The following is a 288,358-nucleotide window of genomic DNA, read 5'->3' on the forward strand; positions in this document are numbered from 1 at the left end:
TTTGCCAGAAGGTGAATCAGTGTGTATCCCAAATTGTTGAATTGCGTTAATCAAGGAAAGGAGATCTGGGATTAGAAACTACTCAGAATGTCTGTCAAAAAGCCACAAAACCCCACTGGTTTACACTTAATCATCCATTACAATAACACACAGATTTATTCAGAGTTCATGGATCTGCTCTTGTTCAGTGGCAGAAAAACCTGCTGGCCAGCTCGTTTCATTGTATCTCTCATGGATTAAGGAGAGGTGTTATCTTCATCAGCACATTTTCAAGCCCAGCTACTGCAATACTCTAAAAATTCATCCTCCAAAGCTTTCTTATTTCTAAACATGCTCCAAGTTTAACAATCAATATATAATCCATGCCATGTGCACATTCTCCCTTATTTTCTACCATTTCTTCTAATCAGGGCCTCTCTGACTGTGTGTGCTGTGTTGATTTTAAATGTATTTCACATGAAAGGTCAGAAGTGGGGGCACTCGCGCATTTCTTCCCGCCTGTCAACTCCAGATAAATCAGTACTGGTTTTGAGCATTTATAAGACACTCAGAAGTGATTATGTTTCATGACATACAGACAACAAGGCACAGTAGAGCAGCCGTTCAGACATGACAGGCCATCCCCTTCAACTTCTGAGGGTTGTAATAATGTACTACAGATAGAGTAGTCAGAAGAAGTCTTAGCAAAGAGAGTAAGAAATGAAATGACGTGACATTTGAAAATCCTCATCATCACTGCAATGAAATCAGGAACAGAGGGGGCGGATTATAAAGGGCGCACATGAATATTTTGGTCAGAAGTTGAACTCTCACAGTCAGTGCGACTAATTTATCAACACAGCACACCACTCAAAGTCTCGTCTTTCACTTTAAGCAAATGTGCCCACTTTACGCACGAGGGAGCTGCGCTTTCACGCCCATTTAGGGCTGCAGACGTACTATGATTTTAAAACGCTCCGACAGATATTGAGAAGGAACACCTGATCGCAATTGATCCCGTGCAGTCATGAAGTCCCTGGAATCGGGCCAGGGTAATTAGGAAATAATCATTACTGCGACTCTCCAGATTTAGACATCTGAATGTGCAGCAACGTGCCTTGTGATAACCACCCACAAAGTCGTGGCCGGCCTCTAATTGCATTTTCGAGTCAAAGGCGTCAGATCAATGACTGTCTGCAGCCTTTTAACGTGTCCTTCACCCAGAAATACACCAAGGAGGCTGATAACAGCGAGATAGAATCAGCCGGGGTCGGGGATGTCCCCACCCTGCCATTTGTATCAGTCGTGTGGGGCCATAACGAAACCTGTGGACGGAAATTTCATTAGCGTGCTGGGGCGCACTGCTCAGTATGCATGCTGACCAGTTCATGTCATATTGTGCCTGCAGCTCATTATTCATATCACTTGCACATTCACTGGCCGCGTTTACTTTTAAATCAAGGATTCACACTGACATCGGTCATTATTGTGGATGTTTTCTGAAGAAATGTCTGCATTTTACCATTAAAATCAAAGGAAAGTAAAAAGTGTTGTCTCATTTCATCTCTTGCAAAACAAGCTTTGAAATGTTAAATGTGGCTGAAGTGAATCCAAATTGTGTCTCTCAAACAAGAAATCCATGTTTCTTGTGCATTGCGAGGCTGTACAATGTGTAACGGGTTTCTAAAAGAAATAAACTTACGAATAAAAGCTTCAATCCACAGTTCAATCCAATGTGACTTTTAAACTGCAAAAGTTGAAATACAAATGAATTCAGTCTGCTAAAATGTGCCACAACAATGACAGCCCTAAGCTTTGGTTAAGGAACGATACTCATATTTGTAATGGCTTAATTAAAGATCTATGGGAGAACATCACTTCGCAAGGTGTGAATCGCAACCACCGAGCTTGCTGCTGCCACGTATGCAATCCCCCGGAGTGCAGTGTAAAACTAATTGCTCGAACGACACACTCCTTTAAATCACTCTCACATCTTCAGCCTTGATATTTCAGACCCTCTCAGATAATTCAGGCTTGTCAAATCATGAGGAAACAGCAAGAAACTGCTGAGGTTCACTACCACCGAACCTTAAGCAAATTGGACACTGTGTAAAACAAAGGTACCAGGAAAACATTATAGACTGCAGCTCGTATATCTGTTGTCTGAGGAGAATAAAAATTGAATTTTACTCTTATAGACGATGCAGCAGATGTAAACTCCCATTCAAAGCAGCCTACAGTGAGGGTAAATTATATTTAATTTCTAACAAGCCGTGCAAGGACCGAAGCACTCTGACAATACATCAAATCAGTGTAAAAAAGAAAGTTGTAATGCACCTTGGAAAATTATATTACAGTTGATTTAAAAGGAAGAAAGAACAGAAAATGTAAACTCTAATCACCCATAACGAGCCACAAAAAGTGGGCTGTCTCCTCCCCTTTGTTGTTTTTCTCCTCTGTATCCTGACAAACAGCGGAAAAGCTGAGGCAGCACAGGGAAGACACTTGAGAGAAAGCTTAAGTACACTATCACCGGCCACAGGGAGAGAGATGTTTGACTCAGGCACAAAAAAAGAGCTGCAGTCATCTAAACCACCAAAAATAAGAACGAGCAGGACTCTCAACACGCTTTCAGGACACAGGACTGTCCTTTAATTTTAAGTTTGACTGTATGTCAGGTTAGAAAAGGTGGTACGTAACAACACTTTTGAATTCCTCAAAGTGCAAAATGTCAACATGTTTGACACCGAACAGCACAATGAAGTTTAAAGTATACTGAAAATGAAAGACACGCTGTGAAAGTAGGCAGGACAGGAAGAGTTCTTCAGGCGATGGTGATTTATTACCTCCTGCAACAAAGACAGCAATGTTGCAGAACCTCCACCGTCCAATTACAACATTCAGTGACGTCATCAAAATTCCCGGGGGCCTTCAGCTGAGCCGAGCAGAATCAGCTCTAAAACTAAAGCAGAGATGAAAACATCGGACATTTCAGCTGAACTTTTGGACGTTTGTCAACAAAATGTAGAACGTCTGAATCTATACTAAATACAAAAGTGTAAACGGAAGTGCAAAAGTGCAAAGATGGAAAGAAACCATTTGATTTTGTGAGACCTCTCTTAGTACGAAATCCATTTTCCCAGTTACAAAATCTACTCATGTGGAATTTCAAAAGGTGAAACCTCCTGTGTGAACCTGTGTGGGCCTGGGTGACCATTTGTGTGTATTTGCGTCCACGTGCGATTGCTGTGTGCATCCTGAAAGTGTGAAAACAACAAACTCTTTTTCTTCTTCCTGCTTGTTTACTTGCACTGCTTTCTGCTCCAGAGGTGAGAAGTGTTAATGAGGGTGCACCGGCTCTTGCCACCCGATAACAAATACCAGTCCAGTAGAACCCATCAATACCGTGATAGCGGGTGCACACAGATTTGCTGGTAATTATGCCCTCTGGATGTTCCTGAATCCGCCCCTCCATGTCCCCCAGCCACACAGCCCCCCACCACGCAATGCCCTGCCCATCCTCTGGTTTCCCCAACAGTAGAAGTAAAGCCACTGAGAGCCTGAGTATGGGGGCTGGACCAATTAGAGGAAGAAATACAGAGCACAAGAGACTGCTCTTAGATCAGCCAAGCAGGGTAGTGCCAGGCCTTGTTTTTCAGCTCTCATACAGAAGGTTACCGGTGTGTCAGCTTGAAGAGAAAAGACCACTGCTTGCAGCTTGTTGAGAAGATTGTTGTTTCTTGTTGTATTGACCCCGGATAACAAGGAGCCATAATGACGGAGGCTGCTTTTCCTTGTTTCATTGGCATCTCTCTTGTTAGCTCCCTTGGATCATTTATTTATTTGTATGTTTCTGTGTTTTGTGTACAAGATGCTCCAAACAAAATGCCCCCGGTGAGATTAAAGCTGTTTGTATTGTATCATTTCGGCACGGCTGATCTTCCCAGGGGGTCAGAAGATGACTGCAAATGGACAACTTTGTGAACAGGCCATTAACAGAGCCTGGAGTGACAGGAAAGTTCCAGAAACAGGGCAAAATTCACACCTCATGACTTAACCCCTCCTGTTTGTTGCTCAGATTCACTGAGATGACCTCCTTCAAACCATTAGCGCGCTCTGGTGGGACAACTTCTGCCGGACTCCAAGGTGAGAAAAGACCCTTATGGCGGCGACGAAGGTGTCGCCGCCTCCTCTCCTGCGGGACATGCGCAGGTGGCAAAGTGGCAGAGCTGTTGTCATGGCAACGTCCCTCATTTCAACCACCCCTGGCAGGCTCTGACAGATGTGTCAAGCCTCGTGGGCGACTGGAATCGAGAGGATTTGACCCTTTCTCGCTTGTTTTCTGTTGGGAAGGTCTGATTTCGATAGGCTCAGAAAGGAAAGAGGGAGTCAGAAAGCGACAGAGAGGAGAGGAAACGTGAGCAGTAACCTCCTTTCTGCTCTCCCCGCTGTGTAATCAACGTGACATTGCAGGTGGAAAGCTCTGGGAAGTTTTTTTGCCAACAGGCCGTAGGGCGAGCTGCAGGGATCGCTGGCTGACAGAGAAAGCCCAGCTCAGGGACTTGTGATGTTCTCTCTCAGTCCATATCAGTCTCACACAGTCCGCAGCATGAACCCAGTTCCTCCACCATCCCTCGGATTACTTCCAATAAACAGCATTTCTCGTCGGCGCCGGAAAGAGAATATCGCTTCTGTCATAGAAAATGCACACAAATGCAATTTGGGCGTTTTTTCCTGCGCTCACTTGAGTTTGAGAGGCGCCATGGTCGTTTACATGTTGATTTCCATGACCCTGTGGGCCTCAGATGTCTGTTAAGGGCCCAGTTTACAACTTGGAGGGAAAAAAATGAAACCAACCAGATTGTAAATATCTGTATTTTCTTACTGCGGCGGTTCCAAAATCTCTTGAAGGCATCTCACCTGTTTGAACTGAAGCAGTAATTGAAATTCCACCACTGACATGTGAAAAAAATCAGCCAAAAAAACAACAAAAAAGTCAAAGGCTTGTGGACAGCATGCCACCGACACTGAATACTGACAAAAATTGCTTTTTTCCCCTTCAGTTTTTAGATTAAACTGAATGCCGCTGGGTGTTCGACTGTTGTTCAGACAGAAAATAAGCATGTTAAACGTGAGCTCTGAGGAAAAAAAATCATCAAATAAACTTATCAAAAATAATCTTTAGTTTGAGTGTTGGTGCAGTTTGCTTTTCAGTGTTCACTGTCTATCCCTTTGGAGTTGATTGATGCATCAATAGTTTCATCCTCTCTGAGATCTCAGAACAGAGACAACATACACACACGGCTCGACTCGACAACCTACTCTTTTCAGTAATAGTGGCAGCGATGTCCATCAAGGATAAACATCCACGAATCTCATTTGAAATTCTATTTAAAAAGATGCCTCATAACTTCAGATATTGCCTCGTTTTGACATTTCCTTCTGTATCAAAGCATGCTTTATTTCTAACTGCTGGTATATTATCCTAAAATACTGCGGAACACACAGAGTCCCTGTATTCTTCAGTCACTCACTGCCGTGCAATGGAAATGAGGTTAGCCTGAATATAATCTCCAGTGCCAAAAACTAGAGCATCAGCTGGAAGCCAGACTGTTTTGCAGACACAACATGCAACATATTTTGATGTGTTGAGCGTGTCACTAACACATTCAAGGTTAATGGTTCAAACCCACTGGGGCCACATGTACAGAAAATGAAAGCACTCATGATATTTTGAGGCACTTTAGATAAAAGCACCTACCAAATGGCATATGTTCCGTTACAAGTACAAACTCAGAGGGAGTGGGGGAGCGTAAAGTGGCAGCGATTATGTTTTGAACCACATAATATAAAACATAATTGTTTGCAAATAGAATTTTCCACCAAAATGCTAAGCGCACCTTGATATCCTGACAGCCAAGATATGAAAACAAATTGATGGCTCTGGTGTGGAAAGAGGAGGGAGCACATATTGAACACTCACTGTTACTCACTGACTTACAGATTGTGCTCAGAGCAGCTTTGGACAGTGTTTGCACTGCATCCTGAGGAAGCGTTGATCTGCAAAAGATGCCATTTGTTCGACCATCTTTGCATTACTCCTGCACCATTTCCCAGCGCTCATTTTTGCCTTTTGCATCCATTATTGCTCGACTGATTGAGTTTGGCGATTCGATGTGCTGACTTAGGTCGACATTACAATGCACAGGCTGTAGTCTCTGCCGCGGTGCTAATGCAGATTAGATGCAGAATACTGTAGATGCCGTCTGCGGAGTCTATATTGGCTACAAGAATCACCCATTAGGTTGTGCTAGTCTTATTAGCATTTGCTGGCATTGCCTGAAAATGTGTCTGCCAGCATGTAGCACAGTTCATGACAAGCCAGGAAATGTGAAGGTAGATGTCCTCTGTGCTGTTCCTTTCACAGTCTGCATTGCTTATTTTCACACGGGGAGCTCTGTTTACATGATGGCACCAATAAAATACATAGTACACAGGAAAAATACCAGACCGATTCCCTCTCTTACTCACTACAGCCTCATTACCCCAACTGAACGTTACATTGAGTGAATGTCAATGTTTCACTGCATATTGAACTGACTGCAGTGAACTGTTGCAGACTGCAGCCAGACAGATGAGGCCTGTGGTTCAGTTGTCAACATCCTGTTCTCTCAGTTTTTTGCTGCTGCTTTTAGATCTCCACTTGCAGGATGTCAGATGCCGGGCAGATGTCCGTCTGTTGCAGTTTGTCAGCTACCTTTTAACCCCATTGGATGTGACATAGCACGTCATATTCGCTGACTTTAACAACATATCCTGGCTTTTTTTTTGTTTGTTTGTTTTTTGTGCCAAAGGTCACAACAGATGTATGTGCCAGAACTCCTGCCAGGGCCTGTATTTGTGTCGACATATCCTCATTGATGTCTCTGCAGCAGAGACAAAGCAGCACCAACCGAGCAAATCTCCCCCCCCTCCCTTATCTCAGGGGACTGCCGCTGTGGTTGTTGAGGTGCATTTCACTGCATAGGTGCCTAATTATAGCATGAAGAAGCATCTGAGACAGGGGTTCTCTGTATCCTCCTGCAGATAGATTTGGGGAATTTGACAGTATTTTTCAGACAAAACAATCAAAATGGGCGCAAATAAGGCTGGTGTAACACTGTCATAACCATGTCATTAACATTAATTAAACTTTATGGTTGTTTATGACTGTCACTGCACCCTATTAAGTCTTTATGAAGCTTTGAGACTCAACCACTTTACCTGAGGTAGCCTAATTAATTATACATGACACTGTTGTAAAAACATTTCAGAGTAATAACAGTTTATTACTGTATTTAAAACCTGCCATGACATGTTTATGACAGTGTGGCTAATGTCAAGTTGTCTCTTAAACAGTGTCAATATGCCACTGAAGTGACGTTAATGACCAAACGGCACTTTATAAATCAGCGTTATAACACCCCCTTCAAATAACAGCAGACAAACAACTTCATGTCTTTTCATTTATGGACACAAAATGAGAAACATCTTATTGTGTTTGATTATAGATCATTTGATAAAAAAAACTAATTATTTGGAGAGAAGAACGAAGGTCTGTACAGATTTTTTGGCACATTATTATTACAATTTTTACTGCTACCAGGAGTTAGTATTGATTATATGTCAGTTGGTTTCAAAATAAAAAAATGATTTTAGAGCTACAAAGACTCTACGAGACAGACTGCAGCATCACTTCTAATTTATTGATCAGTTGGTAAAGAATATCAAGTTTTGCTGTGCCTGCAGAGGTGGGCTGACCTGCAGCAGCAGGCGGTAGGCCGGGGTTTAAGAGTAGAGAGGGGTGTCTGTTGTACAGATTGTAAAGCCCTCTCGGCCAAATTTGTGAATTTGTGCTGCACAGATATAATTGACTTGGCAAAGGTTGGGTGCAGCCACGCTGGATAGAGATGGAAAAAGTTTTTTTTAAAAATGCAGTTTGGTAATCCTGTTCTACACTGGCTAACAAAATGCAATACAGTTGGGCCTGTGGCAGGATCATGGATTCATCAGATCTCATGAGCCCATCCTCCTTATTCTGCTGCATTAACTTTGATTTATTCTGTCTTCCTGGGTCTACAGCATGGTGCTAATAAGCAGATTGTCTGACATCGAAAATTTTGGGTTCTTCAAAAATGTTTTCTTTTTTCACTTAAAGCCTTGCTGTTTCCTCATGCACATGCTTGATGAAAGAAGAAGCCCTGATCAGATGAAAGCAGGAAAGACACCCTTTTCTCTAAAAGAGCTTGTATCAGAACATCATGCATATCTGCTGGTTTGGATCTCCATTTGGAAAGTAATCCTGTGTTAAACGGTTGAACTGCTGCCTGTGGACACCATTAAAATAATGCTGATTTTCATTATTAGTGTTCTCACACAGCACCCTTTCGATTTGTGTGTTTAGTAAAATTTGTGCCACCACTGTACATTCTGAAGCAGAGCACAAGTTCAAAGCCAAACTGTTCGACGATGAATTCATGGGAAGCATGGAAAGCCACGAGTTCACTTGAACATTAGTGCTGGAGGAGTCGCTTTTCCTTGTGCTCAATTATTCAGGCGCTTATGTCTCAGCGGTTGGGAAAGTAAGAGTTTTAGCTACGGATCAGATAAATCTTATGTGCGGCAAAAAAACACTGCAGCCTTTTTTGAGGTTATACTTTAGCAACAAAAAGCTAATAACCAGTCCTTCCTCATTATTTCTTTCTCATTTCCTGTCTACCATTTTGTTTTCTTCAATTTTTGCTCCCTGTGCATTAACGATTTGTTGATCTATTTAGCGAATGTACAAAACTTAAAGAGGAGACAGACAGTTAAATCTATTCCTACTTCATGACATCCCTGTGTAAGTCAGTGCCGCCACCCCAGTCAAAAATGTTTGGACACACCACTGATCCACAGAAAGTAAAACCATCCTTGGGCCAGCAGTGGATTTTTGGCCCACAGTAAGCTACTTCTCTTTGTTGGCTCTGTCTACTCATTTTGCACTTGACCTACGCCCTTCCTTTCACCGTCCAGACACCAGCTTGACTGGGGTAAGCCCCAACAGGCACCCATGCTTGGATGAAACTCCATGCAACAGAGAATGAGCAATATAAATTCATGTTTTTTCCCTCCAACCTTGCTGTGAAGCACTGCATTACCATGATTCTGATGTTTGGTGATTTATAAAATTCCAGCAATTCAAAGATTTGCCAAGCACATATGTGAATATACAACCCTGATTCAAAGAAGCTGGGATGCTGCGTAAAACATACTTAAAAACTCAATGCAATCATTTTCAAATGAACTGTGTTTACCGACCAAAGGTTTACAAAGTGTAAAGAGCCCATACAGCAATATCCTTTATACAATCATGTGTTCACAAAGCGGTGAACCTCGCTCCATCCTCGCTTGTGAACGACTGAGCTTTTCCAGGATGCCCCTTTCATATCCAATCATGATACTATCACCTGTTACCAATGAACCTATTTACCTGTGGAATGTTCCAAACAGGTGTTTTGGAGCATCCCACACCTTCTTCAGTCCCAAAGTGTTTGAAACCTGTTGCTGCATCAAATTCAGAATAGGCAGATATTTACAAAAATCAATGAAGTCAATGAAAGAAAAACATGAAATATATTGTCTTTGTGCCATTAAAATAAACTGCTGAGTCAAAACACTCCAACAAAAATGTATGTTGAAGACAAACCTCACAGTTTATCATTTCTACCGGGGGACGCAGAGCACTGTCCATGAATTACGTCCTGCAGACAGCAGGAGAAAAACAGCCTCAATGCTCCATCAACCATTCGGGTTTCTTAGAAGGTCATGAGCGACTTCATTGGAAACCGTTACATGCGTGTTATATGTTGATGTGTCCATCTCTATCCTGCTGGCACATTAAGACAGATGGGAATTCATTTAGAGATTAAGGTATTAATTACTATTGTTGTTGCTGAAGGTCGCTGTCCTTTTCAATCATGCTCATATTCTATTATCTAATTTTAAGATTTCACTCGTATTTTGCCTTAAAAAAGAAGAGTAGTAGACTGTAAAAATTAGAATCCAGAAGGTCTTAAAAATTTAAACAGTTGCTTTAAACACATTAGTCATTCACTAACATCTTCTCGCGCTGAAACAGCCACAGTGGGAACCTGCAGTGTTGAGTGGATTTACTGATGGGAGAAAATGGTTCCACGAGAGCTCAGTACCACTCGGAAGCACTCCATTGACAACAAAGTGGAAATCAGATGTGACTTGCATAAAGTATTATCAGAACACAGCCTCAGACAAGTGGATGTATGCAAGTCCCTCTGCAATACCTTGTTTTCTGATATCTTTCTTTGACCTGGCTTAAGGCAGACTACAATACTGCAGACTGCAAGGCCAAGCTGAGCAATGCCGGGCAGCGGGGAGGCTGAGTGTGACTGCTGTGAATACTGCTGTGCCAGTGTTTGTCAATGATGTATCGTGTGTAGAATGAGGCAGCGGCTTGGGGGTAGATTACTTTCCTAAACAAGGCAACAGTCTTAAAGGGTGAGTTACTGCCCTGGCTATTGGTTTCTCTTCCAGGGCCTCTTGACAGCAGTAGCATCTTAATACTGGCTACTGACCAAGTGACCAAGGCAGCAGATTCCCTGCCAAGTGGCAGCCGCCTGGCTAGTCTGTCCGACCACAACAGAGAGGCTAGATATAGAATACTGACAGACACGGCACTGCGGGAGAGGAATCTCAATTCAATTCCACAACAGACTTGAACGAGAGTTGTTCTATATTTCAGGCCACGCTCCACGCAGGGATGTACTTTCAGCAGGGGGGCAGCCCTGAATGGTGCGCATGTGCAATAACTTGTATGATAAAAAACTGAAAAATGTGGTGCATTTCAGTTAAATGTGAAGCTTCCACATGCCATATGAGCGAGGATGTCTCATACAGGCTTCACAGGCATGGGTTGATTACCATTTAATTTGTGGTGCTTTATTCAACATGCAATTAATGGTGCATCAAAGATGACACTGAGGGCTCTATTTTCGTGAACTCAGTGTGACTCTCCCCATGATGATGCACTGACAGTTTGGATCTCCATGAGAGTCTTGTTGTCTGGGACCTGCAGAGTTTCAAATATGAAAACAACAGCTCAAACATCCAGCCAAGAGCAGAGGATGTCTCTATTTAGTTTAATTCACTTTTCTGGGCAAGATTGACAGTCACCACATTTTGCATCCATGATTTTATCTGTCATCACAATGATCCATACAATAACCATCTGCCACCCTATTGTCTTCTTAAAGTGAAAGGAACATATAATTGTGGTCTAGATTTTGTATTTTTTTTACATTTAAGAGTCAGCAAGATACCAAACTGGTGCAGGTGAGGAAATTAATATTTTAACTGTAGATATATCCTATTTGAAGTTATTTTTGTTGCCATTATTTTGCTTTGGCCAGTTATGTTAAGCAGCTTATCTAAGCTTTTAGTTGAGGTGAAGGCAGGCAGTCATGTCAGGATATTCAAGTAGAAAATTATACTTTTTTCCTTCAAATTTACTATATTATTCATACTTGAATAACAACAAAAAAGTGCTTGTGGATGCATACATTTTTTTCTAAGCGATTATTTAAAAAGGTACAATGATATTTCCACTCTGTTTCAGTCTGGCCAGTACAGTTTGGGCTGCAGCCTCTTCAGCCTCTCACTTATGCGTCAGCCTTCAGGATATCATGAACAGAACACCTTTTTTCTGCAGTGGGGATATTCGACCAACTGGTGACAGTCTGAACAAACATCCAGAAACTTCATCCTCTAGGAAACAGGTTCTGGGAGCTGTAGCTGCTCAGTAGCAAGGTGTTCCCATAAGACAAAGTCAAAGCTATCTCCACTGAAACATCCACAACCCTGACAAACCTATATTGACAGTTAATCCATTCTGTGGTGAAAGACCTGCCACCTGATGGGAATTCAGCAATCCTTACTTTCTTGGAAAGAAACACTCTCCAAGAAACATTCTTACCTTCAGGATAAAATAATTATGTCTAACTTTCACTTTTTCCCATTTGAATTTAACCCAAACATATCCAAGAGGAGCTTTGAAAAGTTTTATATCTGTGCAAACTTTGCCAGGAGCCAACAGGGAGCATCAGCACTCACAGCAAGCTGACAAACACACAACCCTGACATATCATCTTCTTATTGAGCTGTCAAGGCTAACAAACAGTTGCTTAGTTAGACAGCAGCATCAAAACTGGAACTAGAAATAATGCTTATACAGCAGATAATTCATGACTGCTGCATTTTAGGAATCATGAACTACTCCCAAGAAAAAGTCCATCAGATGTGTGAGACACATCATACTTTCATCACCTAATAACGCTGATCAAAAATACAACCAGTGAAGGGTTAACTAATATAGGCAGGGCCAGCCTAGAGGTGAGTCCCTGATTGGCTCTGAGGGGTTGTTTACAAATGATCTGATTGGATTAGGCTTGCCTGAGCTGGATGTGCAACTGCTTTCATGCAGGAATACTGGACGTCCTCTCTAAATACCTTAAATTCGTTTTCTTTAACACGACATGACATAGAAAATGATGGTTCAAACAAATCTATGTTCAACAGCAAAGTTACGTCCAGCTTTAGTTGTTTCAAGGTCATCTCAAAAGCTGTGATTAGCCTACTGTGATGGACTATGATTACATGCTCAAACAGTTTGAAGCACAACATCAGCTTCAGATAAAACTTGAAACTACTGCAGCAATCTCACCAACAAACACAAATGTCCAGAGGTTGCTCACTTTAGTGACTTATTGTAGGATGAGATGCTCCTGTGAAGCTCAGTGTTTAAACCATTGTTCAACAAATTAAAATCTAATCATATCAAAATCAGATAAAAGTCTGTTATAATTTTATCAAAATGCATGATTTTTGCAGCAATAAACATTTTTCCTCTTCTCCAGGTCTAGTCTATAATTGGAGTTGGTTTTGTACGGCGCATGTTAATCACACAAACTTGATGGTGACATTCAGCATTATTCAATTTCTTGCTCCCAGCTTTTCTCATATTCCTAAATTCCTTACTTGGCAGACTCACCTCACCCTAATATAAATTTCCTGTATTTATTTGTTTATTTTGGCTTGAAATAATTGGTTCCCATTGCCAAACCTACTCTGCTCGCTGAGACCAGGCATCCATGTGACAGCCTATTCTCCCATAGGCTTGCACGTGGCCATGATAAATTAGCTTAATGCCGTGCAAATATTAATCACATTGTCACCACAGCTGAGCAGGGAAGCAGTTTAGTACTGCAGCCGCCACGCAGCCTCATTTATCAAACCCCGGAGCTCTCCTCCTATGCTAACCCTCCTGCTTGCTGTCTCCAAAACACAAGCTGTTCCCACCCAGTTTTCTACTGCCAGAACTGCCTTCAACTGTTTCTTGAGTGGTACGGTTTGCTTAGGTGAAATACTGCTGCCTCAAAAACTCATCCAAATCTCCAAACACTGTATTTCTGAAATCAGTCTGTAGTGGAGGAATATCTGCAAAGTGAGATTTTATCACGTCTACGTTTGTAGTGACAAGAATTTCATCAAAGGTTTTCAAGTATCCTTGGCAATTTTGCAGATAAAATGCATTTAAAAGTAAGTGGAGGAAGAGAAAATGCAAGGTAGAAAGAGTGTTTAGGTTGCTGAACATGAGCCGACGGCTCTGACAAATAACGTCTCCAACATGCAGTGAACTCTGCAGTTCGAACACTTTGTCTCATTGAACTTACATTTGACTTCTCTAAATAAAAAGTGGGGAACAGATTGAGATTTTTGTCACAGTAGCTGCCAAAAGACAGCTTTTAAGTATTCCTCGCCTGTCCTTAGTGCCAGTGGGTCATACAACTATGCAGTAGTTCTCTTTGTTATGTATGCCCCCAGCTCACCTCACTGTGCCTGTGAAAGGTAATGCCAACTTGTAAAATATGCTCAAAGATATTCACAAAGTTACCCCTCCCAAATGATGAATGCAGGAGTGTGGCAAGAATGATTATCACCCAGCTCCACCGGTTGAAGATGTGCAAATGGGGTGTTTACGCTTGACTGTAGTACAGACATTTAAATGCAGACCTTGGCAAATTACACCGCACCTCAGGCCTCGACTTTTTGGAGTTGGATGTATGGACAGCGAGCTATAGAAACATCCTGCAAAAATAGCCTTGCATCCTTGTGCGGGAACATCCCAAAGGGCAGGAAAGTAGTGCCCCAGCATAGTGCCATCGCTCCCTTGAGGCGTGTTTAAACTTTCAGATAAAAACCAGTCAATAAGCGTAAAGGGCAGACTTGTCTGATGGTTTCTGGAGCAGTTTTCACTGAATACAAATATTACACGATGCAAAAGCAGCTGAATAAGAGCTTTTTTTTTTGTTTGTAGATCCATTGCTCATGTGTGGGGGGATATGTGACTCTCTGTAACTCCAAAGTTCTCTTATATACATATTTAGCTGTATTAGCCGTGTTGTTAATGGTACCCATTGGTAAGGTTGCACTGAGGATTGTGGGAACCCTTCGACCCTCCTGCAGTCAGTGAGGTTACCATCAAACAAGCGGCTGTTGATCAGCAAGTTCCTCTCAACCGCAGGCTCAAAGACGTCTTGTGTTTCTACACGTGTTACATACATGAGATGTAACGTGTATGTTAAAGTTGTTTAAAAGGCACCAGTAGAGCTGGGCTGTGTAATGAGTAAATAATGACTTTTGCTGTTTTGCAATTAGTAATGTAATTAGTTTTTAATGAGTAGTATGTAATGTGTAAATGATCGGATTTTTCAAGTAACTTGCCCAACAGTGCTGGGGTGTCAAAGAGTACCTTTCAGTGAAGTAATTGTCTGTAAACTCAGGTGGATGATGCCCTGAAAAATACACTGCGCAGCCTCTGGAGCCTCTAAAGTCACCACAAAGTTGAATTAACACAGTTCTGGCTTCAACAGAAACAAGAACTTAATACAGTAGTGCTCATGGATTTATTGCAGGGTCAGTGTTTCAGACTCCTGGAAAACTGAATTGTCCAAAACAATAAGACTGCACTTTAAAATGAACAGTATCCACCAAACAAACCCAGCGAATGTACAGGCTCCCCTCTCTTTGTCTCCCTGTCATTGCCTTTTTGTCATTATTCTGGCCAGATTCTGGACACAATGTTTTGGCAGAGGGTGCAACATGCCTTTGGCTGTTTACTTGGCTGGCAAATTATTTTGGATTCACCACCCACAATGTGCGGTGGATTAAAACCTCTGTTTTCCATTTAGTTTTGACCCCCTTTGACCTTGGAGGTCATTGTAATCACTGGCAACACTTTTCACCTGCCATTGCACAGTTTTGTTGTTGTTGTTGGACAATACAGCAGCAGGAGATTCAAAGGTTTCAAATGAGGCTAAATAAATACAGGACATGCACTGTTCAGGCTGTAGGTCTTACCAGTATGCAATGATCTGTACCATCGACCTTGGCACATTCAGCGGTAAACTTCACAATACACTGTAGGCCAAGAAGTCAGCCTATAGCTTCTTTCCCCCCAAGGCTGCCACTGGATTCCTCCTAATTTTGCTTCATTGTAGGAAATCACTGTTCTAGAACAGGGACTTATTCAGCGGGACCTTGGGGAATGCTTGAGCCATTAGTGGGCAGTGCAGTGACCTTCAAACAGTCCATCCATTACCCTTTTGTTTCTTGGATTCTTTCCTCAGGAATGGGGCTCGGTGCCAAAACGAAAGAAGCTCGCCAGTTCAGCTTCATGGTATGGATGGACAAAAAAAATCCAGCCTAAGAACAATACATGACGACAGAGCAAGCTAAGGAACTACAGAGGGACATCGGAGCCGTGTGTGTGGATGTGAATTCAATACAAACTCTCAACCGATCTGTGTTGTATCAGATGGGAAGTACACTTTCATTAATTACTCTGCACACGTGTGAAAAAATGGCAAATGTCATATGTAGAATCTTGGCTGTACTTTGCTTTCAGCAGCTTGTATGTGCTTTTGATATGACCTTTAGTCCATGTATCATTGTCCATGTCAGTATGTTCTGTGCACCTGGAACCAGAACACATTTTCATACCTTTATTGCACTTAATTATGACTGTGAGCCTGTCATCTACTATGCGTGTTCCTTTCTCAGAGTTGTGGAAACAGACTTTCATGTCTTTTTCTAATGAAGTAAAGTCACAGAAGGAGTTACATGACAGCAGCACCTTTTTGACATTTTGGCTCTGTAGTATGATTTCCTTGCTTGGGGACCGACACAAACAGGAAAATGAGGGCAAAATGTAGAAAGTCGGCTGAAACTCGGGGGAAGAGACAGCTACATCAAATGAAAAATAAGAGAATGAAATATCTTTTGAACGTGATCCCCCCAGTTTCAATGGCACCGACATAATTAGATTTTTTTCTCTTTAAGTAATTGTATAATTTCTCAAACAATAACATGAAGCCGAACAAGACACCTACCTATTTTACAAAGATGGCAGAGCATTAAAACTAAATGTGTAGCTTTAGGGTTGTGATTTTGTTTGTAGCACTTTAATTTGCATTTAATAATTTCAGTTGAGAGCGGCTGAGAATTCTCAAACCCATGGCGCCAGTGTTTAATTACTGCTTTACTGTTTTATTCCGTTTTTACAGTAGTTTACAAAAGTTGGTGCTGTTCTCAGGAACGACTGAGGCAAACTAGGAAACAGGAAGTAAGTCTCACAAGTTCTGAATCTGCATCTTCTTCTTCTTCTTTGTTGTTTATGGAAAGCATTTGCAGGCAATGCTATCTTCAATCATTGACATGTCTTTTAAATGCGTTATTGATGACTATTTTGACATTACAGGGGTTTTAGCAAATTAATGTTATGTTACTAGCATAGCTGCATGGTGGGTATGTATTTACCCAAACATGTTTCCGAGTGTGTATTATTCAGCACTTCTCCATATACCTCCATATATTTAGCAGTTCTACCTTTGTATACACTTTGTAATGTATTCAGATATGTTCACATAGAAATATAATATCCATATGTGGTACACCGCAGCCAAGTGCCTCAAAAATATGCTTTGTCGTTTCCTTCCAGTTTCTCTCTGTTGACATTTCATGGGAATTGTCTCAATAAAGAAGACAACACACCTGTCACTTGTCAAGGAGTTTGTTCGTCTGCTTAACTGTGCTCAAGTCTAACAGAGAAGGCAGAACAGTAACGTTTGGTACTTTGTGATGGACAAATACAATAAATCAGCAGCCTGATGACTGTTGCTTGAATTGAAACACTTGTTTATTTGTCAGTATGGCCTGTAAAACCTGGCGCTGTACAGCCCTGTCTCCTAAAAGGTAACTTTATATACACGTAATTTGTAACATCAAAAACATTTTGAGGGAAACATGCAGACCATATTAGTTTTCTATGAACATAACGAGGAAATGTTTTTAATTAGCACATTGCAGAAGCTTAAAAAAAAGGTATACCGGTCATCTACCTGCAGTGGACTTATTCCTCAATATCACACACACTTCAACACAAAGTTAGTAAAACTCGGGGAAACATGGACTGGGAGCCAAAAAATCAGTTTCCCCTGTAAGTCAGCACTGAAAAGAGTGTCTGAACATCTTAATCCTGGAAGGACTTCTCCAAATGGTCAATTTTTAGTGAAGGTTAAACTAAAATAAGGTTTGCGTGTGGCTGAAAGGCCAAAATGCGTAGAAAAAGCTTCATATTAAAAGGGTAGCTGTCTATGTGTGGACCATGCCTAAGGGACAGGGTTGTAGTACAGTAGAGAGGGGATGTAGACCACAGTCTGTGGTGTCAAAGGCTCTTAGATTTTATACTTAACCAGTCAACCCAAGCTGCTTTGTGGTTTAGGGGTAATTTAACAACATCACACCACTTCTGCATTTGCTTTGCAGACATTATTTGCACCATCACAATGGGTCAGAAACATTGTTTTAATCTAAAAAAATGACCAGTGATCGTGTTGCTGTTGTGGGAAAAGTCTCAACAGTCCATCACAATCAGTTCATTATTCTCTCTCACACAAAATCTGCCAACAATGACAAACTGCTGCCTCCCTGGTTTAAAACAGAGAGAACATCTAGGCTGCACGTCTACGAGAATAAATCTACATAAAAGTTTTCACAAGCCAAAAGGAGACATCTTTTTGTCTTTTGGATTTTTTAGCTCGTTCATCTCACAGGGATTTTTTAAACATGAACTCAAATAGGAAGGAAATGCTCTATCAATATTTTCCAAGTATCCCCTGAAACAACCAACCGATATATTATAAAACTCTCTGATTAATGTAGTGGCTTAATCTGAAGTGCTGTAATTGAGATCTGCAGTTTAGTGGGAAAATATTTGGCCATATAATGAAGAATATACCATCCCTGCTAGCAGGGGTCTCTGCAGTGGATAATTGCATTACATATGTACTGTATGACACCTTTACAGTACTAAACAGCCAGTGATCCATGACTTGAATCTTTGAAATCAATCTAATTAGCAGTTCTGACCCAGGATAGGCTTTTGGTGTGGAAAATTAAACCGAGTGGGAGTCTTTTTGCTTCATATTCTGCATCCATAGGGAGCTTTGCAGTTAAGCATGAATGAATTTGTAGGAGTTTCGACACAGGTACCGGAGCACCTGCAAAGATCATTAGCATGTGTGGCCTGTGCTGCTCATGGTGAGATTGTATTGGTTTTATTCCCCCTGTTTCTGAGGCCCTTGCAGCCTTATAGAGCTCAGATGGTACTGATTATCTTGGGGTGCCTCTGAATCAGCAGGTTGTCGTTCCACCCAAATCCCTGAGCTTAACGAGCCTTCACCTTGACTGACCCAGTCTTCACCCCATCAGCGCTAACTTTTACTAGGGCATTAAGTGCATCAGGGTTGCAGAACATGCCATTCCAGCGAGCCCACTGTGTATCGCTGTTTTCATTCCTGCCTCCATAATTAATTGGCCTTGACGAGCACAGAGATGGATACTAATTGGTCGGTTAGGGATCTCTTTGACTTCATGTTTCAACATGGGGATGACACATAACATTTTAAATGATTCAGCCTATATTCGGTGGTCGAAGTGCCTCCGTGGTGACACCATGCCATGGTTATCCTAAATATTTATTGATCCTGAAATATTTCATATGTTAAAACTTAGGAATACGACATTTTCCACCATTTTGGCTCCAAAAGGAGAATGACATGACAGTAATGTTTGAGCACATCAATATTTGCCTTCTTCAGCTTTAAGTTAGAATGACAACAGTCACTTAAAGGTTACTAGTTTGGCCAAGCACAGCTCCCATAGTCACACCCATCTGAAAGAGTTTGTGAATGAATTCAGGTTTAGATTAGTCGTCTTTCTCTCAGTAGATTCTGGCTATTTGGCCTGGTATAATTATTCTTCTCCAGTCTTTCTTAATGGTAATGTCCTTGTGGAATATTGGTTTCTTATAACAGCTGAAACGTGCCCGTCCATATAGATGAGCTGATCCTGGCAGACAGTCTTCCTCCCTGCAGTAAATCTGAATTCAGTGACTGCTGACCGACCCACTGACAGTCTCTTTAATAAATCCTCAGATTCACCTCTGGTGCAAGACTGAGCAATCTCCCCTTCTTTTAGTCTTCCTCTAATTAGTCACATATTAGAAATGCAGTGAGAAACAATCTAATTAAGAGGGCCTGACTCAATTTGCTTGTGGAAAGTTCAGTAATGGAGGTGTAGAGAGCGAGGGTGAGACACAAGGGAGAGGTGAAGTGGCGAGAGAGAGCCTAATCTAAGCAATCTATCTCTCCATCTCCTAACCAATTAATGAGCCTCGCCACGCAGACATGCAAAGGACAGGCAGATGCGGGAAGCTGCAACCTGTCATGTTTGTTTATTGTGCACGTCTCTGTGTATGTTCCTACCTGCTGTGAATTGAAACCTATCAAGATTTGCCACGCTGCGATGAGAGCGGCGATTAATCAGTACGGGTTGGACTATACGCGTAAGCAATTCCCTTCTCTGTGAGTGGTGCAAAAACAAAACACACTGACAGAGCAAATGCATGGAGATTAAGTCATTTATCTACAGGCTAATTTGATTTAATACCTGTACTCGTCTTTTGACACAGTTTGGGTTGCGTCACATTCATCTTGGTTGCATTTTTTTCTGTAATGCTGTCATTAACCCAGCACCTTAACGACAGTCTTACATGACTTAGCCTTGACTTTCAAGACTGCAGATTTTTAGGAAAATTACCTTATGTCTTCAGTATTTTGGCACTTGTGTTAAACCATCGCATTATGGTGTGTAAATATTGCCTGAGATATTGCATCATCCCCCTCTCTCTGAAGGAAGGCGGTTGTCTTCTCTGAGACTGTATGCTGCTTCCAACAAGCTCTATCGGTCTGCATTATTAATTTCTATTGTGGTTAATAAACAGGTTACGACCACAGTTTCCCAGTGCTACAGAAATATGCTAATTTTGCACGTGTTGAGAATGCAATTTGTCTAAGAGGTAAAACTCTGTGGAAAAAAAAAGTCCCACTGTTACCTGTCCAACAAGTTATGAGTTATTTTTTTAATACATTCAATATTTTGTGAGGTGCATCCTGGGATGGCCATTGTATCATAACAGCATTTAAAGAGAGCTGTTTTTAATTATCCATCACAACTGGCCAGAATTCTTTAGTGGTCGCTTGGAAAAGTATTTCACAGCTTTGCTTGCTTTCTTTCTGCCTGCATGAAATGTTGAGGTACAGGAGGAAATGTAAATTCAGTCACTGTTAATATCTAAACTTTAAAAGTGACTTCAATTATGCATAACTGTACAGAAACAGATTTAAGAGGTTATTTAATGCAAAAGGGCTGAGGGGTTATATTTTGGTAGATTGTTTTCAACTATTGTTATATTATTCATAGGAAAGATATTCAAATTGGTTTGGCAAGGAGGGAAGAAAGATACACACGGTGCACAAAACATCATGGACCTTCCTCAACAAGCTTTTAAATGTAGACAGAAACATACCCTCAACGCAAAAAAATCAGCTAAAGGCACAACTCGTGTCATGCACATGCACTGTGCCACCAGCTTAGCTGCTCAGCATTTTGCCACAGATAGAAGCAATACCTGCATCTCCTGAACTTCTAATGATAGGCCAGCATTTTTCTTTCATTTCAAGCCAATTTGGTACCTTGTGAGAAAGACTTGTGAAGAAAAATCAATCACATCTTAACGTACAGCTTTGTCACAGTCCATGGCGGAATGGTCTCTGCCTGAACTATCTTTTCATCTGCATCTCCACAGCAGGAGTGAAGTAGGTTGAAGAGGTGAAATCAATACAAAATTATAGCTTTCACTGGATTGACCGGTTCAGTCTGTTTGCTGGGATAAAACCATCTTGTTTTTTGTTTTTTTTCGACCTTCAGCTTTCTTCCATTATTTCAACGTATGTATTGATTTTTTACGTGACTGTCAAAATTAAAACATTTATGTGATCTTGAGTGAAGACAGTTGATTGTAGGGTACAGTCTATGTACAGGAGAAGTCTTTATCCTGATTTAGGGTGTTTGAAAAGGTGTTTTTTTCGGCTGGAGTGCTGGTTCCATCGGGGTGTGTTGTGGGACATTAAAATGGAAGGAGTGGTGTGGAAAGCCGTAATTTCTCATTTTATGAAGGCCATTCATTGAAGTTACATGTGCTTACAATCATCAAACATTCAGTCTGGGTTGCACCTGCAACATTGATTTACAGAGACACACAACTTGTGTTTGCCTGTTCAGAATGCAGCAGCTGCACTCAAATCCTTTATCCAGTCATGTGTTCACAAAGTGGTGAACCTCACTCCATCCTCACTTGTGAATGCCTGAGCCTCTCCGGGATGCCCCTTTCATACCCAATCATGATGCTATCACAGCTTTCACAGTCTTCAGTTGCTGTCCCAACGTGTTTGATCAAATTCAGAATAAGCAGATCTTTACAAACATCAATGAAGCTGATGAGGTCAAACATTAAATATATTGCCTTTGTGCTGTTTTCATTTGAGTATATGTCTAAAATAACTCAACTTCACTGTGACATCATAATGTCAGCGATTTTCAGACTGGATATTATTCACTGGAATCATACATGTCAGTATACTGATAACTTCCATTTCCCCCAAAAAATCACCTCAATACTTTTTATTAATCTCCTCAAAATCTTAGGAGTCAGGACAGACATGTATGTAAACTGCCATTTGACTGGCTGGTGGCATTCAGCATATTATATACGTTCAGCTTGATGTACAGCACTTTCTTCAGTCAGTCAGATTTAAGCATGCTGGTTAACTTGTGTTGCCTTCCTCTTCTCAGGTCATTTGCTTTTGTTTTTGAAGAAGATTGTTCTTGTCTCACTCTTTGCTAATCAACCATTTTTGCTCTTACGTGACAAAATCTCAGACTGCTCCAGATCAAAGCATTATGTTTACAAAGGTATCAAGTGTTGTTTCCCTCACCGAACATAATTTAGCTGACTTGAAAGCTCTTTCTCATGCAAACTAAAGTATTATCTTTGGGAAATTACAGCATATTGCAGCATATGGCCAGCGTGTTTTGATGATCTGACATTCTCATACTCTTGTTCTCCCTCATCTGTTTATCCGTCCATAATCTATCTTTCATATCGCTGCTTTACTAAAATAAATGTGAGGGAAGGCCTTTTGTGTGGCAGCAGAGGACAGATGTTGCCCAGTGTGAGACTGACAGTTTGCAGTATCCAGAGGCAGCACAGTTTTGTCAGTGCTGAGTCAGATGGCTGTGAGTTTACTCAGGGTTAGAGACTTATTAAAGATGCCGAGGCATCATTTTATTGTGTAGGCTACAGGAATGGAAAACGCATTGTTGACAAGAATTGTGTGCGTGTTTGTCAGAGAGAGACAGACAAAGAGTTTGTGTTTGCAGATACGGGGATCAGTCTGACTCCGAATAAATTAATGCACCATTATGCACAGGAAATACTAATGACCTGTGAACTTTAAGTATGCCAAAGTATGAGCAGCCCTTGCGTTTGCTGATGGGAGTTCTGTTCAAAGTTCAGAGAAAGCTTGTACTTTGAGATCTTTTTGTAACACATACTGGCCCTAAGGTCAAGAATGAAGTTTGATGCTTGTGTATAATAATATTCCTCCCAACTCCAACGTTGTGTGAGCTGTGCATCAACAGCCACTAAAAATATGCACACTGCGTTCGGGTCATGATGAATTCTTACTGATACTAGATACTTTAGCTCCATCCTGCCTACTGAAATTAGTCAGTTAGCTGCTATGTGCTTCCAAAAAGGTCACTGGCTCTTCCCACCGATGTTTAATTCCTGAAATCTGAGTATTTCTAACAGCTGCATTTTCTTCAAATGTCAACATGAATAAAACTTCAATGTAACTCTCCGGTCTTTGATTCTAAATTCAAAGAATCGAGATGTATAGTTGATCAATTCTCCATCAGGAAAGCTGTGCATGTGCCTACAAGCAGGCAAACAAGGCAAATCCTTAGCTACTATTGCAATAATCACTGGAAGGGCATTACTGTAATTACTGATATAACATTGTTGTAATACGTACAAATCAAAACGGAATGTACAATTACCCACTCAACAAATACAAACCATGCTGCGCAGTGCAATTCTAAACACTGAGAACTATTTCTGCACTGTAGCATACGGTACAATAATAACATATAATTAATCTGTGCAAATAATCACAAAGTAGCTGATAGAACAGACAGAAAAACGACAACAACAGAAGATGAAACGTAAACAGGGTGGGTGTTAACATCCACGGCTGTCTGAGGGGTTACAGCGTGCAGAGTGATCGGCATTGTCGTTTGTGAGGTTGATTAATTAGAGGCAGGCTGCCAGTGGAATTTAACCATTGAGGTAGCAGGTTGATTTTTCATGTGAGATGAAAACTGCAATGATCTTATTTTCATGAGATACGACTTTCCTTAGATTTTATCATCAGTGTTTGATTGAAAAAAATGCTGAAATGTGTTTTCAGTGATGGGCACGGGGGATATTTTTGTGACAGACAGTCAATAACAACAATGACAATAGCAGCCAACTCAGTGTCTCTCACTATCTACTGCAGAGCCACAATGCACACTCTGAGAAAGATGCACTAGACTCCACATAGTAATGTATATCTCTGCAGTTGTACATTCAATATCTATTGAAAATGCACCTTCACTTCCATTGTCAATGGGTCTCTGGGAAATGCATTATGCATCAAATGTCCACAGCGGGAGCACAGGGTCTACAGTATACACTGTGAAGTAAACTGTGTTAATCTCATGGCTTATTTACTGACAGACTTTATCCTTGGCCTGGGCTTTGAACTCTTTTTTTATGTGTCTCACAAAACCAGGACGCTCCCTGTGGATACAGACTTCAAATGGGAAATATTGCAGAAGCCAGTAATGGGGACTTCTTGATCATTCTGTGAATACAGGCGCTCGCTATGCGATAAGACGAACTTTAATTACCTCGGATATAATTAAGTTCATGGACAACACATATTAGTAAATGTCAAATTTCCTGCTTTACTGTGACTAAACCCAATTCATTCCATTTCCAAAACATCTGAAAAATGTCAACAACTATAATGTTATTTGGCATATTGGTCAAATACCAATCAGTTGTGAGACCTGTTTGAACCACTGAAATATACATTCTGTGAATATCTGTTGAAGACATCTTCGGCTTTCAGCACATGTCGTCTCATCCAGTGTCTCTCAGTCTCTTCTTCAAATGCTTAAATTTAGATAAAATGATATCTGCCAGAAATATGATTAATACACACATAGGTTAGCAGTTTTAAACATTATGGTTATGTCAATCCATGCCACTGTGTGAGGTTTTGTTTTGTAGGAAATTTGACATCCTGACAGATACCAAAAGCTCCCTAACATTCGTCCTCAGTCAAACCAGTTTAAGTACCACAAAAACTACTTGTGCTATTTTGTGTTGTCTAACTCGTGTACAGTATAGATTATATCATTTTTCTCTTGCTACTCATTCCTTTGGCTTGCTGCTTGCTTCAGTAAGGATCATTTGGTTCTGATTAATGACATCCAGACACTCAATACTTCTGAGACTCAATGCACAGCACATTCGGCTGAAGACACTCTTTCATCCAATTAAACTCAAAAATACTGTTTGGCATTTTCTTGGCTACAGATGACAGACTCTCAGGTTGTCATGCTCGATTTATTGCAGACAATAATATACTGTATTGTGACTTCCAGGGTCTCTGTGCCTGTGCTGTGAGGCTGGGCATGGAATATATGCATTTACATGACAACCTTTGCAGCCCAGTGAAGCGCGACTCGATGCCTCTCCATGTAGAGTCCCCACTGAGCACGCCGGTTGCTCTGCAGATGTAGTTTAATGGGCTACAATCTGAATTCTGGGTCACTTCTTTTCTTCTTTGTCTCCAGGCCAAGGCTGATCCAAAATACAGACCACCAGAGGCACCAATCACAGAAGCACCAGGTAGGACTGTCTAAATAATACAATGAATCTCATTTCCGTGTGTCACAGCTCAAAATACATTTAATAGATTTCAAGGTACACACCCCAAGTGGGATTCACTTTGTGTAATTTAGGTGCATGTTGCAGGATACCACAGTTTGCCATACATAGGCTGTATTTTTCCAGCCCTTTCAAATACATGGCTGCACGAGTGTATTGTGACCCATTTTAGAGTCATAGGGACAGTTTGACCTGACTTACTTTTCTATGAATTCTCAGACCTGTCCCAGCGCAAATATGCGTCATAGTCTGCTCTTGTTGATTCAAATAGAAGCATGAAGCCCGTCTTTCTTGATCGCCTGATTGATGAGTGAATGAAAGGGAATGATTTTGTGGTTAGAACAGGTTAAGAAAAAGAGGGAGTTATTAGATAACAACCTACAGATCTACAACAATCAGTACAATCAAAGATGTGTGTCAGGGCCATTCATTCGGGCTAATGGCCAGCGTGTTAGAATGACTGCAAAGGTTGCTGAAGTATTTTGGCACCATGGTATCACTGGAACTATAAGCATCCTTCTCTGTTGATCATGTGAGCTGGAAGTTAGCAGACTATGCTACATTACACCATAACTGTGTTGACAGAGAGCTGGTCACTCTGGAGTGTGGTTTGGAGGAGATGTTTTGGTCCAAACCAGACTCGAGGACAACATTTCTGAACCCAACGTGCTTAAATTAATTTAAAAAAAGAAGAGAAGAAGAAAAAGAGAGAGAGAGACCTGATCTGAAAGTGATCCGAGGACAGTCAGTACCAATTTAAATAAGCCTGAGGATAATTATACCCAATCCAAAGTGTAGTCAACCCGAACAGACCCAAACAAAGGGAGAACACCAACAGTGGCTGCAACATGATGAGGCACCAATTAACAAGCAGCCTCAAAAAGAATAGCGACACATGTCATTTTCCCTGTACTTCACAGTTTATGCTTTTTAGAAATGTTTATTTGAACCACCAGGATAGGTCCCATTGAGATTAAAAATCTCTTTAACAAGGGAGTCATGTCAAAAAAAAAAAACAAAAAAAACAAACCTGTGATCAGAGATTGGAGTGACTCTATTTTGATCCACATATTGACACACAAACCTGAGACCTGCTGCTATCCAATTGGACCCTACCTGAGCTGACTGGACTGGAAAATTGGACCTGGCCAGACTTGGCTCAGGGTCAAGTCTCGCCCACTAGGAACAGAATAGACCAATGAAGACGCACAGCTTGTAAGACTCACAGCAACTTAATTATCACCGAGAACGGAAAACCAAGAAAACAGTACTTCATAGTAAATGAGATCATTATCGAACACTGAACACCCAACCCACCTAGTTTTGATCTGTAGTAAACACTGAGATATCCTGAGATTAATACAACTGTAAGCCTTAAATTCCCCCGGAGGTGTAATGTCCATGATGCGTTCGACGGATCTAATCGCTGCCAATATAGACAACACGTGCAATTCCACCGGGCATGTAACGTCTCAGGCTCTGCACTCTGCTCCACAGACAATATGAGTCAAGACTATTTTTAAGGGACGATGCATCAAGCTGCACATAGCAAATTCCTGCCTGACAGGATTTCCTGTCACATATGTTTGGCCAGAATCTCATATCATAAAAGATCAAGTGCTATGAACAGCCTATTGAAGACAGAACTGGCTATGACTAAACAGTAAATGCGAGACTAAACTGCACTCCAACCTTCTGTGGTTTGTCTGCACTCTTTCCCGTTCCCAGAGGTCTCAGTCCTGAAATACACAAACCATCGGCCTTCATCGACTCAGCATTTCTTGAGTAAAGAAATCACTGTCCTTATTCAAACAACCAGTTCTTTATTTAGCTTTGCATTGTAGCTCTTGCAACGCAAAAAAACAGACAGCGTCTTGAAACAATTGCCTGCCACTGCTGCGTATTCTTCGACAGTTGAGGGAAGCAACTACCAACAAATCTGACTCAACACTGCCGCCTACTGGAGGGTGTGCAAAGCGTTTAAGTTGATCTCTGCTGTTTCACTTCGTTCAAGATGGAGGTGGGGTGGAGCTACGGGGTTTTGCCTCCAGTTTGAGGATCTAATGGAGCTACAAGGTTTAGTCACAAGCTCTCCTCAATACTCTTCATTGGTTATATATTTGTAAAACCCACAGACAGACGTAAAGGGTTACCAGTAGCATTGATTTGTGAAAAAAGATGAAATATGAAGACACAAGCTTTCACCCTGACAGTGACAGTATATTGTCTGACAGTGTGTTACTGCACACTATCACAGTATCACACCTTTAATGAAAACTGCTCGAAGGTCCTGAGGATGGTTTCAACTGTCACATTTCTCATTTTGTGCTCTTGCACGTTGCCAGCAAGATTGCTGTTTGATTGTGTGTGTATGTGAGTATGCGTGTATGCGCATACGGTGTCCACAGACTGCCTAGGGTCCTAATTATTCCAGGGCCAAACAGCAATTCACGAAGGAAAAAGCACAAATTGAGCTTAATTATTTGCCAGAAGGACAGACTTTATACACATGAAGGTCTCTTCTAAATAAAAAAGACGTGCAGACACAAGAGACCAGCATACACCAACCAATGTGATGTGTTACAGCTATTTATTAAATATAACAGAGGAATTATTCTGATCAGATAGAGAGGCTTGTGCAGCTGGTTTAGTTTGCAGCTTGTAACGAAAGCTGGACAGTAAGTCCACTTTGAGAACCTCTCTGGATATTTTTCAGTTGGAGGAGGTGTGCTTATGTCTCGAACCAAGGACCTTTCAGTCTTGACATGTTGACAGCATGTGGGGCGCGGCTTATGACTCAGGCGGCAGAGTATCCAGCGACCCCAAGTGCTCCTCTGCTGTCAGGTCTGCAGCTCTGCCCTAGGCTGTCTGGAGAGCCTTAATGTACTCTGAAGCTCAACTGTGCTCAATTCATGCTCTTTGCCTCTTTTTTCTTAACCTTGCTATCCTATCCGTTTGCGGGGGTTCACCCCGGGCCAAATGTACATGACGTTGCTCTCGTACCTGTTTTCTTTTAGGAACGGACACTGCATGTTCTTTTTCCATTATCTTTAGTGCTTTTCATGGATGGAAGAGATCAGACGTCCTCAAAGCAGACTTAAATTTTTAAGGGGCATAAAGTAATTGGCTACTTCTGTCAGCAAGAAGAAGCATCTACAAGTAAGGTCAACCCTGCGTCATCTCTCTGTTCACCTTACAACAACCTGTAATTAACACAAAATGTAAAGTCAAATTTTCACAACAGTCAAAAAAAGCTTGTTAATTAGACCAGAGACCCATCAGAAGTGTGAAGAGGTAATACAAGTCACCACAATGCAAAACAGTGGAATAATGTTAATACCTTGCTGGAGAACAAGGCTTCATAGCCTTTCTAATTGAAATTTCTTGTGACAGCGTTTGCTGGGTCACTGCTTTGTCTTCCGTCACTGGGCAAATGAAAATGTGACGAGGCAGAGGAAACTTTGTCACCGCGTAGATGGAAGGTTTTCCTACCAAATCAGAAAGAACAAGCCTGAGTAAAATGAGTGGAAAGTGGCATTTAAAATCTATCTCAGCAACTCACTGACCCGAGACACTGGTGTTGATCATCAAATCTCTAAAATTACACTTGGGTATTTTGTGGTTTTTTGGAATACTGATTGGTTTTGTGCAACCGCTGAATTTACGGACTTTAAGTTCAAGCACAGGCATCCCTAAAAACAAAAAGAATGCTGAGCAAAAACAAGATTATTTTGGATGCTCTCTGGCACCAGTGTATATGCACCAGTCTCCTACTAAGTGCGAATGTCCGCAGGCAATCTCTCCATCTGGCAGTACACTGCAAGCCAGACTGTCCCAGTCACTGCCCTGTCCCTCGCTCTCCACGCTGCAACCCCAAAGACATGCACAGGACAACAACTTGCCTCTTATCCAACACCCCCCCGCCCCTGTCTCAGCATCGTCCTCTGTCCTCTGGGTCCTGCGGGCCCTTTGATAGTCTCACAGCCGACATATGCGAGTCTGATTAGCATATGGCTGTGGGGTGACTGCATTCCCCAGCCCACAGCAGGACATGGTAGAGAAGGCTGCAGGGAGGAGTGTAATTGATTCAGAGCAGTCTTTCCCTGAAGCACGGTGCAGAAAGAGGACCCTAAAATAATTTGGATGTCTTTAATGTACCTGAATTAGACTTTTTGCTCCTCGTAGTATTATAATAAAAGGCCTACAATGCACTGTTTGTATGCTTTGTCAAAATTGCATTTATTTATTGTCAAAGGAGCCAAATGTCTCACACACAGTAAAGTCTGTACTGCCTGCTTAGGTACATCTCAGCTGAAGACAAATGAATAATGAATCATCAAATTCTTCCCTGGCATTTGTGCCTGGTCTCAGCTTTACTGTATATGCTGATGTTAGGAGCAAGAAAATAAATAGACTGACTGACAAAGGTGTAAATTAATTACAGAAAGCGTTGAGTTTTAGCAATGCAGCTGGGTAACACTTCCTGCACTGACATGTAATTAAAACGTCTGGTGTGAAGATCAGCACAGAGCATGTCTGTGGTCTTCAGTTTCCAGGTCCAGTATACATAGACATGAAGGTCGTTGAAAAGCTTTTATATATGAAACAGCATGGACAAATGGACACATGATCATGTATCAGAACAAATGTCTGAACAGCTTTTGATTAACCGATGAGGTTATGATTAATCCAAGGATCAAAAGATGCACTCATGAATTTGTGCTTGAGTCACTGAAGCTTAAAATAATTAGATTTTGGACTGACAAATGTGGATATACTTTACGTTTTGGCTAGACAGCAAAATGTTACGTAATCTTTCACATGCTGGGTGTTCAGACAGAAAACAGCCCCCCACCCATTATGTATAACCGCTTATCGCTTGGAAGGTTGGAGCCAACCCCAGCTGACCTGTTCCAACCTGTGCAGGGTTGGACTGCCAGTTCACAGAGACAAACAACCTTTCACGGTCACATTCACACTTATGGGCAAATTAGAGTCGCCCTAATTACCCTAACCTGCATGTCTTGGACTGTGGAGGAAGCTGGGACACCTGGACACAGGCAGAATATGCAAACTCCACATGGAAAGGCTCCAACTGGCTGGTGGGTTCAAACAGTCAGCCACAGTGCTGACCACTGTACCCCTGTGTCACCCAGACAACAGCCTTGTGTAAATAAAAAAAACAACAAAAAGAAGCTGTGTTGTTCAGGGACCATGACGTAATGAAATGCAGTCCAGGAGTTCAGTTTAAGTAATAATGCATGAATTTAAAGGGCTATCAGACAACAAAACACTGCATTGTAAGAGTATGAGACAGTATTTTACAATTCACTTCAGCCTAATTTTGTTCTCTGTCACTACCATCACAACACACCATTTAAATCACATAGAAATCTATCAGAAATGTGTGTTTTCATTGATTCCATTGACCATTGCAGGTCCTTGCCTGAACTGCACATTGCCTCAGATTTGAGTGGAGGCAGGTTCTGTTCAGTTCTGTTGCAGTTAAAATGTTATATAATGAGTGTGCAGCATATATAATCCTTGAAGGGTTGAAAGGTAGGAGAGCTTTGTGCTCTTTAGCTATAGCCCTACTCTTACACAGAAGATTGTTTATTGGACATCAAATGGCTGACAATCATTTTCATTTCGATTTTTTACTTTTGTGTTCTACCAAAGCAAACTGCAGAGTTCTCACAGTAACAACATAAAATACTTCAGTAGATGTACAGTTACATTACACACACACACACACACACACACACACACACACACACACACACAAAGACACGTAAAACTGGAGTAGTTCTTAAATGAGTACTCAAGAGAGGGGCAATAATCCTCTTAATTTTCCTTGGCTGATATAAAAACTCAGTGATGGGCATCAAATCTAATATTTAACTTCTAAAGGCCACAGATTGCATCTCCAGACAGGTTTTGCCAACACTTATCTTTGTCAAATGCCACCTTAGATTCTAGTTAGCAGCCTTCTCTCTCATGGTCTTAACTTCTTAATCTTGGCAGAAGAAAACTCAAAATCATTTTGTCAGATGATGTCCCAATACTTACTGAGAGCTAGTGAAAGGTCACAGCAAGTGCAGAAATGCTTCTTTAATGCCATATTCTGTCACGAGTCTCTCACATTCAGAGACAGTGTTTGAGATTTTTTATGCAGTAACAGTTGCAAGGACTTACAGTGAGGTTAACTTTAACTCTGGATTCAATAAACACACATATGCCACCGCAGTTCTGCACTGTGCTTTATTTGGCAGGGAATTTAGTGCAGAGTTGAACGTAAATTAAATTGTATTAAGTTTTATATGTGCATAAAAATCTTGATCTGTAGATGTATGTAAGAATTTGAAGCATCACACTTGAAAGTGTCAGATTGTGACGGCATGTTGATCAGAATGAGAGATGGGAGCAGAGGACTGTGTTTTCAGCATCCTTCTCTGGTATTATATCGATAATAGCAACCTTGCTCGTTTACGCAGAACATAGTCATTGGATTGATTGTGTGGATAACGTTATGTGCTCATTGTCAGACAGAATTGCACCAATGTGTCGCTCCTCATTGAGTATGTTGCATGAGGTCTTTTATTGCAAAGCTGACATCGTCAAAGCAATGTGCCTTTATCTCTTGGGAGGCTTACAGGGCCAGGGCGTGATTGTCTCTTTGAATTAATGGCCCTCTGTTCGAGTGAAAACTAGAACAGCAGCATAATTAAAATCCACTCTATATTCCGCCATAGCTCCCTTGCTTTACCAGGTGAGCAATGCTTTGCTGCCCATTGCCCTGGGTGTCTTTGCACTGCTTGGGAGGGTTTCAGCTCAGATCAAATGGAATCAAACTGAATGTATGAAACAGAATGAATTAGTATAATGTGATAAAAGGTCAGCGACGGGGTATATTAAAGAGAATTATTTAATTTAAAGTCAGTATTTTACTTTTGAAAGTAAAAGTCCTCAAAACGGAAGAGCTCACCATCTTTTTGGTTGCTACTGCACTTTGAACGCTCTGCTGTTTACGTAAAGCTTTGGAGGTTTGGCTTGAGCTGCTTTGGCCGTTTGTCCATCAATAGTACTTTTAGGCAATATATACTGTGGTCTGCTCTGTCCCTGTAGCCCATGTATGCAATGCCAGTTTTAATTATTCATTAAAACTTCAGTCAATCATTCAAGGGTTGTTGTCAGACATCTCATAAAAAGCCCAATAACTGACATTCAGCAGAGCACAACCAAGACAAAATCAATATTTTAATATTGTCAAAGGATACAGCAGCAATGTTTGCCCATCATTTTGTGGACACTTGCAGCAGCATGCCTGCCTTAGCTCCAGTCCAAGTGCCTAGTTTTAAAATTTGTCTGCATCTGCATCAGTACTTCTGGTCTGAACGCAGCCTTACGGTTGTGCTTGAACAGGACATGTCTCTAGTATGTGGACACCCTGACACTGAGGAGAGTTCCTTGGAGGTCAACTCCTCAGAGACCAATGAGCTCTGTTGCCATGAGAGGAGAACATGTCACGCCCCCACCCTCTCTTCAAACCCCGGAGCCTCAAAGGCCAGGTGATGGAACAGGTCAAAGTCTTTAATTACCTGGGAATAGAGGTAGGTTGCTCTCTGTCTTCCTCACAAAATGCTGACAGAGTGCGCAAGAAGCCCCAGCACGGCCTATTAGTAGAGAGACTTAAAGCTGCAATTCATGATTGGTGTGCAGAGCCCCTTTTTCTCCCAGCCGTCACAATCCATATGGTTCAGATTTTAATTGCAGCACATGCAAGAGAGTCCACATGGTCCGAGCTGAGCTGCAGATCAGTGTAAGGACACAGGTCTTAACAGCTGTCTACGAGTCTCTTATTGATTCAGTGTTACATCCTGCTGCAGCTTTGCAGCCATCAAAAGCAAGCAAAACTGTTCTCGTCTGAAAAACAAAAGAGGCATGATGTGTAGCAGACAACCTCGTCACCAGAATAAATACTGGCATTGTGCATTCCTGCAAACCATAGATAGGTGGAAACTTTACATTTCTTTATGTTCAAGCTTTACATTGCAATTTTTCATTTGCGTCGTGACAACGCTGTGGTTAAGGACTGGTTAGATTTAGGCACAAAACCGCTTGGTCAGGATTAGAAAAACATCATGTTTTGGCTTTAAATATACAGGTGTGTTGCCATAAACTCATCTGGAAAATATCCTGACTCTTGTTAAAATCACCTGTTTTACTGCACCAAGCACGACTGGAATATGTCCTGCCTCTTTAAAAACATCCGATGTTGAAAGAAATATGGCTTGAACAGTGATGTGTTGCTTGGCAGTCGTCTGTCACGCCACCACCATTCCTTCCTCCTCCTGATGAGAAATGTTGATACGATACATATGAAACACACAAGTTTTACATATCTGTGGTTTGCACAAATGTACTGTGCTAACATTTCTGGCGAATGGGCTGGTAACACAACAGCGACTAGTAGCTGGATTTCACACAGATGTTGATTTGGCTCAGTTCTGACCTCCGCTCCTGTCTTCATGGTGGAACAACAATGCCCTCTCAAACACAGACTCATGATTTGAATCCTCGATTCACACTGCTGTAAGTATCGTTAACACATCAGATATCAGGCAGAAGTCAGCCCGACTGTCTGCACTGCATATTTGCTCTTACAGTTGTCTAATTTGTTTGCTGGCTTTTATTTGTCAAACAGACAGATTTCTCGTTTTTTGGGGGGGTTTAAAAATGTGCCATGTCAGGACACTCCGCCTTCTCAAAGAACAGCTTGTTCTGCCCTTAAATGAGTTATATTCTATTCAATTGGTTGGCCCTGATTACAGCAGCAAACCTTATTGTGCCCAGCTGGACTTACTGCTTGGCAGTCGGAGAGACATCTTTTTTTTTTTTGACCAAAATGTTTTGCCAAATGTGATTTAAGGTTGCAAATGGTGTATTGTTTTAGTATGCTGCCTTTAAAATCATCCATGGATGCATTTCATATATTTTGTTGCTGTTCTTGTGCAGAATTTTTTTTTATATTGACGTGCACTTAGTTTTCCTTTTAACTCACATTTAATTTGGGTGACCCAAAAGTAATCCATTGTCATCACATTCAAATCTATCTATATATTACTTTTATTTCTAAATTTTTTTTTATTTATTTAGACAGCATGCATCATTTAGCTGGATTTATTTTTCTGTGTTAGTACCTGTGGTCACCCTGCTCTGTTTACTTCATGTCAGTAATTCTCCAGCTGAATGCCTTTGCTCCCACGGCTTTTGCACACGTTCCGCCCCTTCTGGCAGGGCGTTCGGTCATTAGAACTAGATGGCAGCGTTGCAGAAAAGGCAGCCCCCAAACTGCCACTCTCCCTAGATAACAGGCCTTCTCCTCTTCCCTCGCTCTCATCCTTTCTGTCTCTATCGCTGTCTCCCAGGCCATCCACTCCCTCCCGTCCACCCTGTCTCGCCTATCCACCTCTCTTACGCTTCATCTCCTCCTCCCACCTGTCTCAGACTCTTTTTGTGTCTCGCTGTCTCTTTTAATTCCTCTCTTGCTCCCTGTCATCGCCTGTATGTTTCATTGTTGGATCATGTCCAATACCCACCTTGACGCCCCTGTGGACCACAGGCTCTCTCTCCCTTTTCACTAATGACCTTGCTTGGTGTGGCTGGTTAGTGATGGGTTATGCTACTGCTGATACCAAAGAGGGCCCAGTGGCTCCTAAGCCATAAATGATTCATTTCCCTCTTCTCCTAGCATGCGAGCGAGCAGTGTCCTCACGGGGAACTCTGTAGATAACGAGGTAGAATTGACATAATATGTATAGCTCAGATGTGTGATACAAAGAGCACGATCCTGAGTGCATCTTAAAACATTAATTTGTCACTTGATGAGTGTAAAAACAGCAACAACAGAGATGGACATTATTGTCCAAGTAGAGAGAAACAGAAGTTACAGAATCGTAACTTGCAAGACAATAATAAGTGGCGTGTGAATACACACGAGTGGAGTTTTAATCTGTTGCTGTTTACGTATGAATGATTTATCCAGTTGTGACTGAACACAAACGACTGTATTGATTTTACATTTTGTAAGAACAGGAGCATGTTCATGTCAGAGGCATTCAGCCATCCATCAATTTGCTAAACCTCTTCTCGTGTTCAGGGTCACAGGAGGCTCCAGCCTGTCCCAGTGCACATTGGGTGAGAGGCAAACCCTGGGTGGGTCACGAGTCTGAGCAAACAAATGCAGACAGACAACCACATTCACGCACACACACACTGTGCTGGAGCTTTTTACTGCATCACACAGTCTTCAACATCAGACCCACTTTGCTCAATTGCCATGGACGCGTAGGTGTTCAAGCTTCTCATGATTCTGAGCACCTCTGTGACCTTTCATCCATGCTGACTGAAAAGTTGAGGGTCAAAGATTTGAAAGGTGGTCCTCGTCATTGTCATCATCATCATCATCATCCTCAGTTCCATGGCAAATGAATAAACTCCACTCACTCTTTTTTCTGCTTTCAAGGTCAGAAGTGAACTGTGAGCCTCAATTCAAGGATGCAGGTTGTGGTTTGCATTATATTGCAAAGAGTCTCTGTTTTTGGTCCACCTACATGAGCAATCGTAAAAAAGCACTGGCTAAACAGCACCAATAAATATTAATTTCCAATTTGGTTGCCGCTGACCTCAAACTGTGAGAGTCTGAAAGCAGGTAAACTAAAATAAAATGAATTTCTGCCACTGTTCAGCCTGTGACTGCACCATCACGTATGGGATTTAGAAAAGAGCCTCCCTGTGACAGTTCTGGAAATTGTTAAGGAGAACATAAGCATCTCAATCTCTAACAAATACATGCAACAACACTGAATCCGTGTAATGTCCTTTAAGTCTGGTAACATTATGTTCCCACCTCGTTTTTCATCTGGCCCACATCAATTTAAATGCAAACCACATTAACCTGGAGAACGGGGAGATTTTTTCCTAACTAGATTAATCATGGTTATTTCCTCTCTGCATCATAAAGACCATGCCCCTGATAAATTGCCCATACATTAGAGTGGTGTAAAGACCAATAATCATGCCCTGATGCTGTTGATGAATCATTGCTCCTTGACTAAACAGGTTCTGTGAGGTTTAGATGAAAGTGATTCCTTGGCTGAATGCAAAGAACTGCACGTGGCACAACCACCAACAACATCCCATCTTAACTAATCCCTGCAGTAAAGGAGATTAGAAAACTGGCACTGCACTGTCTTGATGGTTCCACTCACAAATATAACTATATAGGCAAAAAGAGCAGAGCTTGTTGATTTGGAGAATTATTTTATCTGAGAAACAACTGCAAGGTCAAGTGCTGTCAAAACACTGTGCTCGGCAGTGATATAGCTGGAGTGCACTGGATCTGGTGTACCAGTATCAAAGGTCTTCTAAATGATGACTGTCCCCTGCACTGATCCATCACCATAATGCTAATCAGGCTTGTCCCCATGGCGAGAGGCAGCACCAAGCCACATCACTTGAAAAGCCTCATTTGTGCCAGCAAGCCATTTAGGCTCAATTCCCCATGAATTATGGCTTGATTCAGGAATTGTCAGTTCTCTTCAGGCTTTTAGATGATTTAAAAATCCATGAGGAATGTGTCACAGTTACACAAACGCTGGGCAGACATTCGTCCTGTTGATTCATTTCTGACCGAGGTCTGAAGGGGAGACGTTGCTGGTAATATTAAGCTGGTATCACAGACGTGTATGGGGACCAGTGTTCCATGCCAGCTGCATGCAGACCATTTATCTCTCTTGCGCATAGCATTTCTTTGGGTAAGCGGTAATTTATACCACAGGCGTTGACAGGCAGAAAAATACCTCACGTGTTTTCAAAGGCGATACGAGAGGGGCTTGTCTAAACGTCCCTGTCCTCCATCCGTCTCCATTGGCCTTTCGATATGCGCACTCGAATCTCTTCATCCGAGGCTCTCTGGCACCAGCATCCTGTGGATGGCCCTATAGGCAGACAGGCAGAGAGCACTTCACTTCCTCCCACACTCATCTGCAGATTTGAGTAGTGGGATGTGGCCAGGGAGATGCGCACTGGGGCAGATCATTTAGAAGTAATGTGTCACTGGAATATAATCAGCCAGACTCACAGGAACGCAATTTCCCTCAGCTACGGTGATACAACTTTTTGGAAACTAATGCCGATATTACCAGCAACGTCTCCCCTTCAGACCTATATATGTATATACATGCTCTACTTGAGCCAGGTGTAACAAGTGTAAGGTAAAACTTGAATAAATGAGTGTAGAAACCACTAATGCGAATCCTATGTTATGGCCTTCACACTAATCAGACCACAACCCATTGGAACAACTATGGGACCTTTTGGTGCCGTGATAACCAGCGTTGTATACCGCTATTATTAAAACATCAAATGAGGAAACGTTTTGGAATAATGGTGTTCAATGCCTCCACTAGAGTTCCAGAGACATGTATGTCAAGGTGGAATTAAAGCTGTTCTGTGGCTCATAAATGCAATCCGGACAAAGTGGTGCCATCTACAGGCAATACAACACACAGACACTCGTTTTCAACCAACAGATAATGTTGTTAAAATTGAGAGAGCAAGCACATGAGAAGGTTGAAGGAGACGCGCCTCTAATTACTGATTACACATCTATTCTCTGCCATGAAAATGCCAAGAGATGTGCTATTCAACAGACCTGCTTGAAAAATGAGAGCAGTACAGGTGGGAAATGAATGATAGGTAAAAAATAACTGTGTGTGCACGTTGCAGTCATCTGTGTTGCTGATCTGCAAATAATTTGTTGAGCTACGTGCCGGCACACACCAGCACAAATGGACACAGCATTTTATTATTATTTTTTATTTATACAAGGGATAAATTACTGTATGACTTCCACCAAATTTACAGGAGGGGGCAAATAATGAAGAAATTTTCCCTGATTCACCAACTCACAAACCTCTGTGATTTTTCAGTTACTCAAGTGCAGGTTTTGTTCTGGGTGACAGAGATCCAATCTCAATGAGGACAACGAGAATGCATTAAAATTACCAGGTCTAAACATAAAGGCAAGATTGAATTTTTTTTGTCATCCACATAATGTATCTGGATACAGATCCCACTTTAATAGCAGGTGTAAAGTGAGAGACTCCTGAAAGGGTCAAGCTTCAAAATTGCCTACATTTCCCATAAGGTGATACAACACACATAGCACAGCGTTTCATTCTTCACCTCCCCCTGCCAGGCAAATGCTTTCAAATTTCACGCTTCCAGTTTGTAACACTGTCTCAAGCTGAATGTGAGATAACCCCGATGGCACTATCAGGACTATTTTCTCAGAGTTTAGACAGCTCCTTTCAGAGCCACAGAAGATGCAGCACAACTGCTTTTACTCATGGAGTAGCACCTTTCATGAAGAGTAAACTGGTGTTCATTTGTTAAATCAGTGGAGTGCCACTTTAATTTGTCAGCGGTCATTTACCGGTGGGCAAACTGAAATCTATTCATTCCGTGTTGTGTCTATAGAGAGAAAACAACTCTGAATAAATAAATTAGGCGGCAACAAACTTGAAATCCAAAAACTATGAAAAAAGCTATGACAACAGAGTATTAATCCAGAGCCTCAGGCATGTCTGATGTAGGCCTGCCTCCCTGTAGAAATGGGCTTTGGCTGTGTGGGAGAAAAACTGGCTCAATTGTCAGAGAGGCTAAGTGCTAAGGCAACACTGTTAGTCATCGATTGCAGGCGATAAGGTGGAGGGTCACATGCTATTTCCTGGGGGAGCCTCTGCGTTCTCTTGTGTTTGGCTGTATGTTTGTGTGTGTAAGTGTGTGCAAATGGAAATATGCTCCAAGGTCTCACACTAAGTAAGAAAGGGCTCAATCATCCCTCATTGTACAGAGCGCCACTGCAGCTGATACGCTACAGACCTGTTTGACTTAAACATGCTTTTGAACCGCGGATTGTTGTTCATCTTGATTTGGTCGCTATGGTTGGATGATTCCCACTGGGGCCAACCACCCTCAAAATGTATTCACTGTTAGCATTGTGTGGTGTTTTGGATGAAAGCATCCACCAAACGGGAGATGCTGTCATTTAACAGCTCCCAACTCTGGAGATTTTTCAAAGATGTGCAATTTTCTTAATACCTGAACCATGCTGTTTCAAACAAAGATTTGGCACATTCAGGGTCTACGCTGAATCTGTTGTCCACACAAACAAAGCATATTTTGTGATTGTGTGAAGCACGGGCTGAAACAAACTACAATCCTATTGTTCATATTTTCACATGAGCTGTAATTAATTAGCAAATGGAGAAAAAAAGCAATGCTGTTTTTGCACAGTAACTATGAACTTTGAGTGCATTTGTCACTTTTATTTTTACAGCTGCAGTAGTCCCTAAAGGTACCACATGTAAAATATGGAGGTTAAAGGTCACTCCAAATAGGGGCCAGTGTATCACCAGAGTAACTACTAATTGCTGCTCATTGTACTCTTCACTAAAGCTATTTTTGGCTTTAGTTCATAGCTGCTATTAGCTAGTTAGCTCTGGTAGCCATGCAGCTAGTGGTTCTATTCTCTGGAGTCTGTCCTGACCAGCACCAGGAGACTGTTGACGTTTACACCACCGGCAACAGAACTGGGCTCAGCAGCCTCCCAGTGTACACGGCAGACTGGGACTGAACACAACCCCTGAGACGGACTGAGGCCAGTTTGATGCCAGGGAAAAAGGTACCAAGGTGATTTGCAGTGGCTCCGACTAGGATTGTCTCTGGGGACGAGGAGGCACACTGGTACAGGAGAGGCGTGAAGCGGGGGGGGAGAGAGAGGAAAGACAGTACTCACCAGCGTGGAGAAGCAGCTTCTGGAGGCAGAATATTTTTACAATCACTATAATTCACAACTCTGTGAATGAAAGTGATTATCTTGATGAGGTACAAAGTTATACTTTAAGACTGTGCAGCCCTGCAACTAGCTGTTTAGCATGCTACCCTCAGTAGATATCTCAGTATGCAACACAGCACATAGATGCCTTTGACATAATGTCAGAACTGTTGCTTCTTCACAATCTGTGTCAATGCTTTTCCATTTTTTGAATATTTGAATTAAAATTTTGGCCATGTCTTACACACTGCACCTTTAAATCCATATTTGTTTCAGTGTTGCTTGAGCACCTGGTGTCTCTACCAGTGTGATTCTCCAACACAGTTTTTTTTTCCTACCAAAGATCCTAATTTAAAGGCTTTATTGTTTCGTGCTCCCGTGGCCTTTACGCCTCCCGTAAAATACACAAAAACATGAACGCTTACCAAGCAAATGGCAATTTAACCAGCAGGGCAGGTATTCCTGCACACAACTGTTCTAATGTGCACACGTCAACAACAAAGCGCAACAGGACCACAACTGGACAGGGCTTCGCCTCCTATTGCGGTTAGAAGGGAAACAAGAACATGGCGATACGACAGGTATCTTTGTTCATCTCAGGGTTGACAATAGAGCTGCCTGCAAATGTGACAGTCTAGTCAGTTAACATTCAAATTCAAGTCAACTTGTCGTTGCCAGTAAGGAGCAAAGGGAACATACAATCATGTCACGGTTAATCTGATGGACAGCAAGTGACTCAGCATACTGTTTATCTTGGGAATTATAATCTATAACGTGCCACACAACATACTTTATTATAGAAAATACTGCATAGACTGAAAAGATTCACTTCATTCTTCATATTATCAATTAAGCAAACGCAGCAGAGCATAAGCAGTGAGATGTAAAAGCCATGAACATGTGATTGGAATGCAGTGGAATAATTGTATTAAGGCCTAATTAGAATGAGGTGTAACTATTGTGTCATTCTCTGGAGCTGTAGCACTTAGCTTTTCTTGTATTCCCAGTTTTAATGTACTTTCCTTAATTGGCTTTCTTTTAAGCAGCACATACATGGTTGGACCCCCAAGGGCAAACAGCCCCACAGTTAGACCTGAATCACAATCTCTTGGCTTCATTGTTGCGCAGTCTGTGGCGGTAATCCCATTCCTATACATTGTACAGTAAATGCATATTTATGCGCTCAAGCGGTAGGTATTCTTCACATTCAGTGTTTCAGTAACTATGGCAACAAGACATTTGCTGCTTGTTTTGATGAAAGACAAAGGCTTAGTCTAATAAAAATATCTTTTCTATTCCAACATCACATCAAATCTGACCATCAGTGCTTGAAGGCGTGGATCAATTTGAGGATTTGATGTACTGCTGTCTTGGCTGCCGCAGCACGTTTCTACTACATGCTGTGCACGCTATATGCAGACCACCATAGCAGAGTACCACAACAGGCACGTCATGAGTCCCCTGCAGATTAAATGCATGCTATTTGATCTGTCAATATTGTGCAGAGTAGTTTCACATATGTGCCATTTCAGCCTGAGATAAGGTGCAGTTATTGGGCATCATTAAAGGAACCACACCGATTGCTAAGAAATGGCATTCGCCCACCACAGCAGCACAATCCCTGGCAGCGCTGCGTCTGGCTTGGTCTCACAGAACACAGTTGCCGCCATTCATGGGTGGGAAGTCATACTATTTCTTAAAAGCACTAATGACTCCTTGTTGTCGGTGCCCTTGTTGTTTCACTGTCTCCTTCTGCCTACACCGTCACAGGCCAAAGTAAGCAGGAGCAGGGACTGTAGTCTATGGATGATAAATAAGAAGTGGGTAATCATAATGTCTCTTTTCATCCACTCAGCAGCAGTTTCAAGCCTACACAAGCACTGGTGGAGCAGTGATCAAATCTGCAGGCAAAAGATGTTCATCACAAAAGAATGAATTAATTATTTTCCTTAGAAACTGCTGGGTTCCTATTCACAAAGCTGTATTTTTTTTCCAAGTTAGATCATTAATGAGACCTTATAGCCAAAGGGGGCTGTTTTAATATCCTATATTAGCACTTCTGTTATGTATTATGTGTCTGGATATGAACCACCGCAGAGCAAGACAAAAGCCCTGATGACATAATGGATATTGAGCAACTTTTTAAAATATTCGGATTTATAAGCCCAAGTTAACTCAATTTAATGGCGAGCTAAAAGAGTTACACATCAGAAGTGGGAGTGATGCATTTATATTGATGATTTTGCACTTCTAAAAACTTTACCTTTGCATAAATAAAATGTGATAACAGTCCTGGACAAACACTGAATATTTAAGCAAAAATTCTTCAGAGTTATTCTTCACGGTTATATATTCAGGTGCTTTAAAGCTACAGGTATATTGTGTCACATGTCCATTTTTAAAGTCTTGACTGACACCAGGGGATAGTCAGAGCCTTGATAAGCAAGTATGAATAGCTGATGTCTCATCTAGAGTGATTAGAGCGCCTTGTGAGTAGCCACACACATTTGAGTGGGTTAGAGGCGAATGCAGAGGGAGAGTGCAGCCTTTAACAAGGACTCATCGATCATGGTCATGAGCTGACAGTACATGCCTGCTTTTCTCAGTGACAGGTTTACACATGTTCGAAGACACTATACAACCATGTTGCTGATTTCAATTTCTGATTAACCAACACACCGTTATTTGTGCTGCAGATAAATGGGGAACTGCTGCTTAGGCGTGCACTCAATTTTACAAGCCTGCAGAACAGAAATCGCTATATAGGTACCATCATGAAAACATATTAAACTCTAATTCATCTGCCATGAATGGACACAGGGTGACTGATTATGAGTAATGATTGTGTAATGTAAGTCACGCAGAGGCTCATCAAAAGTGGGTTTTTCATTGTCATGCACCTATTCTGCGAATGCAGAATGTACTTATTCCTGTATTTCTTAACACTGCAGCAGAAAGTCAGTAAGTAAGTAAGAGTTATTCTGACCAACAGAAAATACATTATGATTAGAGAACATGAACAGTTCCCATTCTCTTGTATTTCTCAGAAGTAGTTAAAGCAACTGCTGTGATTATTTTCCCTATAAGTTGGGTATCATAGTCAGTTCGGATCAATTTCAAGTGTGCAAAAGTTGGCTTCACTGTTTCCCAAGTGAAAATATAGATGAAGGGAAGGGGACAAGTTAAAGTAAAACTTAAAACCTTTGAGACATAGGCCATGCACAGAGGGTCTACACACGGGCAGATCCAGGGACAGATGAGTCAGCGGCACAAACTACAATAAGAATAACAAATAAATAACTTCTTGTAACTGTAGTGATGTTGTGTTTATGATATGTGGGAGTGAAGGTGATGATGGGAAAGACTCCCATGTTTGCAACTTGGATACAGCTTGGATGTTTATGACAATCTCTAATAGATAATGGCCTCAATATGAATGTATAGTCAAAATCTGAGTATAGATGGCCAAGCTTTAGATTTCATGAATATTGGAAAATCTGTGTGCATGTTGGACGTTTACTTGGCCCCTCTGTGTAAAATGTGGCACCTCTATGTGCCCTGATTTAGAGAAATCCCAGATTCACCCAGGGTTTACACCTCCATATTAGGAATATTATCAGTGCTGTATGTTAACGGACGGCGTTTATCTCATCCTCTGTGAGAAAGTTTGACAAATTGGCTGGAGTTTGGCTGCCAACAGTGCTAAGATCAGCCAATTCTGTCAGCAGCCGGAAATGATGACGAGGCAAAAAATGTAAGTCAACAATCTGTTCCTCTGGATGATTAGAAAGCTACCTGCTGAGAACAACGAGGTCCTACATTCCACCTCACGTCTTACAATATGCATGTGAACATTCATATATCACTAATAAAGCAAGTATGAAACAGTAGCTCAGGGACAAACAGTCTATACTTGTATTTCAGTTCTGTTTTTTGATACATTCTCACACAAATCAGTACAGTAAGAAAGCCTTTTTGTACATTTTCACAGCTTTTCCCCTCTTTCTAGATTCCACCTCACTACGTTGTCACACCCACAACACAGACGTGAGCCCTCACTGGCGTCTCACTAGCAAACACTCCTAGTCGTGTTAAGTGGAGGAGTCAGGAAAGTAAGAAGGACAAATGTGAGTGAAGCTGCGGTGACGGGGTGCATTTCTGACACCGATTCTGTGCTCAGGCCGTGATTCAAACTGAATAAACCATACATAAAGTTTGTGCTTAGGTTCATAGTTCAAACTTCTAGGAGTGTTTTATTCTTTGACTTGTTTTTCATTTATGTCTGCCAAGCTGTAGGCTCACTGGAGGACCACAGGGCCCAGCTTCAGTCTAAAGCAGGGCTCTCTAACTGACACCCCAGCCCAACCCATGGCTGCACCTTTCAGACCCAACCTGACTGAACCCACCTGGCGCTGCTGAACATGAGACCTGAACCCGATCTGAGACCGAGGCTGTATTTTTCTTATTTCTTCTTCAAAGTCAAAAGTCTTGGGAATGGCTTTGTCAGAAATAAAAAACAGATAATCTGACACAGCAGCAGACAAAGAGAATATGGCACTGCAGCCCGCCAGCACAAAACACAACCTCTGCTCTTTGATAAGCCACAGGTTTAGTGGCAATACACACATTGCAGTCCACTACCGGCATGTGACACTGTCTCAACGTAATAAATTACCAGTTGGTAGATCAACCTCATCTCTTCCCAGCACCCTCTAGATGACCTTGGCTTATAAACATCTTTCCCAGCTGAATTTGACAACAGTCCAAACAGTAACAATCCAGAACAGAACTTTGCAGAAGCACCATCACGACGCTCTCTACAAGCAGCTGTTGTGGAGGAGGAGAATCACATCCACCATAGATGGTTTTATTGCTGTCCTTCTCTGCTCCACCTCATTGGCTACGCTCTGTCTCTCCTCCTGCTTCCCAGTGGCCATAGTGCTTCTACTTGCACACATCAACTCAGACGATGGGCAGAAAGAGAGAGACTTTAATTCAGTTACATTTGGAAGTAATTCAGCCAGAGCTTTGAATTTATGCAACAAAACTGCGCAGCCTGGGTCAGGCGGCTGAACTTTCATCTATTTCTGTCATGGCTCAAATAGATGACGGAGTGCCCTTAATGCTGAAGAATTTCAACTCTGTTAATAGAAGTATGTGTTAAATGTTGTTCCATTGTAAAAAGAAATGTACCGCAGGAGTGTCTGCGGCGCTTTCAGTCTGACTACAAGCCAAATTGTTCTCAGGCCCTGACACAGTGTGGCCTCATATTTCTGAGGATGACAGGGACTGTTCTCTGAGTGGAAGGCCGCAGGTTTGTCTCCCTCCACAGCCAACCTTGAACAAGAAATGACTGTCAGTGAGTCGGTAATATGCATACAGGACAAGTTTTTATGGCTCTGGACAGATACGCTCCTGCCGTATATAGTAGTTGAGAAATGTTATTTAATTTTGAGGATTTCATTAATACACAGGACTGTCTTTTTAAATCTCTGGTGGATGAATGATGGACATTAAAAGATGAGTGTCTCATTGTGGCAATTGGATAATTTGCTGACAGATGATTGATATTTTGGATTTTGCCTTGAAAAGTGTTACTTATTTCATCCATATCACTAAAAAAGTGTAAAAAATCTGAGAGACTGATATGTAAAAGAGATAAAACCAAACCCATCTGTTTTATTTTTCATCACAGAACGTATTTTTATTTCAATTTTAAAGTACTTTTCATCACATTTCTTTCGATATTTCTTCTGTTTTGCCTTTCCACGTGTTTCAAATGTGCTTTTAACCAGTTCTATTTTAAAGCGTTTATAGTTAATTATTACCATTCATGAAGCCTTTTTTTTCCCCAAGTAAGACATGTGGTGAATGACCCTTGTTCCTTTTTGAATCAGTGCAAAGCAGGTCACCTTTTTCTGATTTTTTAAATGATTTAAGGGGAAGGAAATAGCCTGCAGCCTAATCTTCATCATGCTGTGAAACCAGTCCAACTACTGAATCCTGTGAAAAGCCACCATCTCCCACCACAAAGACAGACTTTTCATGTGCTTTTGGCCAAATAATCCATTCCCAATGTTATAAATTTATTTAAGTTTCTACGTAACTGGTATGCTACCATGAAACTATACTGAACTATTTCTGTAAAAGACCAACACGCTTTCAACACAATGGTGAATGGAGGTATCATCTTGTGCAATGAAATTTAATGCAATTACACACAAGCTTGTGGAGAGCTTTGCCTCTTTTGTTTTGTGATTCGATTAAGTTTGCATGTGGAACAAGCCAGCAGAGATGGATTGCCGGGCCCGCGGCAAGAACACAAACAGAAAATGTGAGGAAGACCAAAAATTATAATGCTGTAGGTACTGATCCCAGGAGTGCTGCTCTTTGGTTTGCAGTCTGACATGAAGGTTCAGTGGACAGCATGAAAGGAAGTTTTCTTCATGTAAGAGAACGTCAAGGTCTTTTCAAACGAGACTATTTTCCTGTAGTGTAGTTTTTATATATTTTGTTAAATACATGTTATGAGAAAGGTCCAAAGGTTGAGTATTAAACTTCTGCATGGTCAGTAGGTATAGTCGCAACCCTTAAAAATGCCTTTTCCACCACTGTGTGGTCTCACCTCTGTGCAGTGTCAGCGTGGTGAACATGCAGTAACATGCTGTTCTCTTTTCTGTCGCAAGGAGTCGCAAACTCCCTCTTTCGTCACGAATTTTTTTTGGATGCAGCTTATGAATTCTCTTTATTTTCTATCGAACAGGCTCTGCTGGATAAGTAATCATACTCAATTGCACACAGGGTAGCAGATATTTAATGAAAGATCTATTCGAACATAATTAACACACTGCCACATGTTGCAGAATATCGTGTAATTGGTTGCATTACAGCACTTAATGGACGTTCTGTGGCCATTTTAAATGTCCATATAGCTGATCACATTTGAACAGTAATTAACGTATGTCTTGATATGTAACAGTGCACTGTTAGCCACAGCCGCCTGGAAACAGTCGCCTCACTGTCGCTCAGCACACCGAATAAGCGACTCTGGAGGTTTTGTGTTAATGTTTAAATATCAGGCTGTAACATCATCTAACATTTCCTAATGCATCTGTAGAGTTTTTGTTCCAGATTGCGAAGCATTAATATGAGCCAATTAATGCATTTAAACATGAATAAACATGGAACTCTTTCTGCTCAGAGCACACATGGGAGGAAAGTTCAATCTCCGCTGCAAAAATACAAAACATCTAAGTTGTGCATAAAAGGAAGCCATTCCTCATAAGATCCCTCAGACCTTCCCTGCAGGCAGCAATTAAAAAGAAAGAGGCTACAGGTGTGATTACGCATCTCTTTGTCTCTGATGGTGTACACACACACACACACACACACACACACGGTTTTCTCCATGATTAAACGATGTGGAATATTTCCCTGACTTTTGCATTAGATATCAGGACATTGAATATAGCCTGTATTTAATCCTGCTTTTGTCTAAGCAGTGGACTAAGCAGTCAGCCTCAGTCTGGAGTGAGCACGAAGCCTTTCTACAAATTCAACAGCACAGGAGCGGTCAGAGTAAATGCAGCACAATCAAAACCACACACATACAGAATCACAGCGACAGGGCGTCAAAAAAAATGAAGAAGCTTTACTCTGTGGATGCAGCCTATGTGTTTTGACAGACTGTTCTTTTATTTCCTGGTAAACTGGTGATTGTTGCACAACTCTGAGCCATTGAGGAAAAGAAAGGCACCGTCTCCTCCTCTCCTCCCCTCGAAGCTGCACACTATAGTTTTCATAGATCGGTAATTCGTAATCATATAAGCATGTTAAACCACAGTCACAGGGCTTTTTCTCAACAACATTTCACAAAGTGGGCTACCTGCTGACGCCAACACCCATCTGCCTTTTGCCCATTAAGGCTGTGCAGATGTGCGTTTCTGGAATGTTACTGAAGAAAGCACTGAGGGAGAATGTTTCTGCTGAGGAACAAAACAGACATAATAGCAGCACGCTGAGGCATTGTGTGGCTACATAAAGGTTTCCTACACATCTTACCTCCTGCTTCGGTCGGCCATTGAACATTTAAAATCTGCTGTGAAGCGTACTGTCTAATCTCTGTTCTGCGTGACGTGGCATCACATCCAGGGCCACAGTGCTGGAGTGGGTTTACCTGTGAGTAAGGTGAGCGACCCCAACTGGCATTATGCTGTAACATGCTATGCAGCAGCACAGGTGCACTGCGACCTTGGCAAAGGTGTGGCCTTCCTCCATTGGAGTGGGACACTTTTTCCAGCAAGCCTTTGCACCTAAATGACAATGCCCTCCAGAATGGTGCACAAGACTACTGTTTTTGGTCCTCTATGGTTAAGACTTAATTTAGTTGGTTAAGGTTAAGGATACCGGTGTTTACTGTTGGTTGTAGAAAGGGGTGCTAATTGCTCTCTGGTGTCATACTCATACACTTTGCATACTCAGCCAGCCCCCCTGACCTCTCTTAGGTCTTTGAACAAATGGCTGATTCTGTTGTTTTCCAATAAAAAACTGGTTTGTGGTCACAAAGCCCTTTTTTTTCCCTCCAAAGGAAAACTGAACTATCACAACAACAACTGAGACATACAGCAGTTCACAGTAGCCACAGTAGTCACAAGAAGCCACAAGAGCCACTCAGCTTTTTCATACAGTCCGTTTTAATTCAGCAGTTCATATCTGTTCATTTTTGGACCCCCTTCACATTCAGGGAAAAAACGTCCCAGAATACTGTCTAATTATTGAGACAGATAAATCTTTCTGTGCTGATTTGCTGTGGAAAATAAGAAATAAAACACTTGTCCACAAACCAGTTTTAGGCATCGCATATTCCTAATTAATTTGCTGTTTTGCAAAACATCTGCTTGTTCGTGCGGAACAGGCCTGAACTTTGCTGTTCATTTTAATGTTCATGCCGATGATTGCTTTGCTCTTGCATTTAACTATAAATGTCTTCAATTTAGCACCATAAAACATGAAATCAGTCACTAATTAGAACTAAGTGATTACAACCATCAACAAAACTCTGACCACATCCTATGAACCATCATTTTACTGGTCAAATGTTAAACCCCTGCAGTTCCTTCCAGTATAATGACTGGGAGGCATCACACAAACTTTGGTTTTGTGACACAGGGACGACACCTGCTCAGCTCCTTTACAACAATGTCTCAAGATATTTAGCCCTTTTGATGAGCTGTATTCCTATTTAGATATTTACTTTCTTCATTTCCTGAGGCACCCACCCGTCCCCATTAAAGACTCATGTAGTGCAGAAAAGTAAGACTTTAGTAAGCAAATTATGACTGTGCCTTTAATTTTAAGTTTGCATTTCAAGATGGAGCCGTTCTATTCAGATAGTCTCCTTCAGCAAAATTCATAAAAAACAGTTATCTTGGGGGAGGGGGGGGGGGGGGTCTTGCGATTCATTTGAGGCAAACCTTTTACTGACACACTTGGTATTTCTCATCTCATTATTGGGGCTGATTATAATTCATAGGCTATATTAAATGTCAGAGAAAGGCCAGGGATTGTTATGCAAATGTTAAGCATAGAATGTGTTCTTTCATTCAGATTTAGTTTTTTTTCCCCTCCACTTGGTTGGAAAAGAAAAAAATAAAAAAGAAAGCAAATGCCAGGAACAATTTAATAGTTTGTTGAAAACGCAAAGATCCTCCTCATTCGGATTAATCCATGAAGCACGACAGTTTTTTCATTGTTCAGCATAATTATCTTTCAAATAATCAGCTGTGAGAACACAATTGAAAGGAGAAATCAAATCATGAAATGTGTTTGCTAGAATCAACCGTACTCTGCCAACCCTTAACGCACACATTAAAAACACTGATCTTTCTGTAGCTGTTGACCTTTCATTAAACCCCTCCTGTGAACAGCAACTGTCCAATCACAGTTTATTATTGGAAAAGAGGCCCCAGCAGGCCTGTCAAGCTTTGCATTTCTCCACATGTTGATGTGGTGTGCATGAGGCTCATGGAAGAGCGCTAATCAGTATCTCAAGTGTTTGGAGGGTAGTGTCTCTGTTGTAGTATTTCAAAAACCCAATACACAAGAGCAGACATGTGAGGAATTAATTAAACTTTGTGTTTATCTGCTTTAACATGAGCTGCAAATGTTAGCATGTTTGCCGAACTACCTTACTACCGACATTTTCCGTTGGGTTACAGGTTACTTAAGAAAAAATACCTGTTCGGGACTGACACGTCAATCTTTGAGGCAAGATGCAACTATATCAGAATTCAGAGTAATGATAGCTGGTCAGTCCTGCTCCTTCTCAGCTAATTCATGGAGTTTAAGCTTTAGCATTAGCTTACATTAGCTTGCTACCGAGAGTCATCCTTTTAGTGAACAGAGATCATGTCGTCAGCTGGAAATGAGATGCAATATAAAAACAACAACAACAATATAAAAACCAATAAAAACCCAAAAGCTATGCTAACACCCACTGAGAAAGAGCGGAAGATATTCATCTGACTGAATGAGTGTAGCTACAATATGTTAAATGTCATTACGTTCAGCTGTCAAACGTCATTGGGCAGTGAAGGTAAGTGGTTAGCACTTTTGGCTAACCAATGCTTACGTGGTAGTTTAAATCTCTGGTCAAGTTGTAAAGTAAACCAGTTCAGGTCATTTTTTATGTAAGCCCCTGACTTATACAGAATTGGTTAAATAAAGGAGATTCCTACTGACGCGGGTTTTATGTGATACTGTGACAACTGCACACTCTTTGTAAATCTGGTGTTTCTTTAATTTGCCGTGTTGCAGAGTTCATTGGATGAACAAAGTTCTAAATAATTAAGCCTGTAGAAACTGGAGAGGTAGTGATGAGCAATCTGCGGCTGATCTGATGCTTGATTAAAAGCAAGGCCAGGAGCTAATTCATTGGCCTTTAATTCCAATGGCAGGCTCATTACCCTTAAGGAGGTGGAGAGAAGTCACAGAGGTTTACAAGCATTGTTTGACTTCCTAAGGGAAGCAGCAAAGAATAATAATGCTCTTTTGGTATGTTTCCTCGGTACTTTCTCTGCATCATTATGCAAGCTTAATAGAGCCCTGATGAACAATGAGGGCCGTGGTGGATTTCCATTCAGTATAGCCACTGTAAAGGTCTTATTTTTGCTGTTACACAACCAGCTGCCTCATATAATTGCTGAGGTGGGGACAAACGGCAAACTGAAGCTCATGGACAAATTTTACGATTTCATCAGCGTGTGATTTAGCCTCGACCATGGCTGTAAAGGCCTATTAAACAAATGGGAAACCTGCAAGTAGCATCTGGCACATTAAAACTGACCCACACATAAGTCTGCTCCGGACTGGTGCACTAACAGGTATCGGCAAATTGAGTAAACTGATTTAAACAGTAATTTAGGGCCTTTTATGAACCTCTGTGCATATTTTGGCTAATGCAGGAGAGTTAAACTACTTTTCTTTCTTTTGAATTGTTCTTTCTGTCAGATCCAGCGATTCGAAGCTCAATACTGATCTGAATTCTTTTTGTTTCTTCTGCACTCACTTTAAATACTTACATGGAACCACAGTGTCAGTATCTGTCAGGTCCAATGTTTGCAGTTGACACAAGGTTAAAGAATATCTACTGTGCATTGAAAACTGTAACTGATCTGACATTCCATACTTGTGAGTTAATTTATCTAGCACGACAAATATTATCGACTTGTAATTTCTATTCTTTATCACGATGATGCTGCATAACACTAATTTTACAGCTGTCTTAGCTTTAAATTGCTCTTAGATTTGAGATGATGACAGCAATTAGCAAACGGCACAGATGCTGAAATGTGTATGCAAAGCCCACATTTAAAAGCTTTATCAGACTCATCCTCAACCAGATGTTAGTTCCTCCTATGTTCATTTAGACCAGACAGGAGCTTAATCACCACATGTTGATAAAAGATCACATACGTCCACTCAAAAAGCGTAATGGATCCAACATGCAATGAGCTGAGTCTTTTAAGTGAACCTGAAATGTGCTAATGACATTTTCCTCTCGACAAATGAGTCTGAGAAACAGCTTGTAAGCAAAGGAATCTAGCCTCAGGTGAAGACTGTCAATATGACCTTTCGGTAGATATGTCTTATTTCCTCACAGAATGCTTTTCATTTGCTAGCACATCAATATTCAAGCTCTTCAATCAACTTAGTGGTGTGTGGCATCAATGCTGATTACAGTGTCATCTGTGTTTGTCCAATATTTACTATAGTGCGTGCCATCATGTGTGCATGCTGTGTATGTTTAGCATAAACAACATCAAAGTTAAGGACACTTCCAGAGTATAATAGCCTGCTGAAGCCCTGAGATTTAGAGTACACAGTGAATCCTAAAATCACCACTAGGCAACCACTTGCTTTATATCAGAGCTACCAGGATTGGGTTCACTAGTTCCTACGTTAAGTGACTGCCGTTAGATGGTCAGAATCAGATTTGTGAACATCCCTGTATTATGTAAAGGAAACACAAAAGAGCATATAATTCAGCACTTCGTTTATTTATGTATTACTTGCAGGATATACACATCATTTGCACATTATGCTTCAACTGTGATTTGAGAGATGCTACTGGCAAGTGAGTCATGTGGGGAGCAGAGGGTGATGATGAAAATGGAAGGCAGAGATGGTATAAATACAGTCATTGGTGGAGCATGTTTTTGGGCCTCTTGGATGCTTATGCTTGGCAGATCGCTTTTTTCTTTGTGTGATACACTTAAACCTGTGTGGCACATTTTACGAAAAGCACGACTTTGACTGAGTAAACGCATCAAATATTTTTTTTGAAAGGTTAAAAATATGGGAGAATCCTTGGGAAAAGATAAGATCAACAGGTATGATTTGACTTTTAAAAAACCCAATGGAATGAGAGGCAGGATCCTCTGAATGCTCATCAAAATCCAGCTAATGGTGTAAAAACTAATAATTAAGGCAGACTAAGTCTAAGATCTCCAGCAGTTTTGCTGCAGGATACAAAACCAAGGTCATGGTTGCAACTGTGACCTGCATTCAATTTTGGGCATTACCATAAATTTACAATTTATACTGTCCATAGTAGATGTGATCATTTCGAGTTCATGTTGTTGTACACTGTATTGTATGGTAACAGATGTAAGGTGAAATGTCATACTGACATGCTATCCTCGAGAGGATAGCATCACTTTGTTATTGCCAATCATTCCGGACCTCTGACCTTGAATAAAAATCATAATCATGATAAGTTTGAGCACCTGTGCTCTAATGAATCTGCTGGTTGACGTGAGACTGAGCATGGCTACGACACCACTTGGTGAGCTGCATTTCCATTAAAGCTCAGTGGGACAGCTGAGTATTTCGTATTATCGAGCTACTTGTTTTCCATGTCTGGAGAATGTCATGCTTAAATATCACAGTGACATGGATATGTATAAATTTCTGTCTTGCAGTGATACCACATTAATGAGTTTCCCCAAGGTCACTGATGACGATATCATGCAACTGATTGGATGTGGATTCTGTATTAACAATCACACATGCCGGCACTGGTGGACCCAGAACATCTGGGGCCATGGATTTGTGAAGAATGAGAAGAAAATGCATGTGAGAAAGTGACTAATATCAAAACAGTTCAATATAGCTTATATAGTACATATTCTATGTTATTATCCATCTGTACTGTATATATGCTGAATGCAACACAAACACACACACAAAACCCACCCGAATATGCCTTATTGAAGTCTGACATGACATGAAATGAGAAACAGATTACCCAATTTTGATGCTCTCATTCTATTACCTATCAAAACATGAATAGTGAAGTAAGAGGCGCACTGGGTCCTGGCTCGCATCGGGAACAGTGTCATTGTCATCATAACCTGGACCCAGCAGATTTTAGCAAGTGCTCGCTGTATTTTGTTCACACTGGGGTGGTAATCAGTCGAGCTAACTGGACATGCTGTGCTTTTTACAGGCAGAGGAAACAGAGGCAGATGTTGCAAATAGAGAGCAGGGAAACATATCGCAGCTGGTCAGGGGCTCGCAGCCAATGTGGTCTGGGAACAGGTGGGGGGTGGAGGGGCAGGGGGTGACCTGAAGGATGTTTGAGGGTGCAAAGGAAGAGAATCTAAATTGATCGTAGATGGTGAAGGGGCTGATGGTGGCTCCTGACGTCTCTCATCCTTCAAACTCCTGTCTTTGTTTTGACTTCCCAGCCTCTTCTCACAAGATTAACTCCTCCAAGTGTCCTTCAAAAGTCACTCCAATACTGTGTCTGCTAAGGGTTCTCCAGGCTGAAGGAGGAGGGTGTTAAACTGCATGATGCCTTTACTACTTGACCATAAATAGGAGGCATCTGTCATTATGGACACTTAGAATTGCAATGCATGCTTGGAGTCATTACTGTCTGTGCCTTTTCCTTGTAAAACCAAAACATCCCCAAAGCAATGAAAAACAACTGACTAGATGTAAAAAGATGGTACTTGCATGAACAAAATAAGGTTTGTTGAAGATGTAAGAGAGAACTTAATTTTTTATGATGCTTCCTGGATTCTCTGTGTGTTTACATTAGGGGCGGTGGAGTTTGATAAGTCAGGGTCCGTGCAGACACGCTGTTGCCGGGTCTTATATTCCATTTCCACTCCCTGCCATATGGAGGATGGTGCATGGGAGGGCGCTTAATGCGGCTAATCCTTCATGCAAACACTGAAGCTAAGGCAGACTGGGCAGGGCGTGGGTGTAGTGTCTGGAAAAAGTTTATTTTCTTTGCATGTTTTATTTTTTAGATAATTTCTTAGTGTCAGTACAAACAAGGGAGAGGAAGAGAAGACTATAACATGCAATAAAGGTGCATGAACTGGGGATGTAATTTAATTCGTCAGCTATCAGCATACCTCGTTTGAACTCTTTTGAGTGGGATTTGTGTGAAATGACCCTTTAATGCTATGTTTGATTGAGCTCTAGTTCATCATTATATTGCAGCAAAATGTGTTCAAAAAGAATCTATTTTTACTATTGAAATGTGCACCACCACTGGATACTTAACCTCTATCAGTCACTTTCTATACGGCTCATAATGACCAAGCCATTACTAATTGATTGGGACATGAGAGATTGGACTGCATGGTGGCACTGTCATTTTTTTCTCTTTGTAGCAGCAGGCCAATACCCCGTGGGAGGGATCCCCCTTCATGACTGTAGAAATTAGCAGTCTGTTTGCATGTATGCCATGTTTCTCAGTAGCCTCGCTCGTTATTTGCCTGCAAGCAATGTCGCTGGCATGCAAGAGTCAATATAACATTGGAAAGCAATTTGATGGCAGTTAAAAACCAGCCAATTGAAAAGTCATTGGAGATTATAACTACTTCCTGCTTAAACCTGTCAACACCTTTTAGAGCTCCACATGTTCATAACCCCTTTTGGGAGCTTTAGAGTATCCCACATTGCAAGGCAGAACAATATCTGAGTGTCACGCTGTTAGCCTCACTGCTACTGTTTGTATTAGAAACACTGGTAAGGGGAAGTGGTGAATTATTCTGGAACACAAACAAGCTTGAAGGGACTATAAACGAAACAAGTCCCATTGTGCATTTACCATGATTCTAACATGATAACACTTGTTTGGATATTGTACTCATGCAATGTGAGAACCAGTATCTCACCCCTTGCCTCTGTTCATTGATTTCATTTCATTTTACTTTTGATGATTTTTTTGTAAGTTTTGGTATTACAAAAAAAAATGTCCATCTTTCTTTAAGAAAATAAGACAAATGCTAATATCCTGCGCTAACAGAATGTAGCAGGGAAGGGACGTTTTCCATCGTGGGGTATTATGACCTACATACAACTGCAACCCAATTTAAATTTAAATATTGCTCATACTGAAAAATCCACTTAACTTGGTACAAGTTTGGCTCATAAACAGGTTATGGTCACCTGTTTCAGTTTTAATGCAGTGATAAAGAATGGGCTAATTAGTGCCAGAGTCAGAGGAGAAATAAGCAAAAGGAAAATCTTTAATTAAGACACCCCCCATCTCTGTGGCATATTATTTCTCGGGAGTTTCCCTCTAATGTTTTATTTTATTTGTGGCATTTCAGTTTTGTGGGTCTGAGGAGAAACAAATCCTTGGCATAGTGAACTCACAGCAGCTAAAGTAAAGCCACGCTCCCTCTGGGAGACCAAGGTATGGATGCATCTACTGCTAACTTCCCTCCAATGTCATTACAAGCATAATGAGCCCTGGCATTCAGCACTTCTCTCGTAGCTGACATGATTGCTGTGTCACTGTGATTAGCCCTGACCTTCCATCTCCAGGAACAGAGTGGTTGTGACCCCTCGTTGCAACTGGTAATGAGTATCAGGACCTCAACTGTGACAGCCTTGTGTAAGGGTCAGACTGGAGACAAACCCAACAGAGCAACAATGGCGACAGTCAGGCACACAAGTTCAGGATAAATGATGCGTTCCCATGCAGGCCTTCACCTGGGCACACAGGTAATCAGCTTTAGCTCTGTCAAAGTGAGAAAAATTATTGATACACATAGATAAGGTTTCATTTCTAGTTCAGTGTTCATGTCCACATTCGTTGAACCAGTTTCAGACATGGGCTTATTCAGTAGATTTTGGCCTGGGATTACCACAATTACTGCTAGACCTGCAGGTACTGGGTTTTTACAACTACCAGTTTTCAATCCTTGTAGGATTTTTGCAAAATAATTGTCTACTAGTCACAGTCCATCACATTGTTGTGAATCTAATGATGCCATGATGAAACATGATGAGCCATCGTGTTTGGCTTGTACCTGTAACAGGGATAGTTTCTCATGTACGATGACAGGCCCGCTGCTGGTGTGCTGCCCTCTTTATGTCGGCAGGACATTTTCACCATTTGCTGTGTTTTAACAGTAAAAAGAACAGCGGCTACCTTAACATTAAAATACATTTATTTTGAAACACGTGATGGAAAAGCTGTGTTAGTAGCTTTATCATTAGCTTACAACAGTGAATGAGTGATGCATAAAAAAAGCCCCTGCTGTGACAATAAGCTGGTAGATAATCATAAGGTGATATTATGTGTAATGGATCGCAGTGGTGCCACATTACGATGAATGCAGCAGAAACCAAGTGGCTTTGTCCAGGCATTGGCGTTTCACACATTAACTGGTGATGATTGCTAAAGTCTTAATATGCAATCATATAGATTACTGTGCACACTGCTGACTTTTTAGTAGCTGACTGCTTGACTAGTAGAGTTGATGAAACCCCTAGCAGCTTCAGAGTTTACACATATGGACAAGGCAGGATTTATATACACTCAAGAGGGTCTGCACACAACACCTTCCTGGCCCACTGTTACCCTTACAGTTTAATTTGGAGGTTGTATAATGCACACCCTTGGATAGTGATGGCTGCAGCTGAGGACAGAAAGTGTGAACATGAAATAGACTATATTACTGCACTAAACCCATGACGTGCATCCTGTGGTAAACACACTGAGAGAAGGACACCAGGATTTAATGACGACATCTCATAGCAGGTGGTCATTTGAGGATTTCAATACGTGCAAATTTCAATTATTGCCACTTTAAGGACAAGCAGCAGCAGGGAGATGAGAGCTGTCATAATGCCCGTGACATCCTACCTGAGAGTGTGTTCTAAAGCTAGCGCTGCCAATGACCAGCCATTAGTGCTTGGCAGCCGTGCCTCCAGCATTTCAATGTGAAACTGACATTTAGAAGAGAGCAGATGATGCTATTGACACTTGGATAGGCAGTAATTAGTTCCCCCTTTAGCATTCATTGTGTAAGGCATTTCATCACTAAATGTCAATTATCATGGCAGCTCCATTCAGCAAGTAACCTTCAGTTATCACTGTAAGCATGAAAGGGAAGGGTGCCTTTAAGAATAAGCTGACTTTATCCCAATTCTGACAGGCTCTTTGACTGTACTAAGTGATATGGAATAACGTAACATTCAGATATCCAAGGGGGTTCACCTGCTTCAGGGGTGTTACCTAATGGAAATGTACATCAGACATGAAAACGTCGCTGTGAAAGTACATGTTTTATGTATTTCTGGCTGTCAGTTTAAATACATTTTGGTAGTGCATACTGTAGCTATGCGGTATTATTTGTGCATGATGAGACATGTCTGCCTCAAATTTGGGTTTTAATCACATAGTTAGGAATTAAAAGATATGGTATGTTCCAACATTTCTTTGCCAAATCTTAAGGTAAGGGTTACTAGGCTAAGGTGTGTATGTGTGTATATTATACTGCATAAAGAGGGATATTTCGTAATGTGATGCACAAGTTTTATTTTACCCAACAAATTTCATAACGGACAGTAAGAGATCTTATGAACCCGGAAGAGGATCAGTTAAAATCATTCATCCATTCGTTTGGATCCATTCATGTTGGGTGCTGCAGCATGTACTGTATGTGTGTGTTTGCATGTGACACACACACACACACACACACACACACACACACACACACACAGGGGTATTGAAGCTCAGAGAGGGATAATCTGGGATGGCTCCAGGTTGCAGCTCAGTGCATCTCTTTTGAAACACACGCACGTATGCACACACGCACACACGCACACAAACACACAAAAACACACACTTAGAGTCCCCAGAGGCAGACATCCTCTGGCTCTGGTGCAGCAGAATGAACACTGGCGCCACATTAACCAGCCCTCTTCAAAAAGCTCTCTGAATAACCCTGCTACTCCAGTAAAAATATCTAATCCAGGTCTCTCAGACTTTCTGCCGCATTCAATCTGATATTTGTTTTCTACTGCAGCCAAGGACTCAGTCAAGTCTGATTTCAGCATCTTGTTACCAGAGGGAAACTCTCTGTAACTTTGGAGACTTTGGACTTCAAACCACGGTGCAGAATTTAATTAAATAAAAGGGTTGTTCACCCAAACTACATAAAACATATTTTGTCCTTCTCCTCCAGGGTTGTGAAGATGAGTTTCGGATTCATTTCAGATTTCACTCTCTTTCGTTTCTTACCCCAGCCTGCTACTTTGGAAGTGAGTGGGATTTTTATTTGTGGTTGCTGACCTCATTGGAAAGTGACATTTTAAAGTGCAACAGCACATCAACTCCTAGAATCAATTTCCACATTACTCTGGATAATCTAGAGAAGCCACTACGAACATTTTTCACTGGAGCTACCTTCCACCTAAATATAGTCCTTATTGCCCCAATGATTGACAGTGAGGTCTGAGTCACCAGGTGGACAGTGTGTGTCTGGTCTGTGGGTTAACCGACTCTCTAGTTTCCAAACATATACAGGAGTTTGGTAGCTGTTTTTAAGGAAACAGTATAATGCAGTGAAAAAACATCAATGATCTTGTCAACACTCGAAACACCCTCAAGAAGAAGGATCCTTAGAGACTGTGTCAACATGTAATTCACATTTACTGCTGTCCAACTTGGGGACATAGTGAATACTGTATGTATCATGTCATATTTACAGTATAAATGGGATAGCAAAAGGAGCAAAGTCACGCAGACTTGTTGAATCTAGAGGTCTCATTATTGAAATATTACTGCTTCCCCCCTTGAGAACTGAGAGCGTGCAGTGGATGACTGAAAATGAAAATGGGTGTTGCCATTTTGTCCAGAATCAGTATTATGGAAATACTCTCACTGCATTCCTGTCACAAACTCATAGCCAAAAATGAACAAAGAAAAGATTGTGGTTTGGGTTAAAATCAGAAATGCTGCTAGCTTCTTGCTCGTTATACTACGTCAGCTGACTTCCTCCTTTCCTCCCGTCATAATTACTTCGGCCACTAGAGATTGCCGCCGAACAGGGATATTGTTCTTACACAGACGACCTATATGGCTATTTTTCTGGTGAGGATTATGCAGTTTCTCTGCTGATAAAACGTATCAGGTACCTGCAATGCCTGAAATTCAAATCCATCCTGGGACTGAATTCCAGCCTCTGTCACATCTCTGATACACCATCCTTGTTTACATTCTCCCCTGAGCTATTAAATGAAGCTTATACAGTATATGCTCATATCAGATGTCATACTAGGTCAAGCACGCATGCATTTATTTTGTCAAACATAATTAAGCATTACGTGTGAATGATCGGGGCTGGTGTCTTATTTAACGTGGCTTACAGACCACTTGTTTAGGCCTCAATGCACAGAATTAATAAAACAAAGTGCAAACAAACCACACATCTTAAATAATGCAGAGGTTGTTCTTTATGCAGACACAGAGTTAAACTTTTGAGTGGCTAACAGTGGGATGGGGTCTTAACTTTTTCATAATCTTTTCAACATTTATGCCTTCTCATTTAAAATATTCATGGAAGGGCACGGGAGGTCACATATTGCAACATTCTTGGCAGCAAAACTGAACAGTTGGAGGAAGTTTCCACTGCAGGTAGCCCAGAGTTATGAGCATCGCACCACCAAACAAATTGCTGGACAATGATAGCTGGCTGACAGGGTGAAAATAACTTCGCTATAGCTGTGTGACACCTTAATATCCTCTTTTTCCCTCTGAAGAACAGTCTGCTTTGTAACAGATACAAACAGCTCCTTTTTGTCTTGTTGCTGGATTGATGCTCACAGTATAAGCATAATAGGATTCCTGACATTGTGGTTATGCACCAAAAACCAAAGTTTTACCAACAGTACGATACACACAGTATATTCAAGAATACACATGCACAGATTCACAGAACCTACAAAAACACTGACAAAAAGCAACAGCATATTTTTCATGAACTTAAAAAATAATATCTGGTCCATAATTCATAAGGGACCTGTTTAATGTTTCAGTATATTGCAGTGTCTAAATTCTGGCAGCAAAGATGCATCTAATAATCTGTCTGTTTTCTGCCTGGATAATGAGCCCAAAAATAAAAGCAAAACAAAAAAACAATCGTGCCAAACTAGTTCAGATGTTTGACCAGGCTTCGTGCCGCTCCGCCGTACTCGATGAGCAGTACAACCTTGGTTCTACAGACTGAAGGTTATATCTCCAAAATAGCCATAATGCCTCTGCTGTGTCACTGAATGCACCGTGTGCCATTGTGTGTGACACTGCCACTTTTCATTTAATCAGCCTCTCTATTGTGAAGCAGGTAATACCCTCCAGAGCTTTCCTGACAAAACCTTCATATTTCTGAGTAAATTAATGAAAAAATTGAATCCCAACTCTGAAGACACTTGTTTTGGGATGCCAGCCACCTTTGCAGCGTATTTCAGCTGGCAACTGTAAGGTAGTTTTTTCCTTTTATTTCCATTTTTTTAGGACAAGTACTCTGTAAGTCGAGCTGTTATGAAGAGGGGATTTGCAAAGTAAGTCAACTACACCTTACGTTTTAACATAGATAATCCTGTTCTATCCTCTTCTGGCAAAAAGTGTGCCCAGCTGTACTTACATGTAATCATTTTGTATATGAAACACCGCAGGGATATTGAGAATGTTGTATTGGCTCAACTGAGGCATTTGCGAGCGCAGTCGGTGCAGTTCACCAAATAATTTATCAAAGCGTCTGTGCATGCAAATGCTAAATGTCAGACCTTAATTATAACATCAATTAATGGCTTTTAAGATGAGACAATCTCAGTGAGAAATACTTGTTTTTTTTTTTAGGGTGGCTTGGTTACCTTGCAGATCACATTTTCGAAATTTAACAATTTCTGCAACTTTATCACTCTGCCCTAAAATCAAACCAACTAAAATTTACCCATGTTCATTCTACATCTCATTTAGACATGGGTTTGTCCCATATACACAGATTGCAAAGATGATATAATTTATACTAATTTGATGATTGACAACAGACTGTTCGATCAGCTGATCTGACTTTGACTTGTGGTGAACATCACCCATTGGAAAAGTTCTGCTGGAAGTTGCTGGAGTGCTCACGGTTTGCAAGCAAAGGTGGAAATCTGAAGAATTGTTGCGCATTAATCAAACACAGGTTGGTTCAAGTGTGCAACGATCGGCAACTGTTTCATGTTGTGAAACAAGGGGTGTGGGGGGGGGGAGTAGCACTCGACACCGAAAGCCAGAGAACAAACAAAGAAAATACAACACAACAACACAGCAAAGGACAAGTGAAGGCAGAATCAGTAACAGCAGGCCAAAAGTAGCACAGCTGCAAGCAGTACAGCAGAACAGGCTCAAACGAGGGGCATAGTCAGACGACGCACGCTGATACCAACACAAACAATACAAGCACCAGGATAGATCTGGGGAACAATAGTCATTGTATCTTTGACTTACAGACAACAGTAGGAACAGGAGCAATCAATACACAGCTAAAAGCAAATAAAACAAACATAAAAGCAGCACATGGAGAGAGGATTGTTAGTGTGGTTATTGAGCTGGAGAGCAAGCACAAGGACGTGAAAGACCGTCTCGGACAGAGTCCTTGAAGGCAAGGAGAGAAGAAACAGTCCAGGTTTACAGCCAAGCCTCGCTCTTCTGTTTTGAGTCAGTTATATCCCTTTTGGTGTTTCAGATAATTTTACTATAATATGTTGCTTGTTTATGTGGAGCAATATATATGCATCTGTAATTTTTCAATGCCACCTGTGATCCCCGTGATCCCCCAAGGTGCAAAAGTCTGCCAAGCACACACGCTTGGGCTATGTCTATTGAAAAACAGTCCCGGGGTGAATAGTGCCAAAAATCTGCTATAATGGGCCCCAGGATAATGATTACTTTGAGTGATGGTATAATGAGGGCTTTATAAATATGCATAGGTCACAAGGGGTAGTAATATTGTGGATTATTAAAACTGCAGGGTAAGAGGTCAAGCTAATGAGAGGGAGCTGTAGGGGGGGTGGGTACAGCCACCGACACAGGAATTAGTCAGGCCAGATGTCTGGAACATAGGTTGTTTTCACACAGTGGAGCAGTAAACTAATGCCATGCCGACATCACCCGAGCTGAGGCTAAAACAAAGCTGCCGTTTTCCAAAATGGACTCAAAACGCTGATTTTCTCGGCAAATCGCAGTCGTGAAGGCTGCTGAAATCGAGGTGGGGATTCAACAGCAGCATTTGCTGGCTGTCTACATACAAACGCAGCAAATAAAGATGAGCGGGATTTAAAGCAAACAGGAGTTGCAGTGGCTTGCACTTTTAAACAGATTGTGAATAGGACTCGAGATGCTATTGAAAATGTCTGTCACCTCTGTGATTACCGTTTCAATGAGTGTTTCAAAGGGCTGTTGGCCAGCAGAATGAAAATGCATTTCGACTTGGTATGAACAGGAGGACAGAACAGTTTCTTCCACTAAGCTCTACACATTAGCCGCTGGTGGAAATGCTTGTTCTAAGTCTTAAAGTGATTTCAGACTGCAAGCTGCTACCTCTGTGTCCTCCGCCCAGCTAAGCTGATGTTCTGTATTTTGACTGGGCGACAATGGGGTGCACGTCTGCTGTCATGGCTACCTGCCACATCAGATTCCACCAGCAGCCTGTAGCATACACTATAGGCTGTTGCTATCCTCCTCCTCTGATCTCACCATTTCAGAGTGGGCTGGAGCTTGAAAAAGAGAAAATAGGTAGCAACATGACAAGATTAATATTGCAAGTATCGTAGCTAGAATGTTATTTATCGCATTGCTAACTAAGCTTTGGAACTCTTTGTGATCATTTTTGGGTTTAATCTAATGGGACTCACATGCACACACATTTTTTGAAAAAGTTCAACCACTGTCAGCTCAGATGACCGCTGCCGCCCACCTCAGTGTCAGGGTTGCCAGCGTGTTTACACTGAAAACAATGGTGGCAGCAGTGGGACACTCGCTGGCTGAAAGCACAGATGTCACTGATTAGACTCGGACACTGTCCAAAAAAAATGAAGCGAATCACGAAAACACTGGCAAACATCACAAAGCTTCAGAATATATTCTAGCAGAGAGAAAGTCTGTATTTTGGGCTGCTGTGTTTCAACATTGTTTCAGGTGATCCATCTTTGCTCCTCTCTGCAGCGATAATAAATTTGCATGCACAATGACCTTAATATGTTTCACACAATGGCTCATTTGTGGCTCAAAAAAATGGCTGCTCCATTAGTGTTCACTGCAAGTTCATTAACATCAGTCTTACTGGCTTATTACTGTCTGCCTAATTCCATACTGCTAAATTTAGGTGACACCTGAATGACCCGTGGTATAATTTTGCTATTACAACTCCGATGGAAACATTATCAGCATTTGATTTTTTATATATAATATTCATTTAGTAGTAATTGCACAAGCAGACATTAGTTTTATACGTGTTTTTAAGGTGAGAACTGATTTGCTAATGTTCGTAATATGTGTAGGCAAAGATGTAAAGCACATAAGTGTTTTGAGACAAATACAGTAATTTCTGTAATAATGTCAAATGAGAGATAAATGGGCATTACGAAGTGTTTTCATTGAGTTTTTGGTTAAGTGTTAGACCAATCTTGGAAAGTTATAGATTCTCAGACCGAGAAAACCTGTAATAACAGCTCATGTCTCTCTAAAGGATTGTAACAATGTGCCCAGAAGGATGTGAGCGACTGTTGTGCAGTACTATAAACAGGGTTAAAAATTTGCCTGTGATCCTGCGTCAAGGTCTCTTCTTGTATAAACAGTGACAGTTCTGGTTATGTTTGTGTAAAATATGAACTGCCATGTTCACTGGTCAACAATCGCTTTGGATAATAATGGCTGATCTTCCCCTTTAGAGGTTATGCAAAGTAAATAAGTAAAGTTCTCCCTAATAACTTATAGACAATGCAGCGGCTAGCTGGCCAGTTTGATTGTGGCTGCTAACGCCAACTGCCAACTTGAGCGTGTAATTAACTCCTCCATTGCTTGGCAGGATTTCTGCTCTTTTGCAGAATTAGGGGCAAAATGTTCCCATTGTCTGTGGAACCAAGGCTCATTATCGGATAGGAAGGGCTGTGCCTGGCCCTCATTTAAGTCTCTCTCTCTTTTCTATTTTACACAATGACGTTGCTAACAAATGTAGTACAAAGAATGTTTGCAAAACTAATAAGGCCAAAGGTATGTGAGGGGTTGTTACAGTCTATGCAGGCTGAAGTGCTTTGAGAGCACAAAGACCAATCAAAGTGTATCAGGCAATTTAAAAAAAGTGTGCTTTTATATAACTGTGCATTAAATGTACCTAAAACATATTTTAACTTTAATAATAGTCTGCAGAGGCATCTTGTTGATGTGACTATATCTTAAATGCCTACAATCTAAATGTATATATATATATATATCTACGTATCTCTTTGCACAGGGATAAGAGTTTCTCAGGGGAAAAGATATAAAATCTTAATACCCAGTGTTCATTACAATTCTACATGTCTGTGTGTACCTACAGTACAGTAAGATCACATACTTGCTCAAAATTCAAACCCCATAAGCCAACCATTTCATGTCTGCAGAGGACACACAACAGATTGCTTGAGCGCAAGCAATTTGTACCGGTGCTGATGCAATCGCTCACATGCACACACATCAATTCCACCGTTTTCTTTGACGTGGGGATGCGTATGCTACACTGGCTGGGCGATCCACGGGGAAATTCAGGGCCTGAACACTTCCTTGGGGTCACAATGGTGTTGAGAAGGGAGAAATGCTGTCATGCACAGAGCTACGATTTTGTGCCTGCATTACCCCTGGGACCGCACCGCGAATGCTAAACAAGGACAAGAGCAAACGCCTGGATTGCAATGAAAGCTGGGACTGTCTTCTCTGTGCATGGACAAAAAGTCCAGGCTTTGCAATTTAATAATTCATGGTTGTGTATGATTGGCTGCAAGCGCAAACCCTGCAGAAGCATCTGTTTGCGTCACATAGAGAAACTGCAGGTGCAACATTTCTTCATTGTGGATATTTACTGTAACTTTTAGGAGGAAAACAAGGAAAAAACTGCCATCAGTCACTGCCACGTGCATAAGTCCCTGGGTGGCAGTATGCATGCAGACATTGGCCTGGAACAACAACTAGCCATCAATCCAACATCCAAGCTTGGACTATCAGTAAATATTGACTTCACACACAGATAGGCAATTACTGTTTGCCCAGTTGTTTATTGGCCATTACTGTACACACAATACATTGATTCGGACTAAAATTTTGTCCAGATAAAGTAAGAGGTGAGCCATTCCCATCAACAAGTCTTTAGTATTAGAATAGATTTTAACATCTCTGACATCATCCTTTGAAAAAGAAAATAAAAATACTGCTTAAGATGTGCATGTGCCACACCCACACCCACATATCCTTATGTGGTGACTGCCATATTATGTATATGCTATGTTGATCCATCGGGAATTCCTCTCTGAAACCCTCCTATCTAATTTATTCAATATCATGTTCATCTTAAAATCTCTGCTGTCAAGATAGCACTACAGATGAGAGAAAAGCATATTCTCCATAGTGATGGCTATTCCTGTACAGATTTCAGAGGATTAAAAATTAATTAGCGTTTGGTCACTTCCACTGTGAACAATTGTCTCTGTACTAAAGACGTTGTGTCACATCTCACCTTGCATTTACACTTGAGCAGCAACAATAAGTAGACAGAGAAGGGATTACAAGGAGTGATCACACTGTTAACTGTTTCCCCCCTGCAACTTCTGCTGCATCTTACTGTTATTTAAGTGATGAATGAGCTCAGAAAAAAGGAAAACTTTTATGTGAAGTCCCAAAAGAGGATTTTTTTAAATAATTCTCTTAGTTGCACAAGCCATTATCTTGTCTCTGTCCAAAGACGTATTGTGCCTCACAAATTTTTATCTTGCGCATACAAGATAAAAACGAAAATATCTTCCAGGGCTTCAGGGGCTCCATAGATTATTCAAATAGAAATACTGTCTTATTCTTCTGCCAGCCTTTTAAGCGAATAGGACGAAACAGCTGGCCTGCTATGTCCCAAGACACCAAAATTAATACATTATATCTCAAAGTTTCATTTGTGCACAAACCAAAGAACAAAAACAAGTTGAAGATTTATGGGAGATTATTTGGAGGAGTGATTCTAGACCAGGCAACAAATACAGACTCCAGAAAAATTACTGCTCTTTCCCGTGAAATAATCCGGCACATAAGCCTCGATAAAACAGGTATTGTTGTTTTTACACTTTGGTCTTGACCTCAGTTGTTACCTTATTAAGTACGCTGACAGTAGCTAAAACTAATGCAACCTGATACAAGAAGTCCAGCAATAAGACACACCTTCATTAAGGTTTTAAAGTTTTTGTTGACATTGTGGATCCAACGACTACATCCAGAAAAACACCAAACATCAGGTTAACAGTCGGGGAGGAAATAAGATTCAAATATGGCTGAAAAATGTGACAAAAAAGTTGTGCAGACAGTCTGGCAACTAAATGGAGGAATCTGGCACTCTGTCTAAAATCACTCCCTCATACACCCATTCACCATTTCCTGAATAAGAAACTGTCTATATGGTGCTTTAGTGAGGAGTAAATTGAAACATCAGACACTTATGAATCATCAACACTTTGCGACACCATTGACAGATACTGTGACGCATAAATGTGATTTGCATTTTGCAAAATATTGCAAAGATATTGTATATGCTATGTGCACTGGAGTTTTCATTCCATTCTGGGCAGTGAGGGAAACCACACATCTTCATTCCAGAAACAACTATGTAGGTCAATTGACAACAACTCCTAAAATGACATTTATGAGCAGCGACAAGCTGTTATAATGAAGGCGGACCTTCCTCATACCGGACCTCCGTCCTGTCATTAAAGTTGTGAAACAGTCACAGTTTGCTTGTGTGTTCAGGAACCAGAACATCTCATCACATAGACATCAGTCCATTATGTATCTTAAAATGGGTCAGTGTTGACTTTTAGTGTCACACGGGACATGAACAGCAGTGTTCTGGGTGAAAGTCTGGTCTTTGTTTGACCCATCCATCCATCGCACCTACCTCCCCAGAGAATTTGCTGCCCAACAATAAACATAAATATGGGTCGTAATAAACTACCTGCACCACTCCATTTCACAGGACTCCATCTACTCACAGGTATGATTGAAAGCTGAATTTGTCCCACCCGAAAAAAAGCTAAGTGTAGCGTCGGGGAGACGTCACTCAAGTGCAGACTGTAAATGCCCACACAGTCCTGACAAAAGGTTGAATAACAATCAGTCTAATTACCTGTGTGGGTTTAGCCTTAGTTTGCGGCACCATTTAAGTGTTGGCAGAGTACAATACCAATCGATTTGACTTCACTCCTTTCTTTTGTAAATGTTTCAAGAACACATATAATGGAGAAAGAAGAAAAAAACTCTCTGCAGTCTGTCTTTGCTGTCTCATATGGATATATTAATTTGACTTGGCCAAAGACAAGAACAATCTTGTGAGGTAGGAAACAAAAATCAGACATAGATAAAACAAAGCAGTCGAGAGTCACCGGGGAGGGGGAGTGGATTTCTCACAAAGTGCTGCTGATCATGACCTTTGAACATAAACATCTACTGGAGCCTGTGCTCTACAGCTATCTGTAGAGCACAAACATCTGCTACTCTACCCAGTGATACAGACTGTGCTGTCATAACAAGGTTAGAGGGTCATTGCTTCTTCAGCTCTAACAATAACAGAGAATTTAGTAATATTTCAGTCACATTCAGTCAGTTCTGTAACAACACTGTATTTTGTTAACTTCCCACACAAACCACAGATTCAGGTACAGTTCTGCCAAGAATCCACTTTTCTCATTTTTCTCCATGGCCATCTTGCAGAGACCTCCCATTTTGTAACTTCTCCCAGGAAATTTGCATAGCTCACAAACTTTATTATGAATAATCATCATACATGGATCCATAAGTTTTGAATGTTTATCTGATGTCACCCAAGTTGCAGATTGCAACCACGTGAATTTCCCTTGCCTCACCCCTCCCTTTCCAAGCATGTGGGCGAACCTACGGTGGCCAAGAAACCTGTGAAAAATGCAAAAGCTGATCTGTTAGTCTTTGGTTTGTTCATTCTGGGCTTCTGTTGAAACATGGCGGTGCAGCATGGCAGACTCCAACACAGAGTGATTCTTATTTTCAGTTGATTCAGTAGACACTGCTCCTTTAACTTTTCATATAACTATTATCACGATCAGGTCCAGTTTTTAATTGCAAGTTACTAAATTAAGGGAATTTAGGATCCTTCTACCAATGTGCGTCGTAACAATACAATACAATACAATTGGTGGGCCCATCGCCCTCCAAGGGAAAAAGTCTGGCACCCCTTTTTGTTTACCAATTTACAGCCAGTAAGGATAAGAGTTTTTATTGATGCAACGGTGAGACTTCTACCAATGAGACCATACCAGTCTATTTCAAAGTATTGCATCTAGTCTTAAAAGGAAAAGTCAAGCTATTCTAAAGAAATCTTGTATGGTGCATTAATCAGTTTCTGGCAGCTTGCACACTTGAGGTGATAACATTCAAGCCAGCTGTGTAGAGGACAGTCGTCTTCATCCTCTAAGGCCAACCAAGCGCCTCGATCACTAAAGGGCTTCCACTGACAACCATGGCTCCACTGAAGAGAGAGAGATATCCTCGGAGCTCTACCCACCAGCCTCCCATCCATCCACCACTGATTCTTAATCCTGTCTGTAAGCTGAGCACAGTGGGGTGTCCTGACCGCTTATGCCACCCATACTCTTAACCCCTGCCTCAAAGTGTACGCTGATTTAGAGCATGAATCATCAGTGTAGGATTATATGGAGTGAGTCATGTCAGCCAAGGGATGCCCGCTATGCTTTTCAAAGGATGTGTAGGCGGAAATATTTTGCAATGTGCGTGGTTGGTCGGACAATACTGGAGGATACGTTGTTGTTAGGGCAAAGACTGATAAATATATCAGGTCCACTTTGACTTTCACTGAAGTTGCTGCAGGAAGTAGCCCACTAAGTTAAAGAAAAGTGAACTTGCTGTTTTTGTCTTTTTGTCAAGACAAAAATGAAGTCGCACTTGACTCTAATTTAACTGCATGCTTAGATTTTGGTAAAACACATTTCTGACCCAGTCGTGCATGAAGAGGGTGCGCCGCATTGGAGACAATCTCTTGCTGCTTTTGCTGTGATGTGCATGTCATGTACTGCATGCAGGATATGAGCAGATGTAGGATTGTGGCCACGGCTAGCAGGTGAGTTTGTGTCTGTGGAAATGTGATAAAAGCAGATGCTGGTGAGAGCTAGCGGATGCCACAGTTATAGGAGTTGTTGTGATAGTTGTTTGCAAAGTTAGTTGATATGCACCCCGTTGATATACTGTCCTACACAGGGTGTGTTCAGATCTTGGCTATCTGCCCAGTGCATCAGCCTCCTCCCTTTCTCATCTTTCCCAGCCATCTTCCCAGCTTGTTTATCTGTTTCGCTTTGTGCACAAGCAAGGGGCATTACTCAGCGTTCAGACACACAAACAGCTCTGATTGTAACGGCTTCTGTGGAGCTCGCTTTCATCCCCGTGTTTAGCTGCTCAGCATCACCTGCAGTCTTTTCAGATGGAGATATGGCGAAATAATTTCATTAGCTCCCACTGTTACGTTCTGTGCGGATCACGTTGCAGTTCAGATTGAGGGAGAAATAAGGAGGAATGGAGAGACTCTCTCCTCCCCTCTTCCTCCTCCCTCCCTCCTCTCTCAGTCTCTCATCACATACTGCAGCTCCTCCCTCCACCTTGCCCTTCTCCAGATCCCCTCCCTTCCGCTGTGTCTCTCTTTCTCTCTGTCTCCATCCCTCCTTCATTCCCCGTCAGTCTTTCAGCCTCGCTGAGACCAACAGAGGATACACCCTCCCTGTGTGTGTGTGTGTATGTGTGTGTATGTGTGTGGCTCGCCGTGTGAACCACATGTGTCAGTGTGTATACACATGTGGCTTCGCAGCTGTCGGGAAGGACTCATGAAGTGCTCTGGACTTGGATGTCAGATCCTTCTCCTTGTGCATATTTGCCACATTTTTTAACAACACTCCAAAATCCTCCCATTAAAGAATCTCTCATTTTCCTCCTCTCGGGGCAGCATCTCGATGGAATCTTCAATCCTTTCCCCAGTATCTTGGATTTAATGAGCAGCCACCGTGGAATGAAGCAAGCAATTTCTGGATTCCCATCGTTACAGCTCGGGTAAGGATATCTCTCTCCTGTCTGCTCTTCGCTCTCTCCCTCTCACTCTCTTTCTGTATACCCGTCTCCTTTTCTTGCACTTCCTACCTGATTTACTTCTCATAACATATTGACAGGTGCAAGCAGTACACATTATGGAATGGGGGAGCAGTTAAATGAAGCAGAGCAAGCTATTTAGGACATGGAGAGAGGGAGAAAATGAGGATGGGCTGGCTGGGGAGTGTGAGAGAGTGTAGGGAAAGAAGCAGGGAACAGAAATGTGTGCCGACACCAGCAGTGTTGCTCATGCTGTCAGAGGCTGGAGGGAAAAATGCTCCACTTGGTACTTGCTATTGATCTGCTGTTATTTTCAGCTCCTGTCCCTAAGAGACAACTTTGCATGGTCTACCTGATATTGGTTTTGGGCCATCTGTTAACAATGGCAGAAAGACAAATTGTCGTATTAAAGGAACATTAAGAAGGTGCGAGTGCTTTAGGAATGGCTGAATTTAACATGCATGGGTGCATTTACATGTGCCCTCTGTTCAAAGTGGCCATGAGAAGATGCGAGTTTGTGTTCGTGCACTGTGTGTCCTCGATGTGCTTGTGTAGGTGTGATGCAACAAGGTGGGAATTATAGTCCTGCTGCATACCTGCACATATTCTCGTGGAGACCTCCTCAGCTGAAGTGGGAGGAGTAATTGCAGCTTCTCACCATGTTGATCTGTCTAAATACCTGATGGGGCCTTTTGACACCAGCTCTGACCTGTCACCACACACTGATTTTGAGGGGGCTCACTTGCAGGTCACAGACATGTGTGTAGAGGAAGACATTAAAATTTGTTTTATATTTACTGTCTTTATTATCATTAGGAATATATAACAGAGACTGTTAGAGACGTTGTGTCTATTTCACTTTTTTTCTTCTTTGTCAGCTTGAAGCATGAGGTAAAGTTGATGTTGCTATTTTGGTCCCCCTCTGCATGCTGGATGAGCTTCTTTCCTTTTATCTTTACTGCTGTCTTCTTATTAATTCTCTGTTCATCTCTCTCTCTCTTGCCTCTATGAACTCTACAGGGAGAGGAGTAAAGAGAGATTGTTAGAAGGGGGAGGGCAAGAGACGTTGGAATACAAGAGGAGGATACTAAAAGCAGTGAAGACAATGGGTGAGAGATGCTAGTGGAAGGTGAAGTAGGAAGAGAGCAAAGGCGAGAGAATATAGCAATGAAAGACTGACAGGAAGCCAGAGACAAGAGGACGAAAGAGACAGAGAAGGACAGAGCATGTGCTAATAAGCCTCAGAAAGAGCTTTTAGCTGGCAAAACCTCTTCTGAGGCTCAGGTCTTTTGGTAATGGGGGTCAGTTTACAGACACATCCATGAAACATGTGATAGATAGGACAGGGGCCTGCATCTCACACATGCCTGCCCTCATTTCCTGTAAAGGACATCAATATTTATCACATTTCCCATTTCACAGAAGAAACCGTGATAACACCGGAGGATGGAAAAATAATAAAAGATAAATCAAATTACCCCACCTTGGGCAGACCTTCTGCTTCTGTTTCATTTATAATTCCTTTTCAGCACTTAGACAGGGTCGGCTGATACTACTGCATATAGCAATACAGATGCAGCCACAGTGGTTCATGTTTTCACTGATTATACTGCAGAGGTTTTGTCATATTGGCAGTGGTAATTGCGAAACATATATTCAAGTAGATTGGATTAAATGCAGCGTATTCAATGCTTTTGTCTCATTAATGTAACACATATCTAGTCACTGCTTCTTTGAGTTTAATTCTGTGCAGTTTCTACAGCCAAGCTGAGAATTCTTAATGCAATATCAGTACAGATTTAAGGGTTTTGAAGTTTGGCTTTACTTAGTGATGCTTTTATGGGGTTGCAATGCACATTAAATCAAGGAGGTATCCCAGGATGCATCACTATTCAATTCAGGTCTGATCCCCTGTATTTTGAACCAGTGGCATTCTGCTAATTGATTGGTTTATTTGGTTTATTTTCCCTCTCAGTCCCCCTCAGGCACACACACACACACACACACACACACACACACACACACACACACACACACACACACACACACACACACACACGCACAGGATGTGCCTTAGTGTGGCTAGCAGGAGTCATTTTTACCCTAATCGGCTGCAGTAAAAGCTTGTCGTGCGGTGGATGACTTGCATTCAAGAGTGACTCAGTGTCCATGTATGCCCCTCCACCCATAGTCAGGGAGCATTGATACTGCCCATCGCCAAATGAGAAGTTAGAAGTTAACAACTCATTTTTACTCAACCTCCAAGGCAATTATTCTCAAGGCCGTTACAGCAAATAATGGTTATTACCGATGTGCTTTCATGATTTACCGTGATGCATGAAATGAGGTTCGAAAATTTGTCACAGCAATTCACAGCTAATGGTGGACCAGCATTGGGAAATTATGTGGATATGAGCTCCTCATCCCAGTCTCTGTCTCTTCTTGGACACAATTTAGAAGATAGCCATTGTAAAAAAAAAGATTTTGATCAATCTTTTACTAATATCCAGTCAAAACATGTATAATTGAGGATTCATTCCTACTTGTGAAACTGAAGAACTCACTGTGATGGTTAAAAATAAATCCGTGTTTTAATACACTTCTGGATAATGGCTATGTCTGACCCAAAAGTGATTAAAGATTAACTAATCACTACTAATGAATTCAAAATCCAGATGATTCTACTTTCAATTTTTACAACTGCAGGTACTAAGCCTTAGACACACGGAGGAAGAGGAAAATTATTTTTTGATTGAATTATATCAAGGTTTTATTCCTTCCCCCCTCGTGGATATAAACCACTCATTAGCAAACATCTTTAATATAATGCAGTCCAGTGCAACACCACCTCAAACGGCTGCCTCAAATAATGATAGCCACAGTGTCGAATCAACTCCTCTTTCTGACACAATGTTCACAACAACCTAACATAAAAAGCTCGTCAAAGAGAGGGTCCTGCATAATTATGAGGAGCTGGGATGAAGGTGAGGTGGACAGGAGTGTGAGTAGAGCATGTTTCTAATCTAAACTAAGCCTACATGGTGTCCTGTCATCTCAAATGTGGATCTTATAGTTATTTACCAAAATTGGACAATGTGCTTCTCATAAGGCATTTAAGCCCTCTCAAAATGTTTTGATTTTAATGAAAATGCATTGATAACAGATGCTTAGGTGGCTGAGTGTCTCTACTGATGGATGATAATCATGTTATTTGATGTAAAAGTGCGATGCCATTATAACAAAGGCTCAGCAGTGATCACACTGATCTGAGGCATTCATATCCTGCAGTGGATTATCAACAGCAAGCAGGAAGAGAGAACAGATGGCACCTTTTGACAGATGCAGCCGATATGATAGAGGACCAATAACAGAACTCTGAGGAACTCCTTCACATAGCCTGTGTCATAAGTGGGGTTATTCACAAATCAAGCAGGCAAATGAATGGAAACTCCTTTATTGATCATAAAAGACTGGATATCTTTGTTTCAGTGGACTTTGTGTTATCTCCTCCTTTTATGTGACACATCACAGAAAGTTTATTTTGTTTTACACTAAAAAAAAGATGAGTCATGTGTCACGCTAACATGTGTGCCTTGAACCCACGCTCACACTTTCACATGCACTCACAGTTGGGATTCTTCAAATGCAAGTGCGGTCTGCAGCAGGTGGAGGTTAAGAACATTACTCAGCAGTTGTTCATGAAGGATGAGAGAGCAATATTTGTTCACTTCCCCTCCCCACTTTTTCCCTGCCGGCTGAGCGAATCTAAATGGTATAAATTGGAAATTGTATAAATAATTCAGGAACGGCTTTTATCTTCTGTATTTGGAAGCATTACTAGGCCAGCACAATAGAGATTCTTATGTACATCTATGTCACAGATTCAGGAAAGGATTCACCCCTCCCTGACCTTTTGTGCATTCTGTTGTTCTACAAAATCATATCAAATGCTCCTCTGCTGCCCTAGTTTTGATATGAAATACACCGTGTCATGTTCAAAGTGCAAATCAAATGTTATTCAGACCTTTTCCCGTTCTTCACGATGAAATGGGCCAAAGGATTTTGAATAATTTGCTCATCTGTTTAACCATTCACTTAAAATAAAGCAGTGGCAAGACGACTTCTAGACAGTTTGTTTGGTTATCCATGTGACATGAGCCACATCTCTGTCACCACTAATTAGCTTACAGGGAACTTCGGGAGTGAGTTTACTTGAAGTACTGTGACATCGTTGAGTGGTGTGCTTCCATTTCACGAGGGGATAAAAACAAATGAAACTGGTTGTTGCAAGTCGAGTGTGTGAGAGGTCATGAAAAAAGTTTTTCCTTCCTCAACTTCCTGAAATCACACCAGCTTTTAAATCTAGTGGTGGGCAGCAGTGGAATGTTTTTGAGGTCATATGTGTGAAATGGGCATAAGATGCTTTCGAGTGCTACAGAGCCCACCTGGCAGAGTTTGTGCCCAGTGTACCAAGGCTGTGCCCTGACCGTAGCAGCCCAGGCTCGGATCCAAACTGTGGCCCTTTGCTAAATATCGTCCTGTTTCCAACTCTGCGTTAACAATTCTAAAGCATTTTGCAACAAAGAAATCACATGCACCAAGTGCTTCACATAGAAAAGACCTACAGTGGACATGAAAACGGGATAAAGGGGCTTTAAAGGCTTTATATGCAAGGAGGAGGACTTTGAGATCAGTTCAGTGTGTTACAGGAAACGTAATTCATTTTAAGCATTTGAACAGATGGCAAATGCAGTCAGTTTTTAAATGTTTTGTCTGTTTACAACACAAACGGAGCCTCTGAATGCACATACACTACCTGTGACTGTAAGGGAAGCCATGTTGATTTCATGTCACATGATGAGCTGCTGGGTTTTATAAAATGTGCCTGATCATTTGTGGAAAGTAGGGAATCACATGTCTCAACTCACAACTGAATACAGAGGAAAATCAAATGCTGCACACGGATCAGGGTATTTTTAAGCTAAGTGCGGCAAAGCAGTTTATCCTGTAATGGACGCTGTACAGTCTCAAAAGTATCACATAAAGAAAGGAGAGAATGACAAGAACACCGGAGCCCGTTTGTATTTGAGGATGTACAATGTACCTGACAGCCTGAAAGCCTGTAAGCAGACGCAGGCAGAAGAAAATGCTCATCACAACTTGTAATCTTCTTTGTATTGAACGGCCTGAGAGCTACAATGTGGACAAGCCTGTTTCCAAATGTGGCATGATGATTATGTCTAATCTAGTTATGAATAATCTAATTTAATCTCTCCTTAATGAAGCCTGGCCTCCATTTAAAAGATGCCCTGCTTACTGTAATTACTGGGACACGACACAGTGCTGGTTCTATTGATCATAACATGGAGATCGTTACTTTAAAATGCACTTTGATGCACATGAAGAATATGCACCTACACCTCCTATACCGTACCCCCAGAATGGAGGCACATGATCCAACGCTGCATGTGTTCATTAGAGTCACGCAGGGAAAAGGAGGCGTCAGTTTTCCTCCCTCCATATCACACATCACACAGCGGAATACAGTTTCTCACACTAAACTACAGACAAGTGAAGCTGCTCCCAGCAGAGTTTTACTGAGGAAAGAGTGGTGCATGCAAGCACTGAGGATGGAGACACACCTGAACAGAACCTTTGTGTTTGCTACAGCTCTGCTCACTATTATATCCATTTCTTTCTGCCAGATCCCTAGCAGGGGGCCTTCCTGTGTTAAATCACCTCTCAATCTCAATTTACAGTCTTTGGCATTTTGTCCCAACTATTAGTTTTGCTGGAATTGTTTGTGCCAATCCATTACTGACAGCTGAAAGGACAAACAATACTTCTGGGTTGAAGCACAATAGATTCTCTTTGATTGCTGGCACACGTAGCGAGCCGCCTACTGAAACTGAGAGGGAGGTCAGATTGGAGAAATCCCAAATGCTCATCCAGATGCTTCTGGCTGTTTTTGACTGATGTGAGAGAAGAGACTGTCTTCAACCTGTAAAGCTCTAGCCGGATGCTAATAGAAGCGCTGCTTGATATTTATAGTAAATCTGTATTTTCCTCTGGGTGTCTAAAAACAGCACACTGCAAACACGAAACATTTTACCATACTGGAGTTGAACTTCCTGCACAGTTGCAAAGATGACTTTGAAAAAGTCAAATAGCTGACGATTAACATGCAGTTTATCTTCGTTTATTTTCAAAATATCTCCACCATGATGCCTGGCTTAACCCACCATCAATTTGCATTAGTCAAAAAGCGTGGGACAAAATGTCAGATGCAATTTCTCAGACCTGCTTTTGCACAATCTACGAGGTGCATGTGAGAGCTGGAGATTTTCACACCTGTTAGGCAATGCAATGCGCCACTTGATCCCTTATCAATATGTGATTCAGGACGTTTTTCACAGCCCCCACAGGTTATCTATTTTAGACAATTGTGGGCTTTAATGTGTGAAGAAAACTGAGACCATCTGTATGCAGGATCCATGTGCATACAGCCTCTGAAAATGGTAAATGTCAGTGAGTCAGCATGGTGATGACTTACAAACGGTCATCATTAAAATATTGCATTCTTGGCTGGCTGACATCACTTTTTAATCTTGAAATTGGTCCTACCCCCTCCACCCGTGCACAAACAGACACACTCACAGTTGGAAGTAAATCAAAAATAATAATACATTTAGCTGAGACCTCTCCCTCGGCCCCCAGCATGTGTGTTACTCTGGTGCCCCGGAACATGCGCTCCTTACAAATCCTGCTTTGTGACTAATATTTCAAAAGCTGAAACACTCACAGCTTGCTTGGAAACATGCTAAAAAAAAAGATATAATTAAACCATGAAAACAGTATTTATTTGTTTTAGATTAATTTCAGGCTCAAAAGAGCTAGTTTATTACATAAGCACAGCTGGGGAAGAGGTGCCTCTTCCACGAACATCGTTCCTGGATCGTTTCCCAGTCCTGACTGTACTGAAGTCTCCACTATGATCAGCGTCAGTTGAGAGTGAAAACACAGGCTCAAGCAAGCTGCCAATATTTCTAATTATCATGGATGATGCACCCGGAGCTCTATTTTTGGATCAACGCAGCAGGAGAAAGCGGGGGGGTGGGGGTTACTTGCATCTATGAAATATAAAGTCATTACATGTTTAACTTCATTTCTGGAACAAACTTTGCAGTAGGTATGCAGCGAGATGTAGAAAATCAGAATCTGCATTTATTCGCCACAGTCAGTCCAACGAGGGCCCAAGGAATTTCTGTGGTTAATTGGATGGCTTTTTAAATCACACATAAGAGTGTGATTGTTGTATGGAACAGGATGGATGTATGTTTTCACTTTCACGGTCAAATGAGCATGTGTATTAGCTTGTTAGCAAGCAGCTGAGCCTGTAGTACGGCGCTTACTACAGAAAAAGAGAAAGAAAAAGGAGCGGCTGACAAGGGAGGCCTGATCATCATATTCTCCAACAAGCCTTTGCAGAAGTCTTGTTTTGAAAATTGGTAATATCACTCAGATATATGTCCTGATGCACTGACCTCGTTGAAACAGAGGTTGAAAGCTCAGAGGCTGTTGATCCTGTTGGTTTGAACATTACTCAGCAGTGTTAAGATTAAATGACCTGATGACCCACACAGAAACATACTCCATGTGACAGAGCTTCAGTTGATATTCAGCAAAAAATGCAAATGTGCCAGACGTAAACACAAATGTCACTCGGCCAGCGGCTGGCCTAAATAACTGTCACAGCGTATGTGCATTTTATCAGGTTCAGGCAGTCCAGGCTTTTATAGAAAGCTCTTGTTACCTTGTCTTCTCCTCGCCAGGTCTCTGTCGTCATTAGTATTCTGGTCAGTGCAGTGCACTCTCATCTTGGTTGGCCATTTTCCCATCTGAAATTATTTTTGCCTTTTTGTAGAGATGGCAGTCTCTTTCCGCAAAATGACGTCCGGGTTTAAATAAATAAGCAAAGATCCTTACACATAAATGCAAATGAGCGCATTCTAAGAGGGCACTTTTTAAGTGTCACTTTTTAGGTGTCACTAATTATTCAGCTACATTTATCATCCTTTTTTTTCATAGAATTATGCTGGAGCAGACCAGGGACGCTGTGACTCTGCAAAATAGGTTAAAATACAAATAATCTTGTATAGAATGCATATAATAATACATCGTATATATTATGCGTTATCAATCAGTCAATCAGGTTTACTTGTCACATGTAATCATATACCCAAGGTACAATTACAGTGAAATGTAATCCTGCCATTTCCTTCCATTTGTGCAGGTAAAAGCTCTCTTCCTGAGCCTCTCAGTACTAGCCTGGTGTCTCTGGTACCTTCTTCCTGACCACAGCAGGAAGAAAAGGCCGTTATCCACGCGGTTGGGATCTTTAATGATTCTCCCAGCCTTATTCCTGCAGTGCCTGGTGTAAACATCCAGGCAGGCTAGAGTACTGCCGATTGTCTGTTCAGCCGAAAACACCACTCTTTGTCGGACCGTGCGGTCCTGTTTGGTGCTGCTTCTGTACCGGATTGTGTTGCTTCTAGTTCCTCAACACTGGATTTGCTACTTGATATGCAGAGAGTGTCCTCAAAGATCTGTAAGACTGATGTGTTGTTGTTCTAGTGAAGGTACAGGTAATATATCAGCTTTTGTATAATTCTGCTTGTGACTGACCCCACGCCCCTGAACATAGATTACAAGAATATGGCACACAGTCAAATTGATATGATGGCATGGAAAGGCTCCCTTTGCTGAGGTCATGAGTGTTGGCGCCGAAGCGTTGGGACATTGGTGACAAAAGGTTGGGAAACATAGTATTTGCTTCCTGTTTGTTTAATTCACCTGTGTAATGGGCTTGCATTGCCCACTGACCAGATGTTTTCAATGTGAGTCATTTATAGGAGGTTGTCTGCCATGATGGGTCTTTTTGTTAAGAGTGGTTTCTTGTTCATCCATGGTGCCACGTACTGGTTTTGGAAAAGTTTTAGTTGTCTGCAGCCTCTACAACCAATGGTCCACACAGCAGATCTCTTTTCAGGACACTGTGTGTGTGAAGGTGCGATTGTTTAACATCCTCCTCACTCTCACACCTTTATCAGTGTTATTAATAGGTGAACTTTGTTGATGTCATTTAATTTCAATCAGCTCAGCTTCAGCCTGAGCAGAAGGATAATTAGCCACAGTAAAATAAAAACATCTGAGCTTTGAACACGAACCCTTTCTTTCAGGCGATCACTCAGCACCTCTCAGCAGTCTTTTTCAGCAATTTGGGCTTTTACTGTATGATGCTTATGCTTCAGTGATGTTTCAGCAGTATGCATCAGATATCTTATTCATTTCGTAATAACTTATTATACCAGACATCCTATGGGGCACTGTTTGAGACATTTAATGACAGACAGTCGAGGCTAGTCTGTCATATCCTCGTCTCTGGCTGAGATTTCATGACTGAATTTTTTTTTTTTTTTCTGCTTTGGTGGAAGCTCTGGAGAGATTTGCCTGATAGTTTATGCAGTCTGTAGATGGGACTCACCAACCTAAAATTAGGCTATATGTATGCAGTTTGTAGTTGGTGAGGAACAAGTCAAAGTAGGCTATTTTATCAGCCGTCTTATTTACATGTAATACATGCACTGTAATGTATTTCTATATGTGTGTGTGTGTGTGTGTGTGTGCGCGTGTGTGTGTGTGTGTGTGTGTGTGTGTGTGTGTGTGTGTGTGTGTGTGTGTATTTATGCAAGTACTTGATTGCTTCTATCACTTGTCATTTATTTTATATGTAAGCGTATGCTGTCTATATTTGCATATGCATGTCCATACACTGAAAGCATCTGTGGGCGTGCATAAAGGTCCATGTTGGTAGCATGTGTTTGTGAACGAGTATCATGACCACCTGGGACGAGTGATCTACACAGTATTACATTAACACTGCATTGCTACTCATCACCTGCTGCAGCAGGAAGTAAACGCTGTCAGGAGTCGAGAGAGAAGATTAAGATGGAGGCGGAAGTGGAGGACTTCCTGTTGCTGCCGTCCTCGGCTATAACAACCTCAAGTGGGCAAGGCTCAGGTGCGCTTTCCAAACTTAAGCCAAATTGGAAAAGACCCTCGCAGCAGAGAGCTAAGTGGCACTGGTGAACTAGTGATCTGTCTGTTAAGAGGTTTGGAAAAGTGTCATATTGAGCTGAGCTTCTTCCGGCTCAGGAAAACATTATGGATGTTACAGGCGCCATGTAAGGAAAAATGTAAATGATGAGCATGTGATGGGTTTTACAGCTGGGATAGGTAACGTATTTTAGAGAGATTTTTGTTATATGTTTTGACAGTCTCTTTACACTCACTGCACATCACCACAGTCGTCCACAAGGCTATGCAGATATCTTGTTGAAGTTATAGTGAGCTAGTGGCACAAGACTTGCAGACAAAGTGCTGCCAGACTCTCCCAGTACTAACATGCAAGCTTGACAGCTGTGAGTGCTAAAAGCAGCCATGTTCATTGTTTACATTCATGGTAATGTTAGGTGTTTTTGACACATGAGGCAGTTGGATGTGGTTAGTGATGACAACAAAGGGCCGTGCTCCTCTCTCTGTAGTCAGGCAGTGTGTGTTCATGTGTTTTTTGGGAGACGCCTGAGTGGGATTATTGTGGATGGATACTTTCAAAATCCATCCTACTCTTGCTGGTTTCTCCAACATTAACCAACCCCAGCTTTAAAAGGATATTAAGGGTAATAACTCAGTGGAGTCTTATGATGATATTGATATTGTGTTCACAGAGAAGAGCGTGATACTTTGTGATACTCAAAGTTACACTGGCAGGTTTATGGACTTAAATCCCCCAGGGGCTACCTACAGTACATTAAAAATGTATTCATCCATAGTACTGTAATGTGCTTCAGAGAGCAGCATCCACCATGTTGCTTACATCTGAGGTTGGGCCCAGTTAAGGCATCCTTGAAACAGTGATGATGAGCTATTTTTAAGACTACGGTCAGATTGAAGCTAAGTTTGAGATAAGTTTGTGTATTCCCCAACTGGAAATTCAAGTTGTTCCACACTTTGAGAGATTTGTCTCTTTGTGAACACACATCAGTTTATTTGATTGAAATGAATACAGTGAAAGCAAAAACCTCCGTTGGATTTGATTTCATTAAACAACCCAACAGGGTTACAAACTTGACGCGGAGGAACGGCCACAGCGTATTGGTATTCTGCGAGGCGACCTGCACAGCTCTCTAAACCAAAGCCGACATTTAATTTGCAACCAAAATGAGGTGAACTTTGTGTGAAGCGGGTCATTTTACTGCTGTAATCGAAGTGCCCCCTCTTTGCTCTTAATTTGACTTGCACTGTATGGGAGGATACAGCAATGGATTGTGTGTGTGTGTGTGTGGGAAAGAGTGTGAAAGAAAGAGTACGTATAACCCTGTACAATTTCAGCAGTGTCATAAAATATGCATAACATATTCCTTTTTTGGGAGGAGGTCACTTTTAAGTGTCTCACAGTAATGTAAGTGAATACTTCAAATAAGTTATCAATGGGAATTCAAGCCTTTAAAGGCAACCCGAAGCCACTTTTGGAGACTGTCTTGCTTCGGTAATTCGGGCTATAATTCCAGTTCAAAGTGAATGTTGTGGAAACAAATAATATGTGGAAAAATTATTACAAGAGAAACAGACGGTGGACAACACCTTCAAGGTGTTGACAGAAGAAGAGGAAGAAAGAAAGGTGCGACAGTTTGTCCTTTGCTGCAGCAGCTTGCGTCACTTTGAAAGCGGCGAGGCTGTTTGTATGATCGGGACTGTGGACGATACCTTTAAGTGACTGCTGTGAAAATATGTGAAATGTGGAAAAATGCTTGAGTGTGGATAATAGATCTTTCATGTCTTGGACAAATTGGCTTAGCTGCTTCTTGACTTTGTTTAAAATGACTTCTGTAGTTATCTACAAGAGTGTGTAGAAGTGATTATCTCAAAGTCTTCAAATGGTTATGATATCATCTTCACAACTAGCTACTCCAATAGCATTTCAGTTTGCAGCCACAAACTGGTTGGAAATTGATTTCCAGAGATTCCTCCTGGGTATCATTTTTTTCTGTCTTTCTTGCCAGTTTCTGCCAACTCCTGACTTCTTCCAGGCCAGGCTAATAAATGAATCTCTGTCGCACATTTCCACTGAGCGTACTGGCTTTTGCTTCATGGCTCCATTAAAGAATACAAACACAAAAAATATACACAAGGCATGACAAACCTTCCTAAATTACAGCATTAGACATTAAAGTGATGTTCTGAGTTATGATCTGTTCAAACCAACCAATGAAAAAACACAGAGAATGACCTCGAGTCTTATTTTAGTTTGCAGACAGTGACTGGTGAAGCACACACTTCTGTAGTGCTGTAGAGGAAAGCTCTGGTTATCTGTGTCAGCCGTCCTTGTATCAAAACGTCATTAATCACACCATATTTCTTTTCATGCAGAATTCTTGGCGTATATTTTTGCATCTGAACTACATCGTGATTGTTTTCAGTGTCTCGTCACCTTCAGGTCAGATCATGTCTTATAAATGGAGCTACAGACTAGCCGTCAGCTGTTATTTTAAAGCAGAGATATATGCAATCAAGCCTGGACTGCTGCATCTCTCCTTCCCAAAGAGAGATGTACAGTATATCCTTCTGACTTCTTTGTGGAATTGATGCATACCCCTGCAACCTTTGATCTCTTCTTCTGTCTATAAATAGTCACATTTTCACTGCAGGAAGGTGAAAAGACAATAACACACATGTCCTTCACACATTCATTTTCCTGTGTATACTGTACTTCCATCTGGAGTTTCTGATAAGATAGAGAGCTTGCAACACAAACACTCACACACAGATCCATCTCTTTGCAGCTTTACTTGAACATTTTTTTCATATCGTTCTCTGTACTCTAATTCTCATGAAGTCAAAAGAGATGTTTCAGTGTTTTTCTCATGTCTTGTGCTGACTGCCACCTATATGTCAGCATCTGGTTTCATCATTTCCTGGATAAATGGGGGGATGTACGCTAATTTTGTGTCCAGTGACACGTTTTCTTGAATCTTTATGACTCCGTTGTGTTGGAGTATTTCTCTGGTCTTGGCTTCATATATTACTGTAGAAAAACGCAACTTTATAACTTTATTGACGGTTCAATTTTGGGTGAAACTGGATCCTGTTTTCTGGATAAAATATTATCTGGTTTTCTCTCTGATGTCCGGCCGCTCTGCTTCAGCTCTCTGTGATTTACAGAGTGTCCTGATGGGCAGATAGCTTCACTTGTTGCCAAAGTAATCGTTACCTAGTGCGAACTGTAGCCGCTGTTTGCTAGTTATCTCAGCTGTGCACCCAGTGGTCCTATTAGTTGATTCAGGCCTGAGGAACCAAGAGCCAAACAGACAAGAGAACACCTCAGTACTGTATTCTCAGTCATGAAACTGACCTCTGTCAGTCTCTGAGGCTGCAGTTCCAGTTTGGTTCAGGTCTGGCTGTGTTAACTAGGAGTATGCAGTACTAGGGGTACCCGGGAAGAGTCTAATAGTCCAGCAGGACTACTAGCTTGTATAATGCACATCCAGCACTACTGGCTACTGAGCGAATCAATATCCATGACCCTCCCTAGCCTCCCTTTTTTTTTTTTTTTTACAGGAAACATTAATGTGTGGAATCTCGAAGCGCTCTGCTGGCAGTTCATGGGAACTTTTATTCCTACTTTTCTGGACAATTATTTCTCTCATTCAGTTCAACATATGCAGTTTTGGTGACACAGGCTTTAGCTTCAGTGTCTTGTTTTGAGTAACGATACTAGCATCAACAGGATTGATACCAAAAAACTGGATCCGCCTCATGTCCGATAATGTTCTGGGCTTGTGAATACTGTGCGTGCACTCTGTTTCTCTGCTGCTGTTGTGAACATGCGTCCTTAACAATCAGCCAACCTTTTAAGTCAGGATGAATTGTTTCAAGAAAAAAAAACAAGGCTGCTTTTTATAGTTGCTGACTTTTCTCTGGCAGAATGTGATACAGACACTCTCTTAAGGTAAAATGTTGCTGTGTTGAAGTTGTTTATGACCAGATGTCCCCACAGGGTTCAATAAGGTGCTATCCGATTCCATCGTACACATGTCAGCATAACCCTCTACATTCTTGTTTACACTGGCTTTCCTTGCTGTATCCAGCTACTGTTTTCAGCTGCAGTGGCCCAATTTCAAGGCACAAATCATAAAAGTTTCATCTCATCTTCATTGGTGCTGCTAACAGATGGACCGTGCTCTACCATGGGGAACCAGTTTAGCACACCATCAGTGTTTCCCCTTCTCGGTGTACATTTTGATGCAGAAGAGGACACACTTCTCAGTATCTTAAACTGATGTATCACTCATTCTGCTCCTTTTTAGTCATTTTCACTGGTTTCAATACATCTGTGGCAGAAAATAGGTTTTGGATCACTTAGATGGAAAAAGCTTTACTACATTGGAAAAAATGTTTCCAACTTGCCAAACGCTCTATGTGTTGCTACTGTTTATTGTTCTTGCCAGTGAAAGTTGGAACATGCATTCAATTAAAAATTCATCGTCATCTTACTGGTTTCATTACTAAGAGCCTTTACATGAACAGCTGTCTGAGTATAATTAAAATATTTCATGATTCAGTCTGAAATTAGTATGCCTGTCACCTAGTCTCTCCTAATTTAATAAAACACTGCAAATTCCTGTGAAGTCTCAGAAGCTTAATTAGATATGTATGTCATCCAATGTAACTTGCTTATGTAGGATTCATCTTATGGAGTTTTTAAACTGCATTGACATTTGCTTCTGCTATATGTGAATAATTACAGCAACTGTTAGGGCTGTCAGGACCAGCGTAAGCCTTTCTGGGACACAAATGAAGCACACGATACACAGGAAATGGTTCTAGCACTCCTAAATCCCAACGTATCATTTGACATGACATTGTGGGACATTGTTGTGATTGTGAAAGGAATGAGAGAGTTTACATTTGATTAATTCAAGGGTGTCCTTACAGCAGGCCTGCAAAGCCTGCAGATAAACTAAACTTGTAAGCAAAAGTGCAGATTTGACTTTCACTTCATTCTCAAATACCCTGCATATGTGCACAGCATCAGATGTTTTTCTTTGAAGCTGTTTGCTGTGGGGAACAAAGCTGCGTGCGTATAAAGAAAAAACCGCCTCCCTGCACTGTGTTTTCACGGATGCCGTGACACCAGCCACTTTCTGAGTATCTTTCATTAGCTCGCCCGTCAGTTGAATTTCAAGTGTAATTAGGACAATCAGGCAGAAACCTGCTGTATTTCAAGCTGACTCATTGCACAGTGAAATGCATAGCAGCTCTCACAAACAGCACAACTGAACTGTAATACTGTGATAATGATCAATCAAGTGGGGATTCTAATGATTGGCATTCAGCTGATCATAGCTCTGAATGCCACCACTATGTCCTAGAATGGCCGTAAGGCTGGTGTATCCATATATAAATAAATACATAGGTATGATTCAAACTTAATGCCAGTGACCGTGCATTGCTTCTTTAAGATCAGCACTGCCAAGTCACACAAGGTTATGTACGTTTCACCAAAATTTACTTGAAAACCGTAACATTTACATGTGTTTACTGTGTAGTAATATAAAATGTTTTACCCCTAAATTCCACCGGGAGCTTAAAGTCTGAGGTCAGTAATAGCCGTCTGTTCTTACTTTCTCCTTTTTCCCAAAGCCAATTTTTAGTATCCTGGTGATGCAACTGTTTCATGTGTAAGATGAACTGACATTTCTGAAGCCAACCAGAACTAATAGATAACAGGGGAGATCGAGAGTTTCTCTGGTTTCTTTGATCCCAGACAGAAAAATAAAAAGAGAGCAGCATTTAATGGCAATACAGCAAAAATACATAAACACAACGACACAAAAAGTCACATTTGAATTAAGATAATATCATGATGTTAAACTAAAACACAGTCACTGTAGCTTTTTCTTTTGCACTGCCCTGTTGTACACCATCATCATCATCACATGGCACTATCCTGCACAGTTCAGCAGTGAGGCTAGCAGTGAGCTTTCCTCTAAAACTCAATGTACAAGCCAGAGAGTTTTGAAAGGAGAATATTTTTCAAAGTTGATTAAAAGTCCTACCAGCACCTCCTTTAAAGCAAACTTAAATTTACATTTAGAAATGTTGCTGTTGGTGGAATGAAGCATGCTGGATGGCACGCCTCTCTCCCACTGGGATTTCTGCCCCGGTCCCTTCCGCTGTTCCTCCCTGGTTCTTGTGAATTCATGTGTGCCACAGGGAGTTGTTGAGTTTGTCACTGCAGAGACAGTACTGAGACTTATTAAATGTAGCCTTGTTGTCTGTGGGGTATTAGCACAGTATGTCATACTTCCATGCTAGCAGGTTTAGGAGAAAATAGTGGCACAAAAATCCAGGAGTTTTGCTTGTTTTCTAGTGATTAAGGTGTTGTCGGCCTTGTTATTTATATACAGTCACTACATTGGCATTTGCTGAACTTCAGACTCGGCAAATGCCAAAGTAGTAGACTTTTTTTTTGGTATTTGTCGAAATGTGTTTCAGTTGGTACATTTGACTTGAAAACTTCATTTACATCACCTGAGGTAATTAAGAAATTGCCCAGATAAAACAAATATTACTGCTTTTTTTCCAGGGCAAAGTGTTCGAGTCAACATCCTCTTTGAAGCTATTTTGCGTTTGTATTTATTTGCACATGTTGATGGAACATAAGACTAGCAGTTGTGGCTCCTGCCTGCATTACTCAGAGGTTGAAGTGGCACTCAACAACCTGTTACCTGGAGATACGTGATGGGCCGAACATCGCTGCGAGCCCTGGCTAAACTTGGGGAGAGTTTAGGATGTTCTGAGGCATTGATAATGCTCTTCACATGTGTAACTAGGTATGGTTATGAAGCTCAGCTGGTGTACGGCAGAAAACACTCTCACTAGTGTTTCATCAAGTTTTTTTTTCTGGCAGGACACTTAGAGTCTTTTGCAGCTGCGTCTCTCCAATTACATCACATGTTTGTATCCTTTCAGTACAAAAAAATCCCTGTTTGTGTGCTCCACATAACCAACTAGAAAGAACAAAAAAGTAAAACGAAAATATCTTCCACAGCATGTCAAAGGCAGACATCATGCCCAATTCAAATCTGAGTCATCTGGTACTGCAGAGACTGCATGAACGCACCCATGATCTTACTGCTCGCACTGTATCCCTAAATGTATCTGTCTTTGGTGGTACTGTCAGTTCCTCAGTACCTCCTTTCGTCTTTCATCTGGAAATGGTTTACGATATCAATTTACCTGCTGTCCCAGTTTTGCAGAAGTTGTTAACAGCTGCTTAAAACACTCACCAAAGCTGTTTTTATTGATGGTAGCACAGGTGCATGCTAGTCATTTGGTAGAAGGGAGTCGTTTTACGAGCAATAAAGAGTTGAAAGAATGGGCACCTCTGACAGTCTGACAAAAGCAATATTTGCCTCATCAACAGCTGCATCCTGGTCGACCCGGCGCGTTTATTGTTGGAACGCAAAGCTGTGGATCTAAATAACGGTTTGAAAATTCAAAATAGTTCAGCAGAAATCATTAAAAATGTTCAAATACAGGCCATGCAAACCATGAAGGACACTTAGGTCCTGCATTCAGTCCTATTTCTGGGGATTTAAGAATCAAACACACATATCTAAGGCTGATTATGATATTTCTAGGCAGTGTGGCTCTTCGGATGTCGATGTGAGTCTCTCTGTCAGTCGGTTCACCACTTTGGTTTTGACTGAAACATCACAGCTACTATGGCATGGATTTCCATGAAATTAGGTACAGATATACACAGTCCTAAAAATCCCAATTACTTTGGAGATATCCTGACTTTTCTTCTAGTTCCATCACTGGGTCAAAAGTTTAAATCGTCTGATGTGTTGGTTTGTGACCAAATACCTATAAGACTAACAGCATTCCCATCAGCCTCAGCTCTGCTTTGTGTTTAATGCTAATTAGAAAATGTTAGCATGCTAACACGCTAAAGTAAGATGGTGAAAAGAACATTGCACCTGCTAATTATCAGCATGTTAGTACCGTCATCTGAGCATTTAAGTCACCTGTGGATTTTGTTTAGGCTAAATATCTTAAAATGCATTTTTTTTTGTCTTTATTTATTTGTTCATGTATTCATTGTATTTTAATTAGCATGTCCTCCATTTAAATTGCCCACCAATTTTGCCTGTTTTGTGTGTCTCTTCACCTGTCTGGGTTATTATTACTGTCAGTAATGAGAGGAAAGGAGTGCTGGACTAATGGGATGCAGACTATATTGACTGGAAGAGACCATCACTTACCACTGCTGCAGAGCGTGTGGTGAGTGATGCTGCTTCTCACCACCGCTATGACCAACAGTCAGCCTCTGCCTACTTTGGTTTCACTCACTCTGCACCCATGGAGGGTTTCATAGTGCTCGCTGCTCAGTTATTTATGTATTCCTACTATGCTCATCTCCTACAGTACAGGCCACCACTTAGGAGCAGAACTACCACTACCAGAGCTAAAGTCATTACTTTTTTTATGCAATAAATGCTTATCAGTGACCCCTATCTGACTTATGGATTTATCGCCAGTGTGACCACTGCACTCCGGTATTTCTCCTTGAGATGGTCAGGTTAGAGGTAGTGGGTGCGCACAAAATTTTTATTAGGTGTGTAGGAGATGATGTCGTTGGGAAGAGCTCATTGAAATTCACGGCTGTTCTGTTGGTTTGTTTATAGTGAAGTCCACCCCTCAGGCTGCAGCTACTTTGCTGACGGCGAAGCATAAGTGATCACACAGAGTGCAGATATCAGATACTTTTTGATCTATACCTTGACCAAAGGCCCTTGACCTTAAAAAGAAAAGAAAATGTGCTGAATGGATGGTTATTAATCAAAGCGTACACTGAAAAAAAATTGGAGTGATATTTACTTAAAAAAAGCTAGGCAAGTTTTTCCACACGGAAATCCCTTGTAATTTTTACTCAGGATAATTCTAAGTAGCATTTACTTCCTAAAAACACCTTTTCTTTACAAAAAATACTCAAGTAAATCTCGCAAGCAGTACTCACCTATTGGAAGTAAATTTTACTTAATTACCATTGCATTTTAATTGCAAAATCCAGTTAAATATTTCTGGTGGTTCTTACTCTTATTTAACTAAGCTTTTCTTTGTTTAATTCTATGAAATGATTAAGTAATATTTACTTGAATTAAATTTAATTTATGACCTCACATTACCACAATAAATTTGTTGCCATTTCTGTGAAGTGAATAAATAAATAAACATTTTCAATTTTTCAAATGGACATTTTATTTTCCCGTTTGCACTGACATATATGTATGTCTACATAACATCATAACCTTCCTTTGGTGTACATGAACAAGGATTGAAAACACACACACACACCTCTGTCTCATTACAGACAGACACCCACTCACGCATGCATGCATGCACACACACTCCTGTCCACACACAATAGGGCTGAGAAACAGTGAACATCCTTTAAAATCTAATAAACACAGCTTTTTTATTGCAGGTGAGGTATCCTCCCACACACTCAATGGAGAATTAGTGTGAATATCCTCCAACACCTCTTTCCCCTCTTGGCTGACATCCTGTGAAAACATATACAACTAGAATTAGAAATCAATGGCTGAGTCTAGATTTCAAACAGTTTGTGAAAGGGAAGTTGAATAACATGGAACAGTTAAAAATGCGGTAACACTTAACAATAAGGTACACAAAAAAAGAGAAGTTACTGAGGAACTAATGAAGAACTAATGAGTAGTTACTGAGGAACTGAGGTACACAAAATTAGAGTAGATTAAAATTAAATTCAATTAACCCTCTTCTCTGATTCAAACCTACATATCTTACACACCCATCTCATGTTGTTGCACCTGAAAAATACAAATTCAATACATAAAAACTAAGCCTGTGTTCTCTGTTCCTAATCATTACGAATTTGATCTTACCTTATCTCAGCTGTGGACTGGAAGTTGCAAAGTGATGAGCAAATGACCTTCTAGGTTCTGTAAAAGGGAAAAAAGTGTTATCTATGAACTTTTTAAATACATTTCTATTAACACAGCCACAGTCGACCCAGACAGACAGACAGACAGACAGACAGACACAGACACACACGTTTGTACTTCTATCTCCATGGGGACTCTCATTGACATAATGCATTACCTAGCTCCTTACCCTAAACCTAACCAAAACCCAATTCAAACATAAACTCTAAAACCAAGTCTTCATCCTCACAAAGAGACAGTTAGTCCCCACCAGTATAGTAAAAGTCAGAATTTTGTCCCCATGTGAATGGAAAAACACACACGCACACACACGCGGACGCGATATTCCTCTCAAATGCGGGTATCCGGTTTTGCACTTGTTTTCATCCGAACTTTGCAAACATGGTCGGGAGTTGCAGAAGACTATGGGGCGATACACAGACACACAAAACCTACAAACAAGGTTGGGGCAGAGGACTAGCTGACCGATGGGATCGAACGGGAGGGCTGCGGCTCGCGCTGGAATTTCGTAGGCGCGTCCAGTTTGAACCCAACTTTGAATTTGACCTGCGAAGGTGGTTGGGTGGGTCTGGGTCATACCAGACAGCACAATCACATTCGCTCAGCGTTAACGTTATATCTGTTAAACGTTTATCATATTACCATGCAAGCCAGCCATTCCACCCAACAACATATCCAACTTTGATAAAACCACAGCCTCCAGGCAAAAACGACAAGTGCGCTAGCTAGCTAACATTAGCAGAAGACGACGACGACGACTAAAAACGAGCCGCACCGACTTACACGAAAAATAACACATAAAACGGGCCTCACAACGTTTGAGTGCTTGTTAGTTTTTGTCAAGACTTACCTCCGCGGTCCCATGTCGACTAAAATCCCACTGCTGATCGACGGTCTCAGGTGTCCACATGTGCGAGGGAAGAAGCACTCAGCACAGCGTGCAACGAACGGCCTCTGACGTCACACACCGAGTGCAAAGGAGGTTGCCAGGTTCACTGATATCACCCAAGTACATTTTACTTGCACATTTCAACTAATAAAGTTAATGGAGTAGTTTAGTGAATATTACTTGGAATAAAGAGTAAAATTTATATGCAAAATTGAGGATGCATTCTTACAAACAAACACCAAGTAACAAACCACATGAAAACCGACATTTTAAAGTAAAAGCACTCAAATGTTATTTGTTTGTAGAATTATATACGTAATTGAAGTAATAATTACAGGGACAAAAAATCATTTTTTTCAGTGTAGAGTTCAAGAGGGCTTTCTAATTTGTGTTATTGTTTGATATTAATTAAACATGAGGGAAAAATGGCTATATGCAGCCTGAATTACCTGCACCATTGATTGAAGGTCTAGAGCACATACATGTGTGAGGGTAGTTATTGCTATTGAATTATTTATCCATGCATGCATGGATGGAAGCTGCAACTGAAATGGTTATCCTTATGTAATTGGTGTTGGTGTGGCAGAATCTATTAAAATCATAAATAGATTCCATCCATACTCTCCTGAGGGGAAACACCCTCAGAGGGTCTTTTGCCATGTGGACTGACAATTAGAATTACACCTTCTATAAGATTGCAGCACACAGACTGCAGGTTAAATATGGCAGCTGCATCGAAAACATTGAGGGATCCAAATTCAGTGTCTGATCTTCAAAGATGTGAATGTTATATATCACATGGTAACGCTGCCTGCCAGTTTTTTTTGTGATGTTATGTCCCATAAATCTCATGTGAATAACGGACTGTTGTGGACATATTGATGGAGAGATGGAGGCATCAAATCAAAGACATCATTGTTCAAAGTTCCACATTCATGTTTCAGTTTTCCATCAAGTCAGAGTGTCACAACAACATTTGTAGTCACTTTGAAACGTTACCCATTTTGTAGTCACTCTCTATGCAGGCTTGATATTGATTGGTATCCTTCATGAAATAACCGGTCTCACCCCTCCAATCAGCTAGACACACAGTAATTGCTTTGTCATTTCTCTCCTGAATGTTTACACTCAGCAGGTTTCCTTCATTTCAATCAGGAGCTGCTGGCACTGTAATGCCTGCAAAGCAGGGTCCACCATGCTCATTGCCTCCCTCATGATATCTGATTCAAAAATACTGTGGAGAAGCAACATGACATTATCTGACATTATCTTACAAAGTGTCGTACAAAACATGACACAAGTCAAAATAAGATGTTCAGTTTGTCTGCAAAGCTTTAGTCCAAAAACTTTTCTTTGCACCAGTGTGACCTCATGCCTCATTTCATTCTTAAATTACAACCCCCTCACAGACAAAGATGGTGACCATAGGCTATTGCTCGCACGTGTAACTTCATCATAAACTGCCAAGTAGCCTACGAGGAGTTTGATGGCTCTGAAATCTGGGCCTCTAGCATTCCACTCTAAAGGTTTGAGCACAAACTGCACAGATAATTAGTCACACCTCATTCAACTGGCTGACTCAAGGTTATTTGACTAATTATGTGCAGGTAGGGATGCTTATGCTAATACAGCTATGTGAACGGTGGGTTTTCTCAGAGCTGCGGAGAGGTCGTCGCTCATTGTCCTTGCCTCACGACTCGCCGGCAGAAGACGGTCCAAGGCGAAGGTGGCTGAATTATGTTCGGCACGGTGACACGTATTTGACAGTTCTCATATCTTGTTTCAAATACAAAGGTCAATGTCAGCCTGTGTGGGAAGATGAAAGCTAATGGGCACTGCAGATTTATGAGCAGTGGCTTTTAACATGATCCCATTTACAAATTTCAGGTGTCAATTCTTTGTGATTTACTTTCATTTTCCAAGATCTTTACAGTGTTGGATATATTTCCTGCTGGCAAACAGCAAGAAAAAAAATGTATTACGTTCAACAACATATATACTTTTAATCTTCATTTCATGCAATGATACCTCAAATTTGGTTTTAGGGAAACTTTGAGTTTCAACCATCTGATAGGACTTCAGTCCATGTCCCTCTTGTGCAGTCAATATGAGCTAAGGATGAGTTGGCATTCCTCTTCTATAAATAATGAAGTATAGAGTAACTATTGCATAAGCATAATGAGTCAGTGTTTTATAGGTATCACTTCACAGCAGTTTATCTCAGCTGTAATTTTAGGCTTGACATATGGTCAAGAATGGGGTAGATGATTGGTGCTAAAACAACCACAACAAGCATCAATAACTATTTCAATTTATGACTAAATCTATACTTTCTTTGCAGACATGACACAGTTGAGGCTCAAGGCCAGAGTAGCCCAAAATGAAACACTGTGCTGGAGAGGTCAGATAATTCCATCCTCTTGCACTTTGCCATATTTATATACAGCTAAACTCACTTTTACTATGAAGAAAATGGAAGAAAACTATTTTTTAAAGCACTTTTTGGAAACATGTTACAGATACTGCTGGTATAAAGCTCCTCATGTGCCTCATATGCAACTTTAGGCAGATAATTTCTTGGCTTCGAATGTGCTTCACATATTTTACCATTATTATTCTTTTCTTTATTCTGCTCGCCCTCCTATTTGTTGTTTAAAACCTGTAACGACAAAGAGCTTTAATAAAATAAATCACCCATTAAGAGATACAACTGGATTGATTAGCTGAATATCAGAAAACTCCTTTCAGTTTACGAACATTTCGCTTTGTTCAGGCCTTAACTTTGTCCAGTACAGAAAGGATTCCAGAGCAGACGGATAATTTTAACTTTAGAAAGGTGGCTTTGATGAAAATTGTAGTACAATAAAGTGGCAAAAGTCACATTAGAAATGTTTGTTTTTTCTTTTTTTTTTTACTGTGTTCTTCAGTGCATCTTCACTCTCTTTTAATCACTCCACTTCTGGTGTTGCTGCTGCTGCTGTGCGACTTTATAGCTAAAGTTTGATTGCATCTTGAAACACTCGCGTTGTCCTGCTTGACTTTGGTCTCCCTGACACAGAGCTTCAGGATTAGCGGGTCCATAGCCTCTTAATTAAAGACAAAAGGCAGACAGAGGCAAAACGGTGGAACAACAGCAGCTTTTCAATTATTTATTGACTTTTGACTCAGAAAGTCCACCTCACCCTCCCGACAGACAGACACACATACACACACACACACACGCACGCACGCACACGCACGCGCACGCGCACACACACCACAGGCTTTTCACTGTGCAAATTGCTGCTGTTGAGAAGAGTCAAAAACAGTGAGCAGTCATTGTCAATGTAACTTGGGGAGCGCTTCATTTCTGGTGTATGTTAATGGTTTTCGTTCAGACAGTTCTGTGCGTTGAACCAAAGAACAGAGGAGGCCTGTTGAATTGTGGGCCATCACTCTGAGGGTGAGCCTTATGTAATGTAATCACACCTGACCTCAAAGTCTTGGTCTTCCCCCCTCGGGAGACCGATTCCACTGGGAGGCCTTCAGGCACCGTCTTACTGTTTTAAACTGACGTACGTCTTCTTTTTCACTCAGCCTTCTCCAGCATGTTGTTCCTGAAGATAACAAAACTTTTTCAAAGATGTACAGTAAACCTTTATTTAATTGGCACATCCTATGCAGCGGTGCATTCAAATCAAATGCAAAATGTTGTCAGGATCCAGATCATTACTGAGTTGTACACACTGTATGTACACATGTACACATCGTTGTCATAGGTTAGCGTCTTTGCTTTATCCTTTACCAAAATTTTTTGAATTTTCCTCATGAGGAAAACGTAAAACTGGGTGGAGTCATCTCTATATTTTTGGATTTAATAATTGTCTTTTGGACCTCATAGATGAAATAGTGGTGAACAAATCAGTATAGATGGTGGTTTGGTGTTTAGTTCATACACTGATTAGGACTGATCTGGAAGTATTTCGGCATGTTGATGTAACTGCTGAAGTACTGTAGTTTTAACACAGGGATTTGTTTGCTGTTTCATTACTTGGATGGCGCCGTCTTGAATTTGATTTGTTGATTTGGACTTTTTAAGGCCACAGAATGTTAAACAGGATGTAGAAGACACAGAAAAAAGTTGAGACACAGTCAAATGGAAATAAAAGCAGAATGCAATCATTTCCAAACAAACTGTGTTTACCACCAGCTGTTTTCTCAAGTGTTCCTGAGCCCATGCAGTGACATCCTTCACACAATCACGTGTTCACACAGCATTGAACCCCGCTCCATCCTCTCTTGTGAACGGCTGAGCCTTTCCAGGATGCCCCTTTCATACCCAATCATGATACTCTCACCTGTTACCAGTGAACCTGTTTACCTGTGAATTGTTCCAAACAGGTGTTTTTGGAGCGTTCCACATCTTTCCCAGTCTTTAGTTGCTCATGTTAGAATCATGCTGCTGCATCACATTCAGAATAAGATGATATTTACAAAAATCAATGAAGCTGATGAAGTAACCCATTAGATATACAGTCTTTGTGCTGTTTTCAATTGATCATCAAAAAAAGATTAAAAATGACTGGTAAATTATCACATTCTGTTTTATTTACGTTCAACACAGCATCCCAACTTTTTGGGAATCGTGTTTGCATGAAACTGACGGTCACTGAGAATTCGTCCTCGTCTTGATCTCTATGCAGATTGCAATCAAACACCAGAAATATGTGTGATAAGCCACAAGCAGCATCAGCACCCACTGGAAGAGAGCAGATAATCCTACAGTGAACGTGCCAGTTTATTGTACCTGCACCATAAATCATGGGATAACTTCTATTAGTGACACCACAATGTTATTCTGATCGTTAGGAAGTTAATTATTTGAGTAATTCCATGACACTGGCATTTAATCCAGGCATTTAATCCAATGATTTTGATGTTTCAGCGCATCATACTGTGAGGTTCTTTGAGTAAATAAACTAAATAAATGAGTATTTTTGAGTAAATATTGTGTTAGAGCGATGAATTCCTCTTTGCGGCTGCTTGTATGAGCAGGAGCAATGCAGCATTTTCATGCTATTTATTTATTTTCCTGATTACTCCCTTTTGTTGCTCACAGAGGCTATTTGTTTCTTTTTATTTCTGAAAAAATGCAGCAGATGATTAGTCAACCTGAGGACTTGACTAGTCCTTGTGCTCTGAGAAAATATAAATTTATTTCCTGTGTTCCCTACTTCTCCTCTTGTTTCCATGGCAACATGACAGGGAATGAAGGACAGGCTATTGGCTGTAAAGTTTCTCACAGCGCTAATGAAAATGCTCAAGGAAGTACACAGCCCTTTGTGTTGGAAATTATAAGTATAGCTACACGAGTGGTGCTTTTCACCAGACACAGCAGCCATTCACAGGCTGTCGGCTGTATGTCGGCACAGTATGTCACTGAATGCAGGTGTTGTACCTTTTATATCTGCATATTACAGTCGATCCTCCTTAGCTGTGTGGTGTCCTCCACAATGCATCAACTAACATAGCCTGCAGTGGTTACAGAGGTTTCTTTGTCCATTTCAGGGCCAACAGCCCCCTCCTCCCCAATGCTATATAGATATTTCTATTAGCTGTTCTTTCTCAGACTCATTACAGAATACCTTGTTGTAAATAGTTTGCACAGAATTCAGTCATGTAATCTTTGTAATAATCTTTCTGAGCATGTTATCATTTTTATTTAGGTGAAAGAGGAATTCTATATTATGAAAGTATGTACAATACTTACCTCTACGTGCACAGATACTGTAATGAATCCTGGTGCAGCAATCATTATGAGGCCCTGTCTTATCAAATCCCTGCTGACAATGTTAATTGTTATTGTCACTCCTCAGTAACCACTGCTTAGAGGTGTGCCTTTGTTGGAACCGCTGGCCCAGGTGCCAGATGTTCAGGTCCTCTGTATCTGTGCGAAAACCACAGCGCTCTGATTTTTATTACCCTGCTTTGCCACAGTCAGCACAGGCAGTGGGAGGAAACAATGGAGGAGGATGTGGACCCGTTTTAATGAATAATCAACCAAATTGGTAATTAGGTTTTGTGCTTTAAAACTGACTTCCCTCGCAAAAATCCAAGAGAGGCCCCGCAGTTATATTTTCTAACTCAGTAATTAAACTTGACAGAAATTTCTCTCTCAAGTCAATTTTCTGGATTATCTTCCTTTCAAAGTCACAGTCTGTCGGATGCAACTAGTGTAAACACAAATACCAGCTGGACTGCTTTACTTATACAAGCAATGGTGTACTTGCGGGAACAGGTTTATGGCGTCAGAGGAAATCGAAGGCCTGATTTAGGCATCAGCTTTGGAATGCACCGTATCCTCAATGGAATGAGATTCTTATAGCTGTGTTGATACTGTTTCAGATACAAATGTGACTGTCCCGCCTTTCAAAAAGCCACGGCAGACATTTACTCAATCTGCTGTGCTTTGCTGCGGCTTACGTTTTTATTGCCGCATCACTCTTGTGGTACCCTTACAAATATCTGTTCTGTGAGTCGTATTTACGGTGCTCGCACGTCTGATAAGACGCATTTTAAAAACAGCGTCAGTTGACGTTTTTGGCCACATTAGGGCAGCAGACAGAGCTGCGCACACAACATCGATATATCATCAAAGCATTAAGCTGTCATTTTGAACTTGTTAGCGAATGCTCGACCATTCAGACATCCAGCAGACACAGAGGAACATTAGCTTTAATTTGTGTTTCTCGCCAGCTGATGAATGTGAGTTAAATATTAACTATCCTACAAGCTGTTTTGACCTACACCAGCATCTGAAATCCGTCTCTTTAGCTGCTACATGTCCGACTACGTTCACTAGCTCCTCACCAACTGTCAGCCCACAGTTTGTGCTGGCATATAGTGGGTTTATAAGAGCTTTTTCACTGAGAGCAGCAGTCTGCTGTGGCTGGGAAGAAGGTTGGATGCTGAGACTGAAGCAAAACAGTAAAGTTCTAGGCGGTAAAACCAAAACAATGAGCTTAAAGATGCCATATGTCATGGGATTATTCCTTGCTGGCTTCTCACTACGAGCAACCCCTTTCACATTTGACAGTTTGATCCATCGTTCCACTATAAAAATATTGATTAGTGCAGCTTTAAAGGTCCAGTGTGTCGGATTTTAGGGGGTTTCTATTGGCAGAAATGGAATATAGTATTCATATGTTTTCATAAGTGTATAATCACCTGGAAATAAAAATCGTGTTTTTGTTATCTCAGAATGAGCCCTGTATATCAGGAAGAGTCCACCATGGTGCACTGTCATGTATCTACAGGAGCCCAGAACGGACAAACCAAACACTGGCTCTGGAGAGCACATTCCATGTTTTTAGCAAAGTTGTCACACACGCTTGGATGCCAGTAAATGTATACAGTACTGTTTGGTGTCTGTCCAGCGTCACAACATAGACAGTTAAATGAATGTCGTGTGAAAGGTGTCATCAGGATTATGTCTGCAATGAATGTGACCAACAGCTGCAACTACATTTTTAAGAAGCATACAGGCAGAGTGTTGCCCTTGTTGCAGGTTAAAGATCAGTGCAGGCTATCTTAAATCAATAGAGTTCATGTAACGCTGGCGTGGGATATGATATCACTTCCATACGTCCCTACTTGACATTCTCTGTCATTAATCTGAGATAATGACAGCTGCAAACTTCAGTTAATGTTACCAACCTGACCCAAGGACACGGTCAAGTCATATCAGGTCAGAGAGAATGAAAATGTTGATGCAGCACTTGTTACTCCTATGAATCACGATCACACGCTGACATGCCATGAAATCAATATGAAGCCAAGTAATAAGAGCCAGCAATCAGCAGCCTTATGAAGAGCAGGTTGGGTGCCATCCTTATACATCACTCTGTTGACGCACAGCAACACCCGTAGCTAAAGGCCATGCTAGATTTAGTACAGCAATTTTACGCTGTGAGGAAGACAATTTGGCATAAGAGATGATTTTAGTGCAGTGTAAAGTTTCAGCAGAAGTAAAGCAGTGTGGAGCAGTGCGCGTCTCTTTTAATGACTTTGTATGCACAAACCTGCTGATATGCATAAATGCACAGTCTCTGAATATGCAAATGATATTTTTTTTCTTATGAATGAGACATTGGGGAAAAGGGGAACAGGTTAATGTATTAGTCAGGTAAACAATTCCAAATGTGCTGCTGCACTGAAAGAGGAAAAGCCAGAAAAAGAGAAATCCATCACACTGAATAAGCACATAAATCCAGCTGTTGAGTTAGAGAAGAATAAATTGGTGCGAATATGGGATTTAACTAAGGGTTAAGAGGTAAACTGGGGCCACAGTAGCTTGTGTTTTGTATATGAAAATGAGTCATTCATTCTGCTGTCGTGGTCACACTAGCATCTTCACCTCCACTCGCTTCTCTGTTTGGGTGCACAACATTTCTGGCTTTCAAAACACATTCATTGTTTTTCACATTCTTCTTTCCCATCAGTGAAAGAGGGGAGATATAATCTGGGATTGGAAGCTGACTTCCATTTGAGTTTTAATGGCTTCTTTCATTTTCGTCTTTATCACCTTAATTGAAAGCAGTATTAAAAGACACGATTAGGGCTCAGAGTGGTTTGAAAAATCAGTTACTTCACACACATTCCTCAGTGAGTATGTTGTGTAATTATTTATGGATTTACTATTAGTAATCCTCATCAGGAAACGCAGCATGTGGAAATAGTATCAATTATTTGGGGCCCTGCTTCCAATCATGATATTGTTAGTGTTTCATATATTTACACAAATGTCAGTGGTTTCATGTACATGCAACATTATTTTGTGATCGTTGTTTTCTCTTCTTCAACATGTCCATGTGTTTAAAAAGGGTAACCTAAATGCTCAGTTGGTATTCAGAAGTTAAACATTTGCTTTTGCAGCATAGACCAAACGTTGCATAATTGAAACCCTGAAAACAATAGGTCACTACAATTATTTGACAGAAAAACTCCCACTGAGGCAGCCGCCCTCTGAGGAGCAACCTGGCACCTCGCAGGCAGGACCTTTATTCACAAACAGGCAGTTAATTACTGTTGAACCCGGACAGCGAGTCTGTTGCAGGAGTGGATCAGGATGCACATCCTCAAACTGTACCTAAGATATGATAACATTTGGCTGAGGTGGTCTTTAGGCTTTCTAATGTTTTAGCAAGAAAAGAAAAAAAAACACAGTTTCTCAGTTGTTCACTTCATAGCCACTCTCTCTGATTTGTAAAACAGCTTGCCACCTGCTGCATGCAAACACATCCAGCGTCTTTTTAAGATGCTAGTGGTGCACTCGATGGTGCAGAGATGGAGTACGTGCGTGCTGCTGATTGAAGGACACCTGCTGAGTCTGAGGATTGGTGAGTGGTGTCATTAACCGGGGGGCAGGGCATATCCTCAATCTTCTCATGAAACAAATCATCTCAGGGATAGAAGCCCACTCCTGCCAGAATTTCTAATTATTCAGTGTGTACCAATGAGCCATGTGTCTCCAGCAGCTCCTTGTTTGAGATGCATACCTGCAGGACTGTGGTGGAAAATGCAGGAGTCATATGCGCCTCCTGGGAAGACCACATTCAGGAGGTGATTCTGGGAGCCACTCATTTATGGACTGGTATTGCTGGCTGTTGAGATATGAACAGATCTGAAGAGGGTCTATTACACTGATGGTGTTTGGTAGACCAGTTATAGAAAGGAATCGTCTCTTGACTGAGACCTGCTCTTCTGCTGTAAAGGTGAGCTCTGTGCATTTTGCGGCCGGTTGATTTACTCCATCCACGACTTATGGGAGGGCGCATCTGATGGATGCCTGTGATAAGCCTGCCCTGTCTCCTAGCTCCTTCTGAAAAGTCCCAGTGGCTAAAAAGCCAAACGTGTAGAGGACCTGCATGTAGGGTGATACAAGGTTAGACCGTCCAATATGGCTCCGCAGTGCTGGATCGAAACTATTGTAAACCTCCATGAAGACAGCTCTTGGTGGATCTGCAGCATCTTTCATTAGCAGTAAATATGCCATTGTGAGAAATGGCATATGGAGGTTTGGGTCAATAATTAGCGTGATCAACCACTGACGATTGGATGGTTCCCAATTAACATGACTGATGTGAAATGAGGTGTTTGTGTAGTGTTTACTTATTTTTAAAGACCATAAGGATTTGTAAAATAATGACATTGCCAAAAATGTTATAAATGCTAAAAAGTATTCTTGTACTTTAATACCTATAATATTAAATGACCGAAGAATTGAAGAAAATCTAGTAATGAGTTATTTTTGCATGAACATGTCAGCATTTAAATGAGCATAAGTATGCTCTTGAGTGTGCGTGCACTGCTGTTATTCATTTGAAATTAGGCTTTGACAAAACGTTAGCTATGATAACTCAGTGAGCAGATCAGTTGTCTCCCTGTGCGTCCTCATCCCCTCATGCATTCATACACTAGTGCTCGCCTAATCAGACTGGTGGAGTTTTCCTTGGCTCTCATTTATCTTGTTTACTGTTCAAGCCGCCCGGATCATTAGGTAAACACTGGATATCAACCAAGTGCTCCGTGGCTTTGTGCTCATTTTCACTGAAGCACTACCTGTTCCACCTTTCCTGACGAACTGATTGACAGATGTTTGTTTTCTGCCTGCATGCGACAGGGAGTGAAGATACCCACATTCCTCTAACTGTGCTTTACATGCACGAATAATCCTGACAACAACAACAGCGACATCCTGTCTGGAGCTTGACACTTTGAGAGAAGCTGGCTAGAACACAGTGATAATGAGAGTGAGTGGGAGGGAAGGAGGGACAGTGAGAATTGCTTCTAGTCTTAGATGTTGTGCCATCTCTTTATCATCCTTCCATTTTTTTCTCCCTCCCTCATGGACTTCACAACCAGCTTCTCGTGTCTCTCTCCTTCCCTGCTCTCTCCCTGTTTTTTTTTGTTTTTTTTTTCTGAAAACAGAGTATGCCGTCTCTCTCACTTACACTTTCTTCTCTCGCACAAGGTCTTTCATCCTGTTCCTACCTTGCATCTCTTCACAGAGCCAATTCTCAGCATTCCCTCTCTCCTCTCTCCTTCTATTTCCTTTCTTTCTTTAGTGCATAATTATTAATTTCTCTTTTTTAAGACGCTGTCACATCTAGGCACAGTCAAACTCTGTCAAACATTGTCTTTTTGATGGAGAATATCCCTGAATCACCCTGCCTGAAAAGTTAAAGACCTGTGTACTTGGGAGGACCTTTGTTATTGCCACAGATCTCTCTCTGAGGTGTTAGTGTCAGCAAAATTACACCTGCTATGGCTTTTTAGCAATGTTCCGCTAATAGTTTAGAAGCTGTTGGTGAAAACACGTCTAAAAGAAGCTTGGATGTGTAAAAAGCACAGCATGTATAAGACTGAACCCTTGAAGTGATACTCCAACCAAAAAACCTATCTTTTGTGTATCAAAAGCTCACCCTCTGAAGGCTTGAAAGTTTGTAGTTTCTCCTTCAGAGAACAGCAGCGAACAATACCTAACTCTTTGCTGACAGGCAAAAAATATCGCAGGCATGTTAAATTTTTAAGGTGTTGAAGAAGTTAGAATGATGTGAATATTAATATCTATTTTTAAGCACGCAAAAATCTGGTTTATGCTTTACAAAAGTGGCTCTTTACGCGTTCTGATTATCATACGGTGTGCACAGACATGCGAGACACGCCAGGTTCCACTTAAAGCTGTTTTTCCTGACACATTAAAACTAACCTTGTGTATATGTAAGAGTACTTCAGAAGAATAAAGGTATGAAAGATGTATAAGTAAGTAGACACTTATAAAATAAACACAACTTACAATGCAAACATTTCATGAAATATCCTGAGATTAAACATGATTAAAAAAGATAATTTTAATTGTTTTTAATGTAATAATTGTCAGCGTGAGAAAAAATGTCTCCTTTACTGAAATACTGTACATAAGTGCAATGCTGAGATATTGTCACGTCTGTTAGCGGTGACCTTGGGTATTTAGGAGATTGAGTGAAAAGAGTGAAGCACATTGAAAACAAAGTTAGCATAGCTTTTTCTTCCTTTGATCAACCTTCATAATGTTAATTGACTTTATTTTCGTCAGGTTTACTGTGCATAAAGCATCTGAAGCTAAGTAAACACAAACTATTATATATCATTGTGGAATATTTCTGAGTGCTTATAAGTGCCTCAGCATTTAGAAATTAGACTCCAAACAAGCTGACAGACACAGCCCTTACTTATTATTGCCTTATAGAGCTGCAGAGTTAGCTTCTAGTTCGCTCACCACCAACTCCTGAGAAAAATATCTCACTCTGTAGCCGCTAAATGTTTGATAGTCTTCACTGAGCTATTATTTTCATCTCTAACGTTTTCTTTCTGCCATTTGCTGCTTAGCAGGTGGTCTATGGTGATTGTGAAGGGGGTTTCTTTGCTAAAAACAGCTGTCTGCTCCAGGAAACAACGTGGTTGAGAGCAGCAAGACCCAAAATGTGTTGTAAAACCAACGCAGGTTGCTCAAAGATGCTAAAAGGCTCCACAGAGCTGCAGAGTTTGGGATTATTTTTCACTGGGTATGTCACTAAACAGCACACCACACACGGCTAATTTAATATTGCACAAAGACATTTTATTCAATGCTCGAATGATTGATGCAGCTTTAAATATCTGTGACACTTATATTTTTGGCTGTATGTTAAAAGGATACGCAGCTTTCGGGAGGATAGCACACATAGAGTGCCACCACTGCAAAAGCAAATGTGTGTGCTGTCACTCATGCATCAGCGGTGACAGCCACTTCCAGGTGCATAATATAGACTGTGGCTAAAGCAGGTTTTGGGCTAAACTTGGTCTTGGTGTTTTCAGGGGCTTATTTGAAAATGTTTTGGGATGTAATGTGAATCTAAAGGTAATATAATGTAATGTAAAGGACCTCATTTGGCATTACTGTCAACGAACAAAACAGACTTGACTTTATTCTGAGGATATATTTCAAGTCAGACTGGCAGTGCGTCTTATAGCAGAAGATTTGATGCTACAACAAATGTAATAAATTCATCTAAAAGCAGCTTTTGAGCTGCGTATTTTTCCCAGCAGTCATTTTGTTTGGCACAGACAGTATTGATCTTCATTAGTCTCATGTTGAGTTTACTGACTAAACTCCAGGTGAAAATGTTGCTGTATATCAAAGGCAGTGACAAACAATTCATACCTGTGATGCATTAAAAGCGGGGAAATTTAGCATTTTGTGATGACTGACTAAGACTTGGGATTTTGTGAACATCATTATAACAACATCGTTGATGTTGCGAGTAATGAGATGCAGCTTGTTTTGATTCATCTCTGATTTTAAAGTCCCCAAGACATCATCACAGTGTGAGCCAGAGACATCAATAACTCAGTGGAGTCATTAAATTATGGCACTGTAACATGAATATAATGAACACTCTCTCACTATGTATACAAGTACCTGTGTCTGGAGCGAATGAAAGTTTAATAAAGTCACACGTTTTGGTCAGTGTGTCTGAGAGTTATGCTAATTTAAAAGACTTTATCTGTCTGGAAACAGCCTTATAGACAAATATTACTGGTTGTCTGCAGAGTGCATAGATCACTTTCTAATGTTGAGGTAAACCAAAACTACAGGAACACACATTTATTCTTTGTTTACTATTGAACTGGAATGGAGCAGTAAGAAGAATGGTGGGGCATTTCTTTGTTGATTCAGTTAAATGCATGAGAATGGGATGTATTAAGAGGGGAAGCACTGACACTGCTTATGCACAGGGCCCAGTTTTTCATGCTACATCTCTGCAGTTTGTATAATAAAATGGTCTGATAAACAAAGAACAGTAATTTGGCTAAATACTCTTGACTCAATGTCCACTTACTAACTTTTTCTGCAGCCAGAAGCATCTCATTCACTGCATTGGTCAGCAGGTGACCTTATATTAAATCAACCCCATAAACTATTATCATATCACTGACATTGACGTGATGACCACTCAGCCAGTTCCATTGATTGATGAAGACCATGAGGTGCAGTTGAAAGCTGTGCGAGGTAAGATGATTTTGTCATATTGCGTTAATGGTTGTTACTCATCTAATCTGCACTGAAAGTCACTGCAGTAATCTATTGTGCACCGCGTTGTTTGTTGTTATACTCACTGTACCACTGTCTTGTCCCAGCCAGCTTTCCATTTGCAAGTCAAAAAAAGTCTATCTGCCTTTCTATTCTACTCCTGTGCAACAAGCCAAAAAGGGAAAAGTACTGAAGTTTTATAAAGGAGCTTTTGCTGAAAGCAGTATTTGTTAAGGTGAATTTATTGTTTGGCAGAAACACAAAAGGCTCAGAGGGGTCCTATCAGCTGGGACCCAAGAGGGCAGCCAATCAGCATGTTGCATGTCGACTACCTTTAGAGCAGTAATGCCTTTTCATGGCAGGAGTCCTTTGCTGAAAAGATCCTCGAAATGCTGCTCACCTGAACATGTTATGACGAACAAGGTTTTAAAGTTTTAGAGACACTGAAGGACAAAATGTTGCACATGGTCACAAAATGCCTGTAAAAAAATAACCATATGTGTGCTTTCAAGTAGACTGTGTTATCGCTTTGATGACTATGAGAATTCCATATGCTTGTTTATAATTAAGACGAACCAACACTGGAAGAATATACAGTATTCCCAAGGTAACCAAACACTGGTGAATATAAAAATATTTCATGCTGTATATTCTATCATCATCTCCACAGTCTTGTGCATGTTAATTTTGAGGATCCATGGTGTGTTTGGGATTTCATACCTAACTTGTTTTCCAGAATTAGGCAGAATCAGGCAACACAACCCTTATCCTCAAGAAATCCCCAGGCCTCCTTTAAGATCTTTCTCAGTGCACTAAAATTTTAATTGATACAAGCAATAAAGTCACATTTTCCCAGCAGAAAGAAGCAAGGTAGCTAATTAAAACAGATATCCTCAGAAATGTCTACTTTAGAAGGAGCGGGCTCACGCCATGACACTAACACAACAGCTGTTTCAGCTCTTGTTTAAGAGCTCAAAATGCAATTAGTAAAGGTTGAATATATCCTGAAATGCCGCTGGATGAGGCGCTTAAGACGCAAATGTCGAGGGAAGAGCGAAAACACAGAGCTAATAAGAGAAACGGTCCAGTGTGAACTCTTAAAGTAACTGACCTTGTATCTATGTTAGTCCTTTTAGCGCCAGCTTGTTTTACGCTATGCTTGACTGTCCACCTAAACTGTGATTTCAAGTGCTTTAATTTAATCACATGTCCACATTAACCTTCAGCCTGCAAGCCAAACTTCATCAAAGTGAAATCCGTTCAGGACTGAGAATGAAAGATGGCAAAGTGCATACATTTCTGTCTTTCTTTATAGTCGAGAGTAGTTGTGGGGGTGTGTGTCTGGCACTGAACAGTGCTGCTTTCTATTTTATGCTCCATTTGTTTCAATGTAACTCTTAAAATATACCATAGCAAAAAGTCTACCTCTCTCTCCTCAAAAAAATTCACAAAAACAGTAACAAATAATAAAATATGAATGGCAAAATGCTGCCGTCCAGTCCAGCCACTGTGCTGTAACTCTTGTAACTCAGCTCCTGATCGTCAGAGGTTTTGTCGAACATTTTAAGAAGTCAGTGGTTATCAGCACAGTTTTGTATTTACAATTAACAGACAAATGTTTTGGAAACTATCTGTAGCTTTTAACTCAACTCCAAGTGTGATGACACTACAGTGCTGGGCTATTTCCTGGTTCATTAGCATACATGAAAAGTAAGTGTGGTGATAAGGGGGTGAGATGTTGCTGATATATATGTAGTGTTTGTGTTCACATCACTCCTTTGTAGTGTGATGCATTTGGACAAGTGAGAAAAACAGAGACAATGTGAACTAAGTTTCCTGTCTTGTTTAAGATCCAGAATGTGTTCATTAATAGGCATCACAACTTTTGGTTTCATGAGATCCACCCAGTCTTTCAACTTAACTACAGCAGCATCGGCACTAATTTTAACTACGTTAATGTGCCATTGCAGCGTAGTCGGGTCGGTTTGCTGGTGGAATATTTGCAAAGCATTAAAAATTAACATAGATTTAATATTACTAATTCAAATAAAGCAACAAGTTTGGTTTTTGACCCATTTCTAAAATATAAGATACGCCTTTGGTGTTCTGTAGGATGGGTGAATTTTTACCTTCAATCATGGCAATTAGCTAATCCAGATTTTTACTGTCATTGATGACTTAGATGTCAAATGAGATGTACAAATAAACTCTCCCAGATACAATGTTTGCTTCTAAAAAAATCATTGCTGTTACCTCACAGAAATACCACAAGAATGTGTCTTTGTGTGCAGCAAAGATGGATTGTGTCAAGGCTTATAGAGTACGGCTTTGATTCGGGGAGGTTTAGACAGACAGCTGAGAAAATTCTCTTGGACAAGTATTTGGCAGTGGGTATTGAAAGTCAATGACTGATGTTACTCGTCTCATAATTGATCTGATCTCGCAGGTTCACGGTTGGTACATGTCACAGGAGGATTTGACATTGTTTGGCCAAATTAGGTTTCTTTTATGCAGGCCCAGAGGATATGTAAAAATCAACGCAGTGCATTGCACACAAAGAAATAAGCCAGGCCTCAGATAGAAAGAAATGAGGCAGCTATGCAGCAGCTACTGCGCAGGCAGTAAAGCTGAAAAAAGATGAAAGTCAGATAGTTAACATCAGTGACATCACAGCAGAGGGGGAATTGCGTCAGCTTCTTCAAACAGTCCTAATAGAATACCAAAGGAGGAATGACTGCCTATTCTCCTCGGAAAAGAGCTGGCCCCTGAGAATCTGTTGACAGTGCATTTGTAATCACGATCCTCCACTTTTTGGCCCCAAACAGCCTTTCAGTTCAAGTCTGAGCCACTATAAAGCTTATCAGGGAGATGAAATGGTTTCTCAAAGAATAGTCTGCTCTCTTTTACCAGCCAGATATAATCATTATTGTCCATCACATTTGAGCAAAGTCTGTCTTTGATGTGGCTCAACAGACCATAATGCACACGTTACCAAACCATCAGACATCACACAACAATTGTTCCCACGCTCATGTTTGTTCATGAAATATAAGGCTAAAGCTACTGGCCATGCTATATAGCTTAGCTTAACTGAGCACAAGGACTGCTAACAGGGCGCAACAGCTAGCCTGGCCCTGTTTGTAGGTGACAAAATTAACATGTCAGGTGTTGCCGGTTTAATTTGTACAAAACCCGAAGTCTAAAAACAGTTTGCCATTTCACAAGGTTGTGAGCCGGACAAGTTTTTCAGTCAGGCGCAGCATCTTCGAGGAGTCTCCACAGGTTGCCTGCGGCTGGTCCCAGTGTTTGCACAGAGCCAGGCAAGGTGTTGCTCACCGTGACCTTATATTTAGTGGAGAGATATGAAAGTGGTATTGATCTTGATGTAACTACCTCCCAGAAAATGAATAAGTGTATTTCCCAAAAGCTTGAACTATTATTTTAATTCCTAAAAAGCCAGTGAAGCATAGAGGAGGTTGTGGCTGTGTATGAACGGGTGCAGCTCTGGGGAAATCTGCAAAAACAACGAGGTACCACAAGTGTCCCTAAATTCACCCAGAGTTAATGTGCCGCATTGTGTATATGTTCCAGTACAGTAGACAAGACCAGAGAACAGCAAAACTTCCGCTGACCTTCATGTTGAAGTTTCTTCTCTTTCATCCTTATTTAACCAGGCAACGTGGCAAAGAGCATATTCTTGTTTACAGCAATGGCCTAGGGGAGTAGCTACAAGAATAGGGACGGCTATACACATAAAGGCACACATCTGGGGACTGCGTGGTACTACTGCAGTCTACTGCCAGCCACCAAGCGGTTCCATTACAGCAGCTAGGGGTGTTCAAATGTTCTCTTAATGCAATGGGTTATCTTGAGCTTTATGTTAATTTTTACACATTTACCTCTAGTCAACAGCTCCCTGAGCAGATTAGTGCAATAGCTGCGCTTTCCATTCCCGTCTTTCAAACACAAAAGCGTTAATGTTGAATTTCTTACTCGGTGCATTTGAAATGTGCTGGGTCACATTTTTACCACATTCCATCACTCCAGCGTTCCCATTCTGCTGTGGTGATGCTGGCGAGTATCCTTGTTCTCTCATAACCAAGAGGCCTGTGTAGACGTGATGTCCCCATCCCCGTTTGCTTTATTTTGACGTTTGACGCTGTGCGCTCATCCAAACCGATGAGCTGGCAGCTTCAACAGCAACTAGGGTAATTATTTACAGGAGGGATTGTGGAACCTGCTAAAAATATCCCTTTTCCCTCCCTACAAGAGCTCCCTTGAGCTTTGAGCACAAGACAGGAGGAAAGAGTAGGGAAGTACGGCTGTGAAGAGGTTTAACTCAGTCCGTTCTTTTATATCCTGGTCTCCTCTTTTGAACATCCAGAGTATCTTAGACTTCATTATTAAAAGGAGCTACAGATACTTTCTTAATCACTGTAGATAAGCTTTGTCTTTTTTTGCCCTCCCTCACAGGAAGGTCAGAGTATCAGGTCAGCTGCACAATAGCAGCCTGCTGCTGATATCTACTTGGTGTTTTGTTTAAGGATACTTGAGCAAATTGTATAGATTCACTGAAACCCTGTTCCAGTGAAGGCTGGTTCCCTCCTCACAAGGCACGATACAGTTTCGTAGAGCTGTGAAGTGGGTGGAGATTTTGGGCAGACCTGGGTCAAGAAGTTTAAGTCCCATTAATTTTCTCTGTATGTAACATTTTGAGACAGACTGGATGGACATGATACTGTCCCAGTTCAACCTTCAGTACAAAATATGGCACCATGCTAGCAGCTGCACGGAGGTACAGCAGTGTTTCGCACTGTGTGTAAAACACCAGCATGCTAACATGTTGGGAATGACAATGCTAACATGTTGATGCTTACCATGGTCGCCATCTTAGTTTAGCATGATAGCATGCTATCATTTGGTATCATTTGGCACAATTTTCAAAGTACAGCTGCGGTTAATGGGAACGTTTTTCATTTTGCAGGTATTTTGACATAAACTAGACTGTTGGACCTCACGATGATGCTCGATGAAAAGTCAGGGAATCACCAGGTTTATTACAATTCCTCTTGTGGGGATGAACATGGATATCTGATCTAAATGTCATGGTAATCCACCCACCGGTGGCAGAGATATTTCAGTAAAAAACACAAATAATATGGTGGTGGTCATGGTGGTAGCAGATGAAAAGTCAGAGGATTACTACACTCTGAATTTCAGCAGTAGAGCAAAAATCATGGGATCACCAAAGTCAGTAAGATTCATCCTCTGGGGATCGTGAAAGTCCATCCAATAGTTGAATCAAAGTCTTGAACTGACCGACCACAGACCACAGCTTGCATGGCTAAAAGCTGAAGCCTTTAATGTACATTACTTGCACGACTAACAGTGTGTGAAAGCTAAAATGATGATGTGTTGAATTCTGCAACTACATAATGGAGCTGCTTGCTCACAACTGCACTGACACGATGTTTTGAACACACTATCGTCCTGATTTGCACCACTGATTGGCTTCTGGGTATTTGTGGTATTTAGACCAACTATCCTACCAAATCGATGCAGACATCAACATGATTTATCAGAAACAAAGTCATTAAAACTTTATATAGCTTCTATATAGACCTATGGCTTTGTTACATGTTCCAGGAGACTCTGTGTTGCAGCACACAGGGGACATCATTAAAACACCTGGACCGACAGTTCACAAAGGTTCACCTCTGTGAGACAGATGGCCTTGAGGCCACAATATCTTCTCAAATTCTGAAGACCTTCACTGAATGAAGCCAAAGCTTTTACTCTGCAAATGCTCATATCCTGTGCAATAAAGTATAAAACACATACATAAATAGTGTTCATCTGCTCAGCAAAACAGTCAAATGGACTGTAACATACTCTTTTGGTCATTTTACCACCTGGATAACGAAAAAGAAATCGACATAGTCATACAATATTTGAGCAACTATCTGCAGGAATATCATCCTAAAAAGCAGAAAGACAAAGATAACGTGCCTACTGTCCTGTGATGCAACACCATTATTTACAAATTTGCCATACCAAGTGGGAGCTTTAGCCTTTGTACTCATTACTTTGGATGCGAAATGTCACAGTGTGATGAGGTTCACGGGTGTACAGTCATATCTGTCATAAAAGTCCCAGCCTCTTGCTGGTGTGGCTTTGTTTCTGTCTTTCGGCAACATTAAATTGACATGTTAGCTGAGGACTTGCACTCTGTCTTGTTAATAGTCAAAATATTTACGTGCAGGTTCCCCTAAATTCTGTTTTTATGTTTGGTGGACATCTTGTTTTCCCTGCAGCTTGTTGAGGTCCGCAAAGTCTTGTTGCTGTCACATCTGTTACTCATCCTAATTTAGCTCATAGAAGATAACAATCGCATTTAAGCTGAGAGTCATACGGATTTAGTAAGAGACTGGGATTACTCACACGGTCTAAATGAATGAAGTGGTCACGTCAAGGTGTGTTTTAACAGGACTCTTGACTCTATCACATGGATTTATCGAAGGTGCCCTCTGATTTGTTCCTTCCATTTGGTCTTTAGCCTGATGTCATTTTATGCTGTTTGTGTGGATTTTTTTTTTTTTTTTTTTTTTTTTTTTCCAGTGGCCCCATGGGATATCCTGTTTATCGTCCAAAAAGAAATTAGAAAAATTGTTTAATTATATCTGTTATTTGCAAATGCAAGTTTTGACTCGTGTGAGACTCTCTCTCACAGGCCCCAATAATAGCTTTTACAGACATAACATCCTTTCAAAATTGAGGAAAACTAACTGCTAATTAAAACTGCCGAATGTTACATTATTTCATCTTGGGAAAATTAACATTTTGATGCAGCGCTGTGAAAAGTCTGCTGCTATCAGTATGCATGATAATCTAACACAAGCATCTGGTGCAGTCATTTTGCTAAGCGACTTGAGTGAGAGATTCTGCTCTGTTGCATAACTGTGTTTATGTTCTCGAAAGTGTCGCTGAATGTAAGGTGCAGATTAGGGTGATTGAGAAGTTTCTGCATTTAGGGGAGCGGTTAGATGAATAGCTTTTATTTTAACGTTGATTAGTCTCTGCAGTGGATTTTGTTTGGCCCTTACTGTACTCAGTATTAAGACAGGAGGTGCTGTGCAATTCATATTTCTTTTTAAGAGGTTTTTTCAAACAGACTAATGACCAAGCAACACAGTGTAATTATCAGTTTATTAATGGTATGTGGGTAATATACAGTTACATTACTCTGCTTGATAGTTAAGATTTGCAAGTCTTTGCACTGTCTCAGGTTTATTATAAGATGTACATGTGTTGTTCATGTTCACTCCATATATTCTACTGTCATTGCACCGTAGCTGCAAAAAGAATGACACAATTTAGGTTGAACTGTGAGGAGCTCAGTGGAGTCATTTTTGCCAGGGATTGTTGTGGCAAACTATGAGTTAATGAATATAATTAATGGAGAAAACACAGAAATTTATAAGATTTGTAATGAATACAAAGAGAAGCACATTATATATATGTGTGTGTGTGTACTGTGTGTGTACTGTGTGTGTATGTATGTATGTATGAAGGTATGTGAGGTCCATGGTTTTGTTAAGAAAAATGATGCTGTGGTAGAAAATAATTCTCTGGATCTTGGGTGAAATGACCTTTAAATGAGGTGCCAAATGAGGTGTTTTTTGTTTGTTTGTTTGTTTGTTTTTGTTTAATATCACTGTTTATATGTAGAGGATGGTAGTTGAAGTATAATCAGAATTTACTGACCGTTTCTAATTTGTTTCAATTCACTGCTAACTTTTTAAAGAATACTGCATTACAAAAATACTCCCATACTATGTGAGTACAGAGCTGCTAAGTGTTTCTGCCCTCCATCCATCTTGCTGCCAAACCTGCATGTTCAGTGTGCATAAGATGCACATCATGTGAAAATTAGCCCCTTGTTTATGTTCAGTTACTTTGACAATAACAAACAATAAACGTGCCTCCCAAGCTAATCAACATGTCTGGCAGTTAGCATATGAAGTAATTACCAGCAACACTTGATTTATTACATGATGCTCTGAGAGAGGAGAAATATATATCCATCTTCGTCACTTGGATCTCTATCGATCCAGGTGGTTTGACTCAGCTGTACATTATTGGACTTTATTGGATTTGAACACAATCAATCAAACTTTCGACAGCTCTCCTGTCACCTTGAAATCGGTCGCGACAATAAAAAAAAAATGTCTGCTCTCTTTCACTCATCACATCCCTCCCTGCATGCCAGCGAGGTGTCCGTCTTTGTGTTTTAATGATAATGGCTCACAGATGGCATGTGCTGTATCAGTAAACAGGAAATAAAGTTAGAATTTAGACAGGAAGTAAGAGAGACAGAAAAATTAGGTCAGTGCTTCAGCTGGTAAACAAACCAGAAAAACAGACAAAAAAAGAGAACTTTCTGTTGCAGCTCTCACAAGTTGCTTTAATAGTTTTTGAGCGGTGAGCTTAATAAACTTACACAGGAAAAAACGGATGCTTTTCCTGCAACAGAGTAATTTAAACTAAAACTAAACTAATTAGGCATAGTGACATATGAGCAAACGGTCTCAACATGTTTGAGAGCTGCTCACATTTACTGAGACCCAGAGGCTCCTTCAGCAGGGAATTAAAAAAGAAACACATTTTTGATTACATTAATGACAGGCATGAGGCAACCCTTAAAGGAAAACAGCGTTGTAATTTAGAGTAATGGTGTAAGCAATTATGGCAGTGCAGCTCATTGGCAATAACAGTTCTCAACATTTATTAATCTCAGTTGTTTTATGCATTATTTGAAAAAAAAAAAAAAAAAAAAACAATCGCTGCACAGAGATCCCCTGAATACTACTAAGACATGGATCTAACAATGAGGCTTTGTAAAATATTATTTGAAGGAATATTTATTGACAAAAAGCAATAAAAACATAATACATGCATAAAAAAGTCAAATTAGTATTTTGTGTTTACTGTCATGAATTATGTTGCTCTGCTAAGCGTTTACACTGCACTGTGCTGTAATTAGAGCTGGAACAATTAGTCAATTCATTGATTGGTTGATTGGCAGAAAATGAATCCATTTTTTGGATTAGCCATTTCAGTCATTAAGCAAAAGTGCTAAACATTGTCTGGTCCCAGCTCCTCAGATGTGAGGATTTGCTGTTTTCTTTGTTATGCATGATATTAAAATGAGCGTTTTTGGGTTTTAGACTATGTGATTGGTCAAAAACAAAACACTTTGAGACATCTATTTGGCCTCTGAGATACTGCAACAGACATTTCTTTATATTGTTTCACTTAATTAAGAAAATCAGCAGACTGATTGAAAATAATGTTTGTTATGGTCCTAAATTATACACTATAAAAGAGTAATCGTCTCTGAATGGATTCATTTGAACAAATGAACATCAGCCCCGATATCTCCAGCTACGCTGCCTGTGTGCAACATCTGCATCAATTAGAAGGAGAAGGGGCAACTTAACAAGTAGCAAAATGAAAACAAATAAGAAAAGATAAAGGGCCTGAATGGGACGCTGAGGGCCCGACTGTGCTGTTTAAATCATCATGTGCTACACAGAGTTCAAGCAGGGAGAAACCCTGGGCAGATTGTCACTCCATCGCCGGTGTAATACAGTAATACAGCCACTCACATTCGTAACTTTAGGCAATTTGGAGTCTCCGAACCTCCTGACCCGCCTGTGTGGTGATAAACTCCAGCACGGACGAACAGAGGGAGGATGTGCCGTCCACATGGGGACGGCTGTGGCTGAAAACGCTGTTGCTCTGCAGCGATTCGCAGCTTTCTGTTTGTATTCATTTCTAATTGGTGAGTTACAGTTTATTTTATGGAAAGCAATGAATTATACACATGTTAACACACTGATTAAATACATTTGTAAACATAATATGCTAGTGTGCATATGTGGAAAGAGTTGTTCTGCTTCAGTTATCAAAAGAACTCAACAATCGAGCAACGCCAGCTGTAGCATCTGCTGGGTGAAAGCAACGAGTGACCAAACATGACAACGCTTTGCTTGCCCAGTTGCATCACAAGACTCATCTGTAACAAACCAGAAAAAACTATCAATCCTCTCAATACAAAAGTAGTTGGGTAAAATGCTACTGTACCTCTCACTGTCTGATGAATGGTGGCTCCTTGTGTGCTGCTGAATTTTCAATTACTTTTCTGTGGCTTCTCCAGTCGGCCTGATACCAGCGTACAGCTTTTGAAGGACGTTGAGGTGAATGCAAAACAGCCTCTGTGATTTTCGGCAGCCTGGTCCCTCCAGCCTTTGATGTATGAAACCCTGTGCGAGCCCACGGCTGCAATATGTATGGGTTGTTTTCCTCACACCTTTTTGTTGTAATGTTGCGTATTGTCGAAAAGGAACGCACCACCAAGCCGCTGCAAGTTTGAAACACTTACAGTCATCTCCTGTCAGCCTAACGTCCTCGGCAGTGGCGTGATGGCAGTGTGTTTAATGCGACTACCTGCTGCAGGATTCACGACTCAGATTTTTGGAAATCCATCAAGTGTTTAGACATTCATGGAGAAGTCAAAGACACAGAGCACAGAGCCCTGTTAGCACTAAAATGTGCACAAGGTCTTCTTACGATTCCTCGCCGGTCTCGGGCTAAATAATTGAAGCCTCATTTGAGCAGTGGTGAATTGAGGATAAGGGTGTTTTGGCGAACTGCCTGCTGCTGTATCAAAGCAGAAAGCTCCTCTTGGTCCTTCACTGTGAAAGTCTCGCTCTGCCTCGCTGCATGACGGTTGGCCTCTCCGTCAGTATTTACAGTCTTTTATTTACTTGTGATGCCTCGAAGTCAACAAGCCTCTACAGATAAAAATTCTCCCAAATGATGCCCAAGATTAATACTGATAACTGTAGGGCTGCTCAAAGCTTTATGCTCGACTTATTTGTTCAGTTGGTGAAGCAGCAGTCAGTTTGTGCTCTATCTCTCAATGCTGCTTTTTTTTTTTTTTTTTTCTTTACACTTTCTTTGTGTGTGTGAGCGTAAAACAAAGCAAATGGTGCCAGTGGCTTATAGAATAAAAGGCCTATCAAAGATGACTGGAATGTTTGGAGTTGGATCTGGGAATGTATACACTGTGCGCCTGCTCTCTAATCAGTAATTCCAGGCATGTATCCCGGATGCCGAATTCACTGCTGTAGTCCATTCTCAAGCTTTACTGTCCCCATCCTCTTTTGCTGAAGTCTGCTATTCAATTCTCAGGTCTTATTGTACTAAAAATCCAGCATCATCATAATACCTCTTTATGGCTGCAAACAAAGCAGCCGTGTCTGTCTGTCTGGCTTGTTTATATTAGAAACCAGTCCGGTGAATGGCTGAGAAAGCCTATCTAGAAGTCAAGTCCCCCCACAATGGCAGAGGCTGCCCTTCTTTGATACGTCAATCAAGCTGACAGACAGTGCTTATCTCCCAGTGAGAGGGAAATGGACCAAGCCCCCCCCGTCCCTCTGTCAGTTGATCCATACGGGCAAAACCCAGGGAGTCTTTCAGGAGTTCATCAGTTGCACATCGCAGATAAGACTATTGAGACGGGGGGGAGAAATCTCAGGGGAGATTTCTGTGCAGTCTGCAGCGCTCAGATCGTAGGACCTCTGCGTACACCTCGTCTGAGATGTGATCATATTTTATTTATTATTTATTACAACTTGGTTTTTGGAGTTCAACCAGAATGCAAAAGGAAAGGAAAGTTTCGCAGACTGCGGCTAAACATTTTAATCACACTGGAGTTGGTTGCTTCAGGGCCCGTTGAATATCCCATGCATAAAAACAGAAGCTAAAGGGCCAGACTGAGCAATAACTACAACAATAACTATAAATAAATCATTTTAAAAAGCATTCTAACTCGAGTGGATGGTGGAGTCGACGTCACAACTACGACAATGGCAGTGGTGAAAGATACCACTGGGATCAGAGAGATCTGATCAATAATAGAGACACCGACAGCCAATCATAGTTCAATATGGCAGACGACAATGCAGAGAGGCAGAGAGGCTCACTTTCAGAATCAGTGTGAAGTGTTTCATTATGTTTGAGGAGACCTGACCACTGTGGTATGCAGCTCATGAAATGCTTTTATAATGTAATATTAGGCTCCAAATTCCACATAAAAAACATCATTTTACCTGAGACATGCTGCCAAACTTTGGCACTGACGGTCCTCTAAAGTTTGTTTTGTCCTTACTGATGTCTTAGGCGATCAGCAGGGTACCATTAATTTGATGTTGACACGTACGAATAAGATTCATCTTTAAAAGACAACAACAGTAACAGAGTCTTGGATTCCCCTGACTCCTCTTGTCTTTGAAGAATTTCATGAACCCAGATCCTTTTGGCTTTCTTTTGGTTTTTCTGCGCAGCGGTAACAGCTCATCAATATCCGACACAGCTGCCGGCACAGCTGGAGCGCAGCACATGCTTGATGTCACTGTTTACAGACTGTTATCGCTCTGGAGTGTGGATGCTCACATCATTATCGTCATAGTTAATGTTAGAGTTATAGTTCACATTCTTTGCCCTTTAGTCTTACCACAGAAATCTAAGTGTTATTTATGACATTGTTTAAAAAGAAGAGGGTTGAGCGGAGCTTTTTTACACTGTGATTCATGGGTTGGCTGTATTATTGCCAAGTGTGGATGCAAAACATTTTAGAAAACAAATGAAAAGACGCAAAGCTGTTGAGGAAAGTAACATTTACTGAGGTACTGTATGAAAAACCTGTATTTCAGTTTTATACTTTATACTTCTGTTTCACATATTTGAGAAGGAAATGTACTTTTCACATCAACATATTTATTTGAAAGCAATAAAATATGATGCATCGTTAAATATTAAACCAATAGTTCCCAACCTTGTTTACTTTTAACTCTTTACATGATGCAGTTCATCAGAGACAGATTTACAGTCGAAACATCGTTGATAGTGTCATTAGACTCTTATTCTTCTTTTAGGCCCAAAGAACTTAAACTAGCAGCACTTCACAAAAAAGGCAAATATTGGAGACAAATGCACATAAAAGGAATGTGAAATAATGTTGAACCAGTGGAGTAAACTAAAATGAAACTGTATATAAAGTAGTTCAAACTAGCTCCACCACGACCAGATACAACAGTAAAATGCTGCACGCATGTGTCAGCATCTTATTATCTTACTATCCAATTTATTCAGGCTGTTTGTACTTCAGAGCCTCAGCCAGTCAGGAGTTGGACGTCTTACAGAATCACAAATTTACATTCGCCATTAATCTCAAGACTCTAAAACGCCACTCCATTGCACTTTATCTCATTTATGCTTATGAAATAAGCTCAAGTGCTTTTGGCAGCATTTTTTGTTAGTCATGCACTAAATCTCAAGTTGTTTCACACCAAAATCTCAAGTCATTTCACACCATCTGCTGCTCTAGAATTTGCCTCTTTTTCCTTTCTTTTCCTTGGACCACTCCTCAGTCCATGTGTGAATGAAATGTCTCTGGGTATAAATTTGACTATTTTGCCTCTGGTGCCATGTGGTGAATATGGTATCAGGTTGCAGTGTTAATATAAATCATTTCCTAAGCATCAGTGAGGGAATACTAACAGTCAGTCTGCCTCAGGACTTGGTGTCACCATAAAATCATTATTAAAGGGGAAGGGAGGGTTTAATGTGCCATTGCATTATTAGTGATTGTTTACACAGACGACAAAGAGCCTGATGTTATTTTTTTCCCGACATAATGGCGTGGTAATCAGCCTGGAGAGGCTAAAATAGAAGCCAAGGCACCAATGGCATTGGTGATGGAGCGATAGCAGCTGAGTCAGCTGATATCAGTGTATGTTGCTGACCTTTTTGACGAGGATGGTTCAAGGTGAGGACCTGTGTGTATTCTGAGACTCTGTGAAACGTCACTGCAACATCTGGCCATCGGATACAGGACAGCATCCTCCATGGTGATATTTCTCCTCTGCACTCAGGGCATGCAATAGATAGAAGCAGCTGCTACGAGGCAGCAAATGGATCACGGGACAGTTTACACGCATGCAAAGACGCGTGCTCAAGGTGAAGGGCGTTTGTTTTATAGTGACTGCAGTTTTGTTTGCTATCTGCACAAAATTAATAACTTAATAACTGAATCAAATCTAGCACAGAATGCATGACTCAGCCTTTACACGTTCCAGGTTGTAAATGCATGCTCTCTGTTACCATGAAATGAACAAAATTATGGTTAACATTCACCTTCAACATCCTTCTTTGGCTCTTGTATGTTGACCTGTCATTTAAAGGGGCTGAAATCAGTGTCGTGAGGGTGATTAATTTGATCTCAGGTTTGCAAATCCACTGATTTCCAACTCTGCAGCACACTTTTCCAACTACTGATGATACAGTGTGTATATTTTCCCACTTAATGAACTCACCGGTGTTACACTGTTCACTTCATATGAAAAGATACTCATGATTGATGTGCATACCTGTAGAGCTCTTACTTTGATCTGCGGTTGAGTTTTGTGGGACCCGTTGTTGCAGCCCGGTGCTCTTGAAGGTATGTGTGTAAATTAAAGGTGCTGCCTCCAGATGCTGCTACCTTCATCAGACACAGCTGTAGTCATCTGACTAAGTGTTGACAACAGGTTTAGTATTTTAGTGAAACTAAATGGGTTTTATTTCTGTTTAAAAACGCAAAACTGCAGAAAAAACTAAAATGAAGGGGAAGTAATATAATCGGCATGTAAGCGTTAACACCAACTACCGCAGAAAGCTAATTCTAGCTACCGCAGGTCTGCCATCATGGTCCAGTGTTCTAATGAGTCTCCTTGGTCTCCTGCTATAGTCATTGGTATTCATGGCTGCAGGCCCACAGGTCGACATGAACTCTGCGTGCTTCTTCTGTCATCAGACCAAAACATTCTGAGCACAAATATGCATCTGCGCATTCATGAGTAGGTATAGATATGTCGACATATACTTCAAATGTGCAGTCAAGCTTTTCTAAGTTGTAAATTCTCCCCAAGGCTGGTTATCCATTTCATTTCCAGATCGTTTCCTCAGCATCCCTGTTGATTAATCTAATGGATAGCTGCCAAAGTCAATCACGGAGAAATATGGCCCGCTGTGTGGCATGTGCTTATCCGCTGCGTCTCCTCAGGAGGAGTTTTAAAGTTTGAACCATCTGATTTTGGTTTCATCTTTTTCCTTTTTGACGTGAAAGCTGACACTGACCCTGTGTCAGCACTCTCGTTGAATGTGGGATGAAAACCAAACTGACCCTTGGCTCAGGGTTGTCATTCGGTTGTTGTTTTGGCCCTAAAGCAGGGACTGTGCCGCTTTATTAAAACTAAACCACTGTCATAGTTCTCTGCTGTTTTATCAGACCGTCTCTCCCCTTATGTAGGAAAATGACGCGCTCTTCAAAGAGACATTGGTGCTTTTATGACCACTGAAAGGATGCAGTGCCCTTAGAGATATGCTGAGAAGGGAAGAAAGTTCAGCAACTTGATCCCGTCGGTAAACTTCTTCTTTAAATTATAATTGCGTCTCTACAGTAATAAGACACCCAAAACTACAATTACAGTAAGTGATGGCAATATAAAGAATTTTATTGTGAGACAGACACCCATTAGGAAAATTGCTAAAGAGAAACTTCCATCTGCTCACAGGACTGAGACTGTTCTCTGCTGGCATGTCTGGGTCAACCAGTTATGACACTGTCTGCAATACTCGGTCATTACTGGACAGCCAATATGAATAAAGACACTTATTTGACAAATCTGTCATATTTGGAGAATGAGGGTGACTCATTCAATTCCAGCTAACTCAAGCAGATCTGCACCAAGTCACAAGGTACAATTCATTTGACTGTTTAATTGGCCGTGACTATTTGAGTAATTTATTAGGCACCGGGTAAAGGCAAACCAAGGATTTCTCTTTTCCTCACTGCTCAATAAAAAAATGTAAGAATAAACCTTTAATTCTCTGCATTTTGGCATCTTCCATACTAATCAGTCATGATGCAGCATATATTCTTTTAAATGCATGAGCATCCATAAGACGTGAAGCTATAATTCAATGGAAGTCACATCTATAATGTTTTATGACTGTTGATATTGTGCATCAGAAAGCATTATGTTTGTTTATGAGTATTCATAAAGCATTTTGAACACCTTATACCTTACTGTATGCACCCTCATAACGCACTATAGATGTGGACTTCATAGAAAGTGTTTCTGAATGTGTCGCAATTAGAATAAACTGAGAAATATAGCATTTACTATTCATAAATTGCATTTTTCATACATTTCCTTTCTCCTACATCATACAGAAAATAATATCTTGAGATAATTCAGTATAATGGCTCATGACCCATGAAATGTCTGATGCTAATGTGTTATGTGACAAAATTAACAAAGCTAAACTTTTCTTTGGTGAGAGACGCGGCGGATGCTGTATTCCGGCTTTTTTTTTTTTTTTTTGCAAAACCTCGGACGGAATGATTCATGAAATCATTTAGGCATCATTTTCAGGGATACACAGCTTCTTAATGACATTATAATTATACATTAAAGATTAATTTGCTTGTGTGAAGCAAATTATTTGATGGATTGCTTAGAAATTGGCATGGAGCGGTGCAAATGGTGAATCATGACAGAGTTCAGATTTCTCATTGTGCAGTGAAATGACCAAAACCTATGGTAATATATTTAAGCACCACTGGACCTTTCACAGCAGCTGCAGGGTCAAAAAAAAAAAAAAAAAAAGCTGGGAAAGCACAATGCATATTCAAAGCAAATAACACCACAATTAAGATCAGATTTAGGACATTTTTGTTAATTGCCCTCCACAAATGAGTAATTGATTAATTGCTTATCCGTTAATTAAAGTGGACCTGCGGAGCTCCCCGGACACCTCTCTCATCTGCCCCAGTTAAACTGCGGCCCTCTAATTAGAGATGGAACTAATGTGACGGCCAGCATTTGCAGCATCTTTCCCCTTGATGACACAGACTTAAAACCTGACAGTCACCCAAACTTTGCTAGGTTCCCCTAATTACCTTGATTGTGTTGTGCTTTTAAATGAAGTCATTAAAATGAATTCGGACTCTTTTTGGAGGCTAGAGGGGAGCAGGAGTCATGAACCATGAAAACAAGGGCTCACATCACAGCACATAATTACTTTTGCATGTCAAAAGGTTTTTGTTGCCTCATGGGAGGTTGACTGTGATTATTTGGATTGTGTTTTTGCTCTGGACTGGTGCTGCAGAAATAGCCAATCACGTTGTTACAGGATGGAGAAGGTGTAGAGTGTGAAAGTAAAAGAATTTTTTTTATAATATACCTGTAAGACTGTGAGATGTTACCCCAAACAAGGTTTCTTTCATACCTGTAGCTCAATGAATTCCCTGTTTCTACTCCTATTTCAACTGTTGTTGTCAGGTTTGTGTTCACGTTGGCTTTCGGTAAACAGACCAGCAGCTGCAGACATGAAGTATGGACTGACAAGTAACTCATTCATTGGACAGTTCTGGGGACTGTCACTTTGCATCATCAGCACTACATGGGCCCCTGAGGTGGAAATCAAAGTCTGGTGACGGACAGCAGGTCATAGGTGCATTTTGCTGTGACTTATGTGTTAATTCATCTACTCAGGTGTCACAAAGAGCTGACGAAGAAATTAGTTATTATGAGCATTATATGTCTAGACTGCGGCTGGCCCTCATGACTAGTGCTTCACATAGAAAAAGAAAATGATAGAATGATCAGATGGTGTGCAAAAACAAAGTTCAAAATATAAAAATTCTGGGTTCTAGCCCTTTTGTGCTCGACAGAGGGAAGTAGCTCAATCTGCCAAAAAGCGGCATTGAAGGATTTCAGGCTTCACAAAGGTGAGCAAAGTCACTTCACTTTAATTTTGCTTAAACAAGGAACGAGACCAACCACACGCTTGTTTCATCATCACAAACCTGTAATATTTCAATAATTACTCACTGAAAGTTCTGTCACTTGTCCCCCTGAGTTTAATCAGGATTGCTCAAAGGCATCTGGAGTTATGATGGTCAATAAGAAATCACAGATTTTGTTGAAACTTTGGTGAAAACTGGGAAAATTTTCTCCACTGGGTTCTGATCTCCAGCAGTTGAAACACATGATCAGGTGACAGCCTGACAATACCCCACTGTTTGCCTTGTCTGAATGTTTCTAATAATTGTTGCTGTATCATCGTTAGAGCATGTCTAACACGAGTGCCACACTGTTCACCTTTAAAGCCAAGAGGCAGCCTGATAGCCATCGTTACATTTCGAAACCAATAGGCTTCAAGCAAAGAGCCAGAACACCAAACTTCCTGCTGTCTCGACACTCAGCCTGCACTGTAAAAACAGGCATGCAGGGCTCACCAATACATTATGTCACTGCAGAATTTGTCACTGCTGACAGCCCTGAAATCCTGCTCATTCCCATCTTAACTACTTCTGTTAATCAAATTGTAATGGAATTAAATTGCTTCCCTGTTCGGTACATTATAACATGCATGAGCTGCTTGAATTATCCATAAATTTCGAAAATGATTGCCAACAATGCTAACATGCAATTTTCAGTTCACAGTAATGGCACTCTTGAAACTTTCACTGCACCGTGACAGAACTGGCAGAGGAAAAAACACAACAGGCCAAAATACCGAATGTCAAGGTTGAAGGTATTGCTTTAATGATCTGAGCTGTTGGACCTGTCTGAGACGTCACGTGACTGCAGCTTTCAGCCCTTTACTCCCTATTTTTGTGCAATTTTAAGAAGAAATCCGAAGCAAGAAAAAGGCAGAAATTTGAACTGAAATCAGTTGGAATCACATCAAATTACAAGTGATTCTGTGAGTAACGTGAAAGGAGGTGAAATAATTCCAGAAGTGCTCCACTTCCTGAGACGTGCAGAGGGGATTTGATTGTACTTCCTATTATTTGAACACCAGCATGACCTCCAGGACACAGTGACTCCTTGGGGTTTGATGTTTTTCCTTTTTTTTTTTTTTTGAGTAGGAAGTAAACAGAGCATGTAATATTCATTGGTTTAAGAGACACTGTGTTTCCTCCTAGCCACTGTGGAAGAGAGGAAAGGCTGTTGGCTTTTAAATTATACGACACTGTAAAAGATTTGTCATTCTCATTTGCTCTGATGCTACGACCATGAATGCGCTACGTATAAAGCTGTGCTGTTTACTACAGAGAAATAACTAACCACATTTGAAGAAGATGAGAAGATCTTTTCCACTCTCATATCTGTGTGTAAAATAGAAAGCTATGGCCATAACATAAAGATTAGGAAAAAAAGGGAAACAGTGAGCCTGGCTCTGTTCAAAGGGAACAAAAATCTGCTTACCATTCTTAGCATAACAGTGAGTTTGTGACTCCAGGAAGTAACTGACCCTGACCAAGAAACAGTCTGCCACATGACCTCCAAAACCACAAATTGATGTTTTACATGTCAGATTTTGCATGGATAATACAAACAAATTTAAAGTATTTATTCGTGAGCTTTAGAGGTGCTGGTAGGCTGATGTTTTTTTTTACCTTTCCCCCTGCTCACAGTCTTCATGCTAAACTAAGCTAAGCGAGCTCCCTTGGTTCCAGCTTTAAATGTAATGGACAGAAATATGATATCAACTGTCTTATCTAATTCTTAGCAAGAAAGAAATGATTATAAAATGACATTCACTTTGTTTTACATTCAATTTCTGTTGCTAGCTATTTAAACTAACTGTATACTCAGATTCCATGCGCTCACTAATTACTTGCAGATTATCAGGGCGGGAAAACGTCAAGATTTCAGAGAAATAGCTGAAGAAAATTACTAAATGTGAGACAGTGCTCTTGTTTATTGTTAATACTGAGGGCTTAGTTTCGCTACTGCTGATTTTCCTGTTGCGTTTTTCCTTTATTTTATTGGGTTAGTGAAGGTTTATTATTCACACAGTTTTCACAGAAATACACCAACCTACACCACATCATCAGTGAGAGCACTTCCTGCCTCGGAGCCTGTGAGTCTAACTTTTCTACTGCAGGTCAGCGAGCGGTCCCGAGAGTGCAGTTGGGGTTAAGTGTCTTGCTCAGAGGCACCTCGAAGCCATTGTTAATAAAGCTGTTAATTGTTGAGAGAGAAATGTGTGAATCCTTTATTTTCTGTCCCCTGCTCACACTTTGCCAACTGGCACAGATAATCTGCGCTTGTGACAATCTGATACCTGCTGGATTGTTAATTAGGTGATATTTTGAAATACAAAAATGTCTCTCACAGTCTCATTTTTTATGTATATCAAATCCCTTGTTTGAGCATTTCCTGGTGAAGGATTACAGAGGCCAGATTAGGGAAAAATACTGGTGTAATACAGAACAAACTGACAGAAAATTTATCCCCAAATAAAGATAAGAGGAACTGCAAAAGGGATTACTACTGAAATCATGAAGCACACAATGACAGTGTTTTCCTTGCAAAGTGATGTACCAAATATTTTGGCATGTACAAATAGCTGTCATCTTAACTATTTTTTTTTTTATTATTATTTCTTTGTTTGTTTATTTATTTATTTTGCTGCTCGTGGATGAGTCTGCAGTTTGATAGTATGGGATATTGGACCAATCCGCCCTCTTAAGTTAATAACAAATATGTTGTTTGTCAATTCTGCTGCATGTGCTTTTCACAGATTTACCTACTGCTTGAAAGATGGGGCTCAAAAATCCTTTGCGGTTAATGTTTCAGATGGGGGGGGGGCTGAAAGAACTGTGGGACCCACTGTGCATGCCACTGTAAGGTAAACTCCCCAGGATCCCTGTTAGTCACTGAGGCCATGATATGTTCTGCTGGGTGCCTGGGGGGCATGTGCCACATGGGTGATGCTTTTGCCTGTCAGGTGGCTTGTGGTGAGAGCTAATCCTGTTGAAAATAGAAATGTTTTCTGCCTTGGGATGGAGGGAGGGGGTGCAAGAGAGATGCAACCGGCCCCAAGGAGTCAGTCATCCATGTGCACAAGGAGAGATAGCCTAATCTTGTCACAGACACAGGGGGGAAAAAGGAAAGTCCCAAGCTATCAGTAGCAAAGACTTCTGCTCACGGAGATGATTTGTAAAATCATGCTAGCGCACGATAGAAACTGAGAAAAGTTCTTCTTTTTTCCTCCTGAGGCTTTGCGACTGTTGATCCGTAATTCACTAATGCATACGTTTATGTTATATATCGCTTCACAGTGCTACCCTTGAAATCATTTCTCTGTCGAGCTTACTGGAAGGATTTTTTACAAGAGACCCCCATCGTCTATCATGCTCTTGTTTTCCTTTCTGTTTGGTTCCCTATTCTGCGTTTGAAATGTTTAAAAGTTAAATACTGTGCAGATGGTGTTTATCCATGACTCATCTCCTCTTTCCCCAGTACCCTGTTTTCCATACGATGTTCAGTTTCTCTTTAGACTAAATGTGTGTGCTTTTGTCTTTTCGCTGCGATTATCCCAAGGTTGTCGAAGGAGAAGCTGCTTGTTTTCAGGTTATTGCCTGAATCCTGTCATCCCCTCGGACTCTGTGTTCGTAATGTCAGTTAAGCATCCCTGCTGCCTTTAGTCTCAGCAATACTTCACAGAGTAACATGTAGTCGCTACTTGCTGCTCTGCATGCCGCGGTGGTGGTAGGGCGGCGGCGGCGGCAGCGTTATTCTCGGAGGTCCCGTCAACGTGACAGAGTGGCAGGAATAATCTTTGCATGCCAAAGCTGACGGCTTTCAAGTGGGGAAACAAGGGGCCAATTCCCTTATCAGGCTCTGCTTCACTCTTAAAATAGCCAGCAGCAGTTTTGATGGGGAGCTGACTTCCAGGTTTCACTCAAGCAGCTTCATGTGAAATATCAGAGGGAAGCATTACCAAGGAACGCTTTTAATGCTTACATACAGCTGTGACGACAACACAGTATCTCTCATCACATCACATAGATTGCAATCACGCATGGCCTGGTAGAAAAGTGCATTGTGGGCCAAAAAAGATATCATCTCTATAGAGTACACGACCTGATTTTCCGTGACCCCAGGATTTGCCCTGAATTGTCCGTCATTGTTGATTCAGCCCACCTCTGCACAGAACTACAGGTATGGCTTATAAATAACACAGAACCTCTTTTGCAGGTTTGGGTCTTTTGATTCATTTATTCGCTGCTTTTTGAAAGCCAACTGACCCAGCACAAACACTTTTCAGGCATTCTTCGGCTGCTTTATGTCCCAGCAGCAAGGAAACTGCAGTATTAGCCGGCCAACCAACCCAACAAGCCACGAAAAAGCCATTTAGTCAGCCAGGTGCATGCTCAGAGCAACTCACACTGTTCTTGTTGATGCTCCTCATCATTTATTGCCTTCATGTGTCAAATACATTTCATTAGGAGAGGCTGACCTCATTGCTTTTTAATGGCTGCTAACTGTGTTTGTTTCCCTCTGTGTTTAAGTTTCACAGGTATGACTGCGGGGTTACCGCTTTATTGGCATTTGAGGAGCTTGAATGCCGCCAATGGCAGTTCATAGAGCATGTCTGAGTAAGATTCTAATTAAATGCTTTGGTTGTATTGGAAAATGATGCCTTACATCAGTATTATCATATTAGAGATAATTCTTGCTCAATCCACAACAGGGATCCAGTAAGTCAATACTCAGTTAATCATAAAGTGCTTCATGTATATGATGCCAAACAGCTATGACTGCTGCTAATCATATCTTTTATCTGATTTTTTTTTTTTTTCAGAAGCGTAGCTGCCACAGTAGAGTTAGATGTAAGTTCAGAATTTGCAGCTGTGTCTTTGTAGCTGCTCCCGACCAGTGTCACCAACAACATGACGTTTTAGCTGTAACACAAATGCTAGTAAATAATCTCAAACCAAATATCATATTGTGAAATTAATTGTTCTGCCAGTAATGAGGCAGATGAGATGTAGAACATCTTGCAGAGGAAGAACAAGGTGTCTCTGTCCCTGCCAACAACGCTGCAGACAAATTACTCCAGCACAGATGCTCCAACGCTTTGCTTTGGATCCAAGGTCTTACTTTTCCCAGCCAGGAAATCAAAGGGAAGTTCATCCCTTCTGATTTAAATGCATCAGCCCGTTCTGTGTGTATGAATCAAACGCTTGCCAAGCCATTTGGTGGTCATTGCCTTTTGCACTGTTTGCTGATAAACGTATTTCAGCTGGTGTCATGATATTGCAGGAAGTTGTGGTTGTAAAAGTCATAAGAAATGGTCACAGCAAGTGTCTGATTCTTTCATTATCGTGGACCAAACTTGTCATTAGCGGTCTTAGTAGCCTCCAGTATGAAAATCTGTAGCACAAACTCAATTATTGGAAATGTGAGTATTAATATTTCACCAGAAACCCTTTATTTTCCATAATGAAGGAACAAATTAACTGTGGCATCCACAACCTCTGAACACGCAGGATCTCTTCGCCATTTCCAGAGTCCGAGAGTCTCTCACCCACAGAGAGGGAAATGAAGCATGTGTTTATGACTGGCAGCAAGCAGAAATGTGGAATCAAGAAGCGAAGAAGAAATGCTGTTGTACTCTTTTTACAAAGCATTTCTTTGATATATGAAGTTGATGCACTTGGAAATATTCTTAGAATGAATGGTAGACCACGTGTAACATCTAATAACAATAATGGTGAATGTCATTTGTTTTGTGTTATCATCAAATTCGATGCCTGGGGTACATTTATGCAAACTCCACCGTGTTGTTTTATCTGTTAATTGATGAGGAATGGGGACGTCTTTTTAGGTAGTCTGAAAGCTATGAACTCACCTTCTTGTTGCTTGTATGAACCAAAAATTAGTAAAACCAAAATCAACTGTTAAGTTTAAGTCAGGCTTTTCATAATAAGTGGTGAGCACAGTGAGCACAATGAGCAGTTAAAGAGCCAGATGTGCCCCTTGGGAGTTGGAGCTGAATGAAAAGTGAATATTGGATTTGCATTCATCAGATGGCCTGAAACACCCCATCTGCTGGATCCGTAAATAAGAAAGTGTTTGCAAATAATTTGCTGTATCAGCTAAAAATTGATATGTCGGTGTGGTATTTACAGCGTTCTACTCCTGAGAAACAGAAAATGAGTTTGCATATTACAAAAACAATAAAGTGTCATTGCATACATACAGTATATCCGATTAAGATATTGAATTCAGGTGTAATTTGCAAATCTGATAACCACCTTCGCCCGGAGATCCACAGCGACAGATCTACAGATGTATTAGTTCAGGAGTAAGGTTTCCACTGTTAATTGTGTCTTCCAGGTGCCTGAAGAATTGAAGAGGGACTGCTGTGAGGGTATGTGGATTAAAGGGAGACGTTACGCACCTCACACCTCCAGCATCCCGCCTTCTGCCCAGTAAGCAGCTCCAGCAGCTCTTTGGAATCAGCAGGCCGGCAATTACTGCCTGTGAGTATTACTGCACCACCCGAATTATGAGACCTTCCTGCTTATCAGCATGCATTGTGAAGAATTTGAGCTCAGTGGGAAAATCTAACATCATCTCGAGCCCCAGTGCACTGAAACGCACTGAATTTGCAGGCCTTGTCTGACTGATTTTTAAAACCAGCTCGCAATTAGCACATGTGATAGTGTGAGGACGCTTCCAACACAGGTTTAACAAAGTCTGCTCATCTCACTGCCGTCAGAACAGACATTTTAAATGCTGAGACATCTGATCTCATCTCACCTGAGTTAATTAGTGTCAATCAGCATCACTGCACCATACATCACATCATGCATCTCTGAGAATGCAGAAACTTTCAGATGGACTCTAAAGCAGGTGGCGGGTCCACACACAGAACCCTGTGTTGCGATGCGAAATGTAATTGCTGCCTGGATTATGTTCACCGGCAGCCTTTTTTATAGCAGAGGAAGTGCTGCATTTACAAATCTCCATACAAAGCGCAGCAGTTTGCATCCTGCGTGTGGTTAGGTTTAGGCAGCAAAAGCACACCTGTTATGGTCAGAGATAATGTGTTTTTGCTTCAGTGTTAACAGCAAACACATCACATGAAGTGGTGGAATATAACTAAGTACTTAAGTATCTACTTAAGTACAAATTCAAGGTACTTTACCTGAGTATTTCCATTTTATGCAACTTTATACCTCTGCTCTGCATCTTTTACATGTCTGAGGCAAATACTTTTACTCCACTATATTTGTCTGATAGCTTTAGTTACTAGCTGCTTTTCTGATTACAATTTTCCATTCTATCCACTAAAAACTGTGTATCTCCAAATTGGGTGAATTTGATAAACTGAAGGATTAAGTGTTTTTGTATGGATTGAGAAAATTCTCCTTCTTTTTAGAGATGTGTGGTTCTCACAGGACAACAACACTACAAACACATGATGATCTTATCGAATATGAGGCAGTGTAGATTAAAATACCCAGCAGTGTATAAATTCTTCAAATCAGCTCAAACTTAAACATCTACCGCAGTAAAATACAACATACACATTAATGCATGCCGGATTAATACAGTTAGCGCTGAACGTATGTTGTGGAAAAAGCTTCCAGGACATTTTCACAGAAACCAGGAGCTTTCCTGAACCCAACCACGTTTGGTGCCTAATCATCTAGCAACTAGTTTTGTTGCTTAAATTTAGCCAAACTGCAACTGAACACTGAAAAGACTTGAACTCCAGTCTCCTGTGTGACACATTCATCCTGCTCAGACTCCCTGTGAGGACTTTCTTCACACCACGTCGCCTGGTGACAGGTGTAAAAGGCGACGTAGCCGCTATGTGACTATTCTCACTCGAGTACAAATGGATGTTCCGTTTACGATATCTCTGCGGGCCCCTGCGTTTAAAGTCCACCCTTTTTTTTTGACATTGAAATTAAAGCCAAATCATGTAGCATTATGCAGTAAACATGACATCCCCGAATCAACAGCAAAACGTTTTATTTATGGTCGGTCAATAAGAAAATCAGCCCCAGCAATGCAATCCTCCGGTCTCAGAGGTAATGCAAATTGATGAGAATGAGACCATTAACGCTTGATGACAACACACACATTAATTATTAATCAGCGCTGAAGTGATTGTTACATCCACTCGTACACAGACTGTCTGTGCTGGCTTTAACTACGGGAGATTGAAATTTCACCACGTGATCGAGGTTTATGTCAGCGATAAAAATATCTGTTGGAGACGTGATCCAGAAAAGCACATCGCCGCACTGATGGATAAATCGTCTTCATGAGTTGAATTGGTCTGATTGTCATCATTCATGTCAGATTATATACAGATGATATGTAATTCCTTGATTGCACTCCATAAGAAAGGTTAAACTGCTGACCTCTATAATGTGCTTATAACCCTTGCAGAGCAGCTGTAGTAGCATTATCATCATTATCATCAGCCTATTCAGTTCAGTTCAGTTCACTTTCAGACATTTCAGACATGTGACGCACAAGGGGAGGACGATAACACATGAGAAGGTATAAGATTAAGTATAAAAATAGATATTTATCATATGTATCATCATCACTTTCAACCAATGCGCTGAAATACGGTTGAGTCGCCTCTTAATTTCACACGCCTGCTTGTCTCTTTCAATATTCCATCCACCATTAAGACCCAGTGATCCATTTTCATAGGTCTTCACTTTTCCTCATTACCCTACTTTTACAAGGCCTTTGTTTAATTACACCTCTTCATAATGACTCTACCTCACATTAGCTCACCGTTCCCAACTTTTTTTCAATTGATTCTTTTTGCTGCAGATTTCCAGGATATTGACTGAAACTTTGTTCATGACAGGCTTATCCCATCTCGGGTTTGACTCTATAACAGCTAAAAGAGAAGAAAGCTAAGGAGAAAAATATAATTATGATCTATCAGGTTCGTGTACCTCGGATTTATGTCCAGCGGACTGTAGCCGTCTCCCGGTGGACAACCAGACATCTCCACTTTTCAAGGGAGGAGCATTACAGGAAGTGCCATCACTTCAGCTCCTCTGTGTCAATTGCTCCAAAATGGCCAATTTCCTGTCTAGGATGTGTGTTTTCACATTTTTATCATCCCCAGCCGTAGTTATCTAGTTGCACTTAGGGCCATCAGTCATCGATGCTGCGTTGAGAGGAAGCCGATGTGCAGTAAAACTGACGGACGGCCTTCCGCATGACTGAAGATGTATGAGACGTGCAGGCAAGCTTGTGGGGGCTTTTTTTTATTGTATTTTCATCGCTGCAGGAAGGTGCCAACAGGGAAAGTAGCCATGCTTACCACCCATCTGACTGAGGACAGCATTTTGGATATGACGTCTCAATCTTTGAATATAAAGAGTGACGAGCTTGTTTGTTTCTGTGAGGCTTAACAAGATGGAAACAGAAGTGTGAGTTTACAGTGACTATATATATAAATATATTTTTACAACATTCAAAAAGGCTTTAGATTATATCAAGTCAAGTTTGTTTATGGTCTTTCATCCATATACGGAGTACATAACTGAACGAAGCGTGCTCAAGGTGCTACTACACAAATAAGAATAAGAATGAAAAAAAAAAAATTCAAAAAATAGCATAGAAATATAAAAAGAAATACTGTAAGTTGCAGTACTGTAATAAATACACATGCTGCGTTTACATGTTCACATCTAAACCTACATAAATATATTGAACAATTAAGTGAAAATATAGCAAATAACCGTGTACATGGTACAAAGGTACATACGGTGATTTTAACCTGGATTGGCAGGTCGTGTGTTTGGGGAAAGCTCCATGTTTGGAGCTTGCTAGTATCTCGTCAGCTCATCGCATGTGAGAGAAGCATTTCACTGGTGTCACTGGTGCATCTTGTGTACAGACATTAGAAATTTGTTCAAATTTGACAAACAGTAGTCCCCACATTGGTCTCTCCATTGATCTGTCTTCATGCTTCACACGTCTGTGTTCAGTGAGCAGCCCCGACTGTCAGAAAAAAATACTTTAAAAATGCATGACACCACGTCACCTGCTCATGCATTGAGTTATTTCCTGTTATCACTGTTTGAGGGTGAGAGTTCCTCTCGCCACATCTCACCAAACTTTATCTGTGAGAGTAATTTGGAATTTCCTCAATTACCAAATCCACTCAGAATTTAATGTTTTTTTCTCACACTTACATCAACACTTCATTTTCATTTTGATTCTCATAATTGCAAGTCAAACCAGCCGCCTAGTTTGTGTAACAGTGAACTCAAAACAAATGAAAAAATGCCAACTCTCCATCCGCCAATATCAGCTCAAGGACTGAAGCGTTTACAGACTCACTCTTCTCCATCAGGGTCAAACATATCAAAAGCTGTTGTACTGTGCCTTAAGAGTGCAGATTACATATTCTGCTGCACGGGATAACTGCCATGTACAGCATCAGAAAATGATCCGTCATTTGCATAAGAACAATGAAGGGACACCTCTCAGTGAGCTCTAATGAGAAATGTTCATGTTCGATGGCTTGTGCTCCATCTTGCATACAAAACCCTCACGACTTGACCTTTGAATTCTGAACATTCTCCGCTGCGTGAAACTGCATCCATGTCGACAAGACAGGGGAGGAATGTAAAAGAAAACATACTGAGATGCACTGAAATGCCATTTGGTTAATGGCTGTGAGTCACAGTGGCTTCATTTGTTTAGAGTGGAGAAAGTATTCTGCTGGATTACTTTGTGAAATCTCAGTCTGAGAGTCTTACGGGGAAGCCGCATTCAGGCTTTCAGCGCCGTGTGGGTAAAATTATCCTCAGTCTCGTCTTGTTTTCATCACAGTGGCTGCATTTCAAACATGCTGCCCTGTCAAATGCGAGATTTATCTGTACACATCATTAGACACCCTGACTGTTTTTGATTGATCTGGAATTCAAGAAGTTCCCCTCAAAGAACGGTTGAGTGAGGAAGTCTGTTTACTTTCAGTATCTGCAACATAATTGGTTTCTCGTGCTTTGGGGCAGTGCTTCGTTCTTTGTCCAATTAGAGATGATTTCCTTCCACTTGGACCCCTCAGTTTTCAATACAGCTTGTCAAACGCAGATGATTAAATTCTGATTCCACTAAAGGATATCTTCACGCCAACCGTTTAAAACCAAATAAGCAACACTCATTGGTATTATTTGAGAACCTGTGTAAGCTCTGTTGTAGCTCTCAGAACAAAATACTTTACAGAATATACCTGCCTGGACTGACATTCAAAGCGGTTTTGACAAATAACGATTTTGACAGCGATACTCACTTTGATGAGGAAACAAAGACAGACTTAGAACTGTTGGAGCTTTTTATCCAGCATTGCCTCCTTCGTGCCATCTGATCAGAAATGTGCACTGGTTTAAAGGAAAAGATTAAAGGAAAATGCCACCACAAAACATTGATCATTGTTAAAACCAGCCGTGGGTGATCTACCGTGCATCCCATTGGCTTACTCTGTTGTTTGCGGGTGTATTTTTAGCCCACGCTTCTTGTCATCACATCGACGTATTGTATTCCCTTTGTGCCTAATATGGAGTTTGATAACAATAACTTTTTTTTTTTCTGTATCTACAACACTGAGTCAGTCCCGTCTTTCCAGGCTTCTTTGTAGCCATTTTTTGCCTCAACATCAAGGACATTGCAAGTAGGAAAAACAGAATGGGCCTCAAGAGACCATAATGCAATGCAGTGTGACGACCCTCCCACTGTCTTGGAGGCTGTTCTGGCAACTTCAGCAGGCAATTGGCTGACATGGGAGGGTCGTCAGCTGATTAAGCTCACCTGGGCCCGCAGGCGATGTTCACTCAGTCTCTCCCTTTCCACAGCTGGCATCCAACCTGCATCTTTGGCTTTGGTGTGATTTGTGTTAATCTTAGTGTAATAAATTACTCTGGTTTTATGGGAAATCTCTTGCTTGGACCCCTTACTTGTCACATTTCCCCGAGCCAGTTTTTGACAGCAGAAATAAGACACAGTTCTCTCTTATGGTCTTACTGAGCTGCTTTTTTCTTTTGTTTGTTTGTTTTTTGTTGCTTTCTTAACCTACATGTGTCTATCGATGCTAAAGTAAACTCATTCACACCTTCACAGGCATCAAAAAAGACCATTCACACATCAAAATACAGGCCTCTAGTTTCATGGCAGCAGCGACCAATAACATCGTAATGGTGTGTGTTCTACCGTTTATGCAGGCCAGCACTGCCAAACAGGGTGTGCTCATCCTGATGTGGGTGCCTTATGAATGTTCTGCCTAATCTCCATTCATAACACTCGCTATAATATTATACCATATGAGATTTCATGATACCAAACCATATCACGTGAGAAAACTATCAGAAATTCACTGTTAAGTAGGTACAAAGATAAAGATAAGATAAAAATAAAAAGCAAAAAGGAAGGAGGGTAAATATGTGTTTGTCTGAAGGCTAATGTGGTAAAAAAAAAAAAAAAAAAAAAAAAAAAATAGATTAAACTGATAAAGCTCTGCTAAATGATAAGATTCATGATATCAGTTGCTGAGATGTCAGGTGAACGGACAACCCACGCAGCTCATTGTTTTAATCAGCCCCATTGTTTCGGCCTTTGTCACTGCAGGTGTTACGGATACCGCCACCAGCCCTCACTGCTGTGAAACAAGGAAACATGCAATTCCACATCACATGTGTGATTGATATCTGTTTTAATAGCCAAATCAGTCTTTTATGTATTGTTATTAGTCATTTTTAGTGGCAAAATTCTGCACATATTGCCATTTTTTCAGCTTTACAAATGACATCGGTAGCAGCATCGTCGTCTCCCACAATGATGGCAAACATCCTGCTGGCTTTCCCGCCACTATACTGCAGTCAACAAAGTGCCTCAGGACATACACGAACACCTTCAGCGCATCTCCCTTCTTGTAGAATCTTTTATGATCCAGAACATGTCATGTTTTTTTCCCCAACTGAACTTAAAGTGCATGAAATGATGTACATTATACATATGTAAGAGGCCCCTGGCTGCAGCCTCCTCTGTGCTCCCAGGTTTGCATGGCCGTGGAATCGCTTCTACAATTGACATAAACTGGATGTTAGGACTTTGCAAAGCTTTACAAGGCAGTATTTTATTGCAGGAAACTATCCTTTTCAAGTATATTTGCTTTATTCCCAGTGGTTGTCAGTTTGGGCACTTACCTAAGACAGCTGCCTAGATGCTGCAGAGTTTTGTTTTTGTCTATTATTATATTATCAGTTTCAAAGAAAGATCCCACTTCCCACGTCATGTGCTTTTTCACATCTGTCGCTCCCGCCTACTCACCACATTCGCCCAGTTGTGTATTGGATATTTGGAGGAGGCATGTTTGTTTGTCATAAAGTACCGCTCTCCAGTGTTTGGGTTATTTCAGAGGTTGTCAACACACAATATGTAAACATGTTACCAAAGGGCCACGTCCCTGACCTTTCACACACAAAAGGAAACTTAAAATATCTAACTTCAGTAGCAAATAATCTTTCATTCATGACCTTGCTTGAGGCATTTAATATGCCAGAGCCTCCACAGTTTATTCCTGCTCCAGTATTCTCGCTGCAGAGCTTCAGTGTCATGTAAGCTTTCATTGAATGCATACAAGTTATCAAGGGCTTTCACCGTCCTTATCTTCCTGCTTGGGTTGTTGGGGAGAATAATAACATCTTGTCGGAGAAAGAAGCCAACAGGTTGAAAAGAAAACTGTGGTCTTAAACGTGAGATTCAACATGCAGGATGTTAACTTCAAGGCGTGTCCCTCTAAACTCCACAACTGGCACTCAAGAAATTCATTAGTTTCAAGTGTGATGTATTAAAATAGCATCCATTACATTTAGATAAATTGTTCAACCAGCTCACCAGCGTATGAGAATCTAATTAAAGCAGATCTACGTTTGTGCTCAGTGTGTTTCAATGATTGTGAGATGCTCTAAAGCTTGTTCATGCACTCATGGTCAAACGTTCATATTGAGATTTTGAACCCAGAAGAGACGTTTCAGCCTCTGTGCTACCTAAAACTGACACCAGGATTAAAGTAATGGATCTTATAATAGATCTTATTTAAAGCCAAGACAGCATTACGATCTATAAGATTTGGTTTTATGCTGTTAATGACAAATTAATACTTAGCTTTATTCGCATTGAATTTTAAACACAGAGAGCACAGTTGAATAATCATAATAATAGTAAAGGCACAGTCACACAGAGCTCATAATGACAACAAAGACTACAGGGGAAATACCTGAGCTGGTTAAGTTATGCACAGTTAAAGGCTAATGAGTAAAAGTGTGTTTTGAGAGTTTCAATGGAGAAATAATTTTGCCCCTCGATAATAAAGCCCCTGTCCCAAAAACACAGACCGAGGTCTGGAGCTCAAGTCAGAAGCCCTGCTCATTCATTTCATCTGTGAATGAGAGAAGAATTTGCTGCTGTGTCTAAGGCTGCAGTTAATTGTGGGAGGAAGTTACCTGAGTCAGCTGCTCGAAGGAGGTCATTAGTTATTCTCAGTAATGCAGATTCAGGACTGTGCAGGGCTCTGAAACCAGATTGGATTTTTATTTATTTAATTTTTTTTTCTTTTCTTAAATGCAGCTTTATCCCAGGTGGGACAACAGTTGGTTAAAGTGTGTGGGATTTAATGGCATCTAGTGGTGAGGTTGCAGATTGCAACCAGCTGAATAACCCTCAACTCACCCCTCCCTTACCAAGCATGTATGGGAGAATATACGGCGGCCATTAAACTCATAAGAAATGTGCTGGGCTACTGTTGAAACATTGCTGTGCAACCTGGCGCGTCCTGGTGGAGGACCTGCACCCTCTCTAGAAATAAAGAGCTCGTGCTACGGTAATGCAAGCACAACAGTTCTTATTTTCGGGTGACTATAGACTAATTTTATTCCATTTCTGCCATAACGAGCCCCCTAAATCTTACACAGTAGTCCTTTAAAAACTACTTCTTTAAGGGTTTTAGAAAGAAGGGGAGTTTGGAGATTGGTTTGTAATTATTGAGGACTGAAGGATCCATATTCTCTTTTTTTTTTTTTTAAAAGTGTACAAATGCATGTTTGAACGATCGGGGAATATGGCTGGTTTCCAGGGAGCTATTGATAATTGAAAGAATAATGGAGCTCATGGTGCCAATAACTTCTTTGAAGAGTTTAGTTGGAACAGTTGGAGGTCTTCATAGCAGAGATAATGTGATGAATTTGTGATGATGTGGTGGAGTTAAGGGAATTTTGAACTGCAGTGCTCTCAGGAGAGGGATAGACTATTTACAGATGGAATCATAGTTTCTCTGATTTCAAGTACTTTGTCTCTAAAAAAGAAAAAAAAAAAAGTTTCAGAAATCCTCACATTTGGAGACAGTGGAGTTTAGAAAGTATGTGGGATTATGACAGTTTTTGTCAATAATGTCAGAAAAGTATTGAGCCCTGGCATCTTTGACAGCCAGCTGGTATTTTTCCAAGAGGTCCTTCAGAATTTGAAATGAGATCTGTAATTTATCCCATTTCCACCGCCGCTCTGTCCTCTGGCTAGCTTTCCTTATTTCACCAGTATTGTCATTAAGGCACTGTGAGGCCACAGGTGAGGCCACAGGCCTAATAGAAGCTGTTTACAGTGTTTAATCCAAATGCCATCCAGAGTTCAGTCATTCTTGACATAAATGGGCAGCTAGAGAAGAAAAAACATTCATTAATTTACAGGGAGGTCACATTGCCTGAGAGTTTAGCTTGACTTTTGGAAAGTCTTTTCTTTTCACAGAACTGAATATCAGTAAGTTTCTTTGCCTTTCAGCTCGACCTACTTTTCACACGAAAAGAAAATGATAAGAGAAAAATCAGCCCCTTGCACAGCATTTTCCCTTTCTGTCAATAGCCAGAGATTGCTGTTCAAAAGTAGCCTTGTTTTGCGTTTTTTGAAATAAAGCTGAGGCAAAATAGGCCCAGATCTCTTGGAGCAAAATGTGTGTTTGTGGAAGATTTCCTCTAATCCTTGCTGCTGAGCGCAAAACAAGAATCCAAGGTCAGCTTTTTTCTAAAGGATACAGGGGCCATATTTCTCTCATGTAGAGGGATTTGCCGGGTTCAGGTTTGTGGTACATAAGTGCTCTATTAGCATTGTCTCGCAGCAAACGCACCTGCTGTGCATATTGACACGAGGCTAACTTAACACACAAAGAACAGACACACACTTGAAAGGCACAGTGTGTGTTGTTGCATGGCTGCACAGCGGTGGAAGTACTGCGCTTAAAACTCAGACAAATGCTTCACGTTTAAGGACAAATCTCTTTTTTTTTGGGTCGCTTTATTGTGCGTTACAGAAAAAGACGAGTTATATGAGCGCATGGCGAAAAATGGAGGCTGAAATGTAAATAAGCAACCGAGCAGACATTAACGCTGATAAAGGTGAGTAAGATTCCTGGAGCACACACATACCAAGTACCTGACGCCTGTGCCGTGTTGTACACATACAAACACTATGGCTGCCGTTGGTGTTGCCGCCAGCTGTTGCCATAGAAACAGGCAGTGTATTTGTGTGCACAGGAGTGTTTGCGACTGGAATATGAAGACACACAAAGGCTTGCCTTTAATAAGAGCATTCCTGGGATTTGAGGCATTATCTGTGTGAATGTCAGCACTCATTGACTCTCACTGGGAGAGGAAAAGCAAATACATCACGTTTTCCGACAGTTCGTCGTTTGGTAGTGTTTGCGTGGTGTGTTTGTGACACACACCTCATTATTGGAGTGATATTAAAGAGTCCCTGGGAATTAATCTCTATTGCTTATGATGTATGTTTTAATGGTCCTCTAAATGGATATTCAATAGTCATTAATCTTGAGATATAAAATGGCTTTTGTAATTATTTCTATGAGCATCTTGCTCAGAAGAACTGACAGCAGGACGTCGATGTGTTTGTTAAATTAATGACCAATCACAGTCGGTAGTGCGACGCCTGCTTTTCATTTTTATTTTGCTCTTGTTATGTTAGAAGTTCAGCGTTTACGGATCACAAAAGTGCAGCCGGGACGAGTTGAGTGGAGCCGTCAAATAGTTTGAGTTCTGGCAGTTTGTTGGATTTATGTGCAGAGTTTGCAAACAGATTGTGGGCTCATGGGAGAGCATCAGCTTCCTCTTGTAAAGGTTTTAGTCTTATCTCATGGTTGTGGTGAGATTCTGCTTTTAAAATGATTGCAAAGCATCAGTGCATGAAGGTCATCGCCCCTCATACTGGTGGGTGCACTACGCTACCAAAGATTATACTACTCAGCTTCATCCAAGGTTGGCCGTTATGGTTTAGTGCTGATTCTACATCAAATATTGATGCGTTTAACAGACGAGAAATGGCTTACAGTGGATGGAGTACAACAGGCAGAGCAGATGCAGTTTACCAATAAACACAGCGTTGCAGAGTCAGGGGCAGAATCTGATGCACCACAATGAGTTACATTTACAATGAAGTTGAACAGCAAAAAATGCTCAGAAGCCTTCCGTATGGTCGAACCATATGCAGCCAGAGCTCCATATATCGCATGTAACACTGAAAAGGTCACGGTTCTGCTCAGTTGTCTCGATAAGACCTTTTTTTTCCCACCGAGATTTGTTGATAAGCCCTTCGTGACACATGGTTTTGATTATGTTCATTTTGTTTTTGACATTTGGCTGATGTTTTTATCAGGCCTGATTTACAATAATTGAGCCGCTCGGTTTTTAGTATCTTGCTCAAGGTCGAGGACACTTTCACTGGGCATGGCTGTCGATAGACACATGGGCTGTTGTCAATTGGATCCAGCTTATTATCTCTTGGTTATGGGTCGGTATCTCTGTTTTCTAGTTCACCATGCTGTCCATGCTTGTGATGCCTGTCATGACCATGATTGCACCCTGTGCACAAGGCCAGTTTAATCTTTATATAGACCACACGCACATCAAAATGCTGTACTTTGCTCAGAACCTTTGTATTTATTTGTATTTTAAGGTAAGCCACGGCAGAAAGAAATGCACGCTACTTCAGCTTACTCTTTTTTCCCATGTTTTACTCATTTTGTTGGTGATTTCACTCCATAGTGCATGAAAGAACCCCAGCCATCAATGAGGAATGTAGTCCAGTCGAACACACGAAGCTGTTGTGTGCTCATGATTTGTTGTTCAGCCTGCTTTTACAGGAAGAAGACAGAAGGGGAGAAGAAACTTATTTCCATCAGTACCCACCTTGCCTCCACTAACGGCATCATTTTCTACCACACAGGAGCAAACTGTTCTGTTTCCGTAACCTGATTAATGCGCCCCCACACCTAACAACCACCTCTGCACACGCACAAAAACATAATCATTTCTGTCTTGTCTCTGGTATGACCTCGCTGCATTCTGCAAAATGTGTGTTTTTTCTCTCCACTCTGCCTTGGAAAGACACCTCAGAACCTATGACGCACTTCATGTGGCATTTGTATCAGTGTTTGGTGTGATGTACCTTCCTTTTTTGCTGGGCTCATTCAACTGAATTGCACTATTCCCCTGACTCAACAGCTACATGCCTATACTTCCTGCCACGTTCCAAATAAATATGGTAGTTTTAAATTGCCTTTCTCTGTCCTATCTAGTTACTTTCTGTATTACAAACATATTTCTTTTGAGACAATTTCATTGTAATCCTCACCTATGACACCAAAAGAGCAGAGCATATTTTGATAAAAGGTTTTCATGTTATATACATGCTTCATTGTATAACTGTGGAATAATCAGATCCCAGTTATAAATATTAGAGATATGGGTCATAGGGTCTTTGGCTAAACGAGGCTGAATTTTTGTTTCACCACAGTTGAACATGGTGACTCCAATAGGATGTCTGTGATTGTCTGTGTGTCAATTGGTGATTGTTTGCCAACATGTGAGGCAGAACAGCTTGAAAAGGTATGTTTTGTTTCAGGACTGTGATGCTGTAAATTGGTGTTTAACAAAAAAAAACAAAAAAAAAAAACAGCCACTTACATTCCCTTTTAGGTCAGTTTATAGAATTATTATTTCCTGTGGTGTTCCCCAGGGTTCATTCCTCGGTCCTTATTTTTCTGTTTGTATACGTTGCCTTTAGGCTCGTGTTTTCACAGTCACATAGTTGACACGGAAATTTGCATTTCTTCTTACCATGTGAACTGTCGCATTTTAAAGATGCGACTCAAAACATATTATGGTTATTAAGTTTACATCAGCTCACAAATCATTGTATTCCACTCAAACTCAAACTGTCTCAAACTGATTCTCGAAAAATGATGATTTAATTCCAGGATATTATATAAATATTACTCTTAATGTTACTACATTAGGCAGAGTTTCACCTCACTTCACACTGTACTTTACTGTACTTTTTTCTGCGTGTAAGATATGCAGATACTGTATCTTGCCTTTCCATTTCTAATGTTAAGACTCATTTTACACCATGCCCTCCTGAAGTGAAAAGGGAAACATGCAGAAATGCAGCCCATAGATGACCCTCAACTACTCTCTCCATAACCATTCACAAAAACGAGAGGTCTATCTGACTGCCCACGCTTCCAAAAATGTAAAATACTGTTTCTTGCCAGCCACTGCCGCATTGCAAAGTGGAGTACTTCAAGCACCACTCCAGCCTGCCTCCGTATGGGACTTGTTTATCATTTAACCTTATCACATGCTATATATATATGTCTGTGTTACAGCACAATGTCTCAGTGTAATAAGTTATGCTATGGCTTGATCTCTATACTCCCTCATGGGGGTGAGGACTTTCTGTTTGGGCTTTGGAGTGATTATGCCAAGGTCATCAATATTTGCCATTACAGTGGACGATGTGGGGAATGTTCCTGCCTGAAATATCATCAACAGTGCTTGATCACAATTCAGAGATCTTGAATCAACAGATGCAGCTCCACGGAAATGATGCAGTCTGACACTTTCTCTACTAAAAATGTGTTATTGCTGAAAATAACACTACTTTTTTGTAATTTCTGTGATATGTTATGCACTGTCATGCGCAGCTGTTGCTTTTTCCAACGCTGTCACATTTGTGTGAAGCTGAGAACTGGTTTGCCCTGTTTTGCTAGGTTACCCTAACATGAGGAATATGTTGGGATATATGTGGCTTTGAAGTGAATAAGTAATGTAGAAAATGCAATCACCTGAGCGTTCGTGTAGAACCTGATTACCTGTGACTTTCTCAGTTGCCCCGGATGAATAATCCATTAAATGTTACTTGGGACTAAAAGGTTCAGCATGTACATACAACAGTTTGGAGGAGTAGATTCATAAGATTACTTAACCGTGATTTCTCTGACTTACCTTGGCTAATTATTATTCATTTAAATTACATCCAGGTGATTCAATCTATTCTCACTGTGCTTGAATACGTTTAAATAGTTACAAATTCTCGTTTTTTCAAAGCAAGCATGAAATTATCATCCTGTAATTGGTACAAACTGATAGCTATAACACTGAAGATCTTTTTCAATGTTCCTCATTGGCACAGTCACACACGCCAGTTTTGACTGAATCTAATTTATTTACCAGTGTATCATGAGTTTGTCATGACTACAGTCCACTGATCCACTGAAAATGATTTGAAGGATTTAATATCATGACATATTTCTGAAGTTCTGCATGTTTCAGTTCTTTTGGTCCTGAATTCATGCATGATGATCAAAGCCGATGCCAAAGAAACGTTGGCATACGCTGAGCAAAAACTATACAATTTCTCTCTGTGCCTCACTCACTTACATACACAAAGAGAGGCAAACTAATAACAGCCAATATTCAGCCCAGCGAGATTTGCTTCTTGCCTCTTCTCGCAGTATCCCATTTTCTCAAAGCATGGCAGACGGTTGGGAATAAAGGCGACAATGATCACAGAGGTATTCCTGCTCAAGGTCAAGAGCAGAAGTGTGAGCGAGAAACAGAGAAGTCAAGAAATTACTTTTTCATCCCCAGTGGCAAATGTAAAACTCATATGAAAGCGAAGAAGAAAAAAATGTTTTGATTCCTCACATAATTCTTTACTATCCTGGTTTACTTTCTGTCTAAAACACCTTTGAGTAAGCACAGCAAATAGTTTCTGGGGGCTACAGATTCCAAACGATAAAAAGACTCCAAAGGAAATTTACCAGAACTGAAATTAAAAAGTGACCATGCTTCTTACTCCTAGCAGGCTTTAATCAGAGTTTAAAAAAAAATTACTTGTTGCTGCTTGATGAGTGCGCAGCATAATTTGTTCCAAAATTACTGGTTGGTGCTGTACTCAGGTGGAGCTGGACATCCTTTGTTCTTTTGCACCCTGGAGAGTGGTGAAGCATGGCAGTGCGATGGTAAGACAGTAAGCAGACCTTAATTGATACCACCAATTATTCTGTCTGCCGGCAACAAAGCGTGGCAAGTTACAGTGAGCAGCACATTGGTTTAATGAGACTAGGTGTCTCAGTACTGGTTTCAGTGAGTTTGATGAGGACAACCAGCAGAGAGAATACTGCAGTTGCCTGCGATGATACAAGACACAGATCACAGGAGGAATCCATTAGAGCCACAGTCAGTAACTTGCAGTGTGGGAAAGGCTTGTGTGAGCTCCCTGCACTCTTATCATGTTGACATCATCCGAGACACCTGCATGCAGAAGATTTATATGTTCTCTGTGAGGCTTAGGAGTGTTTAATAGCACAGGTAATGTCAGATTCTTCATCATGCCCCGCTTTAATGTTGAAATGAGCCTTCATTCTCTTGCCCCTTTTCACTGGAAACCAATCTAGAAATATAGCCTCGCTGAAAGCATACGTGAACCAGCTGTTTGACAAATAACCCGCCGTGGTACCAAGTGGCAGTAACTAATGTGTCACATCTGAAGAAAATAGCATTGATTGTGAAAGAGTCATTTACGTCCTATTGAGAGGCGATTTGCTGGCTGTTGTTTCTGCACAAGGTGACGGATGGTTTCTCGATACTGCAGGTGCGGGTCAGTGGGCGGGTGTGTGCTGCAGATGATGTGTGCCACACCAAAGTTCAAGCCAAAGGTGCTTTAATGATCTGGAGAGGGGATCATTGAAAAAGAGTGAAGGGCAATGAATCATTTGCAAAAGAGATGCATCAAGGTGATCGCCGACCAGAACCCTCGGAGCGCGGCTCCTAATCTGTTCCTCTGCCCATGATTACTTGCAGCTCTGAGCATATCACAGGAGGAAGGTGAAAGCAATGTTAGATAATAGCACTATCATGGGAATTACATTAGAACCCTTGAGACTTCAAAAGGGTTCCTTACAAAAGCAATTATGCAGACTGTTTGTCTCGAAGCCCTTTCATGCCACAACATTGTGTCAATAGCCTTAAAAGTGAAAGTGCTAAGTAGGGCTCAAGGGGCTGAGCAAAATGTCATTGCAAGGTCCCATTTAGGCCTTCCTGTGGTGCAAAGGCTAGTTTACAAAGGTGGTAGAAGAATTGAACGTGTTCTGCTCTATTCGGAAAAGCAGAGATTAATTACAGGGTCACATTTAAGATTGGCACAGCTGTTAAAAAGCCTCAGTCGACGCACAGCGTGGAGCCACAGTACCCTGGAATAAACATCTGCATTACACAATGGGACGGCTTCAGGATAAATGACATGTTCAGCCTTTTCAAAGCCACCAATTTCAAGATCAGGTTTCACTGGCATGTTCTGCAGACAGTTTATTATTATTCTATTACTAATTCAATTCAGCAGAACTATTTTTTGATGCCCACCTGTCTAGATCACGGTTTGCACTGTAAATATTAATAATTCCACCTCTCCTCCACGCTATTTATAAATACACATTGTGCGACGCGCACACTGTCATAACAAACTACTTCAAACTGAAAAGCATGCTCCCTCTCACTCACATCCCCTGTTTCATTGCCATTCAGGTATGTCACGACACCCGAAGCGAGACATTGATGATTGGTGATTAATACAGTTCCAAATAAAGACACAAGGTCTTCTTTTTATTCAAATGCAGCCGTCCTTTCAAAGCAATTCCTGCACACATTTGAATACACTTACAAAATACACACACACAGGGCTGCTTTTTGAAAGCTTGCAATCTGGAATATCTTTTTAAGACAAACTGAATCATAAATAATACTGATTCTGCAGGATTTGCATACTGTCCATACATTAAACTGAGGGCCTCCTTTACTGCCTGTGTCTGATGCCTTTCTGCTCCACTAATATAGGCCTCCATCAGTAAAACTAAGCAAATCATTTGTGGGAAGGGGCAGAGGAGATTTACAAAACTTCTGTGTGAGCTAACTGTTAGAGGAAGAATAACATAAACACTTGAAGTGAAATAATAGTGTTGTCGAGCTTTGATCAAGCAGTTGGCATTAAGTTTGTTTTGGACTCCCACTTAATGCTGAATCTTGCACCCACTCTCCTAAATTGGGATTTCAGCGAAAACAAATATAGTTCCATCAATCAAAAACTAGAATATGTTTTGTATTTTCTCTGCCTGCTTGTTTACCTGTTAAAGGTTCAATCTTTGAGCCACTTAGGAACAAAGCAGTGCTACTACCAACATTTGGAAACTGCTAACACTTCCACTGAAGGGGTTAGGGTTAGCATTTCAGGTTTCATTACATAGTCAACAGTAGAGAGATACAAGAAATGAAGAATAAAAAGATGCAATGCAATGAAGGTGTGTGATGCAAACCCAGGACATTCAGGGGTTGAGCGCCTTAGGCCCTGTTCACAAGGCATTAACATGCGTCATGGGTAATGGGCTCAGAAGTGAACAGTGCTAAATACAAGTAAATGACCACCAAGACGCATTGTGATCCATTCACTCAAACCATTTGCCGAGGTGGTCTGGGACAATGTGACCACATAACATTTATAGTGTAAACACTGATCTGTCCTGATGCATCCCTGACAAGGACGTAACAGGAACATAACTCATCAGTGCAGGACATGATGGTTGTTTTGGTTGCAGCACACCAATGCTAAAAAAAAAAAAAAATGGAGAGGAGCACTGATGGAGTACACGTTCCTTTTTCATCCTGTACTGCGCTCATCTGCAAGCCCCAGGTTTTTTTGTCCTGCCAATCTCAACAGCTGGAATAGCCTGTACATGTATATTAGTTCTTGACACAGTTGTGTTTTCTTAGCAAGCTATTAGCCTGCGTGAAACAAACATGGTAACGTGTAGTCACTGCGCGTGGGGGCTTTTGACGTCTAGCAGAAGTGCTGTAAGCAGTATTGAAATCTGAGCACAAGTGGTCGGCTGGACATGTAGGAGACACATGACAGACAAAGGATAGACACACTTCCAATTTGAATAAAAGAAAAACTAAATTTATTTAAGGTTTAGAGTAGCAAAACTAGAATTTTTTGTAGAAACTAACAGCATGAAGTTTACTTTGTCCTGCACACAGTCAGGTGGTCCATTTGACTACAACACTTAGTTTCTTCTGATGGGTGAGAAACACGATGAAAATACTTATTTTCCTTACAATTTGTTGAAGGAATAAACTCCCACAGCAACAATAAAACTGTTTTCAACTGAAAAAACGTACAGCACTGTTAATACAGGGCGACACAGCATGTGTCATTGCACACTCTTTGCTGAGCCCACCTTGCTCTATCAATCGTTCAGGAGACCTTTTAATCCTGCTGCTTCCCTGTGGCCTTGGCTGTTCTCCAGCTGGGAGCAGTGAGTGTTTACTGGCTTTGGTATCAGTAGGATACTCGCGGTGGCCTTCCTCACCTTTATTTCTGAGGTTCCTGCCAAGGCTGTGTCAAATCTCTCTTTGACTTCAGCCATCAACTAAAACTCTGGTCCAGTGCGAGACTCCTAAATAGAGTGAAGTGCAGTCATATCTGCAGAATTGTTCCACAGACCCCCTCTAATTTCTGTTGTCCACCATGCAATAGACACTGTCGACTGGCCTGTGCCACTTCATTTGTTAGTCAAACAGGAATTTTAGGTGATATCCACAAAACTTTTCAAATTTCAGTAAAAATAGAAGGATGAAACATCTTCACATTCTCCTTCAAGGTTAAAATGAATGACAAAAGTCTTAAAAGCATACGTGATATCAAAGAAACTGACCTGATTTGATGAATCATACTAGGATGACAAATATTGGCACACTGTTTTGGTATTTCCACTAATTGGTCTGATGAGGCAGAGTAATTAAAGGTCAAAACGTCTGAAATTGAAAGGCCCTAACCCTCTTAGTCAATCATATTTCTCAGATTGGCCAAATGAGATTGAGTTACGGCATGTCTGCATCATTTTAGGGGATGACATTTGTAAATATTTGTTTCCTGCCAGCGAGAGGAAGGAGAGGAATCTGTTGCCAGCAGATTAGTGCTGAGTCAGGACTCCAGTGAAAGTCTGAAGCAGAAGGGAGCAGAGTGAGAAAACCCATTTAGGGAAAGTGATTAGGGTATTCTGTTTGTTGGGAGACCTGGCTTTACATTGCACTTACAGGACTTGGAGGATTTGATTATAAATCAAAAGATAAGAGAGCGTAACATGATTTTCTGCTTGGTGATGCAGCAAGGTTGGTTAGTTTAGGATAAATCGCACAGGAGTTTTATTTGTTTTTTTGGTGGGGGTCAACGTTCCCTTCTTGAGTCCCAGCTTTCCTTGATTCATTGACCTTGACTTTTTTAGACAGTCCTGTTCTAACCTGTTTCCTTTTCTTGGGTTGGTTGAACTTGGTTCAGCAGTGAGACTGGGCCTCAGGTAGCCCAGGTTGGAGCGGAAATGGGTGAACAGTTACAAGTATTCCCTTCTGAGTTCTGGCATGTAATTAACCTGCAATCATCGTTTCACTCATCAGTGTCAAATATCATTCTGTAAATGAAATGTAGCGCCGCAGGGGTCTCCTTGTGTGGGAGAAGTCACCTGCTATTTTATTAATAGCTCATGTGCGGCAGGAAACAGTTAATATGTAGTAGGTCCTCCCACGGCAAAAGGCTTTAATATTAGATAGCATGCACTGCTTGAGCTATTACTTGAGAACATTTCAACTCTCAGAACAGAACAATGGACGTCCTCAATGTACACTCCCACAATAAACATGCACTTACTGTCACAGTGACTTTAAAATGTTGTCACTAAATAGTTTTCGGTTTACTCTCCAGCACTAGTACAGCCAAGCAAAACATGTAACATGTAATGTAAATGCAATTTATTTGAAGTTATTCAAGATATATCAAATGCATTTTGCAACATGTTTCCCCGGGGGGCTGAGAAACTTTTATGGCCCATGTTTTCATCCAAATGTAATTGTATATTTGAAAGTACATACAGTGGATGCATTTATATTGTTGCTGCAAAAAGCCTCTGAAGAACAAGCTCATGTCATTTTAGCCAGTCATCAATAAACCACAAAACAAAAAACAAACAGAGTGAAAACAAAATCAAGCAAGAGAGCAAAATACAGTTACAGACAACAGCTTCGTCTTCCTCTCCTCCCTCCTCTGCCTCCACACTAGTAATTACCAGCTTAGCTTTACTGTCTGTTTACTGTGATTTGCTGATTGTTTACGGTTGTGCTCGACCTTAGACATGTTCATCATTTTCACGGTGAACCACTCACATCACGAGTTTCTATTAACCTGTTAACATGGGCCCCGAAGTGAAAGGCAAGCAAAACGGATGAAAGCATGTGCTTCCCTGGTAAAAGAAAGAAAATCCACTTTGTGTTTGTATTATCCCCTGCTGATAAAGATATCTTGATCCCAATTACACAAATCAACAAAAGCATCAGTCAATTTGTGAGTGAAAAAAATTTACTTTTCACTCATTTAATTTTTTTTATTGATTTCCTGAGCTTATTTTCTGAGGTGGGACTCACAATTAAATCGACTTATTTGACTGTTACTCTTGGTGCTTTTAGCTAAATGTTACTAATGAGAGACTTCAGATGGGGATCAGTTAAGAGCCATTATTTTAAGTCCAGAATCAAGCTTTTAATAATGCTCTCATCCCCATTAGTAAGCTCTACAAGGCAGAATTGTCTTCTCTTCTGACTGTACTGGGCCCTCTGAACGGCAGGGAAATTATTACATCAGAAACTGAGGGAAGGGGCGAGGGTCAGTATGAAGCTCCCTGTATTGTTTCTGGCTAATCCCTCCTCAGTGTGGTTTATTCAACTCTCTAATTACGAGATGAAAGAAAAGCAGAGTCCTTTCTGACATTTGACCTCTGAGTCACTCACTTAAAGTCCCCGCAGCTATTTCAGCCTCGGCTCTTCGTCGCAGAAACGGTTAATAATGATCCCAGCGCATTCCCTAACCTCCAAACACTCATACACAAACACCAAACACACATCACAAGGGGGGTGGCATGCTGCTCGGAGCCACACATTGAGAAATGGCCATAACCCTGGAACAAATAAAGCCACCCAATAGAGAACTAGCATTTCCCCACCCAATAATTGCCTCAGAAAAACTGCATGGAAATAATGAGATTCTGCCGACACAATGCAGTGGCCAGAGTGAATTCAATATATGCTGTATCCAACCTCTCCACAGTGTGCTTGCTTGGCTGTGTGCGTGTGTGCGTGTGTGTGTGTGTGTGTGTGTGTGTGTGTGTGTGTGAGCAGTCGTGTGTAAACGCCCAAACATTTATGTATTTGCCATTTGCCTCTACTGGGTAGACAGGTTGAAGAGGTTAAATGGTTTTATTTGCTATTGCCTGTTTGCGCTGCTGCAACTCCTAACTCCATGCTCCTGTAAAATTGCTGTTGTATCATAGCTGTATCTGTCCTCTAACCTGGAAAAAGGCAGGAAAAAAATGACACTGTTATGATAACAGATTTCAATGTACAGCTTTTTCCAGAGTACTGTAGTACCAGGAAGCCACTATGATTGAGGCGGTTTGTGATAGGAGAGGGAACTCTGCAGGATTCCTCTCAAAGTTGTATAGAAATAAATGTACTTTTGAGTTTCCTTCCTCGTTTGATAAAGAATCTACATCATTCAAGTTATTAGCTTTGGCTTTTAAATTGACAAGTATGCTTTGAATATATTGACTGCGACGCCATGGATGGTGTAAGTCTACAATTCTGATAACCTCAAATTGTAAAAAAAGAGAAAAAAATATTCCTCATGGTGAATAAAGAGAACGTCTTGTTTTCGGTCGAGTAAACTACCGATTTGCGTTCCAACATTTCCAGTAAATGTTGACAGCTGCAGCTCTGTTTGACTGGGTTCCTGACTGACTTTGGATCACAGTGGGTTGTCCGCTCCGGAATGGGTATTGTTGTAAATCAAACAAGGCAGAACTGTGGATTTTGTCTTAATTTGATTCAATGTGCACCATTGTTGTGCTAAACTCAGATAGCAGCTGGTAGACTTCTAGCAAGGTCAGAAAAAAATCTGGGACTTAAAATAATCATAAAGATGAAGATGCAGCCCAATAAGAAAACCCTGGCTTACTTGCACAACCTCAAAGCAAATTATAACAATCAGAACAATTCACCCCACTTTTAATGCTGTTCTTTTACAGTCTGACAATGTTGAGTGCAAAGCTAAAAGGATGGAGTAGTGAAACTATGCTGGGAAGGCTTGGTAGACGATGGCAGGCTCACTAGCTAAGAAAGCTAAAGGTTTGAGCGTTCCAGCCCCCATGGACAGAGGAGATTTGGTGTTTCAGAAGGGTCATACTGTGTGTACTTTATGTTTTCCCAATGTTTTTTGCAGAACCTTGAGTGTTTAACACCCTTTTGCAAGCACACACAATGAAACTTTCAACGATGGGATAGACAAGACTGAATCCAGGTATGATTGCTTTCCATTGCTAAAAATCATGCTACTGAAGCAAACCCTCTCATTGCTCATTGCATTGAGAAACATGGAGAGCCATTCACTGACAGCGAATACATTAAGGAACCTTTCCTCTGTAGCTCAGAGATTTAAGTTGATGGCTTACCAAACAAAGAGAAAATAAATCGAGAATAAAAGACATTCCCATTTCAGCCAGAGGACAAGAAGTGGGCTGCAAAAGTTATGTTTCTCACAGATATTACCGGACAGGTCAAGGAGTTCAGTCTTCAGGTACAAAGTGCTACAGTTAATTTCTTCAAGCACACCTCTACTTTCCAGTACTTCAGACACTTGATGGAGCTGTCCACTCAGCACAGCATCAGCACTGCTGAAATATGCAAATACCTCAGCGGGCTCGAGTCTGAGTTCACAACACGCTTTTTGGGAATTTCAGAAGTATGGACTCATGTTCCCTTTTGTGATCAAACCTGATAGCTTTGATGGACATGAACTGGATTTATCTCTGATGGACTGGTTGGATCCACAGGACAGGGTAACGCCGCTGATTGAGCTGAAGAATTCAACGCTGTGGGTGACACGGTTTGAAGAGCTACGGAAACAGCTGGAATCCACAGCGGGACATGCTCACAGAACTTGCATCTTCACTTGCTGGATATCTCTATCAGAGAAGTTTAGCTGTCTCAGGATCATTTCATGGATTTGCAACAGTCTTCAGATCAACATGAAGAGCGTGCTCAGCCCCTCCTGTAGTCGTTTGACAACCAACCATTCTGAAGATGCGCAAGCTAAGAACAACTCCTCAGCAATAGAAAGCAGCAGGGATCACAATGACTGGCAGACATCTGTTTATTTGCAGCACACATGACTTTACATAATCGAGCTCATTGTCCCAGTCTGTTTTTTTTTTTTTTTCCATCTCAGATGATGTTTTCACAAGGATGGCAGCAGTCTTACATAGTTCATGTTCTTCTGTTTGTTGGAGTTAATTCTCTCTTTTTTACATTTGCTGCCATTGCAACACTTTGTAAATGAGGGATTGTCACTGTCAGCTCTGTGCTGAAATGGGAACCTTGCATGTAACCCCAGGGGTGTTAAAAATACAACTATTTTTTAAGTTTACTGCTGATGAACAGAAATGGTGGACGGTTGGTAGGATTAATGATTTCTGTAAATGTTTCATAAGGATGGCCGGCAGTCTTCTTGTATAGTGCTCTCATTTATTGTTACAGTTTCCTCATAAAAGGAGAATTTTTTTTTTTATGTTCTTTTTATGTTCATGTTGGATTATTTAATTGATTAGTTAAACTTGATGTTAACCTTAATGTTGATATGGCACACTGATTAACAAGTTTAAAACTGGCACTTTATATCAAAAAGGTTGCCGACCCCTTTCTGAGGATACTCATTCATATTATTGTCTAATGTAAACCTGGTATACATCAGCTACTCTTTCTCAAGCTCACACCAGTGTTGCAATTTACTCTCAAAATTAATTTGAATACATTAAAATAAAGGATTTGAGGGAAAAAAAGAGAGAGAATGCTACATCACTGGCCTGTAACACAGACATTACATCGGCGCATTATGGTTAATGGTGCTCGCCTTCAAAGATGGCATGACAGAGTGGGAACGTTCTTGGTCCAAGTCTCCACCTTGTTCAAATGAGGCATCAGATGCAAGCCATTAGCTTTGTGCAAGCTCGGATATTTTCACTGTGAAATGTGTGAGGGGTTAAAAAGTGAGCTGTCTGTCATTTGCTTAGCATGAAAATGTTCTGCTAAGAAAACAAATGATGTTTAAAAAGTAATGGATTTTTGATGCCCCGGTGGAGCTCTAATGTACAGCAGATGACAAACAATTTCAATGTGTTGAAGACAGTTTGTCATGTTGCAAAGAAATGTTCAAGAGAGGAGGGTGAAACTTTGAGTGAGCGGGATAGCAGCATGATAGGACTTTCCATTCCAGTTGTAATGCGGATAAAGTGATTATATTTATACAGCAAAACATGCATATATCTTTTGAGTATAGTGATGTAGTATGGATCAACTGATAAATGATGCATGAATAAACAACAGAACAAACAGCAAAGAATTACAGTGCAGACTCTGACAACGTCCCCCCGGGGATGGTTGGAAATATGTCTGAACAGGCAGCTATTTGCACATAGCTACTAAGGGATTTCAGGTATATTCTTTTCCTCACATTATTAATCAAAAGGTACACTGAAATAGGTTCTGGCTTCACCTTTCTTCCATTTTTTAATTTTTTTTTTTTTTTTTTGCCAAAGCTGTTTGTGCTCTGACTCAATTCAATGGACACAATAAACAGAGTGTTTGAGGAAGGTGTCACTATAATCAGCAATATTATACGATAATTATCTAATGCGTGTTGGAATTTGGTTTTTGCACGAACGAGCCCTTTTTTTTCTGTTTTTAAGTAATGCAGCTCATATACATTGGCTCATAATTTTTCCATGACTCATGCCTTTTGGTGGCAATATTAAAGCCATGAATAGCATTAAGTGCAGCCATTTGAAAATAAGCCAGAGGCACTGGGCTTCTCTATGCATTTTTATGCATGTGACATCAGCAAAATCCATGAGCACTGACCATCTTCATCTTTATGAGAGGCCTTTGTGGAGTATAAAGAAATTTAATCATATCGTGTTCCACCTGTAAGGCCAGTCTTAACATGTATCAGTCCAAAGACAGGTTTAACATGTCACACTTAGCACTGAATGAAAGGTCCCTAAAGCTTAAAAGGCTTTAATGATGATTGGTAACTTTCAATATTGCGCTTCAGTAAATTTCAGTTCATAGGATGCCCTTGCTTCATGATGCAACATTGCACCGTACAGAGGAAAATACACCTAAACCTAATGTCTGTTCATTTACAGGCAGTCAGACGCTGAAGAGAAAATGAGATTAGACCTTTAGCAGCATGCAATCACTCAGCGGATCGACATGGATTTGGCTGTCAACAATTTGCTAAAGCTATGGTGGCAGCTATAAACTGATTGAAATCTCTCTACCCTTCAGAATGGTGTGGTGTTGGCGAAGAGCGGGGGGTGACCCCAAAACCGCTTGAAATAGTGATTACTTTACCAGTGTACACTTCTCGCAATACCACTCCCTCGCTCTCCTTACTGTCTGAAAAACAAAAGGATGGGATTTGATTCAGGAACAGATTAGATTTGCGTGTGTGTGTGCGTGCATGCGTGTGCCCACATGTTTGTGGTGTGTGTGTTTGCCCGTGCACATGCTTTTATGTGTGTGCCTGTATTGCACAGAGATCAAGAGGTGGCAACATCTTTTACAAGGAGCTCTCGTGTCAGGAAGCCATTGTCTGCACGGCGAGATGACAGGCGAGTAGCCCTGGCGATGGATGGTGCCCTCCAGATGAAAAAAATAAATAAAAATGGAGGCATTGTTTCAGAGGCCATGAGCAGAATATCTGCAGGGGTCTGAGGCCAAAGTGCTGCTCGTAATAGCTTGTCTATAGGGAAACACATTTGTCACGTTTGTCTCGTTGGCAAAATGAAAACCCAAATGGCTCTTTTTACAAGCTACAACAGCATCTACTGTTGTTGACCATTAAATGTATTTTCATAGTTTCATATAACAAATAAAAAGTGGTGACATCACTACTTAGTACTTACATATGTTACATACATAGATGGGAATTTGACGGTGACTGTATGGATCATCCCCAAGGAATTCTCTTGCATTGAGAATCTATTTCCTTAAATATGAAATGGGTTTTTAAGCAGCGAGTATGAGTCCTGAATCCTGAGCTGAACATGGTTGAATTTTGAATTTACAACCCAAATCAACAGGAGACCCATTTTTTATTGCCGTTTTTGGAGGCATCCTGATGTCAAGCAACTCAGTAGTCATGTGGGTCACGTAGGACCAGATTTGTGTTGAATAGGAAAATGAAGTATTTGCCATTTTACATCTTTTCACCTTCAAAACTTGAACTAGAAATTACATTTTTTTAGAAAACAGCGGATAAGGAGAGCGTACGTCTTTAAATACGATCACAAAAACACGATGAATCTGTTAATCCATGAATCAAAAACACAGCATGCACATTTTAAAAGCAGAGAAATGAGTCAAGCCAATATTTTTCACCTGCAGACCCTGTCAAGAATGAACATGCTGAGTTATTCCCAGTACTTTGACAGGTAAATAATGCTTTCACAAGTCGTTATTCCAAATTATACTTCTCAAACTCTCAAGGTGATAGCACAATAATGCCATTCATCAACTCCCTTTAGCTTCCATCACTGTCTGCCATCCAGACTAATAGTTTGGATGATCTTTTTACTCTACAAGAGCTTAAACACCCTTAGGACTCAATGCCAACAGCAAAATTTCCTGATCTAGATGGCATCCCCCAGGAACTGTCAGCCATTGTTGATATAATTGGACCTATTTTGCCAGAGTTGCTAAATTACTCTGTCAAGGCTGACACCTCTTATAGGAGCTGAAAAGTTGCTTTGAGTCTTATTTCTGAAAAGTGGAAAGAATCCTTTTGAAATATCTGGTTTTCATCCTGTCTCATTGTTAAACGCTGATGTTGGGTTATTTGCAAAAGTCCCATCATCTTGTTTTGCATAATGTGTAATTTCCCATGAAAGACCAGTTTTATCAGGGTTGACCTTGGTAATACAGGATCAAATAAACCCAAATGCAAGCAGGTTTCTCTCTGAACAGAGAAAGGATTTTACTACAGTTGAATGGGAATATTTCTCAATGCTTTTAGTTCTGTTTTATTTATCATTTAATGCTAATGAGTAAATCACCATCCTAAATGCTCAATGTGGCAATACTAGATTAGTAATTCCCTTAAAACATTGTTAAATCTGTCAATGATCATCAAAGGGAAAACACCATACATCTTTATATGCAGATGACATTGTTCTTTATGTTGCAGAGTTTTAAAACATTGTCGCATGTTCTCTTTGGATTGATTTGGTTTGGTCCTTCTCAGAGTATGAAAACACTGCAACCCTGTACATGTACTTGCCTGTGATAAATTGATTTGTTCAGTCCAGTTATTACAGAGAAATCTTATCCTCCACTAATGGTTCAACAGGCATGTATAAAATTTATTGAAAACAGAAAAATTGCTATAAATGGGCTAGACATCTTTATGTAAAGGGAAAATATCCTGTTCTGGTCTATAGAGGTACTTAATCTGCCCTATCACGCATTAGTCTTCCATCCTTTTCTAACTCACCATGCTTTCTAGATGTAAAAGACTACCTTCTGACCTGTAGTGGCTCCAACATATTCAGTGTTCGATATTTACTGTAGAATCTTAAACTGTAATATTTGCCTTAAAATCTTAAGACTAACAAAAACACACTTTTGTTGGAGTGATACGTTGTTGTGATATGACTCCCCTCCTTTATTAAGTTCTAAAGTAAGTAAGATGAAAAAAATAATTAATTTCTGCTTCCTTGTGAAGTTGAAGGACAGCATTATTGTCCCCAAAAACAGAAATTTGTGTAGTAAAAAATGCATTAGAAATCGGTGATAACTCACAACAGAAGAAGGCAAATTGCTGAGGATTATGCAGTCTCATTTGGGCCTCAGTGATAGATTATGCCCCAGCATTCAAAGACATTGTGTTTTGTTCAAGGGTGGAAGTGACTTTGCCAAGACATTGTGAGATAAGAAGCTAACTGTTATTAGTTTAATGGGAATGATAGTCTGCCCAAAGCAGTGTGTGTAAGTGGCATGGGAGCATCATTTTTCTTTGCAGTCCTTCTTACACATCACTGAGGCTGAGTAGCAGGCAGAGAGCAGCAGCCTGCCAATTGTTTTGTGGGAAATCTAAACCACTGAAGACAAAGTGTTTCTCATGTGTCCATTGGCCGAACATGGTCCAATTTGGTGCAGTTGGTGTGAATGGGCCCCCTTCTTATCCATCTGAAATTGAGGGTACATTTTTGTAAATGCCACTTGATTGAGAGTCTTTTCAAGTATTTTTTCTTCATTGAACAATGAGTAGTCTACAACAAACAATCTGATATTAGCTTGTGGGTCAACTGCAACACGAGCCTAAGACTTAGTAACCAAGAAACTGCTTATCCTTCTTTTCTTGGGCTTTTCTAATCATGTGTGGGAACCATTGTGTAAAATAAATTGTACAATAACCTTGAGGAATTTCTTTTGCAATGATTATGGGTACTTCTGTGTAGTTAGCTGCTCATTTTGCATATTTCTTCATCTTTATAACCACCACAAAAATTGTCCTCTGGTGTACTGCCACTTTCTCAAAGAGATTTCCATGATCTTGATGACTGTCATTATCACATCAGTTCAACACCTTTGCAACATTATGGCTTTGAACTTCCTGTCATTAAACTAGCTTTTATCCAAGGATGTCATGCTGCAAAAGCAAAATGACCACCTCTAAACCCTGCAGTCCCTCAACAAGAGCCTTTACACTATGACAGGATGTTATTAGTGTGTATGGCTGTTGGATTTTAAATCTGTATATGCATTTGCAAGGATAAAACCAGATGTCAGTAATGCCAAATCCAATTCCTTGCACATTTGGTTGCTGCATGCAAGCCCATATTATAATGCTTATTCAGGATCTTGGCAATTCAAAGCCCATTGAGGGTAGTTTTCCCCTCCAACCTCGCCAAATACACTGCTTTCCATTTTCACTGCACCAGGCGTTTCACATAGCAGCACAATAATACAAGTCAGGGCAAATGAGTGACTGTGAGGGTGAGCGTGAGTGACAATGAGTGAGTCAATCTTTGTGTGTGTGTTTATATATGTGTGAGAATGAGTGTGAGAGAGACAACGTGTGGAGCTATTTGTAAGGAATTATGCAAATTCTCATCACTACAGCTACTGGACCTGTTGGTATAAGACCTGTGTGTGCATGTTACTATCCCGTACAATGCTACAAACAGAAATGCTATCTATCTATCAGTTTATCCATCCATCTTAGATCACAATACATAGATATACAAGACATTTTCACCATCAGTCCAAACACAACACACTATAATGATAAAGCAAAAACACATTTTTATGCATAAGTTATATATATTGACATTTTAATGCATCTGCATACCACTAAAATATTTATCGTATAAAAATAAGTATAAAATTAAAAGGACCTTTGTCTTCATGTTCGCTTCATAATACATGTTGAAAAAGCATGTTGCGCCAAATGTTGCTCTTTTATAGAAAATAAAATATGTATGTAAAATGCAGAGCTGCTCTTCAGAGCTGATGAATGAATCTCAGTGAATGAGAACATAAATGTTGCAAGCTGAAATACAAAGTTTCAAAAATTTGATAACTGAGGTTGCACACCTTCATTTTCATGTCACAAGAAGACAATTATGTCTCTACTTTTAAGTGTGAATAAAACGGTGCTTTAACAAAGCAACACTAGTGATGTTTCTCTGAGCAAGTGCACCTCTGCAAGCACGTTCCACTAATTAGCATTGTGTTTCCTGCCTGTCTTCACACTGATAATGTGGAGTGGATCTGACATACAAAAAAGACGGGAGAATGTGCCATACAGGAAACCATCACGTGTTTGCGCACCTGAGTTCATACAGTGCAAGTAGAGAAAGGCAGAAAGAGTCACACAAACCCACAAGGAAATACAAGAGTGGTTTAGAAATGTAATAAGTGCCTGTGCTACTAAAGTATATTCAATTTAAAGGTCAGGAGGACAGGCATGTTGCAAGATGGTGGAAAAAAGGGGCTTTCAGAAGCCACTGCTAAAAAGGCCACGGGGGGGTTAGAGCACAGAAAAATTCATTGGTCCTGCAGTGGCAACGCTTGGGATGCTTGTGCAAACTACCGCTGCATTTTTTAAATATAGGTGTTGATCTAACAGTTGAAAACCAGGTAAGAGCTTGAGCACTTGATGATGCTTGCAATTTTGACCCTATCAGGCTTTTAGGAATCATGTCAGCAGTGAGAAGACTTTCATATTTACAGACGGAATGCATGTTGATTTTCCAATAAATAACCAGAAATGTCATAAATCTACAACATAAATCCTGGATCGAGTGTTTGTGTCAGAGCCAGTTGCATGTTTGCAACTTTGACATCCATCCGGCAGGCATGAATATTTTTTAACCTTGCAGACCTTGGAAAACCATCATAATATCAGCATGACCTGGAAGGGCAAGTTTAGCATAACCCTCTCACACCTAGGAGCAGAGCGTCAGGGTCTTCCTCCTGTCTGAGTCGCTGCTGTAGAAGAAGGCTCTCCTTGTTGTTGGCTGGCCTGACTTTAGGCATTTCCCTCCTAATGGAGCACAGGTCATCCACAGCTCCTCTGCATCGCCCTCAGCCCTGAGCCGCCCTCTCCAGATCTGCCCAAGTGTGCTTTGCCTCTTTATCTATGGACATCCTCCAGTTGTTTCTGGGTCTCCCTCGTTTTCTCTTCCCTCGTGGGTTTCATGTTAAGGCCTGTCTGGTTGCATTGGTTTTGGGCTTCCGAAGGATCCAACCCCACTTCCTTTTTCTCATCTGGGTATCTTCTTTCTCTTGGTTTGTTTTCTCCCACTGAGCTTTCTTTCTGATGATGTTCGGCCAACGTATCTTCAAGATGGTTCTCAGGTACTTGTTGACAAAAGATTCTACGTTGTTGGTGGATGATTTGATGTTCTCCATGTTTCTGAACTGGTATTTGGAATTTTGCGTTTTGGCATATTCCCTTTGAGTTCAAAATGGGTCTTAATGTAGCAAAAGCTGTTTGAGCATCCATAATTCATACTTGAATGTCTGCATCTGCCCCTCCACTTTTGCCCACAACACTTCTGAGACAGGTGAAGGTATGTACGGCTTCTTCCAGTCGGGTGGGGTCATCGATGGTGTTGTTGATGCACATTGCCTTGTTGCTGAGTGGAAGAGATAAAGAACGGGGGCGGGGGAATAATTTGGCTCTGCTGTATTTGAGGCTCTGCCTGTGCTGCTGTAAAAACAGGACATGACATCTTTGTGGCTGTGGACTCTCATCTGTACATACTCACATTAAACAGCAAGGCAAATTTGGGATTTGTGATATTGGGCGATATAAATAAAATTGACTTGACCTGCCGAAAGAGTCTGTGTTAATGCTTTGAGTGTAATTTTGTCCTCAATTAACAGTTAAGAGGAAGATATTAACTTATTTCTAAATGCTATTAAAAGAGGTAAAATGTAAAACACAAACAGAATGTATTTTGCTTTTCAAGTTGTCATGTTTATTTTGTAAAAGGCAGGTCCACTTTCTATAGAGCAGATTTTGTGTGTTTGTTTTCTCCAGGAGGGTTTGGCTAACGTCCTCTCTTATCAAGAGCTAGCCAAATCCTGTGCTGAGAGAAAAACTGCACAAGGTTGCGGTTGGGCGGCTCTCACAGCTTGATGCAAACTGTTGTTTGGACCTAAAAAAAAAAAAGCCTTAACACAGACCTTGTACAGCTCCAACGATAAAGAAAAAAGAAATTGCTTCTCTCAGACAAAACTGAAAGAATGTTTAGCAAGAATTCCTCCTTCATCGACACTTTCACATCTGTCTTTGCTGCTGAAATGTGTCAGCTCACCTCAGCCCTTCATGATATCGATGCATCATAAACTGTTGTGCTATAAAGCGGCCCAGTGCAGCCATGTGTTGAAGCCACAGTGCCTGCTGCACTTTGAATACAATACTGCTTGTAATAGTTTCTCTTGACTATATTTCTCTGAGTCCTGTTTCCCTTTTTTGTTTTTTGTTAAATTTACTTGTAATTCATTGAAGTATAAATACAAATTCTATAAGTTTGTATGCATTTTCCACTATAACTGACCACAGGATCAATGTTTGTCTGCATAGTTTCATCATGTTGAGAATGTTATGCAGCAATCAGCCATCTAGCCACGTGGTACTGGGCGATAACATGGATGTAATTAGTGGGGCATTAAGCAATACAGGTGAATAAACAGAAGTTATTTTTTGTTTTGAGTGACTTCATTTATTTGTTTATGTCCAACTAATGAAGTCACGATCAAAACATCCATTCTGAGGAGAAGCTGCAGTGCAGGCGGAGGTCAAGCTCATCTCATAGTCTAAGCTTTGAAAGACAGCAAAGCAGGTTTTCATTTCCTGCAGGCGATGCGGATGCAGCACAAGCTGGCCAGGTTTAACAGGCTGGCTTTGTAATGTTTCTTTGCAGATGCATCACAGATAAAAAAAAAAAAAAAAGTCTTAAGAGTGTGTGATGAATGAAAGGATGTTTTTTATGCCTCGTCTTCTTTACTAGTTAGTTAGCTGGCTACAGACTGGAGAAAAAACATATTTCATTCACTGCGCCGCTCAAAGGCTCAGGGCAGCTTCTGGCAACGTTTCTTTTCTTGTTTCATACTCAGTGCATGAGTTGATGTCTTGAATCAATCAACACGCCTTCAATGACAACAACAGCTTTGGCCATTGCATTTGTTTTTATTGGCTCTATTGCACATACGCTTAAGTGACGACTGGATCATGTACTTAAAGATTCCTGAATTGTAACCAGAGTATATGCAATTTCCTCACTTGGAGGAAAAATAAGTGGTTACAAAAACATCCATATTTCTATACAAGAACTTTGCAGTAGTGTAATGTCAGTGATTAATATCAGCACAGACTGATGATCATTCAAAGGTGGAGCTTATCAATACAGTAAAACTGTGAGAATGACAGACTTGCAGGTTAGCATGCAAAACCACTTAACAGGGGAAATGATTTTATCATTAGCAAGCAAATGGCCGTTTTATCATCTCATCACAGAACCGTTTATCCTTTAGAGTCAAGAGTGTCCGTGTGACAGGCGCCCCTCACACTCAGTATAACACAAGATTAAGGACAAGCATGCGTGCTAGTGTTGAGAAACACAGCAGAACAAATTAATTATTGATGGGATGCTTTCAAAGCCCATGGCGTCACTGGGTATCCATTGTTACCTCTGTTGTTGTTTGCAGCTCTTAGCAGGGCAGAGAGGACGGAGTCGAGGCAGGCAGGGATAAAGACCATGAACTCTCTTCTCCCTCCCATGAAGTGCAACCTGCCAAAGCTAATTTTCTCTTCTTTAATCTCCTTCTTTCTGGGTTTTATTCATCTAGTAGCACTCAAGAAGCATTTGACCAGTGCTGCTAATTTGCAGTTAATGGTTGACTTATTTGTTTTACGTGTTAAGCGTTAAGGCCTAGTAATGAATGCCTCGCATATGCTCAGATGAAAAATGTTGCCAAGCATTATAATTTAAAACTTATTTAAATATTTTAGTCTTTAATGTCGTATCCATAGGGAAATATAATGTCAACTGACTTTCAGACTAAAGTAGCTGTCAAGATATTTCTGCAGCAGAGTTTTTTCTGGTCTGGTGTACTGATCTGGAAAAGAAGAAGCGTATGCCCCAACCCCCCCCCCCCCCCCCCCCCCCGAAGGAATGGTTTCACAGCCAGGCATTGGGAAACAGCTCTAAAATACAGAGAAAATACCCTGTACTCATAGCAAGGGTGCCTTGGCCATGCGTGAACTGATGCTGATGACATTCACATGTAGCTGTGATGCCTGAATGGCTTAAGTTGCTCTGAGGGTCTGTGCAGAGAAGCTTGAGGATGCAAGAAGGACAGATACACATTTTAACACTGCCAGACAAATACTTTAGTGGTATTTTCTCTGTTGTGGGCTGTGAGTGAAAACTTGACTGAAATATACATAGGTTGGTCACTTGAAAAGTAATTTGGTTAGTCTTACAAGTTACACGTGGATGTGAGGTTGTTCAAAAAAGATCAAAACAAACAAAGACACTTTTTAAATTTAATCTAAAAAGGGGTAACGACAGATGCTATACGTCAGTTATTAATACATGAACTAATCCCAGGAGACCCAAAGCACTTAAGTCTCTTTCAGGTGTCAGCAGTGATGAACGCACAGCAACCGGATGTCTGCATAATGAAAGCAGCTGATTTGAAGTTGGCACACATGAAATATTTACACTCCTTGTTTTTAGAGTCCTCTGCACACTCCAATTATCTTGATTAAAATAACATGGCAAGTGCTTAAGGACCAAAATTTTGAATAAGCACTGTAGAAACATCTATAAATCAAAAGGGTGACGTGCCTCTAATAGCTGACGTGGATGATGAAATGGAATTTATTTTGGAATAAAAATACTGATTTGAACTTATATGAGGTTTAAGATACTGAAAATAAACCACAATGTGACATCCCAAAGATGAACAAGGTGTCAAAAGTTATGATTAGCTTTAACAACCTCTTTTTATTCTTTCTGTCTGTAACAAATAACTTTCCCTGGCGTACGATCAGTTAAGTTTTATCTTATCTTAATCGTGGCAAACCTGGAACTATAGTGTAAAGTTTAGTATTACCGGCAACTTACAATCCTGATTCCCAAAACGTTGCCCCACTGTGAAAATGTAAATAAAAGCTTGATGCAATCACTTGCAAACAAACTGTGTTTACTGTCAGAGGTTTAACAAAGTGTACTGAGCCCGTGCAGTAATCTCCTTTATCCAATCATGTGTTCACAAAGTGATGAACCTCTCTCCATCCTCGCTCGTGAACGACTGAGCCGTTCCAGGATGCCCCTTTCATATCCAATCATGATACTATCACCTGTTACCAATCAACCTGTTTACCTGTGGAATGTTCCAAACAGGTGTTTTTGGAGCATTCCATACTTTTCCCAGTCTTCCTCAGGGAATGACGGAAAGCTTTCAGCCAAAGACACCTGTTGCTACAGCTCTTTGTTACGTTGTGTTGTCTCCATTGCAGGGCACAGCAAGCCATGCATGCTTGTCCTGACAGTGTTTGGAACCAGCTCTCTGTGGCTAACATGGCTCTGGTGGGGCTGCATACCAAATATGTGGAATGATTTTTTTAATGCTAAGATCGTAGTATTCGTCCGACATGTGTGGTCACTGAGCTAAGATCAGCAGATGACTTCTGCTTAGCACTTTGTCTTGCTGTCCTCTTCTCTTCCTGCCTCAACAAATGAACCAACAATTCTTTCATGAATAGAGGATTTGTTCTCCTCCCACAAACCTTAGCTTATCAATACAGAGCATGGCCAGTGATTACTAAGGAGTCCCATCACTCAACTACAAAAATTGACTTAAAATGCAGTTTAAAACTGACTCAATTCATCATCACATCGATCCCAGAATGTTCAAGAAGATCCAGGGATGCTGAATCCCCCTCATTATCATACATTCAAGAAAACAGTCTGATCTTCTCCCACTTTGGCATCACATTAATAAGAGAAATGAGAACAGTGGATTGGACATGATAAGACTCCGCTTCTATGAAATATTTACTCTTCCTGCTTTTAAAACCCACTGATATCTCTCACTGATTGTGCCTGAGACCCCCCTGAAATCACAGGAGACAAAGGATCAGATATGTATTAGACAACATACTCCAGGGCCCGCCTCCTGCAAAGGGCCGTGTGCTGTGAATGTGTGCGTCTGTGTGTCTGCAGTAGCTGAAGCCCACAGTGCCATCAGGCTCTCAAAAGAGGAACTGCTACTTTCCCATTCACCCCCCCCCCCCTCCACCTCCACCTCTCCCCACCATCCCTCCCTCCCTCCCTCCCTCTCACTCTCTGAGACTGGACTGGAGACAGAGACTTAAATCTGATTTTATTTCTTTATTTGCCAGCAGCTTGTCGGTGAAATATTTGCATGTGGCAGCGGTAATGTGGGCTATTTTCTTCCCATTTACCCTCAGAAGACATCCTCCGCTTTGAAACGCGTCCTCTGCGCGCGTGTCCGTGCGCCGGCGTGCGCGTAAACGTATGTGTGTGAGTGTGCGCGCGCTAACGGGGGAGAGGCTGAAATCTGGACAGACAAATCCGGACAGATAAGGCTGGTTAACAAAACGCGCAGAGTCTAAATAAATAAACCAGCAAATGAACGGGCTGCATGCGCGCAGTGACCAAACAGGCGCAGGCAAACACAGCGCACCCACCCACACAAACAACACACACACAGCTGTGCCACACACTCACACTTGAGCAGGACACCGAGCAAAGTGCGTTCCGCCGATCATCTCTGTCCCTCCCTCCAGCAAGCGGATTGCCTGCGCCGCTGACGACAGCCAGTCACACAGAGCTGTGAGTGTGAGGCTGAGGAGAGACTGCATCAGCCGGAGAGAAGTGTGCGCTCGCATCGGGAGCGGTGCTGCGTGGGAGTTGTTCTCTCTCCGTATCTTTCTACCTGCCATTTGCATTCCTTCTTTCTTCTCATCCTCGGACGAGTTCGGGCGCACAGGGAGTCCCATTACCGAGGGAGGATCGCGCCGTGTTGCCTGTTTTAACTCCAGCTGGCATCTTGACCGCCGTGGTGCAGCCGTTGTGGAGAAAGTCATTGGAAATCTGTACGAAACGGCTGGCTGTTGTCTTTTCTCCCCTCCTTTTTTTTTCTCTTTTTTTGAAAGCTGCCTTTCAAGGCGATGGACTTGAGATAGTGCGTCTCAATTTGAGTGTTGGTGGCTGGGAGTTGCCGTCGGGGGAGAAATGCGAAAGGATGCTCGGAAGCAGTGAAGGCTACATCAGGTGAGTGTCCGATCGAGAGCGCAGGAAATGGGGGTTATTCTGAACGTGTTTTTTGGGCTCATTGTCGATGCAGTTTCGTGTGGGCTGAGGCCAAGGTTTTAGAGAGGTGCCTATCCACAGTGTGCAGCTCAGCCCGGGTCTCTCTGGGCTACTTTGAAGAAAACATCCCTCGCATATGTGAATTCCGGCGTGCCAGTGGCGACATCGGTCCACACCAGAAGCTTTCCTCAAACTCTTCGGATGTCATTCGGCTAAAATAAGCCCGCAAGTCAGCGATGATTGGGGCACAGTCGCCTGACAGGACAGAAAAGCAAACGGGGACTTGAGTGTGGTTAGGCGCGTCCTCTGCAGGTAAAAACGCATCTAATACACTCAGATGCGAAATTGATTTATGGATGTGTTATCCGCGCGCATTTCAACAGTGTAATCTCTTTTTTTCTGGTCATTTCTCTGTGTGCTTGTCTGGGAGGACGAAAGCTTATGCTATTAATCAAATGTAATTGTCCCGCAAATGTGTGTGTGCGTGTGTGTGTGTGTGTGTGTGTAAGAGAGAATAGGGATTGGGGACTGCGCGCGCGCGCGCGCGCGCGTGTGTGTGTGTGTGTGTGTGTGTGTGTGTGTGTGTGTGTGTGTGTGTGTGAAAGAGAGAGATTGGGGGTTGCAAAATGTTATCTTAATCTAGCCTTTATTTGGCCATCTATAGGCTCTGCTGAGATAACATTTCTTATTGTGGAGGCAGTCGTGATCCTCCCCATATGCCATTTTATTCATCTGCAAAGATGGCTATCTGTTCAACGGACACCTTACAGAGGCAAAGCAGGGCTTCTGCTGCAACCGAGTCGTGCATTTTATCGATCCTCAGAAACCACTTTTTGTTTTCAATAAAACAGCAGTCGTGGGATCTATATATAGCGTGCACTGCGACTACACCGGACACAGGATGAAACTTGTGTGTGAGTGTGTGTGTGGTGCCACACGCCGTCTGTTGTTTGTGATTCAAGGCAGCACTTGCAGAGAATGGGCTATATGACAGTGGCCCCAGATTTTTTTCCCCCTTCCTTTATTGTCCAGCACGGCCTGTTATAATGACACACCAAAACAGTTGCGGCAGAGTATCAGAAGACTGTGTGATGCTGTGCCTGCGGACATTCATAAAGTGCTGTAGCTCTATTGGTTATAAATAGCCGGAGGGAGCGGACTGCCAGATAGAACAGGAGCAGCCTCCCGTAGCTCGAGCAGCAGCAGCAGCAGGAGCAGAGCCTCTCAGGCGTTATCAGGGCTCACAATCCAAGATGATAGATAGCTGATACACTTTGAGATATCACACAGATGCACGGCTCAGGGTGTGGCACGGGGGGGGGGGGCTTCACAGGTGCGTTATAGCCTCTCCGGAGTTCTTTGTTTCCACAAGGTGCTATGTGCTCTACTTACGAAAGAATACCTTTTGTAGTTTCCCTCTGCAGGGTCTCTGTGGCACTCGGTAGTGACTTCAGACTGACCTTATCACATCAGATGCTTCTCCTTAATCCCTTACGCTGTCACTATATTCCTATAGGTTTGTTTCACCTCGCTTGCAGGCTTAAGAGCCTGTTTTTTTGTCAGCTTTTACTCTTGATCTTTTTGATGACTGGGATGCTGCTGACTCAATCATGGCTGCCTTGCAACAGCTAAGAGGCAGCTGAAGTGTGTGATCCGCTTTGTCCAGACGCCCTGGCTGCCTTCATTAAACAAATGTGCGGCCGCTGACCTTGGCTATCTACCAGTTGTCAATAGGATTCACCTCTCCGCCCTGCAATAGGCTGTATAGGATTCATGAAACAAAGACCGCCCTCCCTCTTATCCTCCAACGTTATGCTGCTGTTGACATACTATATTGAATTACAACACTTTGATCAATGTTTGCAATAAGCTAAACCTCTACATAGTGGCCAATATAATACAGAGTATCAGATGTCAGATGCTCCTGATAACAGCATTACATTTCTGTGAAGTATGGTTACATCTCGGCATGTTTCTAATCTAATCACATGTAGAAAGAAGGTAACAGCAAACCAATGAGACCAGAATGAGAGCGAGTGCAGCATTTTAATCACTGCTGAAAGAAATCCGTGCCACCATAGATTTGTCAGCAGACCGGAGCAGAGGAGCACTCGAGACAGAGTGGGTGGTGACGGCGTGGACCATGATGTTAGTGTGTGATGACTGATCGCAGGCTTGCCTTCTCACAACACACTAAATGACCAATAGTGTTAGTGAGCGGGCCAGTGCAGGGTTATGACGCGTTCGCGTGTTTCTTAGAGACACTCATCCTGGGTGTAAAGCCGACACCTACTGCATTGACAAGGTGTTTATTAGCTCCCAGTTGTGAGGCCGTGATGCCTACATAATGCTACGATGACACAGTGCTGAGAGTTTTCACCCGGGATGGCAATTATGTTGTTTTTATAAGACCCTGCTGCCATTCCACTTGATGCCACTGCCTTGATACATCGATGCCCGAGGCTGGATGGCATGTTTATGAAAGGCCCGCGGTTGGATCATAGTCGCTGTTTGATGGGAGGGGGAGGGAGCTTCTTGTTCACAAGTCACTGTTGTCCTTGGTGGATGTCTTGTGAACTAGATATGCAGGAAGAGCAGTTGCAAAGGCTGTCTAAAAAGTCAGCAGTATGATCCCTTTGGTTTTTCACCTGTTGTGAAATTGTCCCAGAGAGTGTGGCACAAGCACAAACCACATCTTAACAAATATTTATTTCACTTTACCCTTTCACCAGAACGCCCGAGCTTACTTACGAAACACCATGCGATCAAGTCTCATAATGTAGCAGCTGGTTGTCATGCATAGGACACGTCTCTGGTCAGATGGACTCTGTTGTGCTCAACTGTGTCCAGAAAAATGTGGTTTTGTCCTTCTCAACAGTTTCCAACAGTGTTTTTCTCTTTTACTGTTCTCACAGTGGCTTAATGGTTTGTAGGGCCCTTGGTGACCAAAAATCAAAAAGCTAATTTTCTCACCTCCAAACACATAATTCTGCTTCAGCAAAACTCTGTTGAATTAATCTTTAATTTTTCCTGGGTACCTGCAGTAAATGCTGCATTGTATAAACATGCATTTGGGCATGAAACCCATGAATTGATCTCCACTTTACCTTCATCAGAGTGATAGTAGCCTTCACAGTGTCGTGTCTAATTTGATAAACTGTGCATTGCCCTTAATCTTGTGCTGTTGGATGCATTAATATAATTATTGTATACACTAATCCAGAATTTACACAAAAGTGGTAACCTTGTACTTATCATATCAATAATAACGGGTGCAAAGCTGCAAATAGATGGCTCCCTATGTCCAAAACCATGTGATTTAATCAAATGCTACAGAAAACATCCAAATCCGACTGCGACTCTGCTTTTATTTTAAGTGGCTGTGTGACAGATCTCATTTTAATCAAAAGCAGCGAAGCAAAGAAACAAAAAACAAGAATATCTGAAAGGACCCATCATGATTATGACTACATTAGTATTTGAATTAATGCTTTAAGTGAAATGTCATTGCACAGTCGAGCCTTGTTAGAGGCATGTCAGAGGCATGTCTAAATGCCATGCATTCACATTAGCCTGTAGGGTCCATTCACCTTTAAAGGATTCATGTTAGAAAAGCTTATACAAGTGCAGCTAATTCTGATCTGCTCCACAGTGTTGTGAAAAATGTCTCCAAAAGGTGCCTTGAGAGAGCGACTTCACCTTTTATGCTTGTGTGAAAAATCAAGCTGTCCACAAAGAAAAGCTGGATTACCGCATGTTTTCAAAAAGCCAGCAGAGATGGATTCTTGGCTATAGCATGCATATGGTACTGCACCTCCACAAACCATGACCCTGTTCATTTTACATGTAAATACAGTACCCATATGGATTTTATTCTGATAATGCATGACCATTTCAGCATTTCCATGATCCCTTGATTTGCCCATTAGGATTTAAATTGTATTCTAAACAATTTACATTAGAATGCAAACCTCTAATCATTACCAGGGTCAAAATAACATCCTGCCATAAACCACCCGGAGTGCCGTGGAGAATGCATCATTAAAAAAGTTATTGATGGTGCACGAGCTTTGGGTCAAGGGTTGTGGAGGTGCGATTGTGCTTGCTAAGGCTCCTCACAATCCCTCTGGAGAGGACATTTGTATTCACTGCATAGGGACTAATCAGTGCCTATACTGGCGCCCCTGTTGCTAGGCAGGCTTAAACTTAGGCAACCATCTTTTAGATAATTGTGTGAATGACACGTATGTCTCTCTAATAAGCTGCTGGTGGGCAGTGAATTACATTGGCTGAGGCAGTTGATGGCCTCAGTCTGGCAGCTCGGGATGGGAGGCTCGAGCCAAAAAGCCGTAATATAAGTTGATGCACTGAGTTGCAAAAAGCACTCTTTAATTTCAGTTGTTGGCCTCTGACAGCTATATATGTATGGCATATGCAGCAATGTCATTGATTTAGGGGGTATGCAGTAATATTGGTTACATTCCAAGTGTATAAGCTGAACACAAAAACTACATGAAAGCACCAAATCAGATGTTTTCTGGTGCGAGTTCCATATCTGTTGTTATTTACAATGCCTTCCCTTCCTTTCCATCTGCACACAATGAGTATTATTGTCTCATCCGATATTCGCACATGCATTTATAACTAGAGTCTGAATGAACTGTTTTGCAGTGGTGATGATTTGTATTGTGCGGCAAAATTACAATATGTTGCATCTGTTCTCCTGAAAGCATCTATTCAAACAGTGCTATTCAGTAGCGACTGTAAACCCAATAGCGGGACAATAGCAGCTCCACTTATACAGCCACACTTGAATGGAGCATATGATATTTTCCATAAGTGGGAACAAGATGTGTGTTTGTGCCCCACCTCGCTGAAGAAGTAGCTGTTAAAACACCCTGTTGAGCTCCAGAGTTCACTGAGTTCGGTGTTTAGGTACAGCACTAGCACTCTCGACTCTCTCTCCTTTGTCGAGGAGGCTGACCGAGGAACTAATTCGAGGTGAAGTCGTCACTTAGACCAGATCTGCTGCAGGTCTGCAAGCGAAAGATGCAGCGGTGTTAAACATGAATAACTGAATTTTTGATTTCTTTTGGGTAGCGCTCAGTATCCTTGAAAATAAATTACCGGTACTGATACCTTGACTTCGATATCGATTCCTTAACAATGTTTTTCTCAATAACAAGTCCTCAACCTATGGGCAGTATTGGATTATGTCAAATAGATAAATAACTGTGAAAAGGAACATTAAAAACAAATAGTAGAGGGCAGCAATATGCCGTCTAATTGTAGCATCTAATCAGCCTAATCCAACTTGATGTTTCTGGAATCGGGAAACAGATGCAGAGTGATTTTTTTGAGCTAGCCCACCTGTTGGTCTGTAATGAATACCATGGTATCCATCCCCAAGGTGACAAGGAGTCGCCAGTGGATGATGTTGTGAATAGACTCAATGACGAGCAGATACAGGTTAGCTGCACTCGATAGCTAACAAGCAGGTAGCGCTTACTGAGTTATCTGTGCAGACAAGCAACTGGCAGTAAGAAAAAAACTAACAAAAAAAAAAACAGTGTTCCCTGTTTTAGGGCATAAGTAGCGTTCTTCCTGCATGCCTCAAAAACATGTAACATAGACAACCAATCACCGGCATTGTTAGATCTTGGCTTGGCTTACTGAGGCTGATGAGATTTACTCCTCAGGTATGAAAACTTGGTACCAAATGACAAGCCATTGTTTGATATGCGATAATATTGACGCAGTTCGAGCCATAAAAGTGTCAGCTCTCCTTCTGGGTCGTATTCCTGAGATCTGCTCTGCCTTTAGCTAGCCAATATGCAGAGCAGCAATTCCTTGCCCTTTTACATTGAGCTAATTCGTCCTGAATAAGGTCTGAATGTGTCTCAGAACTTGTTTTGTTGCTGTTGCTATTTCATGGCACTCCAAGTGCCATTAACAGCCAGTCATCCCATTAGAATTCATTAAGAACATGGACACACCTGTTCAAATGCTGCCACGGTATAGAAAGGCTACCCTCTGTGATCTCTGGATTAAAGTGTTCTCTAATAATTCAGATATTTTAATGCGCTTCAAGGCCATTATCCCATTCGTCAGATACGTTTAGTTGCTTTTTGTCCATTGACAGTCTGTTCCCATTCATCATGTCATTCAAGACAACAGGGGCCTTGCTTTGAGGCATAAAGGGGCAGAGGCTTTTAGTTTCCTAAAAGCTCACTTTCTCCATCTCTTTGGTGCTCTCTGTGTTTTACTTCCCTAAAAGCTCCGTCTGTCTGTCTGGCTTTCTCCCTCTCTCACTCTGGCCTCTATCACCCACTCTCTGTCAGCGCAGACAGAGAGAGAGAAAGGAATGACAGAACATTGTAACAAAGGACTGCGAATACTGTCGATGGAGGAGAGTGAAAGTGAAGGGAGGAAACAAGAGGTCAGGTTTCAGGTTATCGACCAGACTGGGCAGCATGAGGAGATGTTAGTTTGCTAGACATGAAGAAGCAGCAACAATCCCAGCAACACTTGGACGTGAAAAAGAGAGAAATTCTGGAACTTATGCTGTGTCGTTGAAGGTTATTTATATTATTATAATCAGGGTGATCTACGTGTGCCATATTCTATTTATATAAGTCTATATCTTGGAAATAAAGTACCCAATTATGCCAACTGGGATATGCCTATTTTCTGCTATATTCTGGCATGTGAACACAATATCCAGTCTGTTTTTGAATGTGACAAACAATGCAAGAGCTCCTGCCATATGGTCACGTGGATTCCTGTTCAGTCGAAAACATGTTCAAACACTGAGAAATCCGGCGTGAATCATGGCTGCAACCAATAATTATTTTAATTGCTGATTTTTTTTTTCCCTGAGCACCATCATTTGTTCTATAACATTTTCAAAAATAATGACAAATCCCCATCACAAGTTTTCACAGCCAAAGTAATGTGTCAAATTGCTTATTTAGTCTGACCAGCAGCCAAAAACCCAAAGTGCTCAATTTATAATGTTATGAAAACAAGCAAGAAAAGCAAAGGAAGCAACTGTTGAGACTTGTGAATCCATGTCCTGTAAATATCTACATTTCTTACTCATAGATGGCTGAAAGAGTGATCATTGATAAAAACTGGTCTCGTTTAACATGATTGCACTTGAACATATTCTTTTTAATTGAAGGAGGTTTGTGGATCAAAATGTCTCCAGTGGTTTATTTTTCAATTGTTATTGTTATTATTATTATTATCATGATTATTAAGAATGCAGCTCCTGAGAATATTTCTTTAGTTAACGTCCTGTTTGGCAGGCCGGATGTCATGTTGAAATGTTTAGCATGTCCATAATCGGCAGTCTTTTCCCCATTTTATTTCAACATACTTTACTGGGAGCTGAGAGGTATAATATCCTGGTTCTAAAAGATGCAACATCAATTTTTATAAGTATTTTGGGGCCATTTTGCCTTTATTACATAGAGGACAGAGAGGTGAGAGGATCTTTGTGCAGAGAGAGGAGGGATGACATGTAACAAGGGTTCCCGGCCAGACTCAGACCTGGGCCAATGGGATTACATGACCAGCCTCTTAAACCCTTAGCCCACTAAGACACTTAAATAATACCAACTTGACGCACTGAAGCGCTGTGGTTGTGACTTTGCAGATTTCATTTGGAGTATGTGGTTAGTTTGGAGCAACTTGGCAGGAGAGAGTAAATCGTAGCCTCCACTCCAAGCTGAACTTCACAGTATGGGTGGAGTTGATTAGGCAGAGAGGCAAGATGGAGATGCTCACTGAGTCGATGTGTTCCAGCTTTCATTCAGGAGAAGAGACTGCAGCGAGCTTCATCCAAGAAAAGGAGAAGCTGAATTACTGATAGAAGGCTTTGAGATTTATGTATGCCACACCTAAATGCACACCGTGGTCTGCTTGGATTATTCTGGCCATCCTGTCTAAAAGCAAAGCGTAGCTCTGACTTCACAAGCTGGACGTTGAAGTTGATCGATTGCTTATGTATTACCTCTGGAAAGACATAATTTAACTTCAGCTGCTGCCGGTTGCATTCTCTAAATCTGAGGGGGATGAGTGAGGGCAGTTTTACTGCTGTGGTGGTGGTGGCGTGTGGGTGGATGGGGAGGGTTAGACTGATGAAAGAGCCAGGGAGCGATCAAAGGCGAGAAAATGAAATGGCATTTGACCTTGCTGGACGCTGGCGAGTGACGTGCTGCCACAGAAGTGCAAAGTAGTTTGGGAACCTGTGGGAATCGGGAGGGGAAAGAGATCAGGTCTGCCGAGCGTTGATGTGAGGCGAGAGGATGGTCCAGGCAATTTAACCCTTCCATCTTATTACTGATTCAGCAAGGGACCATGAGGTGGCCAAAAGTTCAGAAAAAAACAAAATGACTCAATTTCATCTGGAAAAAAAAAAGGTGCCATGTAGTGAACTATGGTATAACTCCCACAATGCATTAAAATCTTGCATATGATGTGAAGTAACAGGCTCTGTAGATTGGTATTATGCTCTGAAAAGAAACTCCAGGAGAAACCTCCCTCCATGACATGATCTACCCACACCCTGGTCCCAAACCCTTGGTAGATATGCAAATGTCAAATCAATAATTCAGGTCTTTCACATTTTCTTGTGCTTGCTCCTGCCATGTTGGCAAGGAGTAAAAGAGCAACAAGGAAAATGCGTAGTGTCTTTTCCATTTAGCGTGACTGGTCCGTCAGCCTCAGATGCCAGGCTTTGGGAAAGATAACAGCCCAGGCATTTACATCATGTGCATGGTGCCATCCCTGATGGACGTCATAAATAGTATTTGTAGTGGCTAACGTAAAACTTAAAGCAACTACAGCTTAGACCAATAATTATTATCGTTAATTATTGATTAATCTAGGAATTTTTGATTCATTGTTTAATTATTTAGTGCATATAAGGTCAGAAAAGTTTAAAGCAGGAAAAAAAGCAGCAAATCGTCACACTGGAGAAGCTGCATCCAGAGAATGTTTGGCATTTGGCTTCATAAATAAATGCCCAAAGCAATTATTCAGTGATCACAATTGTTGTTGATTAGTTTCCTGTTGAAGGACTAATTGGTGAATTGACTAATAAAGTACAACAGTTTGTTCCCCTGAAGCACAAACTTTCTGTTTTGTTTCATGTGGGCGCTCTCAGGTCAATCCACCATTCCTGTCACTTCAACCCTCGGCCGACTCTTTGAGCAGGAATGTCTTTAATCATCCAGACTACTCAATTTTTCTTTTGACTGAGAGAAATCTGGAACGATCTTCCAGCACAGTTAGCAGTGTTTCAGCGGGGTTGGCTTACATCTCCTCTGTAAATGTCATACAAGTTACATCACAACGCGGCTAACATGACAAGACTACAAAGATGAAATCCTAAAGTATGTGTCCACAAGCATATCATCTGCCTGTCAGCATGCTTCAACAAAGGCACTGCTCTTTGTGGGGAACCAAAGACAGTCATTCTCATTAATTAAGGCGCAAGTGTCAGAACGGAGCCCACTTCCCAGCTCTGCAGGTTGAGGTTGGATGGGCTTTGATATAAGTTGCAACCAGAAACTAATGAGCTTTTTCTAACAGATATTAATCCACACATGAACGTACCATTTTACATCTGCTTTGGCTGAATTACTGAAAGGAATCAAGTTCTCATGCATTTTTCTGTAACTTCTTCTAAGAGGTGCACAAGTGTTCGCAAGGGATTTGCAGTGTCTTTGCCAACCCTAAAGCCATCTGGTATTACTATACAGGGTCACCTTGTCATTTATCCATGTGTAGCATGTGAAATACCTAGATTGTCTTTCTTTAAAAGGAGATTCTGCTCCCTCTAGTACCCCAAGGATTAGCAGAGCTAGTGAGATGTGATTCTCTTCTTTTCACTATCTTTATGACCTCCTCTCATACTACAGGGAGCCAAAGATAGGGAACGGGAGGATGCAAGGACAGCTTAGACAAGTAATTTTGCCTTTAATTGCTCCAACCTCCCATGAGTGCTATTGCTTAAGTACTCCAAAAACTGTTGTTGTTTTCTTCCACATAATCTTCGATTATATGAAGGTCAGCATTTTTGTCTAAGCTTCTTATGAGAGAATTCGGAGCAGGTGGATTGCTTGGAGAGATGAGACAGTGCACCCCTGCTGGAGTTGAGACCGTGAGTGAACTGCCCCTTTTTTTTTTTTTTTCCATAGTTCGCCAACCGTCTCCCAAGCCCATCTTGACCATCTTATATACAGCAGTCTTTGTTTTTTTGTTCTGCTTAGTCCTCGTTTCCCAGTCTATATCAATAGCGTTATTATGTGGGGTTTTATCGGGCTAATTAAGACTTCATCTTTCTGGGCGATCTCTCAGAGGACATGGATTAAGCTCCCCTATCTCAGCACTGGAGCCACGGTGAGGTCGACAAAGGCCTACTCCGCTCTATAGACTGTGGAAGGGGGAGAAAAAAAGCATTGACATGAGGTTGTTTTGGTGAAATGATATTCAGAAAAGGAGAAAAATATAAATATTTGAGGGTGAAAGCGGGAATGGAAGGATTTATTGATTGGCTGTGTTGTGGAAAACCTTATAGTGCAGTACACACAGTTTGGGCAAACATCTATCCTGCACCCTGAAAGTGTCCTGGATTGTCTTTATTTGTGATTGATTCATGCTTTCTGTGTAAGCATCACTAAAGCATATGTATGAGCTACAGTGTGTAACAAATCCCACTGTAGCCTTAACACTGTAAATCACTCTCACTGCCTGTGCGTGTCAATTGTCCAGCCTTTTTTATCAGCCCTTTGAATCGATAACCGAGCCGACCGTAGCCTGTGGACAAATTATTTACAATCAGTTTGCATGCCTCAACAGGCACCATTTGGTTGCATATACAATCAGGTGATTCATTTTAGGGATCCTGAGTCACTGCTTGCCAGTGCTAGAAGAGCGCTGTATGAATTTCAGAAGCCTTGTTTTTCTGGGTCCACTCTCATTATATTCTAGTGCTGAAAGTCACCAGATGAAAGTCTGGGTCAACACTCATTAAAGCAAGAGCCAGTGCACCCTCGCCATATAAACGGAGGGTGAGCGGGGAGACCTCGGTGATACACTGCAGACCTGTCACTAATTGTTTGGAAGGTTATATCTGCTTTTTGACTTTTCTCACATTGCATTGGTGGAGGAGAGGGAAAAAAAACAAAACATAATTTGTTTTGTTATGGTGCAGAAACACAATCTGCCTCAGAGCTTTGGCTGGCTCATGTGCAGTTCTTATAATGCACCTCTGGTTTTTGATAAAGCACTTATGAGACAGTGTTTTTGTCTGAGCCCACGTCATCGGAGGAGATAAATCCTAAATGGGTAAACTGAAGTGACTTTGCTCAGGCAGTTTATACGTCTGAGAGCCACAAATCAAGAACTATGCAGGGAGAAGCCTTTTTTTATTTGAATGTATTGTTTAAAGATGAATTTGTGTCTCACTGAAGGTGTGGTTCCACTGCCACCCGTTTTTATTCCATGAAATACTGTCCTCCAGATTCACCTTCACGGATGTCCTACAAAAACAAGTATTTGAAAGAACTATGCCATTTTAAAGATGAAAAATGACCCAAGGTTGAGGATGGGAAGATGTTTTCTTGCGTATATTCTTCTTTGACTTGTGGTGAAGATGTGATAGTGGCGAGTTGTCAAATGGTACATGCAGAGGTGGGAGGAAGGCCTTGGAGAACACATGGCGTGGTAATTGCTTTAATCTATTCAATGCCACTGAATTCTCGTTTGAATAGAAATGGCCTTTGCAGTTCAGGACAGCATTATTAGACGTCTTCGCAAGTGATGTCGAACATTCACTCCCTTAATCATGAAGGGAAATGAAAAAGAAACCTTCACATTGCCAGCGCCATTAGAAAGATTACTGGCTGTTTTAAAATAATAAGATAATGAATTTTAAACAAAGAAAAACGCTATGGGTGCACAAGATACTACAGGCAGAATGATATTGGATTTTTGAGGCTCATAACAATTGTGATAATTTAACAGTTTAAAAAACTCAATTGCAATACTCCAACATTTGCTTTTTCTTATTACATAAACACAAAATATATTTTGTCTTGTATATCTTGTCAGTGCTCTCTGGTGGACAAACTGTAATGGAGAAACCATTATATTTGGCATTTCTGTGCTGTAATTACTTACATATCAGCCAGCATTTACACTGATAATAATGTATCTGCAAGTAGAAAATAATAGTATGTCCCGTTTACCAGTTGGGCTGTAATGCACTGCTGATGAATTGTCCTGCATGTTGGTCCTGAGAGCGGCATTTTAAACCCATCATTGACCATTTTTGTTAGTTTGTATTCTGTCCAAGATCTTCATCTTTTCTGTTCAACAATGCAACGTCCTTTTCATCCTGACAAGCATTTCTTCCAGCACCACAGATACTGACATACAGTAATGAATATTGAAAACAACCCCTGCACTGTTGGATGTAATATATGCTTCCTCCACTACAGAAGGCAACAGCAGTATTCTCCAGCGTCTGATCCTAGTGCATTAGCGTGGCATTTTCTGCATCGGGGTCACCTCTCTATCAACTAATTACAGCTCATTTCCCTTTAAAGGCTTCACTGTGAGCTGCAGGGCCGGCTAAGCAAAGGGGACATTTTTCTCGCCACACTGGGAGGAAAGCCTGTAGATGCCAGTCACAATTAAAGTCAATATGGCCCTGAGCCGCTCCACACTGTGCCCATCACACTTCCTACCAGCCAATAAGATACAGCCTAAATTATTCATGATGAAAGGAAGGCATGTTTCCATGTTGACTCCTTAAATGAGGAACCAGTGTGGCTCGCAGCGTAGTCACAGCTATTAAAGCTACATCCTACAGATATATACCCGTGGATGAGTTGATATAGTAGTTGTTCCATAAGTGCTCGCCCAAATACAAACACCCCCACCCACCCCCACTCACACTCACAGGGCAACTGCCAAATACACTTACTTCATCTAAGGGAAAAATTTATTCACTCACAAATTGAGTGAGAAGAGTGGTATGTTCAGCTCCCCCTCGCAAAACGCTCATTTATCCTCCCTCCACCCTCGAATTAATTTTTTGGAGATATTCAGTAGGGTTCTTATGTAGAATTTAACAATTTTAATGTCTTCACCTTTCAAGAAACGATTCTTCCCCAGCAGCACGACTTGAGGACTGTTTTGATTTCCATAAGTACTGTCATTCTTAAATTAAATCTGACACGATGTCTTACGCGGAGTAGAAGAGGTAAGGGCTTGATTTAGCTGCATAATATTAACTCATCACTCATGAATGATTAATTCTGAGCAAAAATCTGGATTATTTAAATACGTTTGGATGCTCTGGCAGGATATGTGAGTGAGTTGACAGAGACTTTGTTGTTTTGTATTATTTTATATGTCCTTCAGTCTGGGGTTGTGAACTTTAACTGAATACAATCCATAAAAAAAACATATAGGAAGCAATCACACAACCTTTAATGTGATTATTGTAACAAAAACAACTGAAGCAGGGGGAATCTTTCAGGCAGACACTGGCTCTCATTCTAAAATGTAGTTTGATTTGATGCTCTTGCTTTTAATGGAAAACTGGTTTTCAACTCGTCCAGAAAACCAGTAGCTGCCTCATGTAGGTGAAGAAAAGATGGATGATTACATAAGTAAATGTTTTCATGGCTGCTCATCAAAGCAGCGATGGGGAAACGTGTTATTTTCCTAAGCTCCTTTGCTTTTTGCACAATAGCCTGTGAATTCATTACAATAATAATGGTGAGACCTCAGTGTTTCCTCCTAATCAGAAGCTGCTGGGTACATTATGCTGGAGAAGGAAAAGGTTTCTTAATATTGATGAAAGGGAACTGAATAACACAAGTTCACAAAGACAAATGTGTATCTTAACTCCAAGTTATCTCAAATGTTATGTGGGCACTTTATACTACGTTGTGCAAACAATCACATAATTTTATTTTAGTGTGAGCAAAGCAACCTTGAAGAATGAGTTATTTGGGGCCATTTTCATTTTCAAGTTTTAATATTGCCTTGGGGACTATTTTGTGTACTGAAGATCTAAAGCAGAGCTCAAGAACCATGAACAATTAATTTGAAATAACCTTTAATAAGCTCATGTCTGCCACAGAGATGTAATTAACTGAATGTTGTTGTTTGCAAATAGCAGTAAAGTATGTGTTTTGTTGTAAATATCTGCAGAATTAGGCTCAAGCATGCAATTAGGCACAGATTTTTCAATTACATGTTTATTAAATGTCAAATTGCCTCTTTTGTTTGACCAACAGTCCAAAACCCAAAGATATTTCTTGTAATGATAACTTGAAAGCAGAGAGCCTGTCTTCACATTCAAGAAGGTAATATTTGACATTTTTGCTTGATAAGTCACTTTAATGATTAATCATTTATCAGGCTTGTTGGCTGTGGATGCACTAATCGATTAATCAATCAGGCATTGCAGCCAGTAGATGGGAGTCTTTCAGGATCTCTGGCCTGATGCCATTTTACCCTTTCATAGTCATTTCTATAGTAGTCAGAGAAACAAAGTTTGTGATCTGAAAAATTAATAAAATAGCATCTCTAGAACTCTAGGTTTTTTTTTTTGTTTTGTTTTTTTTTCAAAAAACATACCCTCTTTGGCCTTTTCCATAAAACAGACTTTCTTAAAGCACCTCATGGGGCCTTGTTAGTGCTGGCCTTTCAGTCTTGCAAACTAAACAAACTGGAACAAGCCAGGTTCAGCCCACACGCTAAAACACTCATCCAAGATCAGTATCCAGTATAAAATTCACAAGTACAAGCCCTGTGACCTTCATCGGGTGTTGTTTCTCCTCCATTTATTGCCATGGCTGCAATGTTTTCAGTTTTGCCAGTGTAGCAGCAAGTGGTGCTCCGGTGCACTGAAGGTTGGCATCTCCTGCGGTGTTTGGAGAGGAGTCCATGTGTGACCGCGTGCCCCCATGACACCATCGTCTTAAGTCTAGAGGGCTCTGTCAGCAAGTTGTCCCCAGCCCGAAAGATCAGGCCTCAGAGTGGGAGGACACAGCTTCATGAGACAAAGCAATACACAGACAAACGAACAGCGTCTGTCTGTGTGTGTGTGTGTGTGTGGGTGTCTGGGTGTGTGTGCAGCAGCCCTCCCGCCCGTGGAGCATTTCCGTTCAGCCTTGGGAGCAAAAAAAAAAAAAAAAAAAGGAAACGGCCATTCCAGCAGGTCTCTCTGGGGAAGCTCAATCTTTCACAATCGAGCTGTTCTGCTTAGTTACTCTCTGCTCCCAAACACTCAAAATGCACTGCAGCTGCTCTAATACATACATCAAGTTTTTAGCCACTCAGAAGTGCATAGTTCCAGTATGTTTGGACTAATGGAGTCTTTTTCCTCATATTCTACCAGGCCATATATTTTTATACTACAGTATATTATGGCTACATCTGGCGCCATCATCAGGTCAAAACTTACATTAGTCCAAAACGTATTATCAGCAAAACCAATAATCAGCTGTACTTTGTCTTTAGTGCTAATTAGCAACGTTTAGCAGGGTGAACATGGTGCACAGCATACCTGCTAAACAACAGCGTTTACCGTTGCCGTTGCCGTTGCGAGCATGCTAGCATTTAGCTCAAAGCACCGCTGTGCCTAAGCAGAGGCTCGCAGAGCTGCAAGCTGTTGATTGTCAGCCTTGTTAGTTCAACATCGAAACTTCCAGCCGCGCACAGAAGAACAAGATAGCAGAGAGAAATAAACTGATGTGCTCGTTTTCCAGCTGTATCACATTTTTAACAGATGAAGAATTGTTATTGGATGAATGCTTGTTGCTCGCACAGATACTCGGACGTTTGGTGCCAATTTGCTTGAATAAACATATAAGTGCACAGCAATGACTGAGCTTAGCATGAATCAAAGCCAATGTCAGAACAAGGCAGAGTGACATTGTTGCACTTTAGAGGCACAAATTTGATCATGTTTATAGCAGTAGAGAGTAAAGAGGTTGCTTTTAGAGCTAAATAAATCCATATAACAAATAAATAAATCTTCTCTTTTTGACAAGATAAATCTAGATAACATTGACATTGGTTAAGGTGTGCACCTGCTCAAAGCTCAAAGACCAAACCACCCACGCATTTTAGATGAAATATTATAATGATTGTATAAAACTGAGGTGAAAAACTGTTATCTTTGAGCTAGTTAGCATCACATAGCTTTCTATAGCTTTCCAAAAAAGGAAATATAGTCAGATGGTGATGAAATATCATTTGCCACGATCACACACAGCACTCAAATTTGTTAGAACGAAGTGTCAGTCTATTCTGGCTTTGATTAGGAAGTGACATCTGATGTTATTCCTCTAAACACAACTATTGGCAGGCTCCTTTTTTTATTTTTTGGATGTTGTGAAAGGAGCGTGGGTTCTTATTAATGACTGCTGATCCGAGTCCTTCCAAGATTCTGGATCCTCTTTATAAAAGTCTGACATTCTGGAGGCTGTTCCTCTTTGAAAACACATCTCCTTAAGAACGAAACATTAATGGTGATTCTTTGAACATGGCTGGGGAGACGAGGCTAATGAGCTTAATAACGATGGAACATCACATGAGGACACACACTCCCTCTCTCACACATAACACTAAGCCACATCTGTGAAAATGATCCCAAATTAGGAGCTTGGGTGAACTTGGGTGCAGTGAAGTGTTTTTAACAACCACAGAAAGACTGATCACAGCGCACAGTGTCACCCATTTGGAAATTATGGAATTTCTGCCATTATTATTAGCAATTTGTTTGTTTTATTTAAAAACTAAAGAAGGGAAATCCCACTTGATCTAATTAGATTTCTCTCCAATTTGTTTAATTAATATTTGCAAACATGGAAATACTGAAAAAAACAAATCAAACTAGAAAATGCAACAGATACAGCCAAACCATTTAACCTGTGACCACCACAACAGTGCATTTAATTGATTACTTTTACAAGCAACCACACCACTCAGTCAAAGAAAAGAGGCAACAGCCCATATTTCATACATATATAAATATATATTATCCTTTTTAAAACAAATCTTACAAGAGAGATTTAGAGTTAATTCCGCTTTGGTCTCTTTGGAGGCCATTTGTGGTGCTGTTGAATTGTACTGCATCTTATTATAACGTTTCATTATTATAATCTTGAATCAAAATAGAGACCCGAGCACCGCCGGGAGGCAGAAAAACAATCATGGCCCTATACGGAGAAGTGTTTATCATATATTATCCACCGTGCTTATTTCACTGAGGGTAGACTAAATATTGGAAACATTTTAATCATTTCCATGTGTGCATGCTGAAGGTAAACAGCTGCTGATGCTTTCCGAGTGACTCTTTTCTCATAAGAAGTATTTGTAGCTGTGTCAGTGAGCCGAGCACCTGCACAGAAATGGTAATGACCCCTTTTGGAGGTGAAGTTCAGGAGGGACATGTAGACAGGTTTCATGGCAGGGTTTCATCAGGACAACAGCTGGCCACTGTAGGAATTCTGCACCTTGTTGCACCAACCAGCTTCTTCACCTGGATTAGGGCTTTGCTGTCCATCTGTCGGGCGTCGGCTTACATTTAAGCCCTGCCATTTCACAGCCCCGGCTCCAGCCAGCTATCCCACCAGGCAGCTTAGCTTCTCAATGACACGAGGGTAACCTTTTTCTCGAAATTCAGCTAGGCGACATTATAGCAGTGTGAAAGTGATCTTACTTGGGGAGCTAAAGGTCAGACACTCCTGGTTAAGATGGATTTAGCCAAAATGTGGCTGTCAATATACATGTTCGCTGTTATCACTCCAAGCTGCTACTTACTGCAAAGAATTGAACCAATAAGCATTTTAAGAAGCAGTTTAATTTATAATCTCAGCAGCTGGGTAGAATGTGTTTGTTTCTCAGGATGCACAAACAGATTAATTATCAAATTATGAAAAATGATAGTAATACTGCACAGTGTTGGTGAAGATGAAATGCATACTGCCCCATATGAATTTGTTATATCTACTTAAGGAGGAGATTTGGGATAGCAGCATCTGCTTACTGCAAATTGTTTCGGATAGGCTACCAAAGCCATGCAAATAGTCCAGTAAATAATATTCTGCAGCTGGGTCTGCCCATTCAGGATTAGCGTGGCAGCTGACTAAGCAGTTTGCAGAGGAAGGGGCTTTAAAGGCTTTTAACACTTTGTGCTGCAGATAACGTCAGCATCATCTCAGGGATTTCCCACAAGCTTACAGGTATTTAACTATGGTATTTAACAAGGCTCAGGAGTGATGTCTCTTGACAGGTAAACTAAAGCTTTGGGTGACAGTGAAGTCTGAACAATGCCCACCTCCACCTATGCTGGATTGTGCTAATTGAGGAGAACTTAATGGCCTCATTCAGACGCATGGAACAAGATTTACTGGAGTGATAGCATGTTGGATGTGAAGGCTCCATGTGGACAGAAAGCAGTGAAAACAACTTACTGCAAGTGGGGGCATAAAAGATGTTGTACATGGAGCCACAGGGTTTAAATACAGTGAATCCAAAAGATTGGTCTTTCTAAAAGAAAAATTACCCAAAACCAGATCCTGTGAGCTGCCGCACTGACAGCTGCTTTGCTCAATATCGCTCACCGGTTTCATTTAAAAAAAAAAAAAAAAAAAAAAAAGACAACTCAACTCAACTCAGACCTAAGGTCAGTTTTTCTTATTAAGCTAATAAAAAAGTCAGGCCATAGGTTATTTATTGAAAAGTCTCTCAGTCTCAGGTCCTCCTGCGGACTGAGCAATAAATACAATATACAATAAAGGAGCGACACTGGAGCAGAAGATAAGGGGACGCTTCGTGCAAAATCCTTCTACTCTGCTCGCGTGCTCTCCCCAAGAACTCAATGGAAATGATGGCTTGATCTTTTTGTTGCTGTTGTGCTTATTGTAACGCAGTTAGCTTGTTTATACAGGATCAAAGACTTAAACTGCGGAAATGATCCTGACAAAGAAACAATTTCATAATCAGATTGCCTTGTTCACAAGAGAACATGAAGATGTTTAGAGAAGAACCAGATAAAGACGGCTGACGAAACCCTCCTGCTGCAAATGTTCCATCATTTGCAACATGACAGCTCGGAACTTATTAAAACTTTCAAATAAACTGGAGATATTGTAACAGGTTGACCAATTAACCACCACAGATATCAACTAAGTTGTTTTGTGCAAAGGGAGACTAAAAATCGTACTCATTGTCCTTTTAATTAGGACGGTACATCCAATAATGAGACTTCCTGATATGAAGCAACATCTTCAGGATCCCAATGGATTCTGTCATAAAGGCATTAATCTCACCATTCATTGATCTAGTCATTACTGGTCTTGGACCGGTGGGCCCTCATTTATTGAGCACCGTTGTCTCACTTCTCCTCAACCACATTCATTCCTTTGAGAAGCACGCCCCCTCTCACTTCACCTCAATTAATGTGATTCTCTGGGAGCTCACTGGAGTGCTGATTGGAATGAAGAACTGCATTCAGTCTACATGCCTGTGAGGGAACGATAACAGCAGATCATTAACAAAACAGAGCTCCAAATGTTTACCCGTGGATGGCATTCTTCATCTTAATGTGTCTCTGTCTTTGCTCATTTCTCTCCATATTTGCTGCTGAAGCCATGTGCAATAAATGCGGGAGCTCGTCATGACATGGGCGCACATTTTGAGGGAATAACTAAAAGCTTTTGCAACATTGTCTCTTTCTAATGGATCTTGAAAAATAATCAGATGTATAATGAATGAGTTACCAAGTGTGATTTTATGGGTATTTCAGCCCTTAATGAGTGTGAGGACTCATTAAAAAGCCTGACTTGGGTCCATAACCTGCTGAAGATGCAGTCATGGAGCTTTACCAACAAGGGATTATGATAATTTTGCTGATTGTGTTTCAGTGTCAGTCTTAATAGACTTGGACATAATAGCATCTCATTGACTGATATCCAATATGCAATATCCACACGATAGAGGGTGACAGATGGAATTGAGCTTGTGATAAGACCACTCCTTCTTCTTAGGTGTCTTAGCATGCCATACAAAGCCCCACACCACTCCATCTCACAACGCTCAGCACTGACTTGATCAATGTAGGTTAAGGAATAAGAATGATTGAGTATGGCTGGAGGCAGGACGGAGCACAGCACACCCTGGTGCAGGCCTATGATCTCAGATGTGCCATCAACTCTGCCTGTGTTAAAATCACTTCATTACAGATGGTATCATCAAATCCGCAATCTGAACTTTGACCTCAGAGGGAATAAAATGAAATTGAGTAAATCTGACCGATAAAGCCCCCTTTTTTGATGGGCCTGATGTCCAGTTGTCTGTTGGTTCAGGGAAGAAGTTAATAGGGGTGACTGCAATGGTAGTAACATGTCACCCCATAATTAAGTGTCAACCATAATATCTGAGATTTCCCCTCCTTTTCTCTGCAGTCTCAATCCGTCACATGTAATATGGTCCATGAAATGTGCTGAAGCACAAAAGAGTGCATTATCCTCCTTCACAAACCGTATGTGAAGGAGGAAAAAAGCATCATGTGACCAGTTAGCAATCGACTTTAAAGACAAATTTAGAGCAAGAGATGAAACTGCACACCACTGGCAAAATTCTATGTATTGTGACAGCCATCATGCATAGACAGGAGTCCCCCGGGGACATGTCTTGATGAGTGCAAATTAGATGTGAAGGATTTTGTTCCTTTTTTTTTTTCTTGCACATTTAATCATGTCTGTGAACCACAATCCAAATCCATGTGCTGGAATGTTAGAAATAATGTCCTTTAAGTGACAATGAAATGATTCATCAGAACCTAAATCATTAGTTCTTACATCCATCTGCCCTTTACTAATGAACCCCTCATACAACCAATATGTCGGACTCATTGTCTCTAAACAAAACATGAAGGATGCTCCTGTATTCAGGTCACTCCATAATGTAAATGGTGCCATCATGGTTCTTTGCATATAACTTGAAACTCTGAAATGATAAAATCAATTGATAATTGCATTGTTAGTGGAAGGGCTTCATGCGTGCTAACAGCTGACATAGAAATTAAATATGGTTTGGTTTTTTTTCACTTGTTCGCTGTATTTATCTCTCCGTATCCAATTACCTGGTGGTGTATGGTCTATATTTTATCGTAAAAGATTGCGTGAGCAGAGTGTCAACCACAGCACATACATCACACTTGCCACCATCAGTCTTTGATTGCATCCTCCTGCTACTGCTGCTCCACCAACCCCCCGACTGTTTTCTTTTTTTTTTTTTTTAACTCACACAGCAAATTCAGGCTGGAAGGAGGAAGAGAAGAGTGGGGATGAAAAAGACTTTATGGTACCAGAACAAACCACAGATGCGCTCAGCATATGTGTCTGTGACACAGCATGAATTGGATTACCGTCTGAAAAATGCTGTTAATTCCACTTGAAGCTGTGCCTCTTCGCTTTATATCAGGGCAATAGCTTTGACTGATTGATCGTTGCAAGGTGTGCAGTGGAAATGGTGTTCAGCATTCCACAGCAGATACAATGAGGAGGCAGTGCAAGATTTATGTAGATTACTAGAATTATCTGGCCTTTGATTTTCTTCCTAAAATCAGTGCTTCCTCCTCTGTATCACAAATAGGTCTGATATTATGCTGTGCATTCACAGCAACTACTTGCATTTAAAATAGTCTTTTAAAGCTCTGTGCAGAAAAGTGAACGATGCAGAATTCGAGTGTCAGCACTCTCACGCATGCACATACGTTACTCCTCGCAACCACCCACCTCAGATCATATTTATTCTGTGTCATGAATATTGCAGCATTCATACTCTATGTTCTGTTAGGAATTGTGTCACATGAGAATGGCATCCTTTTAGCACATCTGATTGTTGAAGTAACGATCTGGCAGCAAACAGACACGGTGACTGAAAGAAACTGTTTTAATACAAATTCATACTGCTGTCAATTCACACCGCTGTCCTGAATCTTCCACCACATATGATGTAAAATTGCTGAATTTAGCAGAGAATGGCATATTTGAGTATCAGCCCATAGCTTGGTGACATGTAGCCTCAATTGAATTTTCTCATATTGTTCGTGTTTATCTCAAAAGGAATCTGACAGAACCTTGTGAAATGTTCGATAGTCGAAATCATCAGCGTGACCTTCATGTGAATTTCTACTAAACGCTTCGCCTTGTCTCTGTGTCTCCCCAGGTAACCGATAAGATGGCAGCCGGGGAAGCGACTGGGCACAGCTACCTGGTGGCTTGCTGGCAGCCCATTTTGATCCTGATGCTGGGAACCGTGCTGTCTGGCTCCACCACAGGCTGTCCATCCCGCTGTGAGTGCAATGTTCAAGAGCGCTCTGTGATGTGCCACCGCAAGAAGCTCATGACAGTCCCTGAGGGCATTCCTGCAGAAACAAGACTGCTGGACCTCAGCAAGAACCGCATTAGAACCATCAACCCAGACGAGTTTGCCACCTTCCCCAACCTCGAACACCTGGAGCTCAGTGAAAACACGATCTCCACTATTGAACCTGGAGCTTTCAACAACCTTTATGGCTTGCGGACATTGGGGCTGCGTAGCAACAAGCTTAAGCTGATCCAGCTCGGTGTCTTCACAGGCCTGAGCAATCTCACGCAGCTGGACATAAGTGAGAACAAGATCGTCATCCTGTTGGACTACATGTTCCAGGATTTGTACAACCTCCGATCTTTAGAGGTGGGTGATAACGATCTGGTTTTCATCTCCCACCGAGCTTTTCATGGCCTAAGTAGCCTTGAGCACCTGAGTCTTGAGAAGTGCAACTTGTCCTCTGTGCCAACAGAGGCTTTTACCCACCTCCACAGTTTGATCACTCTCAGGCTGCGCCACCTCAATATCAATGTCATACGGGATTACTCCTTTAAACGGCTCTATCGGCTGAAAGTGTTGGAAATAGCCAATTGGCCATATTTGGATACGATGACCCCAAATTGCTTGTACGGATTAAATCTCACCTCCCTGACCATTGCAAATGCAAACCTGACGACGATTCCGTACGTAGCCCTGAGGCATTTGGTTTATTTGCGCTTTCTTAATCTTTCATATAACCCAATCCATACCATTGAGGGGAATAAGCTCCACGATCTTCTGCGTCTGCAGGAATTTCACCTGGTAGGTGGCAGACTGGCAATGATTGAGCCCTACTCCTTTCGTGGTCTGAATTACCTGAAGATTTTAAATGTGTCCGGAAACTCCCTTAGCACTTTAGAGGAGTCTGCTTTCCATTCAGTTGGCAACCTGGAAACCCTTGCCTTGTATGATAATCCCTTGGCCTGTGACTGCCGACTGTTATGGGTTTTCCGACGACGCTGGAGACTGAACTTCAACAGGCAGCAGCCTACCTGTGCCTCCCCTGAGTTTGTCCAAGGCAAAGAATTCAAAGATTTCCCGGATGTTCTGCAGCCTAACTACTTCACATGCCGCAAGTCTAGGATTAGGGATCGCAAACCCCAGCAGAAATTTGTTGATGAGGGAGCCATTGTTCACTTTGCTTGCCAAGCAGATGGAGATCCTGCTCCAGTGATAATGTGGCTGTCCCCGCAGAAAAAGTTTATCACCACCAAAACAATTGGAAGGCTGTCCGTGTTGCCAGATGGTACCCTTGAAGTGCGCTATGCCCAGATTCAAGACAATGGTACATATGTGTGTATAGCTAGCAACGCAGGCGGAAATGACACCTCTCTTGCTCACCTGCACATTCATAGCTACTCGCCTGACTGGCCACACCAGCCCAACAAGACTTTTGCCTTCATTTCCAACCAGCCCACTGAAACTGGTGCTAACGGTACAAGAGCCAACGTCCCTTTCCCCTTTGATATAAAGACATTGATCATTGCAACCACAATGGGTTTCATCTCATTTCTCGGTGTCGTCTTGTTTTGCCTGGTACTGCTCTTCCTTTGGAGCAGAGGTAAAGGCAACACGAAGCACAACATTGAGATCGAGTATGTGCCACGGAAATCGGACGCTGGCATGAGCAGCAGCACGGTGGATGCTCCTCGCAAGTTTAACATGAAAATGATTTAATGGAGCTGTGGAATTTATTAATTTTGAACTCAAAAATAAGACACATGGAAAAGAAGACATTGTCTTTCCTCTCTTACAAACCTGTGGATCCTGGTCTGTTAACATAGAGTAATATGTTTTTTCCTGACTGAAGTACTAGCGAGGAGGGCAGTTCCTGACTTTTCACAAGTGAGAGGGAATGAAAACACACCCAGTGCTACAGTGCATCGGTGGTTTCTACAAGGCCTGCGGGGGCATTAATTGAAAGTCAGATTTGTCATAAGCAGTTCATATTCCTGTGGATTTATACCGGGAAAAATATACCAGAAAAGAAAAACACTGCAAACAGCCAGAATGAGAGGGGCAGATCAGATTTTGGCCATCGCTGTTTTTTGTCTGTATTTTTCATTTAGTGTTTGTTTTTTTGTTTCCAAGTTTAGATGTCAAGTTATGAATGAGATTTGTGTGGGTTGATGAGCACATTTATACAACGTTGATGCATTTCAAGCACATCATCATTACAATACACCAGTGTTACGTTCGTGAATGCTATGTGCTACATATGGTCATTTTATTTATTCCCTGCAGTGATGATTGTTCTGTAATCCATCAAATGTATATTTGTATCACAGTACCTGATCAAAAATGTTGAGAAAGTAGGCCCCAGCTATTAGTAGAAATTCGCAACATAGTATGGCACAATTATACTATAGGAAACACAAAACTGTTAGGGATGGACCAAGAAAGTGCAAAGAACGGTACTGTAAAGCGGTTTACATTGTCGTTATGTGAAACTGAATGATGCACAAAAATAAGTAGTCTGAAAACACATCAGTACCAGTGAAAGTCTTACTATTGATGCCAATTCTAAGCACTGCACTGTAAAAAAAAATCAGCCAAACAGTGCACAAGAATAACTGCATTTTTAGAACAATAAATATAACGATATTTAATGTTGAAAACTAGCAGAAAATGCTGTTGTTAAATGTGGCTCTCAGTATAGGATTTTAGCATTGGGCAGTGGTCTGATAGCACCTCTTTAGCCCAGTATCTGTATCAGTATCAGTGTCACTCATCCCTAATTTTCAGATGTAACCAGATTGTGCTCACACATGCATTGAGGGCATGATACAGAAGGAAATGTGACATGTCGTTGATATCTGTACCCACAATAGATGCAGCATCTATCTTTCGGTTCGGCGATCAAACAGAATTGGTTGATATTGGCACCTTGATACTATCAAGGCTTATCCCTGACATTTTAAATTGCATTTCAAAAACTATTATGTAATGGTATTATTTTGTGCTCAACATGATTGTGAGGAATAAAAGTTGTGGTGCTCATGTTTTTGGATACAATGTGCTCCTGAAGCTGTAGAATATTTCTTTCATTGTTGGTTATTTTTCTTGATTGTTTTATGAAGTCAAAGATTTATTTATGCCGATGCTCCCCCCCATTAAAGCCATGGAAATATTACCTTCCAGGATCATTTACAGGTTTGCTATTCCCCAGAAATGTGCAATGTTTGTCAGGGGAAAAAGAACTGCGCATTATGCTCCAAGTTGGCCCTGCATATAAAATCTGAGGTTACAGCCTTACCTTCTCAAGTACACACTGTGGACAGCTGGGCCTTGCAAACGTGTGTGAGGATAAAGGCTAAGTTATTTATGATGGATGACATTACAGACAGCGACAGTAATGGGCTGGAAGTATGGACAGAATATGCAGATGGGTGGAGTGACACAGATGGTTTCACCCATGGAGCAATCTGATGCAGCTTTGGTGTAATCCGTTTTGCATAAAGGAAAAAAAAAAAACAGGATATTGCTCATGGTTCTCCCTCTTGCTGATTATGAATGCTCTCTTCGTTCAAAGTGTGGCTACTGTACCTAGCCTTTTTTGGTCCCGAGCGATCCCGGGATTCTGTTCTTTGTTTCTGTTATTCCTTTTTTTTAATTTTGACCCTGGACTATGTTGACCATGTAGTCCAAGCCAACTTTTTACACAAAAAAAATGTACTAAAAAAGAAATCTATGGAAAATACATTCAAATTGTTCTGTGCAATAAAGGTAATATGCAGATTTTTTTTTTTTTAATTAACAAAATTTTGTTGATGTTGAATTGTTGAGAATATGGTATGTTGTATTAAACAATCTATGGACTTTTTTAAACACATGATGGTCCTAGCTTGATTTTAAAGGTGTGGTTTGTAAGATCTTGACTGTCTCATAGCCGGAAATGACAGCTGTGTATCTGTGGGGTTTAGATAATGTTGGTCTTTCCCAAATAACACAATGATGACTTCAACAATAATCTCACTTACAGGCCACAGTAAGCTGGCAGAGTCGTATTGATCTTATTGCAATTTCTCCATAAATATAGATGTGTTACAGATAAATTAAGATGAAAGACATCGAGAATGAGCTAAGAAATCCCTTTAATGCAAGTCTAGCTGAACATTTGGGGTATTTTCTGTGTATCAGTGACCAAATTAGCAATTTAATGTTGGATTTCTTTGATTGAATACCTCATTAAATTATGATGCAGACCGCAAGGTAATTTAACATCATATGTTTAAATGCTAATTACTTATTTATAGAGGCATTGGTAGTTCACTTGTTCACTTGCTAGGCCTCTAAACATTAATTAACCACCATTAGTAAGGGATCACAAACATTAAGATATGTATTGGGAATATTACTAATTCACGCTGCAGATTTGAATCTTAAAGAGCCAATATTGGTAATTAGTTGGTGAACTTCAAAATGAAGCAAAAAATAGCAGCTGTTTAAGATTGAATAATGTCTCTCAGCGAAAGATGAGTAAATTAGGTTGCCTTTGAAGGTAATGGGAAATGACCAAGGATACGACTAGGACAGCCTAGTTTCATGAAACGCAGCGCTGAACTGCATTAAGTTTGGATCTCTGTCCCGTTCCTTTTTATTACACATCTTTGCTTCCTTGGTTAGGACCCCATGGGGACTTTCGATGTTCTTTTTTTTTTTTTTTTTTTCCTCAAGCTGTATCAAAGCATGCTCATTTATCTTCTGACTTGAAAACAGACAGCCAGAATAGAAGAGGAGAGACGCTATTCTTGAGGCCTCCGAGCCCTTGGGAGTAATGGAGAAATCCATTGTTTTCATTCCTCAGATATTAGATCTGTGCTTAAAATTCTAGGTCAGGAACAGGCTGATGGATTCTGACACCGCACGACAAGTCGCCTCTCCTCAACTGCATAAAAATACAGACACACCTCTGGGTGTTCCTTGCACTCATCCAGATCCATGTGCTTAATGACATCTGGGAAACACTGCACGTAAGCAAACAAAAGTGTGAATTCGCTGTTGGCGGTGCCTCTGTCACACAATGGAAGCCTCAGATGCCGAAAATAAAAAGCAAATCATTTGAGATTTTTGTTTAGATGCCGAATCTAAACTCATGGCTGGGAGGCTGTTTCTCATATCCATATCAAAGGGTTCAATTTAAGCCTTTGTTTAGGTCTGTGTTTCCATATTATATCTACTGTATGTTAATTCGCCTATTTCAGTCACTGTCAGTCAAACCCGATACGTCAGCGTTCCTGATGACTTTGGTAACACACATTAATCCAACAGGGAACTGAGTGGACTGGAAATCAAGGGTGCTTTTCATTTTATTTGAAATGCCACATGCCTACTTGAAAGGGATTACACCTTAATTACTTTAATTAGGGACCTGTGTCAAACAACACATTGCATATGAATGTGACAATTAATGCTAGCACTAACCAGATGTATGTTTTTGTCAAGCAGCATATGAGCCTTAACATACAGTTTAGAAGCTAAATAAATTATTGACAGTATAGCTATAACACAGTGAAGCAGGTGGAATTAAATAATATAGTGTGGCATAAATAATTTATTAATGGTTTGTTTGTCATTTTTAATTAGAAACCCCAACACATAATGTAAATATGGTGCATCCGCTTTAATGTACAGAATGTTATTTCAAGCATTGAAATGGCTGTTATGCTAATGTAAAATAACAGTATGAAGACGTGTGGGATGAATTCAGCTCAGACGGGATAGGAGCTACCACGCTAAGCTCAGAGTGGTGTGGTTGTTTAGAGTTTATTGCTTCGCTGTTGTAAAACTTCATCTGCTGCAAATAGTCATTTTCACGCATCATTAAGGCAAAATGGGATAAAGCAGCAAAGAACAATTTAAAAGAAAAAAAAAAAAAAACATGATATTCTGACATCCCCTGAAAGTTTTCCAGAAAGTCACACATGACAGCTTTATTCTTTGAAGTTAATTATTTAGTTTTCTGTGTGGATATGATTACTTCCTGCATGCCACAGTATTCATCACTGGACTGTGGCTAATTAAAAATGACTCTGAATGAATTCCGTATTTTGCATTTTCTCAGAGAATTGTCCACAATGATCAAGTTGCCACATTTTTGAACGTGTAAGTAAATCCCGTTGCTCTCTTTCCACATTGATCATATTTGATTTTCCAGTCAAGCTAAGCGCTTCGTGTACTGTACATGGAGAAAAAAGAGGAAGGAGGGGAGGATTAAGTTGACAGATTTCAAAATATCAGATGATCAGACTGACTGACAAGGGCATGTTATTACTTCATACACAGGGTACACGAGCTTAAGTTCAAAACTGTAACTTTACCTCGAAAAATTATTCTCAGAAATAGTGATGATATAACTGATGTTTTATACAACATATATGATATAATTTTATGATGAATTTGTCCCTTGATTTGATCAAAAATACATTGGAAAGAAAAATGAAATGATATACTGTATATATACATGTATGCATGCATATATAAGGCCTCACCTGATGGATAATAGACCCACAGTTCATCAGTATAAACAGTGACCTGACAAACAGTGAGTATATAGAGCCTCCAACCACAGCAATGCAGTGTTTTAGTGTTTGCCCCAGTGATCGATGCACATGGATATGATTTAAAACAAACATCACATTCAGTAAATCAACCTTAATGTGAACGTACAGACCATGACTACTTCCTACTTTCAACAAAACCCCAAGGCTGAACAGTCTGCAGCTCTTCTGAGGAGGCTGGACACACGAAACAAAGTAGGAGTGTCTCGTCCTGTTTCAGCGAAAGTCAAAATCAAAGCCGCAACATCCTTTGTTCAGAAGTGAGGAGCAGCGTGTCGGTTTCTGCAGGCTGTTGACTGAATTTCTCTCTTCAGGATTGATGGGAAACTGGACATGACAGTTTATTTTGTTACCGACTTCCACTGACTGAATGATAAAGTTAAGAGGCTACCATGCAGCCAGACAGTGGCTAGCCTGCTTTATATCATTGTTAGCCTGGACGCTGCTTGACTCAAAATGGCGCAAATCACATATTAATGTGTCCTGCACATCGTCAAGTTTGTTTATTGGATGATTTTGGGGTGAAAATGACCTCGGCGCATGCAGAAACTGGGATTCTACAGAAAACACAAAAATAGACGTAATGAACTTAATGAAGTTTAGTCTTAAGATTATTTTTGAAACACAGATGCTCTTGTTTAGGAATAATTTACTTTTATTATTATATACATATGCAAATATATGAATGTGAGGATTGCACCCTACTGTAGTACATCCTTAAATATGCATCATTTCACTTCCCAGGATTTGCAATACATCTTCTCAAAATACCCACAGTAATTACCATATGATCCGTGCAAAAGATAGCTTCCTGGTGGTGAGTCGTCTATTTATATTTGTGACATAATATTCAGAATATTCATATTTATTTAACATGCTGCAAGTTGAATAGTGGGTGAGACTTTGATCCTTCTGGGTTCAGGGGTTTATGTCTGGTGTGGTTCCCATGAGGGGACTTAGCTGTTGCTTTGATGTCGAGCAGACAGTTCTGCATAGTCAATAAACACTTCCCCGAGCCCTGCTGCTAAAAAAAGCCACCTGACTCCCCTCCGTTACTTGCTTTTCACTGCTTTGCTATTGTCTTACTGTTTTGGCCGGCTCGTGGCTATCTAGCATGCACCAGGACGCCGTCCAAAAAGGCGATCTGTTGAGGCCCATTTTTGCCTGGGCCATATGCCACAGCCCACGTCTCTGTAGGCAACTCAATCTACCCTCCTTATTTATTTAACAACCCCATGAAAGAGTCACGAGTTCCCAATTGGAAAGATGTGACAGCCAAAAGACTGCAACTGTCTGCCATTAAAACCATCTTTTTGGCAGCCTGCTAAAACGGACTCACTGCTGGCGAATGTCTATACTGAATGTGAAATTTGTGCTCACTTGAGGGGACAGCAGAATGTTTGCAGGCAAGGTGATCTGGGCAATTATTATCAAGGTAAATAGGTGAGGAGGTAAGGGTCCAATCCATCCTATAATTCTGTTCCATTTCCAATTCCCCTGCGTAAGGCCTGAATATGCCACTGTGAAATAATTGAGAGCGCAGTTGTTGTTTCACCTTGAAGCGGCTAACCAGTCTGCAAATAATTTGGCTTCTGCCTACTTGCCTCAAGGACAGCAGGCTGTTGAAATTTGATGGGGCAGCTGAGGCAGGTGCCATTGCGAGATAGACGATGTGATCTGATGAAAACAGCACAGCCAGGCTGCTGCTCCCATTTGTCAGCATTGTTCCAAGATATCTGCAGGTGAGTATGGGTTTCATTTTTCATTATTTTCTCCATCTGCCTTCTGATATTGTGTTTTTGTCTGTCTGGGTAGTTTTCCAGAGCTCCTGCCATCACGTTATCTCAGTGATGTTAAAGGTTCATCATATTGTGCAAGAATAAGACAACAAAAAATAGGGTTTGTAGCAGCAAAATCAGAAATGTTGAGACATCTGATTTTATTTATCTTAGTTTTACAATAAATAAATAAAATATGTTAAATGCTCCTTGAGGTAAATTGTGTTTTGTGATTCTGGGCTATATAATAGAAATTGACTTGACATCATCAGATAATTTTTAGATACAGATGTATATATGGATAGATATTAAAGAGCCAGTCGAGCAATTTAGCGTTCTGCTTCCACAAAGTCGAGGGACCTGCAAGAGGCCGATGAAACCAAGAATGAGCAGAATCGATGCAGCAGAGGCAGATTCCCATAGATTCCCATTCCCACAATTCCCATAATGCAGCTTAATGCAGTCCGATGCTACACCCATCCATGCATGTTAAAAAAAAACAACAAAAAAAACATTTTTTTTTTTTTCAACTTAGTCTCCAAACCTGAACAAATGCTCAAAGCACAATTTCCCTCCAGTTTCAACCAGACTAGTTTGGCCTCCAAGTCCATATAAACCCAATATCTGTTCTATAGTTACAATAAGCAAATACTGCACAGGGTTCAAAGGGCAGAGGGTGTCACATGCTGCAGAGATGGTAAAAGCCTGTTGAGACAATTGAGAGTATGAGAAAACTACTTTTTAAAGTCTTTTCACTGTATACATTCATGAATTTTCACGCAAAAGACTCATTAGTCCTGCACAACTATGTAACTATGCTATATAGTCTCGTAGACGGCAGTATAGTATAAATAGGCTAAACAAGCACCTGAACAGTTGATGGAAGGGCTTGGATCCCTGATGGATCCTATTCTAGAAATAAATAATTCCCAAAGCACAGTTGTGCCTGATCAAAGGCATGTTTACCAAATCGAGCACATTCAAATATCCATTAAAATATTGATGGGCTATATTAAAAATTCTGTCACCGTCATCATCAGCTGTGCTTCATGCATGAGAAGTGAACCGTCGTGCACCGACGCCACACAGGCTCATTTTAATAACGGGCTGTTCTCCAAAAGTACAGACGTATGTAAAATCACTTATATTGGTCAAGAACATCATTCCTGTAGGGACTGTGCTTTATGACATGCAGCAGTTTCCCAAGGCAGTTCATCGTTTCTGCAGAGGTAATAATCACATGACAGGGTAATTTCAGCAGATCAGTCGATATCTTAAAATTCCAATGGAGCCAGACTTAACAACACAAAAGGGACTGATCAATGCAGTTGTTCTCTGAGACCCAAATCCCTTGGAGTGAAAAAGTGTAGATGTCAGAAACCAGTTGAATGTCTCAGCAATGACTTTCTCTTCGCAAAGCCCCGGGGATGAGCGGTACAACAATGGCACGACACCGCATAGCTGCAGAGATATTACAAATCTAAGCTGTTTTGGCTTTTTGAACAGTCTCACTGCTGGAGCCCGCAGAAGAATTTTTCTCTCATTCAGTGGGACAGAATTGCCCGGCTTTGCTCAGCTTTCAATTATTTAAAAGGAGTCACAAGGAGAAAGATGAGGGTGAGAAAATCCCGTTTCTCTCACATTACACCGCAGACGAGAGCCCTTGAGATGCCTCAGTTGTCTTAGAAAATAATACAGGGAGCTGTGAATTTTTTTTTTATATTTTCCCTTTTTTTCTGACTTTCACTCATTACTTGAATGTAGAATTACTTTGTTATTGTATCAAAACCACATCAATACCACCGTATCTCGCTCAAGGTATATTCATTATCAAAAGCCAGATGGTCTGCTGAGCTTCAGTATTTTACAAATGAACCAAAGGACATCAGACGATTTTTAGTTATTACTTCAGCGTGAGCTTCAAAAGAGAGATTCACCATCAGTCGTTTACTGAGATGGTCAGTATGCAGCCATACAAATGACTGCTGAAAACATGCTGTGGGGTATTAACAGCCATATAATTTAGTACAATATTGGGGCAACCAGGAGAAAAGTGATTAAAAAAAAAAAAGTGATTCTAGGTGATAAGATAACCTGTTCGTACGGTTAGAGTACTTTGTCATTTGTAGTAAGTGAGTAAAATGTAAATACTTAATGTTCAAAGTGATAATCTTTGCTTTTTAAAAAAAAATAAAAAATAGACGCTGATTCCTAATTTGATTTCAGCAACACGTTTCACACATGTTGGGACAGGAGCAACAAAAGACTGGGAAAGTTGTGGAATCCTACAAAAACACCTGTATGGAACGTTCCACAGGTAAACAGTGTCTTTGCGTGAGGAGAAAGGCCAAAAACCAACATTGATTATGGAGACCTTCTAGTCCTCAGACAGCACTGTATTAAAAATCAACATAATTATGTAAAGTTATCAGTTTGAACATTAAATATCACTGTATTCAGTTGAAAATAGGTTGAAAAAAGACTCACGAATCACTGCATTCTGTTTTGATTTACATTTTACAAAGCATGCCAACTTTTGTGCAATCTGGGCTGTGCAATAAAACACAAATACAACACGTTCTATAAAGCTAAATATTAGCACATTAAAATAGCCTGATAATACTTGGCAAACACTGACCACTGGCAGTGCAGAACATGCACTGCTAATTGTCTTCTTGGTTGCATTGGTTCATTAAATGACCTGAAAAAAGTAGAATATGTCAGCAAAGATGGAAGAGGAAAATGACAAAATGCATAAATCTAACAAGTAAACATTCTGATAACTGGCAAGCAAACAAATAAGTGGTGATAGTCCTGGGAAATGTAAATTTAATTTGCAAAAATCAACTACACTGCCTGTCGAAAGAACAGATGGGTAGTAAAAAGGCAAAACAAACAAATAAAAAAAAACATGAGTTCTTAACTTTAGACTTAAAATGGATGGATAACCAATAGCAAGTAAGGTTGTACTAAAGAAGTACATTTACACACCAGAGAGTACAACCTGAGCTGAGCTTTCTGAGGAAACAAAGGAGCAGCTTTGCCAGGCTGTGCGCGTAATTATGGAATACCTACACTTTCTCCACTTAAGTGAACAAAGAAGCACACATTCTGTTTATTTAGTCTCCATTTGTCCAGAACGGACTTGCTTGAGTACTCCTTGTTATAATTCAACAACAGCCTGACTAATTTGGTTTGAGTACATTCACATCTGTTCGCTGCCTACACCCAGTCATCTGCTATTGGCCCCGTCTCACTCTGAAAAACTCTGTCTCAAGAAACTTTCTCTAACGTTTAGGTCACTGCTGCCTCAGCCACATAACTTCTGATATGAGGTTGGAGGAACCACCTGGCGTTGTCACCGAAAATTGCAAATTGCTTGAAACAAAAAGCCCAATTGTTTGATTGTAACAGCTGCTGATAGGTATACAGCGCACCTCTTTCCACTTGGGACTTCAGAGTGGACTGCCATATAGGAGAAGACAGCTTTACACAATTTATGCTTTGAAACTCCAGACTAATTAAATTCTATTTAGGGCTGTGCAATATAGGGAAAAACATTGAATCGTGATGTTTTTCTTAATTTCTCATATTGCTCAAAGGCTTCCAAACTACCTTTGAGCAGCCTTTGGGCCTTCTTCAGGCTCAGCTGCTTGTGTGAGTCTGCTCAGTGGTGAAGTGTGGATGAGTAAGTGTTTTGTGTGTGATGCATGAGTGCATGAACAGCTAAACACTGTGTGCAAACCTAAAGGTTTTGGAAAAGCTAAAGCTAACTGATGATGGCCACTACAACAGATATGTAATTTTTGACCCCATTAAAGGAGGTGAGCAGCTTTAACCGCAAGTCTGAGCTGCACGGCTCAATATATCTGAATTTCTACCTGTTGGCTGGTTATCTCAGGCTCAGCAACCTGGAACAATAGCAGAAGCCAGTGAGGAAGAATCTGTTCACTAATCCTAAATTCCTTGTTCTGACAGGATCTATGACACATCCGACTGCAGAGACCAAGTGCTCCTGGGGTGAATTTACCTGAGGACTAGTATCTTGACACATTAAAGAGAGACTCGAGAGACTGAGAGCTCTCTGATCTCTGAAACCAAGAAAGCAGTATAAGCTGAGAGCTTGCTACTCTTGAAAGTACAGTGGAAAACAGGTGTGCTGTTACACTATGGCTTGGCACTTCTGAAGCAGGAGCGGATTGACATACTGTATGCATAGTAAAAAACAAGCAGTTAGTGAAATATGTGCAGGGTGTGTCACTGGTGCACAGGCACAAATAGTTCATGACAGCTGCAGAGTTGCACACCTGATAAAGGAAAATAAAACACAAGATACAGATGAGAAAGAGAGAAGAAACAGTGGAGCAGCGTGCAGCCAAGAGCTGAAAAAAGATATATTTCATGCAGGAGGATCGAGTTTAGCGCAATCGTTATGTCACATTTCAAATAAAGGCCTTCCCCAGTTTTCATTATAAAACAAGGTTTCAACACTTCTTACTGTATCAAATAAATGAGAGTCGGCATTACAGGCGTCCTCAGAAGCTGATAGGGTGAGGAGAACATGTGACTTACTGCAACGACTCCTTGAATATTAATTAGTACAGCGTGTATTTGGCAGGATTTTCTTGACACAGACGGTGTGACTTCACTGGGAAATACAGACATGTTTTACAGAAACTCGATTTCATTTCATTTCATTTACAGTTTGAGAGCCAATGTTTTGGTTTGGAGCTGTGTCAAACACAGGGTTTTGTTATTTAGCAGTTTAATTCGTTTCCAAAAGGCCAGGTCTTCCCCATTTTGGAGTCCTGAGAAAGATTGTGCTCTGGGGCTCCCTCAGCCACTTCTTCACATCCCCAAACACAGTGGCATCAGTGCACTGATATTAGCCTCCTGGAGAATGACTCATTACCTGTGTGAGGTCTAAGTCTTCTGTAAATGAACTTAAACTACGTCACGTTGGCGTTTTTAAGCGCTGAGTGTCCGATCTCTTTGCTTCACTCGCAGTGATGTACAAAATAAACTTGGCAACCCCTCTTTTGTGCCAGTGTCCTCTTCAGCTCTGCCAAGTTATTTCTTGTTGCCATGGATACTGTATGCAGCCATTGCCAGAAATGGTTGGGCTACACCAGGGAGATACAGACAGGTTTTTCTTCTTGTTGTTCTTGTTAATGAGCTTTGCAAGGGAGAACCTCTAACTGCAGTCACTGCTAGATTTAAATATATAGTACCGTATATGGTTTCACAGATTAAAAATAACCTGAACCAGCATCTCCTGACAGACAGACGGATGTCAAAATATGATGACACATTTGGTTCTGAAATGAATACATTCAATTATAATAAGTGAAGTTAAAGTAACATGGGCAGTAAAGATGCATTAACAGAAAACTGCACATAATGTGAAATTCTATGTCTGCTGTAATTGAATGAGCAGAAATAAGTAGATGCACAATTGAATTGATTTGTAACAGATATGATTGGAAGTGAAACCTCTAAGAACGTCAGCACAGTGTTGGTGCATGTGCAAATATTCAGACCCAAAGGTGAAACAGTTTATTGTACAGCTTTGGTGACTATCGGTCTTTTTCTTTAACTAGTTATTGTATATTGTTCTCATTGTAACAAGCTAACAAGCTACATGCTAATGATGGAAAACCATCTGTAGGGCAGATAATTGGCAATTGCAAATTCTTGGCGCAATCCTTGAAAATTTGTGTCAAATTTAGAAATTTGAACAACCAGAAACATTTTTTTTGATCTGCTTCAGAATGACAGCAGCTCGTGCCAAAGTTTTCTGCACTCGGATGGTATAAATGCAGAGCCAGAGTTAGCATGGCGGCAGTAATTTGTGTCAAGCATCTGTCTAATCCTGAGCACTTTATAATGAAGGTCAGAAATCCTAGGAATTGACAGGAAAGCTATCAAGCAGTATATATATTATGCATATATATTAATGCAGGACTTCTACCGACTGTTTCCACACTCTACTACTTTTACTTCAGTAAAAGATCAGAGTACTGCCCACCATGAACCAGGTGTATCAGGTAAACTGTCTGACTTACAGTCAGTCATTAGCTAGATGACATTCTTTCAGTTGAGAGGGTTTTACAGGATTAGTTTCCTCCACTTCTACTTCTTGTCTGGACTTCAGTGTAATGTTACTGAGCCGGAAAACACGTTGCCAGCATCATCCTTTCCCACATCTGACCTCACACATGGCACACATACACTACTGTGACTCAGGTGACACAGGCCAGCGACAGCCAATAACAGAGGGCAGCTGCTGACATCAAAGAGAATCTTTTAAATAATTGTCTTTTTTTCTAAATGTACATTACACCGTGGTAATAAAGCCACACCAAGCTCCTAAGGGAAAATATACTTGTAATTGTCCGTCAGCCTGAAAAGTGCTTTAGGTTTCGTGCTTTGCAAAGATGAAAAGTCATGTTTTTTGATGATTTAGGTGCAAAACAGAAATCTCTTCTTTCTCACTGTCGTAAGAGAAGTTTGATAAATGGCATCTGATAATAAAATAATTTAATGTAAGCTATCACAAGTATGCCGTTGTTCATATCTGATGTAGGTGTATTTTAAAGGCTGAAAATGTGTCCATCCTCGTGTGTGCATGGTTATTATACAGGTTGATTACAATTAATTATTCCTGTCTCAGAAATAATGTCATTTGGATGATTTTCTTTGCAGTCTAATCAAAACAAAATACCAAACTGGCTGCATTTCCATAAATGACACAAAGCATTTACTTGACTTAAGCACCACCTCCTACCCAGGTTCCACAGCATAATGAATTTATGAGGAATAGACCTTGTTTCTCACCAGATATGCAGAGCCTGACTTTGCCATTAAAGATAATTAAACTTGCTCAAAGAAATGAGTCGCGGGGAGCTACCGGGAAAGGTCTGATTGCTTGGACCCCATGCTATATAAATTTAATTCGAAACTAATCTGCGCGAGGTAAATGCATTTGCTCTGAACTTGAGGCCAAATAAAATATGTTGCATTCTACCATCAATTATGCTTGTCCACCAACAAGGCCTCTACAATAAGATTGTGGTAAATGTAAAATTAATGGAAAAAAGGAGGAATGCACCGTAGTGTTGAAATTACTGACGATGTGGGGAACAGTGGTCCAAAACAACACATTCCTGGGATTGAATTGGTATCTGTGGACTTGAGCCACGGTCCTTTGTCATAGAGCTATGCATAGTTAATACTGGAGGCACTCTTGCCACAAAATATTGCTTCTCCTGCGGACATTCATTCAGGAAGGGCGGCACAGATCCAAATGTGAAATCAAAGGAATAGTTCGACATTTTTTAAGAAATATGGTTATGCGTTTTTTTCTGGAGGGTCAGATAAGAAGATTGATGACATTATTATACTATATGTGTGCATTAAGTACAGAAATGGACCATAGCCTAACGACGGGGGAACAGAAAGCCTGTCTCTCTCCAGAGAAACACATACCAACACCACTGAAGCTAATTAATATGCATTATCTCATTTATTTTACAATGAGAAGTACAACACCAACCTGTGTTTCCATGAGGAATTACAGCATTATTCATCAAGAAATTAGCTTAGCATAGCATAAGCTAGGATAGTATTTCCTAAAACTTGTTTTCTATTTTGTCTTCTTACATCACATGAGGTTCTACTCCAGTGGTGAACATTTCCATTCAGTTTCTGTTTGGGGGTTGTAGCCTTCATTAAAAATACATTGTGTTTTGCATAAAATAAATGACTGAAAGGGAAGAAATGCAACACATCATTCCACAGGACGAATTCACATGTTGGCTTTGACCTTTTTTTGCAAATCAGGCGTCTGATAAATGTTTGAAATGAAAGGTAAATATAAAATAGACATAAATACATTTATCATGATCTACTGTTGCTGCTACAACCAGTCCAGTCTCATCTAAATCAGATTAAATGCAACTGTCATCTTATTAGCCTAACAGAGCATCTGCAAACACACCAATGCACAAACCCAGCTGAAGACTGATAAACGCAGGTTCTTCATCTCTGCTGGGCAATTAGGTCTGTATACTTTCTCTTGCAGTTGGGTGTATTAAGCTACACACATGCACACACATCTGCAGCACCTATTTATAATTCATGCACAGAGACCACACAAGATTAACCTTGATCTGTCCTAGAACAATGCATCGCTGTATTGCACACATTTCTAATATGGAAACTTTCCCAAGCAGTTGTTTGATTTGTATTTGGTCAGAGCTGAAATCAATGTAAAGAAAATCCCCCGAAGTCATAGCGGAGTCTGTGTAGGTGGTTGTTTATGTAGGAGATGTATATATTGAGGATAGATGAGCCTTCTTGCATGTGTTGTGAGTTGGGGGAGCGAATAGGTGGGCTCAGTACTCAGGAGATAGGAAATGGACAAAACGATAAATTGTGTAGACTCTTACAGGCAGAGATAGAGGCATCAATCACATTCAGACATCTCTGCTTGAGGAATTATATGCTATGTACTATACTTTAAATGGACAAATGAAATCAATAGAACTTGTAGAACAAAGCGAGGCGTTATTAACATGGATCCGGAACGAGCAAATACCAGGGAGCCAATTTTTTTTTTCCTCTCCAGCATTTTATCTTTCTATCTGACTGTTTTTCTATTCCATTAGGCCGTTAGATTGTTGCCCTTGAAATTTTGATCTTGATAATGGTGATTGTTGTAATGTTCATTCATTTAATTTGATAATGAATTACATTATATATATATATATATATATATATATATATATATATATATATATATATATATATATGGTTCAATGTTTCATGTCAAGTTAGTTGATAACTGCATAAAGTAATAGTGTAAAATATGTAAATGAACTGATAATTTGTGAAGAATTCCTTATCATAATTTATCATCAACTCCTTATTATGAAATATTATTTCATCCTCCCCTCTCAGCCAATCACATGCCCCCTGAAGGAGACTCGATAAGCGCCACCAGCTTCAGCCAGTTTGCTCCTTTCAGCTTCAACAACAACAATAATGTCAAAGTCATTCTGAATCAGCTACGAAGGCAGTTGTTGCTGTAAGCAAACACAGTGCACAGACTCAGTAACTAAACTCCCTGAGCATGCTCGTGGAGGACAGCTCTTTAGCCAAAAGGAGCTAGCAAAGACTGGCTCCTCATTCAATAGGCAACCCCAAATTCAAAACCTAGTCTTGCTAGTTTGCCATGTAGGTGAGTAGCAGCCTTCAGAAGCTAAATAAAAGGGGAGGTGAGTTATTGTCTGTGTTTGCTGCAGGGGTAGCATTGTGGGTATTCCTTACGGGCCTGGGTCCGTACAACTGGCCCATTTTTTGACGTTGGCCTGTTAATCCAGTGCATGCGCATCATGGTACAGAGCAGCAGATGATGGCCCAAAGAACTTGAAATATCTATCCAATATTGTGAGCTACAACTAAATCAATTCGTTCTTATGTCACATGCAGACATTGGTTTAAATACCTTAAAAGAGCTATAAGGGTCACCAGAGCTGCAAACTCCTGCCTGACTTGATTGCCTCTATATTGCCTTGAAAGCATCGACCACTTCTGTGGAGAAGAGCCTATGAGCCGACGGTGCAGCACGTCGCTCTCTCTCTTGTTAAAAGTCAATCTAGCTCACCCAGCAGTCAATCTCTCTCTCTCTCTCTCTCTCTCTCTCTCTCTCTCTCTCTCTCTCTCTCTCTCTCTATCCGTGCAGTCAACTTAAACGAATCATAATCCAACCAGATCATCCAAACAAGATGATATTTCCTGAGATAGAATTAAAATGTCAGTGCTCCAAATGAATTCATGTATTGGTCGACAAATCCCAGTAAAGAATAAACATAATAGAGCGGACGCTGTGTTTCATTTATTTATTTATTTTTTGTGCATTTTACCTACATGTGCCTCTTCTAATAAATACAAACTGTTTTGGGTAAATAATAAGCTATTGCAGCATTGAAAATATTTTCAAAAAAGGTTTAAAAAGTCTTGTGATCACCCAGAGGCGCTACTCGCCTTCCACAATATGATATCAGTCATTTCTGTTTTAGCGAGACAACCAGTTGGAAAGCGTCAAAGTAAGGTGAACCGTATCACTTCTGTAATTAAAAGACCCAGCCAACATTTCTTTGGCCCACCCCAAACTGAAATCATGGCGCCGTGCCTGGTGCGCTGTGTTTATTTACAGCAGTGTCCTCGAGAATTACTTTGATATTGTTGTTTCTCTAGCAAACGAAAGCTAAGTGGCTAAATTTGCTAGCAGTTGTTGAGTCTGCTTGGACAAAGCTAGAAGCTGAGGGCAAGTGATGAAGGGTGGGGGGCGAGCCTGGTGGCAATTCAGCAACGGTCATGGAAGGTGACATTATGAAATAAAATCATCAAAAAAAAACAAAAAAAAAAACGCTCATTCGGGAAAAAAGCCAGTGTGAAATGAAAACAGGATCCTTTTTAATATTATATATATTATATATGTGATGTGTAGTGCAACTAGTACAAAACACTGTACTTAAGTTCACTTCATACAAAACATGATGTCTTCTTTATTTATTTTTCTTAATATTGAACGCTTATAGGTTCCTATATATATATATATATTTATGTACACTCAAAGAGTCTTTCAAAGAGTTTAAAGAGATCAAAATAAATCCAACCATCGTGCCAGCTTTACTCAGCGGCTCAGCCAGCCAACAGGGGAGAACATGTTCTAATATTAGATTAGCTCAAGTTAGTACTTGTGTACTTCAATCCCCAGAACACTAACCAGAGACAAACTGTGAACCTCACACATCACAAGTCCTGAGGCTTCATTATAAGCTACCACTCTCCCTTTTTAATTGGTCCAATATAAGGCACCGGCTGTCCGTTCTTCATTACTTGCACTCACTTTAAGTCCTGCATAGACGTAGTTGCTTCCTTTTGACTTGAACAGACATTTCTTATGGGAGTTATATGAGACTCCTCTGTTCAGTAAATGTAAAAGAAAAAAAAAAACAGTTATATATCTCTGGACATCCTGCTGATTTGCATTTGAAGATGAGTTCACAGTTGCTCTCTTACATCTATATTGTAATGTCTAGCAAGCATAAAGTGGAAAGAATGAGTCCAGCCAGCTGTGCTCTCCTCCTTAACATCACCTAGCAGGAAAGCTGAAAGGCCCAGGGGGAAAGTGGTTCTCCTGCCTCTTGCTCAGGGGTCTTCCTATGGTTCGTGAAACTGCTCCTATGGAAGACCATTTACATCCGCTTTCATTGGAAGTGCTGCCCCACAACCTCGTTAAGGGCTACTGATCCGCATTCATCTGTTCAAAAGTCTCTGGTGAAAAGATTCATTCAGTCTGCAACATCTGGTATTTCTCCTCCGTCAAAGCTCCGCTTCAGACAGCAAATATTAGTCGTTGTAGAAAGTCTCAACTTGTTCAGACTGTTGTGCCAGCCAGCAAACAGTCAGCCTGTGCTGCACTAACATGGATTCAGGCAGACGGTAGACGGCAAAATCATTTTAATGGGTGGGAGCAGGACGGTAAAATTAGGTGAGGCCAACAGAGAATACCTGCAACGGTAATGGTAGGCAGCATTGCCATCCAGAGTTAAAATATTTGAACTTTTTCCCATTTTTCTTCACAGAATTTACAACTGGATTTAAAAATGCGAAATAAAACGCCATTCACAGTGTCCCAGAGCTCAATTAATTTACACTGATGGAGAAAAGACAAAGCCGAAAACCCTCACAGTGGATAGTCGTTTCAGCATTTCACAGCATTTTCTCTTCTTGTCAATGATTGTGCACATTCAGATCGTTTGTAACGATTTGAATAAAAGGTTATTTCGGTCAGTGTCACATTCAATGCTAACTTAGCGACATTCATTGTAATTCTGCATTGACAAACACTGTTCTGAGGGAGTGTAATGCTGTCCATGAGGGCCACGGCTTGATGTTTCGCAGCCTGTTCTGCAAACGCTGATTGAATTGTGCTTTCCTCTACTCAGCTTCTGGGCACAATCAGATCACAAATCATCTGACCCTCCACATTCGTTCTCCAGTAGGATTAGGCCTCGCTGTAAAAAGTCACATGTTCATGTAGCGTGAAGACACAGTTAATGATGCCCGGCTTCCATCAGTAAGTCTCAGTTGTCATAGCCTCCTTTGAGAAATACCTGTTTGATGCATGTGCCTAACAAGTCAACATGTGATCAACACTACAGAACAACACCACAAAAGCACCGCAAAGTGAGCATATGGCTTTCCCCATATACACAATTAATCAGTTTTAGAAGAAAATGAACACCCGATGCATGATAAATAAGAGGGTGTTGCTCATATTTCGAGGCAGATTGCACATATTTTCGTGCGTACAACACCATATTATTACAGTTAACACACAATAGTGGCAATCACACATAAAAACAGTTTGAGGACTGATAAAGTGATGAGCATGACTGATCGTGAGAGTTTTCTGATCATCTGTGACTGTATAGTACGTAGGAGTATTAATATGTAACTTTATGTAAATATATTCACTGTAATATTTTTCAAAATGATCAAGTTGATGAACAGAATAATTTAAGTTATGCATATATATGCGTATGCGTATCATGCCTCTCTAAGGTCAACATTTTCTGCTTTTCTGTGTTTTAAATGCTTATAAATCGACCATCTTGCACGTCTCAACGAGTAATCAGACAAGTCTATTTTTGTAGCCGTTACCCTGAGCTCCATTTTTAACACTCCCCTGATATCTGATAGGCTTAACCCCATAATCACAAGAGAATTTTCAGATTAATTGATGATCAGAAGAATCTTTAATTTGCAAGAAAATAGCGTTTGCCTTCATAGCCTTTTGATTCTGGGCATGTGAGTAACCTATTGTACAAACATGGCTTTAAACAGAATTTATGCATTTCTGAACAGACAGACAGTGGCTTGGTGGCTCGAAAAGTCATTTGTTGTACTTTGTGCCATCTTTTTCTTCTCACCGCTGATGCCCCGATGTGTTAATCAGCGTTGGCACCTGGGCTTCTCGCTTCTGCAAAGATGTCTATTCCATGTGCGCTCCTGTGTTGAGCAAATGTGTCTCTCCTTCTCGACAGGCACATGAATGAGTGCCTTGTTTGAGTGCAGAGGGAGAAGTTGTTCGGGGGTAAACACCGCTTGCATACGGTTTGACGAAACATTTCATGGAAGCTTCTTTGACAGGATGTTATCGGTGCACTTCTCCCTCTTTGTTTCTGCAGCCAACCTTAGCTCAAACCTGCTCTTTCCATAAGTCTGATAGATGAATAACTGTTTTGGTGCATGCTGTCTTCCTTCAAAAGCAAACATTTAGTCAATCTTTGGCAATCTTTTAATTGCTGTTGCTGCTACTATAGTTCAAAGCTATGAAATGCTTTATAAAGATGTTTTCAGCTTATGTTGTAATTATTGCCAAAGGTATTTTACAGTTCTCGGGCTTATTAGGAGATGCTGCTCTTCTCTCACTAAGGAGTATGAAAACACTGCAAAGTTTTCTTCATGAATGTGCCTGAGGCAATGCTTTTAAATGTGGCTGAAAAGGTGCATGTTTCTCACCCTCCCGAGTGATCTGAGACACCTTATCTGTCACTAATTCCTGTGAAATGGGGGATGAGATGTGAAATCGAATGTGGAAAAAAAAAGTATTCCCTCCGGAAGCATAAAGCAGAACGTGGATTAGTTTAACACTTACATAAAACATTATTGAAGCTCTATTATTAAGGGAAATGAAATAATAAAATGACAGAGGGGAGCATGGCTCGCCCTTAGAAGTTGTGCAAACATTGCTTCAAAAGTGCCCAGTTGCTGGCTGTTCTGCTTACAAATCCAGAGAGTGTTAACTCATGAAAATGTGATGCATGCAGTGCTCCGTGTTCGGTAGCAGTTTCTAAGGATTGGTGCTTGAAAAACACTTCTCCAACCAAGAAAACAGGTGCTGCATTATCCTAAGTTGCAATGGATTTCTGTTCCTCTTCATTTCATAGAACTGTGATTGCGGCTGTGTACACCAACACGTCCTCACACCTGAACAGCAGAATAGGTTGTTTACCAATGACTCCAAAAAAGACCTATATGATAAAGAACTGGAGTTACATCCAGTAACTACTATTTAACGCTGTGAAAAGATTGCAGTACTTGGTTAGGTTTAGGAAAAGATTATGGTTTGACAATGATTAAAACAATGCTCTTTCTTCTGAAAGTAAATCTCATCCTCGCTGGTTGCAATTTTTATGCCCAAATGTTCAATATAGGTAGGCACCAAGCTAACTATGTAGGAAGATGCCAATCCCATTCTTAATCCAGATTACAAAACTTCAACTAGTTTGTTTCTCCAACTGGGCGAAACAGCAGTTGATGAACACCAAACCTATTTGAACTGTGAAAAGAACATGAGATGAAGGTGGTGAAATGAAGGCCTGGGAGCAGTCTAGAGCCGGAGCAGAGCTGGTCACCTCCGTTTGAAAAAGCTCTTCACGGCGAAGACGACGAGTGCCTTTTGACCTGGTAACCGACATCAATCTGTTCTCCAGCATGAATTAGTTTTCATATTTCTTCTGTGTATTTAGTTGTTATGATGTGCATAATTCACCTTGAACAGGCTTTTACAAAGCTGTCGGCTCCTCATCTCAGTGGAGATATGAAATATAAAAGAGTCACAAAGTGTTAATAAATGAAGCATTTACAAATGACACAGCTTTGAAGTGAAATCACCTGTGAACGCTGTGGTTCACTGTAACATACTATTTCTGGAATAATGGGCTATTTTTAAGCTGGTCAGGTTGAGGCTGCAAAGGTAGAGTTTCCCTATTTTCCTTTTGCCATTGTCTCCCACGATGCTGCGGTTTGACAAAGTGAGAGGACAGTAGGACACGGGAGGGCGGCAGAGGAAACAGCAGATCTGGTTGGGGATAACAGAGCAGTTGCTGGCCCTGGAGGCTCACTCACTGTCCTCTAAAGCAATGCTTCAGTTCCTCAGACTGATGTCCTGTGAACCTCTGCCTTCAGTGTGATTCTCCCCGAACCCCCTGTGAATGGATGGAGTGAGTCACTCAGTGAGGGAAATTACCTTGCAAAAAAAAAAAAAAGAAGAAAGAAACATGGATTTCCACTCCCTCAATTTGGAAAGTGGGTAAACTGAAATGTGCAACTCAGAGCATGCTAGCTGAAATATTAAGACGATGACGTTAGTGCCGGTAGTGATGCAAGCGGAATGTGAGCCATCGGCTGGAGAACAGCTAACATTAAACAAACTCTCCATCACTGTCAAAATGACTTTGAGCAAGGCACCAGATGTCAAGCTCTTCCAAGGTCACTGCACTAAGCAGAGAGTATTTACGCGCAAATGGAGCATGAAGTGCTATTCTAGTCCGACGTAGCACTGTTAGCATCGGGCAGTGAAGATGACACAGGGCCAAAACCTGGCGAGGCTAACGCAGTAAACATCCTTCAGTATTTGACCAGACGCAGTGGGTCCCTCTTAGTGCTGTTTACAAATATCCTCATACATCGCTAACAAGCCAAAGACTGGAAGATAATTTGCTGAGAGAACTATCTGTGTCACCCTGTAGCTGCGTAGGAGGACTCAGAGCACCAGCTCATGCCAGGCTGAGGATTACTACCTCCACTCCATACACACACTAATTCACAGCTCAAAAGCTCTCTATTAGATTAAAAAGCACTTTCTGTGCCACCATGAGCCAGATTGCAAGGTTTGTTGTGCGTGTGTGTGGGTTTTTTTTTTGCTGACCAGATCCTCTTCAGATCCTAATTTATGGCCCTGTTGCGCTGTATGTTCTGTTCAGTGTTTTGAGAAATGATTCTGAGCCAACAGTGCATCAAAGATTGACAGGAGAGACCAAGACATGTGAACTGAATGAAAAGCAGGTGAGCCGAGGCAGATGGATTATTGTGGGTACCGAAGAGCTGATGCTCATCCTGATCCTGGATTCCTGACATGGAAATATGTGGAAATATTTGGATTATGTGTAACATGTGGAGAAATGCACATATTTAGTTTCTCTCTGACAGCGAGATCAAAATATTGATGTCATTTTCATGCCTGCGAGTGAAGCATGGAGCTGAAGGAAGTCAGGACATGGTTAGCTTAGCATCAAGTCAGGGAAAACATCCAAAGTTCAAAAATTTAATGCAGTGACAAAAACTCTGGAGTCTTACTTCTGCAGTGTTTTTTTTTAACCTGTACTCAGACAGGAATGTGAAAACAACAATTCAATGTTTTAGGGGGAGTTTTGTGCTGGAACTATTTTTTGATGAGCAACCGCTGTGCACAGTGACTGCCAGGTTTGGTATCATCGTGCCCATAGAGGCTGCTCACTCGTCATATGTATATGAATATATATATATATATAGCAGAGAAATTGCACTGAAGTGCTTAGTGGGTGAATGAGGAGTTGGTCGTCAGGAAATCGCAAAGTTTTGCTTTTATATTTTAGTTCATATGTGGGTTAAAAGAACAAGATGCACGGTGTCAAAAAGAGCTTTAGTGTTGCTTGATAAACGTGTGTGCAGACACACAATCTTCCATGCATATTTTCTACATCTGGCTCAGAGTATCAAGTTAGTGCCATCTCACAAGAGTGTTTGCTGTTAGGACGATGGGGCATAACATTTGCACTTTATCATCTGGTTATGTAAGAGGCTAGACGGCTATCAAAATTTGTACTTGTTATTATCAAGCGTTTTCTTACGTTGGAGTAACCACGTGGCAGTTGTTATAAATCAAGTGCTCGCTTTCATTATAGTACCATCTCTTAACCTGTTAGCATTAAATTAAATAGAGAGCACGCCGTTCAGATTGCCATCTCATCTGTAAACAGCATTACTGCATTTGGATTACACAAAACACAGAGAAAGACAAACACACATACTGTAGTAAACACGTTATTAGGCGAGTGAAAGACACTTTGAGGCTTTAATCACCTTGTTGTTGGTATTCACACCAGTGTTTGTTTGCAGAGCAGATCTGTTGGTGTGTTACGAAACAGCACGGCAGCAAACGCTCAGACTGGTTGATGAACACAGTTTGGTGTTAGACATGATTCGAGCTCTAAACTCATACAGTCGAACCCAAACTGTGTAATTTGCTTTCCTGCCATCATCAAAGGATCCCACTTGTGATACTGGGCAGCTGATGAGGAGTTTGATTTTCTCTCCCAGGAATGTTGCTGCCAGCTATCTGACTCAATGAGTTTTTCAAGCTGTCATGTTTGGGGGCCTTTTAGTTGTATTTGTTTTCCCTGATGTAGAAGCACGAGGCCATACGAACAATGAACTGATGAATGCATTTGTTCCGGTTTTATTGTTGAATTTATTCCCTGCATGCACCATCATTAACAACTGTATATACATAAATTGCGATGCATCCAGTACGAGCCTCTAGTTGCACAGGAGAATTCCCACCAGTGCTTCTCTCTGGTTTAGCAACATTTCCAGTTAAAGACTACACCACATTGTTGAATTTATTGCACCAATTTCATATATTTATTTGCTTGCTCCATTTATAGGCTCTAAACAGCCTCAGTAAATGTAAATGTTGCTTTTAGCTTTTGTATCTAGTTATCTTAGCTTAGCTATTTTTCCAAATCAATGTCTAAGAGAAATGGAATATGCGGTCGGGGTATAACTGGGGTATTACTATTGGGGACTTGATCTGATTTAAAGTGTGCATGACTCAGTAAGCATGGGCATGGCAGGATATACTGTACTTCTGAACCTGATGGCAACTGCAGTTAAGGCAGCGTTAAAATGGACCTGAACTGGCAGCACAATTGATCTGCCCACAGGTGGACAAACGCCGGGGGTGGCATCGGTTCCAAGCGCTCTGTGTACTTCTACCCTCAGGGGAACCACAGGGGATGGTAGCAGCCATCCCCTGTGGTTCCCCAGCTGCAGAGAACTGATCGCCTCTACCTACGCCTACATCATCTACATTGTTAGATCAGAGGTGGGAGCTGACTGGGAAATTAATGAATTAGATGAAAACGCTGTAGCTGTACAATAAATTCAATGGCACAGGATTGGAACTTGGAAAATGCAGATTTTATTTCAAAAGATCTTTGGAAACACAGCAAGACAAACGTATTTGTGTTTGAAATGTTTCTACCAATGTTTCCACTAACATGTCAGCCTCTTTTCATTGGTCTAGGTTGTGACTTACATTGTGGTTTTCAAGGAAACAATGTGATGTTATAAAAGCCTTTAATTGAACAGAAGCAATGATAAAAGGCAGAACAAAACACTTTAAAGTTAAGATTTACCATTGTTATTGTGACTTTGACCAGCAACTGGGTCCTCGGGGAGGAAATTGAAATCAATTTGCCCCTGATGAGGGCAGAGGAGGTTGGCACCTTTGGCCCAGCAGCCTCAGAAAGAGTAAAGAAACACCGGCTGCCCTGACAAACGCAGGGTAAGCTCAAAGGGCTCGATCCACAGGAGAAGCACGGCATCAACAGAACAATGCTAATTTGGACTGAATACCCACTTTAGATTTGGATGCGGCCTTAGATGACGGCGTTTATCTGGGGCCCAGATTCTTAGTCGGAGCCTCCTGTCCTCCCCTGTGATTTTCTCCTCCCCTTCTCCCAGTTAATAATGCTGCACATTATTTCCCATGCAGATAGCCACAGAGCGTGAAATCAATTTAAGAGCAGAGGAGTGTGAGAACAAACTTGACTGGAGAGGAATGTCTGAATTTCAATATTTTCTCATTTAATAAAGCATTCATGTGCTGTGTGATTTAATAAACACTGCACGGGGGGGAGGGCTTAAGATAGAGCAAAGGGTGAGTCGTCCTTCCTGACACTTTTGTTGAGGTTAAAGCGGGGAATAAGGAGAGGTTTGGAATTCACTGTACTTCTTTTGATTTACGCATTAATTTGATATTCTTTCACACATTAACACTATTCAGACCCATTTATCTTCATCCTTTCCTAATTTCTCTTAACTTTCTTTGATAGAAGAGAATGAAGAATGGAGGATGGGAGGTTTTCAGTAGTCAGTAGGACAACATGTGGTAATTGAATGTTCATTATTCTTTTATTCTTTTTATAGTTAAGTTCAGCAAAGGTGCAGACCAGTTGGAGAACACAGACGGAGTTACCTCTGGCAAGCAGTGACAAAATGAGTAGGAGAGCCAAGATACAAGATGGTGGAGGTGGGTCAGACCGTCAAGTCACTGAACTGTGCCCACAATAGGCACTGTACACCAACCATAAATAAACCACCTTGACAAGACAGCATCATTTGTCAACATTAGGGTCTTGTGAAGCGAAACCAGATAGTCGAGCCGACAGTCATTTACAGGAAATGTCTTTGCTGAGGTGCTGAAGTAAATCTCATACATTTGTATTGCCTCTATACTTAATACAGGCCTTAGCATCATTTTTATTACATGAAAATGTGCAGCCCACAAAGTAGAAACTGACATTAAGGACCTAGATAGGACTCTGGAGTCCAGGATTATTCATAAAGCTTCCCGGCAAAGTGTGTTGTGAGATGAGATTATCTCAGTTTAATCCTTGGTTGTGTATTCTTCAGTTATTTACATCTATAAATAGTATGGGAAATATGAATAGAAGCATTAAGTTGCAAATGGCACTACAAAGAAAAAGAAAAGTGCTATATTACGGACAGTAAAAGTTAACAGTTCTATAAAGGCTGCGCTCATGTACCATTTCATTGATGACATCAACTTTTAAGCACGTGAGCATTCATCTTCGGAGCAGCAGGCAGCTAAGTGATGATCTCAGTTCAATTTCAACATCTGGGAAATGGATTATTTTGCTAACTGTTGGACTGTTTACTGAGACTCGGCGGACCAAAATTACATTTTCTTCTCTCTTTGACTGGATTACCCTGCAGCACAGTCCACTGTCAATACTTTACATGGAATGAACAGGTAGACTGCGATCAATCCTCTTTGTTCTTTTCCTCGTCTGATTGGATTTTGAGCTCAGTCCTTGGTCGCTCCCCCCAGGATTTGGACTGTACTGAAATCTTTGCCAACTCGCTCTGTGAATGAAGCTTTATGGTGCAAATGCTGAACTTTCTGTAGCCTGAGTAACAGCCCTTGCAAGTCTGGTTATACTAGCAATATAATGCCTTGAAGGGTTTCTCTGTTTGCAGGGTCGTTAGTTGTCAATAGGCAGGAGCAGGTTACAACTTTATTGCAGCAGAGCTGCAACATTTCAGAGGCTTTAGTATCACTGCTTTTAATTATTATTTCATGACTGTGACATTATGGAGGGTGACAAATTTCACCATCTGGGAAATGGATTATTTTGCTGCAATAATCCACACACACACACGCACACACACACACATTTGAGGCTATGATCTTGAGCCATTTGGACTCTAATATTGTAAAAGGAATTCTTCATTATTATTATTAATTATCCATATTAAGCGCAATCAGCCTCTAATATGATGTTTATGAGAGCCCATCCTCATCGGTAAAACGACCATATAGGTAGACTTTGAAAGTTGGTTATTACAGCACATATGTACATTTATTGCTAGGTAGCGATCTGTTGTGGTTGTAACAATTACAACGTGAGTAAAACGGAAGTCAGGGGATGTGGTATAAAGAGCAAGAAAGTCTGCATTTGGAAGAAAGTGGGGCAGATTGACAGCTCAAACAAATAAACAGGACTTTTAGCCAGGAGGTGGCTGTTTTTTGTCCAACCCAGTTACAAAACCCAAAACTTGTAATTCTGTCTTGTTGCCGGTATTCTCCAATGGTCATATATGTTGTTTCGGGAATCACTGGTGACCCATTCAGTCGTAGGACCTGAGGTCCTGATGCCAGGTCTTGTCATGTCAGGTCACCAGTGAACCTGTTTCTGTTAGTTCTGGCAAGACAAAATACTGGTATAGTATTGTACATAAATTCCATAATAATCCCCAGATTTGCACATTTATCTTAGTAAAAATTTTAAGTGGTTTTAGCAAAACGAACAAAAGTATTTCCACTGAGTATTCATGTACAATATCAAGAATCAACCATGAATCGTATGTTTGTATGTATAATCGTATGGTATGTTCACATTAGCTACCTTCATTCCCTGCTGACGGTGGGAGTTATAATGACCTTTCTGACACCATTCAGCTTAAACATCTGATCGGTATTAACACAGAGACCAGCTACAGTATGCTCTGTTTTACTTTAAACATTAACCCTCTGAATCTAATCTCAGTTTCACCTAAAAAGCAATTGAGGGAATTCCCTCTTTGAAGCAATGTGGTTAAAGAGATTTGCTCTAAAAATGTCTACACTCTGGAAAGAATCAAATACATGATGTCACATTATGCCAAATGATGGTTTGCTCAGTATAATTGTCTGGCTTTCACTGACTATGTCCTGCATAATAATAATACTATTTCTAAATGAGCTGACCACCATTATTCAAAGTCCATCCAACTGTATTTACTGACAGAGCCTACAAGGATCCTCTTTTCTTTTTTGCAGCTCATTAACGCAGAATTTAGATACATTTAGAAAATGATTCATGGAGAGAGAGTCCACATTATTGAACGATAGAAAGCGTGACAAAGTGCATTGATGAGCACCATCAAAACAGAAAATGTGATGCAGTGCCCTCTAGGGTGCCCTATTAGTGTAGAAAATATGATGAAGTGCATTACTGAGTGGCCTTAAAATGGTGAAAACATGATGCAGGGCACCCTTGGCGGCCATTCCAATGGTGAAAACGTGATGCGGTGCATTAACGGACACACTTACAATGTAGAAAATGTCATGTGGTCCCATACATGCAACAAAAGGCTCTGGAACTGTTTCACCATAAATACATCACAACCAAAATAAGTTTAGGAGAAAGTGGAATCTCTCCAAAATCAACCCAAGGAATGGCATGATGTCCACTCCTCGTCGGAAGCTCAAAACCCTCAGTATAGCAACTGGCTAAGAGTGGGTGTCAGGACGAAGATACCCCCCTCTGAATCAGACTCAATACCACTGGTTTCCGCATATTTCACTTATGCAAGGGAACTTTAGAGGAACAGGGCTGCCTTTGTTTGCGAGCAGCAGTGGTGCAGAGTGGGAGTGGAGGGGCGTCATTTTGACCGGAGCAGTTGTTAGTAAAGAGTGTTCCTTCTTACTCAAAGAGACTGCTGCATCCCACAAGCAAGCTGTGTTCAGATGCAACTTGTCTGGTTTTATTTGGACATATTTGACAGCTGGACTGTTTTTGCAGTCCATCTTTTGGCCACAAATAGCCAATAGCCTTGTTCCCTGACAGCGCTGACGTTTGATGTAATAACACACATCCCGTCTGGTGGGGAGTGGTGTTTGTCTGTGTATGTGTGCATGTGACAGCTCAGACAGACAGATTTCAAACCCAGCTCCAGTTGTTATTTTCGACCACTCCAGGCCATCTCTGTTTCACTCTCACTCTGTTTTTGCATGAAGGAAGTGGAGTCATAAAACTGGACAACTTAGAGCTCTTTCTCTGAGTTACAGTTAACTTTCCGCTGCCAACAGTGAATCAGTGTTTGCCTTTATCGTACATCTTTTTATTGACTTTGTATCACAGACAGTATAATAAGTGGATGGAGCTGCCACGTCTGAAAAGTGAAGCCAATGCAGAGTGCTTTAAACCTGCATTATTTCTACTGGCCAGCAGGGGGGAAGTCCAGAGGTTGCAAAAAGAAGTCTGATAGTATGTGAGCTTATGAGAAAATTACCCTACTTCTCACTTGATTTATTACCTCAGTAAACATTTTCCTAATGCGTTTATAGTCTCAAACCATAAAAAAAGAACTCCAGTTAAATTAGCCTCTTCTTTATTTAAGCCTGCTGTATGGACACTTAGCAATTTTGACAGTAATCAGTGGTTTTGCAGAATCCATTGTTTCCATCATCACTGCTCACATTAAGTTACGTGGCAGCCACTTTCGTTGGCAGCAAGCCTCCATTCATCTCTGTCTCATCAAACCAGGCAGCTCACCCACATAAACCTCTACTACCTGGGAACCATACATCATAACGTTACAGGTCACCGCATGAGCTCAAATGTGCCTCCTCCTCTCGTTCGCAGTTTTGCTGGTCACAATTATGTGCATGCGCCTTAATAGTCCGCAGGGCCTGATAGTGGCTGTGTGCAAATGTGTGTGTCACAGAGCTTATAGGATCGCTTTGATTGCACCTTCGAAAATGTGGGCAGATGGTATGTGAAGATGTTTTGACACGCTTGCCGACAGCAGATCACAGATTCAAAATGTCCACATGCAGGCAGTGACAAAAAAAATGTCCATCCTGACAAGTCATTTTGTCTACGAAGCACAGACATTATTCTAGACTGAAGGAGATTGTTCATTTAAAAAAAAAAAAAAAAAAGACTTTTTTTTCGCTCATTTGATCACCTTCTTATATTCACCATAATTGAATCCATGTACATATCACACCATATTATGTCAAAGCATGATTAATGCAGTGCAACTTTTCACTTAAATATTTTTTGTTATTTTTATTGCATGCAGCACATTAAGCTCGACTATATTTTAATTGCCTTCTCATGCCCCAAATGGTAAATGAAAAACATAACAGACTAAATTATCAATGAGGAGGTGACTAAATCTCAAAATAAACAGCTGAACACATGATGGGAAAAAGAACGCCCAAGAAAACAGACTAACTGCCTTTTTTTCAGTTTTGAAACCTTTGTAAACATTCTATAAAATGCGAGATTAAGTGGGGAAAAAAAGATTTTCATTTTCCATTCTTTGCATGTAATGGACACAAATAATCAGAACAGAACAAACAGGGTCCTCAGAGAGTTAAATTTGACAACAGGCTTAAAAGCTGGATTCACACTGCAATCCTTTGCTGGTCAAATAAACATTTCCAGGCCTTGAGACGTCATATAGACTGTAAAAACGGGATGCAGCGCAGTATTTGGAGATTGTTCTTAACATTTTGGACACCAACGGTGAGTGGCTTATTTCAAGGATCCTAGAATGCTTGAAAATCTATTTTGGCCCCTCATCCTTCCATCCCCAACAACCTCGTGGCTAGAAGCCTCTCTCATAAGGTTGGGCATTGATTGCTTTAGCTTGCAGATATCCAATAGCCTCCAAAAACCCTACACCATTGACCTTTACTCCAGAACGAACCCTCCAACTGCTGCAGAAAGTGATATGTAGTGTTCAGTGGTATGTGAAGTCATTATTCAAAGGTATATACAGACTTATACTGCGTATTACTCAATGCAAGATGCTCAATAATGAACAGGAGTGAGAAAGATGTTGCCAATTGAATATGTAGAACTAACCTTCACCACTACTGTTTGGATTCATTGAACAACTGACATGTGTCAACATGACTGACCCGGGAACTCTGACATGTTGTGTATTCATCCTCGATTGACTCAACATGAATAAGTCAGCTCGAGTCTCCCCCATCTTATCATCAGCGGTTAAGTGATGGAATAGAGGTCAGCCTGTGCAGCAAGCAAGACGTGAGATGTTTCTATGCCAAAGGATAATAAGCACAGGCAATTGAGTCCCAATGTTGTCAGGGAGTCACTATCTGCCTTCCGCTGGATAACAAGAGGGGATCAGACCACCGCTTTTCCAGGGCGGCGAGGGAGGTGACTTTAATGTCACTCTCCAAAAGCTATTTCCAAGAGCTCACCTAGCATGTCCTCTTCAAGGTCAAGAGACAAGAGGATATGACTTGGATGTGCTCATGGGTTGATTGCCAACACCAATCCAATTTCCCAAATTCAGTCAGGGATACACAGTCCCGAAAATGTATTTAAAAATGACGCAAAATCTCATTTCACCTGCTTTTCTCAATCTCTTGCCTGTCTATTCTAGCAGTCCTGGGAATGATAACATAATAGTTATCTTGAATTTGACATATTTTTCAAAGCAAAGTCACAAAAGCATTCATTGGAGGAAACAGGGCTGCTTCTCCTGCACTGAACTCCAAAAATCAGAAAAGAAAGGACCTCCCTGAAAATGAAATCACCTCTTGTGTAAAGGCTTTACACTTTCAAAATTTGGTTCAGGCACCAAAACTACTTGAGGTTGAGGAAAAGATCAGGTTTCAACTTCAAACAAGTACGTTAGTTATGTATGTTAAGTGACTTCACAAAAGAAATCAATGTTCAGTTTTGGTTTGACACGGGACACAAATTCCAGCCTTGTGCTTGTCTTGTGCTTGATCAATGCAACGGTCCCTCTGTCCTCCAAATGTGGACTTTCCCAACTCTTTATCCTACATCCTTTGACACATTAGGAGGGAGAATGGGCTGCTGAGCCAAGCATCTGTATGTAATTAGCTGGAAGTGAGAAGGAATAGCCATCGAAGGTGCTCCTCACATGCTCTCCACCCCTACACACACTTTATGACAGACTAGTTGTAACAAAGGTGTAAATAGCAAATACAGTGAAGTAAAAAGCAGATTTTTGGTTCAAAAACACACTCAAGTAAAGTAGTAGAAGTTTAGTTTCATGAGTTACTTCCCACCTTTGAGAAAATCATTGGCTGACACTCACAGCAACAACACCCCGATGGCAAAATCCAGATCACCTGAAGTCCTTCACCCACACACAGAGCGAGAGAGAGTCCAGAGCGACGAAGCTCACCTCACGCAGGCTCAAAAAGGATGAAAAGTTCAGAAAGATGAAGTGGGGAGCACACAAAGCCATCAAAATAAACAGAAAATTGAATTCTATAATGAGCAGACACTGAAGAGACACTAAATCAAGCAGAAATGAGGTTCTGTCTGTCAGGTTTGGCTAAAAGCTTTGTTTCATTTGAACACGCTGTTTTTCTCTTATTTCTTACTTTTCTTGAAATTCTGAACAAAAGCAACCCTGTAAGGGCCACTTATTTAACCCTCTTAGAGTATTTCATAACAGATAACCCTGTGCAGTAATCACAAATCCTCCATTATCATCACAGCCATTCTATCTCTTTATTGTTAGACTGAAGCAAAGACTTTGTACTCAGCCGAGCGTCTTTTCTCTTCGTTCCCCACCTGCAGATAATACATTTCATATGAGCAAAAGCAAACGGCTGGACACGGTAGATGAATATAAATGAACATGTAAGAAACAAATGCAAAACAAACATGGTGGACTAAATGTTGAAAAATAGATGTGGGAAAGCAGCTTCCTTGGTGGGAGCTGTACCACTCTTTTGTGCTTGTGGCCAGCAGGCATTTGCTCAGTATCACAGTGACTTGTGTGTCATTATTCCTCAGAGTCACAAATAAGCTTCAAGCGTGCCGCTGCCAGCAGCTACATGCAGGGACATGGAAATGAATATTGATATCTCTCTGTCATGAGCACAGGTAGACTGTCAATAACTTAGTTACACCAATTTGAATTTCTTTCTCTTATTTTTCTTGAAAATGCATCTGAATGAGGTGCAGATTTCAATAACAGCACATGTGTACGGCTTAAAAAAAAAAGCAAGTGTGAAGCTTCAATTAATCATCATCGCAGCTCCATCCACCGTGACCATCACCTCACTCACACACACACACACACACACACACACGCCACACAATGCATTTTATTTTGCAGGCATTATGTTTCGCAGAATGGATGCCTCTACATCTGTTACCTTCTCTCTGTGCTAAAAGCACCCTATGCAGCACATCTGTTTAACATGCCAATGGGGTCTGCTGCTCAAAAACATTATATTTCCAGTGCATGTCTTACTACATACTGCGACCACCCACCACTCTCCTCTTCTTCAGCAGATAAAAATGGATACATTTTCACAAGGCGCCTGTAGGTACATCTACTGTCTTGGGTGAAACTGTAGTCCCACAGGCCACACTGACGTATACGTATGTTTTACAATGATTTTGTGCTCTTTGTAAGATGTAAAACGAGCACAGACCAGACCAGTAACATGTATTTACAGGAAAAGAAGTATAACAAAGGGGTCAACATCATGACCACGGTGCAGTTGTATGAGCTATATGTTCTGTTTTGTTTCTTCTTCTTCTAAATTGCACTTGTAAGTCAACTAACTTCCACATGCATCAACATGATTCACTTATGGGTATGTAAAGGGCTTGTTCATATCCTTCGATTCATTGAAATTCTGCCCTGGGCGCTAAAAGATCTATGGCCACCACTGAATTATGTGCATAATCTGAACACATCCAGAAGGAGCAGAGTTCTGGAGAACTGATAAATACTGTGAGCACAGATCATGATTGCGCTGTGTGATCGAGACTCGATTCGATTTAGAGCGGGAAGTATTTATTGGCGAATTCCTCAATGAATTGTGAAGCTTCTTTGGCAGCATCACGGACAGCAACACAATCATTTGCAGTTCTGGAGGTAACACACCTGTGTTTAATCACTCATCAGCTGTCCACAGTTCACCGCAGATTCCGAAGGAAGACGGTAGTTATGGTGAGCTTGCAGGAGACATTTTGACTTGTCAAACACAGGTGTAGCTAATTACATTAATTATGGCTGCATTCCATTTAGGCCTTTCAGTGCCAGAGCTCTGGTATTGTGCATGCTGACTCTCTGCATGGCTCACTGGCAAGTGTAAATAAAAAAAAAAAAGCAGCTATTGTTGATGTTACTGGTTACACCTTTTCTTGCTTCAACAGGTCACAATGTCTGCCGTGAGAAAAGGGACATTTCTGCAAGGAAAACAGTTGCAATGTTGAACTGTGGTGGTTTTTCCGTGCTTCATCTGTCATTTCGAACAATTGTTAAGAGGCTTTTCCTCAGAAAAAAATACAACACTGGAAAAGGAAACGATAACAGGGAGTTGAGGTGAATGTCAACGCATGTTTCTAGCTCTTTGGTGTTGCCAGGCCTCATATGCCACATTAATATGATGTGGGAGTTAAAGTTCTTGCCAGTTTCCAACATCTGGTTGTACCAATGACTGGGAAACTTTTCAAAGGTCTGACATATCAGAAGGACCTGAAAAAGAAACCAAACATGGAATCATTTAAAGTACTTAGGCAAATGCTAATTTAAAGGATATCGTACTATAATGGCCATGCACACAATTTATTTTACCATGTTCAAATCACACCTACCAGTAGGCAATAGCCAACTGTTCTGTTGGTACATTTTTTTTGTTAGCTATATAACACAAGAACTGTTGCTAATGTGTATGTTTTGCACCATTTTGTTTGTGTGTATCGATGCCATTATGAGTCTATCTTGGCAGCAAAACAACACAACTAGCTGAATATAAGGCAGTAATGACGTAAAACAGGTGGAATTAAAGAGTGAAGCTGCCTGCACAATAACAAGCTAATTTTTGTAGAATTTCCCCTGTGTGTCTCTGTGTTGGGCAGCCATGAGTGCATGCATTCTTATCTGCACACGACTGTAAGCAGCAAACTTGTTTTTGTATCTGGCTCTCCACACATTACACACCTGGGCGATCTTTCTCTCAGGGCAGCTAACAATGGGGCATTCCATTAATTCACAACCCCAAAGTGGTTCAGTTCTGTTTTCTTCAGTCCAATTCTGTTCAGAAAACATGTGCAGAAAGAGAAGATTGAGACTTTTGATGTCAAATCTCTTAAATGCTGACTTAACATAGCATGAAACAGACGTAATGTTATTTTAAAAAATAGGTTAAGTGGTATTTTTATGGGAAAATCTATTTGTGGTGTATCAGTTTCTTGAGAATGATGATAAACTACAGCATCGTAAGTGCACTGGAAATGTATTTATTTCAGCATCAGCTCCAGCATCTCACTTCTGCCATTTTTCCTCCCCAAAATGGAATGTGCACTCACTCTCAGCTTCAATTACTGGAGAAAATCCCTTCTGCCAGGGAGAGCCGGAGAGCTGTGTTGGAGATCCTCGTTGCATAGCTGGTGTGCATCGGTCATTAGCTTCCCACTGGGTGCAGCAGCACGCATGGTCTCCCAAGCAGCCAGACAACTCCACATCCTCCATCCCTCAGTAAGCACCTCTCCACACACCACGCAAAGTCCCCACAGCACTCATGCATTAAATCCCGTGTATGAAATTGCCTGCTATGGAAACAAACCTCAGCTTTGATGGTTTGGAACATTTTTAGCAGCAAAATCAGCCGCATGTTAATAGAATTTCTGTTGCTTGTTATTAGCCTTTAGTGCCGTTCGAACGCTAATAAATGAAATTTTGCACCTCTCAAAAGCTGTGTGAGTCCATTTTCTGTGTTTTCAGTTTGATGGAAGTTTGAATAGATGTTCCCCTGCCAGTTGGCTCCCTGGTGTTAACTGAAATTCCAGACAGAAGATTGCATCAGCATATTCAACAAAACCAGGGAATGTGGGAAATAATGCACAGAGAAGTTTTAAACTGACTGTCTTTTGATTTTGGATTTATTGATGTCTCGACTCTGTCAGGAGTGAGGTGTATCCACGCCAAAGCCAGCTGAATGGACTGAACATGCTTGGTTTGGTAGTTCCTGTAAGGCACTGAAAACCATGTTAGATGGCATCAAACCGTCTGAGTGCTGGTTGGGGCTTGCAGGGGAACAGAATAATATTCACTCTCATTTGATATTCATGGCGGGAATCAACGCCGCGTTTGTCTGAAATTCAAGAGGGAACACTCAACATATGAAGCAACAATGCAAAATTAGGCAAACAATATGAGAAATGCACACCAGTCATAGAAAATCAATTTATTTTGGCATCTCTGCAGCTTTGGTTTATATTACATTTTAAATAATATATCATACATGACCAGCTTGTGACAAATGAGACAAGCGGAGAAAAAGTGTTTGAATTCGCTTTGGTGGAAAAAGTGTTTACGAGATGCACGCTCAGAGATACAGCATTTATCGAGAGATGTGACCGTTCCAGTCAAAACCGTCACGCCACTAAGTCATTTCTGTTTTACTTTGGTTGGTGTAAACATATTTCTGATGCATTATGGAAGAGAAACAGGAGGGCAAAGGCAATACCATTTTTTGTGTATCTCTAATTGCGTATCTGAAGAGGTCATTTTGCCTATTTGAATGCCAGTCTTGAGTACCCCTTCCGGGGCAGTGGGTTTCACGATCTGAATGGTCACAAACTCAACTTGAGGCGAGAGTACTGGAGAATTAAAACGTTTTTCTCAAAATGGCATTTGTGTCCAAAGAAAGCGGAGTCTAATCTCTTGACCCGAGAGTAATAATAAAGACAATAAAAAGCTTTTCCTTCAGCTTGTTTTGGAAACAGTCATACGTACCTCAGCTCTTAATGATACAAAGAAATCAGCACTGGTAGTGTTCAGCAGGGTCAGAGGTAAAGCTTTGAATTTCATAACAAGAGAAAAACACTTGAGGCTGCTTCTTAACAGCTTTGATTTAAAGTTAGGACGCATTTTCAAAGACAGACCATCATTTTTTTTCTCCTGATTTAAGTGCATTCAGCACTTCATTTTACAGGATCTCATTTTAATGTTGGATAGAATTAAGAAAGCTGAATATTTTTTTAATAGACTACGTCCAGATTTTGCTCTGGGTTGAGACTCCTCAAGATAAATGTGGGAGGTCATAAGTTGGACAGAAAGTTATATATATACAGTAAAGAAAGTGATCGTCTTCCTCTTAAATCACAGCAGAGTCACACATTTAATGAGCTGGGCGACTGAGTAAACTCTCATCTAGTAACCACTGATGACGAGCTGAGACGCATCTGGATCTGTCTGATTCAGCTCAACAGGTGATTGATTGACTAACTGATGATATCAGAGATTAATCAGAGTTCCACGTCGTCGACAATCTTCCGAGTCTTGACTCAGTCTGACAAATAGCCCAATCAGTCACAATCAGGATGAACTTACCACCTGTGCTGATGCTCAAACCTTTTTACCTCCTGTGGGCGGTTCATTGTCACCTGGGGTCAGACCCAGCCCGGCTGATTAAAACTGGAATACTTCTCAACCAAAATATTAAAAAAGTGATTAATCAGGCATCAAGAAAATGTGTTTCCATGCTTTGAAGAGCTGCACACAGTCGGTGAGAGCACAAAAATCCGGGGGATTGTTGTTTTTTGTACCCCAGGAGCTTGACAGTGGAGTGCAGCTACCCACCATCGTTTAAAAAGTATCATCATTTGTTTTAGTTTCTGCGCTCGTTCATTTTGTCAGAGTAGAATCCATTTGTTTTGAATGGAGGAAACTCATATTCATCTACCCTGTAAAAGCTTCAGCTGCAGGCTGTTGGATTTTATAGCCTCGCTCCTCCCCTGCGAGGAGATCACAGGCCTATGTGAGAACACAAGATACTGCCTGCAGTGTGCACTTCCAAGTTCAGTACACCAACCAAACTGCAGAGTAATGATCAGTCCCTCCAACGGAAGAAACAGGGGACGTTTCTGCTGTTTCACTGGTTGTTTTCCAAATGTGTAATAATATTAATGAAATTGTCACCTCTGGGCTTGTAATACTGTCGTTCATACCACAATTTTTAATAGGTTTGTTGTTCTTGTGTTTCCAGTAAGAGAGAAAAAAAAAGCCCTTTGCTCAATGTGCCGCAGCCCAAAGCTAGATGTGCTGCATAAACAACAGCAGAATGACGAACATCTGTTGGTGGATGCATCCGTCCCACCTTGATAGATCAGGAAAAGGCAAATGGAAATAAATTCATGAAATTAAATGTATTTCTACGCGCCTAAAAGTCCCATTCATTTCACAGAAATTCCGATGTGAGGTTTACATTTCAGTCTCGCACACTTTGATGTGCCAAACGTATTATAAATTTATATATTACTGCTCCTCCCCTGTCTCTCTCACTCGCTCTCACAGATGCACCAAAAAAATTCTGTTTGTCAAGATCACAAGAGATGGAGACCAGGAACACTACATGCAGTCCTCATGTTCCTGACACAACAAGTGAAAATATAATCAATTTCATGGGCTAGCTCCAGTGCCCATAAGACAATATTCATGCAGTGTGGGTATAACTGTGGAATATATTAACAGCTTATTACATCCGTGCATGAAGTGCACATGTGAGGAGTCACTGCAGGACTTGCCGTTAACCCACTGAAAGTATAAATCTAAAGCTAAATTGAGTTGTCTTTTTTATTAAGGCCCTTCGATGTACATTTTATCTGCAGTGAAGGTGTCTTCTATGTGAGACATTCTGTTAAGTTTGTGTCTACAAATTACACCAGGCCTGTATTTTGAATTAGGTGATTATTAATGAGGCAGCACTGGCAAGCATTCAATAATATGCCCCCGACCTGTTTTGAATTGATTAAATTTCCCTCCAAAAGCACGAGGAATATATTCATTTCACTGCTTATGTGATGGCAGTCATCCAGCTCTGTGCTATAATGCCGCACTGCTTCATTTGATATGGGTGTATTAAGAGCAGGGATATCAACAGGAGCGGATGCGAGTGAATGAGAGCGAGCAGATTCCCAAAGACTTCACACCAAGGTGATGGGCAATTTCCCGTTTGTTTCTTTTCAAACACCTCAAGCACAAGACAAACGTCGTGTGTCACTGAGAGTGGCAGATTGATTTGATGCCGGGACAAAACAATCCATTAATGGGAGCCATAAATGCTGAGCAGCAGAGTGAAACTACTATGTGAATGAAAAAACAAAGGGGGGGGCAAATGTATAGCTCTGATTTTTCGAGCTGTGGTCCACAGTTCAACAGAATGAAGTGAAAAGCTGCAGAGCCAATTGTACCACCACAGGGTAATCATTCACTTGACCTTTACTGGATACTTAGCACGCAGAGCAGATTTCGTTGCACCTTGAGAATCAGTCACTCTTGGTGTGTCACAGTCTGCATCCCAGATATCCTCCCTTCATAAAAATTACTTCTTAATCAAAGTCTAACTAATAATGTCCCAGTAAAAGTAAACTTGTGCTTAATGCACGTATTCACCTTCCTTCCACATTTAAGCTGCAGAAAACCTTATGGCACTCATTAAACTTTTGCCTCACTGCTTTTCTTCTTCGGTGGTGAATGTTTCTGAGTGTGTATTTTCCCAACTGCTGAGTCCAGGGAAAGGACGAAATTGAAAACTTCTCAAGCAGAATTCACAAGTCATCGTCCTCCTCGCCTCACAGATGAGCCGCATACTGGCCTCAGTGTCACTGCGTCCCTCACGTGACCCCGTGTGTTTTTACATTATGCTTTAATACCTCATGCGTTCATGGCCGGGCTCCAAATATCTGAAACCCTCATTTCGATTAATATCCTGCACATGTATTTGTAATCACTTCAGACAGGAATATAAACTCTGTTTGATGAGATTCTACTGTGGACGATGCACATCAACGCATAAACTGGCATTCTTACAGGGAGCCTTGGCTATTTTTAGATCTGCTCTTTAATTTTTCATCAATTGTTTCCTACGTGTGTTGCCTGCTTTTCCCGTCACTGTGGCAGTGGCGCAAACACACTTTCATGGGGCCGGGGCAAAGTGGAGGACTAGGTGTAAAAGACAGGACACACTGTCGGTTGCATGATAAATATTAGGCTGAATGTGATTTAGCTCAACCTTTAGTGCATATTTTTCCATTGTTCAAAGTGGTTGTCATATACTGTGGAGTATTTAAGAAGTTAAATAATATGTGTCCATACCTGTAACTGTCATCCTAGACACTAGAGAACACCAATATGAATAAATGCAGAAAAATAAAGATAATATGAATTTCTTCTTTTAGATAAGGACACTTCTGAGCATGCACGACACAAGTTGAAATACAGATTTTGGACGATACAGGAAAAAGTAGGTTTTGTTTTTATTTGCATTTTGCACCATCGTGCCAGGAACAGTGTCACTAGTTGTAGGTTATCACATCTAAGATTATCTACTGATGATTATCTTGGTATTGCACGGTGGCAGGCACTGGGCTGCGTGACTCCCGTTAGTTAAAAGTGAATCTAAGGGCAATGTTTTATCCTCTGCCACTAATCCTTTATAGCTGAAATGTTGACAGAGCTTTTGCCTTATTCTGGTTATTAAGCATTAAGCATGAGAATTCATGTGATTACACACAGACTTTATCAGACACGTTAAGGATGAAGGGATTTTTTGTGATGACAGTGAAGGACATTTCTTGTTTGGTGGAGCCATATTTGTATCAATTTAATAATAATGATAATAACAATAATGAAAAAATCTAAATGAGGTTTGACCATTGGCGGAATTAAAGGGATAATCACGCTTCCAAAGTAGGAATGAGGAAGTATTGGAGTACAAAGTTTAAAGAAAATTGAGCAATTCCCATTAAAAATGACATTTTTAGACAGAGATTCAGGGGAGCCTCACATAACACTGGCATGGGATCAGCAGTGCAGCTGTCACTGGCGCGGGGTTAAAACTACCTGGCCGCTTCCCAGCTGAGTCTGTACCATCATCAGACGTGAGATACGTTCAGGAGGCACCATGAGACGTAATGCAAGACACCGAGCGGGAGCCGCGCAGATGTAAGAGTGTTTATCCTCAGGTTCCAAAGACCTCCATCCTGGTTGGAAAGTAGGCCATTTTATAAAAAAAAAAAAAAGAGGCCAACAGCTGACTAGCCTGTGGCTGAACATCAAGCACACGGTGGGACTGCGCTTTGTGCTGCAGGAGGAGGGACAGAGGGAGCAGAGCTGCTCAGTGTGCCAAGTGATATTTCAATTTGATTTCTCGTGCTACGTAAGAAAAAATAAAAAAAATAAAAAGCCATGATGATTCACATGCTCGCACACATGAGGAAGAGACTCCTTCAAACCCAGCTGGGAGAGCTCTCCCTCTGTATTTATTTAGCAGAAGAGTGGAGGTTTCTGAATTAGCAGTTTCACGTGAATTATGAAGAGATCGACAGTGGCGGAGGGTGAGCTCTGTGGAACGCACAGCTGATAACATTCAGTCAGAACATTTGTTTGCAGAACCAGCCGGGCTTTAGGGGCATTTTGCTTGTAAAATACCGCAGCAGCAGGTGGACGAAATATAAGAAACACTGTACATAATACAATTTAAAGCTTACAAGGTCTGCGTCAGATACTTTGTCGAGAGGTGTTGATCAAACTCGATGGCAGCCTTTCACACTGGAGTGTTATCTTCTCTTGGACTGCAATATAATGGTACATGTTCCTGTTATTTTGTCCAACCCAGGTATCATTCGTCACATAAATTATAAACACCACCCTTTCAGGATTGTGGTGTCGCCGCCGCTGCTCCTCTATAGGTTTGCTTGTGTCAGTGAGCTAAAGAGCCGTCCGCCCTCCTTCGGGTTTGAGAGGTGGTGTTATTGTGCTGAACTCCAGCAGGCTGAGGCGTAGACAAGCAGTTGTTTTTTCAGGTGACGTTTCCATCATCACCGCTGTGACATTGCAGCTGTTCAACATGAGGATTAAAATGGAAATGAACAGATTGGTTAAAAGGTTTTGGAAGTACCCATAGATGGAGGGATAAATGCTTTGGGAATATCCAGAAACAAAAGGAAATGCGCTGATTGGTTTGGGAACAAACACAGGAAGAAGGGGAATAAACGAACGCAGTGAAGCGCTTTAGGGGAATTTGAGACTTTTGTTATGAGTGCCGCGGCGAGGTGGGCTTCCTGGTTTAGCTTCCACTTCACAGAGCTTCATTTGCTTGGATTGCATTTAGTTAGAAGCCACTCTCACTCTGCTGATGGAACAGCAATCTTAATATTTGACTTTCCTGAGGTTTAAAAATCACACACGCCGCTGGTGAGTGGGCGAGGATTATATCCAGCCTTGTATTTATCATAATCCATTACATGTCAGGCACACGAGCAGCAGCAGTATTGTAGTCAGCAGGGTGACTGTGCTGCCTACCTTTTAAAAAAAAATAAAAAATAAAAAAATTATACTTATGGAGCCAAACAGACCAAATAAAACAATTTTGCTATATAATATCTGCATGATAAGTTTTTTCCTTTGCTGGGCCTTTTTTGAGCAACTTCCTGCCAAGCTTATGGTAGAAAGACCACTACACTGACAGCTACCTCCGCTATCTCTGAGCCAAAGAGACAATAATTCCAACTGTTTTCAGACCAAAAAAGAGGGCAACAATGGAGTGAATCACCTCTGCAAACACAGACAATCTTTGAGAGTTGACAATACATAAAAAAGAAAAAGCTTTGCTTCTCAGGGAGCCCCTGTAGTTTATCACATCGCACTTTTAATGCCAGAACCTTTACCAAATATTGAAAATCTCCACAATGAGAAGAACTGCTTTGCTCTTCTATCTCAGAGCGATGGTGGGCTATTGTCCTTGCTTTGATGTTTGGTGCATGCCTTTTAGTAATAGCTTTTTCTGACGTGAAAAGAAGTTATCTCTCCACTGCAGAAAATCCACAAATGTTCATTGTTTAACAAAAAAAAAAAAAAAGTTGTCATTGTGGCACAGCAGCAGGGAAGATTTCAGCGAATGTATTTTACAAATGAGTCACAGTTAATCTCACATCTTTTTTTTTTAATAAAGTATGTATCACAAGCTGCTGTGCCTGTGAGAATTTATTAAAATGATGTCACCTAGTTTGTTCAAATAACCTTCGCATGGTTTTAGTCTTTCTTTTACTCATAAGCGGCCTTTTCCTTTCATTCGTTTTCAGTCTTACATGATCATTTTGGGCTCACAGCAACACCGTCAGGCCTCCATGACTCCTGCACAGCTTAATGCTGTCTGCTTATAATACAGGGGATCTAGGAGCTGAAGCTTATTCGGCTTTTGCATCTGTAGGTCTGAAGATGTGCATCAGTGAAATGCCTACGATGCAAAAATACCGGCGTCTGAGAAAAGTTATTAAGATCCGGCACTAATTTGAATGTTAAAAGCTCTACCTAGAACTATTACATGCCTTAACATTATGAGCTGCTGTTACAATAATATTAAAATGCTCATTTGATAGCTTTTAATACTGCTCCTCTAAGAGTGTTCATTATGTTGTTACTCTCAGGATAAAGATAAAGATGAACATGAATGATATGAGCAGAGGTTAAAAAAAAAAGAAGAAGAAAAAGTGACGCTTTTCTGCAGCCCTTTATTGGACCTTTATGTGTATAACGGCTAATATTCCTGTGTTGCTCTTCATTTTTGAATCTGAACTATATTCCTGTGACGCTTCTCTTTCTGTCATTTCCTACTAAAACAGTCTAATTTCTTTAAACTCTGCTGCACATTTGGATTCCCCACAACATCAACTTAATGCAGTTGCCCTCTGAATACTGTCACAGTTAATAGTAATAATGACAGAACTTGAGTGAGGTGACAGTTTTTCCATCAAACAAGACGCCCTAAAATCAGACCATTTTTATGTTTTATGTTTTTATCACTCACGGCGAGTTTAGCAGTTTCCACTGAACTGGGCAGAGGTTCAATCATATTTTTCTGATGTAACAAACCAATTTTCCATCAGGAAAAATTCTCCGATGTACTTTGCATTTTATCATTTTCTTTGGAATAAGTGAAAAAGGAGATCTGAAAATTTAAAAAAAAAAGCTGTGAGAAGAGACACCTTTACAGCATTAACAGAAACCTGGAGGAAAAGACTCTCAACCCACAGTCACAGGAGTCAATGACTTGTTTGCCAAATGATCATGAGTGCATACTGTGTAATATTAAAACGCCACAGTTTAATGGTGACTGCCTCCAAAAATTGTCGATCACCACATAAGTCGTACGTGTAATGCTGAGGATCAGTGCGTGTCTCATAGTAATATGAGTAAACTTTGCGATCTGAGCCCTTATCTGCTCTTCAACCCGTTCAACATTCAGATGTGGAGTCTAATGTCTGAACCCTTTTCCCCTGCAAACTCTCCCAGAAAGTCACTGCCAGACAAATCTATTCACCATAAATTACATCCATCAACGTTATTAAGAAGTCATGAATTATGAACAGCTCACTGGATGTACTCACGAAGAAATAGAATAAGATTGTCCTCTACTTCTCTTGTTTCAGACACTTTACATGGAAGTTTATCCCAACAGTGAGAGGTATTAATATTTTCATTCATTTCACCGTTTTTTTTTTTTCCTTTGATGCACAAAGTGGTGCAAGTGCTTCGCTTTCTCGGTGTCTCCTCTCCACGCCACCGTTGTTCCATTCATATTTCAAAGCTTTCTTTGTATTCACACATCATCCTCAGCTGATCTGAAGAACTGAGGCTAAAAGTGCATGTAGATGTGCCTTACCTTCAAAAGTGTGCACATGAAAGCCTGCTTAAATCCCTGTTCAAGCAATAAATTAATGCTGTAAGTAAATGTAAGTATTTGTATCTCAGCTTCATTAATAAATCACTGCCTTATCTTTGTCCTATTACAGTAGTTAGGTTGTACAAGAAAGATCAAACTTCATGTCCTGTTGCACCAAACAGTGAGCTGTGGTCTTCAGTGCATCGCCCCATGTCAGCTTTGCATGCATCTCTACTGTTGGAAAGTGTAATGAACAGATTAAAGATTGCACACATCAAAAGACCCGTGAGGTCTTAATGAAAGAGGCTCAAAAAAGCAGGAGGCCTGTCATCTTGATGGATATGCATTATGTTTACTGTTCAATCAACCTGGCAGTTCTGAAAAGTCGAGGCTTGAAATGGTTGCATTGCAGTTGAAGAGTGACTGACACTCACCGCGTATTAGTGGGCTGTATTGTTGATACATCCCTCACTGTGCATTGAAGTGTGTGTCACAACAGCAAAGACTGACATTTGCCAAATCCTGAAAAGCTTGTGGATATTTATGTGATTAAAAGTGTGCCAGGAGCACATTTAAAAACTTGAAGAAAAGATTCTACATTACAAATATGCAGCTTTTTTTTTTTTTTTTTTTTTTTTTTTTTTTTTGGCAAACCAGATGTCAAAGGAATGGATGACTTAAGGGCTTAGCACCTGAAGGTCATAAGTATCTTGACTGACTTTAGCAGAGAGCTAAAATACTTATTCTACTCTTTGAAGTGCAGTTTAAATCTTTAATGTTTTGTGGCATGTTTTGACTTGACAGCGATGACTTTAACTTTGGCATTTCGTTCAAATATTGAAAACAGCCCCGATCACAAGCTTTTAAAATATCATCAAAGCATTACTAGCTGCAGAATAAGTTTGGACATTCTGTACAGCGCTGCAAGAAAAGTCTGAGAATTTTCTGTATTTCTGTTTAAATGCGATCAAATCTTAAGTCCTAAAAATGCAAGAAGAGGATGAGGTTACACCACAAAAAAAAGACTTTTTCCATTTTGTTTCTTTGAATTGCTTTCAGTTCCTGGTGTGACCCCCCTTGGGCAGCAATAACTTCAACCAAATGTTTTCTCTAACTGTTGATCAGTCCCACAGATCACTTCAGGGTCATTTTTGCGTATTCATTCTCACACAAACTGTTCCAACTCAGTGATGCTGCATGATCGGCTCTCTTTGGGTCTTCGCATAACATTTCTATTGGATTAATCTCTGGACTTTGACTTGGCCTTTCTAAAACCAGTCTTTGGTAGACTGACGACTATCTATGGTCATTGTCTTGCTGCATGACCCACCTTTTGTAGAGCTTCAGTGTAAGTACGAATACCCTGACATTGCTCCCTAGAATTTGCTGGTACAATCTAGAAATTACAGCTATTATAGTTGAGTGTTCTTCATTTGTACACTTTCTACCTGACCAACCCGCTCTCACTCCCAACTCATCACATTCACAAAGAGTATCCAGTGCCTTAAAAAGAGACGCCAAATAGTCCCGACTGAGTGTCGGTATATGACGAGTTGAGAGTGAGGATGTGTTGACCTGATGGTGGACTGGTCAAGGCCAAAGTCCACAGAAATGATTTTGTAACCTTTTCCAGCCTTTTGACCATCAACAACTTTTTGTCTGAGCTCTGCAGAAATCTCCTTTGATTGTGTGGTGAAGACCAGACTTTGACAGTAAAGACTCAGGTTTATATTCTTTCAGCAGGGCAGGAACCGCCGAACTCACACCTGATTGTGATCCCTTTGACTCAAACGCCAGACTTCAATTACACCGTTAAAGGAACAGGTAATCCCAGAGGTTCACATACTTTTCCCAACACATCTTGACAGACAATAAATGTTGGATAATCTTGCTAAATAAATCTAAAGGATTCACAAGCTTTCTCGTGGCACTGTGTTTTTCTTATTGTCAACAAATGCACTGAGAGGATCACAACCAGCATTGCGTTAGACTTCCAGTCTGTATGAGACTTTCTACCCTTCGTAATATTGGTTGTTCTCGTCCTCATGAACAATGTGCATGTGTATCATTGCTTTAAAATCACCCGGACACATTCTCTTACTGTTATCATACTCATACATACTCATTCGGATGGTGTGGAGACTCTGATAAGGCTCGCAGCCATATTGATCGATCTAATGCTAAATGATCCCTTTACCCTTTAAACACAGTCACATGGATAAATGCAAGCCGTGCTCGTCATCATACCATTCAGGTAAACAGGCACTTGTATCAGTGGTGTCTTTCACGCCGGGAAGGACAATAGCCTTCTGTCAATAAACCGTCTTCACCACTCTCAGCTCAACAGACGGCGACAAACTGAGCATCCTTACAAGCAGTTCCTCGAAACGCTGCCAACACACTTAAAGTAATGATCTGTAGCATTTACGTGTAAATGCTTTCTGCGATTGACGTAACGCAGTGTTGAATCGGCGTAGGAAAAGGTGGTTTGTGTTGAATGAACAGAGCAGACGAAGACAAATCACTCACTCGTCACGTTACTTGGTTTGATTCACGAAATCTCCCGCTTGAGCTTGAGTTGGAGTCACAGAGCCATGCATTAAATTCTATAAACACATATACAATCTTTGAAAATGACCGCTGTTACAGATGCTCACAAGGTATTTCTGGACTCTTCAAAAACTGCATCTATTGTCCAAAAAATGGAGCAAAATATTAATGTTATTTTACATAAAAAAAGAAAATATTGGAAACATCAACAGGCACAGAGAATGTTATCATTTTGGTTCACGTTATAAAAATTCAATCAAGTATTTAATTTGAATCTTTCTCAAATGCTTCTCAAAAAACAGTTTATATTTGTTTTATTATATTTTATGTGGCTAAAAATAATATTTGCTGAATGATCCGGCGTCAAACATTTGTCACCTGCTGGAAAATGTTTTGTCTTTATAATCTATTTCATCCTCAGCGCTACGCTCAGCTTCAGTTGAATGCCTAAAATAAAAATGAAAAATTTCTGGACAGGAATGAGAAAAGCTCAGCGACGGTCTCTTCTCTCAGAGCCTGTGGTTTCTGTTCTGGATTCACATGAGCAACATGCAGTTAATTCTTTTGCTGGCTCCATCGTCATGATTTTCATCATCCTCAGCAGCAAAAGTCAGCCATGTGTAGACTCCTTTGTCATAATTAAAATATATAAATGCTATAATTTATGATTTATACCTTTTCTATATAACTCATGGAGGTTGATTATATGGGAACGAGGTCAGCATGGCTAGTTGTAGGCTTCTCCGGCCTCACCCATCTTTTTTTTTTTTTTTTTTTTTTCAGCCAACCATTGAGTACAAGTTACTGAATCGTGAACATGCACATTCAAATCCAATATTGCTCGATTGGTTTTTAGAACAGGTGATGGATGACACTGGAGCAGCTGAATATAGGTAGATGGAAAACATGCCGACAAGGTGGCTAAGATTCAGGATTTCTGACTTGAAGTGGGAATTCAAGCTAAATCCTCTTGTTAATATTTAGTTAATATGGTTAATATATAGTTAATATTAACATTCTTTGAAAGCGGCTCTAGATGTTGTATGAGCTGTGATCAGCTTGTCTGTCACATCAGCTGTCAGACCCAAAACATGCAGATTGTGAATATGCATCAAGCAGACCACAGAAACTCTAATATGCAGTTCATGTGGTCATTTACTTTCTAATTCTGACAGAATTACACACTCTCAAGGCTTCTACTCAAGATTCCTGTCAACTCTCATGCTTCTTGTCTTCTCTTTTTTATTCTTGTCACATAGAATAATTAATTCAGTCAAATGGTGTGTAATTGCAGAGTTAATCTAATCTGCATATAGAGCAAAACAATACGGCATAATAAATAAGGAACAAAAATACTGAATTTATTTCAGAGAAATAATAATCTTAACAATTAATGCAACATGAATGCATCTCATTAGCTCAAAATAGCAAAAAAGCACATCAGTGGAACAAAACCCAGTTTCTAATTTGAAGTGTTTTAGATTGCAAACTGAGTGGACTGTAGATTAGAAGTTGATGATTGACATGATGATTTCTACACTCATGAATTGTCTCAGAGGACAAATGGCATCCGTGCTCTGAACATGCTGTCAGGAGTCTCTGCAATTTCAAAAATTTCCTCCACTGACTCAAACAGAAGCTTAAGGATCTGTTTAATAATTAAATCATCTGTTTGTATAATTATGCTGCTGCATATAAATCCTATGTTTTGAGGCAAGATGAAAAGTACTTTGAAAAAGGAAAAGCAAGCATGAATACATCATTTCTGTAGCTTTAAGGTAAATGCACATGTGTCCATATTTTCTGTAACCAAGAGGAAACCCTTGCAGTGCATTTGACATTATTGTTGCCACAGAAAAGAGCATAAATCAAAGTGTGAGCGCTGAAAAGGCACTGCAGGTCATCGTGTTTGTGAATGCGCCGTAGCTGATGAACTTTGGGACTGCTGTTGGCGAATTCCATCAGTCATAATAATATATACAATATGTCCCACCAGTGTTCCTGTTCCACTTCTGATTATGAAATGCATTATTCAAACTCAAATATCAGCTGAATTATTTGCATAGCCTCCCACTGTTCTCTCTGAGCAGGAGCGTAATCTGTTTTATTTTGTCTCGGCCCTGTAAGGAAACTGCAACTTGTAATCAGGCCGGCAAAGCACAAAGTTAAATTAGGATTAATTCAGATTTTTGGCTAAGTGTTGTCATGTTTTCCTGACTGGCAGATTATTGGACCTACACTTAAGCACCTTAACTTTGCTCAGGCAATTTAGCAGCATTATGAGTTTGCATAAACCTTGAATAATGCTGCTAGATGGAGGGGCGCGCGGTGCATCGGAGGTGCAGAGCGAACAGAATTTGAATGTCACATAATACCTTCGGAATTGGCATCACAGCACTGGATGTTTGGCGAGGCTTTGGGTATAATATCCTCAGTGAAGTGCTGTTTTATGATTGTGTGCTACCAGGGGAAAATTTACTGAACAACTGTAACCGCCGATCATGCAAACCTTTGGAGGTCACGACATACACAGCGCAAATAATGCTCGTTAGCTAAAGGTTCACTATCACAATTATCAGCGTGTGTCTTCATAAATGTCCCCTTGTTTGGTAAATAACTAATGCAATATTTCACTTTGGTCTTTGGATGTGGCCCTGGGCCTGGAACTTTGTCCTAAATAATCATTTTTTCAGCTTCATTGGTGTGCAGTCTCTGTTCCAATTAGACCTACTGAATTAGGAATCAGTTCCTGATTAAACATAATTGATTAAGTATCATATTAGAAGTTTTCAAAAAAAATTTCCTTGCCTATTAGAGTTCATTTCTCAGTTTCTCATACCCTTGGGCACATATTGTTCTAACCGAGTTAAGTGCCTTTGCAAAGCTCCACTGTGGTTCTCTAATTTATGCATTCAGATTTATTTACTCTTAAAGTAAAGGTGCTGGAGGGTTTGTGTTTTGATGCTGATGAAAAACAAGTATGAAAAAATGTTTCAGCTTCATTGACCGGCTCCTGTGAGATATCCCTGGAAAACCCAGCATGAATGAGTTCAATGCTTATGACAGGCCGCTGTGTGGTTAATCAATTCTTCCATATACAGTTTTGTTTCATAACAAATTCATTCCATGTCTGCATAGAAAAATCATCCTGCTACATATCTATAGAATGGGATGTACATCTGTTGGAGCAATCCGTCTGTGCCTGGGAATACACAGCTTTGTCTTTTCCAGGTGCTGAGCTAGCCTTGCCTCATTCTGTCCACATCACAAGCTGAAATGAAAGATTTAGCTGCAACTTTCTCAATTTCAGCCAGTTCTTGGCATGCATTATTTTGATATGTGTCATTGGCTGCTGTGTTTAATTGGGAGCTGTCTCCACAAATATAAGCCCGGGCAAGAGGGATGGGTTGACAGCAAAACAACATTTCCCACTGGAGAGCAAAAAACTGCCACTAATAAAAGATGTGATCGCCTCTTTGTGTGTTTTCACATGACAGTCCATTAGTAGGAGGGGACTATGGGTTCAGGATGGATGGGTAGATCTGTACACTCTGTAATGGTGTTATTAGCATCTGCTGCATGACGGTGACAAGATGGGAGTGTGTTTATTTTTTAGCCAGCATAGCCAGATCGTGTGTGTTTACTCAGACTTTTGCAATGCGATACTTTAAATCCAATATTCAAACCAATCGCGCATGGCCTCACACGCATGTAGTTACATCTGCAGGCTGAGAGCTGCCGTTCACAGTTCGACAGGGTCATTCATATTTCAACATCAAAGGCTTTTAAATCAAAATGGACGTGAAGGTCGATGGCGATGAATAAACAACTGATTTAATCCACATTGCAGTGTCCAATGGGTGCCTACCAATGTGCCTTTAGAAAGGTCCCTGGAGACCATCAGCAGTCGCTTTGATTAATTGCACTATTAAATGCAGCAATTTTCTTTTTGGTAAATTTGAATACAACATTAGCGTAATTAGATTTTTACAGATTCTGCAGTTCAAATAATGGTGAAAGAGATAAACACGAGAGCCGGCGCCCTTCGATCCTGCGAACTGTGAGCTGTGACGTCTTTGTGTCATCTAATAGTCTGAAATTTTTAGGGTTCCTTTGGTTGGAAATCAATATTTCAGAGATGAATGGTCATCGCCGATTGATCTGTGAATTGTTCTTTACATCATCTGATTCTTCTTTCAGTCTATGAAATGTGAATCTGATCAATAGTCCCAACCCAAATGATCTAATTTACCATGATATACACACAGTCAATCAATTCTGTCAATTAACTTTTCTTTACTCTGTGATCATTTCAGCCCTGCCTTCACATTTGTCATGTTTAGACAAAAAAGATTGCTTCTGCATAAAGTACATCATTTCCCCTTGCAGGTCTTGAATGAAGATGTTAATCAACTTTCCTGTGAGTTCTTAAACTTCAGTGTTAATTACTTACAATCATCATGAAATCCCCCTGAAATTTCAGTCAAACTGGAGATTTTATGTTAGTAAACAGTAAAGATGGGAAGCAGTGATGCAGCTATCTCAGCATCTGAACCTTTTGATTAAAACAAGAATTAGAGTTTACAGGCATGCTAACAGCTCAGTGTGGCTGTGCTGAATATTAAGAGTTGAGATGATTACTTCTCGGTGTGCCTATTGTCCCTAAATGCCATTGAATGGTTATGAAGGCATTTTTGGAGTCTCTCGGCCGGAGTTAGCAAGAGCAGCTAAGAGTCTGCAGCCGTAGTAGTGGCTCTGTGAGGCTTTAGTAAAAGCTAAACGCTTACGTCAGCATGCTGATATGCTCACAATGACAACGCTAACATGGCGATGCAAAGCAGGTACAATGCTAACTATGATCACAATCTCAGTTTAGCATGCTAACGTTTGCTAATTAGCAGTTACGCTGATGGAAAGGTGAATAGTTTTGCAGGTATCTGAGTACAGCTGAAAACACTGACCTGCTGGTAGGGATCACTGAACTTATTCAGAATCATCCTCTGGACACCATGGATGTCTGGGATCATTTTAATGGTAATCCATCTAGTAGTTGTTGAGATATTTCAGGCTGTACCAAAGTGGTGGAGCAACCAAGCAACCAACCAACGGACATTGCAATCCCTAAAGCCACGCTTCTACCGCAAGCAGATCATCTGGGGAGTATAAGATTGTACATCTTTAAGTAATCAACAAGGCAAACTCAGCATAACGTCGAATTCTACCGAGGCCTTACATGCAGAAGATGAGACGCTCCTTTCACGGTCTCAGCATAACTCATCCTCTCTGGCTGTGCAAGGCCCACTACTGCTAGGAGGAGTGTAATGATGAGTATGAGCTTTACCTCAAGAGAAACTCTACAGGACTGGTTTGAAGTTGGACTGGCACACGGTGGTTTGTCTGCTGGAGACCACTAATCCTTAAGTGGGGGTGAAAATTAATTTTCAATTTTTAATTACTGTCTGTGCTGTGCTGTGAGAGTTGGGTGTAAAGACCAGTGATGTTGCTCAGCTTTGACTATAGGTGGCATTAATTCTGAAGGGATATTCAGTAATGAGTAATCATCTCCTTATTCTTTGCTCTATGTGAGTTTTATTAAATCCAGAAGAAAGTGGTCAGGCTTCCTATGGCTACAAAGGTCAAACTTCCAACTGAATTATAGACTCCGGCGGAATTTGAGTTACTTGGGACCATCTGGGGCCATTTTAATCCCATTTTGGAATGACTCAAGTGTTTCACATAATTACTGACTTGCACTCTGGTATAGAGTCAAAATTGCAGGGGCAGTATCACCAGTGATGCAACATCAGATACAGAGCTAGTTAAATAAAGTCTTTTCTGCTTTTGCTCTACTATGGATGATGCGGTGTGATACATAAAGCATGGCTCTTTTCCTGAATTGCCAAGGTTCCTTCTAAATTATTTTACAGCCTGGATAACTGGCTGAAATTTCCAATTTGCATTGGCAAAATCAAATTACCATCCTCCGCTGGTAATACTAATGTAGCCCAGAGAGGGCTTTAGTTTGAACAAAACTTGTTTCCTATTCACATGAAGCATTGCATGGATAACATCATCGTTGAAAAGCTTTTTTTTTTTTCATGCAGGTTTGATAAAGAATTGTTCATGCACACATAACTGAACCACAGGGTTGTGAACAGAGGAGTATAACATATGAAATATGTGCAGGGAAGTGTTTTGCTTGATTGAAAAACTGCAGACATTCTGATTGCAAGATTACAAAGTGTAGATGCACACAGGTGGCCCTCTCTTGCCACTGATTGTCCTGTTGCCTCCACACCAATGGTCCCTCATCAGAAATTAAAATGGCTCGCCGAGGGTGTGAAATAAAGATTATGGCCTTGAAAGCCCTGAGCAGCCGGTCCTCCCAGAGCCAGCCATATGGACCACTAGGGTTGGTGTTATTTTTGCATTCAGTCCTGTCAAACATGCTTGGGGAAATTAGAGTTCAACCTGCCTGTCTGTCTGTCTGTGGACGAGTCCAACCAGCTCTGATTCACGACAGGAATTCATCCTGGCTGTAGTCATAGCAACAAGCTAGGTCTAATGTGCTCAGCTTGAAATGACCAGGAAGCACTTTTATTGGAGACCGCTTTCTCACACCTTTATCTCATGGGCCCCTGATGAGGAGATAACATCAATATATGCATGTACACAAGTCCACACATATGCTGCTCCAATATCAGACTGAATTCGTGATGTTGTTGTGCTGGTATAAAATAAGCAAACCAAGACGGGATCAGAAGGGTTTTTTAAAACTTGTTTTTGTGGAAAAACTTAAAACAAGAATTTACAGGCTGTACATGTTAAACCTTTTCATGATGTGCTTTTCTTTCCTAAACCCATCCAGTGGTCAATGAGAGCATTTTGGAGTCCTTTGCAAAGCATTAAAAAAAAACTACAAGCTCACAGTACAGAGGAGCTTTCAGCGTAACTGCTCACAACAACAAAGCCAACAAGCTGCTGTTTAGCAGGTAAAATGTCTAGTGTTAGCATGCTAACACTGGCTAATTAGTATTAAACACAAAGGGGAGCTGAGGCAACTGACAAGACATTAGTTTTGTAAGTATCTGGTCATAAAGTATTAGAGATATTAAAATTTCGACCTGATGATGATGCTGGATTAACACATTATTACAGTTAAACCTGAGGGCGACGTGAATGTCTGTACGCAATTTCATGACAATCCATTGAATAGTTGTCAACACATTTCACTAAAAATCAAAGAAACCTCATGGTGGTGCTGAAAAATCAGAGCAGCACCAAAGTCAATGGCTTCATCCTCTGTCTATAATGAATATGTGTTAAAAATATTATGACATTCCATTAAAAGTGAGGGAATGACCGGCAGATCAATGCTAGACCGCTGGTTTAGACATCACAGAAGCAAGCTTGTGATTGAGAGGTTGATAGTTCACGGACATCAAAAATACTGTAAATATTTATAGTAAGTGAGTAATATTCACCCTCCCCTCAACCATTACAGTCCAGATAACCTTGAGCGAAGCACCAAACTCTCAGCAGTTAAAAACTGTGCACTCAAGCCTCTGCAGTGACGAGCTGCAGGAATGAGAGGGAGGCTGCTGCTGGAGAATGCCTACTCAGTTGACTTTCCCTGGTTAAATAACGGTTTAGAGAACGACTTGAGTGCAAAGAGGGGAAAAAAGTCTTAAGCTGCGTCTTCAAAGAGGAAACTGATTCAGCTTCCTTGACGTGAAAAGGCAGACAGTTCATCGCAGAACAGCTCCCCCACCCGCTGTGTTTTTTAATCCTGAGAATCCCGGTATCCCCTGTGTCCTGGGACTGAAGAGGGTACGGGGCTGTACGGAGCAACAGGGGCAGAGAGGTATGATGGGATTAGGGTGCCTTCCAGAGACGGCGAAAAGCCGGAAATTCTGACTGACTGCTGGAAAACAACACAATGGAGTTCTGAAATTCCAAGTAGAGAAGTGGGATGAGATTTCTGGGATGGATTATTAAGCATGTCAATCCTGACCAGCCCAGAAGTCTCACATTCTTTTTAGACTCAACTTTTATTAACAAGACTAAAAGTAATAAAAAGTAATAAAAAGAAGTAAGTAATTGAAATCAATATTCTTGCACTGCTGTAGGAATCTAATCCTATCTCTGCCAGTTTTAAGCAGAGCTCCAGAGCTGGCATAATCCCATGGGAGCTTCCAGCAGATGGTCAAAAAAAAGTTTTCTTCAAATATGTGATACATAAAAAATGTTGTTGATTTTTCCCAGGAGGTAATTTCCAGTCCTCGGTGGGAACTCCACAGAAAACAACTTCTGGAAATTTCAGCTTCTTGCCAACAACGTCAGCAGCGATTTGCAATTTGGGTCCTTCACCACAACCTGAACCTAAAAGTTTAAATGGCGCACACACCCGGCAATTTTGTTTACGCTCTATAAATGAAAGCGGTGGACAGAACAAACAACATGCTGATGAGTTTATTTAACTTTAAATTCAATGTTTGTCCCAAAGGGAGGCCAAAAATAGTGTATCTGGTTTAAACCTCATATCGCATTATTTTGTGCTGGGGTGACATTTTTTCTCGAGGACAGTCCCAGAAACAACCCCATCTCCAAGAAATTAGATTTATATGCAGATATGCAGCTAATTTGCAACGGCATTTTGAATGAAGCGTAATGGCAGCAGTATTAAGTTTTTATAGTTATGTTTTGGCACTTGCAGTTGGCTAAATCAGGACTAGGGAATGTGTTTTAGAAGTATTTTTTGATATGTTGTTGAAATTATCTTTACATCGCTCAGGGGCTGGAGTTGAGGGCCTTGGCTCTGTATGCTCAACATTCACACTGGCCACCTCCTTGCAAATCCAGTGCAGTAAATGCAGCATTGACTGTGTAGATAATCAAAGCAGCACACTGTAAAAGGGGGAAAAAAAAGCAAATATAGACAATTAATTGAAGCTGCTGATAAAATGTTCTGAAGCAGATTTCCGGACAGACTAAAGGCAAAGAGACCAACTGACATGCTGGCATCACTATCCTTATGAAAACATATAGGTTGGCTTATAATTCAATGTAAGACAGCTTTGATATCCATAAACCGCATTAATTCAACTTCAGAGATTGATTTTCTCATGGTGACAACACCTTGATGACGCTCAAAGCCTAACCCCTTAGACATATTATCAATAAAGACCCTGAAACACTCCAGTTCAACTGTAGTTTAAACATGTTTAGAATACTTGAAACGCAGAAATGTTTTATTTCTAGTAATATGGGATCATAAACATACATAAGTTATGAGGCATCACTGACACGTCTCCTAGCAGAGGAGTTGTATATGCTGCACTGTACCAGAACTTAACTTCCAAAACTGAACTTTCCTTTTGAAGCTTGAGTAGAACTTAAACAGAGCCGGGACTACACACGGCGAACCTAAAATATATTTTTAATTGGACCTCTCTGATGATGTTTATAGTTTACAGAGAACTTAAATGCAATCCCCAACTGACACTGAAAGAAAGCTCCTCTTGGTTTTTGTAATTCCCTGCACATTGACAACGTGTGCACTGTTGAACCCAAGACATATAAATATAAAATCTGACTGCTTAAATCTGGGACTACTTACATAAAACATCTCATCCTAGCTCGCGGTGCCAGTGACTATGCAAACCAACATGACTCCGCACCTCTCCCAGACTCTGGCGAGCGAACCCTTTTTCCTTCAACGCAGCCTACGTTGCCAGCACAGCTTTAATGGTAATGAAATGCTAATGCAATGAATTTTAAAAAAAGATAATGAGATGGAGAAAGATAATGAGATGTACTGTGATATGCCCCCACCCTAACCTCACTCCCTGTCTATCCTGTTGGCATGTCTACTTGTATGTGTGAGAAAGTCACATTTTGTGTTGACGCAGGCTGCCGTGGCTTCGCCCAACCTGACATGAGAAGAGTAGCATCGGTGGTCACAGTGTGACGCAAGCAGAGCGAACGGGGTGTGAGTGTGCCAGCTGCAGTAGTGGGGAAACAGCAGGATTTAAAGTTTTGTGTTGTGGGACCGATGCACAAACTGACATTAAGTGTAAAGGGGTTGTTCATGTCATGATATTTGAGGGTATATAAAGGAACATTTACGGAAATAGAGTCAACACAGTGTGAGAATAAAGCTTTCAAGCCCATTCACAGTGTTACGTGTTTGTTGTTTTATTATAAACCCGTAAGAAAAAAAAACTTCCTGAAACACGTAGGCTGGGGTGAGTTCCGCCAACGTGCCCTCGGCTCCATATTCCCAAAAATACCAAACACGGAAATAATATGTTGTTGTCTTGCTGTCTTAATATAGATCATGGTGCTGCACTGTCATACACTGTGCAGCCTGTGTGTGAAATCACGTCTTACTTCCTGATATAACACTCATCTGTTTTTCAGCAGCAACAGGCTGCAGAAATACAGCACATGAGCGAGCAAGAGGCCACCAGCATCTTCACAGAGCAATATAATTCACTTTGTTCAAAGGCAACTGGTTTTCAAGTGCTGAATATTCTGCCAGGGCTATTTTTGAAATAACTTTATTCATGTTGACTGTACAGCAGCGCCTGCCAAAGACCTAGACATCAAACAGTGGTGGCCTATTGATTAGAACAGTCTAACTCAGAGGAAAGCAAGACAACACAACTGTTTTTAGAGCGAATTCAACAACTGAGACCTCTGCACTGATGTTTTTTTCTTGTTTTTTTTTTTTTTTTTTTACTCAAAGCTTGCAGAAGGTGGCTGGAAGGTCTTTCTGAATCGAAATCAGTGACAAATTAAGGAGGCATTCACACTGTCAGTACAGTACATGTATCACATTCCAGAGGCGCCATACATCAGAAGGCTGTGGTAGAAATATTCTTCTATTTCATAAATAGTCGTCAGTAGAGGTTTTCCGTAATAAAAGAACAGTGTTTGTTTATTTATTTATTAATTTTTTTTTTTGGAAGTCTCCATTTCTATAACTGAGGCAGTTGATAATAAATATATGTGAAACATCTCTTTCATTGCTCAGGCAAGTAGTCTGCAGAAAGCTACCACACCTGGCATCCCTCCCCTTTTTCCCAGGATTCTCCCATATTTTACCCTTCTCCCTCGACGTTGTCCCATTTAAATATTTTCCCATAAATCTCCTGCATTTTTAACCTTTCTAAACAAACAAACAAACAAACAAACTGTAACCCTGACCGAAGGCATAACCGCCAGGCTTATTTGATGTGTTTACTACATTCCCCTCCTGTGGCTGTATGTAGCACATTAAGGAGAAGTCATTCACTCAAACGGCCCGAGCCAATAAAATAACAAGAAGAAGATGAGGAAGAAGATGGATGAACGTGAGCGGGACAGAGGACCTGCGCAAAAAAAAAGGCTAAAAGTTTGTGCATGCATCTCACCAAATGGGAGGAGGCTTACTCGTGCATCAGTCAGAGTCAAGTTTTTGTAAACTATGCCACGTGGATTTTAGTGTATCGCACTGAGGGAGAAGCGACGTGAGGCAGCATGACATATCTGCTGAGCGTAAGCACGCCCAAGAGGCGCAGAATCGTTCTCTGCCAATGACTGCATTTTTACTATCTCTGCCATCCATTTTCATAATCACCTTCTCCTTCCAATCGTCTCGCTTGCCAGTAGCCTCTCCAAGAATCACAACTGAAGCATAATGTACAAGTGATGTGTACACATCCGTCAAGAAATACATAAATATACTTAGTGCTGAGTTTATTTGCCCTCATGTGTTTTCATTTATATAATGCAGGGATGTTCACAGTATTTCACTTTTAGCCAGGTAGTAACATCCTTAATGTAGGAACTAGTCACCCAATCCTGATTACTCTGATTTTGGTTGCCTGGTGGTGATTTTAGGATTCACTGTGTGAAGCCTTGTCGCAGTGTAACGGGGGTGGAAAATTTCCTTTACCTTCAAAGTGTTGACAGGTGTGAAACTACTGTGGAAATAATGCCTGAGAAGTGTCAGTAATTGTAAAGGATGCTTCCTTTGTTAATTTATAGATGCACAGTGATTGTTGCACCCTTTTAGTCACCTCTGGGATACACATCTACACCCAGCATGAGCAGAAGATAATGACATCCTGTGAAATCACAGCTTTAACCTGTCACAGCCACCTTAATGCTGCAGCTGGATTAACAACTCCATATGTCGCTGGCAAGGTTAACAATGCATCATGTTATATGAGCTAATCAGCTAAGTTTTGCAGCCATCCATTCATTTTCTATGACCATTTATCTTCTTCACACCCGCAAAGGGTTGGAGCCCATCCCAGCATGCAGTGGGCGAGAGGCAGGGTACAGCCTGGACAGGCTGCCAGTCTATCACACGGCAAACACATATAAAGAGACAAACACATTCACATTCACACCTACGGGCAATTTAGAGTTTCCAGAACAGCTAACCTGCATGTCTGCAAGAAGATGTAACCCAGAGCACCCGGAGGAAACACAGACATGAGGAGAACATAGAAACTCGACAGAGAACGGCCCTGGGTCTTTCTAGATGTGAAGCAGCAATACTAACCACTGAGCCACCGTACTGCCCTTAAAGCCTTATGCTTCAAAGCATCACACTTTGTGAGAACAAAGTGCAACCTTTTCCTCTGAAATATAATGAAGTAAAAAGGACTAAGTCTCACTAAATGGAAATATTTTGAAGGAGCCAAACTACCTTACACGCTTCCTACTTCACTCCGAGGCCCTGTTTACACCTGGCATGATCATGCATCTTGGGTGATCCAATCACAAGTGGACACATGCGAATGCACACAAGACACATTGAGGCCGCATTGAGATCTGATAGCTCAAACGTCATTCTGAGGTGCTTTAGGCTGCATATGGTCACATTTTTTTTAGCAGTGCATATGCAAATGTGTCCTGGGTCACAGTGAATGCCAACTAAACTGACGTCTTCAGTATAAGCAGAAGTGCAAACTCATTTGCACACCATATTACAGTGTGAAACATCAAGAGGAAGCCACAATAAGAGGGAAAATGGATTCTTGTGGATGGAGAAGACACAAAACATGCTGTCTGATTTCCATTTGGGCCACCAGTTATAAACAACAAGGCATCCGGTCTTTGCAAACTGAAAAGGTTTCTGTGTTTATTTGCATATAGAGAAGGGTAGTTGAGATCTGATTACAAGCCATCACTCACAACACGAGTGGAGACGAAATCTAATGCAAGGTGTGAACTGTCATGCAGAGAGCTGTCCATTTGTGATTGGATCAGCCAAAAGCCACGGTCCAAGCAGGGCCTGTGGGCTCTAAACTTTAAAGAAGTGAAGCATACACAGTATACATGGGGGGGGGGGGGGGGGCACAACAGTGACTGCATGATTAAAGATCACCGCGACCCTCTTATCGCCTGTAGTCAAGTGTAACCCACCATGTTTCGAGCACGTGCACCGGTGTGTCATCAGAGCCACAGCGTGAGAGTGACTCACCGCATATGCACTCGGTCACTGCCAGATCTCCAGCGAGGCCTTGCCTGCAGGTACACACACAACGAGAAAACACGGACTGCAGTGCTGCTGCCTGGAGACAAATGCCTGTCCAAACGCTACACTAAGTGCACGGCGAGATAATTAGGAAATAATGCACTGATGCTGAAAATAAAGCACGCAGGAACTTTCAGGAATCACTTGCAATTACCAGCTCACGCCTGTTGACACGACACATTCAGTGCTTCCGTAACGACTCCGCACTGTACCACAAGCCGGATCTGGAAAGAACCACGTGAAGGTGATTTGAAGTCGGAATCAGTGTGGTTTGTTGATGCCAGTATTATGTCACTTGTTTTGAATTCAGAATGAAAGCTGATTGATTAGCTAGTTTGCATGAAGATATTATAATGCATTACCTATTCAATTTCATAATGTTCTCGTTCGACTTAAATATATTCATCAGCTCTGCATACAGATCAGCAATAACATTCCTGTGCTGCAAGATCAGAAAATCTGTTTGTGTAATTTATCACTGGGTGCACAGGAATGCATGACAAGTATGTGCCTTAAAGACCACTGAATCTTTTGTCAGCTGACGGGGGGAAAAGACTCTACTCCAGCGACATCTAAACAATAATTTCACACTACTCACACGCTACTACACTCGCATTACCTCCACAAATTCCACAGCTACATCTATTCTTAGACACTACAGCACTCTTATGTTTTTTTTTTTTTTTCTATACTCAGAGCTCATTTTCATGGGCTTGCAATCATTGTCATAATCAACCCTCGCTCACCCCACTGAATTAATCCTTAAAAACAGAAAAACAGAAAAAAACATACATTTATATATATGTGACATAGTTACATTATATCTATGTAATTATTATCAAAGTTGTGGCAGTATTATCAAACTTATTATATATTGAAAGGAGAGGATTATGAAGATAAATATGCCCTATTGAGTACACCGACTAAGCTTGGAGTTGGCCTAATTACAAAGACACCAGCTCTAAAACCCCGGCTGAGCCCTCTTCGTCTTCATAATGCATTCATGATGGGGTGATTCATTGTGCTGTGCGAGAGCTACTGCCAGTCCAATACTGAATCCGCCTAATATTGTTCAAACAGGTGTTTAATGAAAAGTCCCAACTCCCAGAGACTGATGGGATTAATGGACATTTTTCCCATGTTTTGTAGAGAACACAGAGCTGAAAACCTCAAATACGCTCTTTTTTTCAGCTAAATGCTTTGAAGTGTTGGACTACCTGGCAGAAATAGATTTGTTACGTGACCACCAATTAACCAGACTTTGCCTTTTGACCACAGACAATGTCATATGAAAGACAAAAGGGTGCAGAGCCACAGAAAGGGTGTCGACTAAATAAGACCAAGACAGGCTTTAAGACTGAGGCAGAGGGACAAAGTTTTTGAAAATTATTTGCACGCTTTTGTACAATTTGTAATGATAATTCCAGCTATCACATTTCAGCAGGCGTGTTTTTAAATGTTGTTTTATTTCACCACAATGTTCCACTTGAACGCACACATGTCCAAGACATTGAATTAAAGCTGGAGAGATGAAAAGGCTCATCAAAAGAACGAGGCAACGTGTGAATAGAACACAATATAACATGAAAGAGGGTAATATGGAGGATAATGTGAACTGGAACTTATTTTGAAATGCTGAAGCTACACTTTACAAGAACAATGCATTTTTCTCAACCTACAAAGATCAGTCACCGTTTCTCTAACTTCACGTCAGCAATATGCACAGAACCTCTCCATAATGTCTATAGGGTGACATCTTCATCACCAGAGAGCCCTTTGTATGTTCTTCTGTATGAAACAGCGTGCTTTTACGGAGCCAAACTTGTCGACCCATTCATGCGTTCTCGACTCTGTGTTTTCTTGCATGTTGTGTTGCATCAAAATGGTTGAAAGAGGATGATTGATGCATTCAGACCCTGTTCTTTTACCCTCTCTCTCCCTCTAGCAGATCTCATTGATTTTCTGAAATGTGGTTGGGAATCACAATCATTCTTGAGAAAGAAATAGCCCAGAACATGTCAGACGGGTGAAACAAAGTCCGCCTGCGACTGCTGAGCTTAGCTCACCAGGGAACCTAAACCAGCATGCCAAAGGCTGCCTCTATTAAAATCAAACCCAAAGAGGAAATGTGGAGTGTCTCAGTACACAGACATGAAAATGCTTCGTTACCTTGGACAACCAGTGGCGGCTGTTCAGGCTTGATAACAAAATTGCCCTGAGGTCAGTACCACGGTGCTTAAAAGCACCATTGAGTATGCTCCAGTGACGAACCTATATGAGTGAGAAATGTTTTCTTCTGGACATTCCTGCCAAACAGCACTGCCTGTGCAATTCAATGAAATTAAATGCTTTTAATTTCTGTAATATCCCTGCCATGTACACATGTATTCACTCATTCATTTCAATAGGCTGATTAAAATAACCCGTTTTGTATAAGCTGCTCTGGCACACACACAGCCCGTGCTCCGTAATACCACATGCACCGTGGACATTTTTAATAGTTATTACTAATTCTATTATCACTGTGGGATGTCCGATTACCTCAGAGACCTTTTGTGCCATGTCGAGCGGGTATACAATTTACAGCACAGGATGCAAGGGATCCAATGACACTGAGGTAATCTGATGTAATGAAATAATAATAAAAATGATGAAAAAGACCGTGGCAGCCCAGGAGGGGAAATCTTTCTTTGGCATTTGATACCATAGGGGTCGTTTACATATGATCCCAGTAAATCTCCAAATCATTATGGATGATCCCAATGACTTTCTCTCCCTGCATCCCTCCCTCCCTGTGTGATAGATTAACTAAGCAGTAACGATGTCTCTCCTGTGGAATGGACAGTGCAAATCGTTGTAGGTTCTAAGCCAGCCAGCGGAGACAGGGCTGGCTGGGCAGAGTGATAGATTAGGGATTTTTAAATACTCCTCCTGGTGAGTTCTGCTGCAGCCAAAAGAGCAGCTGGGGTTTTTCTCACTCTGCAAGGGGGGTGGAGAAGGGCCACAGATGGCCATGGGCCCTGCAGGTCAGCGCTATTCAAAGATGCATCCTGGAGTGAAAGAGTGCGTAAATTAATCCAGGCCTACGGATGCATTGGAATTTACTGCGCTATGTTCCGCAGTAATGAAGCCTGTACTTTAAATCCATATTATATATGACACATAAGCTATTAAAGAAGACTTCGCACAACTACAACTTCTCTGTCAAGCTCAGAGGAATGTTATTACTCCTTATTGATTCAGAGATACATTTTACTTGGCGCACAGCGAGGAGAATAACAATGTAAACACGTCAACTTTGAAATAACTAAATCAGCAAAGAAGGCACTGCTGCAACAGTGGTTCATTTTAGGCTGTGTGCCAGTTAGCAGCACTTCATCACTCTCCTTACACAGTGCATGTCAGTCATGTCCCCGTTGGTTACATCATCTTGTGATCTCTGTTCCCTTCTGTCACTGCAGTTTGTCAGTGTTTGGGGGAAAAATGCATAAACTTTTTAACCTTTTTTTAAAGGTGAGCACAGATAATTTGGCCTTTTTGGAGCTCTGTTAGTCATCGCACGCTGGTTTGAAAACATCAAAGTGCTGTTTGCAAAGCCTCTTTTATATCTGACAAAAGCTGCTTATTGGCATTCAGCCTAACATGACCCAACTTTGTTGCAGCCTTAGACACTGTAAGTCACTCCACAGTCAAAGTCTTTTTACTTGAAGTGCTTATGTTCTTGTGTGTTCCACTTGTCTGTTTATCTAAGTATAATCAGTGTCCTCATTAAAACATAAGCTACTACTTTCAGATGTCACTGAACATGCCTGTCTGAGGTCACTGAAGGCCAGTCAGACTTAATTACATCAGAAGTGGCCAAGGTGTTGTCACGCTGCCTTGTTGGCTCCAGTATTCTAAAGAGAGTGAGGCTATTTAAACACACGTGCATACACATCTTAGACAGATTAGGCATAAACCCGTACCCAAGAAGGCTGCTCAAATCACGGTCAGGCAAATCTGGCTTTAAACCAAATGATCTTTCTCAATGGGCTTGCCTGACACTGGAGGTGTGAATCTGGCATGGATTACTGAGGTTTGTCACACTACGGGGGGGGCATGACTTCAAGGTGGATTTTAGAAGCTCAGTCAACAATTGTTTTCTCCAAACTTTGACTGGAGTTTCAACAAACACAGAATTTATTTTTTATTTCCTTTTCAAACACTGCACTGAGCGTTATTTGGAGGAATTATTGCTAGCTTGATATCATAAAACACAAGTGTAAAGTCTGCCTGTCAGTGCGATAATTTTGAGGCAGCTTTATGCTTGGTAGTGTGTGGACAATTTCTATTGCAGTACTGTAACCTGTTTTGATAGATAGAACTCCCTCTGTATCAACTCCCATACAAATGGGTACACCTTCGCACCTTTTGTCACCTGCACTGTACCTTGACATATCCGTCATAACCCAGTTTTCACGTCAAAATAAACAACTCCTGTTTTGGCAAACACTTGAGTGCACCATGACCCCGTTATGAGTGTGCGTCTGGATCCCACATTTTGGTGGTGCACTCCAATATTAAGCCTCCCTCTGGGGCTTTGATGTGTCAACTGATTTCTGGGGGTGGAGGCACAGAGAGAGTTACAGTGGCAGAGATATGATCAAATGCATCAGGAGACAATGCATGTGGATGTGCAGTGAGAGCAGAGCCTGTTCATGTCAAGAGAAGGAGGAAACAGAGAAAGGTGCACAGTATCTTACCTCAGGCAGAGTGTCATCTCAGCTGGGAGGATTTGTATCGCAGTTTTGATGTGTTTCACTCAATCTTTCCCTTGTAAAAGAGTCTCAGTATACTTCCTAACAAGGTGAAAAAAGACAGTGTACTTCTACTTTAGTATACTTATTGCTATTGCTACAGTACAAGACATGGTGTATTTTAATAAACATAACGGTGGTACGCAATCAGTGTAAGAATGGGTGGTGCAGTGCAAGCGGGAGGTGCCACCTTAATTGACTTCAAATTTTATGTCGTTTTAGGTGTTTACATTCCACATTTAAACTTAAGAAAACGATCGATCAATCAGTCCCGAGGTAAAACTTACTAAAAGCGCAAAGGTTGCTTCAACCTTCAATGCAGCCTTTGCATCTGAGAAGTCAAGGGATACCAAGTAAGGGGACCTAATATGCAAATCATTAGCTCAACAGTTCAGATAAAAAGGTCTTGGGTGTGTATGACCGCTTGGAGGTCACAGTGACATGTTTCCTTTCAATGATCACATTGATTCCCAGTTAAAGTGGTTCCATATCTGTGTGAACATCGATGTAGAAATAGTAACAGTCATCGATCGTATGCGATCAATGTTCACTGTGTAGAGGGGATGCTTAAAATACGTATCAGGTATCATGTGCACCATGTACATGGAAACGCTTCTATCTGGAGATCAGTGGAATAGCGTGAAACCACTGGTGCTTCATATCACCTGCGCGCATGTGTGTGCATATGTGCGAGAACAAACAAAACGGGGATTCACATGTAAAACAATGCTCTGTTGTGCTAACAGTGATAAGAAACTCCACGCTGTAGCTTTCTTGCCTGGTGAGCAAACAAAGGTATTTGCATGAAAAATCGCACCTATTCTTTCTCAGTGTAACAACTCAGACTGAAATGCACGGTCTTACATCAAGGATAAATGACTGGCAACTTGAGGCCTTGCCTTTCCATCTTCTTCAGTATCCAGCTGAGTGTTGTCTGTTCATGCGTGGTTGAGAACAGAAACTATCCCTGCGAGACTGTCTTTGGTGCAAAAGCTTGACTTTTATCTATAAAATGGGAGGGTAATATGAGCCTGCATTAATGATAGTATTGGAGGTCAATTGGGAGCCTATGAGGTGATAAAAAGTAGAGTTCGAGGGGGACAACCAGGGAGTTCAAGCTGAGAGCAGGACAGATGAGTCAGAGCCGGGCAGATCTCTGACTTGTGCTGAAACCAAACTGTACACGATGGAGTTATTGATTAAATGTTCTCTTAAAAGGCCAGTTGGATGGAGAAGGTCACACCAAGGTTTTCACAACAGGGGAGTGGAGATGCATTTGACCTGTCAGCTGAGGAGAGACTCTGAGTGGGCACACAGCCCTTGTGTGGTAGGAAAAGACACAGCAATCTTCTTAAATGGAATCTGTCCATGCTCATGCTCACTGGGCTCAACCCCTGCGGACTGAGGTAACTGTCAAAACATCTAAAAAGACTTTCAGGAGTTCTCTTACAGGAATTGTTCAGAAGTCATATCTGGCCCTCTCATAAATATTTTGAATTATCTTCAGACGTGCCATAAAATAATGATTTAAATGGTATGTAATTGCGGTGGTTCCAATAATGGGAACGTAAACAGAGGAATAATTTGAGCTAATTGACCAGAGAGTGCAATCATTATTTTTAAGGCTCTTCCAAAAAGGTTAATGTGAGAATAATTTGGACAAACTGTTTTCCATTAACAAGCTAGGCACTTCTCAAAAATGTGTGACTCACATTAACAACAGTATAAAAGGTAAAACACAAATTAAAATGTAATTAGTAATTACCACATCAACCATTTGGACACATCACAATAACACTTTTTATTAGAATATTTTGTCAAAGCTTTTGTTTGTCTAAGCTTCCTCTATTTTCACTACCTTTAGCACAAAAGTGTAATTATATACCTCAACACACACACACGCACACACACACTGAAAGTCATCTGAGCTTTATTCAAGTGGCACTTTAAACCTGCAGTAATTATTTTGGCCAATTGAGGGCAACAAAAAGAAGCTGTGTTAACATCTTATTACCTTTTTAAGTTATAATGTTGAAGGTGTTAGCAAACAACTGGCTATTTACACGTCCAGCAGACACTGGTATTTATCTCCTTATCTTTACACCTTTTTTGGTCTCCAACTAACTTTGTTCGTCCATTTGGTGCTTTGCACGTAAAGCATGGTGGGTTTATGAGGAAGGCTGAAAACAGCTGCCAGCAGTTAAGGTAGACGGGAGCAGACTGCACCGAAACAGTGAAGCTGCTGGTTGTATTGACAAAACAAAAGCTGAAGACACTTCTCCACAGAGCACTGGGGAACTACCATGCCGGGTGATATTCTCTGGATGTTTAACACTGAGAGACACTTTTCACAGTACATGGTCATTTTTAACATCGTTCATATGAAGAATATCGGCAAATGCAACTTTAAACACAGTGCAGAGAGAAAAATTGGACGCATGGTTGCTGCTCTTCTGTAATAATACATTTGAAGCCCTTTTCAAGAACAACTTATTCCAAGACTAAGGGCAAACAATTCACATTAATGTTCACATATGCCAGTCATTAACCCGGCATGGGACCATACAAAGAATTGAATGGTGGCCTATTTATTAATTAGATGGCAGTAGAAATATAAGACCAAGCTCCTAGAATAGGTGATTAAAAAAATCATTTTATTGCATCAGGGTGGAACTTTGCCTCTTTTTTTTTGTATTATTTTCATTTTGTATTAATTTTAATTTTTTATCACCATAGCCAGCGAGTTATTATCAATAGAGAGAGCATGAGCCATAGGCTACAAAGGCTATGATTCTGTGGCGTGAACATGAACACACTTCATAATTAATTATTTCAACACAACGCACATACATCCATTATTCTCTCCTGATATCTTGTGGTTGGTGTGATTGACAATAGCTTGCACCACCGTGGGCTGTGTGTGTCAAACATCACGAACCGAAGAGGGAAATGGGGTAGAGGCCTAAAAAATGTGGGCTTCGTGGGCAGATTTGAGCTCAGAACACTTATTATACGACAGAGTACAACAGCCAGTGACACAGCACATTGATCAGCAAATCGCTGTATGCTTGGAGCCTATGTGGAGAGTGATAGATTGGAAGAAAGTGTATCAAACTTGGCTCCAGATCAGTCCTCCAGATGAATTTTGAGATGACAAAGCACACAACTCAGACATTATGGTCAGCTTAATCCAAGCACTTTAAAGGACCTCTTTAGTGTTGGCTAAATCCGTGTTCTTTCAAGGTCTGGATGTCTGTTTTGTTAATCCAGGCACATTCAAGTACATTCCAAGCCCGTGGCCCCCTTGTGAACAAAAGAAAGGACAAAAGAGCGAAAAAAAGTATGTTCTCCACAGTGAAGGTAAAATGGAACGAGAGGTCGACATCCAGATGGGTGTGTCGTCAGCAGTAATGCACATGTTGTCCTGAGCCAGGAGGCAAAGCTTTCGATTAACCAGCCAGTTTAGGTTCCATCCCTCATGAATATGAGCTTTGGGTAGCGACCGAAGGACGAAATTGGCTGAAATGAGTTTCCTCTGAAGGGTGGCCGGTTCACCTTTACAGATGGTATGGGCGAGCCAGCCACCCTCAGAGATAGGTACGGAGCTCAGACATCCAAAAGGAGTTTCCAGTAGAGGCCTTCGTGTTGACAGGAACCAGTTGATGTGATTCTGGCATCTGATTTCCGTGTGTCCAACTGGAGAGATTATACATTTCATCTGACTTTGGAATGTTTTGGGTTCCACCAAGAGGAGCTGGAAAACATTGCTGAGCACCAGAAGGGACCCAGCCTCAGATAACTGGCAGGAAATGGATGGATGAATGTCCCCTCCCACATACTGTGTAATAAAATAAGATGTATTATAATCCTGAACTCTTGACCACTGACCGACGGTACAGGAAAGACTCAAGGCTCCTCAAGGGCACTTTGACAGCAGCAGTTGAGGGCGAGCGACTTGTTCGAACATGGGATTCGGACCTGTGACCCCAGGTTTCACCCACCTCTACAATCTGCCACACAGAGAAGAATGCAGCAATAGATGGTCACAGCCTGCCAGAAAGGAGTCGTTTAGATTTGGAGGAGAGTACATGCTGTGAGTTTCCCTTTCATAGTGACCATGTTTCTGATTTGGCACAAGTCAACCCTCGGGGAGGATGCAAACAGCTGGGACACACACACACACATACACAGACACACAGATCAGATCTTTATTCCCGGTAGCCATGCTGACTTTCATCCTTCTGCTATGACTTCCATGCTAGAATCGGAAGCGTCATATTCCGCCACAAATGCATCATATTTTTAAGATTTTAAAATATTCCACTAATGTATTGCAGAATAGATGTTAGTCATCTGCATGCGACTGCTGTTCAATGATTGTAAACATTAAGACATTAAAAGTATGGCCTGAAAATAATGAGCATCTTAATGAGACAGACATTGTCATACCTATACATCATTAATGACTGAAAAAATGTTTTACTTAATGAGCATCCTGTGCTGACAAATGTGGACACATTTTCTTCAACCAGTCAAAAATATTCCACTGAAAAGCTCCAAAGCTTGGTTTACCAATCTCTAAGACAAACCTCCAAACACCACGCTGGCTTTTAGGCATTTCATTTAACGTCTTTTATTGACAAAAATGAATATAGGTAAACATGACTAGAGGCTGCGCTTAAAATTAACATTTAAAATTTAGTTAGGCTGTCCATTACTGCACTCCACTGGCCTTTCTGGTCAAAAAGGAGTGAAAAACAATAATGACTGTTGAAACTGTATTCAAATTTAGGACAAAGCCCCAGTGAAAAAAGTCCTGTATAAAAGTTTGCTGTGCAGTTAAACATGTTCTCTGCCATTTAACGGCGGACATACTGAATTCCCTGCATTCACACAACCCCCATATGTTTACAGCGGCGCTACAAACAAACACGTCAAAATGCTATTTCTTCCATTATGCTAGCAGCTTGAGAGCCATGACTCTGGTTCGTGATTTGCAAGACAAAGCAGGTGGAACTACTCCCACCTATGTTAATGCTATTCAGTGAGAGCGACTGAATGGCCAACACAGGGGTGGCGCGTATTTACCCAGCTGTTACTGTAGGTTGAGTCAAATCAAGACGGCGCTCCCTCTGTATTCCTGGCCTCACAGCAGCATGAGTGGAGGAGGATTAGCTTGTATTACATGCTTTACTATGATGCTGGCTTGCACAAATCCTTTTCCTTCCTCCCTTCCTCTTCTCCTGCTGACTTCACATTGGAGTGTGTACCATAAACCGCCAGAGCGCACAGAAAAAGCATCTGTCCTTGCAGCGAGTTATCAGATTTTATTGGGAAGACTATTTGCTTTTTAATTAGATGTAGCAGTAGGTACATGCAACAGCCATGCTGACCCCACACAACCATTTATTTAACAACTATTGCTTTCAGACCTTCATCGTGTCCCCAGGGATCATATCGTCACCTGGGTCCCCAAACGCCCTTGGCACTTAATTAATCAATTGATGTGATTGAGTGGCCTCTGTGTGTGAGACATAATGAGCTCCTGATTAAAATCGTTGCAGGAGGACCTGTAGACACTTCCATGGTTCAGGGCCTCGCAGTGGTACTGAGCTTCACAATACCGTAACATTTTGTAAACCGGGCAGAAAAAACGGAAAGGACGAATGTCATTAAATGATAGCAGATAATGTTAATGTCCATCACTCTTGCTTTTCTTTTTTTTTTTTTTTAATGAAAACACGTCTTTTCAAACAGATCACACAGACAGAGGGGTGCAGGCTACTGAACCATAAGGCTTAGAGTCCACTAATAAGACATAGCAGCAGAACTGGGAACTTAAATAGACAAAGTTCATAGATAAGACTCTTAAGAACACATTAATCTCAGTCTTGTTAACTTCCCATTGCATTTAAGGTCAACCCTTATCTTCACCGAGTGTTATTTGAAGAACATAAGTACAGCTTGGAATTTTGGATGCAGATTTAATCGTTATTTTGCTATTTCACATAAGAAATGAGTCTAGTCTAAGATGTGCAAGCGAGCCATTCATTCATCCATACATCCATTCATGCATCCTCTAAACCACTCTTGATTAATCACTCTCTGATTGGGTATGAAAGGGGCATCCTGGAAAGGCTCAGTCAGTCACAAGAGAGGACGGAGCGAGGTTCACCACTTTGTGAACATGTGATTATATGAAGGATATTACAACATGGGCTCAGGGACGCTTCATAAACAGGTTGTTTTGTATAATTGCATCCTGTTTTTATTTACGTTTTAAACAATGTCCCAACTTTTTTTGGAATTGGCGCTGTGAAATAAGTGGCCCTGTAAATGTGAAAATGAAATTATCAATATGATCAACAAGATGGCCTCCCAGCTTTCCAAGCCAGTGAGAATTTGATCCAGTTTTGACATCCAAATCAGAAAACCAGTCGGCAGCAGCAGTGTGCATATCCACAGCAGCCAAGTTTGCTACGCCAGTTATCCAACTGTGTTGCCAACAAAATGTCATTATCTAAAACCTTACATATTAAAATAAAACACACTGACCATAGGACTCTGAAACATCTCGCTGCCCTGCCCAGCTCAAACTGGTAAGGTCAGACTGATCCTGCCTCCATATTGATCACAGCCTTCCATCAAAATCCAATGCAAGGCTGCCCTGTGATTTGATCTGTGCTTAGCCAATCAGAGTGTTTGCTGATGAATAGTGGGCGGTTACTTCCGCCTGGAAGCAAAATCTGACCATGTCAATCATTTTTTTTCAGCCGGAGAGGTCGGTGTGTTCACTGGGGATAATACAGTGAATCAGAACTGCTGCTGGCTCAGACAATACAGCCTCTATGCTCGACTCGAACTGTGAACTCATCGTCCCCACGTCTCCCATTATTCATCACTCTGATAAAATAAATGATAAATTCATCAAATTCAGCGCACCATGTTTCCCATGACAACTCCAGAGGAGGAGCGACCCACATGAGCACAGTTCCCATGAGAACGCAGCTGTCGAGGCATTCGCCGTACAGAAACGGGTGTGGTTTCATCTAAACTGAGCTGGAAACACGATGGCAGGGAAAGAAAGAGGCCCTCAGAAAAGCAGGAAAGCTGTTAAAAATAAACTTTTTAAATGTTCTGTAAAGGGCAATAAACATTCACTAAAAACTAAAAAAAAGGCCAAGAGCCAATTGGCACAATTATGGCACAATTAAGTGTTCCATAAGGTTGATTGAGACTGATTGGTGGAAAATTACAGCACCAGTAAATTCGTGACATCATCAGCTGTCAAAGTTGTGTTCATAGCTGTGACTAATCGCGCATTCAATGTGTCTTACACAGTGTGTCTGCAATGTGGAGGAGATTTTTCAGCTGCTTTCTGCTTAAAAACTGCTGTTGTGAAGTGAACTTCTCAGTCGACTCAAAAAAAGAACAAGGATGGAAAAAAAACACCATTTAATGCTTTACACCATATGCTTTGTCTGCCTGACACGTCGCTCAGGGCTGAGTTAAGGAACCCTTTGGGAGAAAACCACAGTGCTCTTGGACTAACCTTAGTTATGACTCCCACACTCGGTGCACAGAAATCCAACATATAAATGCGAAGTTTTAATGAAGGCACCAAGGCGCCGCCAGAGGACACTTCTCCAAAACTGTTTCTGTTGAGTCTGACATCTTTCCAATAGCTCTGCTCCAGTCAATACATTTCTGCGTGGGTCATTGGCCACAGACTACATCCAGCTCCATCAGCAGCTTTGAGGTACCAAAAAGAAAGAGAGCCCCTTAATTTCAGACTAATGGTGTTTCTAGTCAGAGTTTCTAGTTATTAACGTGTCTGAAGAGCCATTTATATTCTCACCACATCATACTTAAAAAGGATGCGACTTTATCATCTGTGAAGTGAGATCTGTCGTCATGAAATGTGAAAGAGATTGACTAATCCTGTGCAACAACCAACCCTTATAAACAGGATATTTTCAGATTTTACTTTGCAGCTGCGTCATATTTGCACTGGAAACTGACCAGTTCATATCTTTGTCAGTATTTTTCTAATCAGAATTCACCATTCAAAAGAACTTCCATTAATCAGAGTAGCACTGTGCGCCCAGCGACACCTCTTATCCCTTACATCACTGGCAAGCCTTTTCTTTTTGTTTCATTTCAGCTCAGATACTTGCTTGAGATCCTCTGGTCATTTGTGTTTCATAAAATAAGCATCAGATTTGAACACTGCAAAATTCATGCTACATCTGTAACTGTCTGTTCCGCCTAATTTGTTTGATTTCAAAGGAGGTTTCATTAAAGTTATCTTGAAAAAGCGTCTGATGAATTAAACCCATCAGCAGAGTTCAAGAGAAAAATCCTCTGTGTGAAATTAAACTTTCATGTTTTTGCTTGATAAATCGTATTTGAAAAAACAAAATGGAGATTTCTGATTATTTCTCTGAAGTCAATTGCATCAATAATAACATTAGTAGTAATAATAATTATAATAACAATAGTCCCAAAATGAAAAATGTTCAGTGGCGTGAAGTAATCCCTGCTATTGTCATTGGAAATCTTTTGAAATCTCCCTAATAATTAAAAAAACAGATTTTTTTTTTTTTTTTTTTTTTAATATAATTAATAGAAAATGGAGAAGATTTTGATTAATTGTCAGATTTGAAAGATCAAATAGAAAACCAAAAGCAGCAACGATATTTAAACTCAATCAGTCATTTTTTTCCTGACGTTGTGTCCCCCTGTCACATCAACAGAGACATGCATTTACCCCTTATCTACCCTCGCTGTCATTTGCTTGAATGCATTTCAACCCTTGACTTGTTCTAACATACCATTACGGATGAGGAGGAAAGAGAGGATTTCTGAAGTGAATGGTGTCAAAACTGTTTGCTTTTTGCTCCATCAAGAAAAGCCTGGAAGCGGCTTTCATGCTTACGTCTACCAGTTGACATCTTTACCACATTATGGTTCATGGGTCGTTTTGAGGTTGTCTAGCGCAGCTGTATCAGGCACTATCTGAGTCAACCTGGGCCCTTTCTTTATCTCTCCATTGCAGCTTTCCGTTCCTCACTGGGAAAGAAAAAAAGTCTCCACAACCCTCTGACGCTTCAAGCAATTGCAAGATCAGCAAAAAAGAGCTGAAGTAAATATACTGTGGTATTGATCGGTCACGCATTAGCATTTTAGTAGATTAAGTGGGAAACCGTGGGGGTGCTCAGTTTTCCCATACCGCCGTCAAAGTGTCAGTCATCAATCTCTTTGCACGCATGCAGGCATGCGCTGCTTGTGAGGTAAATGAAGACAATCAACTGTCAAACACAGACACCATTCTGATATTCTAATCTTTGGGGAAAACTGATAGCACCAATTTCCATTTCTCATCTGAATTAGACCAGATCCAGGTGGTATTTAAAGCTCACATAGCAGGTCAGCATTGCATCAATACTGCAACTGCAAGGAGCCTGTGTGAAAAATCATGCTGGATGTCCCATGACAGCGGTTGTGCTCTGGTAGTTAAGGGGCAGTTATACAGCCGTGAGGATAAATTGAGGAAATTGTAGACATCAGTAGACAGTCAGTCCAAAACAGAACGTCCAATATTAGTAAAAGCGCTTACACAGACACATCAGCGAAGGAAGGACATCCTCTCCAGTTATTAAACAGCAAAAACTAAATGTTCTTGCTTTGTTTGCATTATCATCCTCCAGTGTGTCTTCCAATGTGTCAGTCAGCTCTTCAAATCAAACACAGCCCTGATGTGATTCTACACTTTGTCTTATATATTATACATGAATGCAAAATAGCAGATTTAATCTCTGCAGTATTGTCTGGTAGGCTGATGTATGCAAAAGACCAATAGCATTATAACATCATTAGAGCATGATTTATTACTTCAAAACATGTGACAATACTCCACCGAGGAGGCTGGTACAGTATCTGCATATGTCAGACATAACGAGCAAAAAAATGCTATAGTCTGGTCAATATATCAACAATAATGACTGCTACCGCGATTTATAATAATGATAACAGTACAACAGCAGCCACCTAACATAAGTGAGGTGTATGATAGTCGTAAAACAATTACGACGTTTAGAGATAACACACTCTCATGAGGAGCCTCCATGATGTTCCCCTGAGAAGATTTGAAGAATGTAGGTGCAGTTCGTTCTCTGCTTTTGTTCCTCAACTGCACACGATAGAAAAAATAACAGCAAAGAAATGAAATCCACTGGGAGAAGAGAAGGTCATTCAGGTTTAGTTCCGGTTTCACCTTGACCTACTTCTCAAACCAGATTGGCACTAACAATGAGAGCCACCGAGGAGAAAACAAGCATGCAAAACATTTTAAAAAGAAGGCTCTGGGGGGTTCTTTTAGTGAAGGATTTATGGACCAGAAAACCAGAAAAAAAACTGTGTGGACTGTGATTCAAAAATATCTCAGCCTACTTATTACATTTTTAAATGATTTGAAAATAGATCCAAATCTGCATTTCAGTCTTGACTTTGGAAATGTCAGCCAAGGACACCAACTGTAGGAATTACATTCATGTCATTGGACCAATGTGCAGCTTACAGTTTATGTCCACTGCTGAAGTTCAGGCAGTAGCGTGACCTTTATGCAGCGCATCTGACTTTGATGCAAAGACTTCCTGAATGCAAGACACAAAGTTTACCCATATTCATTTTCTATGGGTCATGAGATTGTGTGTTTTCAGGCATCCCTATTATTTATTGTGGCCATTCCCTCCAAGATAACGGGCACAAACAGGAACGAAGTGCTGCTCGGCACAAATGGACTGCATTTTTTCCTTAGTGGCTCTACCTTAACAAAGTGCTTCACAGGTTTGCTTCTCACCCATTCACACACCGATAGCGGCGGAGCTGCCGTGCAAGCCACTGGCCTGCCCATCATGAACGTTCTTCCTCCTGAGCCACAGCTGCCAACGCCATCAAGTAAATAGCTGAAGAAAGCAGTGGGTTGCTTATTCTGGTTTGCTAACGAGCAGGCCACTTGGCAGCTGACATGCCCACAGCAACAAGTCAGAAGTGACAAAGGTGATGATGCACAGTTGTTTGCTTCCAGTGGGTCTTCACCATTAGACCCCATTTTGATACCTGTCACAATCCAACATAAAGGTTTGCTTTTCGTACATAACTGCAATATTTTCCTCACCTTAACACCAGGTGTTGCCCAGTCATAGTTTGTTAGCTGCAACCATACCATAACCATGACAGTCTGTTGCTTTTCTTAACCATGTAACCAAGAAATACTGTTGAAAACAAAAGCCATGGGTGTTGAAAAGTGTTGTCATTCAACATAATCTTCGATTTTGCAGAACTGACCAGTGCAATCACTCTGCCCGGTGACAGCAAAGGAGGAATACATGCTAGAATTCAAAATGTTCCTAAAAAAAGAGCTGCCATTCCTAACAAGCTGTTAAGAATAAAAAATAATGTGTAAAAATGAATGGCAGCGCAAACCAGGCACTGATTGCCTTCCAAGTACACTGAGCTCTCTTTGACTGTCACAACGTCTGCTGCTTCCTTATTTCCGCATGTGGGTGTTCCTGTCATGCTATGGATCAATCTTCTGTTTTATAGAGGCATTGTAACACTGATTTTTCACACCCTTTTCCCACAGATATCCTTGGACCTGCCACGATCATTTGCATGCTGCATAGAGCCCTGCAATGACAGCTTTGAGTTATGACAGATAGTAAGAGTTGGCATTCCTGGGAAAGTGACACAGTATTCTGCAGACTGAGGTTTAATGGAATCTCAGCAATCAGATCCCTTTGATGCATCCACAAGGCCCGTAGCCACTGAGACAGGAGGAAGAGCACCTTAAAAATGAATGAACTTGAAAATGAGAAGGTTAACATGATTTATGCTGAAACATAAGGGGGGAAAGCTCATTGAAATGATGAGGAGCGCCCTTGGAATTCATTTGTTCTGAGTGACATTCGGCAGGATGGAATGCCATTCATCTTCATCGTTCATCATCTGTCTATTGTCTTCCAATCTGCGAATGACAGGAGAGCCACTGCCATTTGTATGCTTATAATTTCACTTGCCATATCATGGGCTGACACACATGAAGCAATATTCCGTCAAATAGAAAGCCAGGCAGTCTGAATGGCAGTTTGATGGTAGAGAGGTGTCATCGCCTCAGCTCCAGGAGCTGTGCTCACTGCTGAAGGGATATCTTTGACTATTGGTCATTTGGAAAGCCGCAATTGTCTGTGCAGCCAAACCACATAAAAAAACTGACTTATGCGGCATGTTTTAGCATGCAGCTCATTCAGTTTAAATTTCAAAATGTGCAAATACAGAGAATGCAATAATTTGGCTTATTTGCCAGTAGTCACCCAGGAAAAATATGCTGAACAAGCATGTACTTTTCGAGCATCACCCTGTTTCAGACTCATACATTTATACATATTCACTCCTGGGAGACGACCTGTACATCCACAGGCTTTTACTCTTCACTGAGCACTGGTTCAGAGCCACAGTAAGTGCTTTGTTTAAAAGGGTACCTTGCACCTAAGTATTCATTAATGTCTGAAGCCTGCACAGCATCTCAAAGAGGGTCAGTGAACAATGAAATATAGTTAGAGGGCGCAGGATGTAGTCACAGTGTATCAGTCACATTTCAGTTTGGAGGTGTTTATCAGCTCATACAATAAATTACTGTGCAACTTTTTGGCAGTCTTAAGTAAAAGACCAAGCAAATTGATTTCTACTGCTCTTCACTCATTGCTCTTGAATGGCAGAAAAAAGTCTACTTTCAAAATATGAACGTAATTAATTTAACTGTGTTCATAAACTAAAGCATTACTGAAACAAAAAGAAATCACCGCAGAGTGGTCTGGCATTCAGTCACTAATGATAGTGTCACCAATGATACTGGATGTGTAATTATTTCATATGCAAATTATATAAAGGCCACGTAAATAATGAAAGAGACCTGATACACACAAAAACAACTGTACATGATTGTCAACAACAGGCAGCACAGGCCTGGATCTGAGCCATGGGAGCTAAACATTTGAGCACAAGTGGAAAGTTTGACCATGAATGCACTTTAGAAATTAGACCACGTTTACGACAACTGGAGCAAATGTGTTCAACAAAACGAACTAAATGGCATTACGGCCTGCATTTTGCAGTGTGTCAGCATGCATCTGTATGTTTGACAGACACGTTATTTTGATTATTTTTTTTTTGCATCCAACATTAAAGTGACCTTTGTCGGTAGCCTCAAGTGCCGCATACGAGCACGCTCTTCATCTGACGTCCACTGAGACAAGACAGTCCTTGTGTTGCACGCTCATCACTTTAGGTCCATTGGCAAGTGGCCATTCTCTCAAGTCAGCCAATTAATGAGCCTGTCAATCAAGCATCAAAGGCAACGTTCAAGGAAGCACTGAGAAGCAATGACATCCTTCTGTGTTATGGGTAATCTTACAAATCTACATGGTGAGAAATTCTGATAATCACATATAGGATTCTCTATACTGCAACAAGCAACTTGCCACACTCGCTTTCGGCTACCAAATCCAGATTAAGGTCGCTGTAACTAGTTTAAGTGGAATGCTTTGTCCAAAAAACACAGTGGTGGCCACTGTGTGCCAGCTGGGCGGAGAGCAACAGGCGACCCAGTCCGCAATCCTCTGACCAATCCATTGCTATCAGTGTGCATGCAGTGAATTCCAGGCTTGGCTGGATGTGTATATTCAGTGCCAGTCACTGCGTCAACAAGAACCTCTTTGTTGACATCTGCACTTAATCCTCCACCCTTGTTTATTATGAACAAAGTGGCTTTTGATTGCGACTGCTTCTCAAGGAACAGGCAGGGAGAGTCAAATAACCGAACTAGCGAGAGACAGAGGAATATTTAAAGCGATTTGGCAAGAGTGAAAGAGGGACGAACAGTGTTTGATGAATTATTTGTATTATTTGAATTATTTGATGAATAATGCATTGCGCTGTTGTTTCCTACGGTATCAGCACTAGCATTCTTTGCATTTTACAAAGAATCTGAGTGACAGGAGGCGAGCTGTGGAACTTTAATAAACTTAGACATTCCACTCATGGTTATGGTTTTGCTGACTTCCCTCTTGCTCTGAAGTCAGTTCATCACTCTAACTTCCTCAGATACTTTTCTGAGCTGAGAGCCCATTTTCTTTGCGCTCAATACGTCTCTCCCAGTTCCAGCATCACAATGCTACCGGCACGTGGAATGGCCTTGGATAGTATGCAAGTGGCTCAATAACACAGAAATGGGACCATAAAGCTGCAGACTCTGCATCCATTGTCAGTGCATTTTGGTGCGATGAATGTGTAACATAATTCTCTTTGACTCATTAGATTACAGATAAGGGTGATAATGTGTGTGTTTCCCATTTCTACAGCAGTTGGTTTGCGACGCTGAATTAAGGATTAATCTTTACCTTGTCATGTGTTCAGGGTGAAACCAAGTTCATACATGTAATAATGTACAGGATGCTTCGTTTAAAAAGCATTTACAAACATACTGTATAATATTATTGCAATTGACGGGAGGCACTGGAAAAGAAATTGCTTTCTCCATTTTGTTTTCTTTTAGGTTACTAAGATTCATTTGTTTCTTTGTGCAGAAGCACTTATTAACTTATACATGGACTTTCTACAACATTTAATAACTTTGTAACACAGAATCCCGGAGCAAGAATGAGCAGAATGGTGCTCTCGCTAAAACAGAAGAAAGGATCTTCTACAGCAGCCTCTCCCCACTTCGGCTGAGATTTGGTTTCTTTTGTTTCATACAGAACAAGAAAGATGTCCACAAGAGCACAATAGTAAAAGTTAGATACACTTTATGAATGCGATACTTACTCTTTCTGGCATAGAAATCTGACTTTGGTTCATATAGGATTTCATGTCTGAAAACATCATTCACTCTCCCTCTGGCAACCTGACTGAGGTTACTCAGATTTCAACTTGTGTCCATTTGGCACAAAACCAATTTAAATGGTTCTGCCTGCTTGGACACAAGCTATCTTGAAGCTCTTTCAGCTGTGGTGGATGGCTTTTTACATTTTATCTGCTATGATACACAGAGCTCTGAGTGCTCAGAGGAACGGAGTTCCAAAGGCTCTGCAGCGAACTTCGACTGGGATGCATCATTAACATCCCTCTTGCAGCCCTCTTTTAACACTCCTTTTTTTCTGGTGGAATGTGAAACAGGAACTGATGTCAAGGTGTAGATCTTTATCTTTATGGATATCCCAGACACACTGGCATTACGGTTCTTCTTTATTCGTACAGTAAACTTTACCAATATGTACCCAGCCTCTGAGCCTTCAATCTTACCCAAACCTAAGGGAACAGAAGGATCCGAAAACAAACTCACCGAAACACACACCTGCTGTATCAACAAGTTTTATGGCTAACAAACACAACTGGCAGACAAATCACAACATGAGGATCCCATTCAAGGCTCACCCACCTTATGAAAGTGCTGAGCCCAGTAACACTCAGCCATACAGCCTGTGAGGGCCAGAAAACCAGAACAATGACAACTAAAAGATGTCCAAGTATAGTTTTGATTGTAATGTGCAACCCTCTTCCATTTAAATTTGCAGTGTGGAGGCTTTGTCTCCCCCTGTTGGCAGTGAGAGTAATTGCACAATCACTGTTGATATGCATATGACGCCATAGGCTCCACCATACTCCTAGCTGCTGTAGCCTACCCCAGCGCTATGGTTGCTCCACCCTTCAGCTCTGGCTGGTTGACAGAAAATGTGTCATTGCTGCTGCACAGACACCAGATTTCCCTGGTGATCATAGGCTTAATCAACATTATGTGAACTCATTTAAGGGCTTGAATGTAAAAGAGCTTAAAATAAAGCTTAAATGTAAAAGATCTGTGCTTCAGCTTTAATTAAATGCTAATATAAACAAATGTAGCTTAAATAAGGACGAACCAAATGTATTTATTAGCTAAAATCTGGTTGTCACATAAGAAGCAAATTAAGCACACGTTTCACTCACACACAGATGCCTGTACCTGTACCTGTACCTGTACCATGAACCTCAAACCAAGACAAGAACACATAAATATCTTCTAAGTGTCACCATCACATCGTAAATGTGTGAGGATCAACATGAAACAGAGCCTGTTTTGCAGACTTGCAAGCCTCTGATTGTGGACAGGTCACTGTTTTTCCCTCCTAATGTGAATGAATTATGAGCAGGGTCATATTATGGCTGGTTACACAGGCTGTGTACAGTAGGCACAGTTCCCCTGAGCCTGGCTTAGCATCACCTCTGATGTGCTGCATGTGTGTGCCAGCAGGTTTAAGCGTATGGGACAATGACTGGTGGAGATAATGTCCTCAAAGCCTCATGCATGCTTGAGTTCTTGTCCTGAATGATGGCTAAATGTGACCCTATATGGACAATATAAGATGAATGCCTGACTTTGATTGACTTGTGTTCAGGGACGGCTGTTCCAACGTGCTTTTGAAAACACACCGAGGTGCACATCAGTGAAGGGGAGCGTGTGATATGTGGCTGACCTCTGTTGGAAGTCATGTGGATATATGTGCTTTTAAAGCGGATTTATCTGACCTCTAACCTACACATGTCATTTATATTATGGATTCCACTCATCATGCTGCTTTGATCGTTGGAAAAGTTGTGCGTTTACATTTTTAATCTCAAATTCAGTGCTGTTTCTGGTTTAATCTCTTCCTCTCAAGTGCATGATGCTGACTCTGTGAATCAAAAACGGCCTCATCTTCAGAGAAATTGATACACAAAAACTAATTTTTAGTGTCAGTTCAAGAAGAGCAAATCCACAGCAAAGCTTAGACTCAAAATCAGCTTTTTCCAACATAAGCAGTTATGGCATTTTAATTTCTACAGATCCTAAGCAGAACCAGCAAAAACAAGACAATAATTTTTATGCATTAGTTTAATTTGTGTCGCCAGAGAAGAATATTACTTTCTATCAACATCCTTGATGTCGCACGCAGGGGTCCTCATAAATCAGTCCGATAACAGCTTGAGAAGTGTTGAAAAATCGGTTGTATCTGGAGAAAAACCTCAAAGACAGAAAAGGACTTGAGCTTGTATGAGCGTCGCCATTTATTTAATGTGTGAAGTAAAAAGTCTTTTTTTTTTCATGGGCCCAGTCTGATGTTTATCAGAATAGGGTGGTTGATCTCAGCTTTCGCTCTCAGATCATTAGATGAAGCATTCAAGTGACCTTGGTCAACGTCTCGCACTGAAATTGTACATGATTATGCGTATTAGGCAGAGGAGGGGCTTATGTGGGTAGCAAGGTCAAATGTTGTGACTACAGTATAGTCTCAATGGGTGTTTGAAAAGCTGGCCAATTTTGAAACATTTCTCAGATCATATATACACGCAGAGGGAAAAACTCTGATATTCGTCACACACATCCACATATATGACATTGTGTGGAGGCCACTGCGCCTTGGCGTTGACAGGAGCCAGCAGAGGTGGTTTAGACATCTGCTATGGCTGCCCTCTGGCTGCGTCCCTTTGGAGGTATTCAGGGCCCAGCCAATTGAGAGAGGACCCTGGAGCAGACCCAGGACACACTGGCCTGGGAGGACGTACAGCCCAGGAGAAGCTGCAGAAATCTACTCATGTCATGCAAAATGGTCTCAAGGGGGTTTCAAGGACATGGTGGCCCAGTGGGAGATACTGTTGTCACATGAGACCCTCAGAGCAATGAGGTTCTGGGTTCAGAAGCCGGTGCTGCTTCTTTCTGTGTGTATTTGTGTCTGTCAGTCTCATAATCATAGACATCTATGATATCATAAGATGTTTCTCAAGGAACATTTTTATACCTGGATTTTATTTTACCAGTCAACACCTTCGGCAGTTACAACTGTTCATCATCTTCTAAGTGGGCACAAGTAACTGGCAACCACGGCGTCAGATGACAGGTTAGACAGGATAGACAGAAACCTATCCACAGTATTTTGCTGCATTTGGATGGATAAAAAAAAAATCTTCCTCACAGAAATGTTTATGGCAAGGAAGGCAAAGTTGCACACACGTGGAGAGGAAACAAATGTGTCAAGTATATTTTTATACGGTGGATATGACTCTTATGCGTCAGCCCTTTCTTCTGCATCCAGAGCCAGGGAATAGATAATGATTAGGTTCAATTTGACATTAAAAATAGTCTAAAAGCAGCCTATAAAATCATGACATTCGCCTGTACTGGAACAGTCTCTCTACCATGCTAACTTTCAAAGCGAGTGAGATAAATGGTTCAAATATACTGGCATTTTCAGCTAAACTAGCAATAAAAAGTGAATTGCCTTTCATCCCAGCATTATTCATTTAGCTTGTGGATTGAGCAAATCACTGAGTTTCCAGGTGGGATTCTCACTATGCAGACACCAGCAAACAGAATTTAATCTGTTTTTACTGCCATTGGGCAGATGCTTCTTGTCTGTGGGAAGGATATGGCCCAAATTTGAACTGATCTTGAGTTTTTCCATTTACTCACTCAAGGACTGCTCTTCCAACACAGTCTTTGGAGGAACCGAACATAAACCAACAAGAGCATCAATCCGCAGCATTTAATGGTACTTTCTTCTGTGATTGTATATTTCAACAAGCTAAATGGCTGTCATGAACGCCACTGCAGGCATGGTATTGTTGAAGCTCCGTCTATGATGACAGGCAACCAGTACGACTGCGGAAAAGTGTTCTCAATTTGTTAAAGTGGCAAGTGTGACAGTGAGATTACAGAGCACTAAAAGCGTTGTCACAACACGGACACAAAAGCGCTTGAAGATGCACTTTGGTAAAAACATTAAATAAGCAGAAAAAAATATAATTTTGACTGGTGGGAGAGTCATGGAATCTTACCGTTTTTAGGGGTCTTAAATGCATCATGATTCACCAGCTGCTGTCAGCACAGTCACATGTCACAGATGTCAGATGTCAGTCAATGCTGTTTTCTTGGATGTTACTTCCTAGTTTGACCCAGTTTTCAAAATTGTCTTGAGATGGTGGTTTAAGTTGCCACTTCGGAGAAAAGGAACATGTTAATTGATTGATTTTTTTGAACTATTGGCTGTTGGGAAGCCTCCACGGCAAGAGTGGTTTGGTAGTTCTGTTTCACTCTCAAATCCCACAATGGAGACAAGTCCACAAACAAAAAGAGAAATCAATGGACTTTCTTTGGCAGCTTTGAGAGAGGTGCTTAGCATCACAGAGTGTTTGCCTGAGGTGAACATCCCAGAGTGTATTATGGTGTTGCTCCATTGCCCTGTTCACATCCGCAAGCTGTTTTAAACCCATTTGAAGTGAAGCACACAGGGTTTTAACAACTATCAGCACTAGTGTGAATAGCCTCCTAGGGCCCTCTCGCTCTATTTGGCCGTTGAAATGGCTTCTCTTCTCAGTTGAGCATCTATATATTCCTGTGTGAGTGTTTTAAGAGGAGTGTTTACGTTAAAGAAAGGTGCTTCATCTAGCACTACACACAGAAGCACCATTTAAAGTCTGCAGTTTCCAGTTCATCCCTTTATCATGAATACCATTATATCTCTGTTCTATCGATTCATCATTTTGGATTGGAATGATCACCGCAGAGCTGAAAAATTACATCAGAGATGATCTTAGGGTGCTTTTTCTCTTTCCTTTTCTCTTTCCTTTTATTATTTAATCTCACCACTGACAGAGACTTCAAACTTTCATTGTTGCCCCAGGTTGAAGTGAGATTCTTCCTCTGCGTGATTGAGGAGCCTCATAAACTGCACACATCTTGGATACATCCCTTTGGTCCTTTGCAAACCTTCCCTTCCTCTGGAGGACGGTGGAGGGTGTAATTCACTTTACAATATCAAATAATCACTGCTTGTGATTCTTGTCTCCTGGCTAACTTGTCGGGCATGAGTTTATGGCTTTTAAAAGCAGAGGTGAGCTGCAAGGAGGAGAGCTTCCGCAGCTGTGGCCTGAAGGTGATGAGGCCCAAAGTGAAGCTTCGCCTCCAGGTCATTGAGCAATAATGAGTGTTATCAAGCAAGTGCCAGAAGACAAGTAACGCTGGTGGAATTTATGAGAGGCCTCGCAGGATGACCCTAAGCAGGACCGGCCATTCTTCACCAGAGACAAGGCTAAGGCTAGGAAAAGACTAATATGGCAGGACTGTGATTAAATAGGCCCTTGATTTTATAAGCTTTGGCAGCAACAAGCGTGCTAGTATTTATTGACATAGAATATAAATTTTAAAAACTGAACACTTCACTGGTTACTGTACTCAAGGTGATCTCCATTGGGATAGTATCTGTTTTTTTAAACAGAGGGATATGGGAATATCAGTTACTTTTGGGCATCAGTATGGGGAAATACCATGAAAAAACATATCTGATGATTCTGATTCTGATATAATGTTGTTAACATGAAACAGATTTAGCATATCATGCTAACAAAAGCAGTCAGTTGTGTTCTTTCCTTTATCCATCTGCCTCTATGTCGTTATAAATCATTTGCCTTTTTTTTCTGTTGGAAGGCAGCAGTGCTACCTTTAAATGCTGTCTATGAATCATCACCCTAACAAGAGGGTATAGCTTCCTTTGAAATTCAAATTGATGATATAAATAACAATGCAGTGTTGTGCTGCATTTTAGGCTGTATATTCAATATTTCAACCATCCACTTGTTATGTAGAAAGTAGGAGAGGTGGGCTGCTAAAGAGCAAAGGGGGGAAACGAGAAAAGGGAGGGATCCGGCGACAGGGTCTTCCAAAAGCTGTGCAAGGCTTCAGTCTGCAGGGTTCTCTGACAAAGAATGAGGCTGAAGGATCAATTTGATTTCTTGACTTTTGTAATTTTAATTACTTATTTCACCATTTCAGTTGTTAGACGAGCAACAATAGCAGAAAACAGGTTGTAGTTTAAGTACCTGTTATTTTTAAAATGAATACTTGCCATATTTCACACACCGGCAGCTGTAAGATTTAATTAAACAAGATCAACAGTTCAGAGGGATGGGAGCAGCACTGTAAAAGTGAGGATGCCAACATGCTAACAATGACCATGTCAAGATGCTGTTTTAGCAAGTGTAATGTTAACCAAGTTTCCCATCGTAGTTAACATGTTAGCATTTGCTAATTCGTGGTACAGACAGTATAGCTAAGGCTGATGGAAATGTCAGTAGTTCTTCAGGTATTCGGTCATAAACAGACAAATTGAAATTAGGGCCTAAAAAGTGATTATTATTACCTATAATATATTATTACCTTATTATTACACCGAGAAGAATTTGCATGTCTGTACAAAATTTTGCAGGAATCTATCCAACCGTTATTGAGGCAATTCACTCAAAACTCTGAATGCTAACCTTGTGGTGACGCCAGAGGAAAAGCCAGAGGATCGCTAAAGTCTTCAGGATTCAGGATTCAGCCTCTGTACACCACGAATGTCTGTACCAAACTGATTGGCATTCCATCCGGTGGTTGTTGAAATATTTTTGTCTGGAGCAATTGCCTTCCCCAGAGCCGCACCACTAGCATGGCTAAACCTGACCTGACAGCCATAAATCCAGCCATGTAACTTCCCGAAACGGCACACACCATGATTATCAAGTTGCCTGATATGTGGTGCTTTACATCAAAAGGTTATCATGAGGACAAGTGAGAAAAAAAAAATGTTGCTTAAACTTTCTTTGCTGTTTAACAGCTGCTTAAATTTGCATTAAACTCAGGATTTGATCATGATTTCCTGACAATAGTCTGAGCCTGACACGCTGACTTCTCCATTGTTGTCTCTGGCTTAATGAAACAAGTGCATTTGCTTAGTGTTGCTTCAAATTGTCTCCCTGCAATGCAAGGGTCTTAGTTTAATGGAAAAGCACAGCTGCCACAAAAACTGTTGGTGTTCTTTGATAAACTATTACTCATCCCACAGTTTTCAACATTTGGCACAGGAAATGAGAGGCGAGCCGACTGCTGTTTGCATTTCAAAAAAAAAACACAGCCATGGCACCGAAACCTGGACTTCTTTGTTTAAACATATTTGCACATCACACATGAAAGGTTTCGATTTTGCTCCTCTCAATCACCTTGTATTAAATTTGAGTACATTTGGCCAGCCTCTATGAGTTGTTTTAACATATGGCTGCTCGTCTGTTAAAGGTGTAAATTTGAAGGAGATTAACTGATGTGATGCTCATTACAGTTCACTGAGGAGGATCAGTGAGGAGACTACCTGTATGTGAATTTAACCCCAATTTCTCCACTGATTCCAATCATACCTCAGTAGTAGCTATTTTATGTTGTGACCTTTATCTATTCAAATTGCTAATTATGGTTGCAACAAAGTTTTTTCTTACCTCAGGTTTATTGGGTTGGGTGTAATTTTACTTCTGTTGGGACTCATATCCATGTTCCCAGTGTCCTATGTCCCCCAGTTTACACACATTAACCCTACTACTGCGTTCAGGTCAAATCCTGGGAACACAGGACCCTGCAAGAGCAGATATGTGGAACTGGGGAACATAGGAATGACTCTTCTGAATGTTAAAGAACCATTAATCTGCAGGCGTCTGCTTTTGTCACAGCATTCATGTTTGAATGAGCTAAAATGTTTGATATCATTCGGCTTGGAAAGTGTTAGTGTAAATGGGGAACATTTATTTTCTTCCTTTAGTCCAGCCAGCAACAATCTGCACTGAATATTTGCAGGTTTGCCAGTGTCCACACATATGCCTTATGGTGATAACAATGGCCTGATGTAGTCCCCCACTTCAACAGGAATGTACCATGTCTGTCACTTTGTTTTCGACTATCAACAACTGCAGCTCTCCCTTTTAATTGGGATTGAAGTAATGAGCAGTCAGCAAAGTTTCTAAGACTCGTCTGACAGTCAGTATTCATTATCAAACTGAAGCTTGCAGCACCATTTAGCTCTTCCACAGCTGATGGACCAAACACTGGCACATTACTCACAGCATGACAAAGAATAGAGGGATTCTGTCATGACTGTTTAGGATATCCATTATCTCGTAGCTCCAAGATGATGCACAGAGTCACTGAGTCATTGAGCTGGTGGAGTGCATTCAGTTGCCTTTGATGTTTAGCTTAAAATATGCAACTTATTAACAAAATCAAGGACTTGCTATGTCGCTTGTTTGACACGTATTTGGTACAATACAGCTGTTTTTGTAACACCTCAATAGACCTGTTTTCCAGGGGATTACTACCTTACAGCACAATGTACGATAATTAAATGTGAATCTCCATATTCATGCTGTAAAACGAGGTTGAAGTGATATACTAGATGTCTCACACCTGGTGGCCTGTGTTCTCATTCACGATGATTAACAGCTGCCGCGCAACACAGCAAACCTGAGTGACACTTGACTTGCAGATGAGCTGCTTGACAGTGTTTGTTCTCTTATCTCATTGGAGAGGCAACATGATCGGGATATGACTCTGGGGACAGGAAACACGATGGTCTTCACTTTCAGCGCAAACAAATTATGGCTTGGCCAGCTGCTGGAAAAGAAGAGGAGCTTAAATTGCAATGAAGTGCTATTCTTTGCTTTGCTTGTGTTGATGCTTTACAGGATTTACCTCTGCTCCTAGCAAGTATGGAGACGTCTCTTTGGGTTTGAGTAGTCAGCGATGTGAGGCCCATCAGGGAGAAGGTCATGTACTCATGCCATGCAGACTCCTCTATTTTATTCTATCATTGCACTGGAACAAAGAAAAGGCTTTATAGTCCACTGTAACACACCACTTTTAGCAAGCCAGCAATCACAGTAATGTGACTGACAGAGCAGGTCTATTTCACCAAACATGGCTTGCCTACAAACTGTGTGTATGTGACATCTCCCCCTGCACTGGGAGGACTAAGCTGTAAGCATTGCCAGCCTCTGCACCTACTGGGAAGCTGCCAGCCACTGTGCCAACCAGGGGGCTCCTCTGATGCAGGAAACTAAGCAATCTAAGCACAAGAGGCACCCAAGAGTGTCACATCTGCTAATTACAGCAATGGCATCTACTTAAATGGGTACAAACGTAAGCTGGCATTACACTACAGACACACACAAGCACACCTCTTCTAATCTCCTTGTTAATCAAGACATAATCAGTAATCAAGCCAGTGAAAATGTTTCCTGTCTTCAGGTGGTGCACTCTTCTCTGTAATATATTTAACAGACCAATTTGTTCAACATGGAGCCAGCTCATAACAATTAAGGTATTTTCCTGAGATGGCCAACTTTGGAAAGGCCTCCTTGCTGGATGTTAGCGCATGCAGGCCCCATTCTGTAAAATCACACGTTAAATTTACCTGCTGTTCACCAGTGAAAAGATAAGAAAAGCATCAATTTCATATGAAATGGTGATTTACTAATACTATTTGGAGTTGTTGGGTTTTCATTTTGATTGATGGCTGCTCTAAAGTCATGCTGTCTCGGGCAACATCTGTTAGCTTGGCGATGCAACAAATAGAGCTTGTGTCATCGACTTGACCCAAACCAAACTTATTTGCGTGTCAGTTTTTAATTAGATGTTAAGTAATACAAAATATAAAAAACTGCATCTTTTACAAAACATAATTGTTTTTTCAAACAGTGGATGCTGTAGTTGAATACTATCAATTGCTCAGTCTTGTAGCTCTGCATGCTTCAAATTTGAGTGCATCTGTCTTCAGTGTAATTCAGGTCAGTTTTGATGGACGGTTACTGCTGTTTCACTTCCAAACCTACTGAGTGAATCTATTGTGGCGTAAAATGTAATTGGAAGCAGCATCATATTTAAATCATATTTACATTTCTTGTAGCTATAAAAATGATCATGCATAATAAATGATGTTACAATCCTTTACGCAAGCAAATTTGAAGGTCACATTTTTACTTAGAGTCCCCTCTTTAGTATTCAGAAGCAGTATATATAAACATTTCATAAATGGCTTAAAGCTATCATGTATTTGTTAGCATGTGTTTGCTAATGTATTTGTCAAGGCCTATGCCTCTTCCAGTGGGCAACCATAAGTGGAACGTAATGAACGAATATAGCAAAACAGTAGCAGTAATATGAATTATGTCTTCATACCAGAAATTATAATTTTCAACAAATACACATTAAGAAACACTTAGAAGTTTCCTTATAGCTACAATTACATTATAGTGTGTTTTAAACCATTTACCATGTTTGTATACTGCTTAGAAATGCTAAATTAGGGGGAATGAAAGTGTTAACTGCTGCCACTGCCTGACTGATAAAATATTACCTCAAGAGCTTAAAATAAACATGCAAGCTCCAAATGATGCATTATTGCTGAAGACTTTTCTCACAAAATTACAAAAGCTTCAGTGGATGCAGTGTTCTCCTTGCAGTCCATTCCTCTGGACAGTTAGTTCCCACTTAGCTGATCTCAATGCACTTGTTTACCCATGTTGCTCTGCTGCAGCAAGGACACACTGACCTAGTTAGGTGGTCTGGTTCACAACACAGCTGGTAGCATGTAACCAGCATCCATGGCTGAACCTACCTACAGCTAAACATCAGGCGGGCCCCGTCATACATGCGAAATGTCCTGTAATGACGGGCTGTTTCCTTTGGGATCTATCTTCCTTGCTGCTGTGATCAAAGCATCAGTTTTTGTTTATTGTCCTCTCAGGAATTCTCTTTGTGTCTGTGACTGTCAGACAAATGCAACCACAACAGAAAAGACATTACAATTAAAGGCAGACATTTAACAACTAAGTGCTCCACAACATCTCCAGCTCCCTGAGTACTGTTAAAGTGAACCTCTGAGCAGAGAGAACAGTGATTCTTGTCTGGTGACGGTCGGTGTCGTGATGATTTCTCTGAGCCCCTAATGATTGATGACTGAGGTTGTTGACATAGTAGACTATAGAAAGAGACTGCAGCGATTGTGTGTGTGACTTTCCACTGACAGAGGAGGACAAAAGCGGTCAGTGCCGACAACAAAGCTGACATTTACTTGGCCGTTTAAGTGTGTTGTTGTTGTCGATCAAAACAGCCGTGAGATACAGAGCGGGTGACTCGCCGCAGTTTTGATGAGGTTGACGACTGGCTGAAAGCAATGATGTTTTCTTCATAATAAAGGTATTATTCTATATGCAACAAAACCAAATGTTTGATTTCTGAACTGCATTTCTCTGCACCACATATGCAGTAAATACAATTTCATAATCACTAAGTAGCAAGAATATTTTGTTGACTCACATTCTGGAAATTATGGGGTTATTTTTGTCATGTTCAGACGTCGGGAGGGGTTTGAATTTTTAAGTTATGTCATAAAAAACTGGTGTATTATCCAGTACCTTTACATGAGAATTTTTACAAGAAGCAGGCTTAGTTGCCCAAGTCTCGACAGTGACTGGGAAAACACTGATATGATTCATGATACTGCCTAATCCTACATCCATCATCCATCCAGTAAAATGCGAAAGCAACATAAATGCACCCACACCCCCATGGATCATTCGTGAACAGTTTGTCATCCGCATAATTCAGGCATCAGGTACAGGTTCAGGCTCAGGCCTCTGCAGAGAATTCTGGGGATGAGCACAACTAAAGTGAAAGCTGTCAGCAATACCACTAAATCTGAATGGTCTTTATTCTCTATTGTATTTGTCCGAGTGCAGTTTAGCATTTCAATTCTCACTGTTATTTATTCAAGGACAAGGAGTCAACTATAGGAAATGGGTTCTCAAGCATTTCTAATCAACTTTGACCGAAGAATCGGCAGGAATTGAATTGAAAAATAGAGAATCACACCATGAATTTATCAAAGTCCCAAAGCACCTGTCATATATTTTTTGAAAATATTCATTATTTGTCATGCTCTACACACTGTGAGCTTCAATTGTCTTTTCTCCGAAAACAAATACATCTTCCTAAACTGCCAGAGTTGGCCGCCTCGGCGGTGGCCTGTTCTATTTTATTGAAGCAGTCAAAAGGCATCCGAAAGAAAAACAAAAACTTGTCATCAGAGGGGAGATTCCAGCAATCTGACCTGCCATTCGAGGAGACAGCGAAAAGTCTGCGGCGTGTGAGACGTCAGGTAGAGTCTTGGCTCTGTTTGCACCAACAGCTCACGTCAAGGTGAAGTCTGACTCCTCTCTGAACCCTCTTTGAACTTCCCTGACAGCTTCTCTGATATGAAACGCTCCCCTCCCCCCTGTCCAGAACTTTTGTCATGCTTCACAAAGCGGCCAGCTTTTGATGGAGACCATGTTCCTCTCCGGTATGTGACAGAGAGATGGTGGGTTCTGCTGGTTAGATGCCTCAGGTATGGTCGGCTTTCCCCTTTGGATTCTGCCAGTTCAATGCGAAGCAGCCAGGAATCACACTGGGCACTGATGTGGTTCCTGCTGCTGAGAGAGGTTTGATGGTCCAGTAATAATCATAATTAATGGCCAGGAATGTTTTTGATACTGTAATTGCATTTGATTAGTAGCAGGGAATCCCTAAGACTCTTGAATGGGTAAAAACAAGTATTTCTGCAAGAGCAACAGTTAGAATGAGGATTTTTTATGTCGACAATGGACTAAATTAATGACAATATGTAATGTTATAGGAATCACTTGCAAACTCACAGCAAACTCTGCAGGTTTCTGTTGTTGCATCTTTCAGTTCACAGTTTTGGTTTTCTGGTCCGTTACTCTAATGTTTAGATTCAGCTGCTCCCTTTAGTGTTGTTTCGATATAAAGAAGACAGCTGTTTTCTGCAAAAAACAGCTCTGATATACCAACTATAAGTGTCCTGCCCAGCATCAAACTGCAGCCACTGTTAGCAGCTACCTGGTGAACACAGCAGCTAAAGAGACAGATATTTCCCTCAGGAGTTAAAGACCAAAACAGAGCAAAAAGCATCGTGAATATTGGACTTACATCCATCAGGCCAGACAGATGACTGGAAGGATAACTAACTCTTTGGTAATATGATTTCAATAATAACTTCATATGGTCATAAATCTCGTGATATCGGTTTGTTCCATTGGCCTTAAGTTGCAAAAACATCAATTACTGCAGCTTTAAAGTGTCTTCAACAGGCTGGGCTGAAAACTGAGTCTTCAAAGCCAGAAGATTCCATCATTTGGCAAAGTAATCACTGAGTTTTCGTCCACCAACTTTATTCCATATACTACACTGTGGAGTAGCAATTTGTTGCTGGTAATAGTTGAACATTTAACTTGATGCATCTTTAAAGAGTAAATTGACTGTGAACTACACAGCTGTTGTTAGCTCTATACTGTATATTATAATTGGGTTCTGGCCAAATCACAATCAGTGGGGTCAAAGTAAATATTTTCCTTCAGCTGTCAAAACTAAAAACAACTAAGAAAGTGCTCGATGTGATTCATTGTGGATTTACCATGCAAGAAACTCTGCAATCCGTTATTAGTTTTGCATTTGGACACAATTTTTACTCTCCTGTTTTTTTTCTTTTTAATAGTGCGCAGTTGTCTCTGGGCTTGGTTTGGATTCAGTGTTGGTGCTGCCTGGATTGGATCATGATCTTCATCTCATTTGGACTCAACTCTGGTGGTCATCTTGGCTACAGCACCGCGATGAATGCATGCATCTCACTCGCTGCTGTCCATCTCGCTCCATCGGACAGCAGTGGGCCCAGCCTCTCTGCGTGGAGCCAACTGTAGGCTTGGCTCAAGCAGAGGGGACACACTCCATCAAGCGCCGCAGCTTCTCTCCACTCCCCCTATGCTTCCACTCCTCTCCTGCTAATGATTAACATCATAAATCACACTACACTGTTTTCTCCCACTGCCAGCAGTGAGGAAAGCAGCTCCTCAATGACCCTTCGCACTCACTCGTAGCAGGGGGTGGGTGTGTATTGAAAATTGTGTTTTTGGTTTGGTTTCCATCAGTATTTTGGGTGAAAATATTTTTGGAAATGCGAGATCTTATCCATTCCCAGTTCTGCACCACAGAGATCCAACAATGGCTATTACTGCTACTTACCAGCTGCCTACGTAAACACAACCTGACCAGAATTCACAACATCGTCTGGTGGGTTCGGCTCTCCAGCTTTATTTTCAGCTGGAAGTATTTCTGGCAAGGACGACTGCGGGTTTGTGATTCATTTTTCAAATGAAGATGTCATCATTATTATTCTTATTATTGTGTCATAAAATCTCATTGCACGATATATTGTCACATCCCATGTACCATGCTCAAGTTACCTTACAGGCCCAACCGTTGCTTTAAATCGCTCAGCAATTTTCATATTAATTCCCATTTCTTCACTTTTAATTTAAACTAGTGCCACTGTGTTTTCGTTACATTTTTCTGTAATATTAAGATTAATATTAAGGTTTAGTAATGAATCAATTTAATGAAAGCTTTCAAATTTGTCAACACATTGTTTTAACAAATGCTTTGAAATTAGTAAACATATCCAGTTCCTACAATAACTGATTGCACTGGAATTAAGATGAAAAACTCTCCAAAGCAAAAAGTAAACTGAGGAAAAACAATGTTCATTAGGTAATGCTTTATTATCAGGGGCATTTTTATTAGCCATTGTCCACTCTGTGCTCCGTTTCTGACAGCTGGCGCTTTCTCTACCCTTGACAACCGGTCTAAAACTGGGCTCTGTCATTCTCAGACATTTTTCTGTCCTTTGGCTTTCAGTAAATGTGGCTCCTCTCCGGCAAGTGCAACGAAAAGAAATAGTAAAGGAAAGCCCTCATGACTCCCGCACATCTGATGTCCGCCTGTACGGTAAATTTCACTGACATTTATATCATCATCACCAGAGACTTACTTTAAAGAGGACTTCTAGATTTCAACACCCTCACATTTGTGAGGTTTATTGAAGGTGTGTGATGACAGCTGTCTGCCTGGAGGACAGACCTTGACACTGGATTCAAATGGGGACCTTTATGTCCTGATGGGCCCATTGCTGCACCCTTTTCTCAGCCAAAAAAAGTCAACTGATCTTTTCTTGATGTTCATGCTTTTGCCGTGCTTAATGTTGAGATTGTTCAACACATTCACATCTGTACAGCCACAGGCTTCTTTTGAAGGCCACTGGTCATTAAGGGCTGAAGTGGCTTCTTAAACCACAGAGATGCAAATGTTGAGGATGGGGAAAAACATTACTAATACCCTTTCAAAGCAACCTACTGTGGTGCCATCCGGTCTGATGGTTGAAAAAAGTGTTGCTCTGGTCTCAAACACATTTTAACACCACAGATATCCTTCTAGGATCAGCCCATGTGGTGCAATGAAACAATATGGTCTTGTTTGTTTTCATGTCCTTCATGGTGCATTTGACCGCATATTTATTGGCTATTTGCACTTCCACAGCAATACCGGGGATGA

The 288,358-nt window shown here is 41.0% G+C and overlaps 1 protein-coding gene and 1 long non-coding RNA gene across 3 annotated transcripts; one reads left to right on the forward strand and one right to left on the reverse strand.

The window, feature by feature from the left end:
- Positions 1 to 71,199: 71,199 nt before the first annotated feature.
- lingo1a (leucine rich repeat and Ig domain containing 1a) lies at positions 71,200 to 194,427 on the forward strand. Of its 2 annotated transcripts, XM_076732048.1 has the most exons (3): positions 71,200 to 71,631; positions 131,077 to 131,222; positions 190,415 to 194,427. In XM_076732048.1, the coding sequence occupies exon 3, from the start codon at positions 190,427 to 190,429 to the stop codon at positions 192,272 to 192,274; it is 1,848 nt and encodes a 615-aa protein (XP_076588163.1). In that variant the 5' UTR covers positions 71,200 to 71,631; positions 131,077 to 131,222; positions 190,415 to 190,426; the 3' UTR covers positions 192,275 to 194,427. The 2 variants fall into 2 exon arrangements, with proteins under 2 accessions (XP_076588163.1, XP_076588162.1); XM_076732047.1 differs by lacking the exons at positions 71,200 to 71,631; positions 131,077 to 131,222 and adding an exon at positions 167,382 to 168,103.
- Positions 91,113 to 92,886, reverse strand: LOC143322748 (uncharacterized). The gene is made up of 3 exons (XR_013077318.1): positions 92,632 to 92,886; positions 91,722 to 91,778; positions 91,113 to 91,361 (listed from the first exon to the last, which is right to left on the reverse strand). It is a non-coding gene; the product is annotated as an uncharacterized LOC143322748 (long non-coding RNA).
- Positions 194,428 to 288,358: the final 93,931 nt, after the last annotated feature.

The sequence above is a fragment of the Chaetodon auriga genome, chromosome 6 (genome assembly GCF_051107435.1).
Source record: "Chaetodon auriga isolate fChaAug3 chromosome 6, fChaAug3.hap1, whole genome shotgun sequence".
Lineage (NCBI taxonomy): Eukaryota > Metazoa > Chordata > Actinopteri > Chaetodontiformes > Chaetodontidae > Chaetodon > Chaetodon auriga.

Excerpts from the sequence above, each read along its gene's own strand:
- lingo1a (XM_076732048.1), top strand. The coding sequence starts at position 190,427 with ATGGCAGCCGGGGAAGCGACTGGGCACAGCTACCTGGTGGCTTGCTGG.